At 40.6% G+C, this 231,131-nt stretch overlaps 2 protein-coding genes across 11 annotated transcripts; one reads left to right on the forward strand and one right to left on the reverse strand.

Annotated features, from left to right (window-relative positions):
* Nucleotides 1-12,483: 12,483 nt before the first annotated feature.
* AGPAT4 (1-acylglycerol-3-phosphate O-acyltransferase 4) lies at nucleotides 12,484-99,244 on the forward strand. 2 transcript variants are annotated; one of them, XM_074818636.1, is made up of 9 exons: nucleotides 12,484-12,602; nucleotides 31,089-31,319; nucleotides 59,668-59,837; nucleotides 70,838-70,999; nucleotides 72,715-72,868; nucleotides 79,572-79,674; nucleotides 81,762-81,837; nucleotides 87,060-87,258; nucleotides 96,404-99,244. In XM_074818636.1, exons 2-9 carry the CDS (start codon nucleotides 31,142-31,144, stop codon nucleotides 96,493-96,495), a joined length of 1,134 nt encoding a protein of 377 aa, XP_074674737.1. In that variant the 5' UTR covers nucleotides 12,484-12,602; nucleotides 31,089-31,141; the 3' UTR covers nucleotides 96,496-99,244. The 2 variants fall into 2 exon arrangements, with proteins under 2 accessions (XP_074674737.1, XP_074674739.1); XM_074818638.1 differs by lacking the exon at nucleotides 12,484-12,602 and adding an exon at nucleotides 39,277-39,349 and having other exon boundaries at nucleotides 31,205-31,319.
* Nucleotides 99,245-99,699: 455 nt separating this feature from the next.
* On the reverse strand, nucleotides 99,700-223,985 carry MAP3K4 (mitogen-activated protein kinase kinase kinase 4). 9 transcript variants are annotated; one of them, XM_074818645.1, is made up of 27 exons: nucleotides 223,966-223,985; nucleotides 156,822-157,012; nucleotides 150,961-152,342; nucleotides 147,376-147,615; nucleotides 142,248-142,394; nucleotides 139,473-139,630; nucleotides 138,959-139,075; nucleotides 138,442-138,541; nucleotides 138,269-138,352; nucleotides 135,707-135,973; nucleotides 133,662-133,811; nucleotides 132,459-132,620; nucleotides 131,319-131,452; nucleotides 125,907-125,985; nucleotides 123,796-123,874; nucleotides 121,477-121,573; nucleotides 120,461-120,577; nucleotides 116,160-116,260; nucleotides 114,947-115,027; nucleotides 113,300-113,491; nucleotides 112,550-112,620; nucleotides 110,160-110,276; nucleotides 108,513-108,672; nucleotides 102,231-102,353; nucleotides 101,596-101,702; nucleotides 101,210-101,389; nucleotides 99,700-100,246 (listed from the first exon to the last, which is right to left on the reverse strand). In XM_074818645.1, the coding sequence occupies exons 2-27, from the start codon at nucleotides 156,889-156,891 to the stop codon at nucleotides 100,226-100,228; spliced, it is 4,536 nt and encodes a 1,511-aa protein (XP_074674746.1). In that variant the 5' UTR covers nucleotides 156,892-157,012; nucleotides 223,966-223,985; the 3' UTR covers nucleotides 99,700-100,225. The 9 variants fall into 9 exon arrangements, 7 of the variants coding, with proteins under 7 accessions (XP_074674746.1, XP_074674741.1, XP_074674740.1 ...); XM_074818640.1 differs by lacking the exon at nucleotides 223,966-223,985 and adding an exon at nucleotides 176,513-176,883 and having other exon boundaries at nucleotides 123,808-123,874; XM_074818639.1 differs by lacking the exon at nucleotides 223,966-223,985 and adding an exon at nucleotides 176,513-176,883.
* Nucleotides 223,986-231,131: the final 7,146 nt, after the last annotated feature.

Here is a 231,131-nt window from a genome sequence, read left to right on the forward strand (position 1 = left end):
GCATGCTTTTCCTGTTACAATCTCTTATATCCCGACTCTATAGTTTTCATTAATTACAATAATAACTATTATATCCAAGGGACAATGTTTTGACCCTGTACACACAAATGGCTGGGTTATCAAATGTCCTCTATTATAGTACAGAGGAAGTTGTTCAGTAGGATGTTAAAACAATTTCATTCTCCTTCCTCTGCTGCTGTTTCAGGCTGCCTCTGCATACTTCAGTCTCTGCCAGTCAGGAGTGCCATGCATTAAGACTGAAGGAGGCTGCACATGAGGATTTATGTGACTAGAAACTGTACACAAGGTAATGGAAAAACTGCATTTGCAGAACAAAATTTGGACTTAATGACACACCCCTCTCTCGTTGACAGTCCAGATTCCTCCTCCTTGAACTTAAAATCAAGTTCATTCTAAATCTCTCCAGTGAGAACCTAACTCATCCCAGATGATGACTATCACATTCCTACATACCTTTCTGGTGCAAGGGAGGCATTTAGAAGAAGCACAAATACGCTGACTGTAAATAAGGCCAGAATTTTCTTTCCTTTTTCTGAAGAGCAACACCAGTAATCATGAAGGAAGTTACCACTTAAAGATGGCAGGATCAGACTCATGCCCCTGGCCTCACTTCACAGATGAGTTGTGAAAATGAACTTGGACACTGTAACAGTCAGTACCATCAAAAATGCCCATGAGGGTTTAAACAACACCCAATAAATATTAGCTTGTGTTGCTGCCACACACATTAAACAAGGAAGATAAATAAATTCTCATTAAATGAGGCATGCTTGCCTCTGCTCTGAGTATGGGGTCTGTGGAAAAAGCACTGGGCAGCCATGTAAGCTGAAATCTATGTAACATATGAAGAGCCACAGAGGAGGCCATGTATTTGCACAGGCCACTTTCATTCTGGCATTTCCATCTTTGAGTGGTTGATTTTGCAACATGTATTTTGCTGTTTATGTATGTGTTTAGCATATAAATCTAAACTGAAACAGTGCATTAAAACACTTATTAGCTCTACAAAGTTTGAAATCTCATGTCTTAGCCACATTTTGCTACTCAGACTCATTTCAAGATCTGTTGCACATCTGTGCTCTCTCCCCTCTCCTTAAGAGAGCTAACTGTGGGGAGTAAGTCACTGTACCTTCCATACCTTTCTGCACAGATCCAATGTCAGCAAGGACGTTGGCAAATGTCCTCTGAAGAATTTTGCTGCAGTGGCTGAAGACACTACTGTGCCCATCTGTGTGCTCTGCCCTTCTTCTGTTACTTGCCTTATTCCAATGAACAGCTAGCATTGAGCAGTTCACCTTTGGGGGTGATTTTGTTGAAAACTTGGGCTATGCCTAGGAGCAGTTAAGGTACATGTTGCTCCTTCATCTTCTACTGGATCAATAACCCAAGAGGGTAGGAAGGACAGCTAGGAAACCAATAACACCTGAAAGTGCCCCTGAGAGATTTGCCAGAGTCTGTTGGCTAAAAAGCCTGTTAGCTATGTTGGTAAAGCGCAGTTAAAGGCCACAGTCTACTCTAGTGAAAACCAGTACCTAGTGTCATGGAAACTCATGGAGCTACATCAGTTTTACACCAGTTAACCAGTTATACCTGTTCATAGTTCATGTCCTGATACATATTTAGCCAGCAGAAGGCAAGGTTCCCTACAGTCTACACTGACCAGATGCATGTCAGGCCAGGGCATAGCTTCCTCTCTACGGAACTGCAGGTCCAACCCATTCCCACCTGCCGCCACATCACCCCAAACAGAGCTGCCACAACCTTCCCCAAAGTGATTTGCAGTCACTCAGGTAGCGAGCTGAATGTAACATTAAGGAATTCAATTTTTGTCTAATTAAGACATGCAATCAACTCGTCCACAAACACTTAAGGATCTTCTTAATAACGCTATTTTTATCAGCTTGAGTGCCAGACACTGTAGTGTGAGGTGATCATTAGTGCTGGTATTTGAAGTCAGGGAAGGTTTAGCTTACTGTATTTTCCCTCATGAGCTTTTGCTCTCTGCTAACCCACTCCTTCTGCCATTAATGTGCTGGCTCCCATTTGCTGCTAGCATCCAATATAAAATCATTTGCTATAAATTACTTTAAAAGTACTGATGGCCATCCTTCCAAAAATACACTCTTAGTAACCAGCTTCTAGGCACAATTTTAGGATACAGGAAACTAAAAGAAAAAAAGGACTAAAAGAAAAAAGGAACAAACTCAAATTGCTTTTAAGTAAAAAAATTTAGGAAAGAAGGTTTTCAAAACCTATTTTCTTGGGGGAAGATGCATATTGTCTATTTCTTTGTCCTCATTTCCTAATTCAGAAATGGCTTTTAGAAAGAAATTTTCTTTTCCCAAAGATATTTATAATAAAATAGTTTATCTATAAAATTAAACAACTTCTGCTGCCCAAACCTGTCACTTGTTGCCTCCATTTATCTGTGGAGTATTACTAGTAATATTTTAGCAGTTCTTATAAAGCCTTATTGTGCTTCATATTGTCTAGCATTATAGCAAAAGAAGACTGTGCGTGCCCTTAAGGTGTCACGACTCAGGTGGCTGGTATTTCCTCCCTCCCACCCACTCTTGTGAGCTCTATTGTAGTAACAGAGCAACAGTCGGAGGGCAAGTTACTCTTTGGGTCACGTCATGTTCCCACAAGGTCCTGTTCCATTAAGAGAAGAGCTGAAACTTGATGGCAAAATCCACAAAATGCTATGAAGGCAGCTGGACCCCTCCAGCTATGATATGCAGTGATTCAGCGCATGAGCCCAGGAATCTCTTTTGGCTGCTGGATGAACCATACCCCTCGATGAAGAAGTCTTTACCACAGGGTTGTGCAAACCTCACTTGTTTTCTCACATGATGGAGACTCCTGCACACGCAGGGCAGTGCTGTTTGAAAGGCCATATGTCTTGGTGAGTGAATGTAACGCTGGCTATAAGATCCTTATGCTGCACGGAACTGAGCACTGGCAAATCTCCTTGTCTTCATACAAGCTTTATTAATTTCAAGTGGATTTCGGGAAAGTCCCCTTGGCACAATTCAGTGCAGGAGGGAGGGTCCAATTGGGATTGCAATTGTTTGACCAGTGCCGGTGCAGAGGATTTGTTTTCAGAGTTAATTTCTTTGCCAAAATAAGGTATTTGAAATAAGAGAGAATAAAGCATTTCATACCAGCCAGGTAGAAAGTTCTCCCTCTGGCAAAAGACTTTTTAATTAGTTGTCATGATGGTATCGCCTTGTCTGATGTAGGTCTTGTAACAATGCTAGTGTGAGGTGGAGATTTTTCAGCCATGGGTTTTGGAATTCTGTGTTGAACTAAACACCGATTTTTTTTGATTGTTTGTGATTGCCCTTATTAAAAAACAAACAAACAAACAAAAAAAAAAAACAGGAAAAGAAGACAACAGGACAGAAGAGACATTTCCAGTGCATAAACAAACTCCGACTGGGTCACTGATGTCTCAAATGCTACAACTCATTGGGGGTGGCAAAAGAAAGCAATGCTTAGGGAGTCAGCTGCAGCCATCTGTCTCCAAGGAGCAGCTGGTGATGAGATGCTGTTATTAATGAAATGGGATTGCCATGTGCTGTCCATTTACTGCAGTAAGTGTAGTCAATTCTGATTCATGCTACCATTATGGCTACCATGCCTGGGAGGCAGCAGGCTTTGTTGGTAGTATTGGTAATACTTGGGACACCTGTGGTTCAAAAAAGGTGTGAAAAGCAGTAGATTCAGAGTGCTTATGCAGACTGTTTCTTGGTTGAATTGCCAGGCGACTGATTGACAGCTCCCGGAGCTCAGAGTTTCCTAGGCTAGCGATTCTTAGTCATCTGGGAGGTGGTGAGTAGGAAATGACATCAGCTATGTTATTCATATTGGAAAAAAATATGAATCGGTGGGGTTTGTAGGATTAATAGCATACTGCTAGCATGGAATTGAGCATACGAGTAAGACACTGTCAGACCACTCTGAGAATGGTTGTGCTAAACCTGCAGCTACATCAAATGGCTGGGGCTGAGCTCACAGATCCACCAGCTGGTAAGAACATGGGCTCACCAGGCTGTGTCTGTGCACAACAAGTCTTTTTTTGTTAACATCGATGGCTTGAGCTCAGGGGCACCTGAACTCCTGTGATGACATTGAGGATTGTCTGCCGAGTGAGAGGTGCCTCAACAGCAATCCAGGTGCTTCAGCCCAACCAGTTTTTAATATATTGCACAAAAAAAAAAATCTATGTACTTCACACAGCTTTGGTATTTCTGTATTTCCTACTCCATTTTCTATAAAACTACATTGTTGATGTTTTTATGCTGCCTTCTAATACAAACACATGTCTAGTCAAAGAAATTCTGATGCTGGGCTATAGAGTCTGTCTTTCTCAGAAAACTGTGTACTGTATGGAACAGTTTTTATGAGGTATTATCTAAACTTGTGGTTGTGACACTCATCTGACACAAGGTCCTGGGTGTTTGAGACCCATTTGTGAAGCAGGTAGCCCTCTGATGAGGTCTTGCCTGGCGACTGTTCTAAGGTACTGCCTTAGTACCTTAGTACCAGGTTTAGGTGGCCACCTCCAGGAGGTTCGCCCCTCCAGAGGCAAGTGGGAGAATTGCCCAATTTCTGGCTAGGCCATTTGGGCATTTAGCCATAAGGTCACTCAGCACAGTTACCTACTGGAGAGGTATTTGGAGCAGGGTCTTTGCCTATTAAATTGGTGACATGGGACCCAGTGGACTCGGGCAATGCAATGCCCAAGGAACTTGAGGATTGGTTTCAGGACAGCCTGCCAATGGTTTGTAAGAGGTTGCTAATTACTATCTATTGCAGTGATTTTTCCAAAGGAAGTGGATTGCAAATTCACAATTGCAATTTCACATAGACTACAAAGGAGTCCTCTGAATAAACAGCCTTTGATTCACCACCATCTTTTGCTGGATTCAGACTGCTGACTAGCTCCATACCCTGTTGTCAACACCCCTAGCTATCCCCTAGGCCCCCAGCTTTTCACAGAATAAAAGAACAGAAGGGAGGAAGATACAATGGGGCAGTTTGTGCCATGAAGCAAAGATGGAAGGGCTGATTTCTACTGTACAAAGAGAATCAGGGCCCTTATACTGAAACAGTGGTGGGGGTTGCTGTGATTTGTGCTGGAGGCCACACTTAGGACTGAGGCAGACAAGAACACAGACAGCACATGGGGGCAGCTGGACGCAAAAGCGTCTTACACTTAAATCTCTTACACAAATAGCCTGATCTTTTGTGCCTGATAGTGGTTATAGAGAGGCTCTGCATGGCACAGTGGGTGCTACATTTTGGAAAGGGCAAAGGTGTGGCATCATCACTTAGTCTGCACCTACCAAAAGGCATCCCTGGATTACATGCCTTCCTTATATTTCTGGCAAATCCTTTTAAGCTTTGCCCCATGCACAGCCTGCAAGGCAGCAAGGCATGGTACAGAACTGGAACCAAACATGTATAAATACTACAGTTAAGGATTCAAAGGTAAATAATTAGTAGATGCCAGCAAGGTACCCAGAAAATCTTTCACACTGAGGCAATTTCACTACAGAAAGTATAACATCACTCTTTCAACAACGTTTTCTTTCCATTATGGCCTGTCTTAAGAGCATTGTGGTGTCTGAAATAGCCTAAGTGCTATCAGGCCTGTGTTTCTGAGAACTACTCTGTCATTTTTCTCACAGGTGTCCTGTCTGCTTTTCGTTTCCTGGCTCCTTTTTTTTTTTTTGAGCAACTGCTGCTGAGGAATCAGAGGGGGGAAGAAAGATTAACTAGAAGAAATTAGAGGAAAAGTAGTGTCCTGTATGCTTTTCACACAGGACACAGATTTGCTCTGTTTAGTGGGACAAGGCAGTCTAAATATATAGTGTACTGTATTTTTTTCAGTGGTATCACAAGTACTTGGCAGCCCAATGCAAAAGCAGTACAAAATCTTATCTGATTCTTTCACCCCTTTTCTCTAAGTTCTGAGCTTCTAATGCTTTTTGTCTCTGTATTCTCTGTTATCACGTCTTATGCAATCTGTTTCTGCAATTTAGTATCAAAGATTTTGTCTGAAATGTTTTCATTCCTTAATGTGCATAATAGACATTTACAAGAACTGTAAGTATTCAGCTTTCATTCAATTATCTTTTAGCTAATGCCTTTTTATTTAAAACTCTATTTTGTCAAACAGCAGCTCATTTTAAGAAAGCAAGCACCAGTACAGAATGCCAGTTATCTCCAGTTTTGAGGGGTCAGATTTTCTCACACCAAGTATCTTAGTCTATAAGGTAGGTGTACCACTAAATTTAACCCTTGAGTCTTCAAGAACCATACTTCCCAGAATGTCTCTAATGTGTGGGATCTTTATGAATAATTAGTGGGCTCTACTAAAGTATTCAAAATTAAAACCGACACAGATCTGTTCTTCAAATACATCAGACTGCAGAGAAATTAAAAAAAAAGATATCCACCATCTGTATAAAGACCGCTGCATAGTGGGTATTTCCTGCCACCTAACCAGGGTTCATCCCATAATTTTCTTGGGAAATAAACAGCTCACTACTGTTCCCTTCAGATAAAGCAGTCTTTACAAAAGTAGCACATAAGAGAACACTGGAAGGAGACTGCAACAGCTGATCAAATGAGAGTTGTGTCCTGTCTTGTGTTTCCAGTACAGACAGCATGGCACAGAGTTGGTGAGGGGAGCTGCTGCAGGCAGCATGCTCTTCAGTGAGCAACATGTAAAGATGAGTATTTTGCCTGCCTCTTCTTAATTTTTTTTTTTAATGACCGTTACAATTCTGTGTAACTGAACAAACAGATATTCAAATGCTAACTCATATGTAAATTTGGCAAAGGAACTAGAGTTGTTCCCTGGCAGAATGAAAATGAACGCTTTAAGTGTGGCCTAAAGCTTCTGTCTTTTATGGGCAGGGTGAGCATGCAGCCATCCACAGGGTTAGGACACTGCTACAGAATTAATTATGAGCTAGATCAAGCAGAACACACATATTGAAGGGACTGCCATTTTCTGTAAGTTTGTGAAGGTTCAAAATGGTAGGCTCGTGTAGCTCGCCTCTACACATTATTGCAACATAAAGCAGCCTTGTCCTCATCATACTGAAATATTTCCCTTCTAGGTGAGAAAATGTACATATACAAGCAAAAAGAATGGTTGTGTGGATTTGTTTCATTTGTTAATGTCTATGTAACTATATATGCAGATTAGGTATTGCCCTTGAAGACCTGGAGAGCAGCCAGTGTGCCTCTTCCCTGGTAAACTTGATGTAAACAGAGTTATGCATAAGCAGTGTTTGTCATTACAGGGCCTGAGCCACTCCAGCTTCCAAGTCATTCAGACCAAGATTTTGTTCTGCAGTTTCTTATCTCTGTTTCCTGAAGAGTGGCAGTTTCCTGAGTACCCTCTAAACAGCACTTACCTTTGCAGCTCCAAAGTGATCTTTCCTCTAAGATCTTAGCAGAATTTCATGCACACTCCCCGCCACCCATGGCTGTGACAGTAACAGATGTTAGCATCTCTGTGTTTCCAGGGTCCCACTGAAGCCCTAATTGTTTTGTCACTCTCTGAACCTTGTTTGATCAGAGCTGCAAGATTTCCTCCTGACATGAGGGGTGGGGGTGGATGTGTGTGCATCCGCACATGTGCGTGTGTTTGTATGTGTAAAATTTCTGCTGTCATCTGCACATACAGGTATGTCTAAAGCCAGTCACCTGAGCCATCAGGTTTGGGCCCAAAGTGGTTCACGCAGAACTCTTCATTTTAATCAAGCTTTAAGAAAACAAGGAAAACAAACCTGGGGCATATTTTATTAGATATGTGTGTAGAGAGAAACAAAGGCCCCTCTTTTCCTTGTAGTTTTTACTTAATACCTACCTTTTTTACTTAATTTACTTAACACTTAAAACAGTTGCGGAAATAATATTGGCTTATTTTGTGGATGTCAGTAGATATGAAAATATTTGGTGCAATTCTGCAGAGTAATTTGGAAAACTTTTTGTATGGTATGATGCTTGGTATTTATTAAAGGAATGGTACTCTTTAAAAATTATAAAGGCACTGTAATTGATTACTAGCCATGGACTTGTTGCAGAAAATGAAGTATGCTGAAAGAAGAAACGTGTTAAAAGAAGCATGTTTTTCTGCATCTCAGCCAGTATTCTTTCTGTATGTACTAGACTTTGTCAAGGGTTAAACTGAACAGTGTGGAGCTTAAATTCTGCATCTCACACAGCTCTTTTGCTAATGTGTATTCAATTAAAGAAGGAGTCTATTCTAAAATTAACTGTGGCCCCAGGGTTTAGTTTTAACAGGATGTTTCCATTTGTGGGTACCGTCTGGCTTCAGTGCGGGGAAGTGGGGTTTTCTCTATGAAAACAGTGGATCCACGGTATAGCTGCAGTAGAGGAGAAGCTGGCAGGTGTAACAGTTAGGGTTAGTCTAGAAAAATTTGCCCAGAAAAGCTGGTTACATGGGCTATGAGTGTGTGATTTTCACTGCTGTCCCCCCACCTGGCATATTTAAACTGATACACCTGCTTCCATATCAGGACTTCTATCATTACAACAATGCATTGTATCGGTATCTTTCATTTTTGGTTTCCATATTTAAACAAAATCACAGAATCTCAGAATTGTCTAGGTTGGAAAAGACCTTGAAGATCACCTAGTCCAACCATTAAACTAACACTGACAGTTCCCAACTACACCATATCCCTAAGCGCTATGTCAACCCAAGTCTTAAACACGTCCAGGGATGGGGACTCCACCACCTCCCTGGGCAGCCCATTCCAACGCGTAACAACCCGTTCTGTAAAGAAATGCTTCCTAATACCCAGTCTAAACCTTCCCTGGCGCAAATTGAGGCCATCACCTCTTGTCCTATCGCTTATTACTTGGTTAAAGAGACTCATCCTCATCTCCCTGCAACCTCGTTAGCATATATTAACCCACATACACATACTTTCATCTGGTTTTCTAAAAGAAAAAAATTGTGCAGTCATGGTATATGCATCAATCCTTACAGTAATTCCTGAACTTGTTAGCTGATTTTAATCAAGCCCAAAAAAGCAGCAGAGGTCTCAGACACAATTACTTTCCCACAGATTTCATAAAGACAGATAAACCAAGTACAGGAAAGGTTTCCTGTTATTGCCTGCATGGAAGGACAGCCTGCAGTTCAGCCTTTATTACACTCAACCTACACAGAAAAGGAACATTATGAACGCTTTTAAATGTAGGAAACATGTCTTTTATAATCCACACCTTATTAGATATTAGAGAATCTAACCATAAGATATACAGCAAGAGCAAACTGATCTTCTTGAGTCTAGCTGCTCACAGCAGTGTACCACAGCATATCTCTACATAGTATCCACCCTATCATTCCAGCAGCATCAACACTACAGGTGCTGCCTCTTTTTCTAGGCTGCCATAGCTAGAGCTGCAGAACTTTCCAGAATAGACAAGCTTTTGCCTGCAATTAAATTTGTGAAATCGGATTCACGAGGCAATTAAAAGTGTATGTGATGAGCAAGGTTGGGATCCAGCTGTTAGAACCAGCAAGCAGTTAATTTCACTTCAGCCATGAGAGATACCTGGGTTCCTTACTAACTGGAGTATATGCTTTGCCCAGCAGGAGTCTGGGGGTTTTTGGTTTGGGTTCTTTTGGTGTCTTGTGGTTTTGTTTTTTTCTTACAGGGAGGCTCATTGGAAGACACCCATTTCACACACAGTGAGAAATAGGCCTTGCATAGCTAAGAGGAGTCATCGCCTGGTATAAATTCCTGACTCAACTCTTGAGTCTTGCCCAATGCAAATAAGGTATTTGCATGCCCACAAGCAACAAAGAAAGAACTTCATTGAGGTTGCAAATGCGAGGACTCAGAATAAGGAAATGCCAAAACTGAGACCTTGAAGAAACTTAATTTAGCTGCCCTTGGCCATATGTTTTTGGTTTGGTTTTTTTTTTTTTTTTTTTAATTAGCTGTACAAATCTTAATATACTCTATTCAGTGCTCTGGAGGGTAGAGCTTAAGAAAGAGAAAGATAATCCGATTCCTTTTTATCCTCCTTGTTCATAGCACCTAAAAAAATACACAGTGAGGACCTCATAAACCTTGCTCTTAATAGAGAAGTATTTTTTTGCTATGGGCTTTCCAGTTTCAGTCTTTACTATGGTATCTAACAGCTTCATAAGATAAATACATTTACCTTTTAAACCCAAATTTAAATAAAAGGGTTTTATTATTCACATTTTCCTTGTTAGAGTTTTAAGAAATAGATGTACTGCATCAAAACTAGGATTTCTCTCTCCACTGGAGAGTTTTGTCAGGTGTAAAGCACCCATAAATCCAGTTATATTCAGCTGCAGCTTAACACTAATGAAAGCAAGAAGCCAGATTTTTATCATGGCTTCCCAGAAAATGGGGAACATACAAATAACCAGCTGCAAAGAGTTTGGTCTCAAGGTCAGATAAATAAAAGTTGCTCAGGCACTACCACACTCAGCATCAGGGTGCCTGACTTTTGGACCCTTGGCTCTCAGGATAACACCTAGACCCTGAGTGAGATGCCTTGGAATAATATTCTAAAAATCTGTACGTGTACTACACAAAGCTGCTTAAAGTAACTAGTACAGGATGCTTAGGATATAGCTGTGCTACAAACCCAGCCACTCTCCAGAATTAAGGACCTCATTCAGGGATTTTAAGTCTTCTCCCTCTGCCTAGAAGTGTCCCTTTCTTAAAACGCAGCCACAGGATCAGTCTTTTAAAGTGTGGCTGGAGAAATACCCTTTACCAGTCCCTCTCCATATAACATTCAGCAGTTAGACCACTATCCTGAGGATGTTAGTGAGCAGGATTCAACTCCTTCATGACCAAATGGGAGGAAAATTGCCAAATCTTGACCTCTTGAACAGTAGCACCATCCCACCAGCAGAAAGCTGTCAGGGCCCTGATAGGCCTTAATGGCCCTGACCAGCCTCACCTGGGATCCCCCCACACACACTCTGCTCACGGACCAGGGCTCCATTTAAGCCCAGGTCTGGGCTTTCAGTTCCTGCCTAAGCTATCTAGGAGACAGATATGCCTTCAGTTTGGTCTCCTGCCTTATTTGCTGGATGAATCCATGTTGTAGCCCTCTCTCTGGCTGTGGCCCTACCTCCTGCTGCTCCTGACTGGATTCCCTGTATTAACTGCACCAGATTTGTGGCTTCATCTTGTCTAGGACTGTCAATGGACCCTGTGCTGTGACTACTCCATTCAGGTGTTGTGGGGCAGTGCTCTAGCTGGTGGGGGTACTGCCTGTCCTGTGGTCACCCTTGGCTCTAGGTGTGTCCTCCCTCAAGCAGCAGCCTTGCTCTTTCTGCTGCCTGAGTGTTGTGGCTTCTTGTCCTTCCCAAATGGGTATTTTAGTCAGGACACTTCCCTCTTGCTCCCTAGAGAATGTCCTCCAGTCACTTGTCTGGGAAGTCTTGCTTATATCCTCCTTCTGCCCCTGTTTAATGCATAGTACAACTTCCATAGCTCAGTGTTTGCTTCAAGTACTTTTTAAAAAAAAAATTAAAATCTACATTGAGGGTAATCAGTGATGCTATGTGGCTGTTACGGACCAGGACTGTAACCAGTTTCTGCCCTGGCCAGCTCATCCTAGCCTCGGGAGCCCTCCAGCCCCAGTGTAGCCGCACACGTGGCAGAGCTGACAGTGCTGTCCTGGTGATATGTCATCCCAGGCATTATCACCTTCCGATGCTTCGAGTGTTTAATAGACTCAGTTCTTGCTATTCTCTATTCAGGGAAGCTGCCTTTTCACTCCACAGTCAGAGCCTGATAGCAAATGTTTGCGTTTTCACAGCGAATATTGTGTGTCAGGGTACTCTGTGCTTGGATGACTGCCATCTGCATTTATTTTTTCTCCACAGCACCCAGGCCGCGGAGTTGCTATTCTGTTGCCCAATTTCTACTTAGAAGTGGCAGATGCTCGCAGGTGCCCTTCACCCCGCGGCAACCTGCCGCCCGCCTTCCTGGAGGGCCTCCGCGCCGGTATAGCCCAGCCTCCCCCTCCCTCTCTACCTCACGTTTGCCCCAACAAGGGATGAGGAGCAGTCACAGCCCGGGCGCCGGCGGCCCGCAGGGACGGGGGCTGCCTGGCGGCCCTTTCCCTGGGCCGCCGCTTCTCCCGCTCCCCTCTCGGAGCCGGCCGCCCTTCCGCCCCGAGCGCCGTCCCCCCGCGCTCCTCAGCAGCGGAACCCTCCCGCTCCGCTCCAGCCTCCGTTGGGCGTCGCCCCGCGGAGCAGGCGAGGCCGGTGCGGGGAGGGGTCGCCCCTTCCCACCGCCCCGGGAGGAAGTGACATGGCGGCGGTGGCGTCGGGGGGGGGGAGGCGAGGGGCGCCCTTTTCTTCCCGGAGCCGCCCGGCGGGTGGAGCCTAGCGGCCCCGCCCGAGCCGGCCGCCTCCCGGCGCGTGCAAACTAGTGGCAGCCGGTGGGGCTCGGCTGCCGCCCCGCTCCCGCCCGCTGCCACCGCCGCCTCAGCGCGGCGCCCATGCCAAGGCCCGCCGGCGCCAGGTACGTGCTCTTCCCCGGGCGGGCGGCCGGCTGGCCGGCGAGCTCCTCAGGTGGGGGCCGCCCTTCTCCAGCCGGCGTGCTGCCCCATTTGGGGGGAACAAAAAAACCAAACAAACCCCGGACCAGACCCGCCCCAGCCCCCTCCCCTAAACAACCGCCCCCCGGCGTGCGGTAGCGGCGAGGCGAGGGGCCGGCGGCGGGGTGTGCGGGCGGGGCGCGGCGGAGCAGGAGGCGGGCTGCGGACAGAAGTTCCCTGATTTATTCGCCGCCGGGCCGGGGCTGCCCTGCCGCCGGTGCCCGGCCCCGTCGCGCCGTTTCTCTCGCGGCCGCCGAGAATTTTCCTGCCGCCCGCGGGCCCCCTTTGTGTGGCGAGCGCGGCCCGCGCTGGGGTTTCCGTGGAAACAGCAGAGCTGCGGCGGCCTTGCCCCGCTGCCCCTCGCCCCCCCCCCGCTCCTCCGGGGGGCGCGGGGCGCTGCCGGCCGGGCCGGGGCAGTGGCGGCGGCCCCTTCCACTTTCCTTTCGGTCTTCCCCTCTGGCGGTGGCGGGGGGAGGGGGCGGGTAGGGCGGTTGCCGTGGAAACGGGCGGGTGCGATCGCCTGTTCGCTGCCTCCTCCCCGAAAGCGCTTCTCCCTGCCGGGGGGGTGGCGGGGGGACGCGCGGGCGCGGTGGGTGCCTCCGCCGCGTACCTGCGAGGCCGCGGGCTGCGGCGACGGAGAGGGGAGCCTTCCTCCCCCTGCCCTGCTCGCGTGCTGCAAGAGCGTAGCCTTTCCTCGGCCCGGGTCTCCTCCTAAAGGTGCTGAAACCGAGTTAAATAATAGCCACGAACAGACTTAAGGTGTGTCGACTACGTGCTGCAGGGAGAACTCCACGGGGGGTATTGTTTAACTAAGAAGTAATCCTTTCTAGCGTTTCTTTCAACAAGTGAGCGAGCGCTAACTCGTGTGGCTTGGAAAGACAAGCAAGAAAAGAGTCTGTCTGAACAATGTCACACGGAGACTTCTGATCCTTATCTTTGTTATGCATTTCTAAGAGTAGCAAGTGTTTCCAGACCATGCGCAAACATCTAAGAATGATGCAGGTGCATGTGTGGGAGAGAACAACCTTGCTGCTACATGAAAACTGAAAATAAGAGGTGGAAGGATGCAAGAAACTCTTTAAAAAAACACACACCCCCAAGCATTTCTTTAAAAACAGTGATGCGTCCAGCCCAGGAAGTTCTACCAGGCGATTGTAGCCTCAGCTTGTACTGATAACCACTTCACACTAAGAGTGAGTTGCGAAAGAATGAAAAGCTGGTGGAGTAGAGAAACTATTGTGGAGCAATTTAAGCTGAAATTTGCAGCCTTCTTTCTTCACTAACTTCCCATGTGAATGATAAGATTACTGTAGACATACAGAGCTCTGTTTATAGTATGCTAGGACTACCTCTGTATAAAGACTGACTGGGTGAATCACTAGAATAGTTGATGTGTTCTAAATGTTTGTTGTCATTTACTAACCAGCAGCTTTCTCTAGCTGTTTGTATGTGATCTAATGCTGTATTTTTTCCAAATAGTATGGATTAAAAGACACTTTGATTCATTCTAGGAATTTGTGTAAATAGTATGCAGAGCTTTGCTCTTTCCTATCGATGTTTTGCATAACAATGCCTGAATAAGCTGTATCTAAAAATGAAACTTCAACCATGTTTTGTGGAAGACAGAGGGCCAGGATTCACATGGAAGAATATATGAGAAAGCCTGGAATGAACAGAGAAAGTATTGTAAGCTGCTGATGGATAAATGTTGCTCTTAAGCAAAGTTTGCTTGTGTTGTTGGCAAGCACTTAAAGGACAGATTTTAGTAAGCGCTTTACAAGAAGCTGTGTTATATTTTAGAAGTGGAGAAACTGCACAGAGAGGTCAGTGCTTGCCCAGAGTCACAGGATGGCGAATGCTGTGCCCAGGGCACGGTAATTAACAGTGTTTCTTGAAACCTGGTAGGTGTCAGTTTGGTGGGGAGGTTGTTTTTTCAGTAAGTCTTGCTTTGTCCAGCCAAAATCCAGAGGTACTGAAGCAGCGCTCATCTTCTCTCTGGAGTGAGGCGTGCTTTCCTGGAGTGACGGTTGTACATCACTTACAGTTTAATGTACTTACTGTACCGTAACAGAGGAGAGCTCTGTAGAAGGGTTCTCTTGCAGGTGATCGATGAGAATCCTGACTGTGCTCTGCTCTGCTGAAAAGAAATGGTTTATTGTTTTCTGTTGTATACCCTGATTTTATTGCTGAAAGGTGAAGACTGGAAATATTGCCCCTTGAAATCTCTTCAACACATGGAGATGCTGTCACAGCTGCGCTGAGGTTAGCAAGATATTATTCTTGTGTTGCAAACATGCACTTGTGGCCTTTAGAACTCGTATTAGTAATTTGGTCTTAAATTTTAAGAAGTCAAATGTCCACTGTGTGATGTAGAAGAACACTTCCCTAACTAATTGCATCACTACTACTCCTGTTGGCATGTCCTGCCGATAAGGAAGCAGATGAACAAGAGGGCAACAATGCATTGTAGTGTACTGTGCGTGGGCTTTAGTCAGCAAAGGATTTTGCAACTGTGGGCCTCTTTCATTAGGGAAAATGTTACACGAGTCAAGGCAACTATCAGCTCAGGTGTGTTTGATTTAGCTTTACTGAATGCAGTGGGCTTTTCTGAAAGGAAACCAGGAATGTGACTAAGAGCAGTACCCTGTATGCTTGGTTGCATTTCAGCACTGGGACACGGCAGCTGAGTATGTGTGTTTTTCCCCCCCAAGTGCTTTATCTGCGGGGTGGCTTTCCCCAGTGATTCAGTTTCAGGCATTTGGAAAAGTTTTCCCACCAGTCTTTTTGGTGGTCTTAAGCTCATTCATGTCTGACACTGTGGTGAGTATCCTCATCACCTCTGACTAATGCTCCTGTGCTGCTCGGAAACTGCTGACTCACTTCGTTTTCCTGCTTTTCCCCTGTCTCAGACTAGAGATGTGGTAGGGTCAAGGTAAGGTCAGGGAAAGAGGAAATGAAATGAATGAGAATAACTGTGTGTTGTGGCAAGGATGAAGATGCTGTAAAGACCTCTCTTTGATAATGTGAGAAAAAGATGATGGCTATAGTGGATTTCCTGAAAAGGTACATAAACCATGTGTCAAGCACTGGGCAGAGCAGTCCAGCAACTGTGGTGAACCTGCCATTGGGACATGCCGGGTTATGGTCCTGCTAGTGGTCTGCTTTTCATTTTGAAGCCTTTTTACTTCTGTGCCTCTGTTTTCACCATCAGTCTGTCTTGTTATATTGTGCCAGTGAGAGCTTAACACTGAAGTCATTTTGTGCTGCTTGCAGAAGGGCTGACCTCGCTTGAGATTTCTGCTGTAGCATAAATAACAGGAACAGAGAAAGACAATTAACCAGTTCTAGGCTGGAAAGAAGTCGGAGGTAGAGGTCACTGAGAGAGGGTTTACTTGCCAGAAGGTTAGGAGCTACAGGCAGAGGCAAGCACAGTGATTTCACGTGCATGTGCGATTGTTTATTAATGCCTGAAAAACTTCTGACATGTACCAGATTTCCTTTTAATCTAACCAACAGAGTTAAATTTAAATCACACTTTTCCAGCAGGATCCAGGTGAATGAAGAAATTTGCCTGTGCAGATTCAGTTAGCAGATTATGCAAGTTTTTTCATCTGTCAGAAAAAGGGTAAGACCTTACTTGAAGCCTGCTGTTAAAGACAGGGAAAGAAAATATTTGGGGGAAGTCTATGTGTAGAAATGGCACATGATTTTTAATCCATTTAAAGTGACAATACTGTGTTAGAGTTAAACTGTGTTCTGCTTCTCCCCCTGTCTCCACATTAGCCCTGTCTTCACATATCATAGTTTGGCTCTGCTTACCTTGTTTTTTTCAGCACTTTGGAAAATACTGTTACTACAGGTGCTGCTTTGCACTTCTGGAAGCATTCTGTCTGCAGCAGTCTACACCTGCACTTGAATCATTTATGAGGTTTTCCCTCTTCAACTCACAGGTGGTTGGTTTGTCAGGGCTTAACGAGGCTTTAGTTTAGTTTATGGTTCTGAGGATATGTTTAGACACTGCTGAAACTTGCACAGACATTTACATTTTTTTCCCCCCTTGATCTGGTATTAGTGAAAATTACCATAAAACAATGCAATAACATCAGTGTTGCCAAATATGCAGATGGTAGGCAGGAGCAATACTGCTATCTTCCCACAACCTGCAAATGTAAAACAAGTATCCAGAGGACCAAAGTAATTGAAAGAAGTCCCTGTTGCTCAATAGTGGTAGAGGTGCCATAGGGTTATAATTAAGCAGAAAGATAACTAGGGAAGTGCTGTTCCCAAGTTCAGTGAGCCTTCAGTGTGTCACTGTCTGTTTTTTACATGCCTGTGCCTCTGAGAGTGTGCATAAATTCTGCATTTCACCCAAGATAGAGACAGAGAAGAGCTTCATTCTGAATTTAAGCCTTGTAAAACTGCCTCACATTTATATTTATTTGATGTTAGCAGGACAAATGGTCAAAGCCAGGCTTAAAAAAGGATTTAGGCACCTGAAGTTGTGCAGAGATGTTGCAGAAAATCCAGGTAGGTGTTGATGTAGCTGATGCTTAATTTAGTGCAAAATTTATGAAAGTGTTGCTGGATTCTTACCAGCATGTTTACGAACTGTGACATCTGCATGTTTACCATCCAGTAAGGTAAATGCTGTTGGATCAAGCACTATTGCTGAATGATTTTGCTGGAAGTTTAAGGTGGTTTTGACTAGCCCTGGCTTTAGGTGCTGAGAATGCAAGTTAATTGATTAGTTATATCACATTTTGCTGGTTTTGAGGGATAATGTTTCCGAAACAACAAGGACTACTGAAGCTTGTTGAGAGATTTCTTTTGGCTTCAATGTGATTTGAATCGGGTCCAAAATGAAACCTCCCTTTATTACTGGACTTGATAAATCTGGTGCCTCTGATAAAGGCTTTTGTTCTCAAATTAAATCAGGCTGTTAGGGGACTGATGATCAGGGAGAATGAGGAGGCTGAAAGTATTCCGAGTTCATGGTGTGGCAAAACAGTTCTGAACACTCTTGTCTTGGAGGCAGAGGTAAGTGAAAACTGATGTGGAATGGGACTGCTGAGAAGTGGGTAAAGCAATCACCATGTTTATTTGGATTTTTACCTGGCAGCTGGATGTCTGATTGTTTTGTGTGTGGATGTAGCTGAGCATTTCACTGAAGCCGGCATCTCATTTTTTGGAAGCATGCCAACCACATCTCAGCTGTAAGACATGTTTTTCTAAGTATTGGGAATTACCTCTTTAAGGCAGGAGTTGGTTTTCTTTGAATAATAAATCTGGAAGCTTCCCTGCCATATTCATTCTTCAGTTAAACTATTTGCTACAGAAAGAAGCATTAGAAAATGCTTAATGAATAAATATTGGTATCCTGTGCATCCCTGTCTTGGTGTGGCTGCATCTTGTGTTTGCATTGTCATTTCCAATTTTGGGATGTGATTTTCATAAAGGAGGAAATTCAGGTACTTCATGCTCTTCACTGTCACATGATAGAATACAGCCAAATTAAATTAATACTTGGAGGTCAAAAGAAAAAAATCTGGCAAATCTTTTTCTGTTTAACATTTCCTTAGTATTCAGAGAGCATAGTAATGAACGTTATTTCATATTAATTAAAATGTGCAAATGGCTTAGCTGAAGGAGGCAGTCTACTGTTGTAGAAGATCAAAACCACTAGCAGCTCACTTGGAGTTGTAATCAGGTAGATGGCAATTTTTGTTTCCAGCACTGTTAACAACTGTTGTGTTCCAGTACTTGTACTGGAAGCTCTTGGATCCCCTCACAGGCGAGGTCAGCGCTGTTCCCTTGCGTCACTGTCATTTGGAGGCATGGAGGATGCAGTCTGTCCCATGTCCCTGCTGTGTCTGTGGCAGTGTTGTTGGCAGGGCTCAAATCTGCCAAGTGGGAGAATGTGGTTGTCTCCAGTAGACCATACAGCTGCTCCGAGAGAGGCACTGCGTTAAAAGTATTTATACTGACTTTGGGGGGACAGTAGAATATTTGTTACCAGCCCACAGCCTGATGGTGGAAGTTCTACTTGTAAATCAGGGGTACTACCATCATGGTGTTTTTCTCAGCTCAGTGATTTATGCCTTGTCTTTGCCACTTTCCAGATCTTTATTTTTTTTAGATTTTTGCTGCCACAAATTCATTAGTTGCATTTTCTGGCTTTCTTAAACAAAACAACAAAGCCACACAAGTTAGGAATTAGACTTCTAGGAAATGGCTTAAAGAGGCTGCCCAGAATTACCAAAATGTAAATCACAATTCTAGAAAGCATAAAGAGGTCATTTTATGGGAATGTACCAAGGAGAGAAAATGATCCTTTTTCCAGTGCTGATGACTTTTACCTTCTGATTGCTGTCCTGAAGCATCTAGCAACACCTTTAATTCTTTTTTGGGTAGGAATACTGAGAGTTGTATGTTTGCGTGCATGTGCACACAATACTGTCGGCTTGACACTGAAGTTGTTGCTTCTAGTTTATAGTATAGAGCCTTCCAAGTTGCTGAATACTTGGTTTTCATTTCTTGGGGAACGGAAAAAGGAAGGGAAAGTAGAGTTCATTAGATCAGCACATATATCCTGGCTTGAACCATCTCCTGCATTTTTACCTGTTGCATCGTCCGCTGCCACTGAAGGCCCTTGTGAGATGGGTCCGGTCCCTCCCTGCTCTCTATACGTGGCCGGTCAGAGGCTGTTGCAAGGGAAACTTGGGCATGGGCAAGGTGGCAAATAAAGGACGATGAAAAGTACAATTTTGTATTGAAAGCTGGAGCCTGGGGAACTGGTGGGTTGTGGTTCTGGAGTTGGCTCTGCTGTGGATTTGCCATGTGACTGTTACAAGCTCTCTAAGAGTGTTGCTCTGAGTCCCCTGTTTGTAAGATGGGGGCAACAAGGCAGATCTTGCCAGTCTTACTTCACTAGCGTCTTCTAAGTGGCTGTAGCTTTTCAAATGAGAGGGGATGGATAAATCCGGGTGAGAATTGACAAAAATCCACATGGTTTTCTAATCCTATCCATAAAGGGTTTGGTCTTCCATATAGAAATGGACTTGCTCATGCTATGAAGTCTGCTGGGTGGATGTGAAACTTCTGTGCCTGGATACAACTACTTACCTGTGTCAGTGGTGTGGAAAGCTGTCTGTTGCAGAACTGGAGTCAGGAGGTGATATTTTGTAGTCTTAACTTCGTAACTAACTCATTGTGGGTAAGAATAGGAGGATTAAATGTTTAAAACTTTGAACTAAACATCTGATCCATCCTTCCTTGTTGCCTCACGTAAAGCTGTTTTGGATGAAGGGGAAGTATTTTGTCTGTTGGGAGTATAGGCAGTTCCTGTACCTTGTGCTGACCCTTTGCATTGCTGTGGGTGTAACTTACAATCCTTTTAAAAACAAGATGAGTGGTCAGTGTTTGGCAAGCATAAACCATGAGTCTTCATAGGAGAGACCTCCTTTCCAAAGCTTATTTCTTATCAAGAGAATGTTTGGACTCCCAGCACAATTTAAAAAAAATAAAATAAGCAACTTTGGTTTTATACCAGTTCCTGAATAATCCTTTGTCTGCCTTCCTCCCTCCCCCCATTTCTCTGGGCTTTTCTAAAATAAATGTTTTTATAATAACTACTGGAGAACTCAGTAGCTACTCCTGTGCTGGATCTGTTCCTGAAATGCCCGGTGCAGAGGTGATCAACCACAGTGCCATGTGCCCTTGCTGCTGGGTAAATGCCACGATGCAGGTGGCAACATCCTGCTGTACTGCCCCTGCTATTTCTGTAGTTTTTAATGTGTTAATTTCCCATGCACAGGAGTGATAGTGTGGATCTTGCCATTGAGAGATTTCTCCCAGGCCGTGCATTGAGGACCAGTGGCTTCAATAGACAGACTCTGATCTCTGTACCTCAAATGCATAGTTGCCTCAAATGGTCCATGACTGTTCTGTACACAATTTCATGTATCATAAACACAAAAGCATCTGTATTTATGGACATACATACATATATTTGAGAAGGTTCAGTTTGTTGCAGGCATTCAGATTCTGTTATTTGGTAAGCCACCTGTACTTTTGCATCAAGCCAGATCATCCACTGAAGGGACTTTGTAGAAGGGAGGGTTTATTTTTTTATAGAGGAGGGTGCCAGATGACAGTAATGTGTGGGCCTGGTTACCTTTGTCTAAGCACTTGATGTTGTCTATCAGAGCAAATATTAGATTAGCTATGAGCACATGATATAGTTGCTTCTCCTAGACTCTTTGCTGCTGTTCACTCAGTTATTTTTGAGGAACTATCCAGGTTGCTTATATTTCTGTGACAGTGTTGCCCACATCCTGCTTAGATTCTCAGTATTCTGTCTTTTAAATTTTTGTTTGCTGTTTAGTCCTCCCTTGCTCAGTTCCTGCATTTGACTTGTGGTTGTTATGTTGCCCTTGGTGGTGGTGCAAGTAACTTGTTAGGTTAGTGAACCCAGATGAAGTAAAAGATGAAACAGAGGGACTCTGTGGTCCCTAGAACTGAACTCTGGGGCTGAACTCTGATAGACTCCTCCAGATCTTAAATATCTTAATGCAGCTCTTATTTTTCCGAAGCAAATTGCAGATAATCGTGCTTTGTAGAAGTACATATATATACATACATATATGAATGTATTAAAATACAGAAACTTGGGTGGGAAACAGTTGAAGAGCCACACTTGGCATACTGGAAAGAGCAACTGCCTTCCACTGCTGTTTTTGTGAACTTGATGTTCTGCACCTGAGATAACTGCTGTACTTTACCCCAACAGATTTTTTGAGGATCTTTCTAGGAGCTTGGAACAGAAGTGCTTAACTTCAAGGGCTTTACCTTCTTCAAATAAATGCCTCCCTCAGCATCAAGCCCTGCAGTCCCTAAACACTGCACCTCCAAGGAGTTCTGTATTGCTTTGTGTTTAAGCCCAGCTCCTTACAGTTTCCTTGTTCAACTCCCTCCTCCTGAATATTTCATGCTCCTGGAAGAAGGAGCAAGACTGAACTGCTTCTCACCAGAACTTGGGCAGCAGCTCCCCATCTTTCCTGCCCCTTCCCACACTATGCATACCTCACCCAGGCTGCCGTTGTCCCCCTTGCCTTGCTGTATAAACAATTTCATTTCTGTGTGGTGAGGGGACAAGCACTGAGGCTGTCAGGGCTGACAGCAGGTATGCTGTGCATTTTACCAGCAGAGAGTATGCGTACACACAGAGAGAACTGGCGTCCTGGCAGGCATGCAGAGTTTGCATAGCTGTCTTGCTCTACATTAGATCACAGCAGGATGAAAATACAGAAGGGGAAAGGGAAAGCATTATGATATGGTAACCATGTCAAAAACTCCTGGGTTACTTTCATTTCTTCAGTTTATTCTCTGTTACACTAATTCTCTCTGAGCTCAATAGAAACTAAATAAAAATTCAGTTTTATAGTAAGTCCATAAATTGGAAGTCCTAGAACTTGCTGGTAAATGGTATTCATTCTTCAGCCTTTGAAACGGCCAAACTGACTGATTTCTCCTTTGTAGCTGTGTGTGTTACAAAAATATGCAGTTCAGGAATGCATGACTCCTCAGGAAAACCTAAACACATTCTTAAGTTCCCTTAACTTTGGGGGAAGGACTTAAGATATGTTCAAATTCTTCCCTGATTTGGGACTTTTCTGAGGAGGTGTGATGGGTTGACCTTGGCTGGCTGCCAGGTGCACATCAAACAGTTCCCTCACTCCCCTTCCTCAGCAGGACAGGGGAAGAAATTAAGATGAAAATGTTCATGGGTTGAGGTAAGGACAGGAAGATTACTCACCAGTTACCATCATGGACAAAACAGCCTCCACTTGGGGAAGATGAATTTATTGCCAATTGATAACAGAGTAGGGCAGTGAAAAACAGAGACAAAACTAAAACTACCTTCCCCCCAAGCCCTTTCTTCTTCCCAGGCTCAACTTGACTCCTGACTCTTATACCTTCCCTGCTGCACCCCGAGCAGCACAGGGAGATAGGGAATAGGGGTTGCAGTCAATCCATAACAGTTCCTCTCTGCCACTCCTTCTTCCTCACACTGTTCCCATGCTCCTGTTGGGGTCTCTCCCACAGGGTATGGTCCTTCAGGAACACACTTCTCCAGCCTGGGTCCCCCACAGGCTGCAGTTCCTGCCAGAAAACCTGCTCCTGAGTGGACTCTTCACCATGGGCTGCAGGGGAATTGCTGCTCTGGTGCCTGCAGCATCTCCTTCCCCCTTTCTTCACTGACCTTGCTGTCTGCAGGGCTGTTTCTTACAACTTTCTCACTCCTCACTCACAGCTGCTGTGCAGCATTTTTTACCCTTTCTTAAATGTGTAATCACAGAGGTGCCACCAGTGCCGCTGATGGTTCAGCTTTGCCCTGCGACGAATCCCTTCTGGAGCTGGCTGGAACCGGCTCTGTTGATGCTGGGGGCAGCTCCTGATGTCTTCTCACAGAGGCCATCCCTGCAGCTTCCGCCACTACCAAAACCTTGCCACATAAACCCAACTGTCCTTATCCAGTGTTGGGGGAGGTTTCGATAGGATCCCAAGAGTGAGATTAAGTCACAAACGAGGTCAAATGCTGTACACCCAAACCAGTTTTTATTACTAAAAGTTAAGATTGGTAGTGGTAGGACAGAATGGAAGGAAAAGACAGAAATCAAGCAAGCATCTGGAATAGTCTCAGGAATAGTCACCACCATGGATCCAGCAGCGTCCTGTTGGTCCTCAGTTTTCAGTTCTTTGGCGGTGGGTGCACCCAGATCTAGCAGCATCCCATTCCTCAGTCTTCAGTTCTTCAGTGGTGGGTGCACACACAGCAAAGTTTTCTGTCGCCTTTTAAGTTCATTGTATCAGCTGATTAGCATATCTCTGCTCTAGTAGTTGCCTTTGGGGGAGGTGGGAAGTGATTCAAACCCTAATTAAGCATGAGGCAAATAGATGGATAATTATTCCTCCAGACTTGTTCTTCAGTGTGTGGCATGTACAGATATATGCTTCTCAAAGGCAAATACATACATGGACACAACCTCGCTTTTGCTAACTTTTGATGCTCACTGACCGAAAGAGAAGAGCGCAAGGGCTACCTGTGTCTTGCCTCGCATATAAATTTCATATACAGAAGCACTGTTAAAATGGACCCTGATATGAAATACAGTGCCACTATCTGTGTTGTTCTGATGGCAAGTGAAATTCATGTAGAGGCACTACAGAATCTGCTGTAATCTGACCTGAGCGTATTTTCATAGTCTTGGTCTCTGTAACTCATCCATCCAAGAATCTGGTTCAGATGAGAAAATGCTTGGTTGTTCTTAACTTGCATCAAAACATTTAAGGACTTTATCAAAGCATAGACATATGTGAAAACCTCTGCATAGGTTTGAAATATGCTGTTCTGAAAATAACCAGGTATAGTGCTGTCTTGCATCTATTCCTAAGCACGGACAATGTTAGCTTAGTCCAGATGCTGTTAGGTAGGTACCATGTTGCTTTCCATACTCCAGGGACTCGGTTTACTACACAAACTTTGGACAAGATGGGTGAGAGTTCTTTGCTTTGTTCTTATGCTCTCTGTAAAAGCATAAGCAGTTGTATTCTTTATAAGATCTGTAGTTGTAGTCTTGAAACTTACAGACTTTGAAGTACAAAATAGCATTGTTAATTGGCAGCAGTCTCTGCCAGGAGAGAGGTGTTCACCTTGCATATCACTGGTGTAACATTGCCTTTTCTTCTGTGTCCTCCTGGTCAGGTATTTTAGGCAGAAGGGATTTGGATTTTTCAATCACGGGTTAGTATACAGGACGCCAGGCCTTTTGGCATCAGATGGGATGCACCTGTCCCAGAGGGGGAAAAGGATCTTGGGGCAGGAGTTAGCTGGGCTCAATTGAGAGAGCTTTAAACTAGATTTGAAGGGGGAAGGGGACAAACCTGGAACTCCCAGTCATAAGCCCCAGGGTAGATTACCAGAGTTTGTGGGCTGTTGTGCCAGTGATGACCCTCACCCTGCTATCCCCATGGAGGCAAGGGATGGAGACATGAAGCACAACAAAGATGCAAGGGATATTGATGGATCAGTAACTGTGGTAACACCTGTGAAAGATCAGGCTGGACTTAGGACCTCTAAATGCAAAAAGGTACTGGGGACATCAGCCCATCTGAAGTGCATGTATACCAGTGCACACAGCATGGGTAACAAACAGGAGGAGCTTGAAGCCATGATGCAACAGGAAAATTATGATGTAGTGGCTATCACAGAAACATGGTGGGATGTCTCCCATGACTGGAGTGCGCCAGTTGATGGCTACAAGCTCTTTAGGAGGGATAGACAAGGAAGGAGAGGTGAGGGGGTGGCACTGTATGTTAGGGACTGTTATGATTGCTTCAAGCACAAGCATAGTGAAAACAGGGTGGAGTGTCTTTGCGTTAGAATCAGGGGGAAGGCCAACAGGGCAGATGTTGTAGTAGGAGTCTACTATAGGCCACCCACCCAGGACAGAGAGGTGGATGAAATACTCTGTAGGCACTTAGGAGAAATCTCATGATCGCTTGCCCTTGTTCTTGTGGGAGACTTTAACTTCCCAGACATCTGCTGGAAATACAGCACAGCAGAGCAGGACCAGTCCCAGAGATGCCTGGAATGTGTGGGAGACAACTTCCTGACACAGCTGGTGAGTGAACCGACCAGAGAAGGTGCCCTGCTGGACCTCCTCTTTGTGAACAGAGAAGGACTGGTGGATGATGTGGCGGTTGGAGGCCAACTAGGGCACAGCGATCATGAAATAATAGAGTCCTCTATTCTTAGGGAGGCCAGGAGAGGGGGCAGCAGAACTGACATCCTGGACTTCCAAAGGGGCTGACTTTGTCTTGTTTAGGCACCTGCTTGACAGGATCCCTTGGGAGACAATCCTGAAGGGTATAGGAGTCCAGGAAGGCTGGGCACTCTTTAAGAAGCAAGTCTTAATGGCACAGGAGCAGGCTGTCCCCAGGTGCTGTAAGAGAAGCCGGCAACAGAGAAGACCACCCTGGCTGAACAGGGAGCTTTGGCTGCAACTCAGGGAGAAAAGGAGAGTTTACGGCCTTTGGAAGAAGTGGCTAGCCACTCACAGTGATTACAAAGATGCTGTGAGGCTGTGCAGGGCGGAAATCAGGAGGTCTAAAGCCCAGCTAGAAATTAATCTGGCTTCAGCTATCAAGGACAACAAGAAATGTTTCTGTAAGTATGTCAACAGCAAAAGAAAGACTAAGGAGAATCTCTATCCCCTGCTAGACACAGGAGGAAACATGGTAACAAGTGATGAGGAAAAGGCTGAGGTGCTTAATGCCTTCTTTGCCTCAGTCTTTAGTAACAAGACTAGTTGTACTGAGGGAATCCAGCCTCCTCAGTCAGAAGACAGAGACTGGGAGAACGACCCCCCCGCAATCCAGGAGGAGATAGTCAGTGACCTACTGCATCACATAGACACAGACAAGTCTATGGGACCGGATGGGATACACCCGAGGGTGCTGAAGGAGCTGGCTGGGGTGCTCGCCAAGCCGCTTTCCATCATTTACCAGCAGTCCTGGCTGACCAGGGAGGTCCCGACAGATTGGAAATTGGCCAATGTGACGCCCATCTATAAGAAGGATCGGAAGGATGATCCAGGAAATTACAGGCCTGTCAGCTTGACTTTGGTGCCTGGGAAGCTGATGGAGCAACTCATCCTGAGTACCATCACACAACACATGTGGGACAACCAGATGATCAGGCCCAGTCAGCATGGGTTTATGAAAGGCAGGTCCTGCCTGACAAACCTGATCTCCTTCTACGACAGGGCGACCTGCTTATTGGATGAGGGAAAGGCTGTGGATGTTGTCTACCTTGACTTTAGTAAGGCCTTTGACACCGTTTCCCACAGCATTCTCCTGGCAAAACTGGCTGCTCGCGGCTTGGATGGGCACATGCTTTACTGGGTAAAAAACTGGCTCGATGGCCGTGCCTAGAGAGTGGTGGTGAACGGAGTTGAATCCAGTTGGCGGCCAGTCACGAGTGGTGTCCCCCAGGGCTCGGTTTTGGGACCACTCCTGTTTAACATCTTTATTGATGATCTAGACAAGGGGATCGAGTGCACCCTCAGTAAGTTTGCAGATGACACCAAGTTGGGTGGGAGTGTTGATCTGCTCGAGGGTAGGGAGGCTCTGCAGAGAGACCTGGACAGGCTGGAGCGATGGGCTAAGGCCAACTGTAGGAGTTTCAGTAAGGCCAAATGCCGGGTGCTGCACTTTGGCCACAACAACCCCCAGCAGCGCTACAGGCTTGGGGAGGAGTGGCTGGAGAGCTGCCAGTCAGAGAGGGACCTGGGGGTGTCGATTGACAGCCAGCTGAACATGAGCCAGCAGTGTGCCCAGGTGGCCAAGAAGGCCAATGGCATCCTGGCTTGCATCAGCAATAGCGTGGCCAGCAGGGACAGGGAAGTGATCTTACCCCTGTACTCAGCACTGGTGAGGCTGCACCTTGATGGCTGTGTTCAGTTTTGGGCCCCTCACTACAAAAAGGACATTGAATTACTCAAGCGTGTCCAGAGAAGGGCAACGAAGCTGGTGAAGGGTCTGGAGCACATGTCGTATGAGGAGCAGCTGAGGGAACTGGGGTTGTTTAGTCTGGAGAAGAGGAGGCTGAGGGGAGACCTCATTGCCCTCTACAACTACCTGAAAGGAGGTTGCAGAGAGCTGGGGATGAGTCTCTTGAACCAAGTAACAAGCGATAGGACAAGAGGGAATGGCCTCAAGTTGTGCCAGGGAAGGTTTAGACTGGATATTAGGAAGCATTTCTTTACAGAATGGGTTGTTAGGTGTTGGAATGGGCTGCCCAGGGAAGTGGTGGAGTCCCCACCCCTGGAGGTGTTTAAGAGTAGAGTTGGCATAGCGCTTAGGGATATGGTGTAGATGGGAACTGGCAGTGTTAGGTTAATGGTTGGAGTAGATGATCTTCAGGGTCTTTTCCAACCTTGATGATTCTGTTATTCTGTGAAATGCTGAGAACAGTTGATGTAGAAGACACAGTGGGATCTTGCTGAAGAATGAAACCTGGGGGGAAAAGAGGTAGAATGCATAGTCATGGAGTTTGCTGTTAAACCTGATCCTGTGATCTCTTAGTCACATGAATAAATGCTTGTTGACTTGCTCCCTAGACAGACATTTGAGGTTTGAGTCTTTTATTTTATATCCAAAGGAAAACTTTTATTAAAGAATGTCCCTATCTGTTTTTGATGCTCTGGCTGGCCATTTTCTCCTAATTCATTTTAAGGGGTGTTTGATAGAAGAGAGCTTCTTGGCAACTCTCCGATCCTAATAGCTTCTGAGAAAATGCATTGATTTGCCCTTTTGTTTTCAAAAGATTGCTGTAATTTTCACTCATCATCTATAAGGAAACCAGTGTAATTTATTAAACCAGCATCAAGGATTAAGAATTAAAGACCTGATTCTTTATCACTTAAACTGGTGTTAACGTTGATGTTACCCATGAGGAACTTTAGTAAGAAAAAGAGCAAGTGGAAGAAGTTCCTATGAACTCTTCAAAAGCAAGCTTCTAGACCTCTTTCACAAGGTCAGAATTGATTCTTGAAAATAAATTTCTGCTTTTTTGTTGCTTGTACCAAGAATAAACTATTTCTTGGAGTTTGGGTAATGAAAACAGTCCAAAAAGTATCATATTAATCTTCTAAGAATGATCTTATGCCTATGCAAACAGAACACTTAACTAGCAGTCTCTATACAAGGTTTGGGTTGCAAATTTTGAAGGGAAAACAGCTCGCTTTTAATCAGAAGAGAAAATTAATCTCTCTGGTCTCCCTACTTTTCAGAAAAGCAAAATTTAAGCAGTGGCTCTAATTTCTGTTCCTTTTACAAGCAAGTTCGGTTAGATGCATTTCACTAGTACTGCTTAAGTAGATTTAGTTTGCCTTTAAAATATGTCTTAGAAGCTTTACAGAATTGAAATTTGATGACTGAGGTACAAAAGCAAGGAATAAATTACTTTCAGACATTCCATTGTGGCTTCATAAAATTGTAAGACAGTAATTGTGTTTTATCAGGGTCATCTCATCTTTGTTTAATTCTGTGAAGTTTTGTTTTAAAGATGCAGTGTGAAGTAAAAGATTCACATAAACATAACATTTTAATGCAGTTTGATTACTAATACATTGAAAAAAATGAATTGGTGGACTAATGTTCTGGTGAATTCTTTCTTGTCACAAAGTCTGTCGATCAACTACTTACTACAGTAGATTTCTGTTGATTATATAAAATAGTGAATTTTTAGGTCTCCACTGTAAGTAGACAGTGCTTTTATCTTATGTGGATTTTTTTAATCCAGTCCCTTACTGATCTCTGGGAATTACATTAGATTAGAGTGATTCTGTGGGGTGGAATTAAACAGGCCAGCTAGCACAAAAAACTTTTGATCAATTTTAGCCAAGGATGCTGGGATAAACCCAGTCATCAGGGTTTCGGGCACTGCACAGTCATTTAAACCATCCGCTTGCAAGTAACTGGTTACTTCCATTCTGACTGACTGTTTTAAACAAATGATCTAATCCTGCTACTTGGTGAAGTACGGCAGTCTGAATTAGGGAAGTGAAATCTTGTATCTTTCACTGTAAACCAACTCAAAACTTGGGTTTGCTTTTTTTTTTTAAAGGGTTTGGCTCTATCTTCAGAGGTGTGATGGAGGGGCTGGGGCATGAATCATTGCAATGGTTCCTACTAGACAACATTTCCCATTCTACTTGGCCTTCAGCGAAAACAAAGCCTTTGGTCAAAGCCCATGCTAATAAATTTTCTGCCACCCTCAGAAACCTATCTTTAATAGAATGATTGGTTAAAACTGGAAAAGCTTTTTGCAAGTATCATGACAGTAGTTACTACAATGAACAGAGGCCTCTTCTGCCATTCTGAGCTACAGATGGTGTCTGCTCTGGTACTGAATAGTACAGCAAGATAAAGGGAACAGAGTCTGTCATACACAAAGGGCACATTTTATCTGCTAACAATAGGTTTGGGACTGCCATAAATTCTTTATATAAATTATACAACAATACAGAAATATTTTTTCTTAAATTTTTCTTCATCTTCCTTGCAGTTGGAAACCTGGCTAAACAACTTCCTCTCTCTTTGCAGCAGTTCTTGTGTGTGCTCTTTGCTGTGGTAAGCATAGTCAGCAAGGGCAGTAAAACAAATGTTTCAGGACACTGATCTAGACTCAGTGCTTCACATAATGAGGTCTCATATAAACTAAAAGGATAGGCATAAAGATTTTTTTCATCAGTTAATTCCCTGGGATGCTGACAGCTGCTGTTTTGTTATTGCCTATGACTGGCACATTCAGAAATACCATCTCAGGGCTTCCTCCCTGGGCAAACTCTCTTAAGCCTAGGAGGGAGAAACAGTGTAGGAATGAAACAGGATGGCAGCACCTCCTGCTTAACTGTATTCAAAATACTGGAGTGTTGTTTACTGAGAGATCACATCTTCATATTTTTTCTCCTAACAAATGAGACTGGCGTTGGTGGTAGTGATGGTGGGGCGGAGGTCAATACAGTATTTGGTAGGCCAGAATACTTGGCAGAGGACACTTCCTCGAGATGTTCAACTGCTAAGGTTGGACTGTTCCTTTCCAAAATTACACAAACATTTCTTAAGTGACCTAAGAGTTGATTTTTTCTGGAAATACTGCTGGATCATGGGTTAGTACTGTTATTGATGTTTCCTTTCTGGGTTTATGGAGTGTAACTGACAGAATTACAGTGTCAAGGAATAATTGAATAAATTGTGTTTATTGTGCATAGCGAAGCTTTTATTCTCTTGCCAAAATCAACTGATATTTGAATGTGACAAGGGAACAAGCCAATAAAGCTAGAATTAAAGGGTTGCTGTTACCTCTTGGTTGGGGAGCAGGCTGGCATAGCGTGTAGAGAAAGGCACGACTTCTAACTTAAAGCTCTAAAGCTTGTGTTTGCTATGGAGCTGCTCTTGAAGATAGCAGAGGCCATAGCATATATGTCTTATATTTTGATTTGAATTGTCTGTACTGGATTATTTGTTCATATTTTATCAATAAAGACTTGATAGAGGATTATTGTAGTCCATGAAATGGAGCTATACGCTCATGGGTTTTGCAGAATTAGGACTGAAATGTGAAAATTTGTTTCCAAAGCCAAATGTAAATTGATTCAGAAATATGGTGTTCTCTTTCCATGCTTACTTTTGCAAATATTGTCATCAGGCCTTTTTCTACAATAGAATTAACTTTCATTTTAGTGTATTTAGTGTATATAAGTGTAAAATGGGACATCTGTATTAACAGTCTGTTTATAAAAATAAATGCACTCTGTAACCGCTGATACTGTTTGGTTTTGCAGGTTGTCTTCTGAATTTTGGGTCTGAAGGTACCCTCTTGCTTTCTCAGCAAATCATGGACATCGTTGGCTTTCTGAAGTCTCAATTCATTTGCCACCTTCTGATCTGCTACATATTTATAGTGTCAGGACTGATCATTAACTTCATTCAACTCTTTACACTTATACTTTGGCCAATCAACAAGCAGCTGTTCAGGAGGATCAACTGCAGGCTGGCGTACTGCATTTCAAGCCGTAAGATTTCATTTTGTTTTTTAAAGTATTTTCATATTTTGTCTTGAGGGAAATGGTAGAAAAGTTCTGAAACAGGATTCAAAGCAACCTATGTAAAGGTCATCACTGCTTCCTACAGCACTTGCATTTGTGTGAAGAGGTGTATGCTTTGTCGAAATGTCCTGTTCTGCTGAAATGTTTTGCTCTTTTATATAGGGATACTTGATTGACTCAGAATGTTGAAGGAAGAATGCCTCTCGTTTGGCTATCCATCATGTTCCATTAAGCCACATGAGAAATATTGACCAAATTATAACTGAACTTGCTGAGATGCATTATCTGTACACTTACAGTGTTAACAAGTCACTTTCAATGATGCTTTCAATCTTTCTATCATGCATAATTTTGTTTATGATTTTGGTTTAAGTGTTTCATGTGTGAATACTGTTCAGGACTGTGAAATAACAGTAAAAAAAGGAAAAGTATTTGATTTCATGTGCTTCTTTCTTAAGCCAGTTGTAAACTTTTTTCTTTGAATAGGCATTTCAGACCTTAAGCTGCATCGGTATGTATTCAATATATTCATATAGTTATAATGTAGAGTACAGCAGGCAGCCTGTAAGCATTGCAAGAAGCAGGGGTTGCAATTATTTTTAATTTCTGGGGAAGATGAAAGCATAAGATCAGGATATTATTTGTAGAAGGACCAGACCTTTGTAACTGCTGGGAAACATGACAGTTCACTGACACTTGACTAAACAGATATTCCAGTGGAATGAATGATACCTGTATCCATTAATTTCTTCCTCGTTAGTAGGAGGTTGGTAGAATCTCCACCCGTCAACAGTGGATTATCAGAGCATGTGTGGTTTTGTTGATATTATCAGTCTGCTTATATATTTGCTTTTAAAGAGCTATGACTGCCATTCAGCACTGATTTATTGCAGTGCAACTTTGGACTTCCACATAATGGCACTCAATTTACAGCAGAGAGCATTCTCCATGGAAGCTGTGAAAAAAATATGGTAATGTGACTGTTCAGTAGCTGGAGTGTCCTGTTAAATGTGTCCACCTTCCAGAGAGATCTCCCTGCGCCTTTCTGAAACTCAAAAGTACTTTCTAAATATGAAACTGTTGCAAAGTGCATGCCTTTTGAGGCTCCCAAAAGATGATTCAAGTGTGATGTCACTGTCAATGCTGAGTGAATTATGGATGGTTTCATACCAGGGAAAATAGCCCTCCAATCCAGCATTTAAGAATTGTGTTGCAAAATACAGCGAAGTGGTTTCCTTCAGGTCACCTGTTCTGCTACTAGGAACCTGAAAAGGGAAAGCATTGTTAGTATTCACAATGAACTGCTTGAGGGAGAAATCTGCCACATGCCTCAAATTGGAGGTCACTAGGGGTTATTTATCTCTCATCAGTGACTCTGATGTGCAACTATTCAAAGCATTTTTTTAAACACACTTTTGACTTAAATTTCACAGCTGCATCAGCATGTATAGGCCCAAATAAATTGGGGGTGCCTTTTCATTATTTCTGTAATAGAGAGGATGTTCCTGCTGAAAAGTTTCATTTTTGCTGTGTGTATGTCCCTGAAGTGTAGTGAGTTTGCAAGTGCAGTTCATTTGTATGTACGAACAGTGTCATGAGTATGGCTAGGTTTTTACTTTTTGCCTGGTAGCATAGTATATGTTTGAAGCCGTGGAATGTAGATGATACTGTACAGCTGTATACAAGTATATATATAGGTATGTTGTTATTATTTTTCATGCAATCTATTCTACCCTGTTCTTCCTTTTGGCTACTTTGTGCAGAGACATCAGCTACTTCAGAGTCTCCAGACTGAATCTTTTAGCTGCCCTCAATCTAGGCTCCTCTATACTGCAGGCTGGTCACTGTGTAAGAGCGAGTAATACTGCGTGCTTGTCCATGCTTGGGTGGATGGGTTTGTTCTCAGGGTTGCTGATCTAGTCTTCAGTGTTGATGACACTGGAAAGGCTTGTGTTGTGAGATTTTTGTCCAATCATGCTCAGAACAAGCTATCTCTAGGTTAAAGACAGTTATTTTAGCTTTACAACAGAGTGTGATATGAGTCACCCATATCTGAGTGATAGTTGAAAAAGGGAAAATGATAGTTAATAAAATAAAGTATTTGGGAGAACTGAAGAATGCAGTAGACCAGTTAATCGGAATGGATGTGTTTCTGTAGTAGTGTAGGTGTGAGATATAATGCCTTTTGGGGGCCATTGGTGTGCTGACTAATAACTCAGGTTGGGTCTGTATGGGTCTGATGAAAGTCAGGGAAACAGCCTATGGTTTGAGACAATGAAGCTTAGCCTTGGAGAATGTAAAGAGACATGTACTTTGCAATGGTCACAAGCATCGTGTTGCTTTGAGTGGCTGGTGCAGCCAGAGTCACCAAGTCAACCAAACTGAGATAGAGCGGGCATGGTTTATCTTAAGAATGGAATGAAAGTGGCAGCGGCCTTTAGATCTTTCAAGTTCAGTCAGTTTCCATTTGATGTCAAAGGTAGCGATAAATGATTCCATAAAATCAGGGGAGAGTATTTCATCTTTGACACTATGCTCTTTGGGAAAGTTTTTTTTTTGTATTTCAAGTAGTAGAGGAGTTTTCTCCTACCCCTTTTCTTCCTATCTCCTTTCTAATATAAGAACATAATATTCTCATTTCTCCACGTGGTGTTTGCTGTCATACTGCATATGAAAAGCTAAACTGCTATTGTGATTAATGATTTGCCCTCATTTCAGTAGTCCAGCTTGATTTGGGAGTGCTTATCAGTTCACATGAAATCAGCCAGACTAGATCAAGTAAAAGTATTTGTAGAATCACAGAATCATTTAGGTTGGAAAAGACCCTTACAATCATCGAGTCCAACCATAAACCTAACAGTGCCAATTCCACCACTAAACCATGGGGCTTTTAATAGAACAGAGCAGTTGTAATGACACACACCAAGTTACCTTCAATAACTGGTGTTGAGAAGTCGTTGTCTTTCTTCAAACCGATTGTGCATCCTGTGTTGGTCAGATAGGGTGGATTTAGCTTCTCTACTGACCTGTTTTGTTATGCATTAGCAATGGGGAGAACTTTGTAATAACGGTGTCACAAATGAAAAAATACTGGTTCTGATAAACTGCCAAATTTTCTGCCATGGCTTTTTCTGAAATTTGGATTGGGTAAATGTTCTCTAATTGCAGATTAGAAGACTTGTTCAGCTTGAGTCTCCTGCTCCCCACAAGGGTGTGTTAGCCTTTCACCAGATTGCACTTTGGGTTGCTTTTGTATGTCCAAGATGCTTTTCATGTTTTACTATGAATAAACTCTTCCTGTTTGATCCCATTACCCCCTTTGACAAATATCCACAAGGTAATGGTTAGTTCTAGTTCTCCTTCCTCTGTATGTCTCAACCTTTACTGAAGAGTGTTAGTTGCAGAGTGTGGACATTCAACTTGAAAAGAACAGCCATTTCTCTGTGTTGGTCTTGAAATGAGCTAAAAGACTAGTAAGGGTTACACACCCTCTGTTGTGTTTTAAGTTTAAAGAAACAAAACAAAAAAACGAAAACAAAAAGCCAAAGCCTTTGGACTTCTAACTTTCAGAAAATATTTTCTGATTCCAAGTATAGATTCACTGACTGGTTCAACTACCTGTTCATCACCCTTTTGTAAAATGACAACCCTGGTAAACTCTCCCTAATACTGAACTCCACAGAGTGCACCTCTAATAAGGAAATTGAACACTACAAACCTCCACAAGGTGATAACAATAACAATTTTAAAAATAAGTGTGCTTGGAAGAGAGCATTAGAACACAGGTTGGGCAAGGAATCAGTCTTACTTTTTATTAAAAATAGTTTAGGGACATTTTGTCCTCAGTCTCTTTTTCCAAAAGACTGAGAGCCAAGATGTATGCCAAGGAAGGAAGCACTTAGTGTGGGATACGTCACAGTTCTCATGGATTCCGTTTGTGCCTGAATTGGAAGAGGTGGGAATACACCTCCTCCCCCTTATCTCAGGACAGCAAACCACCGCAAAGGGTATGCGTGGCTTTTCTGCACTAGCTTGTAAAGTGGGCCAAACACGTAGAGGGAACAGGTTGTCTTGGGTATTAGTGCCACGCGTGCACATGGCTGCGTAGCTTGCTGGGGCGGTGGGAAAGTGATTTTACTTTCTGAAGCAGTTTGTGCTTGGTAGGCTGGTGCAGTGCTACCCCGGGCTGGGCAGAGCATGCTGGGCTCCTGCAGGCTGTTTGGGACATAACTCTGCCATGTGCCAAGACTAGGAGAATACAACATACATATATAGGACAAATGGCTTCTTTAGTGGTGCTGGGTGTATTTACTCAAGGAAGGTATTTGCCTGTGAGTGGAGCAGTAGTTTATAACTTGTCCTCTTGCTGCCACTGTGTTGGAAAATCAGCTGCTTCTTGTGCTGAGATCCACCTTGTGCTCCCAGGGTGAGTGGCAGACTGGCCTCCCTCTGACTCTCTGCATAAGGTGAACTTTGCATAAACAAAAGATCTGCCAACAACGGCATAGTTATGTGGACAGGTGCATAAGGGCTTTAAAAGCAATTGACTTAGCTTCTAATCTGCCTTCATAAATAAATTATAGTAGTACTAATACCTGTTCTTGTTCTATGAAAGGGGTGTTATTACACCTCTGGGTAAAGTTACACTATGTAGGCTGCAGTTTGTAAATCCCTCTGAGGGGAAGGCCCTTCTTTGCATGGAAAGAGGCACCCTGATGCCTGCTCATTGACTGCAGCAAAATCAAGATGGAAAGTGATTCTTCTTATGACTGAGCTTTCTAGAAACAAAACCAGAGGAAATTGAGAACTGCTTCAAGTTCATCATCTTGGCTGACTGTTATGAGGCAGTAAAGCTAATTCCTTCCATTTACAACTATAGGCTTTGCAATGTGAGAACTGGGCATCCAAATAAGGCTCTGTGGTATATGGGGGCCATACTTATCCTCAAGATTATTCTATTTCCCTTCATGTAACCCACTGCCCACTTGGAGTTCAGAGGAGCCCTTGGCTATTTTGCTTGTTGTTCATACCAAGGTGGTGCTGGGGCAGAGAGGAGAATTTTCTCCTGGTGCAGTTGAGTAGGTGGGAAGGAGTGGGAAGCAAGAGGGTCCTGGAGAGGCAGGGCTTTCTTCTTCCTCCACTTCCCTCTACCGCCATCCTCCACTGCAGAAGCAGCAGTCTGCTGTTGTTCAAAGTATGCCACAGTGTCCTTAATATAATCCTGTAGTGTTTTATTTATAAATCAAACTGAGTTATGCTTGTCAACATAGATGTAGCAAAGAGCTTTCTCAGCCTCTTTGCAACATTGTTTTTAGTAATGTGTGCAAAATGTTTTTTTCTCAAGAGCGGCTTGTCCATATAAGCCTTTGTTATCTTGGTTCCACACACCACATCCATACAAAGACTTATGAAAAGATTACAACATACTGAGGGAAAATTGGAGGCCAGAGTTGATAGCCATGCAAAAAGGAAATGTTGATTTGAACCTTTGGAGAGCTAGACCATCACCTTAGCTTTATTGTTTACCCTCAAGACATGCCATGGAGGTGACTGTCAAAATAGAGTGTACTAAGGAAATGCCCATGTTAGTTTTAATCTAGATGAACTCTGCTACTGAGGGCAGGATTAGTTATGGTAGCATGGAGATCTGAGTAGGCAGTTGCCTGAGTACCTACCTGGGTGGTGAGGTGTTTGTTGCAGCCTTCACTGAGCTCCATGCTGCTGTGGCAATTTTATTCTCTGCACTCAGGCTACCTTGGGTACCTCTAGACAAACCATTGCTCTACCCCTTTTCTGTAACATAGTCTTAGGTTTCCTGCCGTGTTCTCTGCAAATCTGAAGTACTGTTCTGTTGTAAGTTCCAATCATCCATGTTGATCATTGAGCTGTGTACAATGAGGTAGATGATCAGCTTTCTCTAAGATCTACTTTTGTTAGAATGATGAATATCGTTGACTCTTTGCATTCTTTTGCTCTCAAAAATTAAATTCATAGGGGTATATTGTGTGTGACAGATTCTGTTCAATATAAAATATGCTTGGAGGAGATATATATTATTATATGGTAATGTTTGATTTTCTGACTTTGTCTTCTGTTCCTTATAAGTAATACTTAGCACTGCATCATAAAAAAGATGTAGTGAAAAATGAGCAAAGTGACAGGAGTGATCTCAGCTTTTCTTGCTAGCAAGGATAATAGAATGTGAGAAAGTAGCATCTGATTTTCTGAAGCCATCAAAGTAGGGGCAACAGGAGGTATTCCTCTGACTTAATATATGACAAGTTATGAACTCTTCTGTAGCAGTATATTGTTAGCTTCTACAGCTAGATTGCCTTTTAGTGTTTAAAAGAAATAATTCCATTAATGTGGGGCAAGTCTGTGCTCCAATCTTAAACAGCCTGTGTATCTAAATTTTATGACTTCAAGGTTTTGTTTTTGTTTGCCCAAAACATACTGGTGGTCAGCAGTCTTGGGAAGAGCTCTCCAGGTTGTACTTCTTCTGAGAACATGTATGTACAAAATGTATCAGTATTTGTTCACAAAGTAATGCTGAGAGATCAGTAGATTAAATCTTTCAAGCGATGAAGTACACTGCACCTGTATTGGTGTGTTTTCCACCTCTTGCTTGCTTTATTCTGGGTTCTGAGTCATCTTCTAGGGGCGGGGGACCAGAAAGCAGACTTAGGGATGTATGCCATAATACTGAAACATGAACCTCTTGACTCTTCAAGTGATAGGTGGTATAATGCCATCTATAAAATCAGTCAGGATCCTTTTAAGGGTAGCAGGAAAATCACAACATTTTTGTTTGTGGATGTGATTTTGAAATGTTTTCTTTTGTTGCTGAGAAATCTCTTGTCACAGTTGTATGTGCCCCAATATCCTACTGTTGTCTGAATTACTGTCCCACAAGCTTGTGTGTGCATGACCACATGTGAGCATACACAGTTCCCTTCTGTTAGATCATATTTGCTCTTATGGTTGATTTCCCTTTTGCAGCCTTCCAAAGGGTCCAGTTAGATCTCTATCACCCTGAAATGAGTTTTGCCCTCAAAAACCGTTAGTTTCCTTTGCTTTGACAACGTAGATGTTCTGAGTAGAAATCATCTACTCTAAAGTGTCATCTAATTTGTTAACACCTTCCTCCAGCCTGCTTCCTAATACCCTTTTATACCTGTTAGGTACTTGTGGCAGTGCTGCTGGTTATCTGTACAGTTCCCCACTGAGACCAAACCTTGAACTTCTGTAATTTGGAAAGACTGAAGGAGCCAATCACTGCAGCAGGTTCTCCATTATTTTGCTCATAGAGTAAGATAATGTGTTTGTTCTCTGCATCCATCACAGCTTGAACTCCCTTTTTTCCAGATTGTGTTAGTGGAATTACATTCATCACTGTGAATAAGTCTTCTGCAGTGCCTAGCACAAGCCTCTGTGTTTCCTACTACCATTAACTTGCTGTATCAACTACTAACATTTCAGTCCCTCTCATTTTATGCCACTTGCAGGGATTGTTATCTGGTTTTCATAGTCGTTCAGGTATTGACAGTGAGCTTTACTGGATCAGCCAGGACTGTATGCTGATTGCAGGCATGCTTTGTGAGCATAGTGCTGTTCTGTTCTTGAAGGTGTGATTGAATGACATCAGTGTATGACCTTTAGCGGACTTCCTAATTCAATGTAAAAGGGATATGGTCTGTTACGACCAGCTCTTAGTTTAGGAGGAAGGGCCTGTTTTCTGGGAAAATGGATGTGAAAAAACTTTTGATACTGATGCTTTCTGTCCAAGACTGGTGAAGAGCTAGAGAGGCATTTAGTCTGATCTTTAATGAAAAGAACATCTTCACCATCACTGATACTACTTTGCTGTTGTTGGAGCCTTTGTTGAGGTTGCTTGTCTTCATTTTCCTTTTTTCTTTTGCCTCAGATTCCTGATCTGAAGAAGGGTGATGGTGATAGCCTGCAGACTGGAGAGAGGGATGGCAGGGAAGCAATAGAAGGTGAACCATGTTCTCTTTGGTGTCTGGCATCTCACATCACAAAGTTTCTAGCACCTCTTGTTAAGTATTAGATCTGGCCAGCAAGCTTCCTAGATTCCTGAACTGGGGTAAATCTGGAGAGTTGGTATGAAAGTACTTCCATCTGACACAACATATCTCAGGAACATGATATCTAATGATTGAAGTCATAGTACAGAATATGACATTAATGTTTGTACAAGTTTGGTGCTACAGCTGTTTATTCATTAAGGGTGAATATCACAATCAGAGGATCAAATTCTTTATAAGAGACATTTCATATTTGTAGAAACCCCGTTTTAGCTATAGGCCTGATTTTAATTGCTAAAATAGTACTAAATCTGAAGGATAGCCTCTTGATCATGTGTAACCTTCCTGCAAAGATGCAGAGAGTAGCTTGCTGATCTACATCACCAGTCACAAGCAAATACAAACTAGCAGTGATCCAACTCTGTCTGGGGAAGAACACTACCTCCATAGGCAGAATTACTGGGGGAGTTTTGAATTCCCCTGTGTTTGGTCAGGGAATAGATCTACTGGTGTAACATCCAAGTGGGGTGCAGTGTCTCATTTGCTATTGGTTGGCTACATCTTCTAACCCCCTGCTCCCTTTTGAGCAATGTGCACCACTGAAAGGGTATACCTAGGTGATTCTCCCTCTCCCAAAAGCATGAAAGTCACATAGCTGCAAGTTGTTGTGGAATAGGTTTTTGGGTTCATCCTGCATCAAGGATTTCAGCAGCTGGTCTGGTGAAAGTATCTGGTGTCTAACTAACTTTTTGCAGGAGGATTTCCAATCCAGTGGGAAACAATACTTCCTTTCAGCAGGTACTTGAGGTTTTTCAGGGTGACACTTGAGATGAAAGTGCTTCTGAGTGCACATGCTTGGTACTCCTCTATGGCTAGGTGGTTATTTCCAGTGACTTGTTTGCAACCTTCAGGTTAAGGCTTTTTACTTGAGGATTATGTTGTTTTCTCACTTTAGAGACTGTTGCAAGGTAACAGGGTCGTTTTGGGCTATCTAAATGTAGGTTGCTGAATTTCCTTTATGTCCATCTTGGTGTAGTCTCTGCTTAAACATGTTTCTTCCAACCCCATGTTCAGAAGTAGGGATCCTTTAACTCTGCATAAGAAACCATATAGAAACCTGTGCAAACAAGCTATTTCATCTGCTTGGTTTTGGGGAGGCAGTTACTCTTTTGCCAGACCCATTTTGGCCCTTGCTGAAATAATGTTCAAAAAAAAATAAGGAACCACAAAGAGATTACAGTGCAATTGTGGGTAGATTATTTTGCTCTTCTGTTAACTGACTTTTATTAGTATTTTACATCTATGTGCTTTTTCTGTACTCAAGCAAATTGCATTAGAGTGTCAATAACTACCATTTCCTTTCTTTTGTGGTGTTAAAGAAGCGGGAAGTATACTTCAGTCTGATTATTCTTCAGTTCACCTAGCTGTGTTTCTAAATTGAATCTCCAGTATATTGCATTTCTGAGTGTGGGGTTTTCTTTGAAAGCTAAAATCCAAGTGTGCTTCCTAATACATGAGGGGTTTTCCATTGTACGTAAATTTCTTACTGCTCATTGGTATGTATGTGGCTCTGTTAAAACAAAAAAATCCAGGAATCAATATGTACTGCTAATGAAAGATTTTGATGAATGAATGTATTTGCTGCCTGTGTTAGGTAAGGAAATATAGAGAGTGATTGCAGAGACTTAATTTCTCGCTGTCACTTCTACAGAAGCTTATCCTTGGTTTTTGGGAAAGCGTGGGAGCTCTGCAGCTGTGAGGCTTTTTGACAGGGGCTCTCATTAATATAGCTTTGCTGCTGTAGAGGAGCTCCTTTCCTGTACCACCCTCGAATGCTGTGGAGAGTCTTTTATTGGATTTTAAAAATTTTTTTCTTAAAGCAAGCTAACTCATACCATTCTCTGATATTTTCCAGGCTTTTCCCCTAGCTCATACGCTGTCTCACCTAAAGATGTGCAATGTGTTAATACTCTGCAGTTTGCTGAGGACTCTATATTGGCAAGCTAGCTATAGAGAACTAAAGAATCTGTTGCTTCCTTCAAACTCAAACTGTTTATCTGTAGGGTTTATGTGATAGACTTTTGTAATGCTGTTCTTTGTACAAAGACAAAAGATAGGGAGGGGGATGTTAACCTTGCAGTATTTAGAAAAGTGCTTTTATTGGCTGGATTGGGTATATTTTCAGAAATTGAATGCAAACTGATCTCAGCTGAATTTTTATCAACGAGTTGTCCTACCCAGCAAAATATAGCAATTAAAGTTTTATTATTTGAACATGTATTGCCTTTTGTGCTCATAAAGAAAGAGGAAGATGCATAGACAAAATAGCTGACATACCACTTTAGTTTTAAGATATTCTTAGTCTATCTAGAGTATAAAATTGAGACCACAGTACATTTTAGTATGACTATATTTTCAGTATTTTTTTAAATGCTAAGAGTTCAGAAAATTTCTGGTTGGATTGAAGCTTACCATGGAGTTTGTTTTTCTTGTGTCTTCATAGGCTCTGACTCAGTGCTAGAAATCTGCGTTCATGCCTAAAATTCAAGGTTTCCTGAAAGGTGATTTAAATTTCCCTAGTTATATGGCGATAGTTCATAGCTTCCTGTAGGTGCATGCAGTCCTCAGGTGAGAGTCAGAAAGCCTGGAATGACAGATGCACGAGTCTCTGAGATACAGACTTTATTCTGATAAGGAGTGATAGATTTCTTCATGTGGAAAGTCAATGATGGTTGATAAATAGACCATTATGCAAGCGCAGGTGTGCAGAAGGACAAACGATGTCCCAGGAGCATCCCAAGCTGTGTGGGTTACACTATTGGACTTAGTGACTTCAAGTTAATGGGAAAGACCGGGCCTGGTACGTGCTGCTAGTTGATGTATGTGCCATGTAAACAAGTCCTTGAAAAGTTGTTTTTCTATGTTGGAAACATGGGAATTGGACCTCTATTAAGAGCAGTGGTATGCTAAGTTCTTCCTGTGCTATGTAGGATATTGGAGTGCTGTAGTAATCTTCAGGACTGTTTTTCAAAGGCAGTTCCTGTCAATAATATGAGAAGGTTGAAAATACTGTTGAGTACTTTGTCCCAAATGAGGTGGGAATGAACGCTGTACCTTCATACAAAGAAAAGAGTCAGGATGCTGGAGTGTCTCCTTTATTTCCAGCTTGTGTCATTGATTTGTTGCTGTAGAAAAGTCCTGTAATCATGATCACATTTTTAAACAGGAAGGATCAAAAAAGGGATAGGAAGGTAGTCTGCTCTCATATATGAGCGGCGCCTGTTGCAGGTGGATACTTTGGAAGGATGTCTTTCCTGAGATACGAAAAATAAATGTTATAGAAGAAACAACGTCGGACCAACTTGTCTGTCTGGAAGGGCACTTCTACTGAATTCTGGTATTACAGTTGGAAGCTCATTCCTGCTACTCCCTTTGGTGCTTCATTAGATCTTCAACAAAGAGAGGTGTGCTGGCCTTTGGGGGCAGTCCTGGGGGACCAAGGAACAGGAAGAAACGCCTCTTTGATTGTTATCTGCACTGACTGGTCCTTTTGCCACTAGGAACGGCTGGTTTGTTGAAACATAGGAGTATTGATAAATTCCTTGGGGAAGAAGGATAAGAGGAGTCTTCAAATGTGAGGCAAATGTCTCTGATACGTGGCTGTTTAATAATTAATTTCCCCAAAGGGTGTGAAAAGAGCATTTCAAAACACTGACTACTGCAGATCTGTATGTGTGTTAAACCCGTTGTACTTGTCAGGCTGGCTTTGTTCCACACGCTGTGTAACTTGGAGAGAAGAAGCTGTTTTGTAGGCAGATTGTGTAGGGATAAAAGACAGAAATGAAATGTTTGAAGTGTGCAGCTGTTTTTTTTCTGAAGGGAGGGTTGCTTTTAGCTTTCAGCATGGGGGTAGTTTAAAAGGAACAGCGGCTAAAGAACAAAACTTGTTTCTGTGTTCTTCCACCCATCTAGCTCAGGACTGCACTAGAGAAGACAGCATCAATGGCAACCTCTTGTTTCAAGAATGCATATTGCTGACTTAAAAATTCTTCTTCACCTGAAGAAAAATTGTGTTTTACGTTTTGTGGGCATTACATTAGAGAGAATTGTATTTGGTCAAATTTGAATGATCAAGAGTGCATTTTGAGAGGGAAGGCAATATGGGAATGGGAGCTGGGAAGTGAGGTGGTGTGCCAGTACACATGCAGTAACTGGAAGGGTCCTGTGCAAGACTCGTGCCTAGATCAGAGCTACTGGATCAAATAGTAGGATGCATGCCTTAATGTACAGGTTTCAACCACAAGCTCTCAGTTCCTGTCATAGTCCCTAGGAGGATCTGAAATTTTCTTAACTTTCAGGATATGTTGAAGGCTTGTGCATTTAAGATCTTGCATTAAATCTGATGCTGATCTTGGTTCCCAAAGCAATTACAGCTTGGCTGCATTACAGGAACGCAAGCTTGGCTGTATTAAACTGTCTGTAGTTTATCTCGTTTGGTGTGTTTCTTCTGAGAAAACGTTGATGACATTCCATCAAAAAGGGTGAAGCACTTTTTATCAGTAAAGTGTTTGTTGTCTTCATTCTGTAAGAAAATGAAATGGATCGTGTTCATGGATCTGAGGCATAGCAAGCACCAGAACTATCATTGTGTAATGTCATTCTTCAAAATTACACTCATAATGTTTCAATAAAGCAACATATTTTTCACTTATTACACTAGCCAGTTCATGCATGTGTATATGCAGGTTTTAATTCTATGGTTAAGCAAGCATTGAGGTTAAATTGCCAAGAAGATCAAACCACAGATAAAGCTTTAGCTTTGTAATGGGTGTGATGAGTCTAATCCTTATTTTGTGTAACTCTTCATGGTGTAACAGTGACTACAGTGGAATCGAGGATTATTTTTATGCCAGTTGAGGATCTGGAAAACTTAAGTAAATGTCAGTGTATATTTGGGGGGAAAAAAGAAAAGTGGGGGAAAAAAAAAAATCTGTGTACTATCAGTCTTCAAAAACTAATGTTTAATTATGACCAATACAAAAATCACATTTCAGCTTAAAGTTGCATTTGATTCTTATAGTTTACAGAACCAGCTGGATGGGTAGGATGGGCTTTTTTGTTTGGTTGATTTGGTTTTTAACTACATAATATATCATTCTCTCTCCTAGTCTGTGATTTTTATCTTGAAGTTATGTTGACAAATTACTAAGTGTTGGGAGGAGGTGGTTGTTATCACTTTAAAGTGGTAGTTTTGTTTGTACTTTAATAATCCAAATGACACACTTCTTAAGTGTTTCTTTTAGCATATAATTCTTTGCCAGTCACAGGCTACCTCTGTGTAGAGCATGCCTTTGAGCACTTACTTTCAGCAGCCTGTGCGTGCCCTGTGGTTATAACAGAACGCTGCCTTGCAAGCCTGCCTGGGGACTGTTTCTGTATGCTGCATGCCCTGCCTTTGCTCTCGACGTCTAACAGGTGAGCAGTGGCAGTGGGCTCTGTGGCCAGCCTAGGGCTCCCTCTGTGCCCCCCACCTAGGGACGTTCGATGAATCCCTGCTTCCTGTCCACATTCCTTGTTGAGTTGTGTGGACTTTTTTAAATAAATGGCCAGCTCTGGTTTGAAAAGCAAAGTGTATTTTAAAACAGAGTTTTGAATCTTGTTTTAGATCTGTTTCCTTTGCTGTCTAGCTATTTTTTTCTTAGCTAAGAGCAGAGAGACTTCCCCTTCAAGTTTGGGGCTGGCCTCTTGATCTGGACCCTACTCCCTCATGTGCATCTTTCTTTGCAAGAGGATATACCTCTTGCACAAAGTTCATAAATCAGAGTGTTCCTTGCTGAACTTCAAGATGTGCTTGTTTGGCCCACTGCGGTGCTGTGTCAAAGAGTGATCTGATGTGCTGCAACATCTGGATTTGGAGGACTCTGGGCTGTTTGGAGGAGCCTTTGCATGCCATCTGGCTGGAGTGTTGTCCTCTGCTCCTGTGCTGTTTTTCACAAGCTTCTCAGTCACAACCTCGCCAGTCAGAAAAAAATTGGAAGGAATGATGCTCACAGCAACCTAGGTCATGAGTGATTTCTGTCCTTCAGCTGAACTTGCTGACATTGCTTCTTCCATGGCAATTCCAGTTGGAGAAAGATCTGAACTGGTAAAAATTATGCAGTTTTCAAGTAACAGGCCCATAATGAGAGAGGACTGGAGTACCTCTAGGCTCTTTCTGTCCCTTCTTGGTTCTGCTGTGGTGCAAACTGTTGCAAAGACATTGAAGCAGCAGTGTTGATAACACTGGAGGTTATTGTCTAAGCCTTCAAATAAAGTTGGTAAATTCAAATGCTAAATAGTGTTTATTTGCACTGGCTTTCTGCTTTCCAGCTTTTTAGGCAAGACTTTTAGAGAAGATCCAAATAGCCTGCACAGAACCTCGAAGAACTCAGGCCCAGTGCCAGCTGGCAACATAACAACTCTGCAGTCTGCCCTTGATGGGTCTGATATAGCAACCAGAGCTGGTGCTATTACTGTGCAGCTCTTAATTTCAAGTGGCTGAAGTCCTGTGAGAAGTCCAGATGACCATCAAGAAGGGTTGATCTTAAAAAGCTGTAAGTCTTCCTAATGCAAAGAGAAAATGTCAGCCTGCATGAGTTAAAGCAGAGTATTTAAATGGGTTGTAAATCAGTAGTGTGTATAGCCTAGAGGATGGGAAGAGGACAACTTTGTCTCCATCACCTTGCACGCTAATAAATGCTGCGTCCAAGTCAGTGAGTCACGTGGGTTCTGTGTATCTAGTTTTGAGAAAGTTGGGGCAACAAAGGTGGTAAAGGTCATTCAGAAAGGAACTATTTAGCTACGTTTGAGGAAATAATTGACTCTTGCAATAGGCTGCTGCCTTTTTTGTGGGATTTCTGTACAGTTTTGATCAGTTTGTCATGGGAGAAGATTCTGGTATCTGGTACACTTTGTGTAATATTGTATCCCCTGCTTAAATCTTGAAGTTCTTCCTGGTTTTTTTGTGATTCTATTGCGCTAGAAATACTTATGAGAAGGTTGAAAGAAATACCAATAGTGTGTATGCATCTTGTGATACCTGTCTGTTCCTGACACGTGCACACCTTGTTTGCATGATGGGTCTTTATTTTGCTGCTGCTGTGACAAGTCAGATTGTATCTTTTAAAAGAAGCAATAGCTGTTCCTTTTGTACCTACTTAAAATGGTATATCTGGCTGCTACTCTTCATAATTTGCAAAGCAAATACAATAGGAAAATGTCTTGGGTTACCAGAGAAGCACAGCCTGCCTTTTGTAACTGGCAGAGTCTGTCTTTTTGGAAACTAAATAGAAGAGTGTAAACTTGGAGCCTGTTGATTATGCCATGTGCCACATAAGCTAAACCTGTGCTTCCTAGCAAAATTATTTAACACAAATAATTTTAGAAGTACAGCACTGTTGCAACAGATAAGCAGAAGCAAGAAGCTAGTTATCTCTGCATGCAGTATTTCTGCAGTGTTATATTGAGCCACTGGGACTCTACAGAGCTGGAAGCCAGTAATGCTTTTTTTGGTGGGCATCCTTTTGGTTTGAGCAGTGAGAGGTTAGGCAAGTTAGTCATATCTCCACATCCTCACCTACTGGAGCACACAAGCTGCAGGTTGTCTGAGCAGCTTACGATGTTCTGCCTGTGGATTTGTTTTCTAACTTAATTGTTGCACTTAAACTTCCCCTTATGAGGAAATATCAATGCAAGCACAATCAAACTAAATGTGCTGGTGTCCTTACCTGTAGTGTAATGCTGTTGTATACTTCGGGTGTATGACCTAACAGAATGTACTATTTCTGATCAGTATTACTTTCTTTGGTAAGAAAAAGTGGGGATTTTTGTATATTTATATATTTGGATAACTTCAGCTTCAGGGGTTACACACTACATACAGTACAAAAATGACAGCTTTGTGTGTACTTGATGGGTATACTTGATCTGTAGTACCTTATTTTTAATTCATGAAAGCCATTTGTTTGATTTGTAGTTTCTGACCTTATTGTGCCTTTAAAGAACACTTTGTGAAAGTCACTGTTAGGGATTAAGAAGCTAAAATAAGCACCGGGACATAGTTCTTGTCTCTCAAGACCTCACATGATGAGATGCTGTAAAATTACAGGCAGAGAATTCATGGAATGCAAGTGAAAAAATGAGTAATGGTTTTGTTCTGAACAGTGTTCTCAAAGTGATAGAGGTTTCCGTGGCTATTCACCATTAACTCTGATGATATAATACAGGTACTCAGCTTTTTGTTTCCCATCCTGAAATTCAGATAGAATATGTTGTGTGTAAGAAAACCAAGTAGAAGTTATCTGCCTTAACTCCTAAAAATAAATTGTTTGGAGCATATTATTTCTGGTAATATGTGGGTATTTCTTAAGACTGTGCTAGTTATCTGAAATCAGAAGCCAAATGCAAATATTACTGGAAAAGTACAGAAACCTTAGATGCAATTACCCCTAGTTTTCTTGTTCTGCTGTTCTGCAGAGATGGTAATTCCTTCTTGTTATATGTTTACACCTCTATGAAATGTAACTGTTAGTAACTAGAGGCTTTATTTAAAAACACTGCAGATTTTGTCATGATTTAAATTACCTTTTGCTCAGTTTCCTAATCAAATTCACTTTTCCAGTTTGTGCTAGAGGTTGCTTTCTATGGCAGCTGGTAGTCTCTTTTATCATCAGTCATTTTTCTTTGAGATAAATTCACATCCTTTCTTGTCAGTAACTGAAAATGCAGGTTAAACAAGTTGAAGGCATGGATTTAGAGAAATAAAAATAATGGGATTTTCTATCTTGATGTGGTGTTTTGTTCTGAAATGCTTTCTTTCCAAAGTTCGCATTTTTGTTTGCTTCGAAACCAAAGAGCATAAACTTGCTTTCTGTAGAAATTTAAGACTATTGTAAGAATATATGCTAGAACGAGAGAAATTATGTGAAAGTAGGTTTTCTTCCTAAATATATGGATTAAACATGAAAGACTCACTTGGGTCAAGTAACTTCCCTAATCTTTAGATGATCTTATTAATACATATAAGCAATGAGTATGGCAAAAAAACCCCAGTCATGTGAATGTGTGGGCTGTTGTTCTAAGTGAAAGTATGAGTCTGAAGTATGGACAATGTTGATAGCCCTATAATTAAGGAAATGCTAATGATTCGTTATGTCAAAAAAGTCAGTTGTGATTGAATAAATACAAGTTATGACATCTGTTAACTTGGTTAACATTTCTTTTGTGCGTACCTGAATTTTCCGATCCCAACCCCCTGGAAGGTGATTTTCAGCTGAGAACTCCTTTGGGAAGGGTTGCTGGCTGGTGCTACCCTGCTTAAACAGAAGCCTTTGCATATTGATGCAAGATACTGGCTTCCTCCTTGTCCAGTGAATGCTCATTGCAGCCTGTGGTAGCATAGGTCTGCAGGATGTTTCTCAAGCAGTGATGGAAGAGAGGAGACATTGGTCTATAAGATAGAAAATTGGAAAATCTCACTTTTTTTCTGATGACAGGAAATAGGACTAGAAAGGAGTCCCTGTGTCATTGAGATAAATTCATACTGTTTCTAGCAGCAGTATAATGTACTCTTTTTAAGACGAATCTTGTTCAATTTGTAAAGCTGTTAGGTGTTTTTAATCTGCCAAAACAATTAGAAGAAGCTTCAGCATATCAGATACCTGTATTTTCCATTACTTTAGACATGGTGGTTGTTGTGCTACTATTCTTGTTTTGCACTGTTAGCCTCCCACATCCTTGAGCCATATTTGTGGGGAGCAACCCAATCCTCTTTCAGCATTTGTTTGATAGCTATTCTCTTTTTCTGGTCATCCTGATAGCCCTGGTCTACAGATGCAATGTTTCAGCTTTTCCTTCCTGAGGATGGATGTCTGGTACTGATGTGCTGGACCAGAGATTATCTCAGTAATACAATGCGTTATTCTCTTTCTCTCCAGGAACAAACATCTTAATGCCATCTTTTTCCTTCTTAGAGCTGCATAATGCAAACAGAGCAGAAACGTCCAGTGGCAAGCTAATGTTCCCAGATATCTCTCTCCTCTATCATTTCCAAATTATGAGGCTCTGTTTTATTAGTTCTGTAAGGCATCAGGCAATGATCTCTCCTATCAAAATGAATTCCATTTCTATTACCTTACTTCTCAAGGTCATCTGGTTTTTAAAGTGTCGTCTGACTTTGTATCATCCACAAAATTTATTAATTTGGATTTAATGTTTTAGTCCTCAGAAACACTTCAAGGAGATCTTTCTTCATCCAGATTGACCAAAAGATAACACAAACAGTTGCACTTTTTAGTTCAGTTCTCCTTTACAGCCGTTTACTAATCTTCAGTTTCTCTTTAGTTTAATAGCAATTTCTTTTATTGTACATATGAATGGCTTAGTATAGCCTGGGTGTGTTAGATTTGAAGTCTCTCTTTTGTCTATAAAATCAGAGTTATCAGATAATGACATGTAGACCTGCCTCTGAAAAATTATAGAGGGTCTGTTTTCCTAAATTCCAGCTCTTGCAGACATCTCTTCTGTATAACTTGTTTGTTTTTGTTTCCGTTCCCATGTAGTACTGAGGCCTAATTACTGTGTCTGCAGTTGGCCTGATCATTTATCTACTTACCAGTCTTAAGTGTTAGCAGTATGTTTCTACTCTTCTCTATTTTAAAAAACATGGGGCCATGCTCAGTCTGAAACTATTCTTTTGATGAGACTTCATTTCACCTCTGATTCAGTATTCTGGGAGGTCATCTGGGTCTCCCTGAGTTGAAATTTATTACATTATGAGTTTTGCATTACCTTTCTTTTCATACTGCTTCCCTGTCAACAGTCTTCCTTGTTGCTTTGTCATTGGTGATACAGGGGCAAAAGTGTTTGTTTTGTTGTTGAGACACTCTTGCTTAACTAAAGAAATTTCTCTCACCCTGGCTAGGAATGACTGAATGACTGTCTTAGTCATTAGTCTGGTCACCATTTAAAGACAGAATTTAGTTATAAAGAGTGAATCTTTACAGTTGTACTGGGTCTAGCTGGTACAGATTTTTTTTTTTTTCCCCCTAATAGCCTGTATGGTGCTTTGTTTGGGATTTGTAACTAAAACAGTGTTGGTAACACACCAGTGTTTCTCTTTTTCCCCACTCTGTGTGTGCCCCCAGCAAGTAGGTTGAGAGTGTGCAAGAAGTTGGGAGGGGGTGCAACCAGGACAGCTGACCTGAACTGACCAAGGGCATATTCCATGCCATATAACATCATGCTCAGCAATAAAAACTGAGGGGAGGGCTGTTTTTTGGAAGGCAGCCAGTACTTTGAGTCAGGCTGGGCATTGGCCTGCTTGTGGGAGGTGACTGCTTTTGTGTTGATCTTTTTGGGTTTTTTCCCCCTTTCTTCTTTCCTTTGTTTATTAAACTGTCTTTAGATCAACCCACAGGTTTCTCTTGCTTCTGCTCTTCATACTCTTTCCCCTGTCCCACTGGGGATGGGGTAGTGAGCGAGTGGCTGTGTGGCACTGAGCTGCTGATCAGGGTTAACCCACATCAGTCCTTTGTCACACCCAGTTTGGGGCAACACAGCTGAGGAAGAGTTTGCGAAAGGCAAGAAATCCAGATTTTTCTGAAAGCTGTTTTTGTCATAAAACAAAGCAGGGTCAAAGGACCTTCATGAGAGAACCAGTTTTGGGGAGTAATATGTCAAGATGGGCATCAAAACATCCCAGTCCTCTGGGGGTATAGAGGATCTGAGGCCCACAGCACCCCTAATTAGAAAGATATTAGCAATGTATGATGGGTTGAGCTGCTTCAGAAATAGTTGGTACAGAAGCACAGCTCCTCCTAGCTCTTTGACTTAGCTGCTGAGTGGGGTTAACCCATAACATATGTTTTTCTCAAATATGAAACAAAAATTCCTTGCATAATCAAATGAAGTATGGGGTTCATTAACAGACTTCTGGGTCTGTCCCAGCACAACAGATTATCCATCCATTACCCCACTCTCACATTCATTTAAATCCAAACCAACATGACTTATACTGTCTTTTCACAAAAAGAAATATCATGGCCTCAGGTATTGAGGAACAAGAAGCAAAAATCTACTTTGTTTAAAACTTTGGTTGCAGTCCTGGCTTGCGCTTACACGCTATCTCCCCCAGCCTTTTCTGTACTAGCAGATGGGTTCTTTTTTGGCCTGTACAATGCAAAAGTTTACAAATATATCAGGTGTTTCTTTCTGCTCTCTGAAATCCTGTTCAAAACTGGTAAAATTCTTTAACTGACTGTGCCCATCTAATGGCTCCTGTCTTTGTGATTTTTTTCTTCTTGTTACCTAGTGAGTTTTTACCTGTGTTTGCATCTTCAATTGTTTTCCTTTCTTTCCTCTGTTTGTGCATGTTGTAAGTCCTGTACAAAGCTGATGTTTTTTCTGAAAGTTTATTAAGTTATGTCATATTCTCAACTTCTGTTCAGAGCAAGTTGCTCCTAGACCTTCTGGTATCAGGAAAGAGCTTGAAAGGAAACTGTAGAGATTCAAATACCTGGTACTTGTCCATGCATTCCGCATTTTATAAAAGTTTGAGAGCAGATTTGTAACTGCTGCATAATTATTGGATTTGATTCTTTGACTCTATCAATTTAAGACGACACTTGCTTATGCTTAATATAGGTCACCCTGCTCTCATTTAAGCTTCTGGTTTCGGATTTAAACGGTAACATGCTACCCTAACCATCAAAATGAGAACTGGAGTAACCTCACATGTACTGTTCATCCAATCGATCATTGCTGCAATAACTTCATCAGTGGGACACAGAAGCTAGTCCCTGGGTAAGGCATGGTGCAGGGTCATACCTGAAGGCATGCCAGGAGAGGGATGTGTGATGGATCAGGTGGTTTGCTTTGTCCCATGGTGGGTCTGTGTGCCAGAGTATGAAAGCTGTTTGGTTGTCTCTTTAGAAAGCAGTTGCTGTGCATGCCCAAGATTAACTAACTGATAAGGGCTATCAAATGCTGTTTTACTGATCACTGCAGAACATTTATCACCTTCTTTTAAGTTGTTTCTCACCTACTCTTTTCATGTTTCCTCTCCCAGCACTCATCTCTTATGTCTGTCAGTGCTCATACAGATGAACATACTAGACTTCCTGGTTTGTGTACATCAAATACTGAATAATTTAATAAAAAGCATAATCTAATATTCACGGAAACCTGACATTAGCTATTGCTAGCTGAGATAAGATGCTTCCTTCTAGTAAGAAGCAGAGCAAAACTTTCCCTGATACTCCTTATGTACATTTCTTATTCAGGAAAGCTGCTTCATAGTACTGACCTCGCATAGCAGTTGGACCAGAACCAGTGTGAGCATGCTTCTCCAGAATGCTTTCTGCATCCTAACAGGCCACCTCAGCAGAATGTATTATTGAAGTGCATGCCAGAAACCTATGTTAAACTTCAAGAAGGTGATGTGTAGTGTATAAATCCTTTATTTTGAAATTCGAATTTACTTTAGAAATAGTTGTGTGCGTATAGCAATCAAGATAGCGGATGATGCTGATTGCTTAAGAGAGACAAAGTTTGTGCAAGCTAGAAGAGTAGGTTAGTGCTGTTAAATCAATACTGACATCTGGAGCCTAACCTGCTTTTCTTGGGACTGGTGGGGATTTCTTGTGTGAAGTGCTATTTGCTAGACAACATGAAGTACTCACAGACAATGCCTGTCCGCGTGAGTAACAGGAGGCTGTAGTGTATCTGATCTTTACTGTTTGGGATGATGTTGTCTGAATGACTGAAGACCGTTGGGATGGAGTTAAGAAAAATGGATAATATGAAGAATGATTTGCAGTCAGAAGTGTTGTTTCTTATTAGACCAGTTGACACACCTGGAAAATTGGAACAGATTTGCATGCAGAAAGCCTTCTTCAAGCTTAAAAGAGAAATTGCAATCTTCAGGTTAAATTCAGATTGAGAACAGTTGTTTGAAATTTATCTATTCATCCCTTGGCCTGTGAGAGGAAGAAGGGTTGGTAGCTATGGATTTGGGGAGAGTAGGGATATAGGACAGAGAAAGACAGGCAATTGTCTCTGAAACACTGATGTTAGTTGGAGGTACACAGGCATCGTACAGGTGATGAAAACCATAACTGCATAATCATCCATTCCAGCTATCTTCTGACTGGGTTTAGTATATTATAGACTAGTCTTTCTTTGAAAGGAAGCAGAAGTCGCTCATATGAATCCCCTAACATGGAAAACATGCATGTGCGGTCAGGACAGATACATGTTGTTTCTTCTCAGTTAACCTTCTCCTTTAAGAGCATCAGTAACTTCTTCCCAAAAACTTCTTAGGGATCGCTTGCTAACTGGAGTTGGTAGCTTTTGGACTTGTGCTTCAGGCTGTCGTCTCCCTTTTGCTGATAGTTGATTCCCATGAACTAAACATTGAGGCCTTGATTACGACCATTAGAGGTTTATTATAATCATCATCATCATCATCAAATGGTTTGGGACCTTAAAGATCATCTAGTTCCAACCCCCCTGCCATGGCCAAAGTTACCCTCCACTAAACCAGGTTGCTCAAAGTCTCATCCAACCTGGCCTTGAACACTTCCAGGGAGGGGACATCCACAGCATGTCTGGGCAACCTGTTCCAGTGCCTCACCACCCTCACAGTGAAGAATTTCTTCTTTATATCTAATCTAAATCTACCCTCTTTCGGTTTAAAAACATTACCACTTGTCCTGTCACTACATGCCCTTGTAAAATGTCCCTCTCCAGCTTTCTCATAGGCCCCATTTAGGTACCTTCTCTCAGGTTAAACAACCTCTCAAGCCTGTCAAGGTCCCTCTGGATAGCATCCCTTCCCTCCAGCGTGTCGACCGCACCACACAGCTTGGTGTCATTGGCAAACTTGCTGAGGGTGCACTCAGTCCCACTGTCCACGACACCAGCAAAGATGTTAAACATCACTGGCCCCAACACCAACCCCTGAGGAACGCCACTCATCACTGGTCTCCACTTGGACATTGAGCCATTGACCGCAACTCTTTGAGTGTGACTATCCAGCCAATTCCTTATCCACCAAGTGGTCCATCCATCAAGTCCACGTCTCTCCAGTTTAGAGACAAGGATGTCATGTGGGATGGTGTCAAATGCTTTGCACGATTCCAGGTAGATGGCATCAGTTGCTCTTCCCTTATCCACCAGTGCTGTAACCCCATCATAGAAGGCCACCAAATTCATCAGGCATGATTTGCCCTTAATGAAGCCATGTTGGCTGTCACCAGCCGCCTCCTGATTTCCATGTGCCCTAGCATACTTTCCAGGAGAATCTGCTCCATGATCTTGCCAGGCACAGAGGTGAGACTGACTGTCCTGTAGTTTCCTGGGGCTTCATCTCCCTCTTTAAAAATTGGGGTTATGTTTCCCCTTTTCCAGTCAGTGGGAACTTTGCCCGTCTGCCACGACTTCTCAGAGATGATGGATAGTAGCTTAGCATTTCATCTGCCAGTTCCCTCGGTACCCACAGATGCATCTCATCAGGTCCCGTGGACGTGTGCACCATTAGGTTCCTTAGATGGTCTTGAACCTCATCTTCTCCTAAGCTGGGTGGTTCTTCTTTCTCCCAGTCCCCACCTTTACCTTCTGGGGGTCTTGGGTGGTATGGCTGGAGCACTTGCTGGTGAAGACAGAGTCAAAAAAGTTGTTGAGTATCTTGGCCTTCTCCATATCCTGGGTAACCAAGTCTGCCTTTTCCTTCTGAAGAGGGCCCCCATTTTTCCCTAGTCCTCCTTTTATCACCAATGTACCTATAAAAGCTGATTTTGTTGTCCTTGATGTCCCTGGCCAGATTTAATTCTATTAGGGGTTTAACCCTGTCTGTTTACACAAACGACTTTTGAGTAGTCTGGAGAGGAGAATAGATTTGCTTTTCTTAGTTACCTGTAGATTTAATTCATTCCATGGAAAATGTTAAGGAGGTGCACCTAGTAGGTGTAGTCTGGAAATATGGAAAGGTATGAAGTTGTTATTGTAAGTCATTCTTCCACAGACAGACATGAACTGCAATACATGACTGTCAGTCTGTCTTTAGCATTATTTTTACATCATTTTGTTTAAAATGTGTTCCCCAGTCTTCTATGCAATGTACTCATTCATCATGCAGCCATTCACCCTGTCTGGTCTTTGAAATGGTGGTCACAGCTTGCCCACTTACCTTGTTTTTTATTTGTATTGGAGAGTTTACTGTGCTTTTACCATATATTCCCATAAGAATTTTCTAAGTTCTCTTCTTGGTGTTGCCTTGATACATAGGTTAAAGAAAATTAAGAATGCCATAGAGGGAAACAATTCTCTTGCTTTTTAAAATGGATTAAATACTTGAGATCTTCAAATTATTGTACTTACTGAGTCCTTACATAACTATGCTTTTAGTTGCATTTTATGGTTAATCTTGTAATCAAATGTTTCCGTGGCTTATCAAGAATAGTTAGCTGAAGGAATTACTAACAACTTCTATAGAAGAGCAGTGTTAACTGTTTTAATGACTCATTACAAAACTTAGAGGTGGAAAATAACAAGTCTCAGTAAACTCTGTGTGTGTTTCCCTTCTTCCCTTAAATGTTTCTCATATAACTAGTTATAGTTCAGGTCAGACTTAGAGATGTTTTCTTTTTAGTTCTATAAGCGCAGGCATTGTGGCAGTTCAGATTTTGCATTGAAGGGCTAGGAAGCAGTCTACTCTCGCAGGAGGTAGGGGCTGTTTTGTGTAGCAGGGTGAAGGGTTTTTTATGCCAGAAAGGTAGAAAACCTCAAAATTCTCAAGCTAACAGAGTATCTGTATTAGGCATTTGAATGCGTTTGTTCTCCTTACCATCAGCCTCTGCTGAAGCTAGTTGTAATGTACTGCAAGGACTCTGTCTTCAAAGCAGGGATGAGAGATTGTTTTGGTTTTTCTCCTTCCTTTGCGTTAATTGTGTGGAAGTGTCACTGGAGGAGTTCTTTTGCAAGGTAGGAACCCCCATGACATGGCTGAATGTGAATTTACCAGCTCAGTTGCAATGTTCAAACTCTAAAACCTCGTGAGAGGGGGTGGGGAGAAGCCTTAGAAATCTTGAACCAGACGTGGCTGGGAGTAAGAGAATCTTTTTTCCCCCTATATAAATTGATTTTTAGGTATAGAGTCTGACTGGTGTACAGAGAGGAGGAAACTTGCACTCATCATCAACACTGTGAAGGAGGGAAGGAGAGTGTGTATGAGTGACCTTGTGCTGCTGAGCCACCACTGCAAGTTGCTGGGTAATAAATTTCTGTGGCAGGTTGTGGAAGTAAGCTGGTGACACGATGCAAGAGTAGCGCAAGCTGACCTTACTAATCACTGCTTGAGAACCACAAAGAGAAAGGAGGCTGGAAAGAAGGGGAAAGAAAGAGTAGGCAAAATGAGGGGAAGAAACATGTTAAGAATTTAAAGGCTGGCAGATGGTATTTGTTGTATTTAATACAGAGGTGTTCAGTGCCTGCTTTGTGTTTCTGCAGCAACTGCCTGAGCACATCAGTGACAAATGGGCATGCAAGGTGGGGAATAGGGACCTATTTCTGCAGTATTTATTCAAACAAAAATCCTGCTTATGTGAAGCCTAAAGAATCAAACTACATATAGAAATATTTTTGCCTATGCTTTTTTGGAATGTATTTGAGACTGAAAATATGTAACTGAAGAGCCCTATGCATGTGGCACACCTGTATAGTGAGATTCATGATGCATTATTAGTTCTGTTCAAATTCTTTAGGAAAAGACAAAAAAAAAAAAACCCACACTTGAAGTCGGATGGCTTTGAAGTCATTTTTTTCTCAGGTAAAGTTGACTTTTTCTTCAAGAGGACCTCACAGTCATCATCTCTTCGTGTTTGTTTTAGGCAATAGATTTAATGGCAGAGGTTAAAAAAAGAGATATTCCCATCTGGCAGTCATTTCTTCTTATTTGGGTTCCTAGTTAAGCAAAAGACAAGCTAATCCTGTCACTAATTTACTTTCTCCCCCACGTGTTTACATGTTCTCCCCCAGGATATGACTGTAGATTCTGTAAAGGTTTGCAAATTACAGTGTAGTGGGTTTTGTCCCAATTATTATTCAATTTTGCTGTGTTTTGGGGAGTGGAGGGCTTTTATTTTCAATATAAACCTAATAGAAAGCTACAACCTTAGAAAGATGTAAAACTCTGAATCTGTGTCCCAAGGCAGCTCTTAGCAGGGGAAGTCTGGAAGCACACTTCTGTATCTCCACAGCACTCTCACTGAGACGTGAACATCTTCGGCTTTTACTGGGAAATTGATTTCCAACCAGTGAAATCATGCTTCGGTTAACATACAGCAGTTTAGGTCTCCCTCCACATCTCTGACTATTGTTTTGATGCATGATAGCATGCATCGAATAATATCTGCTCCTGCCATGGTAGTAGTTACCTGCCCTGATTAGAAATAAGCAGAGGGACTGACAAGTCAGTCATTTATCTGTACCATAAATATGGTTTTATCATATTAAGATAATGTTATTGAAATAGAGATTGTCTATTAGCCTGGCTGTAACACTGTTAGATAAAATTCATTCATGTCACTAATATGTGTTCTCCTATGTACGGCACAATGTCATCCAGAAGCTTCAGGCAATTCATTTTGCTAATGAGGACTGAAGATGTAGACAACTTATTCGTAGCTATTTTCTGTTTTCAGTCACTGGGTGAGGCCAGTAGAGGACCTAAATTGAAAGGATTTCAGAAGTGTTTCAAAGACTGGCCTGGTTTTGATTTTTCCCTGAGGTGAATGAGGATTTGTGGTGCTTTTGGGCTTGCCTGAAGCCAGAAGAGCGTCTCAGATATCTCATCCTTCCAGCAGAGACATTCATATGGCACAGATATGCTCTGAGAAGGAGATATGTTTCACTTAACAAAGAATTAACTCCTCACGTTAGACCTTTGCTTTAGTGCAGAAGTTTTGTGATAGCTTTGACAGGAAGCAAATGTGTCCCTTAACTCCTTTTCCATCTTGACAGATAGCTCTCATTTAGTTCCATGGTCCCCCCAGCTCACAACATGGGTTGCTTGAGGAGAGCTGCTGCTTTTTTAAATTTTTCTCTTCCACCTCCATGGAGACAGAGGTCTCCAAACTTGTTGGCTTTACTGACTCACCTCAACTTCCCATACCCCAGACTAAATAAAGGTTTGATTCACAAGTCTTGTGGTCAGGCTTATAGTTAGAAGCAAAACAACTACAGAATCTACTTCATGCCTGTGCTTGATAATGGGATAAGCAAGTAGGAAGATGAAAGCTATATGATAGTCACTAGGAGACTGCTGAGAAACTACTCTCCAGCTTATAAGTACAGCTGTGTTTTAAACAGCCCTCACTGTCCTACTAATCCTTGTATTAGGGCTTGGGAACAAATCTGGGTGCTAATGCAGAGTGATTTTGAGGTACTTAACAGTGATTTCCCTGTTTCTCTACCCCTCCTCTGCCCCCCAGAGAACTTCATCAGTTCATCGACTTCGGAATGTGCAGATAGTTCCACTATTAATAACTATTCTTGGCTTTGCACACTTTGCTAGCCACCCATCTTGTCTTTGTTCTGGGGATGGATATTCTTCAACCAGTCTGAGCTACAGGCTTTGCTCTGGATGACTGATACACCCTGTCAAATGTAGAATGCATCAGTTGTAGCAGGGCATATGACTGTTACTCCTGACAGGTTAACAGGATGACAATGTAAGGTGTACATGTAACAGACCTGGTTCCAGGTGTCTTGTCCAAATTGCTTTCTAATCTATAATTGTACAGTTCTTAGAGGAGCATGAGGACCTGTATGTGGCAAGAATAGGTGTGTTTCTCCTACAAGCTTGTTTTATTCTTCATGTAATTTAATTGTACTATTGTAAACCATAAATGCTAATTTTACATGTATTGTGATAAAATATTTTGTAGCATTGAATTTGCACTTTTTAAATAAACAAAACACATTTTTGTCAATATCACCGTGGAAAATTTCTGCTCCCTCTTTCCATGAAATCTCCTTATTTCCCTTCTCTCCTCTGTCCCCCCCCTTGCTGTACCAAGATATGTGACTGTGTGGTTTGTGTTCAGCATTTCAACTTCATTACAGCCCTTTCTTTACCGTATGCTGTTGACGTGACTGATGCTTTTCAACATGTTACTAATGTTTGGCTTTGCATATACTATGTACATTCATATATTTCTTGTTCTTTATTCCAGAGATGGTGATGTTGCTGGAATGGTGGTCAGGCACCGATTGTACCCTCTACACTGACCCAGAGAGTTACCACAAGTATGGAAAGGAGAATGCCATCGTAATCCTTAATCACAACTTTGAAATCGACTTTCTCTGTGGTTGGAACTTTTGTGAAAGATTTGGGGTCTTGGGGGTGAGTTTTGTTTAGCATTTAAAATAAACTTCCTCCTCTTGGATGCGGAAAAAGCCCAAAACAAATTCTTTGTGTTTTTGAAAGTTAACAGATCTGTGCTCAAATTTCACTCAACCACTGTCTAGAATTAGACAGGTGAACCTAAAGCAATGCAGTGCAAGTGTGTAGAATACTGAGACAGGATTGCTTGGGCATTCACAGAAATTTTAAAAGCACTGCAGTTAAATCTGATGGAGATCCTTTTTTAATCTCTGGAGGTCATTACAGTGTTCCTCTTTGTGTGCTTGCTAGGTAACTATTACGGTTCATTGTGCTGCAGAAAGATGAGCTGTTCTCTGATTCTTTCCCAGTAAATTGTAGAATTTGTTTGCTTTCTCCAGTGTAGCCTTACAATTCCACAGCTACAGTTTGAATGATGTAGTCCTTGTCTCTCAGAATGAAAGAGCAGCCATCTCAGATGAAAGCAGTAACCAGGTTATAGCTAGTAAGAGACGGGGGAGGAATGACTTATCCGTAGTTGAATACACTATTATATTAGGCTAGGAGTATGTGTGCATTTGTTTTCAAGTTGTATTTTTTGTTTCCCCTGGCAGCTCATGGGGATGATTCAAGCTCCCCTCCTAAACCAGCTTGATTTAATTCTGTGGTGGTGACGACATTCTCTACCTACAAGAGTTCCTCCCTCCTAAGAAAGCAGACTAATACCTCATTTTGGAGGTCTTCTGCAGCATCATCTTCTAACTTTGCTACTGGCCACTGTCAAAGATCCTGACCTTGGATTGTGTGTATCTGTAACTTTTTGTGGCCTCTCCTTTGGCCTCTTTGCATTTTCTGGACATTTAGGCACCACTCCAGTCACTTTCAAATTATGACAGTCTGCTTAAAAAACCAAAAAGGGGCCTTAAAACTGGAGGAAAATGAACCTAGGCATTATAGGCCCTGCATATTACCAAAATGGCTGTTGGCTTCTGATACCTGAGGAGCAATTCTACTGTCATGTCTAGGACTTGAGCACAGAGCTGGAGTGGAATTGATGAGACAGCAGGAGATGTAGGGAAACGTGTTCCTGGCAGTCAGATGTACATGCCAAAAGCATTCTCCCTTCTGTGTGCTGATTATACAGTGGTGCTTTAGTATAGTCTATCTAATTTTGTAAGCTTAATGGCTACAGTTCTCTAGATAAAGCTGTGTTTTAGAGGGTCAGGTGCTTCTTCAGAAAGCACCATTGTAGAAAATTAAAGGATTATTTCTGTACAAACTAAAAGGGGCCTACAAGGTCAAAAATCTCTTGTTTTACGTTGGTGCTGTGTGGTTGGATTGAATCTCATTAGCTTTAATCTGTGGTTTTTTTTTAAATCAGGATAATGTTTTAATTTTTCTATATTGTTCCCTACGCATAAGACCACCACTACGTAGAAGCATAACTGTTGAACAATTACTGTGCTGCACTAACTGAAAATAATTTTTCCTTTTTTTTTAGATGCTTACAGTTATTACTTGGTTTGTGGTTTTGCTAATATTTGGATTCTTTTAGGAACTGATACATACTTTTTTTCAGATTTTTTAAAACTGTTTTAGTCTTGAGTAATGTACTTTGGTTTTACTTCCCAGAAGCTGTTCCAGAAGAAATAGTTCCCATGTGCTCTCATTTGTGTAGATGTCTTTACACAGCAAAGCAGTGCATTTCCCTGTTGGGGCAACCAGTCAAGGTTCATCTTAAGCCAGGTTAAAAAAAATTAATTGAAAATGACCCGCAATCCGTTTCCTGATTGGATTGTCTGTATTGGCATACTGGTACTTGGCTTGGGGCAGTACGGGAGTGGGTGAATGTGTAGGGATGGGGGGTAGCTTGGTTTGACTTTGTGCTGCCTTACATGAGTTTTTAGTGTTCGAAGCTTCAGGGTTTGGCTGGCAGCACAATTAGGAATGCAAGAACCATTATGTAGAGGGCTGATGTTTGGGAAAAGGAGTTAAAAGAAAAAGGCAAGCGTCCAGAGAGATTTTTAAGTGGTATCCCAGCCGCCAGCATGTTGTGGCTCAGGGTCTTTGTGAGCCAGTGGGTTTTATATTTAATGTTGTTTAATTTTACACTCCATGAAGTTTCTATGCAAACTTTTAAGTATCTACCAACATCTTACTAAGCTGATCTCATGTCCACTGCTGCTGAAAAGGAAATCTTGCACACGCCATCCTATTCTGGTGCTTGTCTGCCCTGTTTTGGCATGTTTAAAACACCCCTTCCCTCTCTCCTGCCTTAACTAATCCAGTGAACAAAGGAGAGATGACTGGGGAGGGGGAAGAGGGAAAAGGTGAAGACAATTTAGGGCTGAAGGAGTTGGGACTGATTGTGCTTGGCTGCAGCAGGCAATCAGAACAGCTTTGTTGTGACATGTAGCTGTACTCTGCAGCCCTACTAGACAATGATAGTGCTCTTAACAGTGTCACAAGCATGTGTTCAAACTCAGTATTTTACAGCTTGAGCTTTTATTTCATGAAGCCATTAAATGCTGTAAGTTTTTGCTTGGTTTTGCTTGTTTAAAAACAAAATTAAACTTCTTTAAACCTGTCTTGCCCCTTCTGGCCCCAAAAGAAAAAAGCCTTTTCCTCTTTGATTTTAATCATGATATGAAAAGTGCCCCTCCTGGTCTTAGCTGCAACATTCAATCTGTGCATTGTTCCGCTTCTTTTGTCTCTCTTCTTCTGTACTGGCTTTCTCCTTTCTGCTTATAGCCAAATTGCCATAGTCCCAATAGGTTTATAATGCTCTATAAATGTGGTTTGGTTTTTATCAGTGTGGTTTTCACTTTTTTTGCTGTTTATGTGGGGTGGAGTGGGAGTGGCGTAGTCTCTTGCCTTCTGTTGTTAGGTTTGTGAACCTGAGTCCTCTTCAAATGATTCAGTTCTTGTACTTGGATGGGATGAGGTTCTCTGCTTTCATGAAGGTTTTTAAATGACTGTGGAATAACACCTAGCAAAAAGAACCAAAGAAGATGCTAAGAATTTGAGAAGTGTGTGTGTGGAGGAGGGGGGGAAAAAAAAGACAATTCGAACATTTATTTCATTTTAAAATTTTTTTCTTTAAAATGATATTTTTGGACCACCCATTGAAAATGCTAGGGGGCACTGGGTTGACAGTGCTAAGTGAGAGCCAGAGATCTGTCATTTATAGTGGAGAAGGAGAAAACCACACGCCAAAGCAATTCTGTGCTTGTTTTTAATCTTGCAAGTTATTGTAGCCACTGAGATTGTCTTGCTAGCTGCAGTTGGACTCTATGCAGCTGAAGTTACTGATGTGTAATTGTTTGCAGCACCAAACCTTAAAAGATTTTTTGGTTGTTGTTGGAAATCAGAAGGAGGAAGCAAACTTCATAAAAACTAGAAGTCAACAGGGATTTCAGGCTAACCTATGTTCAGGCCAAATCACTTACATCTGTATTCCAGTTGTGGGTTTTTTGTGAAGGGATCTTCCTGTTTTGTTTTCAGTCTTTGAGACCTGTCAGCCACACATACCCACATCCTTGTGCTGCCAGACCTCAGTGATGTGTGCAGGAGGGAGGGAATATAGAGGTGCTTGATGCCAACTAATAGAGATGTAAGTCCTAGGACTTACCTTCTTCTTAGTGGTGGACAGCCTAGCCACTCTATCAGCATGTAAACATATGAGTAGCATTTAGTTTCTTCAAGGTGTGTGCTAAGCATCCCTTTGAAAATAGACCCACTGAATACCAGAACTTGAAACTGGCACATAGGCATGTTCTGAGGAGGGAGGTGTTATTTAGGACTTCCACCAAAAGCACAGTAATGCGCTTCCTGCCAGGATTCATTGTACACTTCTGCTTTGTTGCTTGATCTGACAAAACACTGATAAAATAGCTTCTTTAGTAATTTTAGTAACCCTTTTTCTGAGATGAAGTAATTTATATTAACAAAAATTACCTGTGCTTTAAAGCTAAACCTGCTGGCTTATCTGTTCATCTGGTGTCACGAGTTTCAAGTTACTAACTCTGGTGGTCTTTCTACCTTGGCAAAACAGAAACACTATTTTGAGTGGCTTATTATATTGGCATCAACATGTGCATCTCCAAAAGAGACCATAGTTGTTTATTCCTTGGCAGGGTAGACAAGGCAGAAAATCATTATGAAAAACTAGTTGTTAGCTATCTTACTTTAAGTTTCTTATAAAAAAATTGCTAAGCACATGTAACAATTTTTAACCCTAACTGTTCCATATGCCAGAAAAAACAAATTCTATTTAAAAGTTGTTCACGTTGAAACTTGCTCTTGGGAAAACTGAGCATGGCCTTAAATATAGGTGTGAGAAGAGACTTTTGTAGGTTATTGTATGGGACTAATAGGTGTGCGAACACATTAGTTGATTTGTACGTTTTAATATATTAATAGAATTTAAACTAGATTTGAAGGGGGAAAGGGATAAAACCAGGCTTGCTAGAAATAAGCTTGTGGGCAGCATGCCAGTGTTTGAGGGACAGTGTGCTATCAAGGTCCTTTGGTCTGCCATCTCAGTGGAGGTAGGGGATGGAAATCCATGCGGCAGCAAAGACGCAAGGGTTATTGTTGTGTTAGAAACCATGAAAGTGCCTGAAAATGGTCACATAGGAATTAGGGCTTCTCCCCAATAATGGTGGCAGGATCAATAGCCCTATGCAAACAGCATGGGCAGCAAACAGGAGGAGTTGGAAGCAGTTGTGCAGCTGGAAAACTATGAGATAGTTGCAATCACAGAACTCACACAGCTGGAGTGCTGCAATGGATGGCTGTAAACTCTTCAGAAGGGACAGGCACAGAAGGAGAGGCGGTGGATAGCCCTGTATGTTAGGGAGTGTTTTGACCATCTAGAGCTTGATGATGGTGATGAAAGGGTCGAGTGTCTATGGGTAAGAATGAGGGGAAAGACCAACAAGGAAGATACTATTGTGGGAATCTTGTTACACACAACCCAACCCAACCAGGATTGAAGAGGCAGATGAAATATGTTCTATAAGCAGCTGGGAGAAGTCTCACAGTCACTAGCCCTTGTTCTCATGGGGGACTTCAACTTACCAGATGTCTGCTGGAAATACAATACAGCAGAGAGGAAACAGTCTAGGAGGTTCCTGGAGTGTGTGGAAAGTAACTTCCTGACACAGCTGGTGAGTGAGACAACTAAGGAAGGTGCCCTGCTGGGCCTGTTGTTTGTGAACAGAGAAGAACTTGTGGGTGATGTGATGGTTGGATGCTGTCTTGGGCACAGACTTTAGCCTGTTTAGGAGCTGGGTTGACAGAGTCCCTTGGGAGGCAGCCCTGAAGGGCAAAGGGGTCCAGGAAGGCTGGACGTTCTTCAAGAAGGAAATCGTCAACACACAGGAGCAGGCTGTCCCCATGTGCCAAAATACGAGCTGGCAGGGAAGAAGGCCGTCCTGGCTGACCAGAGAGCTTTGTCTGGAACTTCGGAAGAAGAAGAGGCTTTATGATCTTTGGAAGAAGGGATAGCACCTCAGAAGGACTACAAGGATGTTGTGAGGTTATGCAGGGAGAAAATTAGAAGGGCCAAAGCCTACCTAGAACTTAATCTGGCTACTGCCATAAAGGACAGTAAAAAATGTTTCTATAAATACACTAGCAACAAAAGAAGGGCTAAGGAGAATCTCCGTCTTTTATTGGATGTGAGGGGAAACATAGTGACAAAGGATGAGGAAAAGGCTGAGGTACTTAATGCCTTCTTTGCCTCAGTCTTTAATAGTAAGACCAGTTGTTCTCGGGGTACCCAGCCCCCTGAGCTGGAAGACAGGGAGCAGAATGAAGCCCACATAATCCAAGGGGAAATAGTTTGTGACCTGCTAGACACACACTTAGACACACACAAGTCTATGGGGCCAGATAGGATCCACCCAAGTGTCCTGAGGGAGCTGGCAGAAGTGCTCACCAAGCCAGTTTCAGTCATTTATCAGCAGTCGTGGCTAGACAGAGAGGTCTTAGTCAACTGGAGATTAGCAAATGTGAGACCCATCTACAAGAAGGGCTGGAAGGAGGATCTGGGGATCTACAGGCCTGTCAGTCTGACCTCGGTGCCAGGGAAGGTTATGGAGCAGATGATCTTGAGTGCCATCAAGTGGCACGTACAGGACAACCAGGTGATCAGGCCCACTCAGCATGGGTTTGTGAAAGGCAGGTTCTTCTTGGCTAATCTGATCTCCATTTATGACAAGGTGACCTGCTTAGTGGATGAGGGTAAGGCTGTGGATATTGTCTACCTAGATTTTAGTAAAGCCTTTGACACTGTTTCCCACATCATTCTCCTGGATAAACTGGCTGCTCATGGCCTGGATGGGTGTACTCTCCGCTGGGTTAAAAACTGAGTGGATGGCTGGGCCCAGAGAGTTGTGGTAAATGGAGTTAAATCCATTTGGTGGCCAGCCACAAGCGGTGTTCCCCAGGGCTCAGTACTAGGTTCAATTTTGTTTAATATTTTAATCAATGTTCTGGACGAGGGGATGGAGTGCACCCTCAGTAAGTTTGCAGATGACACCAAGTTGGGTGGGAATGTTGATCTGCTTGAGGGTAGGAAGGCTCTACAGAGAGATCTGGACAGCCTGGATATCGATGATCCAAGGCCAACTGCACGAGGTTCAACAAGGTTCAGTACCAGGTCCTGCAAATGGGTCACAACAACCCCATGTAATGCTACAGGCTTGGGGAAGAGTGGCTGGAAAGCCGCCTGGCGGAAAAGGACCTGGGGGTGTTGGTTGACAGCCGGCTGAATATGAGCCAGCAGTGTGCCCAGGTGGCCAAGAATGCCAATAGCATCCTGGCTTGTATCAGAAATGGTGTGGCCAGCAGGACTGGGGAAGTGATTGTCCCCCTGTACTCCGCACTGGTGAGGCCAAACCTTGACTACCGTGTTCAGTTTTGGGCCCCTCACTACAAGAAAGATGTTGAGGTACTGGAGCACATCCAAAGAAGGGCAACAAAGGTGGTGAAGGGTCTAAAGCACACGTCCTGTGAGGAGCAGCTGAGGGAACTGGGGTTGACTAGCCTGGAGAAAAGGAGGCTGAGGGGAGACCTCATCACCCTCTACAACTACCTGAAAGGAGGTAATATAAGTGATAGGATGAGAGGAAACAGCTGCAAGTTGTGCCAGGGGAGATTTAGATTGGATATTAGGGAAAACATATTCACTGAAAAGGGTTGTCAAGCATTGGAACAGGCTGCCTGGGGAAGTGGTTGAGTGACCATCCCTTGAGGTATTTAAAAAGACATCCACATGTGGTGCTTAGGGACATGGTTTACTGGTGGATTTGGCAGTGTTAGGTTTATGGTTGGACTCGATGATCTTAAAGGACTTTTCCAACCTAAATGATTCTGTGATTCTAAATTATGTGATTGTTCATGTAGGCAGCCAAAAATACATTATTATTTGTATTTATCACAGCATCTTAACACATACTTAGACATATATCCTATAAAATACTGCTGTGTTACCTTTCCAACATGGAAAAGTTTTATTCAACAGGAAGCATTAGAAATTAGGAGCCTAACTAATTTCTGGAACAATAGCTTTGAGGGACTAAAACATAGCTTTCCATCTTGATGTCCCGGAGAGTATAATATGGAGGAGTGCTATATTTCAAAAATAGAGCAAACGGGATCATCACAAGTATGTCAATGCTGAGGGCAGCCTGGAGAGCAAATAACTTAGAAGGCAAACTGCTGCTTCTCGTGATTTGTAGCTACAGTGAATTTGTTTTGAAACTGGAACAAATTTCGTTAGACATCCTCAGCTTGCAGGTTGATTTCATGCTGTTTGTTTCATTCTGTGATTAAGAGGTGTTGAATAACTGAGACTGGACATATAAATCAAGATTTTCTTTCTGTGACAGTATAGCTGTGCAAATGCATCTAAAGTAAGCTTGTAAAAATACTTTTTTAATGTGATATTAGTGCGATCATTCACAAAAGAAGAACTTAATGGGTATTTCCATCTGAGCAAACGTGGCCAAAAGAAATGAATCTGGATTAAAATGCTATTATTGTAAACAAGTTGTCCCTATCCAGCAGTAATTTCATTAAACATCTGTTGGAATTACACAGTTCTGAGCACTGAAAATGTTTGACATCCTTCAAGAAGGCAGCTTACATGGAATAAATAAGCACTTTTAAATGAAATTTATTCTGTTGAACAAGCTGAATTTGAAGGTTAGAGGTGGCTGTCACTTATATACCAAAGCATTTTGGTAAAGGAAAAGAGCTGCATTTTTGCCCTCAGGTATTTACACAGTAGCTGTGCATGGGTAGATGACTGAAACAGAAATAGATTCTAGCTCTAGTTATTGTAAGAGAGATTGTAGCTTGTGAGGGGAGGCCTAATGTATTCCTCCCACACGAGAGCAGTCTTACCAGTATAATGCACTGAGGAGTTTCCTTTCTCTGATTAGTTCTGTGTCATTAGCCTTCCTTCTACTCCTAGGATAGATAGGGTGCACAAAATAGCATAAGGTGATTTAGTTTCTTTTTATGTTTGTCTAAGGAGTCATACTCTCACGTGTCTAAAAGACGGCTTTTAAATTTAAAAAATGCATTGGCATAGAAAGTGAGTAAGAACGTGCCCTGAGGAAGAATTTGAACATCTATTCTGCTTTTGTGGTTATACCTATGCTATGTGACACCTTAGCTCACAACATAATTTCTTTGTTTTGCTGGGGGAAAAAATAAATGGTGGCAACTTCTCTCCTGCCCCTTGTTTAACTCATATGCTTTTTAAAATATGCAAAACATTAGAAAATATCTCTGTTGAAATAGTTACTTTAGCTTGCTTTTTGGACTAGGATTCCTGTGTTTTAAGGTCTTGGAGGGAGGACTACTAGATAGTGTTTTCTGACTCTGTGCTCTGGAGGCCTTGTACATTCTATGTGGAGCAGACTGAACACTTACTTTAAATATACTTTAAGATCATGGAGGTTTTTTCTATTTTTGGGGGGTGACACTGTTGCTGTTGGCCTCATTGTGCAGTGGCTTGCATTAGGCTGTGGCTGACAGCTGCCCTGGTTGTGGCTGAGGTGGGCAGTAGTTCCCTAAGGTTTTAGCTCTCCCTGTTCAGCTAAAAACACTTTTTATCTGTTGGGGTTTCTTGGGGCAAAGCCTTGGCTCAGCTATCTTCCACAGGCATGTACAAGGCAGAGGAATGGAAGAGCATATGAACTGGTCTGTGTGCTTTGAAAGGAAGCTATACTGTACATGGCCTACAACAAAAAATGCTCTTTGGAGGCTTTTGAAGCTATCTGCTAGAACTATTTATATTTATTTTGGGAATAAGAAAATTACTTGTACTAAGAGTAACTTAGAGAAGGAAAAACAGTAGTGTGGGAAAACCAGAGAGCTAAGGTAAGTGGTGGGAGGAAAGCCTGTTTGTCTGTGGGCAGTTTGGGGAGCTGGAAGAGGAGTCTGGGGTCAGTATTGCTGCTGCCATGCAGTAGGGACTAACGTCCAACATGGCTTGAAATTGAAAAGGCAAAAAGTGTGCCGAATCCTATGGCTGCACCTTGTGGGAGAGCTGGATTTGGAGTACTGATCTGGGTTTGGAGTTCTGATGGAGTAATCAACAGGGAGCACTTTATTACAAAGTGTTAAATCATTTGACAGATGGTTCCTCCATTCATAGAAATGGCATTGTCTCATGTCATCTTCTGCTCTGCTTCAGTGTAACAGTTGCTAGTGAAGCTATGTGATGTGCACTTGCCTTCCAGTCTTATGAGCATTTAGATAGCTTAATTATTTAAGGTGTTTTCCTTCTCAAGGAAGGAGAGCTGATAAGAGAAATGAACTGAGATAAAGAATTAGGTCAAGTCTTTTCCCCTAGTAACCAAATGAACAACAGTGACCAAAAAAGTAAAAGTAGATCATTTCTGTTGATGGTAATTTCTACCAGTAAATAATTCCTACTAGTCAAATACGATGTCCTGGAACCCATCTGCAGAGCACTTTGATGGGGTAGCTTATAATGGTATCATGGATAGAAACTGGACTGTAATCACCCCATCTATCCTCTAAGAAAATGTCACTGTTTTTCAGGAAATACTGAAGCAACAATTGCTATACACACACACACATGCTGTTTTATTTAATAACAAAGTGAAACATAAGACAACTTACCAAGGCAGGCTGGCTTGGAAGACAGGAAGGGAGCAAGTGTAATCAGTTCTCCTGCCCAAAGGGATGTCCGTCTGAGATGATCACAGAGTTAAGTTCTGGAGTAGGATTTGAGATTTGAAACTTGTTGAAACCACAGACTTCTTGTGGAGGGTCTGGACAAATCACTTCAGTGTCTGTCACATCTGTGAGACAGGAACAGTACTTTTTTGTTTTTCTCACTCCAGAAGCCTGCTTTGTGTAAGTATTTCTGCCCTTCCATAAACCTAAACACAGGTGAAGTATTTTTATTGCTGTTGTTTCCAGTGCTGTTTAAGGTTTCTTCCACTGATAAACCATGTGTATGCCTCAATATATTGTTGTGCAGCAATGACTCTCTGATGGCTTCTCATTCAGAATAGGTTTTTTGGTCATGGTGAGATGCCCCAGCTTCAGGGAGAAGTATAGCTGCAAAATATCTTAAAGGGACTTGAGTTGCCATTGCCCAGGGTCTGCTTGAATTAAGAATTTCATTTTATATGGTTTGATATTTTGCATGGATTCCTCAGTGTTTGAAAGAATTTGTTTTGCGTTTCAGGGTTTGGGTAGGATAGACAAGCACACATACACGCACAGAGAGATAGATAGATATATATATTTAAATCTGGAAGTCTTCTTTCATGCAGGTATCTGAGATTAGATTTGACTATTCTGCCATATGAGAAAAACTTTTTTTTGTTTTGCTTTTGGACTGGTGTTAAAACAGGGACTATTCAATATGAACCAGTATGTTAGCATCTAACTGTGCATGTGTTGTACCCACAGAGAACTCTTAAGTGTTGTAACTCTATCTTACTTGCTTTGACTTTGTCTTGCAGAGTTCCAAAGTGCTTGCAAAGAAGGAGCTCTCCTACATGCCTATCATTGGCTGGATGTGGTATTTCCTAGAGATAGTCTTCTGCAAGCGTAAGTGGGAGGAAGATCGGAAAACAGTCATGCAGAAGCTGCTGAATCTCCGGGACTACCCTGAAAACTTTTGGGTGAGTACAACTAACAAGTGGAGTGCAAGGTGGTGTAGTGCTTGGGAGGGATGAAAGCCATAGACAATACGGGATAGTCACCAGGTTGCTCCCGAGAATTTTGATTTGTGAGCTTCCTGGCAGTATCAGGAGCGTATTCTCTAAGAATTGATTCCTTCTTGAATGTCTCATGTAATGGTCTGTCTTGCCAGTTTTCTTCCACTGTAGCTGACGATGGTGAGAGAGGGATTCAGTTGAGGAAATGGTACCTTATGCAGCTTCACAAGGGCCTACACAAAGCCTGTTTAAGAAGCGGTTTCCTAGTGAAGATGTATATGCTGTATCTCATTCTCTGAAACAAAACTTTATTTTTAATTGTCATTGATTTAAGTGAGTGCTAAGCAATCGAAGCTAAGCTCTGTGCTTGGGTTCCAGGCAGGAGGCTGACTAGCAAAGCGACAAATCTTGGTTTCTAGTTTCCAGCCTCTCTCACAGGGATTTGCCTGTGCTCTGTGACTCTTAAAAGGTGTGGCATGCCTTTCTGTGCACCTAGGCAGTCCAGCTCTAATTGGTGAGCACAAACTGCCACCATCCTTTATATACTGCTGCAAAGGGATTACTAAGAAGGAGCTATATCTGTAGTAAGAGATACAGTTGTTGATGTAGACCTGGGGTTATTGCAGTGTGGAGTTTCAATTTGCGTTTGTATGGTGACACAATGTCAAAAGGCACAGCAATAGCACCTTGGAAGGTAGGAAGACAGAGCATGCCAAGTGGTCTGGAAGGATTTTCTCATCAGTTTCTGTATGTTTCATCTAGCTGTTTAACATTATGCATGTGATACATGAGTAAAAGTTTTCTTAGATGAGCTGGAACCGAAGCTGGCTGCTTGGCTAGTTTTCTTCAGTCTCTGTCTTTGTTGGCTAAATCTTTGCTGTGGGTTATGAGGACTTTTCTTGTGTGATTTGGCAATGCTCTTTGACGTGTTAGTTTGCATTCAGGCTTGGCAGAGAGCAGATGGACAAGTGGTAAATCTCCAAAGATCTGCCCGCTCTCCCCTGCCTGCCAGTGGCAAAATTGTAATCGTTCATGTCTGAGCACTTCCACTGAACAGTTCATACGGGGATGGGCTTTCAGTTGCCCTGCATCTGTTGCCTTACATCTGTTACCAGCTCAGTCATTGGCATCAAAATTACTGTCTGCAGTTATCAGTGGTCCTCATGCCATAGTGAAAGCAAGTGGGTTGGGAGTGAGGGGAAGCAAGCTGAAGCATTTCCTAGAAATGTGTTTGGTTTACACACTTAACCAAGTTTTAGATATCATGACACTCAAACACCTCGCCATCTGTGAGAGATTTGCAACAGGAAGTATGTTTTGAGTGTTTTCAAACATCTTGTTAGAGATTGAGTGATTCATTTAGAGAAATCAAGTCATTCTAATAGCAAGTAGCAGAGCAGATGTTAAAGCCTAAAGGCTAGGGTTCAAACCAGAGGATGGCAAGTTGGATGGGTGAGGGCAATTGAGAGGGCTTGGGTTTGGCTTTTTTTTGGGGTGTGTGTTTGGGGGTTCTTTTTTTTACTCCAGGGCAACTCAGTTACCTAGATGTGTGTATGGCACACCTGTCCCTGCTAGCAGCATTCGTTTGGGCTGTGTTGGTGAGAATTAGAGAGGCCTCTGGTCAGACAGATGTAGAAGACCTGAGCTGTTGTCTAACTGTAGTTCTCTCTTGGTTTTAGTTCCTGATTCATTGTGAGGGCACAAGGTTCACAGAACAGAAGCACCAGATTAGCATGCAGGTAGCTGAAGCCAAAGGCCTGCCCAAGCTCAAGTATCACCTGCTGCCACGAACAAAAGGATTTGCTGTCACCGTGCAGTGTTTGAGAAATGTAGGTAAGGAAAGTCACAAGGAGCAATGCTAAATGGTTATTTCATCTAACTGCTGTCACTTTGCCATGCTCTCCTTTTCCCTGTAGCACGTGTCCTAGCAGAAGAGCCTGCTAGGGATCCTTTCTGACCTACTAGCCTGCAAACATTAAAGATGAGGTTCTACTTACAAAGTCCTGGGGCAACGTGGTGTTTTTTGTCTTTGTTTTGTTTGCTGTTACTGTGAGTCTCTATCAGAGGATCTCAAGTTGCACATTTCATACCTATTGCCAAAAGATAATATTTAGTATTTACTAAGCAATCCTGTTTTAAATGAAGCAAATACATCACTAGAAAATCTGAGGCAGTGTGTCTTAAATATTTTCTTGTTGTAAATATCTACCTCAAATAACACCATTTATAAATAAATATTCTGATTTAAATTTCTGTATAGATGTACTCTTTTTAGAGTTTCCTTGTGGAGCTGGGGGAGGGGAGTAGACCTCAACTGAAGATAACATGTAGGTGAAATTTATAAATAAATAATTTCTACATTACAGAACATGAGTAAGTTTTAATTGGTTAATGTTGTTCTGAACTCCCCACCCCCCAGTTATTTCTGGTTACTTGCCTTTGCCAACTTTAAAGGGACATCAGAGTATGGCACACATGCCTTTGAAGTGATTTTGTTTGTGTAATACAATCCATCAAAGTCTTTTGCTGTGTACTTCATGGGTAAAGGAAAGACAGTGCTAAGTACCCATAGTTGCTACAGTATCTTTGGGGTTTAGTAGATGGTATGTTGTTAGAAGGCTGATATGTAAGAAAGACAAAGTGGTTAGTGGTTTAGAAGAAAATGTTCTAGCTTGACTGAGGTTAATGTCAAAACTTCTTTTGTCTTTGAAGACATGTTTTCATGTGGCGTATCTGGGATAGCTGCTGTAAAAGCTTTGCAGTCAGCTGTCTTGCTATCTCTCATGTTTCTTCTACATACCCTCTTGCAAGTCAGGTAGATGATATCACTGTTGTGGCTTGTCGGGCATCCACAGCTTCCCACCCCCAAAATGGATAGCATAGCTTGGATCTCTTCTGATATGTGAAGATGATGTAAGTTATGAGCAGCATCCAGCAATTCCCTTAAGGCACAGTTTAACCTTCCCTTTTGAATATGGGCAACTGTTTTGCTGGGGGGCGGGGGTAGACTTGAGGCATTGAAGAAGAGCTGAGTCAAAACTCAGTGACCTCCGGTGTTCTGCGCTGGGAATCAGGGACAGGTTATTTTGGTGGTGATTTGTTATATTCATTACTCTGTGTAAAGCAAGCAAAACATGGTATGATTATGTACAAGTAGCTGTTTTATGGGAAAACGTTTCAAAAGGAAACACTTTTAGGGCACCCAAGTGACATTTATAAAATGTTTTGGGCATTCATGTGGTACACTCTACAGTAACACTTCTTAGGATCCTAAATATTTGAAATACCTTCAGAAAAAGAAGACTGAGATTACTAGATTACTTTCATACTTGGGGAAGTGTATGTCACTACCTCAATCCAGAAGCTGTGACTTAGTAGTTCAAACAGGGTAAGGCTAGTAAGAAGGTAATATTTCACTGCGAGGGTTCAAGGAGAAGCCCAGAGAGTCATAACTTCTCACAGATAGCTTTTGTTGAAACTGTATAGCTTAAAAACCCAACCAACAAACCTCTGAGGGAAACAGCTGATGACCCCGGGTTGGCATTGCGAATTCTTCTGGATATGTTGCTTTACTTGCCTTGTTGCTTTTTGCAGTGAGGGGGAGATGAGTTCCTGTCTGGGTTACTATAGTTTTCTCTTCTATAGAGACAAGGGATACATGTGAAGAACATTTGAAAGGCTTTTGTAAACAGTATCTTATTTTTAGAGCTCCTTGAAACATTAATATGTGCAGGCAACAAGGAAGTCCATGAATATTTTTTGAATAGGGAATGTGGTGGAAGTCTGTTTTGACAGTCCATAATCTAGAAATGTAAATTCTATCTAGAAATTATTCATTTCTTACATGAATACTGATAGGATTTGACCACTTATCTCTGTTAACCTGCACTGGCATTTGGTACCCATGTTATAGCAGTAATGTGTTGTTGTAGGTGTCAATATATGCAGAGGCTATATGCTGTAGTAATCTGGACTTTTTTTGTTTTGAATATTTATGTTGGTAAACAGTACTATTTGATTATTTCACTGTAAATCCCCTGAGTCTCATTGTTATGCTCTGCCTTAGAACATGGCTCAGGAAGTGTCTGTGTCCCTCCATTACAGCCTCAAATTACTTGTTCCAAACAGCATCAGTGTGACTGATGAATTGCTGCTCTGTCTGCAGAAGCAGCAGTGACAACATGCAGATGTTCATAACTTCAGTTCAGTGACATCTCTAATGATCTACAAGAATGACTTTTGCAGGCTGACCTGTCTCTCTTGCAGTACAGCTCACATCTGCTTCAGTGGCCAAGTCTGCAGTGGGGTATCCCTGCATGTCTGAAAGTGAGAGACCTGGGCTGAGTCTGTTTTGGGGCCTGAGCCTGTTTTGGGGCCAGCTGCTTAGACTAATGCACTTTCCGCCCTTCCACAAGGGGTGGTGGGCCTGGCTGGAGCGCCTGGCTAAGGGAGACAGCTGCAGCATGATGTAGCAGTGAAGGCAAGCCAAATGTTTGGATCTGGCTCCAAGCTGGGTGTGACGGAGGTCAGCATTTCCTTTTCCTCTAGTCTTCATTGCTCCTTTCTGACAAGGGTGTGATTCAACCTGTCTGAGGCTGTATGGATGTTGGTTCTGTGGCTCTAGGGGTAGCTCACCCACAGTAGGAGTCATCACACCTTGGTCCTTTGTGAAACTTGTATCAACTCAGTGCTAGCTGGTGCAGTAGTTCTGTGTCTGTTGGAAACAGGCATTGGTGACATCAGCCTAGCAAGTCCATCAGTTTTGAAAAACTTAGCTTCAGCAGGAGTTTATTTAATGTGCATACATGGGAGACTGCCTCCATACCAGTGGTGCCATATCTCTCAGCATAAGCAGATATATTTGGATAAAAATGTCTTTCACACAAAATAACAAATAAAGAATTTTCCCTCCTAACTCATTTCTTTCATAAGTGATAATGGAACTCTGTTTTCAGAGACTTGCTTTCACAAATTCATATATCTGCACAATTTGGTTCTTAAAGGAGTGCTTTTAATATTTTTTTGAACTTGTTCTGATATTTTTATTGGTGGCCATCTCTACCAGTTTGGTAGTACAGATGCAGTCTCTAGGAACTTCATTTCTAGAAGCTGTTTGCTGTCTTAATAAATTGCTGTTATGTTGTAGAGTTTGCTACCTGTCCTGTTCATGGAAGCAAATGAAAGTACAGGTCTGTTTCTGAAACACTCATCCATTACTTACAGTAAAAATAAGTATCATATTGCAAAATATATTGCAAAAGATATATTTAACTGTTACTTTTATTGCTTGGCAGTGTATCAGGCAGTTCCTTTCAGCTGTTTTTATTTAGTTGAGAATTGTATTTAAAAATGTGCCTCACGATGGATTGTAGATAAGTCCAAGTTGTCAACCTTTTCCTCCAATTGTGCATGCTGGGATCTACTGTCCTAAAGGGGGTGCATGAGAATAAATACCAGGGTGACGTTCTAACAGAGTTCGATATGACAGTGTTTGGGGGTTTTGCAATTTTTTTTCCCATGAATTGCACTTTAAAGTCCTGGATTTTTTTTCAATGTTTAGTGAGGCTCCTGGTGATCCTCCTGAGCAATCTAACAAGTTTGAGAGGATGAGTGATTTTTGACCCAGATGACCAGAGCAATGAAATGTTAAATCAAAGGATTGTGTCAAGTGGCTGTCATACCAGCAGTACAATGAACTCCATCATCTCTTCCCCTCCCTTTCCTAGTCTTCACTTCAGATCATTGTGTGCTGGTATGAAGCCGTATGTAGGCATACTCATTGCCTCTAGGTTGATTTGTCAGATGATCATTCTGGCGTAATCCACCATGTCCACAAAGTAATGCATGCAAATAAAGAGGACAGTTGAAAAATCCTCTCTAGATATGTAATCCGAAGATTTCTTAGGTTGAAATTAAGAACTTAAATTCCTAAGTACGTAGCTCTCTGTCAGAATGCTTGTACAAGGAACCAACAATTAAAGATATTTAAAAAAGTTGGGCAGAGAGTAGAAAACAAAACAGCTAGCCTTTTTTTGTCAGAAAATAGCAATTCAGCCAGAAAAATTTTGTTTTCAGTTATGATTTGTGCTGAGCTTTTGAAAAGGCTTCCAAATACTGAATGGTGTTTGGTTTTTAATGAAAAAGATATTTTAAGAGAACTTATTTGAGAAAATATTTTATTTCACAATTGAAGCAAAACTTCACAAATGCTGCCTAAATTAGTCTGGGAGTGAGACAGTTGCAATGTGTTCGAGATACGGTGAAGATATTTTTTTACTTGGTTTAGAACATGAAATTTCTTGACTTTTCAGCTTTTGGATGAGAAGGTCATGAGATGTCCAGTTCTAATTATGTAATTATGAAATACACACTTAATGAAAAACAATTACAGTGTGTCACACAGCATGCTAGTGCTGCTTTGGCTGTGCGAGCTTTCTGGCAAATTTTAATTCTGTGCAGTCTTTTTCTTTGACACTTCTGTTGTTGTTTTCCTGCACTTTCAAAATGGAAAAGATTAAGTCTTCAGATATTTTATATCTGGATATAACAGAGGTCTGTTTACTCCTGCATATGCTATCGTTGTGTTGGATTTGGCACTGCTTCGCACAAAAATATTTCAGTGTGATATTAAAAAGGACTGGACTGAATATCAAACTACAGACCAGTTACAAACCAGAATGGGATATTTTTTTCCCTAGAGTGAAGGAAAACTGTGTACAGTCATCAGCGCATAAAGATGTTCCTGACCAACTCTGCAGAAGTTTTTTCAAAACAGGAGAAACATCTTCCAATGTGTCTGAGCAAGCATGCAACTCACATCAAAACTGAAATGTAGATGTCTTCTAAAAGACAAAAGGACAAGTGCTGTGTACATCATACTTTCCTTTATTGCGTCCCTATTGTCGTTAAAATAATCTCATGCTATTAATGAATAAACTAAGAAGCTTACCCCATATAAACCAAATTGAGCTCTTGTCTTCCTTCAATTACACTGGATTAGTAAATTAGAGTGGATTAGTAAAATCCTTCTACACTTAAGAAGCTTAAAAATGGAGGTAGATAATTTATTCAAAAAAAGTAATTTCCTACTTATATTGTACAGGGAGAGTAGTGTGCTTGAAGTAGATTTTGGCTTATGTGTTGTAGTTTTGAGTTTGGGCTAAAAATCCAACTGTAGTAGGAAAAGGATAGAGTTGTTAATGAGGGATACGGTCTGTATGCAGTGACGGGGTTTTGGCCTCTGTTTTCAGGATTTCCTTGCAGTGCTGAAGCCAGGCTGTTCTGTTCTGCACTATGAATTCTGTTTTGCAATAACGAATGTTGTGGTGAGTTTCTGGGGACTGAATGTTGTGACCATGCTGTATTTATCTCTCGCAGCTAGAGAGGCTTCAAAAGCAAATCTGTTCTGTGTAATAAAAGGCTTTCTTAGGTGGGTCAGGAGCTGTCACAATAAAGGTTCATCACAGTGTTCATTATTGCAAAACCCTAGAGCAGAAAACCTAAAATAACAGCAAGCTGCACGTGAAGTGCATGTTAGTCACTTTTGTGACCAAAAGAAAAAAAAGTTTGGTTGCTGGCATTGATCTTAGAATTCATACCACGATGCACAGTTGGTTTCAGTGTCAGGAAAATTAATCGCTTTCTGGTAATTTTGTGACATCAGGAAAACAGTGTCCCTAAGGATGTGTTCAAATAAACTTTTTTGAAATACTTTGTGTAGTTAAAAACAGTGAATGCTTTTTCTGTAGAAACTGCTTGTTAATGCTGTCTTAGTTTAAATATGAATGACCTTTGCAAATACTTTTACTGTTACTGTGCAGTCCTGAACTGCAGAAACTGTTTTCTGGAGGCTGAAAGTTTGGCTGCCAGTTTTGTTCTGCAGAATGTGGATGTTCTGTTCCTCACAGCAGCAGCCCAGCTCACACAGGACGTGGTCTGTTATTCTGTCTCTGCCTTCACCCTATAGCAGTTCCTCAGTTACCAAGTAATGGACATGAAGGGGAGGTTGTCTTGAACCCCAGCGATTCATAGTTGCATTAAGCCCTTTGGCTGTAGGATGTCTCACACACACTTTACCCATTCTTAGTCAAACTGTAGATATTGTTCATTGTTTATGAAGTGTGTATCTGCCTGGTTATTCACCCTGATTTGGGGGGGGAGTTGTGCTATTCACAGTGAGTTGAGAAAGCTAATAGTTTTTCAGCCATTTGACTCCTACGATATCTTAGGTATATTAACTGTCAGAAACTGTAACTGTGTTCCCTATGCCCAACATTCTGCACCTGATGGGGAAGAAGGGATGGGTGGAGAGCAGACCTTTCCATTCTACTGGTAGTTCCTGAAAGGGTCACTGGTTATTTGGCTTTTTAAAGCCTGCGTGTTGAATATTCCATTGTCATCTCTACCTTGGTGACAAGTCAAACTGTGGTGCTATTGCTGATGACTTCATATTTACATATGCTCATTGTGTGAGAGAGAATGACTTACTTCCATTCTATTACTACAGTAATTACATAACCTGTTTCTCTTCTTGTAGTTTCTGCAGTCTATGATTCTACCCTCAATTTTAGAAATAATGAGAATCCAACATTGCTGGGAGTTCTAAATGGAAAGAAATATCATGCAGATTTATATGTAAGGCAAGTAATCCATATTTTAATTCCTTTTTGGCATACAGGAGTGTGTACTTGCAATCACAATTGCACAAATAAGGAAATATTTTCAATCAGGTAACGGATAGCAAATCTGTACTAACTTGACTTCCCAGAACTGCAGATATAAACTCATATGGGATGGGAAGGTTTTCTTGTAAAGTTCTGTGACTTTATATGTGTGGGGACCCTATAAAGGTCTACAGAATTATTTGTTTGTTATTTTTTTATTCATTTGTGTGTCTATTTGTCAGCTTAGCAGCAACAGTGGGGCCTCTTTTCACTCACTTGGCTAGAATACCAAACATCTACTCAGTGTTCGGATGGAGTGGCTTTACCATCTCTGTTTGGTGTAGTTGTTGATGTATTTGACTGCCACTCTCTTCCTACCAAGAAAGGGGGTTGTTTAATGAAAAAACGATTACCTGGATTCCGTATCATTAATGTTTCTGTAAGTGATGAACACCCCAGTGGCTTCACATAATCTTAATGGGAATGGGCCAATTCCCAGGCCAGGTTCTACCAGCAGCACCCATGCTGCAGGCATTCAGACTATGTGATGGTTTAGAGTTGGAGCATAGGAGCATGGAAGTGATCCCACAAGTGACCAGGAGTTCATCATAACCCTTTTATAGCTATAATTGTCTGGTCCAATTAGTTTATCTTGGGTACTGACATGAAGCAGAGTAGGGTGACCTTTTCTTCTTACCTCCCCTTTTCTTCCTGTTTGAAAAAATACTTTCTTCACAACTTTTTGGTCAAAGGTTAAAAGAAACTTTCTTTTGATTCCTTATGGATGCAGCATGAGTTTGCATTCCCACTTGGCTATCATGGGTAGCTCAGCCTAGTGGCCTTGTGTTTGATGTACATGGCCTGGCTGGGTAGTGTTCATGGAGGAGCAGCTGGCACTACCTGTGTGGGCCGTTCCTCCAGCAGTGTCGGTAGAGGTGTGCATCTTGCTGTGTCTCCCTTTACACCCTTCCAGCCTCCTGCAAGTTAATCTGGCAGAGCATGGAAATTGCTTTCCATGACATGGGCTAGCTATTTGTCTTTTCGAGCTTCCTGAAAAGCTGTTACAGGCAGGGTAAACCTCATGGCAAAATTTGTTTTGGCAGTTAATTGGGGACTATCACAGATGTTCTTCAAAATCCTCCATATTTGCTTATTGAAGTGCTGTCGGTGTTGCACTCAGTAGAAGTTTGTAAAATTTGGATTGTCTTGTCTCTGCGTAAATTGTGATGACTTACAGTGTTTGTCATTTTACAACTTCCTTTAGTAAAGGAACAAAACTGTAGTGTCACACCTCTTAATTTATTAACTGCGAACAGGAGCATCCTGACTGTGAAAAGTGCTCTCTCATGTGCTGAAGGAAGTTAATTTGATGTTGCTCTTAATGGATATTAACTAAAACACATGCTATATGGAAAAAAGTTAAAATTATAAAATACTGCTATTAGCATACATAAACGAGGATGATGGGGATTTTTTTTTTCTGTCACAGGATTATTGACCAAAATTCATATGTAATATGATGAAAACTTTGTTTTGTCAAGACAAGGTTTTCAAGTGATAGGAGCCATTTTGCTGGAAATTATCCAGCCAAGCTGCATGTAACAAAAATTATAGGAATTGGAAATGTTACCTGAGAAATACTAGAGTGCTTTACCCTAGGTATAAGGAGAATGGCTTGGTTTTTTTTCTCTCTAATGCCAAGCTGTTTAAATACAGTCTTGAACTCGATAGGTAGGGTAAGAAATCAATTTATTTAAACCCTTTGTTTGGAAACAGAAAACTGCAAACCTTTATCTAGGAAGTGGCTCTACTGAGCTCAAACATACTGCAATACTATTTCAGAAATCTAAATTTCTGAATTCCAGCTACATCTAAAAACTAAAGGTGACTCTAGAAGCAAACTATACTTTGCTGATCTGGGAGCTGTGACCATGAATTAAAAAAAGGTGGAAAATATAGTGAGTCTCCTGTCAGATAGGTAATCTGTCTGTATAATGTAAGTGCTGTTCATGGGAGCCAAAGTATTTCATATTATTCAATTTCTCTTTTTTTACCATTGGCAGGCGGATTCCGCTAGAGGAAGTCCCAGAAGATGAACAGGAATGTTCTAACTGGCTCCACAAACTGTATCAAGAAAAGGTTGGGTTTTTGTCTAGACAGCATTTGTGAGCCACTAGTGCTCAGTTATTTATACTGCTAGTAGACCTTTACAGTGTGCATGTGTAGTGGCCCTGTTTTGGGGGCCTGGGATGGCTTGGTTGATTTGTTTGTTTTTCAGGATAAGTGCCCTGTTTCTCCAGACACAAACTGGTCTTGTGCTGTCAGTCATGATTGCCTTTATTTTGTACTTAAAGAACAACAGGAAGAAAACTTAAGCAATCCTCAATAGAGTAGTTTTAAAACTCTTGTTTAGAAAGTTGCATAAGTATACAAAAAATACAACTACCTCCTGGCTGGTAGAAGGACCTCCTTCCCCTTAAAGGCACCTCCGAAATCAATAAGTAATTTGTGGGCTAAATGAGATATATTTTGCTTTAGTGTATTAGAATTTTTGTCCCTTGATTTACCCTATCTTTTTTTACCAAGGCAAAGATCCAACATTAATAGAACAGGCTGATAAATGGCTTTCACATTGTGTGCAAAGAAGGCATGCATTTAAGATTCCTAATTACATAGGATGTGGGAGGAATAATAATGACTGTGTTTGTAGGTGCCTGGTGATTTTTTTTTTTTTTTTTTTCTCCCCAAAGACTACTTTCATATGTGTCCTTCAGAGTTTCCGAATCTGTTTCTCATGGGTTTTGTTTTTATCAACATAGGTGATAATGGTTGGGGGATGCGCTCTTTGAATACAGGCAGCACTCCCATGTCAGTCAGTGGGAGTCACAGGTATGCAAGGCATGAGAGCCTGGCAGCTTGGTTTGCTTCAATAAATTGATTTCAGTTATGTATTCAGACTGTAATACGGTAATGCTTCATATTTAGAAGTGATAAAATATAGCTATGCTCTGGTTTTCTCTCACAGGGACAGCAAAATTCTGCCATGCCATTTGTACTCCACCCAGAACACAACATTAACATTTCTGTATTGACCGTGTTCTACTCTTTCTTGGCTTCAAATCATGACTGTTTCTGGTTTAATTCATTGCCCCTCTAAGCAGCTTGCTTACAGGAATGTGAAAAGTTAATGTGTGTTGAGACCTCAGTTATAGATCTGCTAGCTTTGCCTCTGATCTCACTTCTTGTATATTGTGCCGCTAGCACCTAAGTCAGACACAACCCCCAACACCTTTCTGGAGGAAGGCATTATGTTACCCATGGGCCTGTGCTCTCTCTGCAGGCATATAAATGCAAATGGTCCTTTTGCTGAACATTGCAAAAGTCCACTTTCTGCTGCCATGACTTTATCTGTAACCCTGTTTCATGTTCCTAAAAACTCTTTGGACGTTTGCAAGAGAAGAACATAAATCAAATGAGAATATGGTGATTGTTTTCCTGAATCCCTTATTACATAGTTTGCAGTAACTCACTCCAAGTTGTTTCTGTTATTCCCTCTTTGGCGAACACTCAGTTATTTCTAGTGCATACATCTATCCTGCTTTCTTCATAACAACTTAGTTTGCTGGTTGGTTAAATCCATAGTTTCCTATTTAAGTATAGGAGGAAGGAATGTGCGTTCAGTTCTCCTTTTCATGAAGACCTTTTTGGTTGTGTGGCATTTTTTTGATTGGTTGGGTTTTTTTGGTTTGGTGGTGAGTTTGGTTTTTTCTGAAGATGGCATATTCTTCTTCCTTCAGCTATTTTGCATCAGTGAAACTGTTACTTCATTTCAGTCATTCATGTTTACACAAAACCATGTGTCTGTAAGATCAGACTGGGAGAATATAGAGCAGGGACAACTTCTTCAAGACTTCTGAGATGATGAAAGCCCACCTGCGGGGTAAAAATGCAGTTCTGTTTCACCTTTCTGCCATGCATCTTTAAAGAGATAATTGGCTCTTAAGTTGCATAACAAACAGCATTGCCACCTAGGTGTTGTTTCCAAAAATGAATTCTGTCTTCAGAGTCAGTAAATAGTTATGATAAAATGTACCAAATCTGTATTCAGAGGGCAGTAATTTGCTGCAAGATAAGCACTCATCCCCTGCCTTGTCTATTTTGGTTGTAGCACTCCACTTTCCCTTTTGAAGTATGACAAGGTATGCACGCTACTGAAAAACAGAGCCCCTGTTTTCTCTTGCATTATGCTATGCTATAGCTTATTCTCAGCGATTTTCATAATTTTGCAGTATCTTCTCAAGACTTACATACCGTGCGCTGAATTATGCTCTAGTAGCATGATTTAGTAGGTGGGGTCTGCCACAGGTACTGAGATCAAGGCTGGAGTACCGTGCACTCGTGATGATCAGGGCCACAAAGGTGTTTGAATGAGTAATGAAATCAGCACATGAAGGGACATCACTTTTTTTTTTTTTTTTTTTTTTTTAAATTGTCATTAGCAAAAGAGTGAGAGTCTTTGAGAAAATCTTGTTCCGTTGTTTTTTACCTCATTGTCTGATCTGTTACATGTACCTCTATCTGAGATGCTACTCTCTGGGAATCTAGTATGTTTATGTTCTTGCTACTTATCACTTCATGTTCTGCAAATGCAATGAAAAGGGCCTTGCCAGATAAACAATGGCACTGTGTTGTTCTAAACCAAACACTGTTCTCCTTCCTTTCCCAGGCTTACAGTAAGCACCATGTCCACATGCTTCTTCCTCAGCTGGGGTGAATTTTGTCCTTTCACAGATGGCCAGCACTGTATCAGTTAATGCCAAATTATGATAGAGCTGTATTTTGGGTTGCACACATCTTCTTTTTCTTTTCCTTTTTAAGGGGCCATTGCTAGAAAGACTCCCTTTGACTTTAATAAGGAACAGGCTGAGCATCTTAGTTGCCTGGTCTGAAGAGGTGCTGTATAATAGTTACAACTCTGCCAGCTCTTGCATGTTTGTTTTCTTTTTTCACCTCCTTACAGCCTCAGCACCTAAAATAGAAGTTCTGCTTGAGAATCTTAATTTCCATTAAAAAGAAAGCAAGCTTCTAAGTCTTCTCTCTTGTAAGAGAAGCATGGAAAACAGGGCATGAAAATATATGCTGAAATGCCCCTGGGAATTAGCAAAGCATAACTGAAGAGGGGAAGTGTACAGAACTCAAGTGTTTGGGAACAAAGGATATATTTTTGGATACTCATTCTTTGTGGGCTTCCTCATGAAAGGGCAGTGGCATACCTCTGCAGTCAGACCTCCCTGGTGGGAGCAGGGAGGAAGAATCCAGTTAGCCTCTCACAAGATGATGGATGTTTCCTGATTTCCCCCCACTGCTTTACCCACCCCACTGTGTGAAGTAACTCAGATTTGGTGGGGGCATTAGAGGGAGCATGTTTCTATGTCCAAATATGATACTTGGGTGGGTGGGATTTATTACAAACTGAAAACAAGCTCTGTATGCAGGGGAATGAAAGGAACTTAATGTGGGCGAGGTGATTGAGGGGAATTTTGAGGTACATCATGGGTTTAAATGCTGGCTTGAGCTGTTGATGGGTACCCATAGGCACCCTTGCAAAAGCTTAGAAGACAAATCAACCCACAGATCTCTACTGCAAGGAATGTGAATGTTTTTAAGGGTAAGGTATCGTAACGGAATTGAAGAGCTGTTCCCCACAACAGTGTAGAACATGTAGTGGAGGTGATGGCACTGACATTGTTTTGCCCGTTGTATATTTCTTTCATCTGTCTCAAACCTCTTGTTGAGATGTGGTCAGCAGTTGTGCTGCCCCTAATGCTGTGCAGAGCCAATAAAGAGAAAACTGCTGCGCCCGTTTTAAGTGAGTGTGTCTTGCTCTCTGTAGCAATAGGCCCCCTAATGGCGATACCAATAATAGTCAAAAATTCTTAACTTTTCAGGGCAATACCGGTATTTAGAAACCTCATTGTATACAGTAGCGTTCAGTTTACTGATGATTGGTAGCTCTGTGTCAAATAAACCAAAATCCTCAAGGCACTGTAAAGAAAACTTCATAAACTGTGTAATTTGTTGAAGACAGCTAATTAATTTGCCATAGTGATCCCAGTACAATCTAACTCACATGTGCAAAACAGTCACAATTTTTCTAATCTCAATAGAGTGCAATGCTTTAATTACTGTGTAATCTCTTAAAAACTGAATGTTCCCTTTGAAATAGATAAAATGATAGCAGCCTGTAATTGCTCACATTGCCATTAAATAAGTAAAGAATTGTCTGTGTCAGCTGGAGTGTAAGGAAATGTAAAATCATAGCATAGTAGAAATAATCTTGTGGTTGATTAGGACAGTCTTGGCTTTGCCAGAATTTTTGGAAACCATCATAAAGCATTCCTTTCTTTGAAGAAATTTGGTACTTCATTCTGACTAAATTGAGGTTCCTTTTTATGTCAGTTTAATGCTGACTTCATTAATTAACCAACTTTATGTGATAACACGGATTATAATAATCTTTGCTTTTGAACTAGCAGGAAGGGTTTTTTTCCCCCACCCACTTTGATATCTTAGGTTGATATCACATTGCTAAAGGCAATGCTGTTCATCCATATGGGCTCTAGAGGAAGGTACTGAATTCTAAGTCTTCTGTGCTTTAGAAAAACACCACCCCTCTGTCTTCCTCATATGATACTAAAAGGGAGAGTCATTTGGTTAAAACCAGTGAGAGATTCTAAACTGTTTGCATGCTCAACTGTCTGTAAAGAGGTTCAGCACCCAAACTTCCTTCTGTAAGCTTCATGGGAACAAGATGAACAAGACTGCATCTATGGGACAAAGCAGACAGGAGGGGCTGGTGTTCCTTGGAGTATGGGACAAGATGGTGTCTTCTCACCTTTTCTGACAGGGCTGTTGATGCTGTTTTAGTGCAGTGGTTGGAGAAAACATTAGGGAATAGAGGAGCTGATGCTGAATGTGTAGCCCAAATGCTTCTCTGGCTTACCAGCAGTATTTGGTCAGTGGCTGCGGCCCTTGCAGGAGGTTCAACAGTGATGTCTGCATTGCTGCAGGAGCGTACATCCCCTCACCCTTCTTGTTTTACTGGGCTTGTTATATTCTCCAGGCATGCCATCTTCTCGGCTTCTATGTGTCAGAGAAAGAAAAGAGGTACGCATCAGTGTAAGCTCTTCTTCTTTTGAATGCATCCTCATTGACTTCAAAGTACGAGCTTTCCAGCCATGACTTGGTCTTTGATCTTCCCCTGCAGTTAAGAGTCTGCAGAAGGAGGAACATCAAAGTCAGGAATGGCTAGTTTTGCTGGCAGATGGGGATTTAATTGTTGCCCTCCTTTGTTCTACTAGGATGCGTTCCAGGAAGAATACTACCGAACAGGAACCTACCCAGCAGTCCCTATAGTACCACCCCGACGACCATGGACACTTTTGAACTGGCTTTTCTGGGCCTTATTGCTGCTATATCCTTTATTCAAGCTGCTCATCAACATGATCAACAGTGGATCATCACTGACACTGGCTAGTTTTGCATTTGTCATTGTAATAGGTAAGTTTTCTGAAACAGAAAGATTACTTACAGGGTAACTGTCAGATATCATTTATTGAGACTTATTACTAAATATAAACATGACTTGTGAATTCAACAGACCAGCTGATACTAACCCACTTTAGCCTGGAATAGGTTAAATAGATTCTTTTTTTTGTTTATTTTTGTACAGTTGTGTTATTTTTTGTAAGAGCTACATACAAATTTTCTGTTTCTGTAAAAATCAAAACAGTAACGTTCCAGTGGGTTGCCTAAAAAAGGCTTTCTTTTCTTGTGTAGTGTGTTGCTGGGTTGTACTTCGAATGCCTGGAAGAGATGCTCAAGGATAATTTATTCTGTTGAGAATTCTTTCATCTAATCATAGTCTCATATGTCATTCACTGGAATCCATGAACTTGCGATTTAAGGACAGCCTGTTGTGGCCATCTACTTATGTAGCACAGGACATAGACTATCACAGGTGATTCCTGCAGTTCCTGTGGTAGTTCTGAATTGCCTTGGTTTCTTTTTAAACTAGTATGTTATTTAAGAGGAGGAAGGAAAACAAACAAGGAGCTGGCCCACAGAAAGGGAGGAAGATCTCATTTGGTATCCTTCATGGAAGCAGGAACCAGGTCAGTTTTGCAAATTAGATCGTATCTGGGTGTCTGTGCTTTTTGGCATATTAAGTGCCTGTTTGAAGAATAAGTTCCCTTCCAGAATAAGCCATACATTTATAAAGCAAATATTTTCAATGGCTGCACTGACCATCACATGTATTTATGGTTTCATCACCTTAGTGTCTGTGTATATTGGAAAAGCCCTTTGAAAAAGAAACAGAACTTCACAGTCCTTCTGACTCCTGAGTGAACTTGGATGCAGAGATACTAGAGTTAGCTTAAAAAGCCACGTCCAAAATAGTAACATGGAGGAAATAGGAAAACATAGAGCATTTTCATGTCTCAGAAGTGCATCTTTGCTTTCTACCTAGGAAATTGTTTCTACTGCATAATATTTCTTTGCATTCTCAGAAATCTGAATACTGAGCAGGTCCCATGCTAGTCCGATTAAGATAAATTAACTAATGTCCTTTTGCCCATCTGTGAAGAGTTTGATATGGTAGGCTGTTCTGGTTTAGCCAGGATAGGGTTAAGTTTCCCCAGCAGTGGGGGAGGAAGCTCTAGCCAGGTTATTCATATACCATGCTGACATCACGTCCGGGCGCCAGAGCGCGGGAAGAATCGGTGATCGCGTGGTTGGTGCAGCCAGTTCTCTCGCTGCTGTATCGGTATATATATATCTTTCTCTGTTCATTGTTATTACTGTTATTGTTATTGTTGTTGTTTGTTTTTGTTGCTGTTGCACTGTTGTATTAAACCTCTCCTTATCTCAGCCCTGGGGTTTGTATTTCACTCCCTTTGTGGGGGAGGGGCAGCGGCCGCATGGTCTCAGACCCCGGCAGGGACTAAACCACCACATAGGCACACAATATTCTTTTTCAGAAAGTGCCCACCAAATCAAACTCCATTAGCTACCATGGAAGCTTTTTATAAAGATAATTGGAGAAAGAAGAATTTGTGTGTGTGTATGTGCACACATGCAGGAAATTTTCTTCATGGTGCTTTGGGCCAAAGGAAAGAAAAGAAGAGCAAAGATAAAGTCCAACATACTAGTTGGTACATTAATGTGGACAAGGTAGAGGGAAAGGGAGGGGCATCCTGTGCTCTTGTCTTTACCTGGAGAAATTGTTGGTGCTTTTTACCCTGGGAATGTTTTATGTAAAATGTGTAAGAGTTTCTTGGAGCAGTGACTACAACTTAGAAGCATCTTTTTTTCACCCTCCTTAGTTGTTGGAAGGCACAACTAGTGCCCCTCCCCCCAACACACACACCTTCTGTGACCAGTGAACAGGATGGGAGTGAAGAGTGAGTCCCACGGTTGGGGTGTGCTTCTCAGGAATGTGAGGTGTTAGGTTCAAATCCCCTTCAGCTGCAGAGAAAGGTCAGTCAGTCTCCCCTGTGCTCAAGTTCAAAACGTGTATACAACAGTGGGCAGGATGAGGTGTGACACCGTTGCAAATGCTACATCCCTGGCAATAGCACTCAAGAGGGCACTTGTTCTACCTTTGGAAGAAATGCTGGCATAGTCTATGTTTGGTACTGGGTTGGGGAACGATGGCCTGATGGGGCACTGAAGCTTAGCCATTGCAAAATTTTTTAAATTTCTCATATTTCCTTCAGCATTTTCCTCTTAATTTGGTTCCTCCACTCAGCGGGCTGGTTGTTCGGGTGCCATTCCAAAGTGCTTCGTGCCTTGTGTACCCTTCACAGGGAGCCTCGCTGCATAATTCAGGGTTTCTGGATTTTAACCTCAGGGCTGGATGCTTTAATGCTTGGCATTGTGGCATCTGTAATGTTTCAGGATTTAGCCCTTGTTAATTAAGTGACACCACACCCTTCACCCCCCACCCTAAGTCCAATACCATCTTGCCATTAGTGGCCTTTACAACTAGGTCATGTCTTCTCTCTATCAGGAAGTGAGGGAAAGAACCTGTAAAGAAAAAATGATGCTACTAAGAATGAACTGCAAAAGAGCCCTTTTTTTTTTTTTTTTTTTTTTTTCTTTTTTCTTTCTTGCTGTCTTACTCCACATTTAGCTTTATTCTGCTTCTAGCCACAAGGAAAGGTTAATAAGCAGGCTGCTGTGAGTCCTCTTTTGAATGCAGTGATAATCCAAAGGACTTGCTTTCAGGTTATTTGTAACACTGGAGCTAACAGGAAACTACAGCAGCAGTCTGCTGCCAGAATGAATGCATGAGCTCCCAGGCTTCAAAAGCACAGCTGAGGAGCCCATTAAGAATGGCAAGATTAATGGCCCCCTGTGCGATGTGCATTGCTGCCCCATGCATCCCCGCCACATTTGTGGGGTGGCGCAGGTTGCAGTCCTCTGCAACCTTTGAAAGACCCCTGTGCTTAGCAACAGCTCTGCTCTCTCTCGGAATACTTGGGGTGATTAAACCCAAAGTGCTTGTAATTGGCCAGGATTTGCAGTTCAGCAGAAGACACTGCATTGTCTGTAATAGAGGCTGTCACCTAATTAGACTCAGCCAGCCACCTCTTGCTGATGAGCAGGCAAAAAGAAAGATGATGGTTGTCACTTATTAGCAGATAGGTGCCGTGAATCTGTGAGAGTGGAATGAAGCTCAGCCTTCAGTAAAAACAAACAAAAAGCAGAGCTGGTTTATCCTGGTCACTTAAAAGTGGATGTGTCACTACTCACCAAAAGAGCAACAGTTCCCTTACTGTGTTGTAGTCTGTATCTGGTTTACTCTATCCCTTTAAAAGCAATGTTATTACTGGTTGAGAATCATTTGTCTTGTTCTGTGGAAGCATCTCAACTTCAGCCAAAGCTTTCACATTGACTTTTGTAGCCAGTAGCTGAGTTTCTGTAGCAGGGATGTTCTCTCAAAACTCTGCTTTATATCCAGAGGGGTGTCTCTGTCATGAATGTCCTGGGAGTGACGCAGCCGTCTTCTGACAAAGGAGCAACTGATATTTTATTCTGCAGTTCTGCCTCCAGCTTTAGGCAAGGTCTCAGAAGTGACTTCAGCAGTGGCTGGGAGGTAGCAGTAGATGAACACAAATGTACCTCGTAAGTTGTGACTCTCGGTGCCAGTTGGAACTGTCTGCCTGGCAGATCCAGTCTGTAGCAAAGCAGGGCGGACTGTATTTGCTCTCTTCCAGTGCGAGCGGTAATCGGTACCTGGTGGCTTAACAATGTAAAAGGAAGCTTTTCCTGTAAATCAGAAGGATTTACCATTGTGATCAGATGATAAAACTGCCTTTCCACATTGCTCCTAGAAGACCTTTTCCCTCTGTTCGTTAACTGAAGCAGCACAGGTAGCATTTGGGACATTATTTTTTCATATGGCAATTTGACAGCTCACCTGATGCTCCAGAATTGGGAAGCTTATTGCAGTCCCTAATAGCCCATTATAAGTAGATTGCTGTTTCTAAGGGCAGATTTCAGTACCCGATAACATTACCTTTATTAGCATAGGTGCAGATAGCACAAGAGATGTGCATAAACCTTCTGTGGTAGGAAAGAGCGGAGGAACTAGGAGGTCTTTTTACCTGGTATCCTCTGCTTTGTTTCCAGAGTGTCATCTCTCTGTTGGACAGTCTCTGCTAATTGTGTTCTCCAGTAAAACACTTACTGGCTTGTAAGTATGACTGTTCAGGTGGAAAGAGCCATAAGAGAAATGCCCCATGGCGGTCAATCTGGAGTGCAAGCGCTGTAACACCTCAGACCCTAACTCTCAGATCCAGGGAATGAATAACCAATGTATATATAACTCTGCTGGTTCAGCTCAAACACTTTCAGCCCTAAATAAACGATGTCTCCTCTTTATACTGAGAATGCTGAGCCATCCCCTCTTGCTTTGCTGGGCAGCAGTTTGGCTATTTATACTCATAATAATCATCGCATTGTGCTAGTATCTAACTACCGGCCTGGGACCAGGACCCTTTTGTGATACTACTTGAACCAACACAAGGCAGTCCCTGCTCCAGAGGATAAATGCTCAAGCAGTTTGGGGGACAAAAATCTCTTTGGAAAACTGGTTTTAGTTGCATAGGACACATAGCAAGACAATTACGTACTTAGCTCATAACTGCTATTTAAAACTTGGGGCTGATATTTTGGTGTTAAAGCACTGAGCGAGTCTGTCAAATGTCAGTATATGTATTTGACAGCAGCTTCTTTTTTTTCCCTCCTCCTGCTTCCCCAATCTCTTTTGACTCCAAAGAACCCAGCATTAAGTTGCCTTTCATGTTTTGGTAATTTGTGTTGAAGAGGACAACCTTCATGCTCTAGAAGTATTTTATTATGGAGCTGTCAGCAGCAGTTAAAAGGGGATTGTTGGTGCTATATGCAAAAGATGAGAGGGCTTCTCTTGGCTTTTAAGTTAAGAATTAGCTCTTACTTGTCTAATGGTAAAAGCATAATGGCATCTGGGCTTATGGTGTGGAGCCAGCCGTTAAGTATCAGTTATAGGCGAGAGAAGTAGTCCATCTGAACCAAGTCTAAGTAGTAACAAGCCAGCTTTGATTCTGCAGAAGCTGTTGTATGTCTGCTCTACAGTACGCGCATGGTGCTATTGGAAGACCCGTTTCCAGAGAGCAGAGTACAAACTGTGAGTGAGACCTTGGTGACTTGACAGTGTCCAAGTGCAGAACGTGGACCGAAGGGTCGGAGCATGATGTGATCTGGGCAGCAAGGCTGCTGATGCCCATAAGCTGAGATGAGTGGAAGGTGAGGAGAACACGAGCCAGCGGTGTTACAGTAAATTTTACAACAGCAGGAGGATACAAATCGTGTGTAGGATTCTGCAAGTTGGTGGAGCTGCCAGATAATCTGGCCTTTCAGCCTGGTGCCTAAAACTGGTATTTTTTTTTTTTTACTTGCTTGTTTCTTCTCCTTAATAGTATGTAAGATAGGCCCTAAATGGCAATTTCTACCATTCACATAAGCTTTAATTGTACACATCTTCATTTCAACATATAACCTGTGTAACTCAGGTGTACAGCAGACTATATACAGGAAATTTTTATACCCCTACCTGCTGTGCTGCTTATTGGCACTTGCTGTGTGGTACAAACCCCAAGTAACAGATGAGAAGAAATCCTGAGGTGTGAGAGAAAAATCTTTTTGCTCTGAGGTTTTTGCTGAGGGATGTGGTACTATGTGTGGGGTGGTGGTTTTCTTGGAGCTAAAATATGTTCCAGAAAAGAGATTCCATTATTGGCTCTGTCAATTTGTGTTAGTTCAGCCCTCCCTCTGGCAGGCAGAGCAGGTCCTCAGCAAGCTCCTGCAACTTTTGGCTGGTGGGTAATGATGGGCAGAAAGATGGCAGGAGCTCAGTTACCTTCTGTATTTGCCATGGAGCAGTGCAGGGATGCCTCAGCTGATAGCTTCTCCTGCTCTTCTCAGAGTGGGCTTAAACTCTCAGCTGATTAATTTAGGTACAATTCCCACTTGATCTCCATTTCTCCCCTTCCTTGTAGTAAAAAACTGTTAAGTCCCCCTTACTATAGTTGTATTTAAAACAACAGCAGAATAAATCCTTAAACACGATGATATCACTGGGGTGTGCACTAAGGCTCCAGGAGTTGTGGCGAGGAGGCGGGCAGTGCAGGGAGAAACCACTGAGGCAGCCCAGCTTTGCTTCCAGAGGCTTGGTGAACAGCAGCAGTCCCTTCTCCTTGCATCTGCCTGCCCCAGGGTGCTGAGGGCTGCAGGGTGAAATGAGGACAAGAGGGCAGTGGCAGCTTCTGCTAGGGGGCAAAGGAGAAGGAAAAACAAATAAACCTGCACTGCTGAACTGTTTTTTGATGTCTAGGCAGTGGCATTCCTCGAACTGGATGAAATCCCCAGTGTGCTGTGTGGTTGCTATAACAGCTGCTCTTATTTATGCTCTGTGCCCTGCTCCAGATGCTGTTTCTGTCCCTTCTGGTTAAAGCCTTAATGATTTCATGCTTACTATTATGTTACAATCCCAGACTGCAGGCTGCATGTTGGATCTTCCTCTTGTCTTCCCTAGTTCATGGCCAGTTAAATGTCAGAGATGTGTTTTTCTTTTCTATTTGTGAAAGTGAAACCCTTCACTTGTCCCAGTTGTGTGTGTTTCCAGTCACAGACTAACAGTGGTGTGTGACACTGAACTTCCTAGGAGCCATCTCTCTTTCTGGGCTGTGCACTGCACAGGGCTCTGCCTGTGAGAGGGCCCTGCTTTCCCATTCTCTCAGCATCCCTAAGACCTGAGGGCAGCCCCACAGGCAGCCCAGCTTCCCCATTGCACCACTGTCTGTTCAGCCATCGCTGTGTCACATCTGTGTGGCTCATCTCAGGTATCCAGTTACCACCTGCACTTCTAAACTCTGTCATAGTACAAAGCACAAGTCTGTAGCTGATTGCTTTATTTTCAAGTGCTGGTATTTTGAAAGAACAAAACACACAGTGCCTTTCATCTAAGCAAATCAGACAGAAAACAGTAGCTGAGGTGGGAAGGGACCTCTGGAGAACTTGTCCAAACCCCCAGCTCAGAGTAGGGTCAGCTACAGCAGGTTGCTCAGGGCTGTGTCCCATCAGTTTTTGAGCATCTCCAAGGATGGAGACTCCACAACCTCCCTGGTCAGCCTGTGCCAGCGTTCAGCCACCTGCACAGTAAAGATTTTTTTTTCTTCCTTTTTCTTATGCTCAGAGGGAACCTCCTGTGTTTCAGCTTGTGCCCATTGCCTTCTGTCCTGTCACTGGGCAGCACTGAGAAGAGCCTGGCTCTGTCTGCTTTACACCCTCCCATCAGATGTTTATACACATTGATAAGATTGCACTGAGGTCTTCTCCAGGCTGTGACCAGTCCGAGCTCTCAGCCTCTCCTCGTATGAAAGATGTTCCCTCCACTCCCTTAATCATCTCTGTGACCTTCACTGGCCTCACTCTAGTCTGTGTCTCTGTTGTACCAAGGAGCCCAAACTGGAGCCAGCACCCCAGACATGCCTCCCTAGTGCTGAGCAGGGGGAAGGATCATCTCCCTCAGCCTGCTGGAAATCCTCTTCCTAATGCAGCCCTTGGCAACTTTGTCCTCCTTTCCCACAAGGGCACACTGCTGGCATCTACCAGGAAGCCCAGGTCCTTCTCTACAGAGCTGCTTTCTAGCCTATCTTCTTACTTAGTTACATATTCATCTTTTTCATGTTGCCTTACTTAACATTTATAACATTTGCTCAATAGTCTGTGCTCCGCTTCAGAAGAGGTTGCTTGAAGCACAAGAGAGAAGCAGCTATTTAAAAAGCGATGATTTTGCATGGTTGATGTGGTAGTACCAGGTTACAGCTGCACAAGCAACTGGTAAAGCACAGAGCAGCACTGGTTACCAGCTGACAGCCCTTGCCCCTGCCTGTGCTGAAGAGCAGCAAATGCCCCTGGGCACAGGGTGTTTTATCAGCCCTGCTGTTCACACTTGATGCCAGGCAGTGGTATGAAGCCTCTGGCTTTTCTTGGTGATCTCGGGCTCTGACTTGAGCATAAAGAGTCCTTTGGCTGGTGAGAAACTGTTCAGGGTCATCTTAGAGAGGTGAAGACTGATGGGAATGAGACTTCTAAGAGCATCTCACAGCACTGTGCCTTTTCACTGCTGGTCAAGAAGAAACTGGATTTGGAGGCTTAGGGTAGGTTTGTGGCTTTCTTGGGTTCTTGGGGGTTTTTTGTTTTTGGTTTTGGTTTGTTGTTGTTGGGTTTTTTTGTTTTTAGAAAAAGCATTCTGAGTGAAGGTGTTTGTGACTTCCAAGTAGGTTTAGGCCTGAAAGAAGCATGGCAGTTCTGGATATGTACAGTAGCTGAGCAGAAGTTTGGGGAATAACAGATTTTGGGCGGCTGAGCCCCTTTACAAAAAAACCTCAAAACTGTTAGGGGAGGGTGAGGGCTTAGGCTAAGTTGCATTTAAGTTAAACAGCCACTTCAGGTGCTACAAATAAATAAAAGTCTCATGCATGGTGAATTACTACTACTAAATCAAATATAAAAGTCTTTTAAATTCATCTTGCCTCTTATAATGGACTGTTTTCATGAGCTGTAGTTAAAAAAATGTCACAACTTACATTTTTTTTAATCAAGACCTGAAGTGCCCTTGCACTTGCTTGTGTTCTTCCAGGCACAGGGGCAAGCAGAATTCCCTTCCCCTGTCACACCTTGCATGTGGACGCATTAGTACATTTGTCACACAACTCCAGGGAGCCAGGTAATGCCAGCAGCCCCAGAGCACCCCCATTCCACAGCCAGCCTTGCTAAGGCTTAACAGGGCTGAGCACGTCACGCCTGTGCCTCTCACACCCGTGATGGCTCCCGCTGGTGGGAGAGGATGTGTCTAGCCTGAGGCCAGTGAGTGAGGATCCTCCTTAAGAAAATACCGTGGGCAAATTACTTGATAGAGGGGCAGGGGGGTGAACCTTTCATCAGAGGTCAAGTAGGGGTAGGACAGGTAGAGTTACCTTTAATGCTGTGCTGCTGTAAGGCTGAGAACACTGTTAGTCTCTTTCAGAATGTTAGACCTGTACAGATCTTCAGCCTTTGTCTGCAAGCAGATTTTAACTTTATTTTTGTTTTGCAGCTTCTGTTGGTGTCAGATGGATGATAGGCGTTACAGAAATTAACAAGGGCTCCACCTATGGCAACAATGACAACAAGCAGAAACACAAGTAGTATCTTCAGAGACTGCTTCAATCCAAAGGGAACAAATGCAACTTCTGAGAACTCTTAAGTGCGTATCATGGTCCTTCAAGTGAGATCAGAGGAAGGGTAGGATGAGCAATTGCCATGCATATCTGAATTTGTGCTCCTGTTATTTTTCTCTGCGGGTTTGGGCTGGATGACACGCTTGAAAGATGCACTCCGTATATTCTCCACAACAGGTTTGCATTTGTTTGGTTGGTTTGTTTTCCTATAAAGTGACTTAAGTTTTGAAGAAAAAAAAAAAAAAAATTACAGTGTGCTTGTATGATGAGACTCTACCTGGAAACTAACCAGAGGTGCAGGCTTTATCTTTCTTAACTTGCTCTAAGGAACGGATAAACGTCAGAAGATTGTTACAAGATGATTAAAATTGATAGTTGTGTAGATCACACGTTAACAGTTTAACAACCATAATCTGTCAATGTTTAAATACAGTAAGATGCTCTGCTTGGTTATTACCAGTATTGGACTGAAGCAGCTCTACTGAACTGGCAGAATTGTAGTAGAGTTTTTCTACATCTAGAACTTATTCCCACAGTGTGCACCACATGGCCCTTTCACTCTTCAGCCAGACCCTGGCTAAGGGCCCGCTTTGTTAGATCAGAAGAGCCCTGCAGTGGCATAACCTGGAGTGGAATTTGGCCTTGTGGCCTGAGCAGAGCTAAGTTCTGTCTTTCCCCAGGCAATACATCAGAGGCATAGCTGAAACCTGTAATTCTTTTGAGAGTAAATGCCATTTATAGTTTGGAAAAACTGAGGTAATAAAATTCCTTTCAGCTTTAAACATTGATTAAAATTCTAGGCCTTCCTAACAATGGTAGAAACAAAACAACTGGGTATGCTGTAACTAAGCAGTGCAAAGCATGCATTAAAAGTTATGCCCCACACCCATACTGTTGTGATCCCAATTAATCTGCTTGTCTGTCTTTTCTGATAAATTAGTTTACATGGTACCTCATGACAGTCAGCCTGAGGTAATAGTTAAATCATCTTTTGCTTTTCTTTTGGGGAGAAGAGGGGAAGTAGGAGAGAGACCTAGGACAGTGCTATGACTTATTTTTTTATGGCTGTCTGGACTTGCTTTGACACCCTTCTGAATTAAGTAAAATGAGATTCAAGCTCCTTGGGAAAACTGTGTTGCTCTGACATCCCTGGTACTGATTCCAGGGCAGCCTCCTCTTGTTTTTAAACTTGAAGAGTTAAGAATATGTAAGTTACTAAAAAAAACCTTGATTAAAAAAAAGAAAAAAGGAAAAGGAGGGGACTTCCAACTATCAGCAATTACAACTGAAAAAACCCCAGTCTCTTTAAATCTAAAGATACTGATGCTGAGCAGTGGGGATTATGATTGGCACGTTCAGTGACAGTACATTTTCATTGCACATAGGCCTAAACAGTGAAATTCTAGGACTGAAGAGCCTGTGTGTCTCTAGAGAAGAAGGTAAGCAGTCTTGGTTCTGGCAGCTGGTATAAAAAAAAATTTCCTTTCCTATAATAAAACTGAGGCCAGAAGAAATGGGCTAATAGAACACAAATCATTCCATGAAATATGTATTTGCTGTTTGGTATATCAGATCATCTAGGAACTAGTCTTTTTAATATGCAGCACTGAAAGAGCAGGTATAATAGTGGTTTTAGCATGGGGCAGTAAGTAAATTTTTTTGAGAGTGGAGGGAGTGAAACATACAATGTGAAGGAAGGAATAGGCCTTGGGAAGTGTGAGGGATAATTTTGGGGGTGCTTTTCCCCACCTGTCTTGTGTACACATACATTCCCTATGCTCTGAAGCTTTCTGCAACAAGTTGTATAATGTCACAAACGTAAACTTGGGCTTTAGTGTAGTTTTTTAACACATGAAATATAGCCCGAGAACAGAAAATACTGCCATGCTTGCACAGCTTTTCTTTTAATAAAGCACATGCCCTGCACTTTATTTGCTAAAACAGTCTTAACAGTGGAAAACCAAGTACTGTAACCTGTAGTAGTGCCTGAAGGTCCAGCTATGGCAGCAGTGCATCAGGCAGTTAATGAGCCAGGCCTGAAGGCACTGTAATAGCAACACTTTGAAAATGTGTGGGGGTGGGAGAGAAAGGTGATCTCTCCAAGCTAGCTTTCTGCTATCACCCTTACCTGACAGACACATCAGGCTTTTCTCAGGGTGGCAGAATGAACCCTGTATGCAGGGGTGAGTAGTTCTGAGCAGCAAATACATATTCGTGTAGTGATAGAGACTAGCTTTTTGCCTCTTTAGAGCCACTGATTTAACATGGTGGTACATTTAACGTTCCTTATGAATCTTAGTCCTTTCCTCCCCAACTGCATGCAGTGCTACTTCACCCAGAGGAAAACACCAAACATGTAAATACTTCTGAAAGAGTATTTAGACCATTTCACACCCCATTTCCCTGGGACCAACCCTTAGAACAGGCTGAGGGCCAAACACACCACTCCTGGCTCCATCCTCCTAAGCACTTCTAGAATCCCAGCACACAAGAACTTGCACCACTGGGCCCTTCCAGCGTTCACTGGCAGACACAGAAAGCTTAATGGTACTTGCCAAAGTTAAACTAGTCCAGTTCACTGTATTAAAAGAATGACATATGTCATTAGGAAGCAGTGTTTGCCCCTTGTCCCCACAAGCAACTGTATGTTCTACAACTGCCTTAACAAAAGTAGTCTTAACGTTTGTTTATACAAAAATAAAAGTATAAAAAGGAAACATGCAGTGAATGAGTTTTCTTTTGGTCAGCAACAACAAACTAGTAAGTTTACTTTTCACCTTTATCCTGACTCACCAAAGCTGTCTGCAGTTCCCCTTTGTGTATAAGGGCACCTGAAACAAGGCTCCCTGTTCACAGTACTCACGTTCAGGAAGCAAGTTACTTCAGACCGTGGCTCTATCCCTTATATAACTAGAGAGTGTCAGGAATTGCACATCACCATATTTCCTCAGGAGGGGATGAAAGGGGGGACCTTAATTCTGTTACCACTTGTGTAAGAAGCATCTTGTGTAACTGCCCATCTTGAACTTGACAAACATTGACTACTGCAATATAAGAGAAGCTTATTCCAGTTCGGTTAGCTTAGAAGTCTTAAACAAGCATTGAAAAAAAGTTTAAAATGTGACACAATGCCACGTACTTATTTTCAGAAGAAAAACCCTTCACCAACAACTCCTAAAATAAACCATTTATTGAGAAAAAACTTTTTTTAAAATTTCATTAATCAGCCTTGTGCATAACAAATCTGAAGCTTGCCAAAAACAAATAAACAAAAAACCAGTAAAAGTTCACAGTCAGTGCACTCAACAAACAGTTTAAAAAACAAGGTCCATAACGCCTGATAACACTACAGCATTTTTCTGAACCTAAAGAGTTCAAAAATACTACGTATTAACATTACAGTTCTCAATCAAATGAGAAACGGGAGAAAGAACAAAAAAGGTATGGTCCATATACAGTAGTAATGGCACTTTCACTGAAACATGCAGCTTCTTCCAACTTGCAGACACTGTCACATGAGCAACATGTGCCAAGTAAAACATACAGGAGCAGCAGAGAAAGTGACCCTCGTCACTTGTGCAGTCTTCGAAAGTTCAACTTTTATACTGTTTCTCAGCACAGTCTTTATGTAAATATTACATACAGTAGTGATTAAAAGATATCTTGCCAGAATAAAAAAGGCCAGAGATTGAATAACTTCATTCTTCATCTGTGCAAACCTGTGGACAGAAGGGCAATTAATTCAATTGTCTCCCTACTGCAGCAAGAAGATGACAACGGATCAATTTCTTTTGCAGCTTCACTGAACATCTTTGAAGCTTTCTTCTTTCTCCCATGTTAGACAGACAAGGAATGACAAGTGTTTATACGTGAATACTGATGTTTCCACTGTCACTGTGCCACTCTCAGGTGCCTAAAGCAGCATTCTGCCTCTGCCTCTGAGGGATGGGATGTGGCTGCAGTTGCACTGGTGAGAGGGATGGGTATGATGATCCTAAAACACTGTTACTGAACCAGAATACCAAAGTGAACAACTTTACGCTGGAAAATGGGACAGAATTCAATAACCTGCTGTGCTCCTACTTCAAAAAAGAAGTTACTAATACACCTAAATTTGGAGCTCTGAATATTTGCTATTCTTATGCAAAGACTCAAACCATAGTTCATGCAAGAACTGCAGATTGTTACGCCAACTGCCAGATAAACATTCGGTGTGAACTTAATGTGAAGTATGAACTTCAAAAGCAGACCCTCGCACTAGAAGGATGGTGGAGTTCTCATGCATGTGCTTGTTTCACGTTTAATGGAGGGGACCCTTATCTCTCTACTACAGAGGTCTGTGCATATGTACTCGTTAAAACTTTAGGCACAGAGCCCTTCAGATCCAATTAACTACCACTGAATTTAAGCTTGACAAGTCTTTTTAACATAATGCATCTCAAAACAGCAGTGAAAGTTTATTGCATGCTGCACACCAGGTTCTTTTAGTCAAATGTTCACTAGCAACATCACATGTGCTTTGGAAAAGTTGCCAAACCTTGTATTCTGGACAGTATCGGCTTGATACCAGCCTCCCACCGTGATACAAAGCCCTGCAGCACAGCTGTGAACGATGAAGCCAACTATAAAGTCTGTTTCTGACTCCCACCTACAGTCTTTGTAGCCAAAGCCATGAGACAAACCTTGACAAAAGGGTGATCGAGGAGCTGGCTGGCCGTCCACCTCATCTTTGGGTCGCTTTCCAGGCAGTGGCAAAGGAAGTCTTTCCCTTCTGGGCTCACTTTGTCAGGAATAGGAGGTTTATGACCCATCCCCACTTTATACATGATCTGGAAGTTGTGCTCATATTCATGCCAAGGCCTCTGCAACAGGTAACAGCATTGTGAAGTGCAAGGTTTAGAGAGCAGCTTGCTGTCCCACAGAGCATATATTTCTGTACCCCGGGAAGTTAAAAACCACCCCAGTACTTGCAGACTTAAGTGTGACAGATTGCTGGGAGTGGCACCAGAATTGGCAGGGAAACTGCTAAGAAGAGTTTGCACTCATTCAGTACATGAAACATCCTTACCTTGCCGGTGACCATCTCTATAACAACACAGCCGAGGCTCCAGATGTCTGCTGCACGTCCGTGTCCTTCTCCTTTAGCTCTAGTAATTACTTCCGGAGCCATGTATGCTTTGAAACAACACATATGATGTCATCAGTTCATACAGCAAAAGGAACAGAATACATTAAGTGATTAATAGGGCAAACCAAATGCTTTTTAATATATCTGTAATGAAGTACCACTCAGCTTTTCTTGCTCTGTTTTATCATTTGCTGGCTTCTTGTTCTTTGACACATTTGCAGCATAATTGTCTTTCAGTTTGAAAAGTGATAGTGAAAATTCTGGTACAATACATGCTCTCAGTTATTTTCATTTTTAAAAAAATAGATGAAGCAGCTGTTCAGTGAGAACAGTACCGCTGCAGAGAAAGATACAGCCCCAGAAAACACAAGCTCCAGCATCTTTATAGTTACCTGACAAATACAATTTTCTCTCTCCAGCTATATCATTCACTGACTGTTTTGGCTTCTGGATGTAAAGCATATCTAACTAGCCAAGGTAAAATCAAGTTTCCCTGAAACACTGGTTTACTCCAGCCCAGAGGTATCTTCTTTTATGTAACTAGACAAGTATCTGCCTAGCACATGCCTCCTTACCTGCAGTCCCCAGAGTACTGTTCACTTCTCCAGGCATTGTTTGTGTGTTGTTCTTAAGTTTCACCGAGCAGCCAAAGTCTCCTAGTTTAATCAGTCCAGATGAGGTAAGAAAGATGTTGGCTCCTAGGAAACACAACGAAAGACAGTAACATTTGTTAAATCAGTGCTGAATTGAGGAATGAGGGCTTCTCAATATACTCTTGGAAGTTACACAGTAGATGGTAATAGCTGAATTCGCACTTAGATCTCTACCTGTGGATTAAACGTGGAATATGATAGCATTAGAGATGTTCCCCAAAGGGTACATTACCATTAACCAATGGGATTTTTGGTGGGTTTGTGTTAACACTAAATGTACTGGAAGCTGACAACAAGAAGTGTTCAAAACACAAAGCAGTACGGCAGGCAAACTCATCAGCTTTCCATATGTGCTCATTATGAGAAATTACTCCTCCAGGAATTTATGAATTCCAGTGCTTATCCTTGTGAGCACTGCACTGCGAAAAAACACCCATCCTTACGGAACTTCCCGGCAGAGGCCATTGCTGCATACCTCCCACTAGCCATCTTGTCAGTTCTGCCGAGTCAAGACAGATGATATCTTACAGCTGTGTCGTCACTGCCAGCTTGCAAAATGGACCTTATAGCATTTTATGACATGTACTACCAAATGCCTGCTATTGTGCTCTGCTTCCAGAAGAATTTTTGGAGGAGGGCTACTGTTATAATAGCTGGCTACACTGCCAGTTTGCACTAGAAAAAAATTTCCCTAGCATGCTTGAAAGATCCAAGGGGAATCTGCAGTTGACCTCAAGTTACTTCCTCCACACAACACTGCAAAATAAGCCAGGTGGTTTTGATAACCAGTGGTTTTCTTTCATTCCAACATCCTGCCAAAACACATGTTGACAGCCAACAGAAAACAGGTAGAGCAGAGGGAGCTCACTATACACGTCAGGCCAAATCCTGGATTCTGCAAGTATCACAACAAAACCACAAGTAAGTTGCAAGAGTCACCTGGCAGAAATAACAGCTTCAGCTGTGATCTCTCTAGAGGAAAGGTGAATGGTTTGCACAGAACAAAACTGCCCACCTATTCTAAGAGTAGGCAAATGTTGGGGACTTTTGTTACACATAGCATTTCCCACATCACACAGAGGATTCTTTAAAAAACAGCTCATCTGAATACAACCTTCGAAAATTGCTCACTTTGTTCCACCTTGAACATAGGTCAGCGCAGGAATTCTTGGCTGCTCCTCCTTTGTGTTATGTTCCCTCAGTTAACAACTTTTTCCAGTTAGCTTGGCTGGGCATCCCCAAGATATTCAAGGAAAATAAAAAGAATCCTCAAAAAGCTCAAGTCAAAAAAAGGCAGTGCAGGTCAATGATGCCAAAACCCTGCCCATTTCTCTAACTACTATGAGAAAGCACAATTTATTTAGTCCAACAGGTGTTGCACAGAACTGCACTATAAAAGGGGGAGAGAAATCATTAACAGACATAAATTCCAACCTTTAATTACTGTAAGCCTTTTACAAGTTCTGAAAGAAGAATTAACTTTCAGTGAATACAACTTTTCTGCACATTGTGTCTGTAAGTGTTCCACTCCTGGCATTCAGGTGCCTGCGCATATTCAAGATCAGAATTCATTGGCTGGGATCTGCAGTTTGCCCCCATAGGGACACAGGTGTCCTGAGTCACCCTGCAACCACAGGCACGTGTAACAGAGCTGGGTAGACCATCCCTCAGCTCCCTGAATGAAAGAGAATCCAGAAACACACCAAAGCAGTACAAGAAGGCAGCTCGATAGGACACTAAATATGGGCAACGCATTCAAAGAGTGACACTTACTTACTCTATCAGCAACTTTTTCCTTTGAGCTACTGCCCACAGCTTTTCTGTTTCTGTTTTCAAGCAATTACTTATCACATAGAAAGTAGATGCACTTAGCCCACACAAAGAGCTTAGGAAAAACTGCCAACACTAGCCAACACTTTTACAAGGATATTTTGGAAACCTAGGTTCCCATTCCTCAAGAAAGAGCATGCAGATTTCATGGAAGGCTACAAAGTGGTTTCTGACTACTGCAGTGGGTTGAAACTGGCAGAGCTGAAGTACAACCACCTCTCTTGTGACTGAATCTAAAGCTATTGTGACAGTTTGGTTTAATACAGTTCAGAACCTACTTACAAGGCCTTTCAAACTCAAGTTTGTCCCTTTAAAAAAAAAAAAAAAAGAGACAATTTAGCATAACTGTTACTGTGAAAGCTCCTGTGAGCCTTTGTCCTGAAAGCACCTGGAACTGTCACATGGAACAAAGCAATGAACCAGCTTCACCACAAAGAAAGAGCACTTGAAGACTTGTGTTGCTGACATCTTCTGTCAGCTGATTAAGGCTTCCACTGATGCGCTGTCCACTGGAACCTCTGTTCTGTAAGCTGCTTGGTCTCTGCTTCAGAGACCAAGACCAAACTCTAGAAAGAGTCTTTAAAAAGGGTCTCCTTGTTAGATGAAACCTGCACAGAATCCAGCAGGACCTGGGTAAGAGAACAGGATACACAAGGACACTACTTTGAAGGTGCGTGATGCTTTTTACCTGTGACCGTTAGTGCTGTTACTGGGAATGTAACGGAATTCCTACCGTATCTACATGGTTAATAAGCAAAAGAATACCAGAGACCATGGCTAAAACGGCAAAAAGGCACAATACACCCATCTATTCCTTCTCTCCTCCTACACATACACTATCAAAAGCATCTTCATTGGATGTACTTGGCAGAGGCAAGAGGTAGCCCGGTTCTGCACAGCCCTACTGCCATTTATACCACAAGATCTTCTGGGCAGACTGCAAACAAAGAGCAAATGTCAAAAGCCATACCCTTGCTAGAGAAAACAACAGCTATGACCCAAAGCATTTAAACTGAAGTTTCATGCCTTGTATTTCTGTGCCAAGTCAGCCACATATTAAGTGCAGTGAAAACTACACTAGCATGATATTCCAAAGCAGCTAGTGTAAATACTGTGTCTCCAAGGAGCAGTACCAAAAGCCCCACTAAACACTGTGGCATAAATCCACAAAGAGAGAGGCAGCTCATAGACATTCCTCAGTCGGTACTTAAGCCGTACAGCAGCCAAATTCACTCAAGAAACAAGCAGGCCAAGTGCTACCCTTTGATGAGAAAAATCAGCTTTAGCATCCTCTTTTACTTTAGAAAGTGTGACACATGCTCGTAGTCTCCTGTTGAACAGCCTTCTGTCTCTTGTCCAGTGGCCTTCCTTCCCCTGTGCTCATCATGAAGACATGAAGGCAGAAATTTTGGGAGAGCTAACAACACAGTTAACAAGAGTTAAGACTTTGATGAAGGCTTCCCAGCCTTGAGCGTCTCATTCACAGGTTTCTGATTTACTGAAACTTCAGATACAATTTTCAGCATTCATTCTGAAAATGCAACCCGAGCACTCTTCAGGAATATGCTCTTCTCTCCCAGAGAGAAAGCACCAAGCACGACCTCAGTGATTAATTCTTGTCAATGCAACACTTGCGAGCCCACTCTTGGAGTGCTGTGTCTTGGTTTGGGGGTCCCCAATACAAGACAGACCAAGGGCATCAAGATGGTCAGAGGGCTGAGAGATGGGTTTATTTAGCTTCAAGAAGGGAAGACTGGAGGAGGAGGGGGGGATTTACTGGTGGGAGGATATCAAGAAGACAAAAACAGATTTTTTTCCTCAAAGGCACCCTGTGAAAGGATATGGGGCAACGGACACAAATAGCAACCTCTGCAAACTCCAGGGAGGTATCAGAAAAAAGTTTTTCACAATGAGGATAGGTCAGTCACTGGGACAGGGGCCTGGAGAAATGGGAATCTCCATCCTGGAGATATTCATAATTCAAGAGAACAAGGTCCTGAGCAGTCTGATCTAATTTGACATTCGGTCTGATACTGAGGTCAGCCCTATTTTGAACAGAGGACTCAGAAATGCCCAGAGACTCCTTTCAGCATTAAATATTCCATCATTCTCAATCTTTGGGCAGAACAGCTTCCTTGCAAAAAAAAAAAAAAATGAAGTAATTTTAACTGAGGAATCTGGGCTTAGCCACAGGGGTTAAAATCCAATACCCAGGATAGAGATTAAAAAAAAAATACTATCCCAAAAGACTTAATCACCTGCTACATACTAGACCAACTACTTTACACACTGATGCAGACTGAGCAAAACCAGTGCAGCCAAGTGTAACAACCAGCCAACAACACTACCCTCAGTTTGCTCCCACAACCACAGGTTGAAAAAGGATTCAAGGCAGCTCTGTATTGCCTCATCTTTTACACTCACAGAACTGGATGCCATAATAGCATCTGAAGGACAACAGTGACACTAGTGGACACTACTAACCGAAAGACTGCATTTCTGAGCACAAGGTATTTGGCAGACACCAACTGCGGGACACGTATAAACAATTACTCTAAGAATTGTTCATCTGCTGCGGAAAGAAACAGATCCACAGTGATGTGCAGCAAACTGGCCACGAGAGTGTGATCTGACAGTGAGATCTGAAAGCAGTTTTAACAGTCTGAATGACATACTATCATTCTTCCCTATAAGAAGAGTACCTGACTACACAAGAGCTAAAAGTAAAACCAGAGTCTTCTGTACTGCTGTTAGCCTGAAAACTTGGGGATGCAGTGTTAGCATAAAAGGAGACAGAGAGCAAGAGACTTTCAATGTAACATCAGGCATCCTTTATAAAAATACTCTCTGCGGTCTGTCTTCATATTCTTTCATTAAGTTTTGGGAAGGTCTATACATAGATGTGTCTGCAGTGACCCTCTGTTTATAGCTCCTGTTATTCTCAAGGAACACCCCAACATTTGGTATGAAGAACCTGTTGCAACAGAAACGCCCTCACATAACACAGCATTACGGTTCCATTAAACAGCTCTTCTCACTTCACTGCATTTCCCTGATGAGAGGGAGACCTATTTGGAAATATATCTGGAAATCGGCAATGACATAGAGCACCACAAAAGAAAACCCTGTCAGCCAACCTTGGATTTTGATCACAATGAGCTTCCAGGAGAGCGGAATTCAGCTAAGCAGAACCTGGATATGGAATGATCAAGTAAAGGGCAAGGGGGGCACTGTGAAAAGCACGGAGGGAAATCCACAACTGGAGAAAAACCTTTGGTCAGGAAGGAGAAAAGGCAAGATTGCTGGGGAACAGGAGTGAGGGAAAGTGTTTTCTAGGAAAAAAAAGCCAAAACTGACTCAAGAGTGGCCTACCTGGGTGGGAGGCCTCTGGATCGTAGATAGTTCTTTTCCCAAATGAGAAGCACGAGGCCAAAGGACCAAGAGCAACTGGGAACCTCCTACACTGCTGCGGTGATTCAAAACCCTGTGAGCAAGAGGGACATAGAAACCCAGCATCGTTGGGTTGCACTGCCTTGTCATAAAATGAGCATTCGCAGGGCATATTGTGTGCATTTTTTCCCCTACCTTCTGTTAAGTTTCTACCATAGGTGAGCAAAATATGCCAGACTAACAAAAACAAGATAACTAGACATGAAGGATGTTCTTGGAAGGCGCAGGAAAAGAAAAATGAATGTGAAATGCGGACTGACACTGGGTGCCTTAAGCAAATGCCAAAACCAACCCCCCTTCAGTTACTGTACCAAGTCTGCTCATTTTGTAAGCAAAAGCTGAGAGCCAGGCATGAGTAGATAAATGTATGGCAAAAAACCCACTAGATAAGTAATTTTACCATATCCCTTCAACTTCTTTTAACAAGGCTTTTACGGCTATGTTTAATCAACCATTCATCTGAAATCTTAGAACTCTTCTGGAAAATGGGAATCACAAGGAAAAGTTCTGATGAACAACTCTAGCACTGTACACTGCTTGTCAGCTCCCAGAAAACACCACTGTTTCTTGCACAGATGAGAAAAACAGCATTATGTAACTCAGTACTAGAAATAAAAGGACCAAATTTGAGATTGGATTAATCCCCAACAATCTTAACAACCTCTACAGAAACTATATAAATTATGGGCAGAATTTATGGGTTTGCAATGACAACTGTTAATACTTTTTATGTTCTGCACTTAAAAAGGAGCACGTAACTAGCCAGTAACTTGTAAATTGGAAATTGAAAAATGAGTGGAAGGCGTTACACACTTAATGGCTGTATAGATAATGTGCGCTAAATCTGCAAATACGCCCCCCATCACTCCACATCCCCAGCTACAATACTGAAACAACAACATTACCTTTTATGGTTAACATTACCTTTAATGTCTCGATGAACAATACCATGTTCATGTAGTACATTGATAGCAATCGTGATTTGCTTTGAGTAGAGCCTAATGACATGCTCCTGAAGGCCCAGTTTTGATACCTCCTCCAGAGTGCCCTCATCACAGTACTCCATGAAGATGTACATTTCTTCCTGTTGTGGGAACCAAACCGGATTGCATTGGTTTCATTCTTTTTTCTTTTTTCCCTTTAAACACTGAATTAGGATCAAGTTTTCCTTCCATCCTTCATTGTTTGTGACAAGAGTAATGGAAGTACCATCTAACGTTTTAATGGAAGTCCTCTTACCATGGAATATCTAATAAATCATCTCTTCAGAACTCTATTCTCTTGGGCATGCTTCAACCTAATATACTCTATTGCACAGCTATGGAAAAATCTCTGCTACATGTCTTACCTGCATCATTTGTATGTAACCGATACTGTATGGTGGCATAAAATCTGTTAGTTTGGCATCAACCAAAAAGTACTTTGAAAATCTTGTAGGTATATTATGCAGAAATACAAAAAGATCCTTTGCATATTTAGAAGAAAGGTAAAATGTTTTGGGCTTGTGGGTTTTCTTTCCTCTCCCAGTTCCTGCAACATCATGTGTTGATTTCTTGGGGAGGGCAAGTTTTTTGTTGCTGTCTGTGGCTTGAACAAGCATGCCAACTCTAACTCACTTCAAGGAAAAGTTTGGTTCTTGTTCCCTTTTTCTGTCTCCAAGCCCAGCCAATTTCAGCTAGACTTAATTAATACAAAAAGATGGCAAAGACATTAAGCTCTTAGAACTAGCCTGAGAAACCAATGACCCAGTGGCACAGACACCCAAAGCTGTGTCCCCAAGTAAAGAAATGCAGACAGAAAGCAGCCTTTGTCCCCTTCCAAACCAGCGAATGGGTCAGCAGATCAACCCATTCATATTGAGCAAATCAGTGAAAAGCACACACCACTTTCCAGCCAGACACCAGGCATCCTGCTCCCAGCCCACCTCACTGGGTAGAGGTACAGGAATGACCTGAGACTCACAGCAGGAGGTGGGGAGGGCACATGGGAAGCAGAGAGTAATAAAAAGCTGGGTGTCTCAGCACGCAACTCTGGAATCCAACTCCGTAAGAAAACCAGGCTTCATTAGTTCTGCTGCTCAAGCAAGAAAATTCATTTTACCTTCTGAAGAAGATGCTAGCTGAACTCCAAAAGATCTGCTTCCTTAAGATACTTGTCTGGCATCAAGATTTAAATGCCAACACAAAATTTTTCCAGGAATCAACAAGATACTCGTACAACCTTTGCTGCTAACAGTGAAGGGGTTTAGGCTGTCTAGTCCTTATCTACATGCAAAAGTCACCATACCATATAGCTTGGTTTTAGAGCAGTTAAACAGAGCAGCAGCTCCAGCATTACTTGCTCTATTCACTTATTGCAAACCTTCTCTGTCTATGTACCAGTTCCAAAAGATTTCTCCAAACTATGTTTCAGAGACCTCAACATTCAGCGGAAAAAAGACACTACAATTCAGAGACATCCAGACAATTAAGCTAAACTAGAATGTTCTCAAGTAAAACCTCCATGATCCAAGGCTTCTTAAAATTTTCTCTCAGCCCTATAAAAAAGCCCCAGTAATTTAGGTTTTCTTACCCTATGGAGCTCCACACCAAAATAACGAACAAGATTAGGGTGCTTGATGCCTTCAAAAATCTTCAGTTCATCAGCTGTTTCTTTGATGGTTTTGTGATCGTTAGGTTGAAATCTTATCTGCAAGAGAGATTTTTTCATTATTTTGCCACTATTTCAAATTACTAAGGAAAAAAAAAAAAAAACAACAAAACAGAAAACCAAACAACCCATCATAAACCCAAACACAAGCCAAGAAAACAGCTAAAAAGCTGGTTTTTTTTTAAACAGCATAATCACACAAAAAGCTCCAAAATCCCTCCACCCCCAAACTTAAACAAAAAAGACCAAACTATTTTTGAAAATTACATACAAATATGATGATTTATAAACTATATAAGAGCAAAATGATGTTACTTAAATGTATACACGTGTGCACATATTTATCTCTTCTGAGCTTGCCTTCTAGCTTAAATGTGGTAGATAGACACAGTACAAGAGAATCTGAACATCAGTGAGAGCTATCATTCAAGAAAGACTAGTTGCCAGGTACTTTATCAGTGGAGATTCTAAGGGATTTCTTTGAGGGGTTTCTTCATTAAGAATGAGGCAGTTGTAAGGAAAAAGTGTGGCATGGAACAAATACAGTCATAAAGGTTTTGATGGAAGAAATATGTTTTCATTAGTTCTGCTACAATATGCTGTGATGGATTTTTCATGGAGGAAAAAATTATCGAGTCTTCTGAAAAACTGATTTAAAGCTTCCATTCACACAAAGATAAGCAAAATTCATAGCAAGTTATGGAAGATGATACATTTACCATACTGGTAGAAAGCAGAAACTTCATTAATTGAATACAGGACAACTGCTAGAGAAATAAATGCACGTACTTTACCTTTGGTTGCTAGGATGCTATAATTGTTTTTGTTCTGTAGAGCAATTCCAGAATACAGTTTGTACTCAAACAGTGGTAAAATTAAATAAATGGAGATTACAAAAAGGTGACAAATGACCTTCAAGTATTTTACATATTTCCTAACACTGCAAAGTTGCAATACTATGTATTTGCAGTGAAGATTGTTCACTATAATTTGTAGAGATTTTAACAACACTGGTTAAGACAGTAAAGTCTGAAGAAATCTCAGGGGAGAGGGGGGATACAATGTTTTTAGCCTGTTTAAAAATAAGTAAATAAATCTTCCCCCAAGGTACTCTCAAGGAAATCCACAAAAGCCTTTATTTGGAAGTTGCAAACATTTTGCCTTTAAGCCCACAGTGGGGAGGCAGGAATGGTTCTTGGTGAAGTAATTCTGGAAGTTAAAAATACTACAGAAGAAGGCAGCATACTGTATATTTAGCCTACTAGTGAAACATCTGTCAAACAAGGTCCATTTAACTTATCTGAACTTCTGCTAAAGAGCACACATAATGCTAATGTGTAAAAAGCACCTGCATCTAGAAAGAAACTTTGAGTTCCAGAAACAGAGTGCTACTGTTGGGGGGGGGGGGAAATGTTATTTCATCGGGAGAAAAAAAAACAACACAAAACCAACAACCATAAAATTTCAAGCATTGGTAGTAGTCAGTGAATGAGTATGGTATAAGTAGTTAAGCACAAGCCCAGCCTTGCTTTTCCACACCTTTGAGATCACATACGTATTGTGTGTGTGGAAAAACTGGCTCTTAAAATATAACTGCTCTAACATCAAATGGCTGGCTGGCATGGTAACTGTTGTGAACAGTTGTTGCTTGCAGTTGTCTGAAGATGTAGAAATGCAATAAAACTAAACAACACAAATATTGTAAAAAACAAGGTGCTGTAGGGAAGATGGATCTCTACACCTACACAGCTTTACTTCTATCCTGAAAATTAAATTTTCTGTACCCACTAGGTTAGTCAACAGTTTTGTGACTCAGCCTAGCTCACTTAAACTACAGTAGAAGCTGAAAAACATCTGATGTGATGCTTCCTATCTTTTTCTCCAAGGAATGAACTAAAAAAGGAATAAAACGTGAGATGAAATACTGTAAAGTAAAATGTAAGTTTGTGTACAGTCTTCACTCATCAGAAAACTCTTTCAAAAATAATTTAAGATCTCTTAATGGGAGTTCACACATATTAAGCAAGCATTCATCAAGTTCACAACATCCCTATGAGATTAGTAAAAAAAGCATTATCCATTTTACATACATTTAAATTGTAAGTTGTAAACTTAAAAGAGAAAGCTTAAGCAACTTAAGGAGGAACAAGTCATAATAGCAGATGTGACTACATGAAGAAACAATTTGTCTTCCCATCCTTTCCCAGTTAGCAACAGTGTTCAGAAACCCTTAATGCCTGCTAAGTCATGCACATTTGGATCGCAAAAAAAACCCCAAAGACAGCACTGATTCTTGTATACAGAGTACTCACTTCCTTCATAGCCATCAGCTCTCCAGTGTCAACACTGATACAAGTATAGACCTTTCCATACTGGCCTTCACCTACAGAATTAAAATAAAAATAAGAACAATTACACTACCTTCAATTAGCAACATGTACATCAACTGCAATAAGAAAACATCACTGAAATCTGAGCTTGCCAAGGTTATTTAACCTTTATTTTAATTTAAAATTTCAAGTAGCTTTTAACCTGTAACACCTAATACTATATTCATAGTCCTGAATTCAAGCTGATTAAAAGAAAAAACACGACATTAACAGGCTGACCTGAAAGAAAACTTCTCATGAATATCAGGATTTTCCCCACAAATCCCAAACTAGAAAGGAAACAATGACCACATGGGGGAAAGGACAACAATATTGGTGAATTAAACAAATCACGAAGTTTGTGCTCATTTCCATTCATATTTCTGGTTCTTCCAAAAGCACAACTCATTTTATAGGGTTAAACGCATGCAGGAATCATAGGATCATAGCCAAGTAACTGTCCTAACCAAATCCTTCTCCTCCTTTGTTTCTTGTTATTTGACCAGCGAAAACTTCACTGAAGTTCTATATAAAGGAGATCCTAGATGCAACAGTATTTTGTATTTTAACATTCTGATTTCAGTAAAGCTTATATTATCTATGCAGAGATCCAAGATCTCAAAAGACAGTCTTAGATTTCCTTCAAAAATACTAAGCTTGGTATTCTGATAAATGAAGGTATAATGAACATACCAATTTTGTTTCCTCTCTGCCACTTGAAAGTCACTTTCCTCAAACCTACATGCATGACATTATCATAAGATTTCGGTGTGTCACAAACTTGGCCAATGATGTTCTTCCTCCTCATCTCTCTGTATCTCCTTTCTTCAAACAACTGAACGGACTTTTGAACAGCTTCAATCGGTGCTTGCTTGGAAGCAGTGTCTAAAAAGAGTGATGAACAATTTCCTTGATTGAGAAATATTCACTGCGTTTTTATTTTGTGACCTTTTGATACCACATGAAGTGACCTGAGTTAGAAGACAACTATTTTGTGAGTCTAATTTAAGATGTAGGAAAAGAATAAAACATTTTAGCAATCACATATGAAATTAAAGTAAAATGAGAATACTGGTACTTTTCTCATCATCTCTTACTTGATTCAAGGAAATTAAACGTATGAAATGCAACATACTTGTTTGCATTTGGCCTGTAACTAATCACCGATAGTGGAAATATGTTAGGGTCATTAAGAGCACCAAGGAAAGGACAGGTAAGGTTTTGCTCTACAGAGATACAAGAGGTTTCTTGGAAAACTCATAGCATCTGTTATTTCAAAGATTTAGAAATATTAGATAACTCCAGCTTTCAAGTCTTATCATGAAACAGAATCCTAGTGAGTGAGGCCAGAATAAATCTCAGGGCAGCATTAATTTATCCCCTCCTTGTAAAGCACAAAAATTACACATCTGCCACTGCTGACAGGCAGCAGTCTAACCTGTTTCTAACAGCCTCCAAAAGATGGAGATACCAATACTCTCAAATGATATATTCTACTGCACCTATAATTAATACCACTTCATCTACACTGAATCTGCCTCACTGTAATTTTAAACCAAAATCTTTGTCTTATTCACAGTGGACAGTAAAATCAGTTCCCATTGCAGCAGTATTCTAGAAATTTTCAATTTTTTGCTCATTCTTCTTTTCTAGTTTAAACTCAATTCCTTCAGTGTTTATGTTCTGATCAAAAAATAAGACTTCTAGATTTCAGAAAACAGTTTTGCTGTTCTTCTGACCCACATAATGAGAGACAAGTTTTTATGTGATAGAAAACTTCCTTCTAATGTTTCATGAGGCTTCACCCTGCCAGAATATATGCAAGGAAGCTACATGAATATAACTGGACAGTTACTTTAAGTTTCATGAAAATAAGCAGCAGGACAGAGAGGAAGGGGCCCCATAATAGCCTTGAATTTAGGAAACAGTGTAGGATCACATGCTGTTAAGACACCCAAAATAAAAAAATCCCATGCTGGGGAGAGATCTTAAGAAGTGAGGAAGTGCCTCCTACTGTCTTGCAATTCATAACTGGGCACTGAATAGGAACAGCAAACTTCTGCAATTCCCATAGTAATAAATGTACTTATTTTGTAGAACACTGCTAGTATCTTTCAGAAACTGAGAAGATGTAACTTTTATTTTTTTAGTTACTCCTACTTCAGTGAGTACACCTAGTGATTTTCTTAGCAGTATCTTCTATCTGCAATCAGGATTTTTTTTTTCCCCTTCCTATATACGAAGCTGTGAAAATCTCTTCACAATCAGCATTAAGATTCAACTATTTATTACAGCACTAGTTTAACAGACATTACATTATAGTGACTCCCAAACACCTACCTTTGGTCTGGTTGATTAAAGTTCTGAGCTCCCAGCTCCGCCGGGATGAGCCACTTGAATCTCCTTTTGGATACGATGGTTCTAGAGAAATAATACTGTGAGCACAGAAGTGGCTTTATCTCATATTAAGGATTACGCCACTATATTCAGCAGAAGCTGAGAGCTTACATATCAAGACTAATACACCCTACAAGTATATAAGGCAACCATATAGCAATGCATGCTCTTGAATTCAAAAATTACTTATCTTTAGAAAACAAATTATGAAAGCTATTCTGAAATAGGATTTAATTTACACAGGAACAGAGATCTCCTTCCACAATTGAGGAAAGCACTTCAAGTAAGGGCACTCAGAATCAAATATGTAAGAAATCTGTAGGAAAACAATCTTCTAAGGTTCCTTAGAAAAAGACCTGTATTCATGCCAACCTAAGCCAGTTTCCTACTCATACAGATACATAAAAAAGGGAACAAGGCAGACAATATTTTCAACATCTGCTTAGAAAAAATAACAACCAAAAAAATCCCCTATACCTCTAGGCATTTTTAAGGCATTTCTTTCTCCGAAATCCACTTCATTTTGAAGGATGACCACAATATCAACTCTACTTTGCTTAGGATTTTGTACTTCATTTTAATTTGCACAGAACACACTATCTTAACAACCAATGTTTCAAGGTATTTGCTGTAATAAATACCACATATACAGGGGCTGGGGAAACGTGAAGGAGGAGCCCTGATCAGGACATGCACACACCCTATCCCTTCTTTTCAGGATTCAAATAACAGCAAGTATTTGCAAGATGAATACTGCAGTGGTAGTTAAAAAACTGGACAAAAAACTCTTCAGTGTCCTGATGGGTCCAGTTCGTACCTCATTAACAGCATTTAGAAATTTACTATTGAATGGGGTATATAATTCAGCAATCACATTACACATTTCATTTTGAACACTGTAACTTAGAAAGACACCAGGAAATTCCTCCAGGTACAATTCAGAAACAATATGGAAGGCAAGAGAATAGTGGGTATGTCTGAAAACAGAAGAACCTACTCTGACAATATAAGCCTAAAACTTAAATATCTAAGATATCTGAATGGGAAAAGGTGAAAAAAATTTTTGGAAAGGGTAAGAACTGGGAACAGAGTAAAATATATAAATGAAATAAATCATCTGCACATCCAGGTCACAATCTGTTACTGTGACAATCACCTTCTCGCTCTTCAGTGGGACTGGAGTGACGACTAAGGGATCTGAACTGCAACTCAGCTGCTATTGAAGCCAGTCGATCATTTTCAGGGACACTGGAACCCCTGTTAAAGAGAGCCATTGTACTAATTAACTTAGCATTGCACTAAACTTCTAGTGACAATTTAACTGCAGTTTTAAAGAGAAAGAACCTCTGAAGCCTAGGACATGAACCATGAAAATAACATGAAAGAAAAACTGATGCTGAGAAGTAGACTGAAACCCCTTTCTATGCTATTTTTTTCCCCCCAAATGAAGACTTTTTATATAATTTTAGTTATGCCACTCTATGAAAAATCCCTGTGCTTCAAAAGCATGAACTACTTGAAACTGTTACTTGCCCATATCAACAGAATTTATTTTAATGACTTGTAACATACTACTAAGACAGGCTGCTGTTGGTGCCAGGTGATTCAGCTGGGTGATAATGTGAACCACATTATCAGATGAAGGGTGGTAACTGAATTCATATGTTCCTAGTGTGCTGCAAGTACAATCATAGTCCATAGTCATTAAGTCAAAACTAGTGGGAAGAGCCACAAGCCAGCTGACAGGAAGAACAGTGTTAAATGCCAGCAGCTTGACTGCTTGGAAAGCCCTAGCTCCTTCAGACAGCACAGAGTAGAATCAGATACCTCACAATAAGACCCAGATGAATAAGCATGCTGAAAAGAAAGGGAAACAATACTGAGAGAAATGAGTCTTAAATCCTTAAATCTTCAGGCACCTTTCTCCAGCCCAAGACACTGAACAATCCACCCATGTTTTAGAGCCATAAATTCCTCAGAATTCTTTCTACAGTAACTCCCTTTTGGAAAAGGCTCCCTTTTCAATTTTTAAGACATGGTGGGGAAAAGCTGTTACTGATGCCTCCTTTAGCATATTGCTTTAGAGGTATGAGCTAAACCTTATTGGAAAGCAGGAAACATTGTTAAATCCTTCACTGAAAGCTAACAACTACAAACAGATGGAAGATACCTAGCATCACAAAGTGCACACACCTATTAGAGGACTTCCCTACAGCCCTGAAGTTGCTTCCAAATTGTATCCAATTATTACCTAGTAATAGGGTGGGTTTTTTTAAAAAAAGATACAATCTGCACAATCTTGAGAAGAGAAGCCAAAACCCAAGACACCCTATTCCCATGCAAATGTTCTCAATATGATGTTTGCTTTGCACTCCGTACTAGTGCCAACTACATCTTTTAAGTTTGAAGAGGAACTGAAACTGAACTAGTGAAAATCCTCAGTATTCTTCAGGAAGTTGAGATTTCAATAAGCAAGAAGCGCTGAGGTTATTCTCAGCAAATACAGAGCAACAATTCTAGATGCACAAAGACCTTAAAAAAGAGCAAAGCTAAACCACCTCAAAAATGAAGCAGCAGCTGAACAGAGGACCTTAAGCATCATAGCTTTGAATGGTGTCTAAAATCCCTTTCAGACCCATCTTAGGCAACCAGTACTTTTATTGTTTGTGTCCAGAAAGATTGTGTGCATGTTATCAGGCAAAGAAACAGAGTAAAAGAAAAGAAGGCTTGCTAAATTTCTGCTCCAGTCCTGGATAAATATAAAACGATGAATAATAACGCCAGCTAGCTCAGAAACTAAACGTTTATAAAGGTCATTAGTATGAACATAGTGTAAACATATAACCATCAGAAAGTTTAGTGTAAACAACCAAGTATTGCTGCTTTGGATTTTACTTTCTAGTTATATTAAACTGATTTTTTTTTTTTTTTTTTAAAGAAAAACTTCAATAGAACTATGGTGGCATTTGTGCACTACGCACTGCCTAGTACAATTGATTTATCAAGTTTCTACATTCAAGTTCCTACATTCAACCTTTTATAGATATTTAATGCCTTCAATCATGTCATAAATATCTAAAATGTTTCTGGAAAGTGTACAAAGTTTGAGCTATTCCAACAGCTGGACCCCACACTTCTTGCATACAAACCCCCAGAACACTTACTTGATCCAAGAGATTCCATTTCTCTTTTGGAGCACAAATAAATGAAATCCATAATTAAGACTGCAATGTGTTAAAAGTTTGCAACTTTCTTTTAACTATATTAAAACCAGAAATTTACTATAAATATATTACGTTGTAATATTCTGCCTTCCTCAATTAAAAAAAACCCCAAAACCTAAAAAAGCTCAGCCTCCAAAACTCTATCTCTGCTTCAATAATTTTTTTCTTCAAATTCTTCCTAGGTAATACAGGGGGTTAAACAATATCATAGGATATTTTATTAACAACCATCAGAAACGTAAAAACTGAGAGCTCTGAGAAAAATACAAGTCTTTGAAAAACAGGCCTAGACAACTTGACTAAAACACTGCATTCACATCTACTTTTATGTTACAATCCATGAAAGTATTATGCATTTCATTGCAAATAAGAAGTAGAATTCTCGTTTCTTTTCTTCCTAATGACTCTTTTCGTGAACTAGAAGAAACTGTCAAAATTACAACCTTCACACTTTGATCAATATTCGTGCAGGACACACATGCAGAAAACACTAAAAGAGTATACTACTGCATTCAAGTGTGTCAATCTGATAGCTGCATCAAGTGGTATAAAATCACAACAAAGCCTACAAGTATTAAAAATTAGCCTCCTATCTCCCTCTTGAAAAATTAACTAACTTCAAAGATATGCCTTGGCTCAAAGCATTGTACATATTCTAGACAAAAATCCCCTTCATATGCTGTGTAAAGACTAATTATCAAATAAACAAGTTCTGCATCTTCAAAACCATAAATACTAATTAACCATCACCCTGTCAGCTTATAAAGCTGCCAGAACCTCTCAGTGAAAATTCTCTAGAATGTTGCTTACTTGAAAAGGGCTTTTCAAGTGCATAGTGCTGCAGACTACTGCCTACTCTGTCTTTTTCAACAGGGGGCTTAAACAGAAGCATGAAGGATACATGAATAAATACATGCAGTTTTAATGACAAAAATTCAGGATTAGTTTTCAACCAAAAAAAGAAAGGCCCAGACTCACAAACTGTATATCAAGAGACTACTGTAGGGTGCAAGTCACATCTTACCATAAAAACAAACTGAAAAGACTTGCAGGAAAGATTTTATATAAAAAGTGGCAACTTCTTCCTTCCCTCTTAACGCATGCTTCTGCTGTGGATCTGGTGACAAATCTACAAACCATGATGGTTTGCTGGCTAACAAGAAAATTATTTATAAAAAAAAAATTCATAATCAAGTTGTATCCAAGTTCCTTTGGTTACCATCCATCTGTTGCTCCTTCACTACCTGTTCTTTCTTTTCTCTATGGCTGTGTGATACAGACAAATCATGTGTCTCCATTCATACAAATCTCTTATACAAGAAAGCTTTTGGCACTCTGTGGTAGAAATAAGAATCCAAAAAACTATTTATAAACCCTAAGAGAATATCACTGCATGAATAGCAGGATTTTCACAGTCAGGGGTGCAGGGAAAAAATTTCTTTAAAAAATTAAAAAAACCCAAACCAGTACATTTAGAGAACTTGGGAGACATGTCAATGGTCTGACTGTGGTATGGGAAGAAGGAACACCAACAGTCTGAAATATAACAGCCAAATCAGAGGCCAAAAAGCAAGAAAGATACTAACATCGGTCTGCCAAAAAATTCACTTCTGAGCTCTGCAAACAGGTGATACAAGAGTGGTTTCCATTACATTTCCTGATACAGGAAGGGTTTCTTTCATACTAAGTTTATTCTCCACAACCCTAAGACGACAAAGGTGTAGCAAGAAATAAAAAAAAAAATCCTCCTCAAGTCTTACACGTTTAATTCTGTGTTTGTCACTATATAGTACTTCAAAATACTTATGGCAGACAATAACAATACCAAAACTGTTAGCTAACATTAAAAATAAATCCTTGGGCATATTTGCACCTTACAGTCATCTTAGTGCAAAGTGTTAGTTACCAATACTGATTATTTAGTAAAGTTATACTGATGAACTGACTGGCATAGGTTAATTTCATGGACATTTTAACTGAGAAAATTTGTAATCTATGTCAGAACCACATGCTTTAACTACCACATTGTTCAGACATTTAAAATCTGAAAGCGGTCTTATCTACTTCTAAGACATCAGATTTTGCTCAAGTCAAACATGAATGAAGGAGCCATGGAAGACACGATGGGACGGAAAAGCACGGTGCAAATGATCTACTAGGATGCAAGTATGCAGAAACAGTTATACGGGCGATATAAGTAGAATGAGGCTGCTATGTCATGGAGTGGAGCTACCTGGTATCATTTGCACTGCTGACAGGTTTGGCTTGAGCTGAGTCGCTACCGATGGGAGCGGGGCGACTGACAGCAACACTGCAATGGTTCCGTGCATCACAAGGGACATTCCGCGTGCTGTGGCAAGAAGAAAAACTTCAGGAAACAGTTTAAAAAGAAAAAAAAGTATGTATGGAGTTGAAAGTTTATTTTAAAAATAAAATTTTGAAGTGTGCATAATAAGGCCCGATCTTAGAAGTTTTTCAAGTACATAAAGACTTTTATGTGGAATATTTCTGGGTCTCAGAAGCTTCAGGGGCTGTCAATATGTACAATAATAATAATCATCAAAATAAAAATCTCCAGATCTTCAGAGTAGTACTAGTTTCTGCCAACAGCTAAGAAACTTCCAAAAAAAAAGTCAAGTGTAGAGTTTGACACTGTGTTGTTGTTCTTCATCTTGTTTGTGTAAAAATATGTATGGCAAAGTTTATTTTGAAATTTTTAAAAACGGGTTATGCATTAATTCTCATGTCAACTCTTTCAAAGGGAAGCAAAACCAACCACTGTTTTAAGCTTCTTCACAGCAGGTTGGTAATGACGCAGAAATGCCACCATATTCCAGAATGCTACATCTTTAAGTCTTTATCTATGCTAAACTACTGAAAGCACTGTCACGGTCATGTATGCAGACATTCGAAGTGGGAAATGAGATAAAAGTCTTGTTAATGAGCAGTTTTCACTGGATTAAAGCCTCTTACATTGAAACACCGTTTTCAGGAAAGACAAAGGGGATAAGAATGACTTCAAAGTGAGAAAGCATGCACCAATAAAAACTGTAAAATAAAGAGGGGGCGGGGGGGAAAAAGAAACTATATCCTCCTTAAAAGCACACTGATAAAATCCGGATCACTAACATGCTAATTTTTTCTACCTGCTTTGCCCTCAACAGAAAAGAAGAGGTGTTCCACTTACTGACAGTCAGCATAGCCAAGAGAGGATAAACCAGTTTAGAACTCTCTACTAACTCTAAATACCTGAAGCCTTCAGGCGTGGGGATGATAAGATGAGGATTTGGTGGATCGCTATGGCACCGAGGTACTTTTACAGGACGGGGACTGTTTCGATGAATAGCTGCAAACATGAAAAAGGTAGCACATTTACTCAGATGTCAGAAAAACCGTTAGGACCAACCAATTCAAGACACAAAATTAACACTGTAAAATAGGAATTTGTTTTAAGTGTGAAGTGGCACATACTTTCTTAACCTTTAAGAAAAATCCAAATTATTCCAATTTTAAATAAATCAATTGTACGTATTAATTATATTTTTGTTTCATGTAAGTCACCTATAAAATAACAAAAATTCTCCAGATAATTAAAAACTAGCAATTAGAAGAGGTGTACTTACTTCACTAAAACTACATCTTCATTATTTCAACCTTACAGATTAAAGATGATTTATCTTATTGCAAAATAAATATTAATAAACCAAATAATAGTTTAAAAGCAAACAGTGTTATTATGTTCCTTTTGCATCAGAATTAGTTTTGTCAGACAATAACAGAAAGCAAAAGGAGCTGGGAAAAAAACCCACATGTGTCTGCTTTACCCCTACTAATGCCCCCATGACAGTCTGCCCCAAGAAGTGGTACACAGGGACAGGGTCAAACCTAAATGAGCCATCTTTGTCCTCATGCCTAGCTCAGTCAGTGCCTGTAAGAGGAGCCTGAAGCGTCTTCCCCTTCCCTCAACCCCTCCTTAATTAGCCAGAAAAATATTGTGGCAGTCACATCAAAAGATAGCTGATTGTCCATCAAAACACAAGTCAGTACTTTCTGCCAAGCTAGGTTAATCAGTGAGCTGCATTTCTGCCTTGTTTGCACTACCAGGACAAGTAAAAGATGCCAGGGCCAAGTGCTGGTTGTCCTGTTGTAATTCACAAGGACACCAGCAGAAGACCCAGAAGGCAGACCCTAACTCACTTGGGTGGACACAGACAGTTTCACAATGCAGAGACAGGATTAAACACCAGGAGACGCCCCCAGCTATGTGCCTACAGGCAGCAGCATGCACACAACTGGATCCTTCCCCTTCAGAAAAGGGGTAAAGATCACAATGGGTTTAAGTCCCTCAACATGATATGCAAATGGAACTAGGAATTCTTATTTTTCTCCTGATCATGAGATAGAAAGGGCTATCTGCAATATCTGCAGCCAGGATACAGTTTATGTTTATTTATGTTTATTTCACATGTATTAAAGTTTCAGCCTGCTGTTCAAGTCTGTACCATGCGTCTCTGTCACCTCCTCTCCATGCCTCTCAGCCAAAAGCTGTCAAGCAATTTAGTTTGTGTGATCTGCTATGTCTGCAATAGCATTTACAAGAGTTTCAGTACTTTAGAATCTCATGTAGTGACTTACTTAAAATGGGCTTTCCTCTGAACAACAGTATCAAAAGTGAACGTACAGGTTTTACATCACAGTACAGAACTTGGCTAAAATTTATTTTGGACTATGCTTCTTTCCAAAGGATTGGACTGACTTTCATCATGGAAGGTTTCTCAGCTATGAAGTTCTCATCAAAATTATATCAAAACTGAAACTTTCCTGAAATACTGGAAAAAACTCCTCCTTGCCTGAGTCAAACTACCGTCCCTTCATGTCTTCTGCCATAAAGCCTATCCAGGAAGCGGACATCAGGAGAAAGAAAAGACAACGTGGTATTTTGAATGTTAGACTAGTCAATGGACTTGGGAGGAGGAAGAAAGAAACAGTGCTGAGAAAGAGATGCCAAAAAGGGAAACACAGCTGAGGAAACATCCTCTTCTCAAGATAAACAACAAAATACGCAGATTTCACTCTAATACCAAAGATATTTTTTACACTGTAACAAATTTTGTGATACTGGAAAACTACTTCCCCACAGCTCTGTCATCAAGCTCCCAGTAATAACTCTTCTGTACCTCAATAATCTAAGTCTGTCAAAAGTGTAAATATCTGCAGTGCCACAATGAAATGTTGGGACAGGGAGCTGAAACTGCCTCCTTAAAGTTATAATTGTTTCTTTACCCAACCTTTAAAAAGTCACAATCCTTTTCCAGAAGATCTTCAGGACTTCACAGGAATTCAAGGACAAAAATCAGAGGAAAGCATCTGTAAAGCTTTTAAATTTCTTGAGTAAAACCACTATGTATTTACACTTTGTCAAGCAATAATGGGTTTCACATCAACAGTCATGAAAAGCTTAAACAGACTTTTATTGGTATTTCTAGCATTTTAAAATTACTTTACAATCAAAATTCTGTAACAGTAGCGGCAAAGCTCCAGAACAAATGCCAGTAACTTCTGCCTTACCAAGGTACAAACCTGTAACAGGACTGTGAGGTTTTCCAATAACGTGGCCAATGCACTCATTCATCAGAGCTTGTAAACTCTAGAAAAGACAAACAGAAAAAGTTGTGATATTTTATGTTACAAGAGAGTTGATAGTCATACGATAAAGGTCACAGTAATTAAATGACACTGGTTAAATATGTAATCTGTCAAGTAAGCACCCCTACATTCTATCAATTATATTAAACTTTTGGATCTACATTAGGGTTTTGACTTCATTGATTTTTTTTTTTAAGCTAGGAAGTCTTAGTCTTGTCTTGCCTTTTGACCTGCTCAACATTATGTAACCATAAGAACTGAACAATGATATCTCATAAAGAACATTTCATAATATAAAGCTAGTAGAACTGAAAAATATCCACTGTTAATAAAATTAAAAACAAGCTTGATGGAAAAAGCTGCAAGAACCTTCTCTGCCCTCCCTCTCCCCACTCCAAGAAGAAATATCCACAGAAACTGAGTGAGAGTATGATGGCCTGAATCACATGACGAAAGTCTTCAAAACAACAAAATATGAAGCACTGCATGTTACAAGAAATCCACCTTCCTTATCTACCCATGAGAGGGTATTTAATAGTTAAAACACTGAACTGGGGCTCAGGTAATCTAAGCTTAGTTACTAGGTGTACTATTCACTGTGTATGTAACCTTGGACAAGTTATTAAATCTTCCTCTTGTTCAATTCATTTGTCAGAACAACAGGGACAAAACATGTCTTCACAATAAAGAATTAAAATTATGTTCTTTGGCATAGCTGCTATGAAGGCAGCTTCTATACAAGTCATTCAGAGTAGTCAAAATTTCTTCCAGAAATTCAAAAACTAGTAAAGACCAGGAACCTGAAGATAGACTAACAAAAAAAGAATTATTAAATAAAATTAAAAAAAAAAAAAAAGTAAAGGGTTTAGCCTGGATTGGCGTATTTTACCAACCCAGATTGAGATAGCATCTCAGCTTTAAATCTAGACCGTCACTCATCTATGACATTAGGTACTATCTAAAGAAGGTATTAGGATTGACATAGGCATTTCTAGGTTAAATGCTGTGACCTGTGTTATACGGGAGTCAGATTAATCAAAGTGGCTTCAAGTGATGCTCTCCAAAACTGAAATCTAGTTTAAGAAAGCAAAAGTTCAGAAATGCAGTTAAGATTTTGGGTTCCCCCCTTTCTCTCCCACTTGGTCAAAGTCTGTTTTAGAAACTTTCAAAGCAAATAAAGTTGAGGGGCTATTTTAAAGCTAAAGTATCATGTATTTCAAATACAAGCTTAAATCTGTCATTTAGGCAGACGACCCTTTTTTCAGCAACACACATGTGGGACTAAAACATAACCTGAGAGGTCTTGATAAAAACACATGTGAAAAAAAGATTAAACTATCATTTCTGTATTATACAAGGTGAATGTGATTGGCATTTCAAAACATGTCTTGAAATTAATAAAGATCAGAGGTCCCGACACTCACATTCTGCTATTTTGTGGCAACTGTGCTTTCACTTCTCTGTAGTACTGTACCAAGACCAGAGAAATAAATTCTCAGAATTTTGTTTCCACAGGAAAAGGAGGAAGGCAGAGCACACAAAAAAGCCAATTCTAGTCTAGTGATTTTTTCACAGTAAAAACAAAAGAAAGATGCTTTAAAAATCTGTTTCATGTTGGTAAAATTTGAAGAAATACCTTTAAATATCTGTGATTTCATATTTCATACCCATGAATGAACTCTGGGTTCTAACTAAGCCTCAGAAGCTTATACTCAGAAATTTATTATGACTACTATAAATTGTACCTCTGTAGAAAGGCTGCTTCCCAAGAGACAAAGGGAAATAGCCTCCCAAGACAGTATCAGCAACTTGTCAGCAATTTGAAAACATTAATGCCAATGGTCACAAACATACTCTATTCAGTACTCTATTACAAACTGAGGAGATATCAGCATCAACAGTTATATGTAACAGCAATTGTTTCAGAACAGCACCTGTATTCAAACACTGTTTTATAAAAATATATCCCTAAAAACATACTGATAGCTTCACAAGCATTTAGAAATAAACAAGCAGAATAACTTATTCCATACCAAGAAGTCATCTTCTGGGAGAGCTGAGATAAATGCTGGCTCAATGGCTTGAAGAAAATCGAAACCTTGAGTTGCCCACCTATCTCAAAAAGAAAAGACAGAAAATTAATTGCTCTTCAGCTAAAGCCATCATAAGAGTTTCAACAACATCCAAGAACAGTAAATGGCAGTTAATTATTTTTCCTCTGGAAAATATGATAAAATCGTTGTAAGAAAATGGATTAATATACAAGAGGTAAAATATTTAACTTGTATTAATACATTTGCCCAGTTATATTCAAATAAAGTCTGATTTTAGCAAAGACTGCAAAATAAAATGAGCAGGCCATGCTATATATCTCAACCCATATACGTGCTATCTTTGGGAACAGTATCATCAATTCACTCATAATATGTTTCAGAGCAACAAGTCAAACCACTATGTCCTCTGCCTAAATTCTCCTCTCTGAAACAAGATCAAAAGAGTACTAATGATTTAATGACTAGCTGATCAGCAGTAACTGGGCATCAGTGGTTTCAGGGCCTAGACTGGTGAAGTAAAACACAGAATCACAGAATCATCTAGGTTGGAAAAGACCTTGAAGATCATCTACTCCAACCATTAATCTAACACTGACCGTTCTCAACTACACCATATCCCTAAGCGCTATGTCAACCCAACTCTTAAACACCTCCAGGGATGGGGACTCCACCACTTCCCTGGGCAGCCCATTCCAATGCCTAACAACCCGTTCTGTCAAGAAATGCTTCCTAACATCCAGTCTAAACCTTCCCTGGCACAACTTGAGGCCATTACCTTTTGTCCTATCGCTTGTTGCTTGGTTCAAGAGACTCATCCCCAGCTCTCTGCAACCTCCTTTCAGGTAGTTGTAGAGGGTGATGAGGTCTCCCCTCAGCCTCCTCTTCTCCAAACTAAACAACCCCAGATCCCTCAGCCGCTCCTCATACGACATGTGCTCCAGACCCTTCACCAGCTTCGTTGCCCTTCTTTGGACACGCTCGAGTGATTCAATGTCCTTTTTGTAGTGAGGGGCCCAAAACTGAATACAGTAATCAAGGTGCGGCCTCACCAGTGCTGAGTACAGGGGGACAATCACTTCCCTGTCCCTGCTGGCCACGCCATTGATGATACAAGCCAGGCTACCATTGGCTTTCTTGGCCACCTGGGCACACTGCTGGCTCATGGTCAGCCGGCTGTCAATCAACACCCCCAGGTCCCTCTCTGACTGGCAAAGAAGAACTTGGCTAGAGCAAGTTGTTGTCTTCAGCCACCTGCTCTCCCCCCGCTGCCTCCTCTTAGACCTACTAGAATTAGCAGCTGCAACCTACAAAATGAAAGTAGAATCATGGGATATCCTGAGTTGGAAGAGACTCACAAGGATCATAGGAGCCCAATTCCTGACTCCACATAGGGCAACCTGAAAGTTAAACCCTATATTTAAGAGCATTGCCCAAACACTTCTTGAAAAACAGGCCTGGGGCCATGACCATTTCCTTGGGGAGCTTGTTCCAGAGCTTGACCACACTCTCAGTGAAGAGCTTTTCCCTAATATCCAATCTGAACTTCCCCTAACACAGCCTTAAGCTGTTCCCTCACATCCTATCACCAGACACCAAAGACATCCGTGCCTCCCTCTCCACTTCCCCTCATAAGGAAGTTGTAGACAGCAACGAGGTAACTCCTCAGTCTCCCCTTCTCTAAGCTGAGCAAACCTAGTATCCTCAATCACTCCTCATTAGTCTTGCCCTCTAGTCCTTTCATCATCTTTGTTGCCCTTCTTTAGACACATTTTAATATTTTTCCATCTTTCTTCCATTGTGGAGTCCAAAAGTGCACATAGTACTCGAAGTGAGGCTGCATCAATACTAAGTATGGTAGGACAATCACTTCTTTCAACCGGTTAGCTATACTGTTGTCCTGGTTTAGCCAGGATAGGGTTAAGTTTCCCCAGCAGTAGGGGGGGAGCTCTAGCCAGGTTATTCAGATACCATGTGGAGGTCACATCCTGGCGCCGAAGCGGACAGTCGGTTACCGCGTGTACTGTGGGATTTGCTCTGTTCTCACTGCTGTATTGGTAGATATTTTGCTCTGTTCATTGTCACTACTGTTATTGTTATTGTTTGCTGTGTTGCTGTTGCACTGTTGTATTAAACCTCTCCTTATCTCAGCCCCGGGATTTGTATTTCACTCCCTTTGTGGGGGAGGGGCAGCAGCCACGTGGTCTCAAACCCCGGCAGGGACTAAACCACCACAACTGTGCCTAATGCACCTCAGGATACGGTTGGCCCTTTTCACCACCAGGGTACAGTGTTAATTCACATAAAGCTTTCCATCAACCAGAACCCTGAGATACCTTTCTGCAGGGCTGCACTCCAACATCTTGGCTCCCGATCTATACATATATCCAGGATTACACCACCACAGCTGCAAAATCTGGCATTTGTCCTTGTTAAATCTCATACGATTGGTGATTGCCCAGCACTCATAATCTATCACATTCTCTCTGTAAGGCCTCTGTACCCTCAAGGGAATCAACGGCTCCTCCTAAATTTAGTATTGTTGGCAAACTTACTTAGTATGTACTCAACTCCTGTGTCTAGATCATTGATAAAAACACTGAAGCGAACTGGCCCTAAAATTGAGCCCCAGGAACCACCCTAGTGACTGGCTGCCAGCCAGATGTTACCCCATTTACTCCAATTCTTTGAGCCCAACCCTTCAGCCAATTGTTCACCCATCATATTGTGCACATGTTTAGCTGTATGCTGGACATTTTGTCCAGAAGGATATTGTAACAGACAGTATCAAAAGCTTTGTTAAAATAGTAATTTAATAATAATAAAAAAAAAACAAACACAAAAACCAACCACATCCACTGCCTTCTCTTCATGCACTAGGTGGGTAAATTTGTCATAAAGAGATATTTAGTTAGTAAGGCATGGCTGGCCCTCCATGAAGCCCTGTTGACTTTGATCGATGACTACATTGTCTCTTAAGTGTTTTTTCAATAACTCCTGGAATAATCGTCTTCATAATTTTACCAGGAACTGAAGTGAGACTGACATGCCTATAATACCAGGGTCTTCTTTCTTGCCCCTTCTTGAAAATTTGAGTAACATTTGCTAGCTTCCAGTCAAGAGGGAACTCTCCAGATTCCCAAGACCAGTCCCAAGGTCTTGTAATAACATCAGCCAATTTCTTCAGTACCTTGGAATTAATTCCATCAGGCCCCATAGACTCGCATGCATTCCAAGCAGCTGCAAATTTTGTACAAGTCAAAAGTCAACTGGGAGTTTAACACTCCCCTAGTCATGGTCCTCCAACCTAGGACTCCAGGGGTCCCAGGTCCCATCATTTGTGTTAAAGACAGAGGCAAAGGAAGAATTATATGTCTCTGCTTTATCATCGTCCCGATTTGCGAGGTGACCAATCTCATCAAGTAATAGACCAATGTTGTCTTAAGTCTTCCTTTTGTTGTTAACGTAGTTAGAAAAGCCTTTTAAGTTGTTTTGATTTTTTATTGTTTTTGTTTGGTTGGTTTTTTCCTTTTGTTTTTTAAGATTAGCACACTAAGCTGACTAGCCTTTCTACACATGGTTCAGCCTACCCGCTCTTTCCTCCTCTTCTTCCAGCAAGCAGAACAAACCACCTCCAGGACCGACCGATCAGCCCTACGCTCTAAGGAAAATAAAACTGTCACTGATATGTGATCTGTGCTAGCACAGATCAACATAAGGCACCTATTTTAATGCAAAATAATTATTTTAAATTTCTGATATACCAGCTGCAAAATGCTGCAAAACCACTTAAATAAATCAAGTAATGGTATCATTCCGCTTGGGCCAGTTTCCCAGTTCCTCTGTTTATGTCCTCAAAGTGATGCAACTTTGTAACTTTTTTCATTAGTGCTCAGCAGTAGAGTTTCATAGCACCAACTGTAAGCACAATTTGAGACACCACTGGGCACAACACTACTGTCAACAGACAGAAAGTACTTTGAACTACAACAAAACACATCCACAAATGCATCCATTATTGCAATCATAAAGCTGAAGAATTTTCACCAGAGCGGAAACACTTCTTCATCTGTGGGCCATATACTGCTTTCAGATGCTTTCAGAAAGGACTAACAGAAGGACAGGAGGCGAAAGCTTCCATACGTACATTGTTTCTGCAACTTACAAAACAATACTGCTTTCTCTGTAGAATACCCAAAGAATGAATGTTGCATATTCTGCAATCTTTAGTGACTCCCGATCACATGGCACTTTTGTTCCAACTTAATGACCCTTATCTAAAGCCTTTTAATTGTCTGGGTCCAACAATCTCCACTTTTTCTTCCCATTTTCCATCAGCTGTCCTGGTTTGAGTGAGTGGTGGGGGTTTTCTGGTAGCAATGGAGGGGGCTACAGAGGTGGCCCCCTGTGAGAAGCTTCTCAAAGCCCCCCCAGCTCCAAGTAGGACCTGCCTTTGCACTAAGGTCAGCCCAATTAGCTGCATCTCTGTGATAATGTATTTAAGAGGAACCTGTGAGGAGTTGTGGGAGTTATGAGGAGGAGTTGCGAGAACATCTGTGTGAACACCAAGGCCGGTGGAAGAAAGGAGAAGGAAGGGTGGGAGGTGTGTCAGAGCAGAGACTCCCCTGCAGCCCGTGGTGAGACGGCAGGGCCACCCCCCTGCCACCCATGGAGGTAAAGCAGATGGCAATTTATGGCCTGTGGGGGCCCCACACTGACCCAGTTGCCTGCACCCAAAGGAGGCCGGGACCCCAAGGGAAGAAGGCCCCGCTGTTGTAGCTTCCACCGCCGAGATGGAAGAAGCGGCAGGACTGAGCGCACTTCCCATTCCCTACCCCCTGTGCTGCTGGTGGAGAGGAGGTAGAGATATTGGGAGCAAAGCTGAGCCTGGGAAGAAGGAGGGGGGGGGCAGGAGGGGAGGTGTTTTCAAGACGTGGTAAAGCTTCTCATGTCCTGCTCTGTCTGTTACCTGGTGGTGGTGGTGGTGTCCGTATTAAATTTTATGTTCTCTTCTTCCTCCCCTAACGAGTCGGCTTTTTGTCTCTGTCTTAAAGGATGAGATCATCCCTTCCTGTCCTAATCTCAACTTCCTGGGTCTTTTGCTTTCCTCCTTCCCAGCACTGGAGGGGAAGGGGGTAGTGAGTGGCTGCTGGGTGCTCAGTTGACCTCCAAGCTCAAACCATGACAATGTTCTACAAGATCTCCTGCTAAGCAGTTGGAGTGTTCATTTTGTTTCATACATTTACTATTCAAATTACTTTCAAAACTTAAGAGCCAGAAGCATCAATAGTTCAGAAGAACTACTTCTAAACAATAAAGTATTATTCACAGTGTGAAAAGTCCTGCATGGTATTTAAATACAAACTACTATAGCAGTAACAAGTTGGCTGTTACCTGGGTCGAGTGCCTCGGCCACTCTCACATTTTGTGAGCACATAATTCATCCATTTTCTGGCAAAGCTGATATACTTGTCTCCAATTTTCTGCCTGAATTCTCCAGACATCAGACGAACAACTTCTTTATGGTACTGTAAGAAACTAAAGATTACTTTTCACGTATTAATAACAAAAATACCATTTGCAATACCTACTAGAGTATTTGCAGGCTAACAAAACTCTACAGTGTGGTAACAGTCACATCCTATTCTTAGACAAAATTATTTTATGCAAGCAGTCGCATATTTATAGAAAAAATCATGAAAAAATATATGACATAAAATGTGTTAAAATGAGAGGCAACACTTGAGCTATATTGCATTCTTGTGTGTATATGGGCACGTGCTGATATTTAACAGTGTATACATCATTTAAGAAACATCCTACATAAATGCTCAGTTCCATAACCAGAGATTGAACCGCAAAGTAGTGTTTATTTTTAGTTATATTGCAGGTAACATTAGGGGATAAAGGAGCTATGTATGTACATTTTAAAAATTAAGCAGAAATACCAGCTGTTTTTAGAAGACTATCCTTAGAAGTAAGTCAGGGTATGATACAATCTTAGAATTTTACAAAGCGCACAGGAATCAAATAGAGAAATAGTATACTAAAAGCATCTGAACATGCCATTTCCTCATCAGCACTCTAAGGATAGCACTCAAAAGCTATATGCACTGCATCAAAAAACTACCATAAACTTTGAAAGAATGACGCATATTACAGTATTATGCTATTCTAGGCTGAAAACTCTGAGAAGCCAAGTTATACAATTACATTCAATATCAAAGGATATTTGATTTCATCTAAAATCCTGACAAGTAGCAGAGCCTACAAGACTACACTTGAAATCACCAAGTTTTTTAGAGTTCCAGGCATTGCTAACTGGAGTCTGAGTTTAATACATCTAGCTGTTCTTTTTCAATCATTTGCACGTAAGATTTCTGCAGCAACACATTTTTTACAAAGTTCTGCTAGAATTTTTCATACTCCACAGAGTTATAGTTACCTTATTTGCACTAATGCAAAACCAAAAATTTCAATTGGTTCTTACCAAAACTACAAGACAAATGTGTCATTAAGTTTTTGTCTCCTTACCTCAAACCCAAAATTATAACCCTGAATCATGGCTTCCCGGTAGTATTGCTGCAAAGTGGCAGATTCAGATTCATCAACTTCAGCATCAAATTCAGATGTGAACATGTGATCAACTCTATCAATGGCACTGCTTATCTTATTGCATAGCTGTAATGCGTCACTCTGAGTAACAACAACAAAAACGGATGGAGTGGCATCAATTTATTATTTATATTTTACAGTTGACAAGACTAAGGCAAACATGAATCTAACAATTACATTACTTTAAATGGAATTGTACTTTAATGCCATCACAATTCATTTAGTCTTGGAAAAACAAATGCTATCCAGCAGTTGCACTAAGCAAATATTATAATTAACCAAAGTGTTGTAATTAAGTTTGTTTGCTTGAGTGAGATTCACTTTAAAAACAAAGGCAAGGGGGGGGGGGGGGGGAGGCAGGGAAAAAAACACCACACAAACAAAAACACCAACCAAAACCAGATAGACAAGAAAAGAGAAAATGAGTTTTACTATCTATAACATGACCAAGCCTTTGGTTGTATTTTCACCCTGGTGTGTGGACAGAGCTTCTATTGAACTCAAAGGGAAATGTAGGGACCTGATGTTGCAACTTCAACCTAACAAAACTTCGCTCTTCTGGGCCCTACAAAAAAACCAAGCAAACAAAAACAACCCCACCAAAGAAAACACTTATCCAACAACAAAAAAAAAGCCCCACAACAAAAAAAAAACCTCACACCAAAAAAGAAGAGAAAAAAAACCAGACAGATCTATCCACTTTTACATCACAAAGCAGCCATCTTCCCCAAATATGGGGGAAAAAAAAAAAAGTTGTGCCTGGCAGATCATGGATTTTGATGGAATTTATTTTTATGAAATCAAACATGTTCTTTCAATTCAATAGTGCTCTCATAGCACAACGTATGTATTCTGCTGCTATCAATATTTCTATTGCATTATGGACTTGTTTCCCACTTAGCCAGTGCAAAAATGGTTACACCAATATTGCTCAAAAATACACTCACAAATCCTTTGCAAAAACAGAATGAAAATTATACTGAACATAAAGTCCACAGAGGTTGCATAAATTACAATTGCAGAATATACCATCAGCATTGCAATCAAGTCTCCTTACCCATTTTTACTTATCAGTGAGCAAAACACCATCACTTTTGACTGAGAATCTTGAAAACTGCTTACCTTTAGCTGTTGTAGAGCTTTGGCGATGACTGGTTGGCTGGATGTCTGTTCCTGGTGCAGAGATATGAGCCCTTCAATAGACTGCTGGAAAGCTTTTCTCTGACTCACAAGGTGGGCAGATTGAATGACTACAAGGAGGAGGTTATCGACCTAGGAATACAAGATACCGCTAGTTCTTATAAACAAAATCCTCTATAAACACATGTCCCATATCAACAAAATCCAACTGGTTATTTTTTTAATTCTAAAATATGAAAGACGTCTCTTGTTGCTGTTCATGAAAGTCTTTAATTCACACAGAAAAGCTTGATGCTGGCAACTGAACTTGATAAACTCTCATTTTATGAGCAGAGCTCTGTTAGGGCAAATGCCACAGCAAGTTTTCAAAGAGAATACATTCCTATTCACTTCAGGAAAGGTTTGGGAAATGCTGTATTAAAATTATCTTCAGAATAGTTATACACAGAAAGGCAGCACTTAAGCAAAATAATTTTATTTTCTCAAAGCAGATAGAGGTAACAACCATCACGTAAATATGCACATTTTATCCAAGTAATGTAATATACTTCAGGACAAAAACCTATTAGTGAACAGCGAAAGCCACAGATTTACCATACAGGAATTGCTCAGATTTTGAAAACTATTAAAATGTAAGAATATGTTTTGGAAACAAGAGCTCCGATATTGCAGAAGTCTATAAAAGTACACAGTCACAGATGGTGTTGCCTTTGCTGTGGCACTATGAGTCACATACTAATCTCTGTTGATTTCAAACTACAGACAATGTATCTGCAACAAATTACTCACAAAACAAGACCTACTTCATCCCAATTTTCACTACCTCATACCTAAAGAATAGTTTCACTCTCAACATTTTTAAAATATTGATGGGAATTCTTCTATTTTATTAGTATTTTTTAAATAACACCTTACGTTTTCTCTAGTTTGCAATCAAAATATGTTCTTTTAAAAACACGGGACACAATCTTTCTGAAGGACTTTTTACTTCCTAACCTTTCAATATTGGATTTAAAAAAATTAATAAACAGTGTTATACACATACAGACACATACACAGAGTGTTTTATGTGCGCTTACATATGTCTGACAGAATACCATCTGCAAACCAAATTCCATCTTTTGTTGTTTTCATTTTCTGAATGAAATGTTAACTTTGATAGAAGTCCAATGAAATTCTAAGCACTGAATGAAAGGCTGGTTTTTTATTGTTCAGTCTGGACAACAGACAAACAAGAAGTAACATGCTTGCACATTAAAAACAGCAGTATGTACAGGAGAGACTTTTTCAACTGCCTTTAATTGCTAGAACCCTCTGAATGCTAGAGGCCAGGCACAGTGACATGGAAAGTCACTCTGTTCGTGGACAGTAGAGCCCATTTATGGTAGGGATCTGAGGAACTGCATGACATACCAAAAGGAAAATTCACTTAGGTTAACAGAGGATACAAGAACAGGAGGGGCAGGGAGCTGCAGCTGGCTCAGTTGCTAAAGCGTAACAGAACTGTTGGCAGGGAACTCCTGTTGGCTTGGGATGAAGGAAAGTATGACTGAAAAGATTTCTTCCAGAAGAATTGCTGAACATCCAGTAGCTTCCACAAAACTTTAAATGTCACAATTCATCCAAGATCAAAAGTAACTGGTTTCATGCCTCAGTGTGTGGAAAGCACACAGCCACCACATTCTTGGGAGACTGGTGCCTTCTTTATAAAATGTACCATTTTCAACTCCTATCCACACTTCTGATATCAAAGACACAACTAGATATTGAAACTATCTCTTTATTATAAAAGTCTAACCCTGAAAAATGCACATTGTAGAGATTAATCTTTTCAAGAAATGCTAAAATCCACTGAATTTAATACTTGCATTAGCACAACCAAGAACCAACCCTATCCTTGAACTTAACTTTTTATTACCTATAAAAGGACACATACCTCACTTACTGTGGTTAATCTGAAAGGATAAGCATTCATAGAAGTATAGAGATCACATACACAGGGAAAAAAAAAACCAAAACAAACCCACCTGCATGGTGCGCAGTGTATCAACAGTCTCTACATGTGGCACTACTTTGACTGGCTGACCTGTCCATGCACTCCAGCTGTCATCTAATTCATGGTCTTTATCACTGTGCTTGGTCATTAGTAAATAGGCCTCATATGCAACCTCATCTGAATCTTTTGAGCAATCCTTTCCGGCAGCTGCATTGAGGAGCTGCAAAATCACAGATTTTTCCCCTGCAATACTATTTGGTACAAATACTTGTAAACTCTCAAGTCCAGGGATTTGTACCTGTAGAAAAAAAAAATAAATATACTGAATGAGTGAATCTCACTGTCTTTGATGATATATAAAATAGATAAAATAGATATATGTAATCTGATTTAAGCAACAGGGAGAGTTTCCATCTTAAACAGCTGTACAATATACATACTGAAACAATACATTCAGCCATTTTTGCACTAGAAGTCAAAATGCATTATAAGAAATTATTTTCTTGAAATCTGCTAGATCACAAACTTCTAGTGACATCTTTCCTTGCACCTTCAATTGATCCTTCTACATATTCACAGAATCATCAAGGTTGGAAAGGACCTTGAAGATCATCTAGTCCAACCTTTAACCTAGCATTGGCAGTTTCCAACTACACCATATCCCTCAGCGCTATGTCGACCCGACTCTTAAAATTCTTCTAAAGGAATCTTATTACAAAAAGTCCGATTTCACATTTACACTATGTATGCGTGTATATGTATAAAATATATATATACACATATTGAAAAAAGTAAATCAGTCAACACTAATTTAACACTTATGAAGCATATGTTTTTAAGACTGGAATATTAGAAGAAGAAAAATTCCTTCAGGATCTCTAAGAGTCCACAGAACATTTCTTAATGGCTACAAAACATAAGAGTAAGCAAAAATATGGCTAAAAAGTATCAGTTACTCTACTATTCATGAAAGAGAGATTAAGTCCAGTAAGAGTGTTCTCTTTTAATAAAATACTACTTATACTACTTAAAAACTACTTCTGCATTGTATCTGTCACATTGGTAACTAACCAAGTCAGGCATCAGAATCAGACTATGAAAACAGTAAAACAGTTGATACCTGTGATTTGACATGAGGTAACTAACAGTGAAGTTTAATTCTGTCTTTTCAGAGTCTGACATCATCAAGACAAGACAAAACACTGGTCTCAACATTTTTACCATTAGGCAGCCATATTTTATGATTAAAATCATTATGATCTATAGGTCAATGTAAAAACTAGATGGTTGTTATTGAAAGCTAAAATAGTTTCCCAAAACTAATGAGCATCCGATTGAAAAGGCTGTTAAAAATTTAAACTCACTACATGATATTAGAGGGCCTGTATGAGGTGTTAATCACCAAAATGTGTGTCATTTTGAGTGGTAAAAAAAGGGGAGAGGTAATACATAAAGAGGGATAAATCTTGAGGTCCAAATAATCTACCTAGATTATTTAACCCATGTATTTACACAGATTTTTTTAAACTCGAGATTAAGATTTTTTTTCAAAACATGTGCTTAAGAACAACGATACTATCTTTAACTAAAAGGTCTACCAAATTTAATATTGTGTTTTAAAACAGCCGAGAGTGGATACTTGGGGAAAAATATTTTTTAAAAGTAAACATATACTGATTTCCCTGACTATTCTCCCACTCTTTAACAATTCACAGACCAGGGTCCTGCTGAGCCAGGTGTTTCATCCATGTGTTTAACAAACCTTTATGAACTTCTCTCCTATGAGCTTGTCAGTCTCCCCTTGAACCAATTTCTACTTTTAGCAATCATTTATATAAATCTAACAAGAATTTTGTCAAGTAGAAGTAATTATTTCCCAAGTGGGAATTGTATATATTAACTGTATGAAAGGACAAAAAAGAACAGCAGATCCAAATAAATTTAATATGTTGAAGCAATTGATATACTTAAATTTGTTGACCTTGAAATTTTTAAGGAATAAAGTGCCAAACCATAAATGTGGGAATTTGTACCACAGTAAATATCAGGCACCCAGAGTTTAACACATTTTTGCTGTACAACAGTTTTCTAGGAACAGTTATTCTGAAACAGAACACAGTCCCTGTATTTCTCACATCCTTAGTACTCTCAAGGAAGTTTGCTAGAGCAGACTTCCACTATAATATCTGTTGCTTTATAAAAGCACACAAAACAGGTCCATAGTCTGATTATCCACTTAAACACATCCATTTTCTGATTTATCTGTTTACCTCAAACTTTACAGCATTTATTTTTCATAACACTCCCTACTGAGTGTTATTTCTCCACTCTCACAAATGAATAAGTACTGTTGAAGCAAAAAGGCTTTTCTTAACTCACAAAGAGAACCTTTACGAAGACAAGGAACTAGACACTGATTTCCGAAAACACAGACTAGCATTCTCACACAAACACAGGTACAGAAAATAATGACTGCTACAATTCAATATTAAATACATGACACATTAAAAAAATCAAAAGTATGCCAATAAATATCCTTTGACGTTTTGCTTAGCATCCCCACTCTACTTTCATGCCTCTAAACTGAATTTACCTTCACATACTCTTTTGTTTTCAGAGCATTCAGAAGATCTCGCACAGGAGCTGACAACGCAAATTCTGCTGCTATTTCAAGGTCCTACAGGTAATGACAAAACAAAAGAACATGCTTTCAGACTAAATTTCTTTAAAGCATATAAATAAGATGAGACTGGGCTGTTAACTTACCTTTCTCAGCATTTTAGCAAAACCAAGAGCTTTGGAGGCCCTTTCTCTAGCTTCATGAAACAGCTCTTTGAGTGCTCGGCTGGTCTCTATAACAGACCTCCTGAAAAATTGGTGAGAACCAAGTGACAGTGCTTTAATAAATCATGTTGCATTTATATAGCTATAAGAAAATAAGAATTATTTACATATGTGTCAATAGAAAGAACATAGAAACGATAAATATTTACAAGCAGCTGACAAATAAATTGAACATGTGCAGGCACACTTTTGATAAGGATATAAAAATTGCATTTAAAGAGCATTACACAAACAATCTCTCATACCCTGAACTAAAAAGAAAGTTACTAGGCTTCAAACGAACAAAGTGATGGTTCATTTTGCTGAAATATCAGCAATAAAGTATATGGAGTCTTGCATTTAGGAGATTTTCATTCTTAGAAATCAAATGCAGTAGGTACCTGTCAGGGGTATAGAAACATAAGTGTGTTTGCTATTATTAAGCCGAACGGCTTAATACCTGATTTCATCTGATGCAGTACTGTCATCGGCACTGGCCCAAAATTCATCACAACTGTCTTGTAGTCCAGAATCTAAAAATATTCCTGTAGATTTCAGCAGCATTCCTGCAATATCACTGTAGCAACAGAAATGGTGGAACTTCAGAGTCTTATTCGGGTAGCATGGCACCTTAAACTTCTTCCTACTCTGTCCAATGCAAGAGAGCCGCGTTGCCAAGTCCGCCTGCAGAAACAAGCAGCATCTTGGGGGCCCTCAGTTACTCTACATGCACAGGGCTAGCAGGAATGGGGACTTTCCACAGAAGCAGTCATTCCTGTTATAGCTAGAGTTAAGAGCATTCTGCACTTACTGCATCCTACAGCTACAGTCATTGTAATAATCCATAAATTCACAAAGATTATCAGCTGCTTATTGAGGCCTCAAGAAGCCCAATCTGGGAACTCAGAACAAGTGCTGACTTGAATATGTATCTGGTACAAAATAACACCATAAGCAGAGTAATTAAAGCCTACCAGAACAGTTTTCCAGCTTGAGCTTCACCTCCTCTTATATAAGGAGTTATTTCTTTGGTGAAATTCCATTCTTCTTCCAACAGATTTTTTAAACTATGAGACGCTTGAGGTAACTGCTGTAGCATTTGGATCCAGCTTCGCATATAATCAAAGTAAACCTGTACATGGAAAGAAATAATTTAAACAGAAGTTGTTGCACAACACACAACGTGTAACTAAGGTCTATAACTTCTCAAATCAACAATCTCAATATTATACAATTTGTAGAAAATATTTCTACAACAGTTTTTGTTTGCTATGACTGAAAATGAGCTACATGTTTCCACACAGGAAGTGCAATTTATGGCTTGGGAAGTAGAAAGTACTACTGAGTATTAAACACTATGTCTGCACAATATTTTTCTGAAAATATCGACAGTATCACCACCTTGCTTGCTGTGCTGCAATCACTACTCTATCAGTGAATACCCACAGTGGCCAGAGTTTTTACAGCTGAACTACTGAAAAACAGTCTCTAAAACTTTTATTAACTGGATTACTCCAAAAGGTTTTATCCGAACATATCCTCCTGGATGTGGATAAGTGCAGTAAACAGGCTTCTCCAATTCTACGTTATACCTTGTGTTCCTTTATATCAAGTCTTATCTCTCACCTTTATTTATTTATTCTTCTTGTAAACCAACATAAAAATCCAGGTAAGTACAATCCTCCAAACATCTGCCCTTCAGCATAGTACTGAATGCAAAAAATCAGCTGCGATTTGTTTTAGTTCAATAATCCATAACATCAAGCAACATCCCTGCTTAGAAATGGTTAAGACACTTCCTACTGGTTTTAAGTATTTTCGGACCGCACTGTAATAATACCAAGATCATAGAATCACAGAACGGTTTGGGCTGAAAGGGACCTTAAAGATCACCTAGTTCCAACCCCCCTGCCATGGGCAGGGACACCTTCCACTAGACCAGGTTGCTCAAAGCCCCGTCCAGCCTGGCCTTGAACACTGCCAGGGAGGGGGCAGCCACCACTTCTCTGGGCAACCTGTTCCAGTGCCTCATCACCCTCACAGTAAACAATTTCTTCCTTAGATCTAATGTAAATCTACCCTCTTTCAGTTTAAAACCATTACTCCTCGTTCTATCACTAGACTCCCTGATAAAGAGTCCCTCCGCAGCTTTCCTGTAGCCCCCTTTAATTACTGGAAGGATGCTATAAGATCTCCCCAGAGCCTTCTCTTCTCCAGGCTGAACAACCTCAACTCTCTTGTCCTGTCCTCCTAAGGAAATTGCTACAGCCCCCGATCTTCTTTGTGGCCCTCACAGGTCCATGTCCTTCTTATGCTGGGTAGCCTAGAGCTGGACACAGTACTCTAGGTGGGGTCTCAAGACAGCAGAGTAGATACGGAAAACCTTAAAACTCTACTCTGGGTTAGGTAAGTATTGTGTTTTGATAGTCTCAGGCTATTTTCTTGACTTTAATTCACCTTTCACTCTCAGCCTAATTTGTCTTTCAGTACTCTTCTGAGCTACCTGGCCTGCCTATAAAAGGAGTCCATAGGAAGACAAAAAGTTCTACCCCCACTCCTCATTAATCCTGTCTTAACCTTCTGATTTTGTATGAGTTTTCCCTATCCCTGTTTTCAGTCCAGATCACCTCTTCAGCTCCCTCTGCCCAGCTGTCCCAATCTTCTGACAATCTTGATCATTCATCCAATCTCTCTCCCCTGCTCCTGGCGCTACAGTAACCTGCAACTCTGAATAGGCACAAACCGTGATTCTCTGAAGTCTGATATATTTATTCCTATTTACATAGTCTTGTTACCAACCCTTTCAAGACCTACAAAAAGCAAAATCCCTACACAATTAAAACTGCTGCCAAAGTTCAAACTCTTGCCTCAAAGCACAAGAACATTACAGCTACCTAAAAAAAACAGGTAAGGAATTTCAAAATGGACAAGATAAACCATTTTCCTGTCATCTAGCCAGGTCATTTCTGCTGAAAGTTTCCAGAAGTTTCAGATGGAGATGAAGGCAGGGACACAGCATAAGAAACTTTAGGTAAAACAGTGTATTTTCACCATTGTAGGCAATGAAAAGCATGTAATAGGAAAATCCATGCGTATTCAACAATAGATGGTAGCAACAGCTCTGCTGACAAAACACTAGTGATGAGGTACTGAGGTGTGTCTTTTTTTTTCCCCCCCCCAGAATAGTGAGGAGAAAGCTCAAACTCACAGAAGAATAAAAACCAGTCACATCCAACTGAACAGTAAGTTAAACTAAATTTACTGAAGAATATTTCATTTAATATCTTTCAGAGGCCAAGTGTTTGTCCTGAAAATACTTATTTAAGTCACTGCAATAATGAATACACATTAAAAATAAGGTATCATTAATGGATGAATGCAATACCAAGATATTAAGACATGAAGTTAGTCAAACAATTGTATTTATTTTTTACTCAATACTAACAGATTAATAAAAGTTTAGTCTAAACATATGGAATTTACAGTTCTATATATGAACCATTTTATTGTAAATACAGGCAATTTACAAGTATACCATACCACAGTCCAGTAAACAAAAATCAGTATTGCTAAAATGGCAATGGCTACTGTGTAACCTTTATAAATCTATTAAAACAATAAAATTACGTTAAAGGAGTACAACAACAAAAAAATCAGCGAGACCAACAGGGACAATAGATTTCTATTAGCAGTATTCAGATTAATATACTTACTAAAACTCCAAATATTTTCTCCTTTTTGAAGCTTACCATTAACATTTTATGCAGGTCTTCTTCAAAAGAATCAATGTTGCAATCAATCTTTTGCAAGTCATCTAACACCTCCCGTAACATAAACTGGTAATATTGCTTCATTAACAGGCCACCCTTCAGAACCTCTTTACACTCTCTCACTAGCTGCAAGAGAAAAACCAAAAATCTGCCATCAGTCAAGATACTACTTTTCAATTCCCCTGGGAAGTGAAAGCTTAATTTGTCAGTCCAGTTTGTCTGAACATGTTAGTTTATCACTACATAATTTCTACACCTTTTAGAAATTAATACAGTTGCTCTACATGTCTGCAGGAAAGATGTGATTAGTTTTCCAGGGGTATTTAATTGCCATCATGCCATCTGCCACATAACTGTAAATGGAGGCAGATGTTTCAGACTTCATTCCCTGCACAGAGCCACAGCAAGCAACATACTGCATAGCTGAAAAGTTTAAAGTGGGCAAGAGGGCTCACAATCATCAAATCACCAGTTTAAATGGAAACCAGCTAGGAATAACATGCAATGTGTTTGACAGATGCTTGAGACCTAAGAGAAATGTTTTACTACAGGAAATTCACTGTCAATCTATTGGGCAGGTGTCCACAACTCTAAAACCAATACCAGACCTGAAAACAGCTAGTGTTTCTTCTGTTGCTTCCCTGGGCAAGGCTAACATGAGCCAAGTTACTCTTTTCAACCACAGAAGTGGTCACTTTTGGCCAAACAGCTGTCATCCCTTCCCGAAAGCTTACAGCTTTTATTGATTTGAAGAAATGTGCACAACCACAGACATAGGAGTACACAAAGAGCAAGAACAGTTTCAAACCTACAATAACAAATGCCTTTCTTTCAGAAACCCTTCCAGTGCTAAGTGTGCATTCTCCTGAAATTATCACCAGTCTCCAGGTCTGACAACCCCTGGCCTTTCCTGAGCAAAAACTTTGAGAGTCTGAGAGAAAGAGAGGGTCAGAGGGAATGGAACTGTTTGTTGGTTAATATGCTTTTTAAAATCTTCTATAATGGCTATCCTGGCAAAATAATATATTATCAATGGCTCAATGTATGAGAAATTATAATGGCATGAAAGCAAAAGTCATACAATAGTGTTACTAATATGACAAGTCTTCGGACTCTTTTACAGGCCAGAACATGTTATGTCATGCTCCCCCACATGCAGGGGAAACAAGGGTAATATTCTGAACTCTGTAGTTTAAAACTTATCAAGTTAGGTGAAAAAGGCGAAAAAAAAAAAAGTCACTTTTTGTAAGGTGGAAATCCAATAATTACACATTTATATCCCTAACATGTCATATATTTAAAAGTGAATGTGCATTCTTCATTCTCCACCCAATCACATCCAGTGTACTCTGTCAACCTATTGGGGTTTTTTTTGCTCTTGGATCCACAAAGAAAAACATAACTTGTTCAAAGAATTTAAAATTGGTATTTAACTACTCATTATTCAGAAAGACAGATGGGACTTGGCAATATCACTTATCCATAAAACCTCACTATATAGTATGGTATATCTTAGATACAAGCAAACTTCACTTCTAAAACTTGCAAAGAGTAACATCTGTCCATTCCAAAATAAAACACACCTAAAACTTCATTAAAAACAAGACTTTTTCTTTTTAAAAAATAACAGCGCTATACAGTGATGTGTAGTGCTATTCAATAACAGAATACAGGATTTACAAAAAGCCCTGTAATGCTAACCTTAAATATCAACTTTTAGAACTGAAACACACAAAGCAAACAAAAATATGGTCTATAATGAGCACACTCCAGAATGTGCAGATTAAACTGAAAATATTATCACTGTTATTAGTTTGTTTGATGGGGATTTTTTTTGTTTAGGGAGTTTGTACAAGAGATTATTTCCTGCAGAGCAGGTAGGGCAGGTCACACGGCCTCTAGGTTACTGTAGTTTGGAGCAAGAAAGTTTATATTAAGTTTTCTGGGTTTTTTGGTGGTTTGTGTCCCGTTTTCCCTGTCCCGTTTTCCCTGCCTCGTGTCCCCCGCCCTCCCATTTACTTGACCTATAAAATAACAATCTGTCACCAAACATTTAAATTTTTCCAATAACTTCCAAAATTTACACCACACCTATTTTAAGTGACCTATAACTATACCCAATACACAAAACCTGATTAAGCAGAACACAGTAACTAGTCAGTACACCGTGGACCGGCTCCAACTGGTGTCGGTCACTTATCAGAAACCAGGTAGGTGTGACAGTTCACTTTTCAATTAGGTTGGACTACCTTAGAGTTAATGCAAGCAACATAACAATAACAGACCATAAGGAGTCTGCACATGTTGATGGCTGACATAAGGACTGTTGACCCAAAAATTCCAGGAGGTACCACGTGCCATTAAGATCATCTAGACAGTGCTGATCATCAGATACTGTTTTCCCCATTCGAACACACATCCTTTAGCTGGCTTCTTCTTTAATCATTAAAACATGTGTTCAAATACTACCTGGTTAACAGGTGTGTGGATAACAACTGCTAATTAAGAAATCAGCACCTACATCAACATACAATATGCTATTTTGCTTCTAGCTATAGACTTAAATGGGTGCTGATGAAGAAATTACTTATTTGTAAACTGCATTTCTCTATTACAGTATCCTATAATCTGGAATTAAAAATCTTTTAGCAGTATTGACCTACTTTCTCCACTGATTTTTGTAAGGAAGAAGCTTTTATGAAGTAACAGTATTATCTACTACCGTTTTGAAAATACAAACTGGTATGAAAGATCCAGAAAGATCTGATAATTTTGCATGGTGCTGTAAGACACTCAACACAGGTTTTAACAATCAATGTTTAACCACCTAACAGAAATAACCCATGTACACGTGCACACACATGCATCCCTCCACTTCTCAGCACAAATTCGTAACTTTAGAACTATCTTGAACTGTTCAGGAACTACGCTGCCGCCACATAAGGACAAATTGCCATTAAAAGAGAACAGTGCTCTCTGATAACACAGGGTCATCAGCATCACAAAAGATATTGCTGGAGGTGAAAGGTGGACGAGATGGCTCAAAAAGCAGAAGCTAGTGAGAAAGGACACTGCAGGAAGCATATAATCCGTGCTGATTTTCTTTTTGTGTGTGTATTTCTTCTTGCAAATCAGTTGGGTTTTTTTTAAATTGAATTGTCTTGCTAGGAATCCAAAAATTGAACCTCACCTTGGAAAAGTTGAGTATCAGGACTAGCATGCCCGATACATTCAAACAGTACTGCTACACATTTCAAATGGTACCAAAAAGTAGGAGACACTTAAAGGTCTTAGTGCCCCAAATGACACCCACTAGGTCAACCACTATAGAAACCAAACAGCACTGAGCTACATGCATGCGAAGAACAATTCAGGGGATTGGGTTTGTTCAGCCTAGAGAAGAGACTATGCATGGGGAACCTGATCACAGTTTTCCAATGCCTAGAGGTAGTTACAGAGAAAATGGGAGTACTCCTTTCACAAGGATGTATGGCAACCCAACAAGAGGCAACAGGCACAAGTTGCTTCAGAGAAATTCTGTCTGGATACAAGAGAAAAATGCTTTAATGGAAGAAAAAAATATATGCTGGAACAGAATGGCTGAAGAAGCAATGGAATCTCTCTCTCACTAAAAGTATTCATGATCTGGCCTAACAAGGCCCTGGATAACCTAATACAGGGCCCAGCTTTCTCCACAGAAGGTTGGATGAGTATCTCAAACCCAGACTTTGCTGTAATTTTGTAATAGTCTGTGAACTTGCAGAACAAAACAGACCCCTAAGACTCTGTTTTGAGCCTGCCCAAGATTTTAGGAATTATAATTCTTCAGGAAACAAAATACATCTATTTGTCAAATATCCTCCACAGCTCCTTTGCCTGTTCAGAAATACTTGTGGGACAGCAAGCACTTGCTGAGTGGAATTTATTTTTTCGATGTAATTAGCAAGACAGTATACACCATCAAAACAGTCTGTATAAACACATTGTTTTCTAGGAAGGAAGTATCATTATTACTCAACTCAAAGTCCACAAGGAGAATACAAAATATAAGGGCAAACAAATAGCTCCAGTCTCTGAGAAAAAAGGATATACTGTGCTTTACAATACAGTATGCTATCCTATAACAATAGTTATAATGATAACAAAATTGAAACTGTAGGTACTGTACGTCAGGATATAAGGGCATCCAAAATCCTAGTATACAATGTAAAGAAAAAGGGGGGGAGTAAGGGAATGGGCGGGCACAGGAAGAGAGAGGACTGAAATTTATTTGGGACCATAAAGTAACTTAGCAATTGATTTTGGTGCAGCAGATAACTGGAATGTGAAATCATAATCAGCCCAAAAGTTTATTTAACTGTTTACCCTTAACAACCACCTGATAAAACCCCTATCTGGTAATGCTTGCCAGGCAGCTGGGAGGTATCTTCAGACAATTTTAGTATGTCCTGGACTAGACTTTGAAAAATGGCATTGATCTAAACAGCCTTCATTGTATCAGATAACCACCAGAAAAGAAATCCTCATACAGCATTCTTAACCAGTGACAGGACTGACAATCTTGGGCCACTACCCACAGAAAATATCAGATATTTATCTAAAACAATATGCTGGGAAAGAAGGTATTTTTTTTTTCATTTTGGTTTTTTCCTTAATCAACTTCCACTATGTGTCTACCACATGTTGGCAGAGGTCTTACATCTGCAGAGAAAAAAGGATCAAATCAAAGAAAAAAAAAAAAATATCTACAGACCCTTAAAACTGGTTACACTGCCTAAAAAAACAAATGGAGGAAGATGTGCTGGGCAAGGTTATATAGCTTACAATGCAAATGGAACAAATACTGTTTACCTTTGCTTGCTGATAATTCTTTAATCACCAGTTTTGATTCCTGAAAGTCTAAATCAGAGAGGTATATATGACCAATTGTTTACTATGCAAAAACCAGATCTTCATATGAAATACAAGACTATTTATAGAAGTTATTACATAATTATACATTGTCATCTCTTAAACTAATCCTCTTTAAGCCAACAACCTTATCATAACCAAATGACAAAGTAATTTCAAATAGAAAATATAAAAAAAACAACCAGTTGACGCAAACCTGTTTAATACTCAAAAGAGATGGTTCCCCAGCAGGTCTTTGTTCCAACCTCAGCTTGAGACATTCATGGATAACATTGAGCAGGACTCGGCAGAGGACCAAGAATGCAGGTTCAAAAGATGGTAAATCCATGGATTTCAGCTCCTCCCATGATACAGTGCTGCATTTTTGCTCACAAGGTGGGGAATTTAGTAACTGCACATAATCTGAACACAACATGGGATCTGGAAATTCTGAAAACTGTAACAAGAAATAGGTATCATGAAAAGGATCCTTAAATTCTTTAGGATTTAGCATTTGTTTAAAGCAACATGCACAAAAGTTTATTTTTAAAAGGCAAGATTCTATTAACTGGCAAATCAACCACAGAAGTTTCAATTTTTATTTTTTTTTTTAAAAAGCTAACTTATCTTTTTTTATTTGAGGATCACCAGGCTGAGGAAAAAAATTATGGACCATTGGGAGTGAACAAAACAATCTCTTACTTTATGTTTCTGCTTTAAAGTGATTAAGGCATCCATTAAAGTTGGAGATCTGCTCACTACCCAGGAAGAAACTGCTGTTTGAGGTTAATGACAAGCATACAAGTTAAGCCTAACATAATATATAGGAACATATATTCAGGTCATTGTAAGATGCTTGAGAATTTCAAAATATATTTAAAAAACAAATAAATCAAAAGGTCTACACTAATAACTACATCTAGAGAAACAAGTTTGCACTTGGCTGTGTCAGCTAACTAACCTTGTTTCTTTTCAGATACATAGTGCATATATTATATAAAACTCCATATTGTAAAGCAATGCAATATTCAAGAAAGTGTCACTAGCTGAATTGAACAAAATTACCAAAAAAATAACTTATGAACTTTGGTAGATGTTAAGAAATTGAAACTGAAATTTAAAAAGGAAGGTAAAATATAAAGAGATCAAGACATTTTTTTCAATTAATAAACTTATTCTCCATTTAAATGAAAACTGCATTTAAATGAAGTGACGTTTTTAGAGAAAAATAATTGAAAGTATCCAAAATAGACATCCTAGGTATCTAAACTATATACCTTGTGATAACATTCTAAGCAAAGCTGCACATGGAGTCACTTTAGGGTTTAATTTAGGAAGAAAATCTGAACTACAATATTTATGCAGCTCTTAAAGATAACAACACACTGTACATCATCTAAGGATAAGATTTGTTTCAGATTAAGCTTGTTTTATTCTAATTCTCATTTCACAGCTGTTAACTATGACACCTGAATGACTACCACATACTTGTTAAAAACCCCCAAGAAAACAAATTCCAAGCCATTTATTGAGATCATACATAAAATCCATACTCAAAAGTGCAGCCAGCTAAATAAACCAACAAGTAGGGTACACAGGCTTAAATACTGTTCCACTAAAATAACACCTCTGATTTTGTAAACTAAAATAAGAAACATTAGCCATTTTCTTTAAGAAATCAAATCATACATCTTCTATGCAAAGCAGACTCTATAGTGCCTAGAGCCTTGTTAAAGTATCAGAGCCTATAATGAACGAAACTTGTACTTTACAGCTATCTGTATAAACACATACATATATTTAAGATGAAATGAGCATTAAAATGGATACAGAAAAAGAAGCCAGAAAGTATATTTTAGATGAAAGATAGTGTTTTAAAGTAACAATAGAAATAAAAGTATGTCCAGAAATTTTAAAGTGTATGTACACACATAAACACAAAGTCAAGATACAAAAATAACAGAAGTAATAATGATTAACAAAACACTAACAGCTCTGGCTGCATACAAATATCAAATTGATCTGCACTAAAAAAACCCCAAGACACTACATTCAAAGTACTGTCAGGTGCAAAGACCAAGCAATTCAAAACCATCTCTTCTGTTTTAGTCTAATGTCATCCTTTGCTGCAGGAGGCACCACACTTCTGAAACAGTTTGGGGGTTTTTTTGACAGCATTCTTTTAATTTGGGGGCAGGAAAGGAGTTTACAGTTTTGTAACATTCACCCTTAGTGATGAAATCATTTGCTGAAGGAGGACCATATTCCAAAGAAAATGTAATAACTACTGAAAATGAACATTCAAAGAAGTTGCAAGGGTAGAGGAAGGAGAAAAGATTAACCTTACATCTTACAGAAGTCATCCAATGCTAAATTACCAGAAAGTTTAATTCTGTGAAGCTTCAGCAAAGAGCCTAGCTACTAGTGTTTCATTAACTTGTTATGAGAACCCTTATGAAGTCAAAACTTTTGAGGTATTCAGCATTTTCAAAAATACAATCAAAGTAGTTTTCAATACACCCAAATTATGTTTTATTTCCTTTGGGTTTTTAAAGGTATTCCTACCTATATATTAAGCTGAATGTTCTAAGCATGTATGGTTTGGGGGTACTTTTGGTTACTGCAACAGGTACCTGCAAGTTTTGTTTAGGCACATGATTTTAGAAATATACAAAGATTTTCTTATTGCAAAGCTTCCCACAACACGAGTTGAAACCAATTAGAGAATAAATAAGTACATTAACAACAGTACAAATAACAATTTTTTCAAAATTAAATAACTCTATAAAGTTATTAGTCCTAAAAAAATAACCTCCAAGGGAGATAAACAAGTCTTATTCCTTTTGCAAATGTTACAGTCAACACTAAGAGATTAGTAATGTGTCAAAGACCACATGTGGTATCCATATTAGAATGGGCATGTTGGCTAAGAAATTCCTTCCTCCACAATCCATTGTTAGGCCCCCCCCACAGTATCACTTTATCGAGGAGGGCAAGTAATCCTTCCTACTAGTTCTTCCTAATATAAAAATCCCTACAAGTTGGGTAACAGTTTATATTAAGAAACAATATTCTTCCTTGAAAGAATTAGCGACCACAACTTACCATATGGAACTTCAGCTACTGTCCTTAGTTCACAGCTTATTTCAAAATTTTTTTATTAACTCACAATCATTCTTAAATAATATAAAATGACCCAAAGAAAAAAAAAAGTTAATTAAGAGCCAGCTGAAGAATGCAACATGCTAACATAACTTGCTTTCATAGATTTCAAGGTCAAGAGAGTCCATTCATTTATCCGATCTGGCCTCAAGCATAACATGCCACCACAGTACTTTATTAATTTAAATGAGGAAGAACCCCAAGCAGTAGTGACGTTTTCATAAAGGATGTCTTGCAGAGAAATACCCAGTTTTGAAGACAAGAAAAGGAAGATGACCACTTTCATAGCTAGTTTTTCTCATGATTCAACTTTTGTGCCTAATATTCCATTGTAATTTTCCAGACTTAAGGTTTTAGACATGAGAAAATGCAATGAGCAAAGATTTTATCATTAAAATGTCATTTCAATTACATACAAGAACATAAAACTAGTTTGTGCTTCACACAAATTCTAATTCACGTCAAATGACAGATTCATTTCAGTGGAAGCAGAACTGGGCATACACTATCTTTCAAAACATACACTATCTTTCAAAAAGCAATCAAGATTTTCCTAAGATCCCAATTCCTCCAGTTTCACTTAGAAACAATATAGCAGAGGAGGCACTCCTGTTATCCATTTACACTAGCAGCAACCTACCTCCAGCTGGTGATCACTCCTTACCAACGCCATACGGGCCCTTTGCAAGGAACCATGCATTAGCTTGTGCAGTCTTAAAATTAGCTTCCTCAACCCCATTTGCTTCAGTGCTTTATCTACAAATGGCCTGTAAATAGAGGTCAAACAGTGTTGGCTGCAGCTTGCCTCAGCACTGCATTCTGGAATAACCCAAGAGGCAGAGTCATCCTCAGATTCAAGCCTATCAAGCCTCCTTGAAAAATGGTCCTGAAAGTCAAAATTTGGCTTATTAGTAAAATTGTTCTTGATGGCTTGTCTAAGTTCCTCAACATTCTCCTCAGAGATTTGTTCTTCACCATCGCTCTCCTCTGTGCATGTTCCTGAGGATTCCTTTACTTCTGTTTCCCTATCAACTTCTTCATCCTCTGGATCGTTGTCCTTAGATGGTCGGGGAGAAGGAATTTCAAACACTGGCCAGCCAATGTCAGAAAGATTTTTGATGCCCAATACAGTTCCCATAATCCTTAGTTTTTGATTTAAGTCTTTTGTAATATTTAACCATAGACAGAGTGCCTGCACTCTGTCTTGGAAGTCCTTTGCAGCATACTTTTCATAGTCCTTTTGAAGAGCCTGCAGAGATGGATAAAGTGCTTCTATATACTCTAGCAGCTCCATTATCCGCTTTACTTGCTCAAATGAGACCCGCTGGCGATGGAGGTGTTCATGGTAACTTGAGTAACCCAAAGCACTATTTCCATGTGTTGCTTTGCAAACTCCTTCTCCGGAAGTACCATTGAGACTGGCTCCATTTTTTACGCAGGAGAAGCTTCCATAGTTCACTTTGAAAGTGAGGATTTCATTGATGATATCAGGGATAGCTTGACGGGCTGCATAGAGATAGAGGTCTTGGTCATTAATGCTCCGGCCAGCATGCCAAGCTTGCAACTCCAGCCAGATAAGTTCATTGGATCGGTTCAGCCAGACAGAAGAGGTGTTTTCCTGTCCTCTTTGCTCCCTGTCCTTTTTCTTTGAGACTGAGGTAAGTTTTAACAAAAGCCGCAGGGTTTCAAAGAATTTCAAGCGGTCTGCGGGGCAATCAGTCCTAGAAGTCTGGCGTGCAGTTCTGGGTATTGGCATGGGCACAGAGACTGGAAGCTTAGCATTGCTACAGCCAAGGCTGAGGTAAGGCTTATTGAGATCAACATCTGGAATTGTTTTTTTTGGCAGAGACCCACCAACTGAGTCTAACATAAATGAGCACTGCACATTTTTCTTGTGATCTCGTTCTGTTGTCCTTAGAGTGTCTCGGATCTTTTTTCCTTGCTTATAGCTGTGCTCCTCCACATTCTCAATGGTTTTCCCATTGTCTTTATGCACAGACTGAGTTGGCACACTCATTTTTTCTGTAAGAAAAGAAAAAAAAGAAAGAATGTGACTGCAGCAACAAGAAAAAGCATCATTCAATCCAGCTCCCCATCACAACATTGTTTAATACCAATAAAAGCACATGTCGTACAAGGAATGGCTGAGGGAACTGGGGTTGTTTAGTCTGGAGAAGAGGAAGCTGAGGGGAGACCCCAGAGCTGGGGATGAGTCTCTTTAACCAAGTAATAAGCAATAGGACAAGAGGTAATGGCCTCAAATTGCACCAGGGAAGGTTTAGACTGGATATTAGGAAGCATTTCTTGACAGAACGGGTTGTTAGGTGTTGGAATGGGCTGCCCAGGGAAGTGGTGGAGTCCCCACCCCTGGAGGTGTTTAAGAGTAGAGTCGACATAGCGCTTAGGGATATGGTGTAGTTGGGAACTGTCAATGTTAGGTTAATGGTTGGACTGGATGAGCTTCAAGGTCTTTTCCAACCTAGACGATTCTGTGATTCTGTGAAAAGAAAACAGGCATGGGTAGATGTAAAATGTAGTCTTGGAAGTTACCATTAATATAGCTAAGTCAATAGTAGCACCAAAGGAAATTTTTTGTCTCCTCTTGCTTTACCTGTTTTGTGGAAAGTACCTCAGAGAATTCTCATTATCCTGAGTATGCCATCTACTGAGATTTGAGAACTGAGTATGATCAAAAGGGAAAGAATGGTTTCCAAGTTTTCATTTTCCATACATTTGGCACACAGTCTCCCAAACAAAAACTCAAAATGCAACACAGCATTATTAAGGTTTCCAAGTCAAACAGAATTAAAGAGTCTCCATTACATGTGCAATTTCATAAAAAATGGAGCACGTATGGATTCTGAAATATAGCATGAATGATCCAATCCTGCCTCTTCGTGAGCTTGATCTTAGTTATGGGAACCTCTTCATAGTCTTAATATACTGTCTTAACACCAGGAGCCTACTTCCCCACTCACCTAACACAAACACACTTGCCTTCCCCCTCACCACATAACAGCAGCCCTCTCCTGCCTAATTGTGCAACCTCTTCTTCTCTTTCTGTTCTTTCCTCAGGAGCAGCAGACCTTATCACTCTTCTGTAGCACTAACAAAAGCGCTTCAGTCTAGGCTTTGCAGATCAGGACAGGAGGAACTGCTTGGTATTAAAACAGTGGTTCTCTCATGGAATTGGTGGCAGGTGGGAGAGAAGCACCAGCTGCGGTCCAGGATCAGCAGTTGGAACACAACAAGCTACAAAATCACAAGGCCCCTCCTTATTCAAGAACAGAAAAGACTTTCTGAATGGTGGCTGAATACTTTGTCTTCTTTTCACTGTTCACCATGACTCTAAGGATTATCTGCTGCACATGGCTCATTCCCCACTCTAGAGGTAGTAATTTCCTTAAGAGTCTTTGCTACTGTGCTCCTCACTATAACATCCATTAGTACCAGAAATACTAATAAGCTTATTTGCAAAACAGGCCTGCTCGATGGAAGAATAATATTATTCCCTTTCTATATATAGAAAATCATGATAAAGATGGGAAGAGCTATTGCTCAACATTTCAAAACACTGAGCACTTTGTGTTCAATGCTCCCTGACTTCAATTGCACCTAGAATTCTCAAAAATTTGCAAACCACATCCCAGAATGAGTATCAATGTTATAAGTGTATGAGCTCCTATTACGAATTTTATTGCAGCTTTGTAATAATCTTAAAATAATTTGTAAAACAAGTTCAGCTGTACTAGCAAATTTTGATTTAACAATTACCTTTAGTGCTACACAGGGCAGGTAGGTTTCATGACTAAGCAATGATTGGTTGCTGAGAGGGGGCACATGGTAGAGTCTGAGATATCAAACAGCTCATTAAAAAAAAAAGACAAAAGGAACTTGAGGAACTTGATGGGGGTAAGAAAGTGGGGTGTACAGAGGTTCTCCTTCAAGTATGAAGTTGCAGAACTTTGATACTACAAAGCAGACGGGGCACTTTTTTGCATAGTCCAAGAAGCTACCACTTCAGTAAGCAAGCATCGCTGGACTGACATTCCATACCCTCCGAGTCAAAAAAAAAAACAGTCAGGAGACACACATATGTCTTAGGAGCAACTCTGAAATGCATTTAGCTTAGAAAACATGAATCCCATGGGTCTTGGACTACAGGAGAGACAGTTCAGAAACAAGTTTAAACAGATTATTGAATCAATTTAGTTTTTCATACTAAATGCAAGTTATAAGAAACTTGGCATGACAGAAACTAAACAAACATTGGAGATGCAAGGAAACAAGCCCCTAAAGCCCAAAATTGTTTCAGTTGTCTAAATAAAGGGAAGATACATTTCATCTGTGTTATATGTAAATGTCTGAAAAGTTATTTCAAGTTTACTTTTTAAACTGATTAGTTACATCAAACTAACCCCTGAATGAATTCTCTTACTGAAGTAAAACCAATTCAATCTCAGTAACTGCATATGCATACACATTCAGAGTTAATCAATGAGTCCACTTCGAAGTTGTTGGCTTTGGGGTAGGGTTTTTTTTGTTTTGTCGTCCCCGTGTCCGTCCCCCGTCCCCTCCCCCCCCAATATAGAACAAATATTCCAAGATCATACATATAGGCAAAGTTAAACAAAATGAACTATGGACTTTCCAGAAAAAGATATTTTACACAATACACCACTATCCAATTCATTAAAAAAAACCCCACACCATATTTTAAAGATACACTTACAACAATCAAGAACAGGATATTTCTATTCCAGAAGCAAAAACCATTCCCCTCGCAAGTAGAGAGAGACCTCGCTCCAAAACTCAGAATGTATTAGCAAGGATAAACAACAGCTCCCCATTTCTCATAAAGGTATGGATCCTCAGTTTGTGCTCAGCACCAAATGGTCACCATGAAGTATCATGCATTATAGTTGTTTAGTATCACAATTTCTCTGTTTAGAAACTAATTTTTTTTAAAGCACAGAAACAAACAAGAAAAATCACAGAAAGCAAGGAAAGTTAATACATAACTACCATATACAGAACTTAATAAGGTTAATGCTGCATTAAAAGAGTTTAACTTAGCCAAAAGGCACAATTAAAAGCCAGTAAAAGCAGCTTAATAATTCCCATGCCTACACAGCTAACTGGCAAGTATAAGGAGATTTCTCTCCAATTTAGCTCATGGAAGAGGTCTTTTGGCGAATGCTCTCTTCGCAGTGACATTATTCAGAGGCTGTATGAAATAGAAGGGAACCAAAAGCTTTGGAAGATGTTTGCATGGGCCCTTCTTTTATTATGAACTTGCACTCCACAACTCTAGGCAACTGAAGAATAGATTGTATTCCCTTATTCATGCTAAACCATTCACTTCCTTCTCCCCTACACTTCACCTTGAAAATGTAATCCCTTCAAGTAAATGCACTCTGTGATAACCTCTCCTGTTTCTTGCTAAACAATTTAAAAAATTGCTTCCAAAATATTAACTGGCAATAGTCAAGCTGCCATACAATTCTGGCAAATGACCTTGTCCGACAGTTGTTTGGGTTTTTTTTTTTTTAAGCAAGCAAGCAAGCAAAGCAAAACAACAAAAAAAACCCAAACAAAACATAAAAACCTCCAAACCTAGGTATATTCTGTATGAAAATACTGAACATACAATCTTAAAAAAAGGGCTTTTTTGCACCCATCACAAGCTCAGCAAAAACACTGAAATTGCACATATTTTCTTTTTTTCTTGGAAGAGCAGCTTGGAAAGATATAGCTACTGCATGTTTTTTTTAAATTATCTTTTCAACAAGAAATTACCATATTCTATATCTGCTCAAAATTAAAGAAAGAAGAGCTGAAAATTCATATTTTAACCTAAAAATGTTTTATTCAGTATTAGATATCATTACTTAGCAACATTAGGAAAAAACGTATGTCAAGTATCTTGTTTTTTCCCAGTCATGACTTTATGACTAAAGCATCAACAGAAGTAAGTAGTGGTAACTACAATTTAATTGCTTCAGTGACACTGAAGAGTAAAGAATAATCACTGAAAACTCTATTTTTCTATAAAACAGATTGTGAAGTGCTTCAGAACATGAAATTGGGGCAGAGAAGCAACTACTACATTACTAGAGACCATAGAATCGCAGAAAAAAAATGATTGGAAAATGAAGGTAATTTTTTCCAACCTCCTGCTCAAAGCAGGGTTTATTTCAAAACTAGTTTGGCCTGCTCATGATGTTATCCAGTTCTGTTTTCGAAATCTCCGAAGATGGAGATTCAAGAGCCCAACAGCCTCTGTAGCAAACTGTTCACTTACCACTCTCATGGTAAAATTGTTCTTCTAATACACAAAAGAGTTTTCCCTTGTTACAACTTATGACAGCTGCCTCCTGTTCTTTCACTGCATCTCAGTATCTGGCTCCATCTTCTTTACATCTCCTCCATCAGGTAATGATGGGCTACTACTATGATTTTATGGTCATTTTAGGAAAAAAAACAAAACACCACACCCACCTTTCAAAGTGGAGCGGCTAGCAGGTCTCCCAACGTTATTTTTCTGATGCTTTGTTGACATACGCTTCATCTGGCGGGGTGTACTAGGAGGAGAAGTTCCATAAAAGGTGTCAGCACTTGCTTCATCTGATAATTCCTCAGGATCAGATTCAGAGATCTTGCAAGTAGCATCTTCTGATGTGCACTCTTTCCTGTAGAGAACAAGTTAAACCATGATGTTAAAGATAAATAATTTTTACTCTGTTTAGAAAGCTAATCCATTGATAAATACCAACCAATCAAGCTTCTGTATTCTCCTGCCACAGATGTGTATATTTATCCCAAGTTTTTTCACACCCATAACGGCAATTTTTCCATCAAGCAAAGTATAAGCAACATACAAGAAAGAGGATGTATAGCCAGTGTCACTAGGAGAACACAGTGTAAACATAAGTGTATATGTAATATATTGTTTCTGAGAAAACTTGTGGCAAGCCTAAACTAAGAGGTACATGAAAAAAAACACAGATTCAAAAATACAAACATAATGCAAGACAGTTGATCTAATCAGCAGCAGAGACAATACCAGAGGTTTTCCCTTTCATCCTCCACCTCCTACCTTGTGCATACCATGAAGGTAACTTCTAAGTTCATTGACAAGGCTCCCCACCCTTCACAAAACTTTTATCTAGCATAGGAGACCTCAATGTATTTTATGTATTTCCCACTGATTTTAATATTAAGTTTAACTTCAGAACTTTTTTTTTAGTACCAAAAAGAAAATAGGGTCTCCACAGTAACTTTTTAATTAGAGTCAATTACTTTGGCGCTTTGGAAAAAATACTGGTAATATTTAAAAAGAAGTCAGAGCTCATGCAAACACAAAATTAAGATAATGTATATATGTTCTTCAAACCCCAAATCCAGATGGTCAGCTTAAGCACTGGATGTCACTGAATTCATCAGAAAGCATGTATCTTCGCAGGATTAGTAACTGTGTCAGTACAGAGCCCAGAACAATAGCCTTCCAACCCCAAGTACAACCTTTCACTGCTATTACATCTAGCAGTATCCACAAACATTGTAGTGTGGCATTACATACAGCATTAGAAAACATTTCATTATTTTGAAAATGTTGACTTGTCTTTGTCATTTTCCAAAGCTCTAAACTATTTTGATTTAAACTGTTCAAAGATAAAACTATGGAGTAACATTTGTTTCCCTCAGTGAGGTATAGGCCTTTTGGAAAAAAAACAAACCAAAACAACAACTGCATGGTACCACACAGTTAACCCTAGCAACAGCACAATTCCATTGCAGAACAAGACAAAGTTCAGACTGCTGTGATTTTGGTCTCCCTTTCTCCCCAGCCAAAAACTCCTATAGCCTTTCTTTCGAGTCAGTTCTGGCACTCATACAATTGCCCACTAAGCCAACACCAGGAGCTGATCTATTTGTAAACTCACATGGCAAAAAAAAAAAAAAAAAAAAAGCCATTGGTTTTCATATGTAATCTCTGGGCAAAGACAACTTTCAGTTTCATCTCATAAGAGGTCAGATGTAAAACAACCATTGTGGAGGGCATGCATGCACTGTTATATTAGGGCTTGCTTTAAAAATAAAATATGACAAATACAATAAATAAGTAATCATGTCAGATACCCTTTCCTTTCTATGGGACACTTGCTCTGTCCCACCAAATAAGATTACTTCAGTAGAGTGGCAGTTGGGCACAACCACTAGTAGCTGGATCTCCTCTGCATGATCAAGTGACACACAGCAACGAAATCACTCTCAGACTGTGAACAACCAAACTTCAGTACATTTTGTGCTGCTCACTGACATACTAGAAAATTTTAAATTCACACATCGAAATAAACTATTTTAAGACAATTTTTGAACTGTATCATTGCCCTACCAATAACGTATCATTTGAACTCTTCACAATACTTAAAAAGTCCCACAAAATAATGAAATCCTCTGGTCAGTTCAGGCTTCAGGGGAAAGTGGATGGCAGCAGGACAGGCTTTTAACTTCTCTCACTATCCCTCTATACCCATCTGATGCTTATCTACCCAGGGTAAATACAGAGAAGGGAGAAAAAGGGAAGGAACATGAATGAACAGGCTGAAGCTTTAAGTGACACCAAGACCTCTGTCTTATCCCAGACTATGGGAACCATTACCCCAGCACAGTCCTCTCATCCCCACCACTCCCCACTGGTGCCATACATGCAACTCTCTTGCTTTAACATACATCTAGGAGAAGAACATCTACCACTCTAGCTTGGAGGAGAGAAAAAACGCAATTTGCCTCCATCCCCTCAAATATTTTATGTCTGAAGCACGCGTGCAAATAACACAATCTCAACTCTGGTAAAAGACATGGTGGTAACTTTAATTTCAATTTCACTTGAAAATCACAGATGACATTTTACTTGCTACTATTTTTGAGGCAGACGAGGAATGTTACTCATGCTCTGGTAGAGTGAGTCTCAGCATCTGCAAGAAGAAATATGCCAGAATATTGCCAGCCAGTAAAACAGCAGCAAGGCTAACAAAAAAATCAGATACTGTACTTTTTCTTTGCCTTTAGCTATAAAAAGAAATAAATTCCTTAACACGCAGAACAGTTATGTTCTCTGCAAAGCCATGGAAACATTTCGTGCCTGAAATTACTATTCTCACATTACAGCTTTGAGAAGGTGGCAGGCAAGTTCACCAACTACTGTACATAAACATTAGAGGTTACCTAAGAAAAACGACTCAGGTGGTACCATAGCACCACCTGTAGTCAAAGAAGAGCCCGCCCTACAGTGAATTTGGCCATGAGAACAACCACACAAAATCACCAATACATTTAGTCTAGTTTCCTTGACTTGGGAAATCACGCTGTTTGTGTGTCTTCTAAAAATCTGATTTAATTAACCACTATTAGCCAAATATAACATAGAAGTCTTAATTTGTTCCTACAAATCTTGTGAAAACAGGTGGATAAATAATAGAAGAGGATCTTGTAAATGCAGAACTGGGATTTTATTCCTGAGATCTCTTGCAAACAGCCCTACCAAAGAAAAAACTTAAGGCAGAGCATACCTTTCTGATTTTGCCAAAGACAAATCAACCACAAGAGACTAAACCACATGAAACGAAGTCATTAGTTCCAGTGCTTATGGAACTATTTATTTTTTCAGTGATCTCACTGGTCTAGCAAGGATGAGGGTGGGGTGCTGATACTCTTGTCGGGCCTAGTAGAGCGGATCCTGAAGCACTCGCAGTAGGTCTCACTTCCAAGTCAGTTTTAAACTATGACAAGCTACATCATAAAAGACCAGTGAAAACACTATTTTCATAGAATTGTAGAACGGTTTGGGTTGGAAGGGACCTTAAAGATCACCTAGTTCCAACCCCCCTGCCATGGGCAGGGACACCTTCCACTAGACCAGGTTGCTCAAAGCCCCGTCCAGCCTGGCCTTGAACACTGCCAGGGAGGGGGCAGCCACCACTTCTCTGGGCAACCTGTTCCAGTGTCTCACCACCCTCACAGTAAAGAATTTCTTCCTTAGATCTAATGTAAATCTGCCCTCTTTCAGTTTAAAACCATTACTCCTCATCCTATCACTACACTCCCTGATAAAGAGTCCCTCTCCAGCTTTCCTGTAGCCCACTTTAAGTACTGGAAGGATGCTATAAGGTCTCCCCAGAGCCTTCTCTTCTCCAGGCTGAACAACCCCAACTCTCTCAGCCTGTCCTCATAGGGGAGGTGCTCCAGCTCCCCGATCGTCTTCATGGCCCTCCTCTGGACCCGCTCAAGCAGGTCCATGTGCTTCTTATGTTGGGGGCCCCAGAGCTGGACACAGGACTCCAGGTGGGGTCTCATGGAAGCAGAGTAGAGGGGAAGAATCCCCTCCCTCGACCTGCTGGCCACACTTCTCTTGATGCAGCCCAGGATACGGTTGGCTTTCTGGGCTGCAAGCACACTTTGCTGACTCATAGTCACATTTTCCATCCACTACTGCCCCCAAGTCCTTCTCTGCTGGGCTGCTTTCAATCCACTCATCACCCAGCCTGTATTTGTGCTGGGGATTGCCCTGACCCATGTGCAGGACCTTGTACTTGGACTCATTGATCTTCATGAGGTTCTCACGGGCCCACCTCTCAAGCCTGTCAAGGTCCCTCTGGATGGCATCCCTTCCCTCCAGCATGTCGACTGCACCTCACAGCTTGGTGTCACTGGCAAACCTGCTGAGGGTGCACTCAGTCCCACTGTCCATGTCACCTACAAAGATGCTAAACAGCACCAGCCCCAACACCAACTCCTGAGGAACGCCACTCATGACTGCTCTCCACCTGGACATCAAGCTTTTGAGTGCAACTCTTTGAGTGCAACCATCCAGCCAATTCCTTACCCACCACATGGTCCATTCATCAAATCCATGTCTCTCCAATTTAGAGACAAGGATGTTGTGTGGGACAGTGTCAAAAGCTTTGCAGAAGTCCAGGTAGATGACGACAGTTGCTCTTCCCTTATCCACCAGTGCTGTAACCCTGTTGTAGAAGGCCACCAAATTCATCAGGCACGATTTGCCCTTGGTGAAGTTATGTTGGCTGTCACTAGTCACCTCCTTGTTTTCCATGTGTCCTAGCACACTTTCCAGGAGGATCTGCTCCATAATCTTCTTGGGAACAGAGGTGAGACTGACTGGCCTATAGTTCCCCAGGGTCTTCCTTTTTTCCCTTTTTAAAAATTGGGGTTATGTTTCACCTTTTCCAGACAGCAGGAATTTCACTGGACATGACTTCTCAAATAGGATGAATAGTGGCTTGGCCACTTCAACTTCCAGTTCCCTCGGGACCTGTGGATGCATCTCATCCCATGCACCTTCAGGTTCCCTAGATGATCTCAAACCCAATCTTCTTCTACAGTGGGCAGTTCTTCTTTCTCCCAGTCCCCGCCCTTAACTTCCATGGCTTGGGCAGTGTGCCTGGAGCCCTTGACAGTGAAGACTGAGGCAAAAAAGTTGTTGAATACCTCAGCCTTCTCCATATCTTGGATGACCGAGTCTCCCTTTTCCTTCCAGAGAGGGCCCACATTTTTCCTAGTCTTCCTTTTATCACTAAGGTACCGGTAAAAGCTTTTTTTGTTGCCCTTGACATCCCTGGACAGACTTAATTCCATCAGGGCTTTGGCCTTCCTAACCTGATCCCTGGCTACACAGACAGTTTCTCTGTATTCCTCCCAGGCTACCTGTCCTTGCTTCCACCCTCTGTAGGCTTCCTTTTTATGTTTGAAGCAGGTTGTCCAGGAGCTCCTTGTTCATCCATGCAGGCCTCTTGGTGGCCTTACCTGATTTCCTCTTTGTCGGGATGCACCGCTCCTGAGCTTGGAGATGATCTCTGAACATCAACCAGCTTTCTTGGGCCCCTCTTGCCTCCAGGGCTTTATCCCATGTTGCTGGGCCAAGAAGATCCCTGAAGAGGCCAACGTCTGCTTTCCTGAAGTCCATGTTTTCCTCTTGTTTTTAAGTGAGTAACCTCTTCTAAGAGTGTAACGATCAAACCTCTTCACCAGGCTGACTGAACTGATCTTTAAAGACCATAAGCTGGTTCTTCCCTCAACAGTCACTACCTTATTTGTTTCTTGCTGTGCCTGATGAGACTGGGCACAAAGTCTGAACACATTCAAAACACCCTCCAGTCTCCCACCTGAATAACATACATACCTATACTGTGGGATCCAGTACGGCTTACTTAACATTCAGATATTATTCTTTTTCTGGGTAATTAGTAAGCTGATGATTTGTTAAAAACCATAGCAGCACTAGAAGTCACATCACAAAACAGCAATCATGCTCTACAGAACCAGTTTTGTTAGCAGCTGACATGATGATAACTGGAGCTGGCTGATCTGCTTAGAGGAAGGCAGGCACAGGTTGCAACTCAAGTTTAGAAATTCAGCATGCTCAGTTTAGGGTTTGTGTGCAAAGACCGTAATCTCAACTCAAAGCTCAAATCAAGGACACTGAACACAAAGACCCAGTTTCACCAGTGAAAGCCTTATTGTACAACAATGCACTAGATATTTAGAGTCTGAACTAAAGCAACTACATCAGCTTAGTCATGCCAGTATCAATTTTTCTCATCCAGACGACACCAGACATATATGATCATCAGCAAGAACCTTCTGGTGTTAAAAGCAGTTATAATTTTAACAGATTACTGACACAGCATTTGTAACATTTTTGTGCTATTTACTTCTATGAACTAACCATAGACTAATTAAATCTACAAACCTATAAAATGCACTGCTAGCAAACCTAAATCAGATTATAGTATTGGTTATTACACAGAATTGTTGGTTCCTAAATACTGTTGCAAGTAGAGTTGGGAAACATTAATCAAAGCTAATTTATTGTTTGCTACCAAGAACTGAAGGTTTTCTCCCCCACAGCCAGTGAAAACGATCCTAATCTTAATTAGGCATACACCCAAAAAGTGAAAGCTACAAGTGTGACAACTGAAGTTACTATTTGTCAAGGACAGTTTAAACACAACACTTACAAAGAAAACTGGAAGTGCATAGTTTTCACATCAGTCTATTTACAGGTTGGTCCCAGCTTTAATTTTAATGAACAGAATGCTTCTCATCTAGGAATATAGAAAAGGATGTAGCCAGGATGCATAAATCAGGAATACTGGGAAAGCTGCAAGAGCAGTATGGTAAAAAAAAAAAAACAACAAAACACCTTGACAGCTCTGAAATGCAACAAAAAACTAAATAACCAAGACTGTTTCCAACAAGCAACTACTGTATGATACACCAGGGTGCACTTCAACCAGAATCTGAAGAGATAGAATACAGAACTTCTTCAATTTTTTTTTTTAACGGAGTCAAAATGTCAGCAATGTATCTACAATTCCAGCTCAGTCATGAAAACCAAGATACATCTTCTAGATTTTCAAAGGCCTGCAAAAAAAAATAGGAGAGAGGGAAAACTGAGGTATAAAATTTGAAGCAGCAGGACAGGGAGCAAAAAGTCTGGCAACTGTTGCTGTTGATAAATGCCATGAGCCTTTAGAAAAATATAGTCATTTATCATTAAAAATAAATGAACACACAAAAAGACCACTGAAGATCACATAGGGACATGTTAAAATTAAGTAGGCTAAAAGCACACTGAAGAGTATGATTTTTAACCAGTATAAACTTTTTGCACTTTACTGAAGCATTATTCAAACTTTCAAAGTTTGTAACAACCAATAACAAGAGGTCGTGCTAAAAACTGACAGCTATGTGGAGAAAACATTTTTTTTAATCTTCCCTTTGTATCAGCTAACCTTGATCCTCATAAGCAGGAGTTCGAATGTATCAAGCTCTTACATAATTAACTCAGGTTCGGCCACTGCCTATCATCCCACACGCAGCTTAAAAGCTTGCTGGGAATCGGAGCAGTAGAGGTCAACTGATTGGACTACAAGCACAGAGCAATACTTTTGAGTTATGCAATTACAACGCAGTAGCCAGGATAATCACTCACCACTACACTTACCAAGCTGCACCCTCCACAGGCTGCTGGCGTAAACAGCTTCCTGCAGCTTCAAAGACATCACACCATTCACATCAGTGAGGTTCTTTCTCAACTCTTCCGATGGCACCCTGCCATTCCCATACAGGGAGCTGCAAGGTCTGTACAAGGTCCACCAGCGAATTACCAAGTACTTGTTCTTGACACTCAGTGCCTTTGTTTTAAAGGCAAAGCATCTATTTTTCAACTCTATGTTCCTTAACAGGGATTCGGCTTGATAATTAAAGTATGTAGGAAGACAAAGCTTCGTTAGCCTGTTCTTCATAATGTACACTGTCAATCAGCTAAGGTAGCAGAAAACACAGGCACTACACGTTGCCAATCAAGTCTTTTTAAAGCAAGGGACCTCTCCCTAAATGTAGTTGCAACCACTCTATTTCAAAGATAAACAATATTCTGACAAGAACATAATTGCAAACTGTCATCATCCCACAGCTGCTGGCAATGCTAAAAGCAAATAGGATTTTTAGGTAACCATCTCTGCATCTGTTAAAACTGCAAAACAAAACAGTATCCAGTTAAGAGCTGCTAAACGCCACACACAACACAACTCTGGAATCAGCAGCTCTAACTTCTATGGAGCAGTACTGGGTTTTGTTTTATCTGCATAGCACAGAACATGACAGTACTCCTGGACCAACAGCACTAGGAAGGACCTTCATTAATCAACCTGTAGCACTTTGGGAAATTAAGACTGAGGATTAGACAACCTAGTCAGGAAAACAAGACAAAATGAAATGAAGTTCTGCTCAAGTACAGAACTGCTATCTGGTAAACTCCTACTGTATGTTCCAATATTATGAAAGCATCACACACTCCTATTTTTTAATCACCTTTTCAAAATTCCCTGTTCTGAGGGAAGCTATAAGGTTAAATAAATGGACTTAGTTCTGAAAAGTTCCCGATCTGAAAGCAGAAAGGACTATAAATCCCATTTTTATACACTCTTCTAAGGATCTGCTACATTTGTGAATACTAAAAGTAAATGCTTGCAGTTGTTGCATCCAAAGCAGTTACTACAAACTGCTGTAAGGGCAGTAAAAGAAATAGTAACAAAAAACCTTGAAGGAAGGACTATAAGCACAATTCCAAGGAAGCCTTCAGTAAAAAGCAAGAAAAAAAATCTTGTGGGTTTATTATTTTTTTACAGAGCAGCAGGAATTTCCTCACAGTTTGTGCAAATAAAACTGTATTTTTTGCTAAATGCACCCTGCGTAAATCTGTCACAGTGCTGGGGGGTGGGGGGCGGGAGTGCGAAATAGCCTGGTTAGCAAGATACAAAAATTCTGTGACTAGTGTGGACATTTAAATGGTGTACATGTCACACATTCCTATTGTGACTCTACCTCCAGAGACAGTAAAAAAAAAAAATTTGTTCACGTTAAAGCCTAATGTGAATGAATCCTCCTTGGGGCTATCACAAGTCAAATGAAGCACGTGGTTGGGAAAAGGCAGCATGGATTCACAAGGGCAAATTGTGCTTGATAAACCAGATCACCTTCTACAACCAAGTAACCTCCTGAGTTGATGTGGGGCAAGCGGTGGACATTGTCTTCCTGGATTTCTCCAAAGCTTTCGATGTGATTCCCCACAGCCTCCTAGAGAAACTGATACATTACAGTCTAGACAAGTGGTCTGTGCGATGGGTGGGGAACTGGCTGACAGGCTGCACCCAGAGCGTGGTGGGAAACAGCTCCTTTTCAAACTGGCAACCTGTCAGGAGTGGGATCCCCAGGGAGCAATACTGGGCCTAACACAGTTTAATATCTTCATAAGTGATCTAGATGATGGGATCAAGTGTATCCAACAAAGTTTGCTGATGGTACCAAACTGAGTGGGGAGGTGGACACTTTGGAACAGAGAGCCACCCTGCAGCAAGACCTGGAGAAGCTGGAAGAGTGGGCTAACAAGAACCTTATGAAGTTCAACAAGGACAAGTGTAAGGTCTTGCACCTAGGAAAACATAATCCAGGAGCGCAGCACAGGCTGCAGAACAGTGCGCTGCTGTGGCAAAGATAGCCAAGAAGATACCCTTGTTGATGCAACCCAGTATCACCAGCAGAGATAAAGAAGCCACCTACCCCACTCTACTCAGCGCTTGTCAGGCCACACCTGGAATGCTGTGTTCAGTTTTGGTCTCCGCTATACAAAAAAGATGTGGACAGGCTGGAGAGGGTCCAGAGGAGGGCCACAAAGATGATCAAAGGACTGGGAAGCCTGCCATAAAAGGAAAGGCTGAGAGAATTGGGTTTGTTCAGCCTTGAGAAAAGAAGGCTTAGCGGAGACGTTATCACCATGTTCCAGTATTTAAAGGGTGGCTACAAGGAAGATGAAGACTCCCTTTTTACAAGGAGTCACAGGGAAAAGACGAGGGCTAACGGGTACAAGTTACTCCTGGGGAGATTCCGACTGGACACAAGAGAAAAATTTTTCACCATGAGAACAATCAGCCACTGGAATAATCTCCCAGGAAGTGGTAGATTCCCCAACACTGGACACACTTAAGATTCAGCTGGAGAAGGTACTGGGCCATCTTGTCTAGACCATGCCTTTGCCAAGAAAGGTTGGACCAGATGATCCTTGAGGTCCCTTCCACCCTGGTATTCTATGATTCTAATACTGACATACAGTAATGGAGATACTTGACCTTGTATTCACATTTGAATCTCATATGCCTGATCTTCGCATTTCTGAGCAGTCAATGTTAAATCTCAGTCCCCAATAACTTCTGATTGCTGCCAACATATTAATAGCTCTTACTGTTACACACTTGGTAATATACTTGGTAAGATTTTTAACAGTATAATTAAATTTGACTTGAAACTATAAAGTCCTGCCTGGCTTTTTAATTTGGGTAAACTATAGGAAAACACCAAGTTTTGGGTCTTTTCTTTTCTGAACAGGAATCACTATCACAAAGATAAGTTACAGATACAGTCCTTAAAGTTCTTCTAGTGTAAAAAAACTTACAAGAACAGAAAAGTCTTCAAATTATGAAGGGTGAATGCAAAAAGCACTGTCTCCTCTATTAAGGCCTAGATCAGCTGTCTCCTGAGAAAAAAAAAAAAACTTTGTTACTTTTGGAAAATATCACTGCTCGGCAAATGAATACCCATGGCTTTAGGTAAGGAATTGGAAGGAGTATCCACTACCTGTCACCTTCCAAAATCTGAGGGAGAACAAGAGCACAGAGACCCATGCCACATCCCACCAGTAGAACAAAAAGCACTGAAAGCAACTTTGAGCTGGAGGGGAGAGCAGTAACAAAGGCTTTGGTGTTCCAAGCTTCCAGCTCACGAGGATCTTGTAGACATCACTTTACTCTAGAAAAAAGGCATCTGGATAACTTAATTTACAATAAAGCCTGGCAGAAAAACACCTAACAGCAATCTCATAGTGGCAAAGGGGAACTTCAGAATATCATCTCTTCTGACACGAAGGCTGTATCAAAAAAGGCAGGGAAGAGGACAAAATAAAACATTCTCTAAAGCACTTGTTGCCCTTGCAACTCTTCCTTCAGTTGGTAAATAAAAAGCAAGATTACTAACTCCTTTCACTTCTCAGTACCTGTTTTTCAAGCGTGTGTCTTTAACTCAATTTGTGTATCCCTATGATCACCCTTACATCTGCACTATTCTTGCTTTCTACGGGTGGCTAATCCTATTTAGTTAAAGGCATCCATCTTCCACCTCTTCAGAAAGCTAAGACATAAATATTTATGAGGGTCACATTCAATCTCTCATCGATTTCTCTAACCATAAAAGCAGGTATTATGTAAGGCACACCAATGTCAAGGCTGAAATGAATGGGAAAAAAAACAAACTTGAAACTTATCTTAAAATTAGAAGAAAGTTTGAAGGAGAGAGAGATGCTAAATGACTGGAAGTAACCTGGGGAAGCGAAAAAATATTTTGTCATGTTGTCATCTTAAAACAACATCCTAAGGCTAAAGTCTAGTGCTTTTCTGTACTCACTAATATTACAAAATAATGTTTTAAAGAAGAAATAGCACCAGCACAACAATTTCAGTTTTAAGGAATTTTCAAATTCAAATTCAGCTGTACATAGCTACATTTTTCCTCCCAGAGGAATCAGGAGAAGACAGTATATGTGAATAGTTGTCTTATAGTCTAGAAATGAACAACTAGCTTGCTGGGGAAAAGTGGCACTTGAGGGGTGGTGTTACTTAGAGATAGTAATTTTACCATTTACTGCTGATGCTAACTGAAAAAAAGCACTTGCATTTTTCAGCAAGTAAGTCTGCAGATGCGAATTTTACAGAATCTAAGTTTTCATTAGAACAGGTTACAGCAGAGAAGCTTGTATGAGCACAAAAAACATGAAGTAATATTAAAAAACTTTTAAAATCAAGTATAAAATGTAATGAGGTTTATTCACACATTTTCTACTGGGATGAAGAGCCTCAGAAATTACCAAGCCTACAGTCAGTTGACAGCAAAAAGGGAACCTGTTCCAGTGCACCTTTTGTCTCCCAGGTTGCACACCCCTGCCCTCTCTGCATAGACACGAACAATCACGTGAACTCTGTCACCAACTTGATGGGGAAAAAAAACCACATTAATTTTTTGGTGCATCAGTTACCCACCAGATCAATAAGCTGAAGTGAAAACTCTACAGACATGTGACTGCTAGAACCAGAAAGAATGTAGTGGAGGATCTTGGCTTCCTCTTGAGGAGAGACCAGGTGGAAGAGAGCAACCTGCTGTTCCAACACATTAAGTGTGATGTGAAATTGTACCCTCAGTCACTCTCTTCTGCCTACAGCTGAAGCAACTGATAAGATGCCTGTCCTTTCTACTTCCCACTGACACTTTGTCAGAAGTGACCAGCTGCCAAGACACACAGGTGTAACTGAAAGTACTGATCCTAGTTCTTCACTCATACTGCCAAAACAATCCAATTTAGCTGGAATGTCTTTGTTAGCAGGATTTTTGCAACTTCAACCACTTTAATTTTGATTAGGCAACCAAATGTACTGAATTCATGTTACACTAGCAAGTTTCATATGGCAGATATTCCTAGTTGAGGGGAGGGAGAGAGGGATGTTAGGAGATGAGAATAATATTTCTAGTCTGGGACAGCTGCAAAACTAACATAGATTTTTTACTTCAGCAATGATAAGAGCAAAATATTTGGGCAGGAAGATGCTTAAGGTAATACCTGTATCACTATCAAGAATTGATTGAATTACATAATTCCAGTATCTTATTTACAAATTAACATATGAACAAGGGCTCATCAACATAGAAATAATTACAGAAACACTAAAACTTCATTAGTAAATAGGCAGAATGTAATAGTAGCCCTGTAACAGACACGCTTTGCTCACTATTTACACCTTGTTTATCTTTGAAGACTAACCTGTACCATGGCTGCACAAACGCAAACACCCAATACTGCTAGGAAGCCCTGACCTACATCTTGCCACCTCCTTGCAAACTATGTGTTTACTCTACAACAGTTCTGCTAACAGTTAAGCACCAAGTACAATAAATCCCAGGTCAGCTGAGGCCTGAGAGCAGTACAAAGCAAGTATTTCTGCTGCAAGATCAACAGCGGTTTGTGGCAAGATTTCACTGTGATAGAACAATGACACTTTCTGGAGAAATCTACAAGGAAAAGAAGTCATTATTGGGGAAAAGACTAAGGTAAAGTTTAGAGGTAAACAGTTTATCTTTTATTGATTCCCAATGACATCTGTTCCCCCTTGGTAACTCTCAAATTGCTTAATTAGAGCAGAAGGACCCAGCAAGTGTGAACACACTTCATTTCTACAGTGGACCTCAAGCACATGTCTGACTGTAGCCAGTTCCCCCCATTACCAAGTTCCTTACAGCACTACTGTACTGACAAACAACATTTATTTTAAGAGAGAAATTCAAACAAAATCTTCTTTTTCTCAAGATCTGGAAACTATCACAGTCAGTTTTGTAAATTACTAATACTTTAACACTTTTTCCAAAGTTCTCCTATATTCTTGTGCAGAAGTTTTAAAGTACTTGATTATTATATTTAGGACAGAAAGACCTAAGAGTCACAGAAAAATTTAACAGCCTATTGAAACAGCAGAGAGGTGTTGAAGCACCTTTTGACTGACTATAAAAATATGGTAAACTTCAAAACCACAGAAATTGTCAAACAATAAGTTAAAAATAAATTAAGCAAAATGCAAGTGAGTATTCATCATATCTTTTTATTGTAAGCAGAGGTAAGAGCTATTGAGACCTATTTAAATGATTTTTCTTCCGCAAGTTACACCAACTAGAAATAAGTATATTAAAAAAAAACCAGTTCTTGTAACCGTTTTGGCAGTTCTTCATGTTCTCATCTCAGAAAAAATAATAATCAGAACCTTCTGTTATTTTTTACTAGTAAATCTGGAAACAGAGAAAGGTTAACTAATTTTTCCATCTTGGATTATTGTAAATTTTCATGCAAATTTGGATTATGACATAACAGCATTTACAGAATATGCATGTACATTAATCTCTGAGCTTTTTTTCCCCTGATTCACAAATAGATTTTTTGATTAAAACTATGCTGTATGTTATTTCAATAAGAAAGAACAATGGGCCTATTTCATTCTGACATTGTCTACAACGTGTAAAAAAAGAGTGAAAATGTTGATGGATTTGTCAGGTTTTCATATCCACATTTAAGCCTACCAGGTGAGGCTGCAAATGGATCAAAGGTTAGAACTGTAGAAACAGGCTAAGAGAGCTTTACCCAGCCCAGCTAGTATCCAGCTCTCTTCTCTTCAATGTCTCAGAACAAATAATGTCAAAATATTAATTGGTTTCAGTCACCATGCTTCATCCTTAGTGCTACTTTTTCAATCTCAACTATATCTTAACTCACCTTTAGGAAAAAATACTTTTTCAAACTGAAACTTCCAAGAACAGGACTTTTTTTTTAAAAAAAAAAAAATTAGAAGCTCTGAAAAACATTTTCATCACTAAAGTGAAGATGGTTGATCATTACATAGCATAGTATAAATCCAAAGAGTAAGTGCTGCAGTTCAATTCTTGGCACCTGCACAAATCAGATCCCAAGGACTCAAGCTACACACCCAAAAAAAGTACTTAATTAAGAATTACTTATGAAAAATCTACACTAACAAATCTGGATGATTTTCAGGAAAATTTAAGCCACACCAAGAAGAGTTACATACTACTGGGAAAAGAGATACTATGACAGAAAGCATTAAGCTGCTAGGCTTAACTATAAATATATCATATATAACAGTGATAAACTGGGAGAGACACAGACCTAGGATAAAAGATAACAAGATCTGTAACTGCTATTCTTCCCCCACTCTCCCATGCAGGAATTTTACTCTTCTTGGCAGAAAGTTCCATTGCTAGGTAAGAAAAAGCTACCAACTGGTTTTCATCCCAAAGTTTCAGTTCATCTTTTAGATGAAGTCAAAGTCTACAAGTACCCTGAAGATGAAGCTAAGTATTTTTTAGCGGAAGCTGGTGCGTAAGCACTGGGTGCTGGACTACTAGTCCGTGACCTTTGGAAAACCCAGGCAATGCAATGGAGCTGCGGTACTCTGCACTATTTGGAGCATCCCAAATACTCAATGGACATGCCCATGGAGAGTTCTACAGTGCAGCCAAGAAGTAACAGAGGCATATGTAACTGTGGCCTTGTTATCGCTTACTGGATGGATGTTTCATAGCCAAAATGGTAAAAACCTTTACAAATACAGCTCTGAGAGAAGCCATCAGCAAGTAAACCAGCAGCACACATAAGCCAAGGGCAGAACAAATCATACATGTCTACCACATTAGAAAGCAACACATGGCAGTCAATACCATTAAATGTTAGCAGGACACAGAAGGGACAGAATTAATTTCCTCCTTTTACCCTGTGACAGCAGAAGACATTCATCAGAGCAATAAAGTTATATCCTATCTTGTCCGAATCCAGAATAAACTTGATTGAGGTTCATGGCATGCTGATGTGATTTTACATAGAGGGTTCCTGGACTGGACATGAGTGAACATTTCACAACTCAGTAACACTCAAACTCGGGTGTTAAGAACAAACATTCTGGTTTGGCTTTAAGTCTGCAGTTGGCCAAGGATGAGCATGGCACAATTATCAGCTCTTTAAATGAATAAACTTCTAAGTTATTTTTAAAAATTCAAAAATTATTTAGTTAATAGTTTAGAGGCTAAACATAGCATCAATGCAGTTAACAGTTGATAGCAGAAGAAAACTTAAGGGAAGTAATAGCCCTGCAAACATAAATGGCATATACAACAGTAAATCCAATCACACAGGTGAGGAAATAACAGCCAAGATACCTTTATTTTTCTATGCTGACAGAGATCAACATACTACTTGACTAGCAGCAGGTAGTATAAAAAAAAAAATCTTCTAAATCTATTTTAGATGCAGTTTAAAAGAAAGGTTTGTATATAATTTAAGAAATGTGGTTGTCAAGGAAGCCAACTCTTTATAAGCCTCTAAAAATCCCAGTTCGCTCCCTAAAATAAAAATTACTGCATATCCCTTATCCTTTCCTTCAAATTCAGTAGATCTGTTTTTCATCACAGCACAGTTTGCATTCCACAAGGGCCAATATCACTAGCTTACATAATAGTAAAACTAACCTTGACACAGACAGCACTAATTAACAGACATAAAAACAACTCGAGCAGCCACACAACGCAGACTAATCCTTGCTGCTACAAATGCCAAAGACAACTAGCACTTCATGTGTGTTTGTGCGTAGGTGGCACAGTCATTCATCCCAGTCTTGCACATGTAAACAAGAAAATGCGATACATGAAGAATAGAGATTACATCTTACCTCATTTAAATGCATGAAAAAAACCCCAACAACAACAACAAAAAAATGGTAAAACTCTATACACTTAAATCATTTTTCCCACTGAAGCTATGATTCTAAATTAATAAAATAATTCTAAACTCTTTCACTGCTGATACACTATCAGTCATACAGATAATTTGGCAAACAGAAAAATAGGTTGAGCCCAATTCATGACATGACCTCAGGCTTCCCCCAAGCAACTGATGCTGTAGACTGACAGCCCAGTTCATTGTCATCATTGAGCCAACAAACCTGATAGACGGACCACTGAAAAATTCCCCTGCACAGAGGAAGCCTCCATGTTATTCACAATTCTCTCCTGCTTCATTCACAGCCTTGCTCCTTCCCTCACCCCTTGCACTGGTACACCAGGAGAAAGAGGGCTACAAGCATCAAGGCACAAGTTAGAGTAGCCCTACGGCTCTTCATGCCTTTGCAGTGCCACCAAAACTGGCATCCCAACAAAGGAAATGCTTAAGGCCTCATTTTTCTCTATAGTGGATTTTGTGTCAGAAAATTCTTGGGAAAGCCTAAAATTTGGCTCAGAAAATTCAAAGCCTAGAGGCCATAACCAAGAAGCACTAAACATGTACCTGTTTTAATTATCGTTTTAAATTATCGAAATGGTAACATCTTATCTTGAAAACTTTGTTTCCTTTGTTACAAGGATAGATATGTAAATGTGAATTCTTCCCAAAACTTTCCAGTAGTATCTTTTCACTTATCCATAACCACTGCAGGATGCCAATGTCCAAGCGCAATCTTATCTCAAAAGCAACATCTGCCCATAGGTTCCCTGAGCATTTTTCAGTTTAGAGCTGCCTCCCCTCTCTCCACCCTGAAGTGTATGTTTCAAGAAAGAAAAGGAAGACCTGGGAAAACCAGTCTGCTTTTGGAGAGAGATTCTCAATCAAATGCTTTGGACTAAGGACTGTGTAATTCAAAAAAAGCCATGAATATATCATATGTTTGTCTTCGATTTACAAAATGTACTGTTGCATATTTCTTCTGACAAGACACAGAATCCTTACACAAACAGCTTTCCAACCCATAAGGCAGTCTCATGACAATAAATCAATAAACTGTTTTTTTAAACAAAAGTAGGTATATTGCTAATGAGTGAGTACTTCTCCGACAGAAGTAAATTTAACTTAAAAAGAATACATTATACCAGTGCACTTCAGTACTAGTGAGAAGAACACTTTATCACAAGAACACATTCATACTCTACAAACAGGATTAAAAGCTATCTGCCACCAAATGGATTTCAAATTGCCAAGCCTGCACACAGACCCATCGATTTCAACAAGATTCTGACCTCACAGCCGCAAGACTGAACATCTAATAACTCCAAAACTTAAATCAACTTTAATCATGTTGAAAATGCTTCACTCTACTTTACTCTTGCATTACTTTCAAGAAAAATCAAGTACTAGGTAAAGCCAGAGAAACAGTTCTGTTCTAAAGCAGATGTGAAGTTGATACACAAAGTACACGCAGAAGTGAATCACAGTAGAGTACATGCATTACCCTACACAAATTAAGGCTACCTAATTGTTTTGAGACATCTCCTTCCCACCCACCAGCTCACTCTGAAATAACTAATTCAATTTTCATTTGCTGGGTAAAGTTGCCACCGCACTATCCACACCCACATCCGACTCATATAAACTGTCTTTTAATAAGCAGAATCCAGCAGAGGTCAGAAATGGCCCTAGACAGGAAATGCCTGGGTGTTTTCCATTCAGGCACTGCAGATTACTCTTCTACATGAAGACAGCCCAGGTCTAGGGTCATGCTGTTGTACAAACTTAATTTTAAATCGTCTTCTGCTTAACCTGCACTATTACTCTTTGAAGAGACTGCAAAAGGGAACTTGGAAGCTTACGAATTCAGTTGCCCTACTGGCATTTGTGTTTCATAATATTTCTGTTAAATCTAATTAACTGTTATATACCTTCTGGTTTTGGTATTCTCATGACGTAAGAAAAACAAATCATTAAAATACATTAATGAAAATTCAAACCAGACATTGTTCAACACCATAGCCTCGATCCAAACTGGAGTGCATCACCACTTCCCTTTTATTACATCAGTACAAAACAGCAGCTTGCAATATCCAAGACTGATTTCAGGAACGTGACAGCATGAAGCTTTTTTGCACAGCACACCTGGAATACAATGTGCCTGACTATTGCTTTACAGTACTAATTGATCGCACAAGCATTTTAAAAAACGTTTCCTAAATGCCTGCTAGTGAGAAGTGAAGTGCATCAACAGGATGTTATTTTAAAAGGAGAAATAATTGCCAGGGAATTAATAACTTGGACTTATGCAACACTTCTACAGCTAGTTGGAAACACTAAACCATGAAGTAATTTGCATCCCCATCTCTCAGCAGGGCACAGATGGAGACTTGCAAAAAGCCAATCTGCAGGTCAGCACATTCAGGAGGTAACAGCAGTTGCAAAAAGCTTCAGGCACAACGCTAACCCTCTTTGTGGAAGATTTTTTTTTCAAACTGTATCTTCTGACAAATATGGATTGCAACGTTGCCAGGAGCGATACTCCAAGATCCTGCTGTTTCATCGGCGGGCCAGGGAGAACCCAACTACCTGGATTTAATCGCGGCTGCTATAAACACGAGACCCTCCTAGTAGGCGGTGTTTTCATCGCTGCTCTTCGCAAGTCAAGGCGCACAGCCCACCCTTTGTCAGCCTCGCAGGGGGCGCCGACAGCTACTCCCCCTCCTCACCGCACGCCCCTTCACCACCGGCGCCGGCCCCAGCTGCCGGTAAAAGTTTTCCCCCGGCGCCGGCTCTGCGAGTGCCCCACAACCACCCGTCTGCTCCTGCTGCTCAACTGGGGGGGAAGGAAACGGTTTGTTTTTAATTGCAAAGCACCCACAAAACACTGCCTTACCCACCGCAGCCACTAGAGATTCCTTATCGAGGCGCTTTCTCACTCGGTGGGCGCTTTATAAAAGCGCTGAGGTAGCAACAGCAGCAGCCGGAGCTTTTGCATCGCCAAGGGACCGGAGCGGGGGGGGGGGGGGGAAGCGGGTGGTGTTAAAAACGTACCCCCAGCAACGCAGCGCTCGGGCTGCCCTGCCCGGCCGTGCCCCGGCGGCCAGGGGCCAGGCAGGCTGCGCTGCGGGGCGGCTGCCACTCGCAAACCCCGGTTCGGCGCCACAATCTGGCAGCGGGCGGCCCGCGCCGCTCTCCGCGCCCAGCTCCCTATTTGGCAGCGCCGGGTACTGACCTCCCCGGCGGCGGCGGCTCCTCCATGGCGGCGGCGGGGGAGACCAGCGCGGCGACGTCTCTCACGCACGCACTGAGGCCGGCATGGCGGCGGATCGCGGTGCGCGGCCCGGCCCGGCCTGCTGCGGCGCCGGGGGTGCAGCGAGGAGAGGGAGGGGGGTCTCTACCCGGCTGCGGGAACCCGGCCGCGCAGAGCCGCCCGCGCGGCCGCCATCTTGAAAACAGCCTCCGAGGGCAGCGGAGCCGGGAGCATCGCTACGGCGCGCGAGGAGGGACCGGCCCAGCCAGAGGCGCGCGCTCCGCCGCGGCGGGGCGGGCGGGCGGGGAGCGGCGCCTCGAGACGTGGGCTCCCGCCGCCGCGCGGGCGGCCGCCCCTCACCCGCGCGATGGGGACGAGGCGCGCTGCGGAACTGCCGCGCTGCCCCTCTGGGGACGCGGGGGGTGTTTCCCCGCGGTTCCCCGGGAGGGGCCGGCGCCCGGGAGGGGCCGCGTTTATTCCGGCGCCAGGCGGTGATGGAGGCGCGGCGGGAGCTGCCGCCCCGCCAGCTGGCGCCTGGCTGCTTCCCCACCCGTGACGGTGTTAGCCGTTACCGACTGCCACTCACTGCGAGTGCCGGGGTCTCACAACTTGCAAGTTTCCACAACGTTAGCAGCCAGGGGTAGAAGAAAGACCTAATTTCTGAGAGGAAGATGGTTTATTTCAGCAGGTACCGGCTCCCTGCAGCCCACCGGCGTGCTGAGGGTGGAGCTACCACCGCCTTCAACTACCTCGAAGGCATGAAAAGGTCCTCGAGGCCTTCCTTGAGAGGGTACATGGAAGAATGATCAGGGGTGCTCATAGCTGTGCAGGGAAAAAAAAAAAAAAAAAAGCAGGCATCAAGGCATCATTTATTCTGCTGCTTGCCGAGTAACTTGTTTCATTTAATAAACGTGGTCTCTCCAAATCCTCCAGCAGCACTGGTTATTGGCCTTGAACAGAGGACTGGAGCCACATTATCCATTTGGAAATACAGGGAGGAAAAATGTAATTTCCTGAACTATAGCTTGGCTGGAATACCAACGTTAACGCCCTTCAAAGGCAGAAAAGCGCCATGAGTTATTTAATTGTCACGGTTGGTGAGAGTGAGCCTCATCTTTTGTTTTACAGGACTGGAAGCACAGCAGCAAACCCTGGCATCAGTAATGTGTATACAAACAGTATGTTCTGAAGAGTGAAATTTGAACTTGGATTGGAATCAGTACTAGAATCTCCTTTAAGTGCAGTTCCTTCATTAAATTAACTGTACAAGACATTTACACAGATTTCTAGCCTGATACTAAAGTTCAGTTGTAAAGCCAAGGTTCATGACATAGTTGTCCGTGTATCTGTCCAAGTTTAGGAAACAAAGTTTCTACAAATTGATTTTAACAGGCCCCTTGAAATAAGAGAATTTTTTTTAAAGCTGAAATGCAGAAGATACTTCTACTATACATTTATAATTTTATAAATATATGCATTAAAATGTGGAACCAGATGAGTAACGTTATGCAGGAAGCCAGTTCCCTGTTTTCTATAGGTCAAGAAAAATACCTGGATCATCATGACCCTGATGGTCATGACATTTAAATATCAAGACATTCAGCATTTATGTGCAAAATTATTACTTGAGATTACCTCATATAATGGAAAAAAGCAGTATTTATCATGTTAACGATTTTTGGTCAAATACTTGAGCCCAAACCCAAAAAGCAGTTCTAAAAGCAGATATAATACATTTCTACTGATCTGTCATGGTGAACAAAACCTAGAAACTATAGATGAAGAAAGTCAACATTAGAAATTCTGAAGTGCTAACCTAATAAATTACTTGTCATCTCCATAGAAACATAAATTCTCTAAATCTAAAGCAAAGCTCCTTATTTCACAATAAACACTTTTTTTAGTATGATTGCAAATAACAAAGGCTCAATGTCATTGATGAAATAATTGCATAGCAATGGCTTTTAGCATTCTTTTCAGCTATGTTATGGATCACTGTCTGACACCATCTCTTCAGCTATTTGCAGGGCAGAGAAGTATTTATGTTTAGCAATCACGGCAAAATTTTGCAGCTTCTTTGCTTCTTCAATCAAAACAGTCAGTGTAGTGGTGTGCCAGGAGCACAGAGTTTTCATTAACTAGGAAAAAAAAAATCTGATGCTGCTTTTTGCCGCAGATGTGATGGCATGATGGTGTGGATGCGCTGACATCCTGGGGGCCCTTGGCAAAGGAGGAAATGGGGAGTGCCCACTGCCACTACTTTCTGTACATATTAAGATGATTTACGGAAGCAAATTGGGGTTCATTGCAGCCTCTGAAACAAGGAGGTCCAGAATAAACTTCCCTGCATGCCTTTTCCCCTTTCCCCCAGCATATTGAGTTGCATCACATTCTTGTGGTATACCATCGAGAATGTGCTAAAACTACAGATAACTGGCCAAGCAAAGCAAGGCTGTAAGTTTGATACAACAGCACTCCTTTGTCTGCAATAGCCCATAGTGAGCAACATAGCTCCTGGCATCAAGGAGAAAATTCTAAGAGGAGAGGTTTATGAATGGCCTGCAGAGAACTTGGAAGGAAAGGAAAAGAGATGCAGGAGCTGATAGTGCAGGAAACAGCAGATGACATAAGACTGTCAGAGCCTATATAGAGATAATATTTAGCAAAGACAAAATTTAAAGAAGTTACAGAGATCTTACAAAAATTGATATGCACAAAATTATTTTAATTAGTTTTGGCTTCTTTCAAGGAATGTCTTTTGATTTCAAAGACTCCCTGACCACCAAGTTGTGAGTCTAAACATATCAGCATTGCACAGGTGCATGGAAATTGATAAATGAAATTGTTCACTCTGGTTCCGCTACTGGAACAGAAGATGGCACAAAATTAAAACAGACATGACAATAAATGGTGTCTTAATCTGCCAGAAAATTGAGTTAAAATATTAGTAATATTACTGGATTTTATTGTCTGATGCGGCAAAATTATGACCCCAAAATTCTAGGTTTAAAAAAAAAAAACCCAGGCATCTGTCAAAGTAGACAAACTTATTTCAGTTTAACTTCTGTTTTCTGACCTTTTAAAACGAATTTTCTTCTTTTTTTCAGCAACCATGTGGGTTTATATTTTTAGCAGATACTGTGATTTCTTAGGAATTGCTTTTTATTCCAGCAGCATGCCTTTTATTTCATCAGCAGTCCTAGAACTCTCAATACAAATTTAATGGCAATAGCATCCTAGTAACAAAAATAGGTCTTTCAAATAGCTTTTTTAAATTTCTACTGCAACTATCCTTTAAAGTTCCATCTTTTCCTGGGACATAGATCCTGGTATTCCTTTCTCCTCATTTCATCACAAACATCAGACAGGATTGTATGTGCAGCTGTGCTTTTGACATTTGTGAGTTCTACAGCTCTTTTCTATATACAAAAAATACTAATGAAGAAAAAGAAAGATTGGGTGTATATAGGTAATTAAATATAAGAATATCTTCCAAAATTTTTCTCCCACTACCTGTCACAAGGCCAAACTCTTATTTCATGTTATGAATGTTATGCAGAATAAGGCACAACTTATTCTTTTTAACACAGTTAATGAAACGTAGTAATCAGATGGCTCTTCACTGTGAACTACATGCAAAAATGAAATTCTCTACAAAAAAAGCTTTGTAGATTTAGTTTTTCCTTCCAACAAATTATTTATTTTAATTCCACTAAAAGCTGTTTAAAAGTAAAAGCAAAGTTAATTAGATATAGTCCCCTTTTCAGCAGTAGACACTGGAAAGCAGCCAGTTAAGTATAGTTAGTCTAGATCTAGTTAAATGTCCTGAAGATAGAATTTTCGTTTTTTCTTGGTCACAGATTAGAAATGCTCCTCTGCAATGCAATGAAGAGTAAAACATGAACAATACCTGCATTTAATATCTAGAAGACAGTCTGACACCATTTCTTTCTTACGTAGATATTGCAACTGGCTATTCCAGAGTCAAAATAAAATACCAAGATGTATTTCTACCTGGAAATAGGCAGATTCTTCCATCTACAGTTTTGTTGCTTTCACAGAAGATCAGGTTGGGGTTTTTTTTGAAAGAAACTGAACTCGGTTTTCAGTGTCGTATAATTTGAGCTTTGCTGCAATTGATTTGAAGTGTGACCCTCTGAAAGAAATTAAGGGAGTCACGCTGTATATACCCCTGTTCAATCATCCGTTACCACTGTGATTCATTCACTTCAGAAGCTCGCATGATAGCTGCCAAAGCTTGTTCAGCAGCATGGTTTAACACCCATGCTATAATAGGAGCCAGCTAGCTTGACGGAGGTTGAGTATTTCTGTCTGAACACTGTCATCTCACATGCTGCATGTCAGATCACACAGGGCTTGATATCATTAACTCATCACTATTAAAGGAGCATTAGTTAGTAAGAGTACCATGAGGTCAGAAACATTCCTGGGATTATTGTCTTGTCACTTCAACTGGGTATTATTTTTTTTTTGGTGCTTCCTGTCCTAAAAAGCAACTGTATGTAACACTGCCTCTGCCATTATTAAAATGGCATGACCCACATAAGAGAAGTGTAAATCTCAGTTGTGCTTAAACCAATGTGATTTTACTGTGTAAAGCTGGTCTTTGGGCTTAGTGTCTGTAAAGCTGGGCATAGCTAAAACCGCTGGCTGGTGTTCAAAGGTACCTAGGCACTGGACATAGAAATGATTGTCCTTATAAAGAGACTGAAAATGTTTCTGAGTCAACACATGTAACTGTGGCTGCAGTAGCTTATGTCTTCCCAAGAACTGACTTTGGACCTGTGAAAATAAACTGCACTGAATTTAGTGCTACTTGAACTTGATTATCAAACAACAGAGTAAGCTTGCTTAAAGCTAGCTTGGCTCCTGCTAAATCACACTGTAATTCTTTCCCCAACTGTATAATAGACATACTCAGTGACCAGCCATGGGACATTTATAAACAAGCTCAAGATTGTTGCAGTGCTTGTTTGCATTTGTGTTCAGTATAGTAACTTCATGTTCAAAGAAGCTCCACTGAAGAACTGGGGCCCATCTTCTGAAACCATGTTTGTAGACCCCGAGCATATCCATCTGTTTTCTGTGTGTGCCTGCCAGTGCAATTTAGTGCATCGCTGCATGCAATTCTCCGTGTTTTCTAGCATCTTGCAAGTTTGAAAGCTTGCTTATATTAAAAGTTTTAAAGTGATGCTATTTATTTTCATGAGCCCAGAAACCAAAAAAAAAAGTTCCAGGCTATATCCGTTAAAATGTCTGGTTGTGCATCTGAGATTCTTTCTATATTGGCCTTACAGCAGCTGCATTATCCCAGCAGAAAACAGCTGTGAGATCTATATCAAACTTCCCTGCCTAGGGATACCTTCTACAGCTCCTGTCCATCTCTCCTCCTTCCAACAGCATTTTCTACAAAGTGAGAGTAGTCACAGAAGAGCGGTGTAGCTGGCATATTCCTTTACCCCAGCAATTCCTGGCTGTTGCATCAACTGTATGGAGTTATAAGCAGCCATGAGAAAATTTTAATCTTCATTTAATGTTAATCCCTGCAAACATTTATATACACATCAGTTCACTTATATAATAGGCATGCTGAAATCAATGGGACAACCCTGGGAGAACAGTTACTCATATATAAATGTTTGTAGGATTCATTTCCTCCTTTTGCTCTGAATCATCTGGAATAATTTAGCACCCACAGCTTCACAAGGTGAGTTTCGTGGTGTAATCCTGTTGATGTCTCGGTTCTGGTGAACAGCAATAGAAACTAAGTTATTCTCTACTTGTTGCAATGCCCTCCTAACTAGAGTAACTCATTCAACAACTCCCAGTTGTCTCCAACTCTGCAGTGTTTCAGGTTTTATCTTACGTCTTCATTTCTGTCCACTTCATTACTTAAAAAAAGCTGTTACCTCACTGTGAACATAACTATTTTCATCCTTCTAAATACTTAACACAGTTCCTACAGTATAAAACATCCTAAAGAGATAATCACCTGTCATTTGACATTATTTCAATGCCTTCAGAGTTTTTTATTCTCACTTGAGTCTTATTGGCCCCCATCATTATTTCTATAATTATTTTGCATTTCCTCTTCTTCACAGGTACTGGTGCTTATTTTAAGACACATCCATGCTAGGAAACATAGCACGCAGCACTTGAAATAACTGTTAAATGATGTGAGCTAATCTGCTTTCCTGGAAGCACCAGTCTCTCCAGCTACAGCCAGCTGAGGAATCCAGTTTATGACCCTTGTATTAGGGAGCTGAGATCCATGTGACATCCTCTGCTGAGCGGCTACACAAGAGGTAGCCCTCCATGCATTTAGCACTTCTGTGAGGCAGTTCAGAAGGAGTCGTGAATGTTAGTTATGAATGACACTGCTTCTGCAACCTTCCTAATCAAGAATAATGGAGAAGCATAAAGGACAGTGCTGGAATTCCTGGAAGAGCTATGAAAAGCTGGACAGCAAAGCTTAATTTTTCCCCATTTTTCCTTCTTTTCTCCTCCATCTCAGCCAAGCAAAACTTGTGTATTCTATAGGATATTAAAGACTCTTTTTTCGCTAGCCATTTTGTATGATGTAGTTCACACATCCTTTTGCAAAGAATCAGAGCACCACAGATCTGCAGGTATCACGCAGCGTTTGGCTGCTCTGCTGACTACCTTCCACTGAGATGAGAGATCCCCAGGTGTATTATGAATACATACTGATTGTTGCCCAGATGATAAATTGTAAAGCAATACATTATGCCTGTTGGTTTGTTTGACTGAGGCAGGTTTCTCAGCCCTTTTTCACTCACTTTTTCTCTTGCCAGCTTAAGTACCTCTCTGCTCTCATCTCATTAGCCAGGAGACTCTCTAAAGTTGTTTAGGGAGGTTTGTGTCTTTTTGGGACTGAGGTAAAGTGGATGATCTAACCATTCCTATTATCCAGAAGCATAGGAGAGTGGATTAAATAAAAGAAAAGGGATAATCACAGTGATGTCAACTCTGTTATTTGTAAGATCCATAACACATGCAGGCTCTCTCTAAGAGTTTCAGAATTTATTCAGCGTGGCCTTCATGCATTTGCGAGTAAAAAATGATGCTGTATCAAACATATTTGTGCTCATCACCTTTCTGAAACCCACCTTCAGGTATTCTACATTTTGACCTCTCCTAAGGATGGATATAGGTTCAAATAACATGGGTCAGAATCGAAAAGCAACGCCAAGCTGACTGTCCAAACCATGACCATGATGCTTCAGTTACTGAAGCATAGTGTGACTTCTGACTTCAGAATTCCCATATTTTCATCTTTAAATTCACAACTGTAGTATTTCAGCACTGGCATTTATGTGTTTCATCTTTTGAATTAGACTGCATATCAGCAAAACAAAAAACCCTATCATTTAACTAGGTACTCTATGGAGATGAAGTATCAACATTTACCATGGAATTAAAGGGATAAAATTATTCCAGATCAAATGTTTTTGGTACAAAGACAGGAAATCAGATTGTTGTTGGTTGGCTGGTTTTTTTCTGTGGCTGCAGAATCTTCTTATGGAGCTCTACAGAAGTTTATAGTTGCAATGAGCACAAATCTTACCCCAGTTACATCTTTTTCTAACATCCTCCTTCCTCTCCCCCATTTGCCTGAATAATGCTACATCCATCCATCACAGTTGCAGAGGCTACACAGAACCAGCAGAACTACCTCTGTAGGTGACTTGAAAAAGTTTTGCCTTTGCCATTGGATGCCCTGTGGAGTTTTATATATCCCTGGTAATCCTATTATCCCACACATGGCATAGCAGTTCCTTCTCTTTTAGTTGTTGACAGGAAAATATGTTACAGATAAATTAAATATAATCTACTTTTACTATGTTGGCTAACGTGATTTAGATTTACCCATGTAACCATGACGTTTTTGAAAAAGGAAAAGAAATTTGGGGAAAATTTGAAAAATATTGTTAGGTTTTATTTTAATGTAAGTATTTTTTATTACTGTAGCAACGGCCTTAGTGAAACTGCGAGAGGGTGCATCATTTTGCTTTTTTCCCTAGGCTCATAATTTTCCAAAAAACTTCACAATGAACCGATACTTTCCAGATTCAGACTCCATCCAAGAAAGGGTTTTGTCAAAATTTTGACAAAATGCATTTAACAGTTTGGAATCCCATTCATGTTCTTTCATTCCCAAGGAAAAAAAAAAAAAAAGGACTGTTTTCCTTCTTTTTTCCTACAAATCAAAATTTGCAAAACCCCAGTGAAGTGGCATCAAAATAGTTCAGATGAAGAGCATCTGAAGAAAATTGTTTGCTAATATAACCATGCATACATAGGTAATCCATGTGAAAATTCACCTCAGTCTAAGGCCAGTGCAGTTACTGCTCTGCAATCGCTACCACTCAGGGAAGAGCAGAATATCAGGGAAATAATTATTTCTAGTGCATCTGCCAAAGGAAAGTTCAGTAGCAGAATCTGAGACAGCAGTGACTGTTAACAAGCATTAGATGTTTATATTGTTTTGGTTTAAAAGATGAAGATAAATTTCTTATTATCTTTATGGGTACACAGTTAGTCTCATCAATATATGACAGTGGTATCACTGACACCATGACTGTGTTTTGCTTGAGATAAAAACCAAAATGATTGTCACTGATTTTTAACCAATTAAGATATTAAAATACTACGTAACCTAAACATAACTTGTAACTCTATTCTGGTTTTCTTAGCACTGCAAATGCTTTTGAAAATGCTTTTTTTTTAAAAAGATGGTTGCCAGCAGTGTCTTTGGGTGGATTTCACTATGACTGTGAGGATACAATGAGCATTGTTTTTTAAGAGTTTTTTAACTCTAAATTGCACTCTAAAGCCATTCAGTTCCACAGCAGTTGCTCTCAGCTGTGGTGATAATCAGAAATACAAAGGTGTCAAAATTTTGTTATTTCTTGTTTCTGTCCAGGAAAAATAGAATGAGATAGTGTGTTGGTGAATGGGATGACCTTGTTGAAGCTGAGGATCTGTCACTGCCCAGTTCCTCCTCTCTTACAGGCTGAATGCTATGGCATGTTTGAGAACTGTTTCTGCTGTTTGGCTATAGATACTCTAAAGTCTGAGAGATAAATTTTCTTCACCCTTAATCCCAGCAGAGACACCAATCAATTAGCCCTACTACTTATCCTTGACATTAAGATATTAACATAAAATATACTGAACTCAGTTACAAGACTCCAGCTTTCTAACCACACATGGATATCACAGCATGCAGAGCTAGGGGAAAAAAAGCTTTTGTGCAGATTCAGCACCTAGTTTTCAAGAGGGCAAGCACACATTATTCTTTCAGTAGTACTAGAGAAGGCCTCCAGTCCTACTGGAGTACTACTGCTGCAGAAGGAGAGCTTGCTTGTTCATCTGTCGGAAGCATTCAGTATGGGTCAGTTACAAAACACTTCACATGTTGCATAACTGTAACCAGCCTGAAATGAGATCACAGAATTATTTCTCTTCTCACTAACCCTTTAAATGGACATTTGAGCTACATCCCATCTGTCTGAGGTGGTCTCTCATGGTCTTCATTAGGCATAAATGACTACTCACAGAATGAGAAGATATGTATTCTATAAGCTATGGAAGATGACTCTAATACATACTGTATTTCTAAAGGGACAGTTAAGGTTAACATAAGAATAGGACTGCCCGGGATACTGGGCCATCTTGTCTAGACCATGCTTTTGCCAGGAAAGGTTAGACCAGATAATCCTTGAGGTCCCTTTCAACCTGGTATTCTATGATTCTGATTCTTATCTGGATTTAAAATTTCAAGAATAACACTTCAATTAAAATTTTTGCATTAAAACGTAGTACTTACATATTTATAAAACACTGCCAAACGACAGCTGAGTTCTGAGCTCCCCAGCACAAAAGAGACATGGACATGCTGGAGTGAGTCCAGCAAAGGACCACAAAGGTAATGAAGGGTGTGAAGCATCTGAGATCTGAGGAGAGGCTGAGAGGGCTGGGACTGTTCAGCCCGGAGGAGAGAAGGCTCAGGAAGGATCTTACCCATGGGTATAAATATGTGATGGGAGGAAAGAAGGTGGAGCCAGGCTCTTCTCAGTGATGTCCAGTGAAAGGACAAGAGGCAATGCAAACAAACCTAACTACAGGAAATTCTGTTTAAACATGAGAAAAACTTTCGTTATCATGAGGGTGGTCAAACAATGGTATAGGTTGCTCAGAGAGGTGGTGGAGTCTCCATTCCTAGAGATATTCAAAACCCAACTAGTTGTGGCCCTCAGCAACCTGCTCCTGCTTACCCTGCTTTAACCAGAGGGTTGGGGTGAGATGACCTCCAGGGGAACCTTTCCACTTCAGCCATTCTGTGATTGATCTCTTAAATACAAGCATTTGAATTACAAGCAATCTCTAATACAGAAAGTTCAGTAGGAAATACTATTTAAAAGCACACAGCACCACAAAACTTTTGGTATTATTTATCATTTTGTCACAAATTGCATTTTTTTAAATCATGGATTTTGAATAAAGAACAATTGGAGGTAAAAATTAAACTATTCTAAAATGTCATTCACACTGCTGTTAAGCAGCCACTTCTGCATATCAAATTGTAACTTCCTGTCAGAAGAAGGTGCAGAAATACTGTTTATATGGATATAAGGACAGCTTTGCAAGTGTGTTTTCTCCTCCTTTCCAAAGCTGTGTCATTTCTCACTAATGAAGTTTTACAGCCAGGCTGAGCATACTGCCTTTTTCTTACACTTGGGCTGTAGGTTAATTGTTTTAATAAACTCCTAAAGAACAATTAACATTAACAGTATCTTTTGCTTTTGTACTTCAAGTGATACAAAATCCTGATATTCAGATTGTATAAATTATAAACCATTGCATTTTACACGTCAAATAAACCAAGCCTGTCATTATTTGGATGTGGTCAACTTTACTGCTCTGCAAATGTGAACCCTTATTCATTTGTACCAAGTCAGATTCAGAAAATCTTAGACTCCTCTGATTTCAACAGGTGTTTCCCTGTGTGAGGTTTGCCCAGCCAAGAGAAGAATTGGCTCTGTGCTACTCCCCATCATGGCACTGTACCTCAGCTGAGCTTTCTGATATATTTTAATTATTGTACTGTCTGTATTTGAAAATAGCCTGTAAGCATGTTTAGTGTGCCAGGTACCTATAATCTATTTATATTGCCAATATTTTTCAGAGTTACATTTCATGCTACATTTATTACAGCTATTCCAAATCTCCTTGTTGTATCCACAACAGCCTGCCAACCAGAGTGTTGGATTTAACCGTGAATAGATCTCTCTCTCTGAACTAACTGGCTCACATAGACTTCAGAAAGGGATGTTCTGCCTGCCTCATCACTTGTCTAAAGAGGGTAAGGGCAGAGCTATCAAAATTACTCTCTGATGTAATGCAGTGAGTATGAGTCTCCTAGAAAGCTGCAAGTTATAGGTGTCACAGTCACGCTTGTAGGGTTATCATCAGAGAGTCCAATTTCCTGTGAACTGTAAGGTCAAATGATTTTTATTTGAATTTAAAAGATTTCTGCCTGAGAAAGCAGTTACAAGCAACCAGCTCTTTAAATATGCCATTGAATGTCTTTTTTATTTGATCATGAGCATTTTGGTCCACAGCTCAGTGACTAAAGTGCACTGACAAGTTTTCTTCATATTATACTAATTGCAATTTTTGATGCAAACCAGAAGTGAATCTGATTACCATCCTGACATTCATAGCCTTATATTCATGCATAAATATTAAGATTCAACATAAACCAGTTGTGCTCATATTGGTCGTCAGAGTCCTAGAAGCTAATTGTGAAAATGTGGCTATTTGCATATAAAAATCTGAAAGGTATTGTTTAAATGTACAGTGTCTGCATTCAGAGCTACATAAAGAATCAGCCAGTTTACCTACATGATGTTACAAACCAAGTCTGCTAGGTTTTCTAACTGCCTCTTTTTAACATAATTCATCCTTTCTTTAAATTTTAATTTAGAAATATAACATTGCTGTTGTATAATATGGGGGGGAATTACGAAATATCCTTAGATAAATACAATTACAGCCATGACAGGGCACACCCAAATGTGATGTTTAATGGCAGGTTCTGTTAGTAATCGTAGTTATATACAGCAGATATAGAAAGGATGGAACAGCAGAAACAAGAAGATGTTGTAGGTACTGCCTTTCTAGTGTAACTTCAGCCTTATACTAACCTGGTTTAAATATTCATTTAACAATGGTTGACCACACTGAATTTAGCTGATTTTTTTTTCAAAATAAGAAGTCTGCCTTGAAAATAACTAATTGAGGTTTAATTTGTCATTTATTATGATGCGTTTATGAATCATGTTTCTCACCTCTGTATATTGCTTGATTTTTCTGCTTCCACATGCTTAGATTACATGGCATGTTGTTCCAAAGCATTCTCACCCAGAGTGAGCTTCCTTTCCGTATGATCTGCCTAGCTGAAAAAGGTTTTCTTGGTATATAAGGTTTTCTTAGTATACTTATATTGGGAAAAACTGGCAGAACTATAAATACAGCTCCAGCACTGCTTATAAGTGTAATTGAATCTCTTCCCATTGCAGCATAAAACTATAATAAAGTGTGCATTTTTTACCAGTATAACTAAATCAATAATAGAGCTGCTACTGGCATACATCATAGACACCCATCATCAGCTTACTGTGAAAGCCTCATTTATTGTGCATACAAGTAGGAAAAAAATTTATTCTTATCAAGACCCAGTTCAGTGCCAGAAAGATGCACTTTTTTTTTTTTTTTTTTGCCAAGGGCAAGGATCTGTCTAAGGAACAGGCTGCACAGTTTAGCTGTTGAATGCTCATCCAGCTGCATGCTCCCCATCTGCCAAATATATTATCAGAGCAGTACCCAGATTCCTTAGCTATAAACAAAAGCCTGGATGTTCTTTTTAGTGCCACCAGCAACCCCTGATATTCAACGTTCATATTTCCTTAAAGTGCTAGATAAGGAAAGACATTTTTCCAACCCCCTAGCCACCATCCATGTAAGATAACTGAGATTAACATTTTCAGCCTAGTTCACTGTCTTTAAACCAAGCTGACCTGTTTTGCATTTTCTGTGTAAAATGGAAAGGCACAGAGGGATTTGAAATGTTTAGTATCTCTGAACACCTTTGCAAGGATATGTAGGTATGCATTCAATTTGCATCAGGTAGGGTTAAACCTTAAAGAAAACATTGGCAAAATCAAAGACCTGCAAATTCAGCAGTGACCTGAGAAATCCCTGTGGCTTTGCAGGAGGATGAGGTCACAGCAGAAGGCCAGACATGTCCTAGGCCAGCTCATTTTTGCTGCAGGCCGCCTTGCTCCTGGTCTGCGAAGTGCTGACCTGCCACGAGCCTGAAGGGCAATTGGGCTGAAGAGCTTCTGCTTGTCTCTCCCTTGCCCGAGGGCTCCATCCCCTTACCTCCACGGGTAGTGGCAGAGTGCACGGCCCATACTGACTTGACTTTCAGGTTATTGTGGTGTGAGTCATAATCATGCTACATGCTGCATGATATCTGCAAGGGTAGGGGTACAAACAGTGTGACCAAGGAGGTGCTTTGCCTCTTGGTTGGATGTCAACACTCAGCCACAGGAAGAAAACCCAGAAGAAATTGTTCAGGGACTCCGGTTCTTTCCTCCCAGCTCTCTAGTACACTTGGAGGAGTATTCAAGTTACACCTGTTTAGGGAAGGTGTAACCTCTGACTTGGGCTGCCTAGCTGGCTCAACAAGCATGAACGGGTCAGGGTGATGCAAGCCCTGCCCGTGCCCTTCCCTGTCAGACTATTTGTTCCCTCATATGTATCAAGAAGACTCTGAAGCTTTTAAGCAGGGGGAGGGTTAAAGAGACACACAACCATCTTTGAGAGCTACAGACAAAAGTAACCCAGCATTATTACAGTACTTTTACAGAAATACATTTAGTTAATATATTTAGGCAAAAGGATGCCCCTCTAAGGCAAAACATGGCATTGACAAGAGCAAACAGAAGATAGAACTGGTATTTGGTGAATGGTTAGTGAACCATTAATCAGATATTATGGTGCTGGGACAAGTTTGTTAATTTTCAGCAAAGGCCAGCTGAGAGTCTTGCAATAGAAAAGGGTGCTAAAAGTATTTTATAGAAGGGAAGCTTGCTAATCTGTACTATTGAAAAGGCCAGTATATTCCCTGTGTATGAATTTGGTTTTGAGGTGTTTCCAGGAAAAATACAATAGTGAATAAAGGGTGCTTCATCCACAAAAATATATTTTCAAGTGCTCATAGAAATGAAACAGTCACCAGCTCTTATGACACTGATTGCTTAAAAATGGATCCTTTCAAGGGAAGGAGGACAATAAACCATTCTTGCAGGAAGTCTCAGTTGCTAGCAACATACGCCAAGTTTAAAATTTGCTGGCGAGTAGGAGCTGAGGATGTACTAAATCATATTGGGCTTAAGGTTACAACTGGACATGCAATATATTATTTTCATTTCACTGGACAAAGTTAGACAAAGTTGTTCTGCTTATAAGCTGCTTTTAAAATTGCAAAACAAAAAAACTCTCCCAAATGCATCACAAATTGGAATTACTTGTACAAAACATTCAGTCAAACAAGTTTAAGCTAATGCCTGTTGCAAGTATTCCTCAGAGTATTCGACATTTGTGCCATGATATTCGTGTGCTGTGTGACATTCATGACATATTTATGCTGCATGAGCAAGTGCCTCACTCAGAAGGTTGATGCTGTTCTGCTACAGGTTGACTAATGCCACCCCTGTACAGGGAGGCACTGTGCTCCCCTTATATCAAAGCTCTGAAAACAAGGGAAGGTGAGAGACGGATGGTGCCTCAGACCTCTGCTGGCTTGTCTGTTCACTGGTGACATTTCCATTTTTGATTAAAGAAGTTTCAGCTACCAATATAGCAGACGCTTTGGCAGATAAGCAGAGAAAGTCTCTTGTCTCAGAGCATTAGGAAGAATCTTTAAGTGACAGCTCCAAGAACCATGTGAATTAAAGGCAAATATAAACTCAGATTAATTTTCTATTTTCAGTTTTGAAGCAAAGTGCTTGAAGATGTGATCCAGAAATATCCTAAAGCTTCAGTAAGCAAAACAAACAGCAAATAGAAAAGGATCTACATACTTAGGCCAGCCTTCTTGTTCTGGGGACCTGAATCATGACTTCTGAATGCTTGGGTTAGCAATTCTGTATTCGGCAGTGACCAAAATGTTCAAAAATAACTTCTCACTATTTGTGCAGCTATATTTATGCTTGGTAAAAGCCATGCTAAGCTGCTAAAAAAAGAAACCCAGATCTTGGCAGTTAGCAGGGCATGTCCACAAAGATCAATACGCAATTGCCTCTTGAATATGAAGTTCCCTACTATTGCCTCTCCACAGTGACAGACTGACAGGAGCTGCTCTGAGGCACTCCTCTGCTATCACTTGTCCATTAAGTGTGATGCATAAAGCAACAGTATTCAAATTGATTAACTTCCAAAAGGGTGGGTTCAGCAGGCAAAAATTTTATTTCCTTTTAAAGTGAAAAAAACCTGTGATCTCATAAGCTACATATTTGGAAAACTGTGGAAGTGTTCCTGACTGAATGCAGACAAGCCTTAACTAATTACCTGTATTTCCTGCTCTCGTCTGTCCTGGTCTGATTTATTTGTTGATCTTATCCACTAACATATGTCTTATCTTTAGACAGTTGGTTCTTTGGAACAGAAACCATCACTTTCCATTTTTTTTTTAAGACAACATTGGATAATCTGGCTGGACTTTTTCACTTACTATATTGTAAGTGTTAAATAAATAACCATTTTTGTCAATTCCTGGTCTCAATATTGTGTCCAAAGCTATAATAGGAAGCAAATGAAGTACTGGAAATCAATTTGTTTGGAGCTCTATCTGGGAGACTTCCTCGTTCCAGAATACAGGGTTTGAAAGCTGATATCTGGAGTGATACAGATAAGTCATCTTCTCTATCATACCTTCTAACATATATATGTACTTTAGCTACAAAACAAGACTATTGTGTTAAAAATGTGTCCGTCCTGTTCTGTATTGGCAGTCTCAACACTATTGAAGCTCCTTAAAACTCCTCTAGTCCAAATCCCAAATATGGGTACTTTAATGTGCCAAATCTGAACCTGGCCAACCCTTACTCAGAGGAGCAACCAGCCTCTCTCACCCTCGTGGGGCTTGTGCAAGCACCAGCCCGCCACAGCTGCACCTCCTCAGGGCACCAGCTGCTCCCTCTGAGCTAGCCTGGGAGAGCAGGGCAGGCCACAGGTGGATCTCCCATTGTATCGGTCAGTACAAAAAAACCCTCTAACCCCAAAACAAAGAAAATGCTATAAAAAGAGAATGTGTACTGCTCTGAGCAGAACAGGGAGCTCTTGTGGGAGACTCTTTTTCTCTCAAATAAAAACAGAGCAATATTGCAATACGCTGGCCTGTATGCAAGCCTGTGCCTGCACTATTGCGTTGAAAATACTGTGATGGCAATTTCTCCATGTCTCATTTTGATTTTCAAGTGACTTATTCTGCCTAGAATTCCAGTACGTCCTTGCTTTCTAAAACTTGTATCATCTCGTCTCTGTGGTACAAAATCATAAATTGTGTTGTTTGAGCTATTTATTGCCACCTGTACATTTCTTATCTGTACATACCTGTATGAATATGTTACATATACTTTAGTGGGACATGTTTGTAAAATGTACTGGCATATGCAACTGTAGTAATGAATCTAAATATTAGCAGGTTTAAAACTCTGCCAAAGGTGTTTTGGGTGACTCTATTTGCCAAATGTAGCTAGCCATGTAATGATGTTTTGATAGCTCCTGCATGGCATATTCTTGCATATTATTCAACAGAGCTTAACTTAATTTTTCATTAAATGTGTACAAGAAGGACATGGAAGCATCCTTGATTTTTGTCCCTCTAGTGTCCTTCAGGAATCAGCTGCCATCATTCTGGATTATATGGGAGATAGGATCTTAGAATTACTCCATTTTACACTATTAGTGTATCTGTGAGCGGTTAGGACACATTGCCAAGTAATTTATCCAGTTAGTGTTAGAAATTACGATTATGTGTGAGATGAAAAAATATGCAGAGTGGACTATGCAGATAAATATGCAATGTGACCTGCCACAGCAGTCCTTCTGCATCAGTTCCTCCAAAGATCTTCTGTCACTGGAGAAGCTGCACTTCCTCCCCACCTTCCACCTTCCTTCATGGACAGCAAGCTGTCTCAGCAGCAAGACGCTGAAAAGCAAGCAGGCCCAAGCCCCACAAGAAACAGAAGGGGGTTTCTGTCTTTCTACAAATTATAGCTCTGTAGAAGTGAAATCCTGCTCCTCAGTCAACATTCACACCAGCTACCTGGGGAACGACCCTTTCAAGACTACCTGCAAAAACAATAGTAAGAATTTTTCAGTTGAGTGAGTTCTTTCAGCCTGTTGCTGATATATATATATATATCTTTTTTTATATATAACTATTGCAAAATAGATATAAAAATTGCAAAATACTTGTACTTTATTGCTATTTGCATATTCTGTAGCTTTGTCATTTTACAAAAAAGACAAAAACATTTTATTCATGGTAACTGCTATTACGATACTCAGTTGCCTAATGAAATGCTTTAGAGTGAAATGCAGAACCCACATGCTCTTCCAGAGGATTTAAAAAAATGTGATTATAATAACACACAGTCTGTTTGTCAGTCCAACTTCCAACCCTGTACCCAGCAGGAAAAGTCACAGTGAACGTAAGCATGGAAAAAAATATGTAAAAGGTCCTTGCTAGTATTACATTTGTGCATCTGTAGGGACAAGGATGACAGTTAGCCAAGGGCCCTGAACACTCAATTTCTCCTTTGAGAAAAACTGTGTTCACAGTTTTTTTTCTACAAAGACGCCTCTGAGCTTGGATTCTTTCATATGGTGCTGAATGCCAGCTTGTTCTGCAAAGAAAAGGAAGGGATTTTAAAGGACATGAAGCTAAAAGGACTTCTTCTGGCCAGATGAGCACTTATAACAAAAGAAAGTTTGCATTATATAGAGAGGCAGAACTTCTTACTTCATTGCAGTATGTGCACAAGATAATTTTATTTCTGTTAAATAATTTCCTTTGCTTGTAATGTTCTTCTTGTGTCCTAAGTGACTCCTCTACCTGTGAAACTAATTCTCAACTACTAGAATGGCAGGAACAGGGCCTCGTAAAAATCATATGACCCAGGTCTGGGGTTTTTTTTCCCTGCACTAAGACCATATCACCCGGAGAGACTGGCTGAATGCATAGAAGCCTTCTCTGCAGTTCTTGATGTTTGTGACTTATTTGCACTAATTATTTTTACTGTCTGTGTTAGACCTCTTGGTTCCCTGCCGCTTTGTTCTTCACTGCTTAGCCCTGGGGAGGAACGTCCTGAGGCAGACCCAGCACCAGCAGCACAGAGTGAATGAAAGGCTTTTCTTCCCCATCAGTGAAACAGATGGGCTTATTGGTTCAGCTCATCCACCAAACTTCCCCTGCGCTGGCTGGTCAGAGCAGGCTGGCAGGCTCCGAGAGCTGCAGCTCTGCACTCAGGCCAGGAGAAGTTGCACCTTTTTCCATTTCCATCTAAACGCTTCAAATGGCAAGGCCGAGTCATTTTCCTCAGACCCTACTGCAAGCCAAATAAAAGCTAGGCTTGCTGTGTGTTTGCTTGTCTCTCTCCAGGGAATGATTTACTGGCTGACTCGTTTATGGACAGCAGCTCTCCTGGGTGGAGGGAGCCAGCTGGGGCACCCCAGCAAGACGGACACCCCCTGGGAGGCTGGGCCTGGCATTCACAAGATGTGCTGGGGGAGAAGCTGAGGGACCAGCGGCAGCAGGACAATGGAATAAAGACAATTTACAGAAAGGAGACTGCTCCTTCCCATGCTGGTCTGTAGCTGGGGGCTCCGTAGCCAGCAGCAAGGCCAGGCAGAGGTGACTCACTGAGGTGACTCAGAGGTGACCTGTGATGGAGCTCGCCTCTGACAGTATCTGCTCTTCTGACTAGAGTTATTATGGATGACCAGCTGAGAAGAACAGCTGCCGTGGGGCATTCCTCAGTATTGATGGGAGCTGTGGGGTTGGGGAGACTTCACCTCCCTTGCCCTTTGGCATGCACTGCCCTGCTATCTGCTAGAGAGCAACTCTGGCAACAGGTTTCCCTAGCCAAGCCCTCGGGTTTTGTATGTGCAGAGCGCTCGCAGATCTGCTGCTGTTATGCAGCAGGAGGTGTGGGAGCTCACACAAGCCTGCAAGAGAACAAGCACCTGCAGCAGAGGTGTGGGAAGCAGTCGCACCTCTGGCCATCGGCGTGTGGCCTTACCCCTGTCAGCCTGTTAGTCACACAGCTGGGTATGTACTGCAGCCACTGACTGCAGCTGTAGTCATGTCTGCTACCACCCCAAGTCACACCACTCAGTCTCTTTTGCTGCCTTAGTCATTTCAATTTGCTTTGTAAAGGGAAGTCAGGTGAACTCTTATGATGAGCTGAATTAAAAGATTATCATCCCAGCTGTTTGCTGCTGCTTCACCGCTCCAGTGCTTTTACTGTGCAGCTCTTCCGTTCTGTGAAATTGTATGAATGAGAAAACAAACCAACCCGTTAATGGCAGAATATGGAGAGATGGGTTAATGGTGTGAGTAGTCTGGGGCATAATCTGGTCTCAGGGACAGCTGAAACATTTTCTCTGGCTGCGATCTAAATCAGGTTTTATCTGGAAACAGCTATAATGGCTTAAAACGTTACCATTTCCTAGCTGTCCTTTGCAGTGTAGTGTTTTTCTGCAGGCGACTATTGCCCATCTAACTGAGCTTCACTCACAGGTTGCTTGCCTGAACGCAAGGCAATCAGTTTAGACTGAGCCACAGCAGATGGGGTCTTTTAAATTCAGCCAAGAAACTTTGCCCAGAGGCTGACATGTAGGGCTCAGATGATGTGCTCTTTTAGCAGGGTGATCCCTCAGAGCAGACAGCTGAAAACAAATGGTCAAATGTAGTCAATAGTATCTTAAAGCACCAAAGCTGTTTGTATTGTGAAGGTTAAGCCATCCTGTTTGGCACTTTAAATTCCAGATTATCTGAACTTTCTATGTACTCGTAAAAGGAATATTTTAATAATTAATCAAAGTAGTTTTACAGAAGTAAAATATATTTTGAGTATTTTGTGGATATAGAATGATTTTTTATGTTTTCCCTCATATGTCTCTGAAAATTTCAAATTGGCGTGTATTGGATGTATAACTCAGAAAAGCTGAAGCAGAACATCATATTGGATTTATTTGCCAGCAAAATCCTCTAAAAATACAGAAATTATCTATACTGAAACTGCACTGAGATAAATTTGATGGTTTGCTAACTTTATGTAAGTAACTGTAATATCATACAGCAATAATGCATAAGTACTTTAGTCAATTTTTCTAGGATGCAGAGGGCATTCTGAAATTTTCAGATGACCCAGTCTTGATTGTTTGTTCTCATCCGTAGGATAACAAATACACATCCCAAACACCAGGGAAAGAAAAAAAGAAGAGAGAAGCAAAATTATTGTCTGACTTCCCCAAAGAAACAGCTCCCAACCTAGCCTAAAGCACCTCTGGAAATGAAACAAACCTTTGGGGCTTCACAGATTAGGAAAGCATGAATAACCAGAAAATCAAATTTCTTGACCAGAAAAGGAGAGCTCTCTTTCTCCTGAAAACACAGAGGTTCTTTTATTTAAACTCAATCCTACAGTGATTTGGACAAAATCATAAGGACTGGGGATTTAAAATACTGGCTGCCCCACATGTTCAGTAGGAACACGCCTTGAGGCTCACCAGTAACCCACATAGTCATAACCCTGAGCAGGTAGGCAATGCTCTTCATTTTTAAAGCTGTTAACAGGCACAAACTCACTACCCAGAAATCAAGGAAGCAGATAGGCACGTGTTGTCACCCTCATTTTACTCACAAGGAGCATAAGCACTGCTTTACCCTAAGTGGGTCATCAGGTGCTGGGGTTAGGTGTGCAGGACTCCAGGGTGCCACCCCCAGCTAGCAGTGGCCACCCCACAGGGTCACCAGGGCCAGGGGTGCCTGCAGCAGGCAGCAGCTCCCCTCATCCTCCTCCGTGCTCTTCCACCAGAGGTGGAGAGGGAGGTGGTGTGGTGTTGTGAGAGATGTTATATGAGAAAACTGGACAGATTTTTGCAATGAGCGTAAGTGACCGAGGGTTTTGGACTTGCCACTTTCTTGCTCCCTAAACTTGGTCAAGATTTTTTTATTCTTTGCACCTCCATTTTACTTCCAAGGACCTTTCTCCTGGCCTGTTCAGCTGTATGGCACCGAGCCCTGGGTCCCAATCTCTGCCAGGAGAACTCATAGCAATACTAATCAGGATGATAGTCATGAAAAATAAGAAACAATTATTTCAAATATGGCATGTTGTATAACAAAAAAAAGAAGACCTACCAATCAAGCAAAAAACCCAGGCAAGACTGGAACCCAAAGAAAGCAAAACGCAATAGTTTAAAGAAAGCTCCTCTACTTACTGCATATATAATGGTCTCTTCCAGGATTGTGCTGTGCCGAACATGTACTGGGGTCCAGTGGCTTGGGTGGAGTGGCAGCGGGTAAGAAACTAGCTGCAGAGGCAGCAGGAACAGATTTAAAGGTCACCAAGCTCATTCACTTTGGAAAACAAGTGAACACTGCGATACTGTGAACAACACTGTGCCTACTGTCTATTACACCACTCCCCGTGACTGTTATCCTACTCCTTTTTCACTGTCATTACAATATATTTCTCAGGGGAGAACTGTGAAACATCAAATATCAGAGGAAAAAATGCAGAGCAGCAAAGGAAATATCTTGCATATGTGTCCATGGTGGAAGGGTGATGTGTAGGTACTCACACTTCATGGAGACCATGACTTGCTGCTGGCTCCATATAACAAGTCAGCCTCAGAATGTATGAAGAATTGGGTATTGAAATTATTTTTCCTACCCAATAAAATACATTTAAAATGGAAGCCGTGTGTCTAATTTTCCATTTGCTTGTCTTAAAAATACTAATTTCCTTTTATGTTCCCTACACTCGTTTTCCTCCAAGGTCCTGTAACTCAGCTCTAAGGCATGCACACCAGATAACAAAAGCCTTGACAGAAAGTGCATGGAGGCTGTTGGAAGTAGTTCCTTGCCACTGCCTTCAGGTGTTTGGTCAAATAACTCAGCAAGAACAAGGGAGTCCCTACCCCAGCTCCATCCAGGGTGTCCAGGGCAGCTACAGGCACCACAGGCCAGGTGGGAAACCTGTCAAGATGAGCCAAGGGCTGGGGAACTCTCCCAAGAGCACTTTTGGATTGAAGAGGGGTTACCACTTAGGGGGTATGGGACTTATGATGGGATGTAGGGGAAGAACATCTTAGAAATGTACAGTACTTATTTTGGGATGTTTAGGAGAGGAAACAAAGGCAGGGAACGGGAGGTTTTAACATCATCTGGGGAGGAACAGGTGTGGGAAAACAGAGGGAAAAGGGGATAAGAGGGGCTGATAGAGTGTAAATGCTTGGGTGGTCAGTACACTTGCCTAGACACACTCTGTACCGGATCAGTGCTGTGTATCCTGTCTTCCCATTAAACTCCATTTCTTTTTTTCTGGATGAGGGAGTCTCTATTCTGTATGAATGTCTCTGTATGGAGATTTAAGTGCAGCAGCTGGAGTGAGACCATGGGTCATAGTGGCAAGCAGAGAGAGCAGCGTGTGTATATATTGTGTGAGTGTGTATGTCACCGTGTAGTCACCAGTGAGAATCAAGCCTGACTCGTAAGTAACGTAGAGGCTTGGGAGCTAGTTATCAAAGCAGCCGTAAGCCTGGCCCAGTTGCTGGAGAGATCAGAGAGGCTGAGAGCTGGTTACTGGGAAGACAAGGAGGTCTTATGGTCATATGGCTGGCCATGTGTGCATGTGTAAACATGTATGTGGTTTTGTGCATGTTGGGCATACATGCTCAGCCTCGCTACAGGAGGGAACATTGAGCTGCAGCAGCTCTGTCAGGCTAATGGATTTGACAACTCCTAACAAAAAGTATATATATATGTGTTCAAAGTCAAAACAAAGCTAAATAATATTCCCTATTAATATATTGTCCTGAATCTTCATCTTTCCCTATTATGTGCCTCATCATATGCTTCACATTTTTCATTTTCTGCAGTTATTGTGATATTTATAGCCAGATTTTTGCAAGCAAGTTATAAGAATTCATAAAATTAGTTTGAGATCCTCAAATACACATCCTTTCATTACGTCCACTTTTCTTTTTTTTTCCCCCTAAAATGTGTTTGCAGATTAAATAAAATGTTAAGGTACCTTTTCTAATTCATTGGTACTAAGGTCTTCTAGTTCAAAGTGGTGTGAAAGCTGGATTATTGGTCTGCTTTTTTTCATGCATTTCATAGCATTTTCATAGGTTTGTCTCTCATTGCCCTTTTGTTGCCAGTGTCTGTGTCATTGCTTTCCTAATTACTTAGTCTTTTTCCACTTTTTATTTCATGTCATCTTTTCTCACCTATATTTAATGAAGCAAAAATCTAGCAATACACTTACTAGGGTCAAACTTCTGCACCCTCAACAGTAGGATGAATTCAAGGCAAAGCTGTTCTGAGCAGTTCTCATTTCAATAATCAATTACTTTCCTAGGGAGAGAAAGAAAGTGCCAGTGATTTAGTTGTCTGGCTCCCAAGCTGCAAGATATAAGACCTTGAATTTTCTTACCTTTACTCAGAGCTTCCTTGCCATTGTTACTCAGTTTATTGTTGCAGGCTGGTTCAAATTAGCAAGACACCATTTGTGTTATGGGAGCAATCCAGCTCTGGAAAGAATGGCTACAGTTCTCTGCAATATTTCTGTGACTTTGCAAATGAAAACAGGTGAAAGTCTGTCTCTGGGTATCCTGTTTAATTTCTCCATTGCAGAGCTCTCCTCTCTTTCCATCAGCACTGACATTTCAATCTTGAATCACTTCTCCTTTTCCTTTGTGGTCCTTTTAATCATTTCAACAAGGCAGAAAGAAGTTTCCATATAAATTTAGCTCAGTGCAATGGGCAAGGAAATAGCAAAGGAGTTGTGAGTTAAGTCAGTTAATAACCAAATACCTCCTGCCTACATGTGACAGTGTGGTTACTAGGATCTTTATCATTTTGGAACTTGTGCTGTTATCTCTTTTCTTCAAATAAAATGTCATAAGCAGCACTCTTCCAGAGCAGCAGTTTTTTAAAGAAAATTTGTACAGATACGTAGTAAGATCAAAGAGTGGATTGGATCAGCAAAAATTTGGTCTTGCTTTTAAAAGCAAGGCCTACTTTAACTTCCATCCTTCTGGCTGGTCTGGAGACCAAGGCAAATTCAGTAGCAAAAAATGTTTCAGTACTATCTTCTGCCCAAATGGAAGTATGATTTCAGATCACATGTCTATACTCACACTATATGACTTTTTGCTGCCTAAGGACAAAAAACTGGCTCCCACGTTCTTATATAATGCTCAGTTAATTGCAACCACAGTATAATATTTTGTAAATTGGAAGTAGACCAATTAGAAGGTACATAGAAGGTACATGCATTTTATTCCTCTTTTTGCTTTTTCCCTCAGGAAGTGAAAACAATTAGTGGAGAAGGAGGAGGTTTTCATTGCTATTACACATTCTTGAGCTCTGATTTTCAGTCCTTACTGTCTTCAGTGATAAACAACAAATACAGTGAGCATGATGAAGTGATATAGGTAAAAAAAGGGCCTAACTGTCGAAAAAATATCAGTGGAAGCTGGCCATGTCTATGTTAATGCCATACCTGTGCAGCCTTAAATTGAGAGATCTCCTGCTTCCTTGAAAGAAGAAGATCTTCTTCCTTATAGACTTCACATGCTGCTGCTACAGAAAAGATCTGAACATGTGTGTGTGTGTGTGTGTGTGTGTGTGCACTTCCAACAGAAAAAAATGTACTTTGGGTTTTTTATTTTTGTGCTCAGACTTCATTACTGGAAGAGGTATTGTGAGGATTTCAGAAAGATGTATGTCATTTCTCAGTACAGTATCCTATATGTAGATTAAAAGAATAGATAAAAAGGGCAATTGAGATATTTGTCTTATTTGTGAAGTCTGACTCAAGACACCTTGAAACACAAATAAACTGAATTTCTTCACAAAAAAGATGTTAATAATACACTAGATGTTTTAATATCAGGATATATATTCTTAATAGCAGCAGTGTACACTGTTATTCTAAGAAAACAAATGATGGATGATAAAGTCCAAGAGATCTCCGTGGACTAAGTTGAGTTTTACAAGTGTGCATGAGTTTAGACTTGGATGCCATACCTTAAGTAACAGGTATTTTCTACAGAAAGAGTTTTTTTGTTAGTGGACTCATAATAATGCTTTAGTAGAAGTGTAAAAGAAGTTACATTACTATGAACTGAGAATATTGATACAGCATTGCAAATAGACCACGTATTATTCAGTTTCTTTTCTTTACACTTGTAAATTTTAAAGTCTGCCCAGCTGTCTGTACCATATTGTTGAGGATGATATTTTGACTCCATTGAAGTCTGTGACAACTCCCCTTGATTACAGTGGCACTTCGATGATATCATTTTCACGTACACATTGAATGAAATATAGTAGTCATTTGTTTATTTGCTTGTTTAGCATTTTTATTTTGGTTTGTGCAGAAGAAAGGAATTCTTATGAGTTAATGATATGACAAAAACTAAATAATAAGAAGAATAAAGTGATGAGTGATAAATTTAACACATGGAAATATCAAAAAAACTGTTTTGATGATATGAACATATCTGTAATATGGAAAATGAGGAAACTTTGTTAAAGTATGTATGGGGGCTACTAGCATGTAAAACTGCATTAAACGAATGCTCTATCAATTGCACATCCTGACTAAACACTTTGAGTGGCAAAGCTCCTTAGATATTACAATCATCATAAGTAATAATCTGTACCACAGTACTTCAAAGGTCATCACAAAAAAAAAGATCACAGGCATTCACTGTCCTGTTTCAAGAAAATATCAAAATGCTGAAACTTTAGTAGCTTCTGGGGCTTTTCATAGCCAGCTGGGTGATTCCTGCCTAGAATGTAAAAGCTCTCTACACTCCTGTAAAGTCCTCTTCCCCAGAGTCTCCTCCTTTTCCAGGCAAGGGAAAATACTTCCTTTTTCTCTCAGCTAAATTCTGCCACCTGATTGTCAGTATTTCTCCCCTCATAACTTAATGAAATGGTTGAAGCATTAGGCTACCTACATATGAGAAAGAAGAAACATCAATAAAAATAGAAAGGTAGCACACAGAAGAGTTTGTGGTTATATATAAAAGCTTGAATTATGGTAAAAGACACTGCCTGCCTAACTTGGCCAAAGAAAGGATGCGTGGTCACAGCCCCCTGACCACAAGGATCTTGATGACAAGTCAGTTATCTCATGTAGTCTCTCAGCAGCAAAAAAAGAGTAAATAAAAAGGCCCAAAGGTTCTCTGTTTTTCGCATCCCATTAACAGTGAGAATGTAAAAGTGGAAGGAGAACTTGCTCAGCATATTCTTCAGAACACATGAGAGTGAAGCAAGCTCTCTTTCAATGGGACTATGTACGCTGTAGGTGGATTTATCTGATCAAATGCAGAGATCTACAGTGTAGATGTCTCCTGCCAGGCTCATCACACTAAATTCCTTTTGTAGTCAATGAGAGAGATGAGAATTCCCAGAATGTGGCTCATCTCAAAGTAGACATATATGTTTAGTCAGACAAACTGTTTCCAAATACCTATCTTTCAATTGATTGGAAAGGAAATCTGAAGGGTAATTCATCACAGACTAGTTAGAAATCAGTCTTTACCTAATATCTTAACTTTATCTTAAGTTAGATAAGTTGAATTCCACTCTGCATTTTTCTAGTAGGAGCAGGACACCAAAAGATTTGTCTGTATATTCCCCAGGAATGGTCCTGCCATTTTACCTGACTGTATGCTGAGGCTCAGGAAATAGGTACTGAGTTTCAGAAAATACCTCTATTAATCTGCCTTTTGAAGAGTTCCTGCATTCTCCTCTTCATTTGCATTGTTTATCCCCTGTAGGCTTCATTATTTGAACTTGGTGACTACAATTAAAAAACTACCTTATTTTGGATGTCCTTTCCAAAGCTCAAGTCCATAGGGTGCACCTTATTTTTCTGCTAATTTAATTTCCCTGATATCCAATAATGCCATAAATGCTTGAATATCTAAAATATTTGAGTACATGTGATATATTCTCAGTGAAGAAGAGATAAAATATTAAATGGCAAAATTAGCTAGGGTAAGATATTTGCATTATCAGAGAGCTTGAAAACATAAAGCTGGGCTTCTTGAAACCTGTTCAATAAGATTGAAGTCTTATTCAATGTTCAAACTGAAGTTTGAACTTCAAACTGGAACAGGAAAATGAGACATTGGAAAGTGGCCTAAGACACAGTGACATTTGTTTTGGAGCTTGCGGGTCCATCCTTGTTCCAAGTGCCAGACGACACTAATTCCTGGACATACGGGATGACAGAGAGTTGAGGTCCAAGGTACTAGAAAGTTTCAGAGAAAACTAGGTTATCTGTTTTACCCCTCTCCTACAACAGTGCAACTTTTTCTACATCAGTCCTTTGAGAGGTTTGTCTACTATGTCCTTAAGACATCTTTTCAGTTGATCTATTCCAGAGCTTTCTGGTTATGCCATGGCAGATTGTTCATGTCTGTTTTGACTCTTTCAGACTTAAATTTAAACTTATCCATCATGAGCCTCTTATACACCTGAAAGTTTCTATTGTGTCTACCTACCCACTGCCACAGAACTGCAAGTTTTCTCTTGATGACAAGAACTACCTGTGTCTTGCAGGCTTTCTTCACAGATAATATTTCAAGCTAATTGACCATTCTCAGTGTCCTCTCTCAATCTGTCTTTGGAAATGCTATGCCAAAACTGCACAATTTTGGCACTAAGCCCTCTTTGGCTGTGAACAACTGGAATGCTTGGTCTCTTTTGCACAGACTTGCTATATAGCTATTTTCCAGTCCATTTTGCATAGCTATTTTGTCTGGACAAAATTAAGGTCTTACACTGACCTTTATTCCTAACTGCTGCTACAGTTTGTCAAGATGATACGGAATGCTACTTCCTGTCCTCGAGTGTACCTGAACACAGTCAGGCTTTGGGTCAATGTTAATTATTCCATTATACAACAGACCCATGGAGACTCTAAGTGCTAGAGAGTCTGGTTGGTAAAGAAATTTGACCTCTGAGGTCAAATGCCAGGACTTTTGTGCATTTTGCAGTGTTTTCAGTCCTTCCTTCTTGAAAACTGATTGCATAACACTATACATTGTCAAGCCAAAGGACAACTGAAACTTACATACTGCTTTTTCTCCCTCTGCTCAGCTTTTTTCCCTATCCGTGTTGAGTCTGGCTTTCAGGTGGCACCTCCCTCCCTAGACTAAACCATCTCTTGTCTGTCTGTGGCGCTAGGAACTTCCACAAGTGAAAGTCAGTTTTAATAAGCTGCTGGGACTCCAGGCAGAGCCTGCCTCTAGGGAGACTGTGCACCTCTAGTCTTTGCCAAGTGCTTTCCTATAGTTTTCAGTGCAAACAAACTTCTGTTAGGAGATCATATTAGAGAAATTTAAGTTAGAGAGAATTCACTCTAAATTCTGTGAAATTTCACAGTCTTTTAAATGATAGTTCATCCAGCTCCTTCCCAATTTACATCAGTCCTTGCTTTCATGTTTTTACAAGAGCTGTAAGACTTAAGAACACCCTTCCTTGTTGGAGTAGTATGTAGGAGATAAGCTTTCAACATACACAATATTACAGTGGACTTTGACAATTCTTTATGTGTGATGGCATGGTACAACTCTCCAATTGCAGGGAACTAGATTGAAGGTCCTTTCAGTCCTGTATTCCTTATCTTGTAGGTAACCTTTTCATAGCACAGACAATTGGAGTTGAACATGCAGAGTCCAGGATTCTGCCCAGAGACATTGTCCATGATTTTCAGTAATATTATCTACATCTTTAGTTAAACAAAATGAGGCATAGCAATTTCAGAATAACAGCGTGTTTAATAAGACAAGAGCACCTTCATCTTTCCCAGCACCCAGTACAAACATTTAAATATTATTTTGTAACATCTTAAATTCCAGGTCATGTTTGGATATTAAAAAATGGAGGTTGGAACTGAGGAAATTATTGACTTCATTTACTACATTTGTTTGCTGTTGCACAGCTCCAGTGGGAATCGATAACACTTTATACGCTCACACACGTAGTGTCCAGCCCCAGCTGGCTGGGCCAAAATGGGGATTAGCAAAGCTGTTTTTCTCTTGCATTTCTATGCTCCAGTAAGATTTCTTTGCCTTACGTTTGAATTAGCAAAGTTAAAATCAAATAGTTTCAAGATTAAGTTTACGAAGTCAGGTTGTGATTCTCAGATTTGCTGACCAACTGTCACAGTTACTGCAGGAACATCAGACTCATGGTAGCTGAGGATTGCAGAAAATCAAGCACCTTTATTAAGGTGTCCGACTATCATCTGAAAATGGTGATATGTATATTTAAAGCATAAATTTTAGTAACTTTGTTTCACATTAAAGGCCTATATCATATCAACAGAATCTGTAGCTCTCGTCTTTGAGAAATATATTTTGTAGGGGCTGGCACAGGCATGAAAGTGGGTGCCACGCTCCTAACAAGCTGCTGCAAGATTCTGTATGATTTAGGGATGAGCTTAAGATACAGAACTCAAGTACCACACTTTGAGAAATTAAGCTGCAATCAAGCTGGTGTGAAAATGGCGGGCTAGAAACAGTGCTAGAGAAGCTGCTACATTTGGATACCCTGTTATCCAGGGTCACTTCCCTGGTTATTCCTTTATAATTACTTTTGGGAAAAGGATATAGTCTGGACAAGGATGTCTTTCTGATTTTGTTAGAATTAGACTTTTAAAAGTCTAAAAAAAAAAAAAAAAGCTTTATTTCATTTCAGCTAAAACATCTATTAAATTCCATTGAAATGTGAAACTGGTCCTGTATCTGCTTATTGCCTCTGTTACTGTGAAATATTTCACAATTTAGCAATCCTAATTTTAATCCTTCTTTTCTGAAATCCAAACTTTTAAAAAGCAGCATGAGCAAAGGCACAGAACACTCACTCTTTATGACTACATGTTGATGAGGCTTTCTTATTGCATATAAAAATAGGAGCAAAGTAGGCTTTTAACAGATTAAAATATAGTTTTCAGTTGCCTAGATGTTGCAGGATTTGTTTTTCAAGGAAATATAAGTGGATTTACAAAATGCTAAGCAAAATGGTAAACTTTTAAAAAGATTTATGTTGCTTTTTAGTTTATCTGTAAAAGCTTTGGGCATTTGGCGTAAACATTTCAGTGAACACAGTACACAATCAGCTTCCATTAACATCCGAGATGTTAGTGTGTTTTCATTTAGACAACAGTTAAGCCTATTCTATTGGTGTAGCTGCATTTTTAAGATACAGTAACAAGCACGTCAATACATTTTGCTCAATTCTGTATAATTCAGAAATACCATATAACAAATATATAAAAAAATGATAAAATATATCAGGAATGTGCTGTGTGTACATTGGGTTATTAAGAAAGAGTTATTTTATCTGATCATCCTTATTACTACAGGTAATGCAGTATTGTGTCTCTTAAATACTTTTGATTAAACCAATTTAATTTCTAAGAGACGTGTCTGCAAAGCAAATAGATCAGTTTATTTTTATGGTCGTCCTGATCAATTTTCCTGTGCTATTCCTGTGTTTATAACAGAATGAGCTTCAAACCGTGATGATGCATATTGCTTATGTTTTGAAATCAGTTTTTAAATTTTTATTTTGAAGTCCTTGCCAGACAGTTTAAGCCACATTTTCCTTTTCTTTCTGCTGCTTAGAGATTCAGTTAAGTCCCACTCCCACTTGGGTATGCATCCCACCCAAATTCTCTTCTGTTCAGCCAGAACCAGCTAGAATGCACATTTCTTTATGAGCAAAAATGAATGAGTAGCTGAACTGGAACCATTTTGAAGAACACAAGGAATTTGAGATTAGAGATGGAAAGAGTCACAGATGTCTCACAAATTCATTGCTTTATAATCCTGTAGGGGAGTGTTAGAGAAGTGAAGTATTCTGTGTCACTGTCTACATACTTCAAGGTCCTCCTTGCTATCACATTTGATTAATTCATAACTTCACGTATGTGTATGCTCATGACTCCTCTATGAACAAGGCATTTACAAGATAAGGAACTAACATGCAAGGAAACTACAAGTGAGATATAAAACTGAATAGTACGAAGTCTCAGAGCATTGATTGGGAAAATCCCTCTGCCATGCACTAAGCTAATATTTGTCTTCAGAAGCAATACTCCGTACCGCTGAAGGCTCTGTCTTTGCTCTGCCTTCTTCTGTGTTCCTCATTACCTATTCCAGCAACAGTACCCTGTACCACTCCCAGAAGAATCAGCTTTATTCAGTTTTCCACCATTAATATAAATGAAAGAAATAACATTTCAAAGCAAATGCTACATGGGAAGCTGGAGATAAAGTCACACACTGTCAGAAAACTATAGCAGAACAGCTTGAACAAAATGACCTATTGTTTTTCATATGCTATCCCCTCTCAGTTTCAACAGGGCCTTCCTGTTGAAAACAGGACACCTTTAATGAGTTTCCTTGTATAAGTACTCTGTTAATATCTTTCATTTTCTTTTATTGATAGCGGAATAACATGCATGTTTGTGTAAGACTATGGCTTGAAATTTGATAAATATAACAAGTGCAGAACGTCGGTTAGGTAAGACATATGTAAGATGATACTGATTCATCAGAAGTGTATTTTGTTTCAGTTTATCTTCTAGAGTGCAAGAAAAGAAAGGGGAGGGTTACAGAGGAATAAAAGATGGAACTCAGAAGGGGTTACTATGCCAGAAGTGGGTGGGTAGCACACTCCACACATCAAAGTTTGGTCTTGTCATGTTTGTCTAAATATTATGAATGATGCTTTCGGAACTATCCATTAATAGTGTGCTTTAAGCAATTCTATACCATAGATTATCAAAGACTGTTACTTATTGCTGAGGTTAATTTTTAATGAAAAGTTTCCTCCACATATTGCTCACTCTGACTTTTATCTCATACCAGAAAAATAAGACAGATACGCTTTTAAGACACTGTGTGATTTGTCCCATTTTGATTAAAATGGTATCATATGCTTCCAGGTTTTGTGGCCCTTGTTCAAGCAAAATACTCACTTGAAAAAAAATAACACAATGAAAATTTCATCCTTAACTTAAACGGGGCCAGGATTTTGTTGTTTAGGTAAGAGATAGTACATGAAAAATGAAACTGAAGTAGTATCATTATATTGATGAGCCTTTTAACTGTTAATATGTTATTATATGAGAAGCATGCAAGAAGGTCTATCTGCTCTTCAGGTTGATTCACAGGTGTGACATTTGTGTTACTGGAAACCCTCTGTTGTTTAGTCAGAGTCCTCTCTCTGTATTTTTCAAAGAAAATGTTACAGTTATTTATGTTAACCTCTTTTAATCCATGTAGGTTAGAAACAATAGATATGACAGTAAAAGTCAAATATATCAGCTGCATGAAAATATAGAGTACTGTTGCCGTTTGAGACTAATGAATTTTCTGTAGACTGTGGACATGAGGCTGGTGGTTCTTTGGGGCATTCCAGTGGAGATAGAGAGACTTTTTATGGCAGCTTATTTTACAGAAAAATATTCAGGCAGAGACATCAGATCTACAAGAGGAGTATCCATTTTCTTGGCTTTCGGGTTGCATGAACTGAGCCACAAACAGAAAAAATCACTTCTTCTATAATGGTATTTTTCATTCTATTACAGATTTACACATGAAATTTTCACACATGTGGGGTTTGAAGAAAACTACTGCAGGAATCCTGATGGGAATGAAAACAGACCATGAAGTTTCACAACTGATCCTGCTACCGGATTAGACTATGTAGCATCCCAGAGTGTAAAGGACAGAGTATGTATGTTTCTTCCTTCTATTTTCCTGACTATGTTCTCTACCATGATTTTTATTTTCTTTTGAAAGATATGTTTAACTATGAGAGAATATTCAGATTATTCTGTGTTTCTTTTGAATCAGGGGTTTGCTTTACATGTAAATTTAGTGCATTTTTATTGATAAGGCTGAATTTGTTCATATGGACTTCTGGCATAAACCAGCCACTTGATAACGTCATAGAATCACAGAATCACAGAATGGTTTGGGTTGGAAGGGACCTTAAAGATCATCTAGTTGCATCCCCACTGCCATGGGCAGGGACACCTTCCACTAGACCAGGTTGCTCAAAGCCCCATCCAGCCTGGCCTTGAACACTTCCAGGGAGGGGGCAGCCACCACTTCTCTGGGCAACCTGTTCCAGTGCCTCATCACCCTGACAGTAAAGAATTTCTTCCTTCGATCTAGTATAAATCTACCCTCTTTCAGTTTAAAACCATCTATCACTAGACTCCCTGATAAAGAGTCCCTCCCCATCTTTCCTGTAGCCCACTTTAAGTACTGGAAAGCCACTATAAAACTCCCCGGAGCTTTCTCTTTTCCAGACTGAACAACTCTAACTCTCTCAGCCTGTCCTCATAGGGCAGGTGCTCCAGCCCCCTGATCATCTTCGTGGCCCTTCTCTGGACCTGCTTGAGCAAGTTTATGTCCTTCTTATGTTGGGGGCCCCAGAGCTGGACACAGGACTCCAGGTGGGGTCTCATGGGAGCAGAGTAGAGGGGGAGAATCCCCTCCCTCGACCTGCTGGCCACACTTCTCTTGATGCAGCCCAGGATACGGTTGGCTTTCTGGGCTGCAAGTGCACATTGCTGGCTCATAGTCAGTTTTCCATCCACTGATAACCCCAAGTCCTTCTCCGCAGGGCTACTCTCAATCCACTCATCACCCAGCCTGTATCTGTGCTTGGGATTGCCCCAACCCATGTGCAGGACCTTGCAGTTGGCCTTCTTGAACTTCATGAGGTTTGCACAGGCCCACCTCTCAAGCCTGTCAAGATCCCTCTGGAAGGCATCCCTTCCCTCCAGCGTGTCAACCGCACCACACAGCTTGGTGTCATTGGCAAACTTGCTGAGGGTGCACTCAGTCCCACTGTCCTTGTCACCAACAAAGATGTTAAACAGCCCGGCCCCAACACCAACCTCTGAGGAACGCCACTCATGACTGCTCTCCACCTGGACATCGAGCTTTTGAGTGCAACTCTTTGAGTGCAACCATCCAGCCAGTTCCTTACCCAGCACATGGTCCATTCATCAAATCCATGTCTCTCCAATTTAGAGACAAGAACGTTGTGTGGGACAGTGTCAAAAGCTTTGCAGAAGTCCAGGTAGATGACAACAGTTGCTCTTCCCTTATCCACCAGTGCTGTAACCCTGTTGTAGAATGCCACCAAATTTGTCAGGCACAATTTGTCATGGTCCTTAGTGAAGCCATGTTGGTTGTCACCAGTCACCTCCTTATTTTCCATGTGTCCTTGCATAGTTTCCAGGAGGATCCACTTCATGATCTTGTTGGGCACAGAGGTGAGACTGACTGGACTGTAGTTTCCTGGGGCTTCTTTATTTCCCTCTTTACAAATTGGCGTTATGTTTCCCCTTTTCCAATCAGTGGGAACTTCGCCAGTCTGCCACGATGGATGATGGATAGTGCCTTAGCAACTTCAGCTTCCAGTTCCCCCAGGAACTGTAGATGCATCTCGTCAGGTCCCATGAACTTGTGCCTCTTCAGGTTCCTTACATGGTCTCAAACCCAATCTTCTCCTACAGTGGGCAGTTCTTCTTTCTCCCAGTCCCCGCCCCTACCTTCCGCGTCTTGGGCAGTGTGGCTGGAGCCCTTGACGGTGAAGACTGAGGCAAAAAATTGTTGAGTACCTCAGCCTTCTCCACATCCTGGGTAACCAGGTCTCCTATCTCCTTCTGGAGAGGGCCCACATTTTTCCTAGTCTTCCTTTTATCACTGATGTACCTATAGAAGCTTTTCTTGTTGCCCTTGAAGTCCCTGGCCAGATTTAATTCTGTCAGGGATTTGATCTTCCTAACCTGATCCCTGACTGCTCAGACAGTTTCTCTGTATTCCTCCCAGGCTACCTGTCCTTGCTTCCACCCTCTGTAGGCTTCCTTTCTGTGTTTGTGTTTATCCAAGGTCTCCTTGTTCGTCCTGGCATTTTTGCATGACTTCCTCTTTGTCGGGATGCATTGTTCCTGAGCTTGGAGGAGGTGATTCTTGAATAATAACCAGCTTTCTTGGGCCCTTCTTCCCTCCAGAGCTTTATCCCATGCTACTCCGCCAAGCAGATCCTTCAGGAGGCCAAAGTCTGCTCTCCTGAAGTCCAGGGTTGTGAGCTTGCTGTGCACCCTCCTCACTGCCCTAAGGATCTTGAACTCCACCATTTCATGGTCACTGCAGCCAAGGCTGTCATTGAGCTTCACATTCACCACCAGCCCCTCCTTGTTGGTGAGAACAAGGTTCATCAGAGCACCTCTCCTTGTTGGCTCCTCTATCACTTGGAGAAGGAAGTTATCATCAACACATTCTAGGAACCTCATAGATTGCTTATGCACTGCAAAAGTCCAAATACTGTGCGTAGAAGAATGGACTTCGGTTTGGCTTCTCCTTTGTGTAGTGTTCTTCTACTTCTCTGTACCCTTCAGTGCTTCTCCTTATACCTTATTCTTGTCTCTCACCCTCCCTTTTCCCTGCTCTCTCCCACTTTGCTCTTCCAGATGACTTTTCTTATTTTTCTTTCCAGTACTGCTGCTCATTCAACCTAGCAATGCTACACTCTTGAACCTTGTGGAGTGGGATCGTGTTCAGCTTAGTCACGTTTCTGCCTGATTGCTGTTAAAAGGAAGTGCAGAACAGGCTTCAGAAGTCCAATTATGTTTGAAAATGTATTATCAAGGTAAAATCCTCCCCACAAAAGTCAGATTATGTCTCCCCATAACTGGTCCAGAGTAAAAGGCAGCTGAGACTGGTCAGCATTTTGAATATGAGCCAGTCTTAGTGGACTAGTCAGCTGCCAGTACGCATACCATAGAGTAGGCATATTGTACTGCAAGTATAAAGAAGACTACTTAAAGCATCAAAAACTAATCATATAAAGGCCAGCTAAAGAACAGTTTATTACAGGGTTTGTTGATCACTTTCAAAACAGTAGTTTATTGAAATAATGTCTCTATTGTGAATGAACAGAAACATGGGATGATGTTTTATCTGTGATGTTGACTCTCCAGTAAATAAAACTAATATTAAACAAGTAGGAAAACACTTGATACCTTCATATAACAGCTGGTTTCAGATTTCCAGAATGCTGTTATTTTCACTCTGTATTTCTATTTCAGATATAAATTATTGTAGGAACCCAGATGGTAAGAAGAGGGTCTGGTGCTATACCTCCAACACTACGATGTGATGGTGGTATTCCTCAGAGTCCAGAGACATCATCAAAACACCCTGAGAAAATGGGAGGGATAGAGCTATGCCAGGGATTCTCAAGCTTTCCTTCACCACAGACCTTCTTTAAATACCTTCTGTGGCTACAGACCACCAAGGCTTAATTCAAGATTTAAAGCACTAGCCTGCATCAAATATTTATTTCAATTTTCTCATGAAGGGTCTTCAAATTTGGAGAGAAGGGGAAATAAATTAATCTGTTAATGCACACACTCTTATTATAATATATTTATTGCAATGATTCCATATGAATTTAAAATAATAGCATCAACACTCTTCTTGCTCAAATGGCCCATTTTATGGTATTTTAACATCCTAATTCTGAATTTGATGCCAATTTTCACATTAAAATTTGATGAAAAGTTTTTACGATTCTTCTCACCTTCCCCCTTGTTTGTCTGTGTTCAGTCACCATATATTTTTGTTGACGTGTCCAGGGCCACCACTTGGAGGAACAGACTTCAGTCCCATTGTAGCCCTAAAGAGGGCCGTTGGGTTAAGAAAACGTCTTTAAGAGAAAAAGCGCTTAGTTAAAGTGGATCCCACCATACTAGCACCAAATATGCTAATGCATCAGAGCAGGTGGGGGGGGAGGGGGGCTTGAGTATGAGAGGAGCATTGAGGGGAGGGGGCTGTGGGAAAAGGAGGTGCAGTGCTTGCTGCGGGCCAGACCAAATGTTTCCAGGCTGGATGTTCCCCAGCCCTGCTTTAAGCCTTCACAGACCCCCTGTGAGGACATCGCGGCCCCCCAGGGGTCTGCGGAAGACAGGTTGAGAACCACTGAGCTATGCTACAGAAACACAGAATACAATGGAAGTGGTCATTTGTGTGTAAAAATCTCTACCAAAACTCTGCTCAGTACCATTGATTGTTTATTGATCTTGTGTTCATGCTGCAAAGCTTTTTCAGTCATGGGTAGAAAGTAGGGCCTTTTGTTCACAGGGGAACTGCTACTGAACGTTTTAAGTCTGCTGATCAACAGATTAGAGCATTCTAGTTTTCCTTTTATATGTAAGTAAATATAAGAACATATCAGAAACAAACACAACTAAAGATGTGTGGTAAAAATCAAAATACTGGGCACTGCATCTCATTTCATGTATTGACAGGGTAGGAGGATAGTGAAAATAAGGATGAAAGAAAAAAGTAAATAAAAGGATAGCAATACATTTCTTTAAAACCTGAACATTAATCTCCTAAATCTAACTCATGAAAAATTACATTTGAAGATATTTTAGAGCTGTATGTGAAGGTTTTGCTTCCCTAATACAAACAAATGCACGGTGCAGAAGTGAAATTGAAATGCAAGTGCTCTTACAAAGTACCATCTGTTGCATGAAGTCATTCCAGACACCCTTACAAATGCCTTCTGCTTTATTCCCAAACATTCGTGTGACTGCTTACTAATCTGTCTGATTTTTCTAACTCACTTTTACCTATTTCCTGAAGGTTGAGAGATTTTTTTTTTTTTTTAATTTTAAACACATAAATTAAATTAAGGGATGGATTTCTGCTGTTCATTACAGATGCTGATATGTCAATGCAGTCTTCAAGTCCAGAGGAGTGCTATTGAGAGAGAGAGGCTTAGATTACCATGGAACAGTTTCTTTTACTATCACAGAAAAGAAATGCCAAGCCTGGAGCTTGGTGATGCCACATCGTCACAACAGAACAGCAAGGGATTTCCCGAATGTGTATGTTTATTTTGCATTTTTTGTGTTATGTTAGCCCGTTGCTTTTGCTTTCCACACAGTTGCCTTACAGTACTTAAAAGTAGAAGGAAATGTGCTTGATAAAAAAAAAAAAAATCATGTGTTCAAACATTAAAAATGGCCCTTTAGTAATTTTTTCAAAAAAGTCAAATTGTGGACTAAATGTAAATGAAGAGGGTCCCTTTAAATTGCCCTTGAAAAATTTAAGAGTTGTCATTACTCTTCAAGAACATATTGAAGAACAGCCATTCAGACATATGGCAAAATAGCTGTCTGCTTTCCAAAACTGTCTTTTTATAAATATTTGAGAGAGCTGCCATAGCCTTTAATCTGGTTTAGAGAGTAATAGATGGAAGAATTGAACAGCTTGACATTTATCAGTGGCCTGGACTGCATTTTATATGGCAAAGCAATCACAGTGGCTAGCAAGCCTACCCTTAGTTGTAAACTGGAATGGAAATGATAAGACTAATATAATTAATTTAACTGACTCCTGTCCTTTGCTCATCTGTCATTTTCCCCCAAATCCTTCCAGTGTATTGTTACTTCTTCCCACATAAATCTCTGTTCAAATCTGCCAACAGCTCATCTCTTATTTTTTGTTCCTTCCCAAATCACACTTTTTTGATCAACGTTTTTTTTCGTGTGTGAAATGTTTCTGTTTGTGAAACTGTTGGAGATTTTGTTACTGTGCTGATTCAAGACAGAGAAATTAATTGAGCTCTTTAAAATTCTTGGGGAGAAGAAGACCATTCCCCTCACTGTCCCATCCAGCCTTCACTGTGCAAACACTTATGTGGGAAAATGCTCACTGAATTCAGTGGAACTACTGCTAGATAGGAATCCCTACTCAAATTCACATGCATATGTGTTCATGAGTTCTTGGATCTAAAAATGATAAGGGACTCATCTATTGTTTTCTCAATTTCTGACAATGAAAAAAATGATCTTTTTAATTTTATGGTAAGCTCCTACTTATGAAGATATGTTCAGTTCAAATGTGAATTAAAAAAAAAATGATATTTTCTGCAGTTGCGTATGTGTTCTAATGAACGCCAGTAAAGAGGAATACTATGTCATCAGGCATTACTCATGCAGTCAGAACATTTGTACAGCCTGCATTCAAGACTCTACAAACATAGCTAGGTTTTATCAGAAATTAAATGGACAGTTACACTGCTTTCTGGGAAAGTCCCTAGACCCTGTCAGCCCCCAAACTATGTCTTGTCACTGTGTGAGACCATGCTAGCCAGCATGGGCCAGAGCTATGCCAGGGAATGTGCTAACAATTGAACCACTTGCACCATCATGGGATTGTGTGCAAGACCAGGCTCTGGTCATGTTTAGTTTACTAGTATAGACGTAGTCTTTGTGCCCTCTTCAGCAGGCAATGGACATTCTGATACTGAAATCTTTACCAGTCAGGCTGGAAGGACTAGGATCACTGCAAGAACATTCCAGCATTGAAGAGTGGGGGCAATGAAAAGACTATATGTATTTACCCAGAGAGTTAGTAGTACATCCAGCTCTGGGCATGGACACAGATCACCCTCTGAAATGGGTTATAGATGTAATTGCTGAGGAGAAGACAGTCTTTTGTGTGTACTTCTGAGTCAGCATCATCCTGGCACCGTGGCAGTTCTCACTAAAGGTCTGGCAAGAGTGGCAGCTGACTTAGGACTGGGGAGTGCGCCAGGGCAAGGGAGATGTCACAAGGCACAACCACAGCTTAATAAAATGAAGGCAAACCCAGAGACAAATGGAAACCCTTGCCCTTCCTCAAGTTCACAGGAGCAAAACTCTCAATGAAGGGAAAGGGGAAGAGGAGGTAAAATTTCCTGGAAAAGGACAATGCAGCTAACAAAACATTCTCTTTGAGTACTGCAGTGGAAGAAAGTTCTGAAACTTAGTCTTTGTTATGCACATGTATTTATGTGTGTAATTATTTATGATTGTCCACCTAGACAATACATTGCGCTACTGAAAAGTGTGAGGGTATACAGACTGTGCTATGGTCATTGTTGCCCTTTGGAGGATGCATCCCCCTGCCTATCAAACGCACTCATCTTCGGCACTTGTCTCAGACTCTGACAGAACTTGCAGGAAGTGGATTTGACTGTAATGTGGGTAGATGGTGAGATAGCAAATGCACTAAAAATAATTTAGCAAAGATCTAGGTCCAATTTCCAGCTAATATAGTGAACTGAGATTAAATTCAAAGTTTCAAACATATTCCTAACCTAATACTATTTTCATAATATAAACAGCCAGTATGCTTCCCTTGCAATGAAATCCTCTGTCCTTCAACTCTGTAGCATGAAATTCTTCATCCTAACCCACTGACTATACCTGTCTTTTTCTATCCTTATTGTAAGCCTGTAGAAAATACATTGCTCTTAGAAGATTATTTTTCTAGTTCTTTGGTCCTGTCAATATGTTCACCAATTTTCTGTATTATTGTTTATTACTGTATTTCAAGTTTCAGCTTGATTCTCTAAACAAATCAAAATTCTTTGTTAGTTTTTGTGGTTCAGTTCTTAGATTATTATTCAGGTGATATATGCTCTATCCTCCATCTAAAATGTAAGAGCTGAAAGGTACACACTGTGCCTTGTCCTTCCTTTTCTAGCACTCAAACTACATGACTACATACCACACTATGTCATTCTTTTTTTCTGTTAACTGATCAGGAAGACAGGCTGCAGAAAAGGACCACCCCATTACAGCTTCTGACTCCTAAATGATGTAAAAGATCTTTCCAAAAACTAATTAGCCATTGCTAATCAAAAATAACCCCAGAGACATGATGAGGACTCAGTAGCCAGCATCCCTTGTGCTCCACCAGTGATCCTGGGCAGACCACTTGGACGCATAGAAGTCCAGCACCAAGAGATGCTTGAGTGCATACGGGTGTAGGAGTGTGAGCAAATAAACTTTACGAGAGAATGAGTTTGAATGGGTAAAATCAACTCCTTTAGATATTTGGTAAAAAAAATCACCTTTGCCTTCCATGAGTTTTGCTACATTGATCTCCTGCAGGGCAGATTACAATGCAGTGCAACAATAGCTACAGATAAGCTCATGTCAGCACCTGAGCTGCTGCAGAGGACTCACTAACTCCTGTTGAGCACCACACTAGTGCTGCTACACCACCTCAGGAGAGGAGCCAGTATCTTCTGCGGATTTCAGTAACCATGAAACATAATACGTGAACATACTATCTCAGACAAGCTCAGGAGTGTCTGTGCCAGATGCTGTTAAGGGTAATTACTTTAACTGCTGTATCTTGTTGATGTGGCTACCCTGCTTTTTACTCCAGAGCAGAGTTCAAAGCTCTCTTGGGTGAATCACATACCTGGTGGAGACAGGTAGAGGGAGGACAGGGACGACTGAAAGTGAAGAAAAGCAGTCTGACTTATTACATGCTGTTTACAGAAATAACCCCTCACATTGTTTTATAAAAAACATGAAAATTAATGAAATGAAATGAAGAATGAAATTACATGAAATAAAAGGCCAGTCATAGCTCCTGGCTGCCTCTAGAGCTTTTATGCCTTTATAGCATACAGATTTATGACAATTGTGTAATAGATAGGGAGAAGTCTTCCCTAGACAAAGTTCAGGTTATGCTATTTATTTGCCCGTGTATATCTGAGGTGACATGTTTGCTCCACTTCTGTGCCTCCTTTTTGCACATTGCTTATTACTGATGTACTATCACTAGCATATTTACATTCTTTCTTCTTCAGGGAGACAGTGGAGAACTTTTAGTTTGTCTTGTCCAAGACAGTTTTGTCTAATATGGACTCACCTCTTGGAGTCCTGGTTGTGCCCTGCCTAAGAAACTTTCTGTCTTTGTCACTGTTTCTAGTTACAGTTCTTGGATTAAGAATGTGATGGGAGCCAGCTGATCCTGGGAAGCGACTGCCCTCTCCTGGAAAGCAGTATACGTATTTGAAATATGAGATTCAAAGTGCTACATTAAAATTATATTAAAGAATAAAAATTAAATATAATCCATTATAAGTTACCATAAACTAATAAGTAGCCAAACTGATGGCTCTTTCCACTCTTTCAGTATGCTGTGTATTTCAGTGCATTCTACAATAAAAACAGGTGAAGCACCCATTCCAAACATCCTGTTCTCCATGTAGCTGAATCTCATATCTATTTCTAGCTGTCCTAGAGGTTCTATTGTTCTAGGTCTTTTGTGCTCTCAACATTTTCACTGACCTCCTGCATTATTAGTGTCCATACTTCCAGTTTTCTCTCAGGGGCTCCCATATGTCATGAAGATATCAGGCTGAATTGTGGGAGACAGAGATTCCCCATAGGCAGGCTTTGGACTGTGAATACATTTCAGACAGCAGTATGTGGCTCTGGAATTTACCCAACAGCCATCATGGCCATTGCCAAACACGAGGATTATCTTCTCCTCCAGATGCTATGCAGGCAGAAGAGAAGAGTCAGCAAAGAACCCTTCTGTTTTAGAGGTTGACAATTCGCATTAGGCAGGATTTTTGCAGGGTCTGGTTTGGTGGAAATGGAAGAGATTTTTTCTTCATTTTTCTGTATGACAAATTCAGAACTGTTACTGAGTCTCAGCACTGGAGTACACATGGTGCAGCAACATATCAAACTGGACAGATTGATAGAAGTCTTCAGAGCTCTTCAGCACTGTTGTTGACAACTGATTACAGTGCAAAGTAAAAATGACATCAGATCTTTAGTACCCACTTTGTCTTAGTGTGTAAACATCATAGGTAGGATTTAACTGCCCAAAAGTAGATGGCTAGGGTCTTTTAGAAATCTTCAGGTTCTTGAGACATGTGGATGGGCTGGCAGAAATGTTACAGGATATGAAGGAGATCCAGTCCTTTCTGAAGTGGCAGCTGAGTCCCCAGAGGATTCCCTAGGGAGTCTAAAATGCTATTAGATGCTTTGCTTAAACAAGTCCCAGCCTAGCTGTAATTCTTCTGCCCTGTTTAGAAAGAATTTATATCACAGTGAGGCTAATAAAGGTTTTTCCTGTTAGCTATTAAGATATATAAATATGTTTTTCTTTTCCATGATAATTTAAGACATGCAACAGAGGAAAAGAAAACAAAAAATCTCTAATTCATTCGCGTCTTTGCTATGCCTTATAATGCTATACTAAAGAACCATCAGATCTCAGTGTAGCTTATATTTTATATAGTATATTTTAATGTTTTGTTTTGCACTGACACATTCATTCTTCAGTAGCCCATTCCATCATGGACATCCCTGCATGCAAACAATACCATTTCTCCCAGAATATGTCATAAATAGCATTGCTTTTCTTTCTGACAATACAATGAAGTGCCATCTTCAAGAAGAAGACTGACAAGCTGTCTAGAAATGTCAATACACCCAAAAAATCATCTGCATTTATAGCCCCAGGAATAATTTTCACCCTGTGTTTAAATTACAACCACCCTGGACTAGATTCAAATATCCATTGCACAAGACTTTCATCATCCTGCTCTTCTCTATGGAAAGCACAGAATAGATAGAAATCATTTTTAAGGACTTCAAACTGTTTGAGCTGTGAATTTTGCTGCCTGTGGTTTGGTCACATTAATTTACTTTTTTAAAAAATGCATGCTTTGTTCATTTTCCTGAAGAGTCAACACAGATGTCAAAGGCGAGCCTCACTCTTATTTTTTCTCTTCAGCATCTGTTTTGTAAATTCCAGTGACTAAATCTCTATTGCTTACAACGACATGCATGACAGGAAGAGCACTGTTTTCACCCCAGCCCTAAAGCCAGTTTGGCTGTATGATATTGTCAGTTAAAATGTTGCTGTCTTTTATCCCACATCCTCACTTGCTACTTTTGCTGGTTCGGTAGAGCTGAGAAAGCTTTTGAGCAATACTCCAGTTGTTTCCCACATTGAATATTCTACACAGATGAAAAAGAGCAATTGAATAGCTATTCCCTAAAAATATGTGTAGAAGTTATTCTTTTTATTATAATAAATGTACACTTGTACAGTAAAAAGAGAATAATGGCATAGGACATGTATTAGTGTTGAGTAAGTTTTCTAACAAAATAAACCCCTGACAGTTGTTACCATGCCCATTATCTTGGCAAAAGCTAAGCAGATGATATATATTGGAGAGAATATTACCACGACAGTTAATTTTCTGACTAAACAACCAAACTTGCAGTTTCTATTGTTAGTATCCACTGTATACATATATTTATATGCAATATGCATTAGTACATATACCCAGTAGACTCTGGTTGTCTTATTTGATTGGATAATACTGTACTTTCATCACTCACATTATTAGAAGAGTCCAACAATGGTCCAACATGAATTTTGCAAGTGTCTTGACTTCATTGGCTCATAAAGACACAAGGCGAAAACATCTCTATTACTTGATTTACAAAGCTTTCAAACCCAATGCATTAAGATATTACAAAATTAATTGTCTGTATCAGTCCCCTAAAAATATCACCCTCTTTCTTCTTAATCACCATGCACTTCCTATCTATGGTTTCACTTGTGCTGTGCTTAAGAATCTTACATGTATGTAATAGAAAGTGATAAAACTTTTAACTAGATCTTTCAAAAACACAATCAACCCTTTCTGTGTTGATTCTATCTGCCACTTTTGCTCGAAGATTTAATTTGAGTAACAAAGACTAGCAGTGTGTAGATATTTTTCCTTTTTTCTTATATGAAAATTCTGTAAAATGGAGAGACAGAGAGAGAGGAAAACATGCAACTCAAATAAACAAAAATTACTTTGAAAACCAGAATAATTTGACAAAGGATTATTTACTTATCCAGGCAGTTTTTAGCATCAGTTTACATAATTCAGTAGAGAACTAGATTGGTTTAAGATTACTAATCCGATTTGGTTTTATGTTAATTTTTTCATTCTATTTTGCCTTTAGGGACATTGCACTATATTATAATAGCCTACACATTTCTCTATTATATACTGGTTTAGAAGGCAAAGGCTGCATATCTCTATAGTTTTTCATCTTCTGTAGGAGGCAGAAATATTTGACATGTCAGGTGTTATATTAAGGATTTTATGCCTGCCTCATAACCTCTTTCTCCATGGTAAGGGTAAGAATACTATAACATCAGTAACCAGTTTTATTAATTATTTCAGTGAGTTGCTGTATTGTCAATTGCCTGTGAATTAAGTTTTCTGGTTTATCATGGTTCTAAATGTGAAATATGCAAATATTTTGATAAAGATTTTAAAACATTGCTGGTGGCTTTTAATATAGTTAAACATAACACACACACCCCTCCCCCCATTACTGTACTGATTTCTTTATAGCAGTTGTTGTATGTAAGTCACAAAATTGCTCAAAATACTGTTCTGCTCTTAAACAGAAATTGTCTAGCATTAGCCTCTTTCAACCAGACGTTTGGATTAAATCCAGTCAGCAGTTTTGTGTTCTGTGGATGAGATCACTTCCATTAGGGAGAAAGTAAAAATCTGTTACAAATTCCATTTTTCTTAGAAAATGAATGAAAAAAAAAAAGTAAACCAATACTGAAATACTTCTAGATGATGTGTAATTCCAGGATCATAGCAACAGTGTTGGTCTGTGTATATTTATTATAAAATGGAATTGGTTAGCTAGATCAAATTTTATTATTCTGAGTAAGCTTATACAATAAGACTTGCTTCAAAGTAAATAATATGCTCTTACAGTGTGTGTGAACCAAACTGCTTTCACTCTCCTCTGTGTATCTCTTGATTCTCCTGCTACCAACTTTATTGGCCCAGCCTACCACCTTTATCAGCCCATGGCATGGACTGGAAAAAAATAGATGAACTTTTAGGTACAAAGAAGGGCTTGTGTACACAAAAACATGTCTAATTTTTCCAACAGGATTAGTTGATCTAACAGAAAATACTAACTCCACCTATAAATCTCAGCTTGCCCATGTCCTAGACCCACCATCACAGCAAAAACAAGCAAACAAAAAGCCTTGTCCACCTTTATTTGCATGGAGTGGAACTCTGTTCCAAAGGATTTTCAGTCCACAGAATTATTTCCACCTCTTTAGAAGATAACTGAACTGATAGACTTTTCCACCTTAATTGTTCTGATGTAGTTAAACAGGCAAAAATAACCCAAAGTAGACGTTGTTATGAAAGAGTTCATACTAATGCAAATTATGGCTGTGCCCTGCCCAGTATAAGCAGCACTTCTATGTACATTTTTTACTCCTATATCCGTATCTTTATGAGGGTTTTTATTGATGTGGCTTTAGTAGCTAAGCTTTCTAAAGGAGATCTAGCCATAGCTTACCTGTGGCTTTATGCTTAAGATGCACATAGATAAATTGCTATTCTGACCACTAAAACTAGGTCCCCTAAAAGTGGATGAAAAAAGCCTGGTCTTTGCTCAGTGTGAGGAATGATTTGTTGTACAAGCCATACAGCTGAGTTGTTGAATTTTAAAGAGTTTTCCCATCCAGCTGCGTGCTCTATTTGCCAAACATATTATCATAGCAATACCAAATATCCATGACTGTGAAAAAAAGCCTGGATGCTTCTTTAGTAGTAACCCTCTTTTCCTGTCTTTTTAGCAGTAGGTAAGGTCATTGAAAGAAAAGACATTTTTCAAACATAAATAATAGTTTATCTCCCTGTGTAAAAGGTGATTAAAACTAATATGCTTTCTGGAAGGATTCCCAAGTTGGACAGCTAAATCCATTTCTAGCTCACTAGATCAAGTGGGCTTGTTTTGCTTTGTCAATGTGAACTTCAGGTGCAAAATAAGAATTGCATTTGTACAATGTCTCTGAACATCAAGGCCTCTTTCCCAGGGTACCTAAATATGCATTTAATGTGTAAATGTAGGGCTAAACCTTAAAAAAACATTTGCAAGCCCCCAAATCTGCAAGTTTTGCAGATGATTAAGGGCTCACACTGTAGATCTCCTGCTTTCTCTATCATTGCCTGAGTGCTCTGTCACTGCATTTGTTCCCACATGTGGAGGCATGATTGTGAGGGAAGAGAAAAGGGATATTTTCTGCAACTGTCCTACCTTTAGGTATACAGGTGTCTCCTCCTTCTCACCGCAGGCAGCCAATTTAGATCCTTTTTTATACAAATACCTCCTCCTACCATCTCTAGCCAAGAAGCAGCAGAGGTAAAGATTGTATTGTTTCAGTGTCCTCCAGGAAAAAAGCATAATGTCTTCAGAAAGAAATCTGCATAACGTGACAGTGTGAAACTCCAGAAGCAGGGGAAAGGCCAGAGGAGAACCTGGGTGACAGCTGCATGGAGGACAGAGGATCACAGTGCTGGGAATCTGTTTGCTATCTCACCAGGGAAGAACGTGTCGCGACCTCACATAAGAAAAAGGAGGAGAATAAAAATAGTTCATTACAGCATGGGTTGGGCAGCATGTCCTAATAATAAAGGCCAGTAGCTTCTGCCTGTTAGAATTGAATGCCAAGTTGTTTCCAAGTAAGATAAAACTGTTATTAAAAGGGACGTTATCCAAAAGCATGTATTCTAAAGTAGTTTTAGAGGTGGAACAGTTTCAGCTCTTGTGATTTCCTAAAAACACGTGCTTTACAGGAAAGAGAGTAATAAGCTTTTTTTTTTTTTTTTTTTTGCTAGAAAGCCTAGTTGCCAACAACACAAGCTAAGTTTCACATTTGCTGGAGAGCAGGAGCTGATGATGTTTGAGATCGTTTTAAGCTTAGTGTTACAACTGGACAAACAATATATTGTTTTCATTTTACTGGACAAAGTTAGCTGCTACCTGTGTTTTGAGCTGACTGCTGACAGTTCATTTAAATTAAATGTATGCAGCCATCACAGTGGTTTGGCATTTATTTTATGGTAGTGAATTGCAGTCATCAGTAAGTGAACTGTCACAGGATATGCAGCTGATCACTGTCACATCTATCAGGGGGAAACGAGAGGTTTGGGTGGGAAATATTCCCTTCAGATGAGAAGGAACAAGATTCCCCTCAAAGGGAGGACCAGTTTAGGACAGAAAAGTAAATTTCAACATACTATCTGAGAAACATGGAGGAAACAAGGCAAATGTAGGGCTAAATAGTCCATACGTTGTGCATGTAAGATACTGTCCAGCATTATAGCTTGCTGTGTTCCTATGTAGAGTTTTGACATTTACTTTGAACCCAATAAAACATGTACTAATAAATGTCATAGCGGATTATTATCTCTTTGCTCAGTGAAATGCCTCCACGAAGTGATTAAGTTCTTCCTGAGGGCTGTAAGAGGTGATTGCACCAGTGGTCCCTGTGCCAGTCCAGCTTCCAGCCCTGCACCATGCAGGAAAAGTCACAGTGGATGTAAGTGTGGAAAAAAATCTGGAAAAAAAGGTCCTTATTGGTGCTACAGTTGTTCATCTCTGGGAGCAAAGAGGCAGTCGAGTGTCCTGAACTTTCAGTTTCTCCACTGAAATAAACTGCTTTGCTGATTTTTCTCTACAGAAATGCCTCTGACCTTGGACTCTTCCCCACAGTGCTGGGTGCCAGCTGGGGAGAGCAGAAAGGGATTTAAAAGACATGAAACTACACGGGCTTCTTCTGGACAGATTGTGGTTACATCAAAAGAAACTGCATGTGCAGAGGAGAGGCACTTCTTAGCTATGGCATGGGTGCAAGACAGAGAAATAAGCTCCTGTTACCTCAGTTCCTGGCCTGTAGCTGTCAGGGTCCTGATGGCACCACCAGCCCTGACTGTCCCTGTCTGCCCCCCCGGGGCTCACCCTTGGCCCATGACCCCACGTCAGCCCCTGCCCCAGGGACACCACTGCAGGGCCAGTCTCCAGCTCCCCACAGCCCAGCCCGGCCATGGGCCCCTCGAGCCGGTCCCACCCCGGGCCTGGCCTTGGCCCATCCCCATCCCCAGGGAGGTGCCTGATGCCCCAGTGACCCCCAGGTGCCTGGTCCTGGCTGGGGGTGGGCCCTGGCTACCAGGCCCTGCCCTGACAGACCCACGGGGAGTTCCTTAGGGAGCTGAAAGATTTTCTCCATGGTCCCTGCCATCAGGAAAGGGTTTGCGCCTTCCTGTTTGATTCCTGGCTCACACCTTGGTTGCCTCCAGGGAGTAATTCCCCCAGTGGGGAGGGTGGCGAGTCAGACCCATAGAGGAGCTGATGCACAAGAAGTGTCTGCCTCGTTCAGGGGGGGCAGGTGGGGTGACCAGCTCAGCTTTCCAGCAAAGCATCCTTCCAGCTGGCTGAGCAGAGACACATCACAAACTTCAGGAGCTGTCACACTCTACATTCAACCCAGTAGTACTTATGCTGTCTCCAGCCCTGTCTGAGCATGTTTCACAGCAGGAGTAGGATAGACCCCCTCATGTGAAGTCATCCTGAGACAGGCTTTTTCCTGAACTAAATTTCTGGAAGAGAGCCTTTAGCCCAAGGTTTACCATATGCCAAGAGGGTTTTTATCACCTAACATGTCAGAGTACTAGCAGGTCTAGCTTTGTCTGTAGCCACAACGAAGGTGATCTAGGACCACTTGTAGGAGGAGGAAAAACACGAGCAATGTGGGAAACAGCAGGGATGTAGCCCTTCTTGTGCTGCCTGTGTGCAAGCCTTGCTGGGATAAGGAGCAGCCTGGATGGTACAACTGGAACACAACTAGAGGGCTAGAGTCTGGGACTGCACAGCACAGGCGTGGCTCAGTAGAGAGCTATGAGACACAGCAGTCCTCTCAATGTCTGCTCACATATTTTCTCTCAAACAGCTTTTTGAGCCACTACTGTCATATACCTGCTTGCTTTAGCAATGCTGAAATTTATCATTATTATATAATGAATATGTATTAGTTATATGTGTTTTACTCGGTGTTCTGCATGTAGTTCAACCTTAATATTGCATCCAGTTGTCTGAATGTATTTCAAAAAAAGCCTGCCATTATATTTGTTATGTAAACATAATCCATCCATGCAGAGGAACTACTAAGAACTATTAGACTTGTACTATGGTTATTTTTTACAACTCTGCTATTCTACTTGAAGCCTTGCTAATTTCTCACATACTGCAAGATATGAAAGAACTCTACTACAGCAAAAAGTTAGACATCAGGAAAACCTTAACCATAAGGATAATTGTTATCTGCTTTCCTGAGAATGGTGTGGAGTTGCCATCCTGGGAGGTTTTTAGTCTGTGGTAGTTCAAGCAGCAGTCATGAAGGACATGGTAGAGTTGATTCTGTTTGAGGGAAGGGAGATGGACTAGGTGGCTTTTGGGGACCCATTTCCAGCCCTTCAATTGCTATACTAAAGGGCACAAATTCACACTTCGGGTGTATGCAGTACATTTCAAATTAAAGATTCAGTTTATATCCACATGCAGGAGAGGAAAATATGGGACCAAACAATTGCAGGAGGAAATGAGCTCTAGGCCTGTGCTTCAAACCTTCCTTAAAGGCAGCAAGCTATAGTGACCTTCAATTTTGGAAGGAGTTAGGCCTAGACAGCCAGCTGTTTCTGACTATTAACAAGGTCATCATTCCATCAGAGTGCTCTGTCCTTCAGGTGGGTTTCAATCATATACCAATATGTGCAGGTCATACAGACTAAAATGAGTATCATTCTCTTATTTATCAAGGTCACGTAGGTCAAGATGTTTTTCTGAAGCATTTTATTGTCTGATAATTCATTATCTTGCTATTCCAAATAAAGAGCTTTCAGCAGTGCTGGGAGCGTGCCGGTAGCGCCCGTGATGCTGACGCTGAGAGAGGCTGGGTGGATGAGAGCCTGAGGCAGGAAAGCAGCCACTGGGTGGGAGCCAGAGCCCCAGTGCGGTGGGTGCCAGGAGGACATAAACTCTCCCTCACCAGCTGTGGGAGAACTGGCAGAGGCCAGGAGATCAGGCCTAAACAAGTCTGACTTGCATGTATTTCTCATCATAGCTGAGGGGCACTCCAGCTAGGAGCAACTGAACTGTCAAGGTGAAGCAACTCCAGAAGTTGCAATTATGTTGTGAAAAGCAGGGGCAAGCCAACAGTGCTGTGTGCCCCAGGGCAGGGGGAGCTGTCACTTGAATTAAATGATGTTGCTTGTAGGCTTACACTGGAGACGTTTTGAGAAAGGAGATTTCTGAGTGTTCCCAGGGTGGTTTGGAGAAAAACAGATTTTTCTTTTTTCTCTGAAGAGAGTTATTCTGCTCAGTCTTCCTGGGGCAAGGATTCAGTGTGCTGTACTCTTTCCAAAGGAATCCAAAATGCTCTAAGAGATGACCTAAAGCTTGCTAACTGAGCAGAACATGTAGATATAACCAAGGTGGTTAATGGGGACAGTGGCTGTGGGAAGTTGAGTACATAAAGCTGTGGAGTCCTGGAAATGTAACATTTCCTCTTTTCATTTCTACAAGCTGTGAGAGATCAGTGGAGAAGGAAGCCAGAAGGTACAAAAGCCATCCTGCAGAGAAAAGAGGAGGATTACTGCCAATGGCTTGTGGAGAGCTGCAGTACAGCTGTTTTGAGGAATTGTATAGGTGTCACAAATCTAATTCACAGAATTAGAAGAAAAAGATGACACAAAGGATTTATCTGCTTCAATCATCGTGGCGTAGGAACACATACAGACCCAAAATGTCTGACAGATATTTATCAAACCTGTTCCTGAAACTTCCAGTTGTAAAGATCCCACAACCTCTCCAGGCAAAATTCCAGTGCTTCACTCTCCTTCCTGTGAAAGAGATTTTTTTCCTAATCTTGATTTTACATCTCTTTTGTATATTTAAATCCATACTGCTTGCCTTATCCTCCACACTTATGGTGAATAGACTATCTACTCTTCTTTGTAGCAATCATATATATATGCACACACATACATACATATGTTACAATAGATATATATTTATATGTCTATATTTGAAGATTCTTCTTGTGTATTCCTCTAGTAATATAATTTCTAGTCAAAACCACCCACTCCTTTTTATTGTCTCCTTTCCTCTGACCCACCCCACACAGCTTCCCAGCAAGTTTTGTCTGATTTGCAGTTCTTTTAACTTGGGAGGAGTAAGATGTTTCTGTCAGACAGCCTGCTTTGATTTTTCAGGTGTATGGATGAAGCATCAAGTCAGTATTATTTGAATACTTACTTATAGGTTTTGAACCATACCTGCCTCACAACCTGGTAAAATGATTATGCTTAGCACTTATACCACCTTTTCCTTTTGACTCCAAAATAAGCCTGAATTTACTAACCTCACAGCAGACAGGCAGTGAAGTATTTGATACCCCTGTTTTATAAAGAGGAAACTTGCTACAGTGTTTTGTCCTGGTGATACTGTCAATGGGACATGCGTTAACATGCAGGTGCCTCAGAAACAGCCCTGAGCTCCTGGTGCACATTAAGCAGACCCACTGCTCCAGGTGGGGAAGGCAGTAGCTTCTTGCCTTCTCATCTTTCTCACAGACACTCCCTCTGCTCCTTAGAAATGCAGGCAATGGGCTGTTGCATATGAAGCCAAGAGCTTGTGTGCACCAGTTTCTGAAGTAGGCACAGCCAATGTGGATTTCTGACCATGCCGCTACCTTGGCCATACCATTTTATTTCTTCACCCCTTGCCTGCTACCAGAGTAATCTCATCAGGGTTGAAAAAGTCTCATATCTATCTCAAGCACCTAGCTAGGGTTCTGATTTCAGGTGGAGGCTCTGATATTAATAGTAACCATCTTCATCAGTGACATCCTCTGGAAAAAATGTAAATATCCATGAGAACAAGCAAATGATCGATAATGGATCCCCCCCAAAAATGAGGTACAAAAATTCATAAAAATGGCTTTCCCATGTTGCTGATGAATGGAGCTAGGTCCTGCTCTGTGCTCAGTGTATCTGAATAGAGCCCTAATAGTCTACCTGATTCAGGGTTGTCAATGTATCTGCCATAAAGCAGGAAACCATTAAAGAGTTAGAGGACACTGCACTCCTTCCACTTGGAAACCAGCTTGGGGTTGGGAATTCTGTGGCTAAACGTGGAAAAGTATGAAACTGAAAAATAAACAAAATGGCCACTCAATACAAAAGCTGTGCCCACCACTCACTATCCACTCTATTACTTCTGGTGGCGGGTCTCTCACTTGCTACTCCTATCAATGCATCTTTACCAGGAAAGGAAAATTAGGGATTAGAGAAAGTATGAAGTACTTCAGAAACTGGTTCTTTGGAACATATTTGCATCTGATGAGGAAAAGATAACTAATCTGTATTTCATGAAGCTTGTGACTCACATTATTTGGTTCAGGAAAGTATAGAGAGAGGGGTTTCAGAGGAATTTTTCTGTTATTATTTACTTGCGGAAGGAACTGTCCTTGATGAGGGATCATTGATTTCTCACTCACTTGTTTGGAGATGCATTCATTTTCTTTTCTATTCCTAGATTTGTTTTCCTCCCAAGAGTCTTTAACTTGATTTTAAGAATTAGAAATTATACAAGGCTTGTCTAAAAGCCCTCTGAACTCATCAGAAATATTTATATTCCACTGACAGAATTTACTGACTCAGTGGCTGGAAGTATCTCCTTGATTAACTGACAAGCCCTGTGTTCATCACTTCAAGAAAATACACCCTCCAAGCCAGTGCAGCAGAGCTGCATGATGTTCCCTAGTGAAGGTGTAGAATGAGCAAGCATGTACAAATCTCTCTTTCTCCAAGCTGAAAGCCTAATGAAAGTTTTTTATAATTTGACACTTGACATTCAAAGTCTCTTTTGTTTTCATTACTGTGCAGCTCTATACCTGTTTTTCCAAATTAATTTAAGAACATTAGTTTAAGCTCACAACTCATTTATTCATTTTATCCATATTTATTTTCCTTTTCAAGGAAGCTGCTTCTTCTCCTTCTCATTTTTCTAACTTAGGAGAAATCTGCACTATGCTCTCACAAATTTTGGGGGTTTTTTTGTTCCAAATAGGTTCCTCTATTTTTCACTGCATCATAACCTATATTATGTTTTTCTGTATCTTAGAGTGATAATATTACACTTGGCTTTTTTCCCTTGCTCTTTCTTATTCTATTTTTTCTCTCTATTTCACACTTGAATGCTGCCTTTCCTACATGGAATATCGCTTTGAGAAAATAAAGCTTCTGAACCTATTAATATTACATAAATTCAAACCAATCAACTTTAAGCCTCTTGTATTGTGGTAGGAAGGAAAAGGGGAAACAGAGAAAGAAAAGAAAAGCATATTTGCATAAGACAAATTTCCT

Source organism: Strix aluco, chromosome 3 (genome assembly GCF_031877795.1).
Source record: "Strix aluco isolate bStrAlu1 chromosome 3, bStrAlu1.hap1, whole genome shotgun sequence".
NCBI classification, from domain to species: domain Eukaryota; kingdom Metazoa; phylum Chordata; class Aves; order Strigiformes; family Strigidae; genus Strix; species Strix aluco.

Excerpts from the sequence above, each read along its gene's own strand:
- AGPAT4 (XM_074818636.1), top strand. The coding sequence starts at position 31,142 with ATGGACATCGTTGGCTTTCTGAAGTCTCAATTCATTTGCCACCTTCTG. Across the intron at positions 71,000-72,714 it reads ACTACCCTGAAAACTTTTGG|TTCCTGATTCATTGTGAGGG; the intron begins GTGAGTACAACT and ends TCTTGGTTTTAG. Across the intron at positions 81,838-87,059 it reads ACAAACTGTATCAAGAAAAG|GATGCGTTCCAGGAAGAATA; the intron begins GTTGGGTTTTTG and ends TTGTTCTACTAG.
- MAP3K4 (XM_074818639.1), bottom strand. The coding sequence starts at position 176,538 with ATGGAGGAGCCGCCGCCGCCGGGGAG. Across the intron at positions 138,542-138,958 it reads ACTGCATCAGATGAAATCAG|GAGGTCTGTTATAGAGACCA; the intron begins GTATTAAGCCGT and ends CCAATTTTTCAG. Across the intron at positions 101,390-101,595 it reads TAGAGATGGTCACCGGCAAG|AGGCCTTGGCATGAATATGA; the intron begins GTAAGGATGTTT and ends TACCTGTTGCAG.